The sequence below is a fragment of the Sphaerodactylus townsendi genome, linkage group LG03 (genome assembly GCF_021028975.2).
Source record: "Sphaerodactylus townsendi isolate TG3544 linkage group LG03, MPM_Stown_v2.3, whole genome shotgun sequence".
NCBI lineage: Eukaryota > Metazoa > Chordata > Lepidosauria > Squamata > Sphaerodactylidae > Sphaerodactylus > Sphaerodactylus townsendi.
Window position 1 is genome coordinate 58,828,485 of NC_059427.1, and position 288,358 is coordinate 59,116,842.

At 46.8% G+C, this 288,358-nt stretch overlaps 1 protein-coding gene across 1 annotated transcript; it reads right to left on the reverse strand.

Moving 5' to 3' along the window:
- Window positions 1–67,230: 67,230 nt before the first annotated feature.
- On the reverse strand, window positions 67,231–241,812 carry FBLN2 (fibulin 2). Its single transcript, XM_048487336.1, has 17 exons — window positions 241,611–241,812; window positions 191,494–192,950; window positions 143,834–143,945; window positions 138,769–138,898; window positions 125,140–125,326; window positions 116,757–116,975; window positions 106,599–106,718; window positions 106,038–106,139; window positions 95,103–95,237; window positions 93,143–93,280; window positions 92,729–92,872; window positions 89,789–89,917; window positions 88,451–88,576; window positions 86,344–86,460; window positions 86,119–86,247; window positions 78,429–78,531; window positions 67,231–69,928 (listed from the first exon to the last, which is right to left on the reverse strand). Exons 2-17 carry the CDS (start codon window positions 192,857–192,859, stop codon window positions 69,571–69,573), a joined length of 3,615 nt encoding a protein of 1,204 aa, XP_048343293.1. The 5' UTR covers window positions 192,860–192,950; window positions 241,611–241,812; the 3' UTR covers window positions 67,231–69,570.
- Window positions 241,813–288,358: the final 46,546 nt, after the last annotated feature.

The window sequence follows — 288,358 nt, forward strand, 5'->3', positions numbered from 1 at the left end:
TAAAGTATGTCAGCTTTTACATGCTGTAAAACAAATCCCTGATTAAAGTGGTAAATGAAGTTTCAAATGTACGTGTGGTGATTTGCTGTCACTCTCTCCAGTGCTCTTCTGCTCATTCCAGGCATGTTCTTCTCCTGTCCACGACTCAAAATTGAACATTGTTAAGTGGATCTCAGGAGCAGTTGTTAACTTAGCAGCACTCAACTGTGTTCTGTTCTCCTGGATAAAGTTTTAAGTTATGCCACATCCTATTGGGTTATTTCAGCTCCAGGAGATTAGGAACAATTTAGGTGCAGCTGCCACTGCCAGCTTGCAGTTTCGGTTTGAATCATGGGGAGGATGACCCTGGAAGACTGCAGCCAATAGGAACCAAAGTGGCTTATATCATGCTCCCTCCTCCATTTTATCTTCACAATAGCCCTGCAATGGGTATTGCAGATTAGGCTGAGAATGACTGGCCCCAGGCCACCCAGTGAACTTCCATAGCACAAGTGTGGGGGGAGGGGGGAACAAAATGGGGGGAGGGGGAACAAAATGGGGGGAAGGGAGAGAAAGTGGGATAAAGAGAAAAGGCAGGGAAGGGAGAAAACAAGGGAGGAAACAGAATGGGAGGGAAAGAGAGACAAAGAGGGATAGAGGGAAGGGTGGCAGAACAAGAGGAAAGGAGAGAATAAGGAGTGAAACAGTCTGCGTGGAAGGGAGATTAAGTGGAATAGAGAGAAAAGGGGAAAGGGAGAGAATGAGGAGGGAAACCGAATGGGGAAAGAGAGAGAGAGAGGGATAGACAGAAGCCAGCAGAATGAGGGGAAGGGATGGCTTTAACATTAGACTTACTTTTGGGATTGGTGCTGCAGTTGCACGGAGCCTGGGTATGGGAACAGGCCAGGAAGACCCTCTTTTTTGGCCTTGTGCCCACCCTTAGGTTTCCTCTGGTTGCTGCCACTTCTCTCCTAAAAGTAAAACTTAATTTAAAAGGCACCAGAGGCTTTGGTTGTGGTGGTGGCAGGAGAAGGAAGGGGAGGGGTGGGTGGTATATGTGCCCCATATGTGACCCAGGCAAATAGTACCTTGGATGCAAGAGCCCTCCTGTCCCCCAAGATATACCCCTGACTTTGCCCACCATTAGGCCCTCCCACTCCCTTGCACTCCCATGCACACCGGTCCTCTTTCACCTTTTCAGATTTGCCATTACTTCAATTTTTGTTATTTATTATATTGATTTATTGATATAAACATAGAATCATTGCAAAATCACTGTCCTTTATTGCCATTGAAAACCTCCAAAAGGCAGATCAGCAATTTCCCTCGCACTCTCACTTCCAGAACCATTGCAGTTAACAACAGGCTGGGGCAGCAGGGATGTCTGTAGAATGAAATGTGAATGGTGGACCAACCATTTAATAACAAGTATTTCTCTTCTCCTGTGGCAGCAGCAGCAGAAAGTATGTGTGTGATCTTGCAACTACCAGGAGTGATGATATTTGTGCCTTTAAGAGGGAGTTGATGGGCAGAGTTAAAAGAACCAGGAAAAGCAGAGGCCCATTAAGACGTCAGCAAACAAGCTGTGTAGTAGGTAGTGAATGCTTCCTCCTGTGTAAATAGAGAAACACAAGGAGACCACACTACAGTCCCACTGTGCAGTTAAGAACTCCAAGTTAAGTGTTCCATGCATAATGGGCCTTTTTCCTCCTTTTGTCTTGGTATGCCTCCCTTCTTTTCTTCAGTTGCAGCAAATGGGCAAAAGGATGAAAGTTGATCTTCTGTTGCTCCTCCCTGCTTCAGATACACCATTTTTTTTGGTGCTAAGGAGGAATCAAATGATTTTCTTGTACATTTCTCACATATAAGTCTGCATTATTTTCCAATCCAAGAAGGATCTCTCAGATGTGCTCCCCAAGCCTGTATCTCACAAATTCAAAATGTCAGCTTAATTTCCTTCCTCATACCAGCCAGAGACAGAATATATGGGATTCTGAATAGGCTGTACTGGTTTGCGCTGCTGATCGGAAGAAAACCAAAGATGTTTAATGTTCAGAAGCAGATGCATTTCCCAAAGGAGAAATGATCCACCGTAGTTAAAAGGAATACGGGAGGGGGGAGTCTTCCCTTCTAAGAGAGAAGGGTTTCAAGTTTGAAATCTGAAGATTTCAGCAAAATTGAAAGCAACTGAAGCAAACTCAGCATGTTTTGTTTTTTCAGTCTCTACTTCAATAAAGAAGTAAATTGCTGGAGGGCGGGGGGGGGGGATATCTTGGTTCTGTATGCCCAAGTAAGCCTAACTCCTCCCTCCCTTGACTTCTGTGTGTTTTCTCTGAAATATTTTTTAATTCAATTGGATTTTTTTTACGAAGCAATCCTACATCCACATTCCTGGGAACAAGTCTTGTGACACTTACTTCTGTGTAGACATGCAATGGTTTGTGCATTCTGATAGAGGTGTGGGAGAGATAAATTCATTCTTGGTGCTATTTTTTTTAAAAAAATCAAATTTTAAATAGCCAAAGAATAAATAGATCTAGTAGCCTCCAAGGTTCACCAAGATCCATTTGCTATACCTGGAATTTTTATAGCTCATAAAACTATAACCTGCAATCAGATGGCTGTGTTCTTACATTCACATTAAAAACTGTGAACAACTTTTGTACGTTCAATAAATATTTCAAAATATTAATAGGTACAATAAATAAATTTAAATAATATTTATAACACAGGCAAATCTGCAGTTAAAATACAAGAAAACAAAAACCTATGATCCAAAATTAATGTGACAATAAATCGATAAGTTACCATACTAAGTAAATTTAAACTTGTGGGTCACCATACCAATATGATTGCAAACCAATGTTCTAAGATACCCATGCCACATAGGGCTTTAAAAGTCAATACCAGCAACGTGAATTGGACCTAGAAGTAAATTGGGAGCCAGTGTAGGTGGACTGGAGGAATGAGGTCCCTACGACCACTCAGAATTCTGGCCACAGCACCCTGCACCAATTGTCACTTCTGGATACTCTTCAAGAGCTATCCCATGTAAAGCATATTGTAGGAGTTCAATCTTACTACAGGGGCTCCATCATTTTTTCTAAGGAAAGGCCACCACCAACACCTGCTTTTCCAGGTTTAGCTGTACCCCTAAGTCATAGTTTTGACCTTTAGAGAGAATGTACCTCCAACCATAAGAAAAAGTTCTTCAGTACCCAGATCTGTTCTTCTACTCACCAATAGCACCTCTGTTTTGTCAAGATTAGCTTGCCAGCCTTCATGAGACCTCAAACTATCTACAGGCATTTGTTCATAGTTTCCATAGCCCCCCCCCCCCCCCCAGATCTGAGGCAGAGCAGAATATCATCCACACATTGATGACAATTCAGCCCAAATCTCCATATGGCATCTCCCTGAGATTTCATGTAGATGGTAAAAAGCACAGGGGATAAGATGGAGCCTTGCAGGACTGTGTAGGCTAGAGAACAAGGAGTCAAGCAACAATTCCTCAGCATCACTCTGACAAACCTACATTCCAGGTAGGACTAAAATTACTACAGGATAGTGCATCTCAGTCCCATGAACCAGAATGATACCACAAGCGATGGTATCAAAAGCCACAGAGAGGTCCAAGAGATCCAGTAAGTTAACATTCTTCTGGTTTAGGTCATCCACTGGGTTAACAAAGGCTGTTTCAGTCCTATATCCTGAAATCAATCTGGGAAGGGCAATCTGCTTCATCCAGAAATCCCTGGAATTGTCCAGTTAATAGATGATATAACCTTGCATAGTTTATTGGCAGATGCATAACACAAGTCAGTAGTTTAGCAGCGTTGTGGAAATAGATGTAAGCAATCTTGTGCTTTGGAACCCAATAACATAAATTCAGCAATATGACTGAATCTCATACACACACATCTTTTCGTCCCACCCAGAGATAGCTGATGGAGAAACTGGCAATTATGTTTACACTTCCAGTGTGGGTGTGAAAGCGATGAATCCTGATTGGCTCATTTTTCTTTGCTGAAAGGCAGAAATCTACTAAAAATGTAAATTTCCTCTTGCTGACAGCTGGGAAACCAAAATCAATTGCAACAGCTTGCTGAGTAATGAAATTAGTAGAGGGCTCACAAATGACAAATGTAACCTCAGAATGAACAGAAGACCAGCAGTATTGTTTCCACTTAACCGCTTTTGCTAGCTTTCCTTGGTAAACATATACCGGAGATCTCTTCAGAACAGCAACATTCAATATGCTTTCTTTTTCTTTCTTTGTAAAAACAGTTATTACTAGCAGCCATTGGAAGTGCTAGAAAGGCAGCATAATGTACTAGCAATGCTGGCAATCTGGTATGGATTACTGAGTATTGGACTGACACCCCCCTCCCCCAGAAAAGGCTTAACATCTATCAGTTAACCAGCTTTACTCCCAGTGCACAGCATTTCCATTTTGTCTGGATTATTTTCAATATAATCAGCCTCAGATATATCCTCAGATTTAGCATTTCCATCAACTCCCTGGGATTGGATAGGGGAAAAAAGCATTGTGTGTCAGTCACATACTGATATCAGTTTGCCTCAAAGCTCCAAATTATCTTCCCAACAACCATACAATGGGTTGTGGTGGGTTTTTCGGGCTGTGTGGTTGTGGTCTGGTGGATCTTGTTCCTAACATTTTGCCTGCATCTGTTGCTGCCATCTTCAGAGGTGTATCACAGAGAGAAGTCTGTTACACACTGTGTCCAGAGAGAAGGAAATGTTTGGGGTATATATTGTCCATGTCCCAGGGTGGGGAACCAATCAGTAAGTGTTTGGGTAGAAATTGTTATGCAAAGATGTGGTTGATAGTATTGAATTGCGATACAATACTGCTTATCAGTCCAGGGAGTGATTTGGAAAGGTCTACATGGGGACCACAAAACGCAGCATTCAGACTCGTATTAAGGAGCACAAAAGACACTATCAGCTTGACCATCCTGAATAATCTGCAGTTGCAGAACATGTCTTAAACAAAACTGGACATAACATTTTATTTGAAAACACTGAAATTCTGGACAATTCAGAAGGTTACTTTTTCAGACTGCACAGGTAGGCCATTGAAATTCACAAACACCAAGACAACTGCTACTAGTGTTTTAATGTTTAATTTATTGTTTTAATTGAAACTATTTGCTGTATTTAAATGTTGATTGTTTTGTAAACTGCCCTGAGCCCTTTTGGGGTAGGGCGGTCTATTAAATTTAATAAATAACTACTACTACTACTACTACTACTACTACTACTTCAACAGGAAAGAAGAGACTCTGAGAATTAACAAAGCTTGGCTACCAGTACTTAAAAACACCAAAAGCAAACCCCAAGGGCATGCTAAGTTCATGAACAATGGACTCCACCCCAAAACAGGATTTGCATTCACCAATACTGCTGCTGCTGCAGGGCATGAAAAGGTGAATCACTCCCTGGACCGTGATACACCTCTGAAGATGCCAGCCACAGATGCAGGCGAAATGTTAGGAACAAGATCCATCAGACCACGGCCACACAGCCCAGAAAACTCACCACAAGAAGTTGAATCTGGCCGTGAAAGCTTTGACAACCACACAACTGTTATAGAGAACAAGATAGTGCCTTGTGGTATTGATTTATTCATTTATTTAAAACCTTTATTAGCTACCTTTCTCACTTGTAGAACTTAAAACAGCTTACAAAACAATAATTATTAAAAGCACATTACAAACAACATCAATAAAACAACATTTTAAAAAACACATCAAAGGCCACAATTGAGATTTACAATCTCCAATTAGAACTACTAATACATAAAAACTAAATCAATCAAATGCATTCTTAAATAAAACTGTCTTCAACTGCTTCCTGAAGATTGACATTCCTGAAGATTGACATTCCTGAAGATTGACAGGGCAGACACACCTCCCTGGAGCAATTATTCCATAATAGCGGGGCTACCACTGAAAAGGCCCTCTCTTATTTTATTTATTTATTTATTATTGGGTCTTGTATACTGCCCTACCCCCGAAGGGCTCTGGGCGGTGAACAACATAAACACATATATACAAAAACCCTTAAATACATTAAAACAATTTAAAAGCAGCGATCAGTAACAAACAATGTCTGCATTAACACTCATTAAAACCCTCCCAGAGGGGGGGAGAGCGGGTCTCATAAATGAGAAGAGACCCAAAGGTGAAGAAGAAAAGGAGGAGGGGCACCATCAACGACAGGACACTTCAAAAGCCCGGCGGAACAACTCCGTTTTACAGGCCCTGCGGAACTCACCAAGGTCTTGCAGGGCCCGGACAGCTGGAGGAAGAGTGTTCCACCAGGCAGGGGCCAGGGCTGTAAAGGCCCTGACCGATAATGAAACCAATCCCTTATCATTGAAAGGGCCAAGGGACCACTGGCAAATTAGCCTCTGCTGCTGAGAGCGCAGAAGACCTAGTAGGGACATATGGGGTATTGCGGTCCTGAAGATACGAGGGTCCCAGGCCACGTAAGGCCTTAAAGGTGAGCACCCAAACCTTGAAGATGATTCGGAACTCAACCGGGAGCCAATGCAGGCAGCGCAATACTGGTTGAATATGGTCACGGAAGGCGCCCCCCATGAGCACGCGAACTGCCGCATGTTGGACCAGTTGCAATTTCCGGATCAAACGCAAGGGTAGGCCCGCGTAGAGCGAGTTACAATAGTCCAGCCTGGAGGTGACCATTGCATGTATCACATGGCCAGGTCATAGCATTAGGGAGAGGAAGGGAGCCAACCGCCGGGCCTGACGAAGATGGAAAAACGCAGCCTGGGTTGTATGGGCCACCTGGGTCTCCATTGAAAGAGACGAATCCAGGTGGACCCCCAGGCTGCAAACGGAGGAGGTCTGCGCCAATGAGACCCCCTCCCACACCGGCGGCTGGAAATTCCCGACCCCACCCCCAGGGCCAAGCCAGAGGATCTCCGTCTTCGAAGGATTAAGTTTTAACTCTTGTCCACCAGACAAACTTCTTTTATTAGCAGGGACAGTCAGGAGGGCTTCTCTATGTTATAGTAATTCCTGGGCAGGAATGTATGGGAGAAGATGGCCCTTCAGTACCCAATGATGCCTAATAATTAAACAAAGCCAAGAGGAAAGACAACAACAACCCCACTCCCAGCAACACATTCTGGAATCTTCCTTTTAAGAATGCTCAAAGTCAATGCAACACAGCACCTGCCCTTCCCAGCCAGGAGTCTGGAAGGGATCTGTGGTTGATAGTATTAAAGACCACAGAGATGTCCAAGACCACCAGCAAGGACACATTTTTTCCTGTTAAGCGACCCGATTAACCTGCCTCTGTGGCTGGAATCTGTGAAAAAACAACTAAAAATTTAAAACGCATCTGAGAAATGTATCCTAGCCTGGTGACCCCTGTGAAACGGTCATTTGACCCCCCAAAGGGTCATGACCCTGTTACTGGCCTAACAGGGGTAAGGGTTTTATTGAAGGGAATCTCCACCAGCTGCTAAAAGTGTAACAGCACACATATAGTTTTAAAAGTAGCAAAGGGAAATGAACTCACATTGGCAGCAAGAGGGGCCAAGAGGAGATCTTTTAGACTGTATAATACGGGGAAGGAATTCTGGCAATGAATATTCCACAGAGTAATGCAAGAGTCCAAATTGAGTTTAAACGTTTTATATAAATTTGGTTCAGAGATGCATACACACAGTAAGACATAAGGGCACATATATTCAAGTTTCCTAGGATATAAGCAGGTTTGAAAGATAGATTGGATGATAGAGAAGGGAATGGGGGTTGTTGTGGAGTAATACGTTACCTAACGATTCTTAGAAGAGTAGGAGTAGAAGGCAGGGATTCCATGCCAGCACAGAAACCCAATGAAGGATGAATTCATGTCTCAACACCAACAAGAACATGTGGCAATGAGCAAACTGTTGCAGGTGAACTAAACTTTTATAAGGTGGGTCAGAGCCTTGGTGGGAAAAGGAACCAATGCACTAAGTTTAACATCTGTGCTGGTTTGGGGGGTGCTGAGGTAATTAGTTAGCTCATCTACTGCTAAACCCGGGACAATGGGGCCAAGAATTGCTTTGTTAAGCTAAACGAGGAAGCGCTTTGAAGGGTTTCCATACAGATTAACTATTGAGAGTCACTACTTTAGGATATTCAGGTGAGCAAGAGACATTGGAATCAGGATAAGGTAGAGTAGTTTTCATAACAAAGGGAAAGGAAATGCAAAGGAACAACTATTTGTTGCTAACCTGGGTTCCCAGAAGAGATAGAGGAAATGACCGGTATCTGATAGCAAGTTGGAACTTTCCATATTCTTTGGTAAACTAACAGTATCTTTGCAGGGTGAGGTAATCAAGCTCATGCCTAGGCAAAATGGAGACCTCTAGGTTATGCAGGAGTAACTCATCCTCTTGATTAGATTTTGTAAAGCAGACCTGTGACCTTTGGACATGCTGCTACCTGCATAGAGAAGTGTATGACAACTGGCTTCTGCCAATATGATTTTTGAAGCAGAAATATATATAAATAATATTCTGGGGGTCCTTTGGGTCATTACAACCCCCAGGTTGAGAACCACTGGTTTAGGTTAATGCTATGAACAGATGGCATCGTATTGCACTTCACATGAGAATCTTCAAGAGGAATTTTCTATTTCGCAAATATATTTTTCTTGTCTGCAGCAGGACTACCTTGGAAAATGTAGTTGTTAGTTTGAATTTCAAAGGGTTCCAGCTGCATAGTCATTCATCCCACATTATCAGGACTCTGATGCATCTTTTGCTTGAAAGAGACTTGATATGAAAGGGCTAAAATATCAGAAGACAAATTACTTTGTGCAAAAAAGGCCGAAGTACCACAAGAATACAAATTATTTTCTACAAAAAGTGAGAGTGAAAGAGAGAGAAATACCATGATAATTTGGCTAATACAGAAGTCATCCATTATAGAAGGTCCTCTTCATGTATGCCCCATCCCAATTAGAACAGTACATGCTTTGATGTATGTAACAATGTATGTAGTTAATCATGTTAGCAGAACTTGAATGCAAAATCAGCATAAGCACAGTGGCTTTGGGAATGCCTACTATATCATTATTTGGAAGTGACAAATCCTTAATATTCTGAATTATTTTAAAAAAAATTAGCAGCAAAAGTTCCAGACAGATGCACAGGTAAAATGAAAAATCTAAAATCAAAATTTATACCATTTATTTATTTAGAACAAAGACAAAAAATAGTGTGCGGACTTTCAAATTTTCCAGAACTCTTCATCAGGTTGTTGAAAACCCAAAAAAAATTGGTGGTTGGGAAAAAAAACAAGTAAGATGTTTCAGGTCATGATCTTGAGGCTTTTTGTTTGCTCCTGAAAAATTAGGGTGGAATTGGTACCACATACTCTGGGCCTTCTAGAAAGAAGCTGATTACAATGAATGCCTCTACTCAGTGGCATATGGGGGTCATATGGTGACCAGAGGCAAAAACCCCTCTGGGCGCCCCCCAGCATGGAGCCCCACTTACTCGTGAGCAAGAGCCGGGGCAAGCCCCTCTTCCCCGCCCAGCAGTCAGGGTGCGAGAGAAACTCATACTGTGGTTGGTGGGCTGAGAAGAGGGGCTGGAGCCCAACTCACGAGTAACTTACTTTAAAAGTGCTTACTCACTTTTTAAAGCGCTTACTCACAAGTAAGAGCTGGGACCAGCCCCTCTTCCCAGTCCAGCTCCCAGCTCAGCAGCTATGGCGCAACTTTCTGCAGTGCCCTGGCTGTTGGGCCGGGAAGAGGAGCGGTGGCCAGTTGTTAATAAAATGTCTTTAACACCACATGGAACACACAATGGTAGTCCCTGTATTTACAATAACAAAGATTAATCTTATTCAAAGAATCAATGGAAGGCTAACTGGGTAACCTGTCTATTTAGCATAGTAATTTCCTAGTCATCTTCCTGCAGTTGAAAATTTATGAGACAATGAAGCACATCATTGGAAATGTAGAGAATATCCTTGAAACAAGCAGCATTTTTTTCCTCCTGGATCCCCTACTCATCACAAAAAGTCAGTCATGAGCATCTCTGTAAGCCTTGTGAGCTGCCAAGCAACCAGAAGAGGCTGAAGCACTTTCCCCTCCCTGCATCTATTACAACAAGAAGGCCCATTTTAAGTTCACTTTATGATAATGCACGGCAAAATGAAATCATTATATGGCTGGTACTGTATACTTTTTTAAAGGAAGCAGCCATATGAAGAATGTAAATGTTTTGGTTTGAATCAAGTGAAAACAGTTTCATTCAGATGGCAGTCCTAAGCAGAGCTGCTAAGAGTCCTACATAGCTCTGTTCAATGGTAGTTACTACCAGGAAAGTGTTCCTAGGATTGCACTGTTGATTAATTTTTGACTTTCCAATGTGCAGATGACTTATTTCAAAAACGTGTTTCTGTTCTATTTGAAGATTAAAGAACATCTAGTTGTTGCTTGTTATGATAGCAGTAATACTGGCTGAATTGTGAGCATTAAGGTAGGCTTTGCAGTAGAGGTGAATACAATTACCGGTAAGGATTGCTTGCAGAGAGATAATCATTCCTGAATAGTAACCACATTGCAGAAAAACTAACAGGGTTTTGCGAGACACCTTACAGACAAAAGTTTATACTGGGATAGAACATAGCTAGTTTTTAAGCACCAAAAGACCCCCACTTATTCTTGCAGGAAGAAGATCAGAATCTTCCAGTCTCACTTCATGATCCTCCCCACCAGCAGCTTATTGAAGCCAATTAAGCTCTAAGGGAAGCAAGTATTAAAAACTATGAATTGAGAAGCTAGCATCTTCTGCAATACATAATTTTGCATTATGTAGCCATCATTATTTTCTATATTTAATTCGCAAACTCATTTCAGTGTTAGGAAATCACTATCCATAGTGCCAGAGGTGGAACCAAGAATCAGCATTTTCATTATGAATTCCTGATTCAGGAGGCTTTCTTGTATACACTTTTTTTCCGAACAAAATGAAAACCATGCTGCTAGGATCTTGACATCTGGCGGCAAGCCCAGATGCACTTTAAAAATATTTAAAAACAAAAATCCATTTAGCGCTCCTTAAATTATAAGAATGTGCAAACACAGAGGTTCACAAACAAAAAAGGAAAACTTTAGAGGCACTTACAATGTGTACTGGGATTTTTAAGTATTTATTTTTAAAATAATGGCCTCATAAGCAGTCAATGCTATGCACAGTATGTCATTAATCCTTCAATGCGCAGATTCATCCCATCATTCCAACAGTGCCAATCTAAGTTCAGCATTCACAGTACTGACTTACTTTTTTGGAAACATTCTGTTTGAGAATAAAATGGCACAATTGGCCAAGATTTCCAAGGGGTTTCCTCTCCATAAGAAAGAATTAACAATTGCTTTTATTATGGTTCCCAAAAAAGGATACTCTGAAAAGACCAGCTTGCACAGGCAAAAATCAACAGAGATGTTGAGGAAAGCTGAAGGTTTGTGAGCTTCCAGCCAGCATCCAGCAGTCCCTTCTGCCCTCCCCTCTGGGGAGGACAGAAGCAACTGGAAGGCTCTGTCCTGAGGCCTTTGCTTTTATAAGCTCAGGGGCATGGCCCCACTCCCAAGCTTATAAAAGCAAAGGCCCCAGCACGGACTCTTCCAGTTGGAAGGGCCCAGCACGGACTCTTCCACGGACTCTTCTGTCCTCCCCAGAGAGGAGGGTAGAAGGGACTTCTAGCAGCTGGGAAGGGGTGGGGCTCGGGGTGTGTGTGGCTCAAGGTAGGTACTGCCCCCAGTATAGCAGGGGGCACCCGAAGAACAGATGTCTCCTGGCACCATTTTCCCCCGGTACGCCTCTGGTATGCTGATATTCCAGGTTCATTCCCCAGAATCTCAAGTAGCAGGTACTGAGAACACTTTGTTTCTCCTGCCCAAATCTCACCCTTTTGTTTCTGCTGCTCATTATTTATTACAACATGTAGCCCTTACAACTGTATATATGTATTGTCGAAGGCTTTCACGGCCGGAATCACTTGGGTGCTGTGTGGTTTCCGGGCTGCATGGTCGTGTTCTAGCAGCATTCTCTCCTGACTTTTTGCCTGCATCTGTGGCTGGCATCTTCAGAGGATCTGATGTTGGGAAAGCAAGTGGAGTGTATATACCTGTTGGAGTGTCCAGAGTAGGTGAAGAAACATTGTCTGTGAGTAACATTCATGAGTAACAACTTCATTGTTACTCATACTTCTATTCAGATGCCCTCAACTATTGACCTGGTTGCCTTCTTTGTTACTCACAGACAATGTTTCTTCACCCACCCTGGACACTCCAACAGGTAGCCCCAAGGGTGTTGCAGCAAGGCGGCACAGAAGACTCAGGAAGACTTTCCTTTCCATGCCAGGGTTTCCACAATATTGCTGCCAAGGCCTGATCCTGGGACTCCCAGGCTTCATCTCCCCAGCCCGCTTGCTGAAAGCAAGAGCTGACTGTATTTCTGCCTACAAAGCAGGGGGGGGGAGGGCAGTTGCGGCCTGAGGTAATGGCACTTCGGCAGGGGGAGTTCAGCAGGGGACAGAGTAGGAAGTTCAGCCAGGGACTGGGCACAGGGAGCAGACGGGGCAGGAGAAGGGGGGGGAATCCCTAATGGTGCCTGGGTCAAATGACCCCACTGTAACCCATGGCATAGATATATCACCGCAGTTTGCACTTTTCTATTTGCCTGCTGCTTCCCATACAAGCAAATCTATCTCAAGGTCCTCCTGTTGCTGCCTGTCTGCACAGATGCCTTATCCTCCTTATGATAATGCCCTTTCTATATCAATCTGCCCTTTCCTTGTGCTTCTGTCCTTCAAACTAAGTGGCTGCAATGCTGTCTTTGTTACTGTTTGGAAACTTGCTATCAGTTCTTCTACAGACTTTAAAGGGGTGCTTTTCATTACCTTAGAAGGGGGAGGTATTATTCTCTCTGTCTGAAATTTGGCAATATGAGTGCCTTTGGGAATACTACGCCAATACCCCCCTTCTATTGAAACCAATGGGGAAAATAATGAAATAGAATTAACAAAAGAAACAATTAAATAATTATTATTATTATTATTATTATTATTATTATTATTATTATTATTATTATTATTATTATTATTTCAATTTAGTATACTGCCCCATCCCCGGAGGGCTCTGAGCGGTGTACAACATAATCGGCATAAAACATAAATAATAAGAGGAGCGTGTAGGTAACAGCAAATAAATAATACCTAACATTAAGAACTCAGCCCCATAAACTCTAAAATATTAATTTAAAACAGTGATTGCTACACTAAATTGGCATCCCGCAAAAGCTTTACTTAAAATCCTCCTACCTGGAAGAGGGGGGCACGGTGGGTCCCAAAGATGTGAAGGGACCCTCAAATAGGAGATCAGAGAGGGCACAATTCAGTGACTGGTCTCACCAAAGGCACGGTGGAACAACTCAGTCTTACAGGCCCTGTGGAAATCACCAAGGTCTTGCAGGGCCCGGACAGCTGGAGGAAGAGTGTTCCACCAGGCTGGGGCCAGAGCCATATATGATACAACTCAATAATAAAAAGTCCATTTTGGAATCAATAACAAATGCCACCTGAAATGTTTCACCTGTTTTCAAAGATGGAAACTTCACAACTAGAATAGGGCAGCCCAATTCAGATGGAAACACTGCCCTCTGATACTGCAGACTAGGTCCATGGAAAGTGTGGTGTAAGCCTCTTTTGGCTATGGAGAGATTAGGTCGGCAGGGAGGGGATTTCAAATTTCCCACCTTTTTGCACCACCCTAAGTCCCTTTGGAAGCACCACAGCATTGCCATCACTGCACTGTCTCTGGCTGCTGCAGCTCTCCCCTATCTGGATTGCACTGTTAGATGTTTATATAGAAAAACTAGCAGGGTACCCGCGCTTTGCTACGGGGAGTGGGAAAAGCAGAATGCAGAAATGCAAATACTCCACCTGTAAGAAATGCAAAGAACTCCACCCGTAAGACGGTTGTGGCCAGTAATATCTTGGAGCGTCCTATTTAGGGCCTCGAAACCTCATGCGTGAGCCATGGTGCAGTCATGGTGCTGGGGTCCCGCCATGAGGCTTCCTATCCTGTGATCACAGCATCTGTATGAAGTTGTTGATTCACCCTGTAGTGGGTGCAGCAGAAGGAACGGGTTGCTATGTGTTGAGGAGCGTGGTGTTGGATAGTAGGGCACCCGTGGTTCCGTACGTGTTGGTGAGCACTGCGTCTCTGTAAACTTCGGGGTGACAGTCAGCATACTTCTGTACAGGGTGGTTGTGAACTGAGGGGTGACATGCAGAATATTTCCTCACAGCCTACCTGTGGAGTGACGGGGTGGGTTTTGCTTATGTTGCAGCAGCTTCCTGGCGCTGTCTGTGTGTAATGCAATGGGTAAGTTGCTGTGTGTATGTAAGGCATGTTCTCCCTTTAGCAGTTTCAGCAGAAGGAACAGGTTCCTGTGTGCTGAGGAGCACAGTGTTAGACAGGGCCCCTGTGATTCGCAGCGTGTTGGTGATCACAGTGTCTGTATAAATTTGTTGAGTCACCCTGTAGTGGTTGCAGAAGAAGGAACAGGTTGCTGTGCGTGGAGGAGCGTCGTGTTGGATAGCAGGGCACCTGTGAAGTTATTGCAGCTATGCATGTTGAAATTGAAGCCGGTGTCTATATGAATGTCAGGGTGACAGGAAGCATACTTCTTTGCAGTGTGTTTGTGAACTGAGGGGTGACATGCAGCATGTTTCCTCACAGCATTCCTGTGGTGTGGCGGGGTGGGTTTTGCATGATTTGCAGCAGCTTTCTGGCACTGTCTGTGTGTAATGCAATCTGTAAGTTGCTGTGTGTATGTAAGGCATCGCACCAGTGGATCAAGCGTGCCTGTTGTTTGATGGGCAGTACCATGCTCAGGTTGTCGATTTGGATAGTGGAGTTAGAGCAGCAACAGGGCCGTCACTGAAAAGTCCTGTGACATGAAGCTGTATATGTAAACACAGAATACCAATCACTGTTAGAGTGAGTGACTCATCAAAGGAACTGGGAAGCTGTTCCATTAGTGGGTATTCTCAGTGGGTTGTTCCATTCTCTTACCAGGGAGGCAGGAGGGAGAACCCTGTAAGGGACCCCTTCCTCCAGGAAATAATTCTGATTACCCCAGGACAGCTCTTTATAGGCTTTCTTTGCAGTTGTCCGTTGGATCCTCAGCATCCACTGGATGCTGCAAATCTAAAGCATTTATAGTTTTTGTAATTAGTAGAGATAAATCCTCCCCTTTAAAAAATCTGGGAGTCTGTTCTATGTCCTCTGTGAGTGGATCGTCTGTATCTGAAAATTGAGTTTCGTCCTGTAAGCATTCACCCTCACTTAGATCCTCTATACCCAAGGGACTGTGTTGAGAAAAGCTAAATGGTCCAAGATCTAATGGAACAGGTCCCTCTGCTGGCTGTTGTGGCCATTGTCTGGTATTCTGGAAAGGCTGAAGTGCTCAACTGTCACCCACGGAATTTCCGGGCAGATGGGCAGAGATGAATAGGAAAAACAGAAAATAGCTAATAACTCAAGTTGACTTCAATATTTTTGGAAATCCTTTCTTATTGAGTGCCTCGGGCACATGAGGAGCCGGTGTGCCAAATTTCAAGTGCGTAGGTTTGGCGGTTTCTGAGTTCCGTTGGCGAGTGAGTCAGTGAGTGGGTTTCGCTTTTAGATAGATAGATAGATAGATAGATAGATAGATAGATAGATAGATAGATAGATAGATAGATAGATAGATAGATAGATAGATAGATAGATAGATAGATAGATAGATAGATAGATAGATAGATAGATAGATAGATAGATCGATAGATCGATCTGATGGTGCAGGTATGGGATGGAAATCTATAATTGGGTCTTGAGGTCTTTAATTTTATTTATGTTCAGTCTCACAGGGGCCCAATGGAGGTCAAAGTTTGAAAGTGAACCTAATCAATTTTCCACCTGGTATTTATAACAGATCGAAGAGGGACAGGTAGAGGAACTACATAAAATTTAGCATCCCTGTCACTCAGTAAGTTCCATTGGCAATATCCCCACTGCCGATTAATCCCAGGATACTCACCCACAATATCCAGGTTTCACAAAAAACTCCTCACAGCTGAACTGCCAAACACAGATTCATCGCAGTTCTGGTGCTCCCCCCCTTATCCCATGTTTTTTCTGAACCTGCATGAATGTGAACCTTTAAAAAACATGTCTCCAATCCAGATTGGTGGAGAGGTTTGGGGGTCTAATGTGGTCTAATTTCCCACGGTAGAGTGTGACACAAATGCCTTCCAGCCAATTTCAGTGCGGTGGGTTGTGCGTGATGTGCGTGCAGCCTTTCTTTTGTTTTGCTTAACTTTTCCTGTTTCGCTCAGCTGAGGCTATTGTTGAAACGTGTGCATGAGGGAGTGAGAACTGCTCTAACATGGGCACAAGAGAACGGGAGTCAGTCAAATGTGGGCATAAGGGGTTAATTAGAAAAAAGCTGTATACTGCACACACACATTTATGTGCTCATGTTACCACAGCACAACATCCAATCAGGATAGACCCTCCAAGCCGATTGCGTGTAATTGGGTATCGTCACATTCTTTGAAACCGAGATAGGCATAGATGCCTTCACTAGAAACAGGTGCTGCAATGGGGAGGTTGACACCTCAATGAAAAGGTGCAGTTTATTTTAAAACCTGGTTGTATCTGTATTTGATTTTCAGTAAGGGTTCGGGCAATGTGAATGGAGATCTGAATCTGGGTCTCCACAGTGACCCAACTGATACTACTAATACGACAATGGATTTGAACCCACAACATATTGATTCCAGTTTGAAATAGATCCCATCAAGGGAAGCCAGTATGTAAATAGGATAAGAAAATGAATGAAAACCAGTTTAGTGCAGTGCTTAAAACATCAAACTAGAACTTGGGAAATTCCCACTGTACCATGGAAGATTTCTGGATTATCTTGGGCTAATCATACATTCTTACCATAGCCTACTGCGCAAGGGTTTTGTGAGGAGAAAATAGAGGAGAAAATGTAAGCTACGTTGTGGAGAAAGGCGGGATGTAAGTGAAGTTAGTAAACCTATTGTATGTGTATTTTATTTCATTTGATATTTTAATTTAATTTTGTATTAGTTTTTAAAATCTTATTTAGTTCATTCATAAGCTACTTTCCATTTTTATAAAAATAGTTATTCCATTACTGCTTCTGACATTATTACATTAGGTACCTAAGAATGATCATGAGGCAGAGCACATGGTTTTCATGCAGTAAATTCTAGGTCCAATTGCTGGCATTTCCACTGAAAGAATATCAGGGACATGTGGAGAAATATCTATTTCTGCTTGAATCCTTGAACTGTTGCTCACTAGTAGAGTGTCAGAATACAAAAGCATTTTCCTCCCTTTCTCCTCCTCCCAGTCTCTGCAAGGCATCACACTGTGTGTATGTGTGTGGGGGTAGGGCTGGGGGTGGGTGATTTATTTTTTCCCCTACACAGACCTTTCACTATCCACAGGGCACCATTTAGATGCTGTGCTTGTCCTGTGGCTCTCCAGCATTTGAAGATTACTGTATGTGGCTCAGGTAGTCAGAAAGCTTGGTCATCCCTGCAGTACTGTATATTGAGAAGAAATACTTCCAGCCCCTTTATCGTACTATGCTTTTGTATTATATTGGAAATGTGGTAAATAGAATATAGCATGTTGCTTGAAAAAATCCCATCACATTTTTTTTTCTAATAGGCTCCGGCCATTGCAGTCCTTATGCTTTGATTATGAGCACAAAGCTCGCACAGCTGCATAAATTGTTCTGATGATGAAAAGAGGGAGGGAGAACCATTTACCCTGCCTTGGACTCCTTGGAGGAAAGGTGAGAGAAAATGGATAAATAGTAGCAATTCTCTGTCCCCGCTGTCAACATTCATAATCTCATCATCCACTTTGCCAAGACTATTCAGCAATGTCACCACATGAGGGCAGCCATATATCAGACTAAAAGGAGAGTTGGATACAGAAATACATAATTTCCTTGATGCTCAATGGGAACTACTAAGAGACAAAGTGAGCAATCCTAAGCAGGTCTATTCAGAAGTCAGTCCCATTTTATTCAGAGATGCTTACTCCCAGGAAATTGTTTTTAGGATTGCAGTCAGAGGTAGAAAAGAAAGATAACCACCATAGACTCAAATGCCTAGTGTGTGTTGCAACTGTGTTGGGTATAAAAGGTGGATTTAAAAAGCTGGTGTTCAGAGAGTCAAGATCACTCAAATGACACCTTAGACATTTGGCCAAGCTAGGATTGAAAACACATCTATTATTGGTTTAGGCGTTGCCAAAGAGTGGAAAACATCAACATGATTGAGGTTTGGACAATGTTTGGAACATTTAAAGAGTCTGGATGATGTTACTATTGCAAATAAGCTTGCAATTTTTTTAAAAAAAATATTCAGTGTACATCTTGCTTCAATTTCACCCTACTGAGAATGATTTTTTCTTTATTTTTTTTAAAATCAGTTGATTACATCCCAAAAGTATGATGAAGCCCTAATTAACAGTCACAACCCTTCCCCCCTCTCTCCGCAGCTTTGTAAACTAATCTTATTGTTATACTCAATGGATAAGGGCATTTGATCTATGACAGACCATTTTGTGGACAGGTGTTAAATTAAAAGTATTTTGGAACATGGAAAACTAATTAATTTCGTTGCAGGGAAAATGCCTCCAGGAAAATGCTGTAGATACTTATGGGATCAAGAATTTTGGATCTGAAAGCCCATGACATTTCAAAAGATGCTTTTTGAAGGGAAAAAATGGAGAAAGCACAGTACCAAGGCTGCTATATGAATAGTCCAAGAACCATGCAAGCCATCCATCCAAAAGTGCAAATGAATGTAACCTGGTCTCCCAGACTATGGAATTTGAATAAGTCATGCATCAAATTAAAAAAAAAATGCCTTCTGCGGTAACATACATTTTCGCTGTTCCTTCATCAGTGCAAGTTATGAATGAATGAATGAATGAATTTTATTATTGCGCTCAAAGACCAGTCCTTAAAAGTTTCTACATTATTCGTCCATAAAATACCGATATACAGATCTGATGTACCTTCTGCTGTTAAACAAGTACATACAATAAAATATACAGTTACATAAAAATAACCTCCAGATTCAGTTCCTGTGCAAGTTATGCAGTTCTTGCATCTTACTTCAGAGTTCTATCAATGGGTTGAATTTATTTGCACTTTAGGATGGATGACTTACATGGTTGCCAACAGCCCAGGAGAACATAAGAACAAGCCAGCTGGATCAGACCAAAGTCCATCTAGTCCAGCTCTCTGCTACTCGCAGTGGCCCACCAGGTGCCTTTGGGAGCTCACATGTAGGATGTGAACGCAATGGCCTTCTGCGGCTGTTGCTCCCGATCACCTGGTCTGTTAAGGCATTTGCAATCTCAGATCAAAGAGGATCAAGATTGGTAGCCATAAATCGACTTCTCCTCCATAAATCTGTCCAAGCCCCTTTTAAAGCTATCCAGGTTAGTGGCCATCACCACCTCCTGTGGCAGCATATTCCAAACACCAATCACACGTTGCGTGAAGAAGTGTTTCCTTTTATTAGTCCTAATTCTTCCCCCCAGCATTTTCAATGAATGCCCCCTGGTTCTAGTATTGTGAGAAAGAGAGACAAATTTCTCTCTGTCAACATTTTCTACCCCATGCATAATTTTGTAGACTTCAATCATATCCCCCCTCAGCCGCCTCCTCTCCAAACTAAAAAAAGAGGTCCCAAGCGGCTGCAAGCCTCTCCTCATAGGGAAGAGGTGCTCCAGTCCCTCAATAATCATCCTTTGTTGCCCTTCTCTGCACTTTCTATCTCCTCAATATCCTTTTTTGAGATCACGGTGACCAGAACTGGACACAGTACTCCAAGTGCTTGATCGCACCACTGCTTTCCCCCCCCCACCCCCCCCCCCCCCCCCCCCCCCCCCCCCCCCCCCCCCCCCCCCCTCCCCCCCCCCCCCCCACCCCCCCCCCCCCCACCACACCCTCCCTACCCCCCACCCCACACCCACCCCCACCCCCCCCCCCCCCCCCCCCCCCCCCCCCACCCCCCCCCCCCCCCCCCCCCCCCCCCCCCCCCCCCCCCCCCCCCCCACCCCCCCCCCCCCCCACCCCCCCCCCCCCCCACCCCCCCCCCCCCCCACCCCCCCCCCCCCCCACCCCCCCCCCCCCCCACCCCCCCCCCCCCCCACCCCCCCCCCCCCCCACCCCCCCCCCCCCCCACCCCCCCCCCCCCCCACCCCCCCCCCCCCCCACCCCCCCCCCCCCCCACCCCCCCCCCCCCCCACCCCCCCCCCCCCCCACCCCCCCCCCCCCCCACCCCCCCCCCCCCCCACCCCCCCCCCCCCCCACCCCCCCCCCCCCCCACCCCCCCCCCCCCCCACCCCCCCCCCCCCCCACCCCCCCCCCCCCCCACCCCCCCCCCCCCCCACCCCCCCCCCCCCCCACCCCCCCCCCCCCCCACCCCCCCCCCCCCCCACCCCCCCCCCCCCCCACCCCCCCCCCCCCCCACCCCCCCCCCCCCCCACCCCCCCCCCCCCCCACCCCCCCCCCCCCCCACCCCCCCCCCCCCCCACCCCCCCCCCCCCCCACCCCCCCCCCCCCCCACCCCCCCCCCCCCCCACCCCCCCCCCCCCCCACCCCCCCCCCCCCCCACCCCCCCCCCCCCCCACCCCCCCCCCCCCCCACCCCCCCCCCCCCCCACCCCCCCCCCCCCCCACCCCCCCCCCCCCCCACCCCCCCCCCCCCCCACCCCCCCCCCCCCCCACCCCCCCCCCCCCCCACCCCCCCCCCCCCCCACCCCCCCCCCCCCCCACCCCCCCCCCCCCCCACCCCCCCCCCCCCCCACCCCCCCCCCCCCCCACCCCCCCCCCCCCCCACCCCCCCCCCCCCCCACCCCCCCCCCCCCCCACCCCCCCCCCCCCCCACCCCCCCCCCCCCCCACCCCCCCCCCCCCCCACCCCCCCCCCCCCCCACCCCCCCCCCCCCCCACCCCCCCCCCCCCCCACCCCCCCCCCCCCCCACCCCCCCCCCCCCCCACCCCCCCCCCCCCCCACCCCCCCCCCCCCCCACCCCCCCCCCCCCCCACCCCCCCCCCCCCCCACCCCCCCCCCCCCCCACCCCCCCCCCCCCCCACCCCCCCCCCCCCCCACCCCCCCCCCCCCCCACCCCCCCCCCCCCCCACCCCCCCCCCCCCCCACCCCCCCCCCCCCCCACCCCCCCCCCCCCCCACCCCCCCCCCCCCCCACCCCCCCCCCCCCCCACCCCCCCCCCCCCCCACCCCCCCCCCCCCCCACCCCCCCCCCCCCCCACCCCCCCCCCCCCCCACCCCCCCCCCCCCCCACCCCCCCCCCCCCCCACCCCCCCCCCCCCCCACCCCCCCCCCCCCCCACCCCCCCCCCCCCCCACCCCCCCCCCCCCCCACCCCCCCCCCCCCCCACCCCCCCCCCCCCCCACCCCCCCCCCCCCCCACCCCCCCCCCCCCCCACCCCCCCCCCCCCCCACCCCCCCCCCCCCCCACCCCCCCCCCCCCCCACCCCCCCCCCCCCCCACCCCCCCCCCCCCCCACCCCCCCCCCCCCCCACCCCCCCCCCCCCCCACCCCCCCCCCCCCCCACCCCCCCCCCCCCCCACCCCCCCCCCCCCCCACCCCCCCCCCCCCCCACCCCCCCCCCCCCCCACCCCCCCCCCCCCCCACCCCCCCCCCCCCCCACCCCCCCCCCCCCCCACCCCCCCCCCCCCCCACCCCCCCCCCCCCCCACCCCCCCCCCCCCCCACCCCCCCCCCCCCCCACCCCCCCCCCCCCCCACCCCCCCCCCCCCCCACCCCCCCCCCCCCCCACCCCCCCCCCCCCCCACCCCCCCCCCCCCCCACCCCCCCCCCCCCCCACCCCCCCCCCCCCCCACCCCCCCCCCCCCCCACCCCCCCCCCCCCCCACCCCCCCCCCCCCCCACCCCCCCCCCCCCCCACCCCCCCCCCCCCCCACCCCCCCCCCCCCCCACCCCCCCCCCCCCCCACCCCCCCCCCCCCCCACCCCCCCCCCCCCCCACCCCCCCCCCCCCCCACCCCCCCCCCCCCCCACCCCCCCCCCCCCCCACCCCCCCCCCCCCCCACCCCCCCCCCCCCCCACCCCCCCCCCCCCCCACCCCCCCCCCCCCCCACCCCCCCCCCCCCCCACCCCCCCCCCCCCCCACCCCCCCCCCCCCCCACCCCCCCCCCCCCCCACCCCCCCCCCCCCCCACCCCCCCCCCCCCCCACCCCCCCCCCCCCCCACCCCCCCCCCCCCCCACCCCCCCCCCCCCCCACCCCCCCCCCCCCCCACCCCCCCCCCCCCCCACCCCCCCCCCCCCCCACCCCCCCCCCCCCCCACCCCCCCCCCCCCCCACCCCCCCCCCCCCCCACCCCCCCCCCCCCCCACCCCCCCCCCCCCCCACCCCCCCCCCCCCCCACCCCCCCCCCCCCCCACCCCCCCCCCCCCCCACCCCCCCCCCCCCCCACCCCCCCCCCCCCCCACCCCCCCCCCCCCCCACCCCCCCCCCCCCCCACCCCCCCCCCCCCCCACCCCCCCCCCCCCCCACCCCCCCCCCCCCCCACCCCCCCCCCCCCCCACCCCCCCCCCCCCCCACCCCCCCCCCCCCCCACCCCCCCCCCCCCCCACCCCCCCCCCCCCCCACCCCCCCCCCCCCCCACCCCCCCCCCCCCCCACCCCCCCCCCCCCCCACCCCCCCCCCCCCCCACCCCCCCCCCCCCCCACCCCCCCCCCCCCCCACCCCCCCCCCCCCCCACCCCCCCCCCCCCCCACCCCCCCCCCCCCCCACCCCCCCCCCCCCCCACCCCCCCCCCCCCCCACCCCCCCCCCCCCCCACCCCCCCCCCCCCCCACCCCCCCCCCCCCCCACCCCCCCCCCCCCCCACCCCCCCCCCCCCCCACCCCCCCCCCCCCCCACCCCCCCCCCCCCCCACCCCCCCCCCCCCCCACCCCCCCCCCCCCCCACCCCCCCCCCCCCCCACCCCCCCCCCCCCCCACCCCCCCCCCCCCCCACCCCCCCCCCCCCCCACCCCCCCCCCCCCCCACCCCCCCCCCCCCCCACCCCCCCCCCCCCCCACCCCCCCCCCCCCCCACCCCCCCCCCCCCCCACCCCCCCCCCCCCCCACCCCCCCCCCCCCCCACCCCCCCCCCCCCCCACCCCCCCCCCCCCCCACCCCCCCCCCCCCCCACCCCCCCCCCCCCCCACCCCCCCCCCCCCCCACCCCCCCCCCCCCCCACCCCCCCCCCCCCCCACCCCCCCCCCCCCCCACCCCCCCCCCCCCCCACCCCCCCCCCCCCCCACCCCCCCCCCCCCCCACCCCCCCCCCCCCCCACCCCCCCCCCCCCCCACCCCCCCCCCCCCCCACCCCCCCCCCCCCCCACCCCCCCCCCCCCCCACCCCCCCCCCCCCCCACCCCCCCCCCCCCCCACCCCCCCCCCCCCCCACCCCCCCCCCCCCCCACCCCCCCCCCCCCCCACCCCCCCCCCCCCCCACCCCCCCCCCCCCCCACCCCCCCCCCCCCCCACCCCCCCCCCCCCCCACCCCCCCCCCCCCCCACCCCCCCCCCCCCCCACCCCCCCCCCCCCCCACCCCCCCCCCCCCCCACCCCCCCCCCCCCCCACCCCCCCCCCCCCCCACCCCCCCCCCCCCCCACCCCCCCCCCCCCCCACCCCCCCCCCCCCCCACCCCCCCCCCCCCCCACCCCCCCCCCCCCCCACCCCCCCCCCCCCCCACCCCCCCCCCCCCCCACCCCCCCCCCCCCCCACCCCCCCCCCCCCCCACCCCCCCCCCCCCCCACCCCCCCCCCCCCCCACCCCCCCCCCCCCCCACCCCCCCCCCCCCCCACCCCCCCCCCCCCCCACCCCCCCCCCCCCCCACCCCCCCCCCCCCCCACCCCCCCCCCCCCCCACCCCCCCCCCCCCCCACCCCCCCCCCCCCCCACCCCCCCCCCCCCCCACCCCCCCCCCCCCCCACCCCCCCCCCCCCCCACCCCCCCCCCCCCCCACCCCCCCCCCCCCCCACCCCCCCCCCCCCCCACCCCCCCCCCCCCCCACCCCCCCCCCCCCCCACCCCCCCCCCCCCCCACCCCCCCCCCCCCCCACCCCCCCCCCCCCCCACCCCCCCCCCCCCCCACCCCCCCCCCCCCCCACCCCCCCCCCCCCCCACCCCCCCCCCCCCCCACCCCCCCCCCCCCCCACCCCCCCCCCCCCCCACCCCCCCCCCCCCCCACCCCCCCCCCCCCCCACCCCCCCCCCCCCCCACCCCCCCCCCCCCCCACCCCCCCCCCCCCCCACCCCCCCCCCCCCCCACCCCCCCCCCCCCCCACCCCCCCCCCCCCCCACCCCCCCCCCCCCCCACCCCCCCCCCCCCCCACCCCCCCCCCCCCCCACCCCCCCCCCCCCCCACCCCCCCCCCCCCCCACCCCCCCCCCCCCCCACCCCCCCCCCCCCCCACCCCCCCCCCCCCCCACCCCCCCCCCCCCCCACCCCCCCCCCCCCCCACCCCCCCCCCCCCCCACCCCCCCCCCCCCCCACCCCCCCCCCCCCCCACCCCCCCCCCCCCCCACCCCCCCCCCCCCCCACCCCCCCCCCCCCCCACCCCCCCCCCCCCCCACCCCCCCCCCCCCCCACCCCCCCCCCCCCCCACCCCCCCCCCCCCCCACCCCCCCCCCCCCCCACCCCCCCCCCCCCCCACCCCCCCCCCCCCCCACCCCCCCCCCCCCCCACCCCCCCCCCCCCCCACCCCCCCCCCCCCCCACCCCCCCCCCCCCCCACCCCCCCCCCCCCCCACCCCCCCCCCCCCCCACCCCCCCCCCCCCCCACCCCCCCCCCCCCCCACCCCCCCCCCCCCCCACCCCCCCCCCCCCCCACCCCCCCCCCCCCCCACCCCCCCCCCCCCCCACCCCCCCCCCCCCCCACCCCCCCCCCCCCCCACCCCCCCCCCCCCCCACCCCCCCCCCCCCCCACCCCCCCCCCCCCCCACCCCCCCCCCCCCCCACCCCCCCCCCCCCCCACCCCCCCCCCCCCCCACCCCCCCCCCCCCCCACCCCCCCCCCCCCCCACCCCCCCCCCCCCCCACCCCCCCCCCCCCCCACCCCCCCCCCCCCCCACCCCCCCCCCCCCCCACCCCCCCCCCCCCCCACCCCCCCCCCCCCCCACCCCCCCCCCCCCCCACCCCCCCCCCCCCCCACCCCCCCCCCCCCCCACCCCCCCCCCCCCCCACCCCCCCCCCCCCCCACCCCCCCCCCCCCCCACCCCCCCCCCCCCCCACCCCCCCCCCCCCCCACCCCCCCCCCCCCCCACCCCCCCCCCCCCCCACCCCCCCCCCCCCCCACCCCCCCCCCCCCCCACCCCCCCCCCCCCCCACCCCCCCCCCCCCCCACCCCCCCCCCCCCCCACCCCCCCCCCCCCCCACCCCCCCCCCCCCCCACCCCCCCCCCCCCCCACCCCCCCCCCCCCCCACCCCCCCCCCCCCCCACCCCCCCCCCCCCCCACCCCCCCCCCCCCCCACCCCCCCCCCCCCCCACCCCCCCCCCCCCCCACCCCCCCCCCCCCCCACCCCCCCCCCCCCCCACCCCCCCCCCCCCCCACCCCCCCCCCCCCCCACCCCCCCCCCCCCCCACCCCCCCCCCCCCCCACCCCCCCCCCCCCCCACCCCCCCCCCCCCCCACCCCCCCCCCCCCCCACCCCCCCCCCCCCCCACCCCCCCCCCCCCCCACCCCCCCCCCCCCCCACCCCCCCCCCCCCCCACCCCCCCCCCCCCCCACCCCCCCCCCCCCCCACCCCCCCCCCCCCCCACCCCCCCCCCCCCCCACCCCCCCCCCCCCCCACCCCCCCCCCCCCCCACCCCCCCCCCCCCCCACCCCCCCCCCCCCCCACCCCCCCCCCCCCCCACCCCCCCCCCCCCCCACCCCCCCCCCCCCCCACCCCCCCCCCCCCCCACCCCCCCCCCCCCCCACCCCCCCCCCCCCCCACCCCCCCCCCCCCCCACCCCCCCCCCCCCCCACCCCCCCCCCCCCCCACCCCCCCCCCCCCCCACCCCCCCCCCCCCCCACCCCCCCCCCCCCCCACCCCCCCCCCCCCCCACCCCCCCCCCCCCCCACCCCCCCCCCCCCCCACCCCCCCCCCCCCCCACCCCCCCCCCCCCCCACCCCCCCCCCCCCCCACCCCCCCCCCCCCCCACCCCCCCCCCCCCCCACCCCCCCCCCCCCCCACCCCCCCCCCCCCCCACCCCCCCCCCCCCCCACCCCCCCCCCCCCCCACCCCCCCCCCCCCCCACCCCCCCCCCCCCCCACCCCCCCCCCCCCCCACCCCCCCCCCCCCCCACCCCCCCCCCCCCCCACCCCCCCCCCCCCCCACCCCCCCCCCCCCCCACCCCCCCCCCCCCCCACCCCCCCCCCCCCCCACCCCCCCCCCCCCCCACCCCCCCCCCCCCCCACCCCCCCCCCCCCCCACCCCCCCCCCCCCCCACCCCCCCCCCCCCCCACCCCCCCCCCCCCCCACCCCCCCCCCCCCCCACCCCCCCCCCCCCCCACCCCCCCCCCCCCCCACCCCCCCCCCCCCCCACCCCCCCCCCCCCCCACCCCCCCCCCCCCCCACCCCCCCCCCCCCCCACCCCCCCCCCCCCCCACCCCCCCCCCCCCCCACCCCCCCCCCCCCCCACCCCCCCCCCCCCCCACCCCCCCCCCCCCCCACCCCCCCCCCCCCCCACCCCCCCCCCCCCCCACCCCCCCCCCCCCCCACCCCCCCCCCCCCCCACCCCCCCCCCCCCCCACCCCCCCCCCCCCCCACCCCCCCCCCCCCCCACCCCCCCCCCCCCCCACCCCCCCCCCCCCCCACCCCCCCCCCCCCCCACCCCCCCCCCCCCCCACCCCCCCCCCCCCCCACCCCCCCCCCCCCCCACCCCCCCCCCCCCCCACCCCCCCCCCCCCCCACCCCCCCCCCCCCCCACCCCCCCCCCCCCCCACCCCCCCCCCCCCCCACCCCCCCCCCCCCCCACCCCCCCCCCCCCCCACCCCCCCCCCCCCCCACCCCCCCCCCCCCCCACCCCCCCCCCCCCCCACCCCCCCCCCCCCCCACCCCCCCCCCCCCCCACCCCCCCCCCCCCCCACCCCCCCCCCCCCCCACCCCCCCCCCCCCCCACCCCCCCCCCCCCCCACCCCCCCCCCCCCCCACCCCCCCCCCCCCCCACCCCCCCCCCCCCCCACCCCCCCCCCCCCCCACCCCCCCCCCCCCCCACCCCCCCCCCCCCCCACCCCCCCCCCCCCCCACCCCCCCCCCCCCCCACCCCCCCCCCCCCCCACCCCCCCCCCCCCCCACCCCCCCCCCCCCCCACCCCCCCCCCCCCCCACCCCCCCCCCCCCCCACCCCCCCCCCCCCCCACCCCCCCCCCCCCCCACCCCCCCCCCCCCCCACCCCCCCCCCCCCCCACCCCCCCCCCCCCCCACCCCCCCCCCCCCCCACCCCCCCCCCCCCCCACCCCCCCCCCCCCCCACCCCCCCCCCCCCCCACCCCCCCCCCCCCCCACCCCCCCCCCCCCCCACCCCCCCCCCCCCCCACCCCCCCCCCCCCCCACCCCCCCCCCCCCCCACCCCCCCCCCCCCCCACCCCCCCCCCCCCCCACCCCCCCCCCCCCCCACCCCCCCCCCCCCCCACCCCCCCCCCCCCCCACCCCCCCCCCCCCCCACCCCCCCCCCCCCCCACCCCCCCCCCCCCCCACCCCCCCCCCCCCCCACCCCCCCCCCCCCCCACCCCCCCCCCCCCCCACCCCCCCCCCCCCCCACCCCCCCCCCCCCCCACCCCCCCCCCCCCCCACCCCCCCCCCCCCCCACCCCCCCCCCCCCCCACCCCCCCCCCCCCCCACCCCCCCCCCCCCCCACCCCCCCCCCCCCCCACCCCCCCCCCCCCCCACCCCCCCCCCCCCCCACCCCCCCCCCCCCCCACCCCCCCCCCCCCCCACCCCCCCCCCCCCCCACCCCCCCCCCCCCCCACCCCCCCCCCCCCCCACCCCCCCCCCCCCCCACCCCCCCCCCCCCCCACCCCCCCCCCCCCCCACCCCCCCCCCCCCCCACCCCCCCCCCCCCCCACCCCCCCCCCCCCCCACCCCCCCCCCCCCCCACCCCCCCCCCCCCCCACCCCCCCCCCCCCCCACCCCCCCCCCCCCCCACCCCCCCCCCCCCCCACCCCCCCCCCCCCCCACCCCCCCCCCCCCCCACCCCCCCCCCCCCCCACCCCCCCCCCCCCCCACCCCCCCCCCCCCCCACCCCCCCCCCCCCCCACCCCCCCCCCCCCCCACCCCCCCCCCCCCCCACCCCCCCCCCCCCCCACCCCCCCCCCCCCCCACCCCCCCCCCCCCCCACCCCCCCCCCCCCCCACCCCCCCCCCCCCCCACCCCCCCCCCCCCCCACCCCCCCCCCCCCCCACCCCCCCCCCCCCCCACCCCCCCCCCCCCCCACCCCCCCCCCCCCCCACCCCCCCCCCCCCCCACCCCCCCCCCCCCCCACCCCCCCCCCCCCCCACCCCCCCCCCCCCCCACCCCCCCCCCCCCCCACCCCCCCCCCCCCCCACCCCCCCCCCCCCCCACCCCCCCCCCCCCCCACCCCCCCCCCCCCCCACCCCCCCCCCCCCCCACCCCCCCCCCCCCCCACCCCCCCCCCCCCCCACCCCCCCCCCCCCCCACCCCCCCCCCCCCCCACCCCCCCCCCCCCCCACCCCCCCCCCCCCCCACCCCCCCCCCCCCCCACCCCCCCCCCCCCCCACCCCCCCCCCCCCCCACCCCCCCCCCCCCCCACCCCCCCCCCCCCCCACCCCCCCCCCCCCCCACCCCCCCCCCCCCCCACCCCCCCCCCCCCCCACCCCCCCCCCCCCCCACCCCCCCCCCCCCCCACCCCCCCCCCCCCCCACCCCCCCCCCCCCCCACCCCCCCCCCCCCCCACCCCCCCCCCCCCCCACCCCCCCCCCCCCCCACCCCCCCCCCCCCCCACCCCCCCCCCCCCCCACCCCCCCCCCCCCCCACCCCCCCCCCCCCCCACCCCCCCCCCCCCCCACCCCCCCCCCCCCCCACCCCCCCCCCCCCCCACCCCCCCCCCCCCCCACCCCCCCCCCCCCCCACCCCCCCCCCCCCCCACCCCCCCCCCCCCCCACCCCCCCCCCCCCCCACCCCCCCCCCCCCCCACCCCCCCCCCCCCCCACCCCCCCCCCCCCCCACCCCCCCCCCCCCCCACCCCCCCCCCCCCCCACCCCCCCCCCCCCCCACCCCCCCCCCCCCCCACCCCCCCCCCCCCCCACCCCCCCCCCCCCCCACCCCCCCCCCCCCCCACCCCCCCCCCCCCCCACCCCCCCCCCCCCCCACCCCCCCCCCCCCCCACCCCCCCCCCCCCCCACCCCCCCCCCCCCCCACCCCCCCCCCCCCCCACCCCCCCCCCCCCCCACCCCCCCCCCCCCCCACCCCCCCCCCCCCCCACCCCCCCCCCCCCCCACCCCCCCCCCCCCCCACCCCCCCCCCCCCCCACCCCCCCCCCCCCCCACCCCCCCCCCCCCCCACCCCCCCCCCCCCCCACCCCCCCCCCCCCCCACCCCCCCCCCCCCCCACCCCCCCCCCCCCCCACCCCCCCCCCCCCCCACCCCCCCCCCCCCCCACCCCCCCCCCCCCCCACCCCCCCCCCCCCCCACCCCCCCCCCCCCCCACCCCCCCCCCCCCCCACCCCCCCCCCCCCCCACCCCCCCCCCCCCCCACCCCCCCCCCCCCCCACCCCCCCCCCCCCCCACCCCCCCCCCCCCCCACCCCCCCCCCCCCCCACCCCCCCCCCCCCCCACCCCCCCCCCCCCCCACCCCCCCCCCCCCCCACCCCCCCCCCCCCCCACCCCCCCCCCCCCCCACCCCCCCCCCCCCCCACCCCCCCCCCCCCCCACCCCCCCCCCCCCCCACCCCCCCCCCCCCCCACCCCCCCCCCCCCCCACCCCCCCCCCCCCCCACCCCCCCCCCCCCCCACCCCCCCCCCCCCCCACCCCCCCCCCCCCCCACCCCCCCCCCCCCCCACCCCCCCCCCCCCCCACCCCCCCCCCCCCCCACCCCCCCCCCCCCCCACCCCCCCCCCCCCCCACCCCCCCCCCCCCCCACCCCCCCCCCCCCCCACCCCCCCCCCCCCCCACCCCCCCCCCCCCCCACCCCCCCCCCCCCCCACCCCCCCCCCCCCCCACCCCCCCCCCCCCCCACCCCCCCCCCCCCCCACCCCCCCCCCCCCCCACCCCCCCCCCCCCCCACCCCCCCCCCCCCCCACCCCCCCCCCCCCCCACCCCCCCCCCCCCCCACCCCCCCCCCCCCCCACCCCCCCCCCCCCCCACCCCCCCCCCCCCCCACCCCCCCCCCCCCCCACCCCCCCCCCCCCCCACCCCCCCCCCCCCCCACCCCCCCCCCCCCCCACCCCCCCCCCCCCCCACCCCCCCCCCCCCCCACCCCCCCCCCCCCCCACCCCCCCCCCCCCCCACCCCCCCCCCCCCCCACCCCCCCCCCCCCCCACCCCCCCCCCCCCCCACCCCCCCCCCCCCCCACCCCCCCCCCCCCCCACCCCCCCCCCCCCCCACCCCCCCCCCCCCCCACCCCCCCCCCCCCCCACCCCCCCCCCCCCCCACCCCCCCCCCCCCCCACCCCCCCCCCCCCCCACCCCCCCCCCCCCCCACCCCCCCCCCCCCCCACCCCCCCCCCCCCCCACCCCCCCCCCCCCCCACCCCCCCCCCCCCCCACCCCCCCCCCCCCCCACCCCCCCCCCCCCCCACCCCCCCCCCCCCCCACCCCCCCCCCCCCCCACCCCCCCCCCCCCCCACCCCCCCCCCCCCCCACCCCCCCCCCCCCCCACCCCCCCCCCCCCCCACCCCCCCCCCCCCCCACCCCCCCCCCCCCCCACCCCCCCCCCCCCCCACCCCCCCCCCCCCCCACCCCCCCCCCCCCCCACCCCCCCCCCCCCCCACCCCCCCCCCCCCCCACCCCCCCCCCCCCCCACCCCCCCCCCCCCCCACCCCCCCCCCCCCCCACCCCCCCCCCCCCCCACCCCCCCCCCCCCCCACCCCCCCCCCCCCCCACCCCCCCCCCCCCCCACCCCCCCCCCCCCCCACCCCCCCCCCCCCCCACCCCCCCCCCCCCCCACCCCCCCCCCCCCCCACCCCCCCCCCCCCCCACCCCCCCCCCCCCCCACCCCCCCCCCCCCCCACCCCCCCCCCCCCCCACCCCCCCCCCCCCCCACCCCCCCCCCCCCCCACCCCCCCCCCCCCCCACCCCCCCCCCCCCCCACCCCCCCCCCCCCCCACCCCCCCCCCCCCCCACCCCCCCCCCCCCCCACCCCCCCCCCCCCCCACCCCCCCCCCCCCCCACCCCCCCCCCCCCCCACCCCCCCCCCCCCCCACCCCCCCCCCCCCCCACCCCCCCCCCCCCCCACCCCCCCCCCCCCCCACCCCCCCCCCCCCCCACCCCCCCCCCCCCCCACCCCCCCCCCCCCCCACCCCCCCCCCCCCCCACCCCCCCCCCCCCCCACCCCCCCCCCCCCCCACCCCCCCCCCCCCCCACCCCCCCCCCCCCCCACCCCCCCCCCCCCCCACCCCCCCCCCCCCCCACCCCCCCCCCCCCCCACCCCCCCCCCCCCCCACCCCCCCCCCCCCCCACCCCCCCCCCCCCCCACCCCCCCCCCCCCCCACCCCCCCCCCCCCCCACCCCCCCCCCCCCCCACCCCCCCCCCCCCCCACCCCCCCCCCCCCCCACCCCCCCCCCCCCCCACCCCCCCCCCCCCCCACCCCCCCCCCCCCCCACCCCCCCCCCCCCCCACCCCCCCCCCCCCCCACCCCCCCCCCCCCCCACCCCCCCCCCCCCCCACCCCCCCCCCCCCCCACCCCCCCCCCCCCCCACCCCCCCCCCCCCCCACCCCCCCCCCCCCCCACCCCCCCCCCCCCCCACCCCCCCCCCCCCCCACCCCCCCCCCCCCCCACCCCCCCCCCCCCCCACCCCCCCCCCCCCCCACCCCCCCCCCCCCCCACCCCCCCCCCCCCCCACCCCCCCCCCCCCCCACCCCCCCCCCCCCCCACCCCCCCCCCCCCCCACCCCCCCCCCCCCCCACCCCCCCCCCCCCCCACCCCCCCCCCCCCCCACCCCCCCCCCCCCCCACCCCCCCCCCCCCCCACCCCCCCCCCCCCCCACCCCCCCCCCCCCCCACCCCCCCCCCCCCCCACCCCCCCCCCCCCCCACCCCCCCCCCCCCCCACCCCCCCCCCCCCCCACCCCCCCCCCCCCCCACCCCCCCCCCCCCCCACCCCCCCCCCCCCCCACCCCCCCCCCCCCCCACCCCCCCCCCCCCCCACCCCCCCCCCCCCCCACCCCCCCCCCCCCCCACCCCCCCCCCCCCCCACCCCCCCCCCCCCCCACCCCCCCCCCCCCCCACCCCCCCCCCCCCCCACCCCCCCCCCCCCCCACCCCCCCCCCCCCCCACCCCCCCCCCCCCCCACCCCCCCCCCCCCCCACCCCCCCCCCCCCCCACCCCCCCCCCCCCCCACCCCCCCCCCCCCCCACCCCCCCCCCCCCCCACCCCCCCCCCCCCCCACCCCCCCCCCCCCCCACCCCCCCCCCCCCCCACCCCCCCCCCCCCCCACCCCCCCCCCCCCCCACCCCCCCCCCCCCCCACCCCCCCCCCCCCCCACCCCCCCCCCCCCCCACCCCCCCCCCCCCCCACCCCCCCCCCCCCCCACCCCCCCCCCCCCCCACCCCCCCCCCCCCCCACCCCCCCCCCCCCCCACCCCCCCCCCCCCCCACCCCCCCCCCCCCCCACCCCCCCCCCCCCCCACCCCCCCCCCCCCCCACCCCCCCCCCCCCCCACCCCCCCCCCCCCCCACCCCCCCCCCCCCCCACCCCCCCCCCCCCCCACCCCCCCCCCCCCCCACCCCCCCCCCCCCCCACCCCCCCCCCCCCCCACCCCCCCCCCCCCCCACCCCCCCCCCCCCCCACCCCCCCCCCCCCCCACCCCCCCCCCCCCCCACCCCCCCCCCCCCCCACCCCCCCCCCCCCCCACCCCCCCCCCCCCCCACCCCCCCCCCCCCCCACCCCCCCCCCCCCCCACCCCCCCCCCCCCCCACCCCCCCCCCCCCCCACCCCCCCCCCCCCCCACCCCCCCCCCCCCCCACCCCCCCCCCCCCCCACCCCCCCCCCCCCCCACCCCCCCCCCCCCCCACCCCCCCCCCCCCCCACCCCCCCCCCCCCCCACCCCCCCCCCCCCCCACCCCCCCCCCCCCCCACCCCCCCCCCCCCCCACCCCCCCCCCCCCCCACCCCCCCCCCCCCCCACCCCCCCCCCCCCCCACCCCCCCCCCCCCCCACCCCCCCCCCCCCCCACCCCCCCCCCCCCCCACCCCCCCCCCCCCCCACCCCCCCCCCCCCCCACCCCCCCCCCCCCCCACCCCCCCCCCCCCCCACCCCCCCCCCCCCCCACCCCCCCCCCCCCCCACCCCCCCCCCCCCCCACCCCCCCCCCCCCCCACCCCCCCCCCCCCCCACCCCCCCCCCCCCCCACCCCCCCCCCCCCCCACCCCCCCCCCCCCCCACCCCCCCCCCCCCCCACCCCCCCCCCCCCCCACCCCCCCCCCCCCCCACCCCCCCCCCCCCCCACCCCCCCCCCCCCCCACCCCCCCCCCCCCCCACCCCCCCCCCCCCCCACCCCCCCCCCCCCCCACCCCCCCCCCCCCCCACCCCCCCCCCCCCCCACCCCCCCCCCCCCCCACCCCCCCCCCCCCCCACCCCCCCCCCCCCCCACCCCCCCCCCCCCCCACCCCCCCCCCCCCCCACCCCCCCCCCCCCCCACCCCCCCCCCCCCCCACCCCCCCCCCCCCCCACCCCCCCCCCCCCCCACCCCCCCCCCCCCCCACCCCCCCCCCCCCCCACCCCCCCCCCCCCCCACCCCCCCCCCCCCCCACCCCCCCCCCCCCCCACCCCCCCCCCCCCCCACCCCCCCCCCCCCCCACCCCCCCCCCCCCCCACCCCCCCCCCCCCCCACCCCCCCCCCCCCCCACCCCCCCCCCCCCCCACCCCCCCCCCCCCCCACCCCCCCCCCCCCCCACCCCCCCCCCCCCCCACCCCCCCCCCCCCCCACCCCCCCCCCCCCCCACCCCCCCCCCCCCCCACCCCCCCCCCCCCCCACCCCCCCCCCCCCCCACCCCCCCCCCCCCCCACCCCCCCCCCCCCCCACCCCCCCCCCCCCCCACCCCCCCCCCCCCCCACCCCCCCCCCCCCCCACCCCCCCCCCCCCCCACCCCCCCCCCCCCCCACCCCCCCCCCCCCCCACCCCCCCCCCCCCCCACCCCCCCCCCCCCCCACCCCCCCCCCCCCCCACCCCCCCCCCCCCCCACCCCCCCCCCCCCCCACCCCCCCCCCCCCCCACCCCCCCCCCCCCCCACCCCCCCCCCCCCCCACCCCCCCCCCCCCCCACCCCCCCCCCCCCCCACCCCCCCCCCCCCCCACCCCCCCCCCCCCCCACCCCCCCCCCCCCCCACCCCCCCCCCCCCCCACCCCCCCCCCCCCCCACCCCCCCCCCCCCCCACCCCCCCCCCCCCCCACCCCCCCCCCCCCCCACCCCCCCCCCCCCCCACCCCCCCCCCCCCCCACCCCCCCCCCCCCCCACCCCCCCCCCCCCCCACCCCCCCCCCCCCCCACCCCCCCCCCCCCCCACCCCCCCCCCCCCCCACCCCCCCCCCCCCCCACCCCCCCCCCCCCCCACCCCCCCCCCCCCCCACCCCCCCCCCCCCCCACCCCCCCCCCCCCCCACCCCCCCCCCCCCCCACCCCCCCCCCCCCCCACCCCCCCCCCCCCCCACCCCCCCCCCCCCCCACCCCCCCCCCCCCCCACCCCCCCCCCCCCCCACCCCCCCCCCCCCCCACCCCCCCCCCCCCCCACCCCCCCCCCCCCCCACCCCCCCCCCCCCCCACCCCCCCCCCCCCCCACCCCCCCCCCCCCCCACCCCCCCCCCCCCCCACCCCCCCCCCCCCCCACCCCCCCCCCCCCCCACCCCCCCCCCCCCCCACCCCCCCCCCCCCCCACCCCCCCCCCCCCCCACCCCCCCCCCCCCCCACCCCCCCCCCCCCCCACCCCCCCCCCCCCCCACCCCCCCCCCCCCCCACCCCCCCCCCCCCCCACCCCCCCCCCCCCCCACCCCCCCCCCCCCCCACCCCCCCCCCCCCCCACCCCCCCCCCCCCCCACCCCCCCCCCCCCCCACCCCCCCCCCCCCCCACCCCCCCCCCCCCCCACCCCCCCCCCCCCCCACCCCCCCCCCCCCCCACCCCCCCCCCCCCCCACCCCCCCCCCCCCCCACCCCCCCCCCCCCCCACCCCCCCCCCCCCCCACCCCCCCCCCCCCCCACCCCCCCCCCCCCCCACCCCCCCCCCCCCCCACCCCCCCCCCCCCCCACCCCCCCCCCCCCCCACCCCCCCCCCCCCCCACCCCCCCCCCCCCCCACCCCCCCCCCCCCCCACCCCCCCCCCCCCCCACCCCCCCCCCCCCCCACCCCCCCCCCCCCCCACCCCCCCCCCCCCCCACCCCCCCCCCCCCCCACCCCCCCCCCCCCCCACCCCCCCCCCCCCCCACCCCCCCCCCCCCCCACCCCCCCCCCCCCCCACCCCCCCCCCCCCCCACCCCCCCCCCCCCCCACCCCCCCCCCCCCCCACCCCCCCCCCCCCCCACCCCCCCCCCCCCCCACCCCCCCCCCCCCCCACCCCCCCCCCCCCCCACCCCCCCCCCCCCCCACCCCCCCCCCCCCCCACCCCCCCCCCCCCCCACCCCCCCCCCCCCCCACCCCCCCCCCCCCCCACCCCCCCCCCCCCCCACCCCCCCCCCCCCCCACCCCCCCCCCCCCCCACCCCCCCCCCCCCCCACCCCCCCCCCCCCCCACCCCCCCCCCCCCCCACCCCCCCCCCCCCCCACCCCCCCCCCCCCCCACCCCCCCCCCCCCCCACCCCCCCCCCCCCCCACCCCCCCCCCCCCCCACCCCCCCCCCCCCCCACCCCCCCCCCCCCCCACCCCCCCCCCCCCCCACCCCCCCCCCCCCCCACCCCCCCCCCCCCCCACCCCCCCCCCCCCCCACCCCCCCCCCCCCCCACCCCCCCCCCCCCCCACCCCCCCCCCCCCCCACCCCCCCCCCCCCCCACCCCCCCCCCCCCCCACCCCCCCCCCCCCCCACCCCCCCCCCCCCCCACCCCCCCCCCCCCCCACCCCCCCCCCCCCCCACCCCCCCCCCCCCCCACCCCCCCCCCCCCCCACCCCCCCCCCCCCCCACCCCCCCCCCCCCCCACCCCCCCCCCCCCCCACCCCCCCCCCCCCCCACCCCCCCCCCCCCCCACCCCCCCCCCCCCCCACCCCCCCCCCCCCCCACCCCCCCCCCCCCCCACCCCCCCCCCCCCCCACCCCCCCCCCCCCCCACCCCCCCCCCCCCCCACCCCCCCCCCCCCCCACCCCCCCCCCCCCCCACCCCCCCCCCCCCCCACCCCCCCCCCCCCCCACCCCCCCCCCCCCCCACCCCCCCCCCCCCCCACCCCCCCCCCCCCCCACCCCCCCCCCCCCCCACCCCCCCCCCCCCCCACCCCCCCCCCCCCCCACCCCCCCCCCCCCCCACCCCCCCCCCCCCCCACCCCCCCCCCCCCCCACCCCCCCCCCCCCCCACCCCCCCCCCCCCCCACCCCCCCCCCCCCCCACCCCCCCCCCCCCCCACCCCCCCCCCCCCCCACCCCCCCCCCCCCCCACCCCCCCCCCCCCCCACCCCCCCCCCCCCCCACCCCCCCCCCCCCCCACCCCCCCCCCCCCCCACCCCCCCCCCCCCCCACCCCCCCCCCCCCCCACCCCCCCCCCCCCCCACCCCCCCCCCCCCCCACCCCCCCCCCCCCCCACCCCCCCCCCCCCCCACCCCCCCCCCCCCCCACCCCCCCCCCCCCCCACCCCCCCCCCCCCCCACCCCCCCCCCCCCCCACCCCCCCCCCCCCCCACCCCCCCCCCCCCCCACCCCCCCCCCCCCCCACCCCCCCCCCCCCCCACCCCCCCCCCCCCCCACCCCCCCCCCCCCCCACCCCCCCCCCCCCCCACCCCCCCCCCCCCCCACCCCCCCCCCCCCCCACCCCCCCCCCCCCCCACCCCCCCCCCCCCCCACCCCCCCCCCCCCCCACCCCCCCCCCCCCCCACCCCCCCCCCCCCCCACCCCCCCCCCCCCCCACCCCCCCCCCCCCCCACCCCCCCCCCCCCCCACCCCCCCCCCCCCCCACCCCCCCCCCCCCCCACCCCCCCCCCCCCCCACCCCCCCCCCCCCCCACCCCCCCCCCCCCCCACCCCCCCCCCCCCCCACCCCCCCCCCCCCCCACCCCCCCCCCCCCCCACCCCCCCCCCCCCCCACCCCCCCCCCCCCCCACCCCCCCCCCCCCCCACCCCCCCCCCCCCCCACCCCCCCCCCCCCCCACCCCCCCCCCCCCCCACCCCCCCCCCCCCCCACCCCCCCCCCCCCCCACCCCCCCCCCCCCCCACCCCCCCCCCCCCCCACCCCCCCCCCCCCCCACCCCCCCCCCCCCCCACCCCCCCCCCCCCCCACCCCCCCCCCCCCCCACCCCCCCCCCCCCCCACCCCCCCCCCCCCCCACCCCCCCCCCCCCCCACCCCCCCCCCCCCCCACCCCCCCCCCCCCCCACCCCCCCCCCCCCCCACCCCCCCCCCCCCCCACCCCCCCCCCCCCCCACCCCCCCCCCCCCCCACCCCCCCCCCCCCCCACCCCCCCCCCCCCCCACCCCCCCCCCCCCCCACCCCCCCCCCCCCCCACCCCCCCCCCCCCCCACCCCCCCCCCCCCCCACCCCCCCCCCCCCCCACCCCCCCCCCCCCCCACCCCCCCCCCCCCCCACCCCCCCCCCCCCCCACCCCCCCCCCCCCCCACCCCCCCCCCCCCCCACCCCCCCCCCCCCCCACCCCCCCCCCCCCCCACCCCCCCCCCCCCCCACCCCCCCCCCCCCCCACCCCCCCCCCCCCCCACCCCCCCCCCCCCCCACCCCCCCCCCCCCCCACCCCCCCCCCCCCCCACCCCCCCCCCCCCCCACCCCCCCCCCCCCCCACCCCCCCCCCCCCCCACCCCCCCCCCCCCCCACCCCCCCCCCCCCCCACCCCCCCCCCCCCCCACCCCCCCCCCCCCCCACCCCCCCCCCCCCCCACCCCCCCCCCCCCCCACCCCCCCCCCCCCCCACCCCCCCCCCCCCCCACCCCCCCCCCCCCCCACCCCCCCCCCCCCCCACCCCCCCCCCCCCCCACCCCCCCCCCCCCCCACCCCCCCCCCCCCCCACCCCCCCCCCCCCCCACCCCCCCCCCCCCCCACCCCCCCCCCCCCCCACCCCCCCCCCCCCCCACCCCCCCCCCCCCCCACCCCCCCCCCCCCCCACCCCCCCCCCCCCCCACCCCCCCCCCCCCCCACCCCCCCCCCCCCCCACCCCCCCCCCCCCCCACCCCCCCCCCCCCCCACCCCCCCCCCCCCCCACCCCCCCCCCCCCCCACCCCCCCCCCCCCCCACCCCCCCCCCCCCCCACCCCCCCCCCCCCCCACCCCCCCCCCCCCCCACCCCCCCCCCCCCCCACCCCCCCCCCCCCCCACCCCCCCCCCCCCCCACCCCCCCCCCCCCCCACCCCCCCCCCCCCCCACCCCCCCCCCCCCCCACCCCCCCCCCCCCCCACCCCCCCCCCCCCCCACCCCCCCCCCCCCCCACCCCCCCCCCCCCCCACCCCCCCCCCCCCCCACCCCCCCCCCCCCCCACCCCCCCCCCCCCCCACCCCCCCCCCCCCCCACCCCCCCCCCCCCCCACCCCCCCCCCCCCCCACCCCCCCCCCCCCCCACCCCCCCCCCCCCCCACCCCCCCCCCCCCCCACCCCCCCCCCCCCCCACCCCCCCCCCCCCCCACCCCCCCCCCCCCCCACCCCCCCCCCCCCCCACCCCCCCCCCCCCCCACCCCCCCCCCCCCCCACCCCCCCCCCCCCCCACCCCCCCCCCCCCCCACCCCCCCCCCCCCCCACCCCCCCCCCCCCCCACCCCCCCCCCCCCCCACCCCCCCCCCCCCCCACCCCCCCCCCCCCCCACCCCCCCCCCCCCCCACCCCCCCCCCCCCCCACCCCCCCCCCCCCCCACCCCCCCCCCCCCCCACCCCCCCCCCCCCCCACCCCCCCCCCCCCCCACCCCCCCCCCCCCCCACCCCCCCCCCCCCCCACCCCCCCCCCCCCCCACCCCCCCCCCCCCCCACCCCCCCCCCCCCCCACCCCCCCCCCCCCCCACCCCCCCCCCCCCCCACCCCCCCCCCCCCCCACCCCCCCCCCCCCCCACCCCCCCCCCCCCCCACCCCCCCCCCCCCCCACCCCCCCCCCCCCCCACCCCCCCCCCCCCCCACCCCCCCCCCCCCCCACCCCCCCCCCCCCCCACCCCCCCCCCCCCCCACCCCCCCCCCCCCCCACCCCCCCCCCCCCCCACCCCCCCCCCCCCCCACCCCCCCCCCCCCCCACCCCCCCCCCCCCCCACCCCCCCCCCCCCCCACCCCCCCCCCCCCCCACCCCCCCCCCCCCCCACCCCCCCCCCCCCCCACCCCCCCCCCCCCCCACCCCCCCCCCCCCCCACCCCCCCCCCCCCCCACCCCCCCCCCCCCCCACCCCCCCCCCCCCCCACCCCCCCCCCCCCCCACCCCCCCCCCCCCCCACCCCCCCCCCCCCCCACCCCCCCCCCCCCCCACCCCCCCCCCCCCCCACCCCCCCCCCCCCCCACCCCCCCCCCCCCCCACCCCCCCCCCCCCCCACCCCCCCCCCCCCCCACCCCCCCCCCCCCCCACCCCCCCCCCCCCCCACCCCCCCCCCCCCCCACCCCCCCCCCCCCCCACCCCCCCCCCCCCCCACCCCCCCCCCCCCCCACCCCCCCCCCCCCCCACCCCCCCCCCCCCCCACCCCCCCCCCCCCCCACCCCCCCCCCCCCCCACCCCCCCCCCCCCCCACCCCCCCCCCCCCCCACCCCCCCCCCCCCCCACCCCCCCCCCCCCCCACCCCCCCCCCCCCCCACCCCCCCCCCCCCCCACCCCCCCCCCCCCCCACCCCCCCCCCCCCCCACCCCCCCCCCCCCCCACCCCCCCCCCCCCCCACCCCCCCCCCCCCCCACCCCCCCCCCCCCCCACCCCCCCCCCCCCCCACCCCCCCCCCCCCCCACCCCCCCCCCCCCCCACCCCCCCCCCCCCCCACCCCCCCCCCCCCCCACCCCCCCCCCCCCCCACCCCCCCCCCCCCCCACCCCCCCCCCCCCCCACCCCCCCCCCCCCCCACCCCCCCCCCCCCCCACCCCCCCCCCCCCCCACCCCCCCCCCCCCCCACCCCCCCCCCCCCCCACCCCCCCCCCCCCCCACCCCCCCCCCCCCCCACCCCCCCCCCCCCCCACCCCCCCCCCCCCCCACCCCCCCCCCCCCCCACCCCCCCCCCCCCCCACCCCCCCCCCCCCCCACCCCCCCCCCCCCCCACCCCCCCCCCCCCCCACCCCCCCCCCCCCCCACCCCCCCCCCCCCCCACCCCCCCCCCCCCCCACCCCCCCCCCCCCCCACCCCCCCCCCCCCCCACCCCCCCCCCCCCCCACCCCCCCCCCCCCCCACCCCCCCCCCCCCCCACCCCCCCCCCCCCCCACCCCCCCCCCCCCCCACCCCCCCCCCCCCCCACCCCCCCCCCCCCCCACCCCCCCCCCCCCCCACCCCCCCCCCCCCCCACCCCCCCCCCCCCCCACCCCCCCCCCCCCCCACCCCCCCCCCCCCCCACCCCCCCCCCCCCCCACCCCCCCCCCCCCCCACCCCCCCCCCCCCCCACCCCCCCCCCCCCCCACCCCCCCCCCCCCCCACCCCCCCCCCCCCCCACCCCCCCCCCCCCCCACCCCCCCCCCCCCCCACCCCCCCCCCCCCCCACCCCCCCCCCCCCCCACCCCCCCCCCCCCCCACCCCCCCCCCCCCCCACCCCCCCCCCCCCCCACCCCCCCCCCCCCCCACCCCCCCCCCCCCCCACCCCCCCCCCCCCCCACCCCCCCCCCCCCCCACCCCCCCCCCCCCCCACCCCCCCCCCCCCCCACCCCCCCCCCCCCCCACCCCCCCCCCCCCCCACCCCCCCCCCCCCCCACCCCCCCCCCCCCCCACCCCCCCCCCCCCCCACCCCCCCCCCCCCCCACCCCCCCCCCCCCCCACCCCCCCCCCCCCCCACCCCCCCCCCCCCCCACCCCCCCCCCCCCCCACCCCCCCCCCCCCCCACCCCCCCCCCCCCCCACCCCCCCCCCCCCCCACCCCCCCCCCCCCCCACCCCCCCCCCCCCCCACCCCCCCCCCCCCCCACCCCCCCCCCCCCCCACCCCCCCCCCCCCCCACCCCCCCCCCCCCCCACCCCCCCCCCCCCCCACCCCCCCCCCCCCCCACCCCCCCCCCCCCCCACCCCCCCCCCCCCCCACCCCCCCCCCCCCCCACCCCCCCCCCCCCCCACCCCCCCCCCCCCCCACCCCCCCCCCCCCCCACCCCCCCCCCCCCCCACCCCCCCCCCCCCCCACCCCCCCCCCCCCCCACCCCCCCCCCCCCCCACCCCCCCCCCCCCCCACCCCCCCCCCCCCCCACCCCCCCCCCCCCCCACCCCCCCCCCCCCCCACCCCCCCCCCCCCCCACCCCCCCCCCCCCCCACCCCCCCCCCCCCCCACCCCCCCCCCCCCCCACCCCCCCCCCCCCCCACCCCCCCCCCCCCCCACCCCCCCCCCCCCCCACCCCCCCCCCCCCCCACCCCCCCCCCCCCCCACCCCCCCCCCCCCCCACCCCCCCCCCCCCCCACCCCCCCCCCCCCCCACCCCCCCCCCCCCCCACCCCCCCCCCCCCCCACCCCCCCCCCCCCCCACCCCCCCCCCCCCCCACCCCCCCCCCCCCCCACCCCCCCCCCCCCCCACCCCCCCCCCCCCCCACCCCCCCCCCCCCCCACCCCCCCCCCCCCCCACCCCCCCCCCCCCCCACCCCCCCCCCCCCCCACCCCCCCCCCCCCCCACCCCCCCCCCCCCCCACCCCCCCCCCCCCCCACCCCCCCCCCCCCCCACCCCCCCCCCCCCCCACCCCCCCCCCCCCCCACCCCCCCCCCCCCCCACCCCCCCCCCCCCCCACCCCCCCCCCCCCCCACCCCCCCCCCCCCCCACCCCCCCCCCCCCCCACCCCCCCCCCCCCCCACCCCCCCCCCCCCCCACCCCCCCCCCCCCCCACCCCCCCCCCCCCCCACCCCCCCCCCCCCCCACCCCCCCCCCCCCCCACCCCCCCCCCCCCCCACCCCCCCCCCCCCCCACCCCCCCCCCCCCCCACCCCCCCCCCCCCCCACCCCCCCCCCCCCCCACCCCCCCCCCCCCCCACCCCCCCCCCCCCCCACCCCCCCCCCCCCCCACCCCCCCCCCCCCCCACCCCCCCCCCCCCCCACCCCCCCCCCCCCCCACCCCCCCCCCCCCCCACCCCCCCCCCCCCCCACCCCCCCCCCCCCCCACCCCCCCCCCCCCCCACCCCCCCCCCCCCCCACCCCCCCCCCCCCCCACCCCCCCCCCCCCCCACCCCCCCCCCCCCCCACCCCCCCCCCCCCCCACCCCCCCCCCCCCCCACCCCCCCCCCCCCCCACCCCCCCCCCCCCCCACCCCCCCCCCCCCCCACCCCCCCCCCCCCCCACCCCCCCCCCCCCCCACCCCCCCCCCCCCCCACCCCCCCCCCCCCCCACCCCCCCCCCCCCCCACCCCCCCCCCCCCCCACCCCCCCCCCCCCCCACCCCCCCCCCCCCCCACCCCCCCCCCCCCCCACCCCCCCCCCCCCCCACCCCCCCCCCCCCCCACCCCCCCCCCCCCCCACCCCCCCCCCCCCCCACCCCCCCCCCCCCCCACCCCCCCCCCCCCCCACCCCCCCCCCCCCCCACCCCCCCCCCCCCCCACCCCCCCCCCCCCCCACCCCCCCCCCCCCCCACCCCCCCCCCCCCCCACCCCCCCCCCCCCCCACCCCCCCCCCCCCCCACCCCCCCCCCCCCCCACCCCCCCCCCCCCCCACCCCCCCCCCCCCCCACCCCCCCCCCCCCCCACCCCCCCCCCCCCCCACCCCCCCCCCCCCCCACCCCCCCCCCCCCCCACCCCCCCCCCCCCCCACCCCCCCCCCCCCCCACCCCCCCCCCCCCCCACCCCCCCCCCCCCCCACCCCCCCCCCCCCCCACCCCCCCCCCCCCCCACCCCCCCCCCCCCCCACCCCCCCCCCCCCCCACCCCCCCCCCCCCCCACCCCCCCCCCCCCCCACCCCCCCCCCCCCCCACCCCCCCCCCCCCCCACCCCCCCCCCCCCCCACCCCCCCCCCCCCCCACCCCCCCCCCCCCCCACCCCCCCCCCCCCCCACCCCCCCCCCCCCCCACCCCCCCCCCCCCCCACCCCCCCCCCCCCCCACCCCCCCCCCCCCCCACCCCCCCCCCCCCCCACCCCCCCCCCCCCCCACCCCCCCCCCCCCCCACCCCCCCCCCCCCCCACCCCCCCCCCCCCCCACCCCCCCCCCCCCCCACCCCCCCCCCCCCCCACCCCCCCCCCCCCCCACCCCCCCCCCCCCCCACCCCCCCCCCCCCCCACCCCCCCCCCCCCCCACCCCCCCCCCCCCCCACCCCCCCCCCCCCCCACCCCCCCCCCCCCCCACCCCCCCCCCCCCCCACCCCCCCCCCCCCCCACCCCCCCCCCCCCCCACCCCCCCCCCCCCCCACCCCCCCCCCCCCCCACCCCCCCCCCCCCCCACCCCCCCCCCCCCCCACCCCCCCCCCCCCCCACCCCCCCCCCCCCCCACCCCCCCCCCCCCCCACCCCCCCCCCCCCCCACCCCCCCCCCCCCCCACCCCCCCCCCCCCCCACCCCCCCCCCCCCCCACCCCCCCCCCCCCCCACCCCCCCCCCCCCCCACCCCCCCCCCCCCCCACCCCCCCCCCCCCCCACCCCCCCCCCCCCCCACCCCCCCCCCCCCCCACCCCCCCCCCCCCCCACCCCCCCCCCCCCCCACCCCCCCCCCCCCCCACCCCCCCCCCCCCCCACCCCCCCCCCCCCCCACCCCCCCCCCCCCCCACCCCCCCCCCCCCCCACCCCCCCCCCCCCCCACCCCCCCCCCCCCCCACCCCCCCCCCCCCCCACCCCCCCCCCCCCCCACCCCCCCCCCCCCCCACCCCCCCCCCCCCCCACCCCCCCCCCCCCCCACCCCCCCCCCCCCCCACCCCCCCCCCCCCCCACCCCCCCCCCCCCCCACCCCCCCCCCCCCCCACCCCCCCCCCCCCCCACCCCCCCCCCCCCCCACCCCCCCCCCCCCCCACCCCCCCCCCCCCCCACCCCCCCCCCCCCCCACCCCCCCCCCCCCCCACCCCCCCCCCCCCCCACCCCCCCCCCCCCCCACCCCCCCCCCCCCCCACCCCCCCCCCCCCCCACCCCCCCCCCCCCCCACCCCCCCCCCCCCCCACCCCCCCCCCCCCCCACCCCCCCCCCCCCCCACCCCCCCCCCCCCCCACCCCCCCCCCCCCCCACCCCCCCCCCCCCCCACCCCCCCCCCCCCCCACCCCCCCCCCCCCCCACCCCCCCCCCCCCCCACCCCCCCCCCCCCCCACCCCCCCCCCCCCCCACCCCCCCCCCCCCCCACCCCCCCCCCCCCCCACCCCCCCCCCCCCCCACCCCCCCCCCCCCCCACCCCCCCCCCCCCCCACCCCCCCCCCCCCCCACCCCCCCCCCCCCCCAACCCCCCCCCCCCCCACCCCCCCCCTCCCCCACCCCCCCCCCACCCTACCCCCCCCCCCCCCTACCCCCCCCCCCCCCCACCCCCCCCCCCCCAGCCCCGCAGGCGACGAGGAAGACACAGTAAGTGGGGCGGGGGAGGGAGAAAGCGACTTCCCGGCGGCGCGGTTCGCACCGCGCCGCAGGGAAGACGATCCCTCCCCAACAACAACCCTTTAAAGGGTTGTTGTTTAGGGCGGCTTGACGCCGCCCTGGGGGGAGGGAAGAGGCGTCAGGTCGCCGCTGCTGCGTTGCAGCAGCGGTGCCTGTGCGAACGGCGGCCTGAGGGCGCCTTTTTTGGCTCCCCCAGGCCGTCGTAAACGGGCCGTGCAGATACGGCCTTAGTCAAACACAGAAAAGCATCATGGTCAACACCATTTATTTCTGTTTGCAGTTTAGACCTGGCCTGGGCTTAATCGTCCCTGTGGCATGATCCTATCAACTTCACGCATGTTCCAATCCCATTAATTTTCACATGAGATATGAAATCTCATGCTTCACTTCTTTGCCTTGCTTAGCATTGCTGGAATAATTTTTTTAACCATATCATTAGATAGTGTATCAATTATTATTTATTATAATTCTTTATTTGTGCAGCTACGAGAAAACCTTGGTTCCATTTTGTTGGAGTAAGAGCAATTCAGCATGCCTGGACTTGCTATATCTCTCTGAGGGGAAGGGGTGCCATGTCTCCCCAAGTATATAAGCGTTATTTCTTAGTGGGATGTTCCCCTTTGTTGGTAGCTGGAAGTGGCCCTCTGACCCCTCCTCCTTCTCTCTCAGTAGCCGGTTAGCTAATAGTGGAACTGAAATTGTAATGTATACATTCCATATTTAAAGACAAGTTTGTGAAGTGTGCCCGCACTTTCAGAAAAAGAATTTGCTATACATTTTGTGAATAACATATGCAATGTTTCGTTCCAAAGTGAGCTACACTCCACAGGTGCTTTCAGAAATGGAGACTTTGAGCTGGACTGCCAGGAACCAAAGGCCTGTACAGCCAAGACAAATTCTGATAAGAAGTCTATGGAGCTTTAGCAGAGGTTTGCTCATCACAATGCAGAAACCATCTTGAAACTACAAACAAAGGACTTAATATCAAAGACTGTTCCAATAATAATCAGCGGTGTGAAAGCTGTAGAAGGAAAGGCAACTCGGCCTTCAGTTCCCAAGCAAAGACAGAGATGCTCTAAGCAACCCCTTGAATTTATTCACACTGTCTTATGTGGACCTATCAAACCTGCATCAACTGGTACTAATACTTATCTGTTTTCTTCTATTGATGACTTTTCAAAATATACAGTGTGTTATTTGCTGAAAGAAAAATCACAAAATGAGCAGAAGCTGAGAGACTACATTGCCATGGTTTCTAACAAGTTCAGCAGAAACCCTCAGTTTATCCAGTCTGACCGTGGTGGTAAGCACACGCCTGAATCAGTGCAGGCATTCTTAAGGGAACTCCTTATGACTTGTGGCAAAACAGAAAACCAAGCATAGAACACACCAGGGTATTTGAATCCAAGACCCATGCCTATATACCAAAAGAAAAGAGATCTAAACTATGAACTCTCAGTGAAGAAGGCATGTTTGTGGACTATCCTCCAGAGAGTAAGGAATACAGAATTCTAAAGCAAAGTACTAACCAAATTACTACAAGCAGAGTGCCCAAACATTTTATGTACTTGCATGTCACAGGCTGCATAAGAGCACTGGGAAATGCCCTGCCAGACCAGCTAAAACTAGCTTCCAATTTCTGCAGTAGGAATCCCAATACTTCCAGAGGGCCTTCAAGCAGGGCTTGGTGGCAACGATCCTTCTTCTGATTCCACCAAGACTATCGTAGGCCGTTTCCGCACGAATGCGGAAGCAACCGGGTTGGCGTACTCGACGCTGACCCGACGACGCTAGGACCGTCCGCACGGACGGTCCTAGAAAGAGCCGGGCAGCTGGCGCCACGGAGCGCCGGCGCCCAGCCGACCTGGCGTGTCCCCGAGGCCTGGGGACACGCCCAGCACCTAATAAGCCTGCTCCAGTGGGGCAGGGCAGACGGAAGCGTGTCCTGAGGCCAACTGGCTGTCACGTGCCGAAGGCCCAGGTTCACGGTAAAGTTACAGGGAGCGAGGGGGGGAAGCGCCGGGAAGCCACTGCCGTTTGCACGGCAGCGGCTTCCAGCTGGCGTTTCCTCAACAAGTGTGCTTCCGAGCGCACTGGGGAAGCGTCGGCGTGGGGACGGGTGGCCAGCGTGAGGGCAGTGCGGCTGCGACGCAGCTGCGCCCTTTGTGCGAACGGCGGCCTGGGGACGGCGTTTTTGCCGTCCCCAAGCCGCCGTTTATGGCCCGTGTGGAAAGGGCCTAAATGTTATACACTAGAATACTTACTTATAAATATCACAATACTATGCATGTTTGCTTTTATGTAAGTTAAAGATTACCACATGCCTGCTTCCAGGTAAATGGGTATAGGATTGCAACTGAAGATCTTTGACTCAGGCACGGGAAAGGGAGGAAGATTTCCATCTAGGCTTGTCTGCATCTCCTTATAGAAATGCAAAGGTTAGTAGCAGTCAGATGACCCTTTTCACACATGCAGAATAATGCACTTTCAATCCACTTTCACAATTGTTTGCAAGTGGGTTTTGCTATTTCAGCACAGTAAAATCCAGCTGAAAAGTGCATTGAAAGTGGATTGAAAGTGCATTATTCTGCATGTGCAGAAAGGTGTCAACTGAAGAACTTGGGATTTATGTGGTAGCTTCCCTGACTGGGATGTATATGTCATATTTTGGTATTTGTATCCATGTGCATGTTTGTTGGGGTGAAAAGCAGCACATAAATGAAACCAAATCACGCTGGATTCAAAGAACTCTATTCTCCAGTATGTATAGGGCTGTTGCCTTAGTTTGTCAGCACTGGTTCATTTACTTGGTTGGGGTAAAGGTGGAAGAACTCCTCTGTGCCACATTTAAGAAAACTTTCCTCATCTATAAATATACAGTTGCCAACTGGCCAGGAGAAAAAGGTCCTGTTTTAGGGTTGCCAAATCTGATTAGAGAAATTTGTGGAGATTTACAGCTGGAGCCTGGGGAGGGTGGGATTTGAATCAGGGACTGACCACAACAAGCTATAATGCCATAAAGTCTATCCTGCAAAGATTAGACCAGCAAGGGAACTAATGTTCTTATGTTCTTAATGTGTTCTATCTGGAGATCAGTTAATTCTGGGAGATCTTCAGGCCATTTCTGGAGACTGGTAACCTTGTTCTGTCCCATTAATAGATGTTTAAATATTTGGAAATGGGCAGCTGAAGTTTTTTTATCACATGGAAGTAAATAGCATCACTTAGTATGCTGCAGCTGCAGGCCATAATGTTATCAGCGAAACTGCAAGATGAGACCAGTTTAATATCTGACTACCACACTTCCCTATGAACAGAGAATTCACATGATATTCCCTTTTTAATTATATGAATGGGCCTCTCTCTGCACAAATTGACAGAAACAAAGAGTGTGGCGTTTCCCCTAGTTGCCCCGGCCCCGCAAGTGGCTGTACCGACCCACCTTCCCTGACCTGGGGGTTGGACTCCCCAGACGATGTTATCTTAGCCTGGCCCTGAGGGCCAAGGAACAGTCTTGCCCACAGGGCGCCTTGCATTAGGCCACTCCTTGTACCCTCCTCCCATACCCTGGCCTGGGGTCCCGGCGCTGTTTGCCAGAGCCACCGGCTTGCCTGACCCATCTCCCTCTCGGTCTCTCTGTTGCCTCATAGAAGAGAGCCCTCTGATTGCTTCTCCCCTTCCCCGGCTTCCTTGCCCCACCCTGTTATACTTCACAGGGGTGGGGTGGATGAGTAGCCGGGGTGAAGCCCGGGGCTCACCAGCCTGTTTCCCCACAGTGCTGGGCAGCCACCCCTTCTAAGCTCCTTGTCTCTCTACCACTCCCTTCCCCTGCCAATGCCCTCCCCAGTCCCTGCTGCAGCGGCAGCTCCAGAGGCCCATTTCCCTTCTCCTTTTATCTACTCCTCCTCTTGGCCCAGCTGCAGCTCATCACTCTCTCTCACAGCCGGTTCAGTTGTGAGAGGCCCCTCCCTGCCAACACTCACTCTGCTGGCTTTTACTCTGTCTGCTGTTATCCTGCTGTCTCTCCCTTTGCCAGCCCTTGCCCTGCCTGCTGTGCTGAGTCCGGGCGCTGGGGACAGGGCCGTGCCCGGACAAAGAGCATTGTTTTGACTTCCTTAGGACAATGTTGTCTTGTTAAAAATGGTGCCACTCTAGAAGAACAACAACCAGCTAGCCAGGAAAAAAGTGTAGCAGGAGGGTGTCTGTGCTGTTTTACCACCCCCCTGCCTCTGTCCCTCATTTTTATCACATTCTAGGAAAATGCTGGAAGTGGATAAGTGGCTTAATGCGAACAGTTCATCTTTGTGATTAAGATTCAGATATTCTGCAAGATGTTAAATTAATGATGGTTCTGCAAGTATAGAAGTATTTGCAAAATTATGTTTTTTTCAGGCCTAGGGTCTATTTTTTACAGTGATGGTGGTTTAAACTATTGACATTTTATGGAATATGATTCCATGAAAGTATTCATATTCATTCAAGCTTGGAACTCAAACTTTGTGGTCAATACACTATAAAACTGTGATTTATTAAGTGAAAAACACAGTCACTTGGATGAACTCTGAGAATGGACAGGAATGCTGACTCCCCCTTTTCTGTTGCCCTGCAGCTTGCTTACTACAGGCAACAGAGAATGGAGGAGGCCTTTATTCTGTCTGGTACTGCTCTTCGTGTGAACTCCCAGACCCTTGACGTAGTTAGTAGCAGGTTCTTGTGCTGGGGACAAGCATAAAATGTACACCAGCAGTACCTGTAGTTCTCCCACTCTTAAGTTTCCTAAAGTCTGTTGTTACTCTTCTGGAACCAAAGAGAAAGCTATAGATACAATTTGCATGATGAATCGGGTTGGCAACCTCCAAATGGTGACTGAAGACTTCCTGATCTCCAGGTGACAGAGTCAGTTCACTTGGAGAAAATGACCGTGTTGGAAGGTGGAGTCTATGGCATTGTACCCATTCCTTCCCCAAACCCTGCCTTTTCTGGCTTTGCCCCCCAAATTTCCAGATCTTTCCCAACCTGGAGCTGACAACACTAGGCTTAACTAAATATTTGCCAGGCCCCTTCTCCACAAACAACAACAACAATTTTGAACTCTGATTACCCCACTGCAAACCTCCTGAAATATAGGTTTTACACTGGTAGTACTACCTCACAGCTTGAAAAATAAAGACCAATGATTGTGGGAGAAAAGAGTACTCATTATACATCACAGAGCATACTTATTATACTTCACAGAGAAAATCTCTAGAATTACAGGATATGCAAAATGTTTATTTATAGCTGGAAAATAATGTACGTCAAAATACAACTACTGGAGTAAAAACTTGCCACATTGACTTTTGTTTACGTGTGAATGTGTGGGTGTATAATTTATTGTCTAGTGGGTGACCTTTGTTGTAAGCACATAAAGCTTACAATAGTTGCTCAATATGTATCACTTTTTTGGTTATGATCATATCTACGTTTTATGAGGGCTTCTTTTGCCACAATACCTACTATTTCTGACTATAAATGTATACATTTCATTTGCACATCCTGAGGTATATTACACCTCCTTGGGTGCTTTCTATCTTTAGCATGCATAGTAAATGGCACTAAAAAGTAAATAGATGAAACCTGCCAAAAAGACAGATCATCATATGTAAAGAAATCTTTCAAGGAACCCATGTGGGACTTCAGCAATTTGTGATGGAGCTTTGCTGAATGTCTGAAATGTGCAAGTGGCAGAACAGTGCCAATAAACACAGCTTGCATGTTCTGGATCCTTTTGCTTGAGAGGAATTAGAGTGAAACTGAAAAGGAAAATGACATGTTTCTAAGTCCAGAACTATTGTTCAGATTATTCAAGGAAATGAAAGCACTTGAGTTGGCAAGTGAGCCCAAGAGCCAGAGCTTACTTCAGTCTGAAAATAATCCTTTGTCTTGGAGTCAAAATGAAAAGTGAGCACTCTGACAGATGCCAGGATTTCACTGAAAGGAGTGTTTGTGGAATGTTGTGAAATGGCAGGGGAAACATTCTGGCAGCCTGTGGACAGGCACTTGGGCTAGTAGCGCTGGGAGATTCTGTCCTTTTGAACTAGTTGTATCAGGCATAACTTTCCCTGGGAACTGCAATCCTTCATGTGATTATGGCGAAGTCCTGGGCCTTTGCCACTCAGTGCAGGTTATTCTTGGCAGAGGCAATAAAAGCACTTGAAAAAGAGAAAGACGGAATCCAACAATTGGTTCTCCTCTCCTTTGCTGGAGCCCCAAAAACATGCCAAATCCCATGTTGGCAAAAAATGGTCTGGTGGAACAGGAAACTTAAAATGATCTGATTGAATGTAAGCTTGTTTCTCTCTGTGATTAAAGGCAATGATAAAATTGCATTGGCAGAAACAGATGTGCAGCCCAGCCATACTAAGTTTAAACTCTGAATATGATCTTCTACGTAGTAATTTAAGCCCACTTAGCAAGTAATACTCAGGTAAGAATTTTTAGGATCACCATCTTAAATGTGTGTATTTCGTTATAAAATTGGTGGAGATGTGCAATTAGAAATGTACCTATTAAGATCTGCCCTGAGCCATCCGCATTCATGATTATCATGTGTGTGCCACATCCAAACAGAATTATTTCTGTCTAATATTATTTTTCCAAGTATTAGGAAGTAGTAGGCAGAAAAGAGTAATCGAGCAGACATGCACCTCATGTTCTCCAACCAAAACAGTTTGCTCATTTCTCGACAGTGTTATCACAAAGGTTTTCCTCTGCATAGGTTATCCAGCGTCTTCGAATCACTGTGCAATCTCAATAATTATAGAAAACCACACAGCACCCAAGTGATTCCGGCCGTGAAAGCCTTCGACAATACATTCGACAATAAATTATAGGACGGCTTTTTGATTCTGTATCTTTTATCTGAATGAGCTTTTCCTCCTTCTCTGAGGTTTCGCACACAAATTCCCCAGTAGGAATAAGGGCATTGTATACACATCATAAACCAGAATCAGCATGGGGGCAGGGATAAAGGTTCATCTTCAGGCTGTATGTGCTCCCAACTTATGATAGGAAGCCTGCATGCAGCAGGATAGAGGGAAGGCCAGAGATCTGTTACTACATGCTATAAGAGATTAGAGAGGACCGCTGCAGGGGTTTGCCTTTGTCAGAATCAACCTACAGAGGGATAGAAGCAGAGGCACAATGTTTCACCCCATGGTAGTTGGAAAGAACAGAGATGCATGCATACATGCAGGGGCGTGGCTAGGGAAATTGGAGCCCGGTGCAACATTTGAGTTTTGCGGGGGGGTGGGCATGTTTGTGTTTTTTGTATTTTCAATGTTTTTCAGTTTTTGGCCTGCAGGGAGCGCAGTTTTTAGGCTAGCAGCACCAAAAATTCAGTGTATCTTTAGGAGACTCTCCTGATGATACCACCCAGGTTTGGTAAACTTTGGTTCAGGGAGTCCAAAGTTATGGACCCTCAAAGGTGTAGCCCCATCTTTTATTAGCTCCCATCAGAAATAATTTGGGATGGGGACACCCCCTTATGAGAGTCCAGCAGCAGACCCATGGGCTCAAGGATTTACCAAACCTAGTGAGCTATCATCCAGGAGAAGTCTCCTAAAGCCACTGAAGTCCCAGTGCTACTAACTAAAAACTGAACCCATTGCAGGCCAAAACTGAAAAAACACTAAAAAATACAAAAAACACAAACCTGAATTTTTGTGCGCCCCCCGGCCCATGCCCAGTACAACGTGCACCCCCTGGTCCCCTTGTAGCTTTGCCTCTGCATACATGTGTTTGGTTGAGAGGAGTGGAGTGATAATGATGAATCTTCTCCATGCAAGAATTAGCCATTGATTCAGATATGGAGATCTCTATCCCATCTGTATTGTATTTAAATGCACAGCAGCCCAGTTGTTTGTGTGCAGCACCCCAAAAATACAAAGTTGGAGGGGGGAGGGCTCTTTTAAAATAAAAGTAGAACATGCACACTGTGGGCACTAAGCCTTCCCCCCCAACACACCTCATCTTGCTTAGCTCTGCTGATTGAAGCTTATTTTAGGATAAGCAATGATACAGAAAGTCAGGTGGGCTGAGAGAAGAATGCTAAAGGAATATGCTGAAAGCAATGCTGCAATTAAATCAGACCCACAAAACATGCAGGCTGCCACTACCTGTACATTCTATTTTTGAAAAAAAAATGTATTAAAGGATGCTTCTTTGAAGATCTCGAAAAGGAAGAGAAAATAATACATCTTCTCATGCCAGGCTTTGATTCCTAAACAGACCAGCTTTGATCGAGATATTAAAAAACCACACTCAAGGTTTTAAAATGATAAAAGAATTAAATCTGACACTTATTTTTGGAACCCATTAAATCTAAGGATGAATCTTTTTATGATGGTTTAAAGTGTGATTGTTAATTTAGGGGACTTAATAGCAAAAGAGAAGATGTGGAATGGTGTAGTATAGCCTGATCTCATCAGACCTCAGAAGCTAAGCTGGGTTGGTACTTGGAAGGGAGAAGAAGAAGAAGAGTTTGGATTTATATCCCCCTTTCTCTCCTGCAGGAGACTCAAAGGGGCTTACAAGCTCCTTGCCTTTCCCCCCTCACAACAAACACCCTGTGAGGTAGGTGGGGCTGAGAGAGCTCCGAGAAGCTGTGACTAGCCCAAGGTCACCCACCTGGCATGTGTGGGAGTGTACAGGCTAATCTGAATTCCCCAGATAAGCCTCCACAGCTCAGGTGGCAGGGTTAGGGTTAGATACACGAGCTCTTCGCCTCCTACGCCACTGATGCTCCAAGGAAGATACTCAGAAGAAGGCACTGGCAAATCACCTTTGCTTAACTACTTGCCTTGAAAACTCTACCAGGGGTTTATATAAGTTGTCTGCAACTTGACACCTGGGTCTTGTCTACAGAAAATGGCACCCAGGGCAAGCAGCAAAATTGTCCCCCGTCCAACACCAATCTTTTAGAGGTATAGGCCTAGATTGCATGGGAAGGTGGCTCAAAAAGTTCAGCAGGAAGGAATGAAACCTGGCAGTTCTTTCAGCTGTCAATCTGATAGACTGAGAAGTAGGGCACAGGGACATATCTTCAGAAAACAGTGCCTAGCAGTGCCAAGCACTGACATTGTGTCCCTGTCCACCCATCTTACATCCAAAACCACGGAAAAACGAATCTGTCACATGCTGAGAGATGCAAAGGCATAGCTACAGAGGCAAGCTGAAATATTGGCAGCGCTAGACTTTGGACTGCTTTTGAACTATATAGCTTATCATGACAACCAGAGGGGATTTGATTTAAATCACGATTTAAATCACTTATGAATAAGATTAGATTTAAGTCATGATTTGCTCCCTCCTCACACTTAGTTCCTTGTGAAGATGTATCCCATTCCAAACAATTTTCTATTAATTGAACCCCATGAAGCTTTGTACTTAAGAGGTAAGAGGTTGATTCTGTGTACATAGATTTGCAAAGGTACAATGGAATTAAGGTCTTTTCTTCAACTCTGTATGCTTATTTTATAACATTTTTGCTATGAAGAAGTGGCATGCTGGCTCTGCAGACACACATTCAGTTTTGAGAACTGCAAAACCAAGTGTCTGTGATAATATCTCATAGATGGAAAAATTGCCAAAATAATTTTACAGAAACCTCTGAAAGAGTATGACATTGTGAATGGATTAACAGAATTCATTTACTACAAAATGTAAACACTGCATGAATACACAGCCTCATGCTACATAATCAAAAGTAATGGAAAACAATCTGTAAAGTGCTGGAATTGTTTTAGAGACATGGGAGCCCAGTTTTCCCTTTGTCCTTTCTGTGCTGCCTGCACTTACCTGACTCCTCATGTGTAAACCTTTGCTTCCAATGCAAACAGTGGAGAAGTGATGTCAGGATATTCTGATTCCCTTTATTTTAGCACTACAACTGACAATCATCCAGCAGTGGCCTATTTTGAGACTCTTGGCTTTATTTTTAGATTACTTGTGCCTGTCAAAAACACCATACCTGAGCTTCCATTGGAAATATCAAGAGGGGTGGTCAGTTGTCACATACTCTGGCCAACCATGTTGTGTCTCCCTTCATCATTCTGAACTTGGTGGCCAGTTTTCAAATGCCTATCCATATTGCATGATGAGTTAAGCCTGCCCAAACCAACCATAGCTTTCGAAGCAAAGTACAGGGCCTGAGGTGTTGATGGGGGATGGGGAAGAGTCTTGGAGAGAACTTGGGTCAGCATGTTGCCATTCACTTTGCTTTAACCCCTGCCGTTCCCACCATCATTATATAAAGCCAGTCACTAATTTTGAGATGGCATGCTGTATTTGCTGAGGAGTCATGTCTGCCTGATATTGTCATATTAGACATTTCTAATAGTATGCACCTCCAAATAAGTTCTGAACTCCCACAAATCATACAGACTCTGCCTTGCAAGGTGACATATACGAATCCAAAGCATGGTTTTAGTACAAAATTGTCCAAAACAAACAAACAAAAATTAAGTGCACCACCAAAATGTAGCTCCAGCTTTGATTTTAAAAAACTTGAGACACATTGCTCTTTGGTCTCAACATCTTGCCCCCACCCAAAACAAATCCATGAATTAACAGCTGCACATTTAAGTAAAAAGAAAATGTTTGGGGCTTCAATACTTCCTAGAAAACTTATATTTTACCCAGAAGCCTTTCCTGCATCGTCTGAGGTCTATCCACATAGCCAAATGTGATTATATCTGCTACTCTGCCCTCCATTTCCCTCATCTGGGGCAGGGGCAAGATAAATTAGATCCAAACTGGACCCCAAAGCAGACTATTCTCTGATATGTAACTTTGTGTGGGTTTTACATACTGTCAACTCATCCCACAGAGAAGCAAATGTGTTCAAGGAAGAAGGAGATTGCACCAAGTGATTAACTCTAATGTGTGTGTGAGAGAGGGGGGGGACAGCAGTGCAACCACTTCCAACTAATGTGGGCGCTAAAATGCTGCCAGGTATAAAACAGGCTGAAAAGGCTGTTTTTCAGTCCCTACCTATGTTCTTCCCCGCTTGCTAATAGAATTCTGATGAAAACAAGGCTGTCTCAGAATGCCAGGCTGCAAGCTCAACAGAGGCATGGAAGGTAGGGGTGAGAGGAGGCTCCATTTTGTGACTCCCTGAGGCAGCCCATCTCATGCAGCTTCAGGCAGGGTGAGCCAGATACTTGCTCCCTACTCTGACCCAACAGGGTTTGGGTTGGAGGTATGCATTTTTGTAGGTCAAATCTCAGTTTGTCAGCCAGGAGTTTCAATGGCACTCAATTTGCAGCTGGGGTGAGAGTGCACTCCACTGTCCCACCTCTTCAAGCAATGTTGCTGCCCTCTCCCTCTCGACAGCCTATGTTACACCTTGGGGCCCTCTTAGCAGATGCCCAACCCTGCCTATTCTCACATGTGCTGTTTCAAATTTTGAAGTGCACCAACCATCCAATGACAACACTTTGGGTGGGACTCCTGATGGCTTCTTGCTGCCCACAAAGCTCCTCAGGAGTCTGAGGATTTCCATGATGTGACTGGAAAAGTAGGCGGGTAGGGGAGAAGAAATTAAAAGGAGCCCTTTCCCAAGAGGGCTGTCCTGCTTTGGGGCTTCAGCTGCTGGAATGTCACAGAATGACACAGAAGCCCCCAGGGCCACCAGGTGGAGGGCTTTGTCCACGCCAACTGTCTGGTACAGTCTTAACTTCTGTTTCCCTGCCCACCTGGCAATCAGTCCAGCACTATGCTTCCCTACCTGGAGCCAACCACCCATCCCCTGCCCCGGATGAAGGGCAGATGGCAAGTGGGCCACCCTGGAGGAACTTGGAAAGAGTGTGAGGAATGGCAGGGGGAAAAGGGCACCCCCCTCTCAACACACTGCTCCTCTGGCACCCAAGTCCAAGGATGCTAAAGGAGCCTTGCCTGGCTGCCAGAGGCATGCCCTCTTTATATGGGATGTAGGTAGGTTGGTGGGTGGGTGGTTTCTCTCCTTTACCTTCTCTCTGTTGCAGCCTAACTGTCTTGCACCCAGTTGGGCACAGCGAGCCGAGGCAGCCAGGCAGGCAGGGAGACTGGGGAGGGTTATGAGGTGGGGCTCAGAACTGTCTTGCGGCATCTGGGGTATCAGCCCCCTCTGCCCCGCCATAAATACACATCTGCTTGATGATACTTTACACACACAATAAATAACTTTTTTCTTTGTGCACAAGGGCTAAACCCCCATTCTTCATTTGTTCATGCTTTCTTCTTCTGTCTGTACCTTGGAAATCAGACATTCTTATGCATCAAAACGAAAACATTGGAGATGCCATTATGTTAACACTGTTTCATGAACCTCTAGGTTATTTTTTGTTTCTAGAGAATTGCTTGACTGATCTCTCTTCATTTGCCTAACTTGATTTTCTGGCAGATTAGGATGTGACATCAGATGCTGATCAAAACAAAACTCTACATTTGCATTTCCAAATGTCAACTTCTATTTTATTCTGTTTAGACAAATGTGAATTTGGAGTGTGAGAGCAGAAAGAACTTGGCCTCTGGACTGACCCTACTGAAATCATCTTTATGATTTCATTGTAATACAATTAAACCTTTGCTGTAATCACAATTTTATTGAAGAACAGACATTTCTTCAATTGAGAAGTTGAGAAAGTTGAGAAAAATCATATAATAATAGAAACACAAAGTTGGATGTTACCATTTCTTCAATTGAGAAGTTGAGAAAGTTGAGAAAAATCATATAATAATAGAAACACAAAGTTGGACTCACTCCCCTTCCCTGGACCCCTGATCTCATCTCTTGTCCAAATCTTTGCAGAATACAGGAAATTCACAACTACTTCCCCCACACACCCTTTAGTGACCCTTGGTCCATGGCAAATATATATATACATGCATGTGTGTGTGTGTATCATGTTGATACATATTTGCAACTATGTTATATACATATTTTTACAGACACCATTTTTTTGTATTTGCTTGAATGAGCTATTCCAGCTTAATATTTTATCACAGAAAATATAGATATCACTTGGGTCATGCCAGTTCTGTAAATTACCCTGCGATTCGGAAAGTTGCTCCAAAGGAAATTACTATGGAAATTACCAAAAGACTACATTTTTATTGCATGTGATATCATTCATTTAATATATCTCATTCTAGTTACTAGTTCAACAATTAAGCCAAACAGTATATGTGAACACATGCATTTGCATGTGATTTTTCATGGAGGTTTTTTTGCATGAGTCAGCTTCCAACACACACACTTTGGCAATGACCACTGAAAACCAATCAAATGGGATGAAAGTACTTGCCAGCTTAACAAAGATTGCTTCACCCTGCCTTTCTGACTAGGATCCCCCAAATCTAGAAAACATTTGCCCTTACTTTAAAGTTCCTTCATTTGCGGTTAATGATGACAGCCCTTAGACAAAGTTAGTGCCATGATGACATGTGATCATGATTGTCTAGAATCCATGCTCCTATGTCCATACCCGCAAGGACTGTGACAAAAAATTAACAATCAATAAGGAATTCAACTAGCCCCGCTTAAAATGGGGGAAGGGAGGGTGGGTCTGCTCACTCTACAGCCTCGGAAGAGGCCAGAACCTGCCGCACGCTGCTTTTTTAGGTGTGCCTATTCCCCTAGTCATGTGACTGGGCCCCATAACGTGACCCAGGCCTGGGCACACCCATGCACTGGACTTGGCCTTGCTTCACCCTATCCCCAGTCACAATGGCAGTCCCGGGTAAGTCCAGGGCTGCATCTTATCAGTTTTCAAATGAATGCACATCCCTAAAAGGTTTATCTCTCTAGTATTCCACAAAGATACAATAAAAATACCCTGATATGTAAGTGAAAATCTGTCACAGATAGGTAATATTGAATGCTCTTTTTTATAAAAAGAACTGACCACGATACACAATTAGCAAATAAACATTCATAACAGCAATAAGAACTGTTATACTAAAAAAATAATGGCATGCTTACTATCTAAGAAAATTAGTCTATGGCTGAACTGTTTAATGTAAACTAAAGGAGTATCACAGTTTGAACAGTTTGAGGCACAGATGTCAGAAAAAATGGTATTGCTAAAAGAAGCCATTTGCTGAAGCTCATGTCACGTTTACAGAGAATTTACTGCACTACACTGAGAGCTCTGTTGTTATAGTAATGGACTATATCCTTGCAACTTCATGCATCAAAGTATGAAGTTTTCTTGTAGCCTATGAAGCTTTTTCCTGCTTAACTGGCTAGCCTTTCAGTGAAAGAGCTATTTAACCTGGAGGAATATTCCTTAGGCTGGAGAAAGGCTTCAGACTTCACTGAGCAGAGTGCAGGATATAGGTCCATCTCTACTCCAAGGCAAAGAGGTACTCTGGGCTTTTCTTCACATCACTGCAGTAGAGATGCAAAGCTCGGAAAAATTAGAAAGAAAACCAAACACTTTCCCTCCCCTATTTTTTTCCCCTGAGGCCTTTCCCCTCAGTTTTTCTGATGGAAAAAAAATGGAAACATTGAGTACTAAAAAAACAACAACCTCCTATGAAATCTTTTCTCTTTTAGAATAAGTGAAATGCTTTTAAAGGCAAGCTGGACATGATGTAGACATGCACAACTCTTAAATCCAAGATGCATTTCTGCCAGTATAATCCAGATAGGGTGGGGGAGCTGTTTTGTGGCCAAAGACAGAGCATCTGCAAAGGGGTTCTGGGAGGCGCACGCAAAAGGGAAATTCAAAATCCCTCCTGCCACCTAAAGAACCCATCTAAGAAGCAGACTTACACCATGGTTTACAAGGTGTAAGTCTGATGGCCACACCATGAAAGCCTAGTGGCAGCTGACTACAGTCAGCTTTACCCTGAGGATCACCCTGAAACACCCCCAGCCATGCCACCATTCAAGACACATATCCGGGGGCTGGTTTTCTTCCCGGTTCAGCCTCACAATTCTCTGCAGTGCTCACCTGACTCTTAGTTTGTCCTCCCCTCCAGAGTAAGTGCCACTTATGCTAGCAGGGTTAGCAGATGCGCCAGTACAACCCCATGCTGCCTCCTAAAGCCACTTGCCCCGCCCACATCAGAATTGGGTTGCCTATCTACAAGAATACCTAATGTTAATGAAGGGAACATGCAGAGCTTTCATTGCTTTCAGCTGCTGTATACCTTCTCTTGTCCTTTTGACCTGGCCTGTAGTTATGGTTGTGCTGTTCACCTCTTCCTTAAAACAATGTGACATGCATACCCATGAATTGGGTAAGAAGTAGCTTATTACCTTAACTTGATGAAGGGAAGATGATTAGATGAAGGGAAGATGATTAGAAGGAAGTGGGGCAGAAAAAAGCATCGAAGGGAAACTCTAAGGCTGTTTCTGCACGGGCGGAATATGGCGGCCTGGGGACCTCACCTGCCCGCCACCGAGCCGGTGTTTTCAGAGTGCGCTGGGAAGCGCACTTTTCTGAAAACGTCAGCTGGAAGCCGCTGCCATGCGAACGGCAGCGGCTTCCCGGCGCTTCCCCCCCCCCCACACTCCCTGCCTTCACTCACCTGCTCTCCGGCCCTCCAGAGTGTCGCCGGGGCCTGGGGACATGCCCCCCTGCTCTGCGACACGGAAGCAGGCGCGCAGGGCAGGGGAGGCGTGTCCCCAGGCCCCGGTGACGCACCGAAGGGCCGGAGAGCAGGTAAGTCGACTGGGCGACAGCACCCAGCGGCGCCGTCTTCCCAGTTCTTTCTGGGACCATCTATGAGGACGGTCCCAGTGTCGTCAGGTCAGCGTCAGAAATGCCGACCCAAGCCCTTCCGCCTCCGTGCGGAAAGGGCCTAAGCATTTCATTGAAGAACTGCGCTCCCTAACCAGTTAACAAAAAAATAACCTACATGTGTTAAGATAGCGTAGGGTGCATCAGCTTTCAGTTTCCTCTCAAGTACTAGATATATTTGGAATTTTGCTTGTATAAAGCTAAAACATTTATAATATTTGCATTCCATAAATATGTCAACTATTGTAATTTTATATGCTACATAATATATAATGGTGCATTTTATGTTGTTTTTATGTGTGTGTTAGGTGCTGTTCAACTTCCAATTTAAGGCAACCGTATAAATTAATGACCTCCAAAATGTCCTATCATTAGCAGCCTTGCTCAGGTCTTGCAAAGTAAGGGCCATGGTTTCTTTAGCTAAGTTATTCCATCACATGTTGGGTCTCGTTGCTTTTAACTCTTCCTAGCATTATTGTATTTTACAGTGACTCTTGTCTTCTCATGAAGGAACCAAAAAATTTATATCCCGCCTTTCTCTCCTATAGGAGACTCAAAGGGGCTTACAATCTCCTTGCCCTTCCCCCCTCACAACAAACACCCTGTGAGGTAGGTGGGGCTGAGAGAGCTCAGAAGAACTGTGACTAGCTCAAGGTCACCCAGCTGGTGTGTGTGGGAGTGTTCAGGCTAATCTGAATTCCCCAGATTAACCACTACGCCACTGCTGCTCCTGTGACAGTATGTGCCTAAGCATTTTGCATTAGATTTATTTATTTTATTTATATCATGCTTTTGTACTTTTTTTAAAAAAAGTGTTCAGTAGAGATTGCAGGAGAAACATATATTTAAAAACGGAAGCTATAAAAATAAAATAACAAAACAATGGTTTTGATCTTTTGGAGTTTAGCCTCAGGCTCTTCTATGTCTTCGCCATGCACCACTTGAATCTTACCTTTTTACCCTACCCCCCCCCCACCCCATTGAGAGTGCAATCAGGTCAGTTCTTAGGCAGCAGTGAGAAAAGTTGCTGAAATTATCACATGTGAACAATTGCTAAGAAGTAACGTGATGGTGGCTGATCTTCCATTACACCCACTCACTTCTTTCATTTCATTTGTCCTGGAGCAGTAAACATTTCTTGTTTTGTTTGTTACCCATGTCTTCCCTTAAATGATACAGAAATATATTTGGATAAAACACGCTTAACTTTTCCAGGGATGCTTGCATATGTTGCTGGTTTAGTGCTGCAGAAAGTACATGAAACACTGCCTCAAGGATAAAACAGTAATAAGCCTAGTGGGTAATCCTGTTGTTTGTGGGTAATCAAGTTAATTTTGATATTCTGATCTACTCATTTTTGAGACTATATTGTGTGGTACAACTATTCATGCACCCATTTAAGATAGAGAAAATCATTCCTGATAGGTTAGTTATGCCTACACTTATTCTTGTTTGTTTTCCTCAAATAACACAAAAATGTACACTTGACATTTCCAGAAAAGCTGAAATGTTGCTTTCTAGGATGGGAAAAGAAGAGTGAATATACTTGCCTAGAGGATGCAGATCCTACCACAGGAAGAATTTTAAAATCACTGTTAAAATCTGTCTGGACTTTTTTGATTAATTACCTCCCCTAGAAAATGAAAGTTGTCATTGGAAACTGTCACTGACTTAACATAATGATTGACTATGGTTTCTTTTTGTTAGAGAGGTCTCTCAGTTACAAATTGTGTGTTCATTATTTCCCTGACAGGACAGATTGCAGGAGCTTGAATAGCGTTTTCAGTCAATCAAATGCTTATGTTGATTGAAAATGTTGGGCTTCAGGGATTCTTGATATGCCCTACTAAGGCATATAGAGTTTTCAATCTCATGACTGCATGGCCTTCCTCAGGCTGCTGATAGTTTCATTAGTGCCTAAGAGTAGAATGGGGAAATGACAATCCAGACCCCTTGAATAGCTTGTTTCTGACTCATTTGCTCTTAATTTCACCCTACTGGAAACTGGAACCACAGCAAATTCTGAAATATACTTGGTATTTTCCAGTGTGACTTTTCCGCAGTTGGAACTGCAGACCTGCCACCTGTGACAGACTCTGATAAACTATCAAACATATATTTTTCATCTATCCCATTACTGCTCATGCTTAAGGATATGAGCTCTGAGGAGTATCCAGCTATTTGCTCAGTCTGTATCCATTTACATGGATTAGAAATGCAGAAATACAATGCTAAATAGGATCTCAGGGGTCACCTTGTTCAACCCCTATGCACAGCATAGGAAATTTATAACTACTCCCCCCTATACTCCCCCAATGACCCCTGCTCTGTACCCAGAGGACAGCAAAAAAAAAAAAACCTCCACAATCTTTGGGCAGTCTCCTGGAGGAAAATTGCTTCCTGATTTCAAAGTGGCAATTGACATTATCTTGACATGGAAGAAAGGACCATGAGAGTTGATCACTGACACAATCCATTCTGCCCTCCTTTCACAATCTCCCTAAGTTCACAGAATCAAACTTGCTGTTAGATGGTCATTTAGCCTTTGCTTAAAAACCTCCAAAGATGAAGAGCCCACCACTGACCAAGGAATCCTCTTTCACTAAGGAAACACTCTCACTCAGAAAGTTCCTTCTACCATTTAGGTGAAAACTCTTTTGATATAATTTTAATTCACTGGTTCTCATCTAGCCTTCTGGGGCAACAGAAAACAACTCCATTCCATTGTCCACATGATAGCCCTTCAGACACTTCAGTAATCTCCTCTCCGGGCTACACAGCTTCCTCAACCAGGGACGTAGGTACAGATTTTTTATGGGGGAGTTCGGGGGCGGGGTCACGCCTCCCAAGCCCTGCCCCCAGCCTCAGTGCTTATAAAAGCAGCTCTCTGATGCCAGGGGCAGCAAACATCCCTCCCCCGCCCCTCCACCGGCTGGGCTCCCAGCCAGCAGTCCCTTCTGCCCTCCCCTCCGGGCAGAGGCGTAGCTAGGGAAAATGGAGCCTGGTGCAAAATCTGAGTTTTGTGCCCCATCCAATGGGCAGCCGCTGTGATGCTGAAATCCACCCCCAAACAGCATCACTTTCAATGGTGCTTAAACTAGGGAGCCCAGATTCTCCTTTTAAATCCACCTTAAAGGGAGAATTTGGGGTGCCCAGTTAAAACAACATTGAAAGTGATGCTGTTTTGGGGTGGATTCTCCCCCACCCTTAAACAGCATCACTTTCAAAGTTTAAACTGGGGACCTCACATTCTCCCTTTAAATCCATACCAAGAGGGGTGGATTTAAATGGAGAATCTGGGGAAATTTGGGGGGTGCCTGCTGTCAGGGGTGCAATTGTTAAGCTAGCAGCACCAAAATTTCAGGGTATCTTTAGGAGGGCCTCCTGATGATACCACCCAGGTTTGGTGAAGTTTGGTTCATGGGGGCCAAAGTTATGGACCCTCAAATGTGTAGCCCCATCTCCTATTAGCTCCCATTGGAAACATTGGGGGATGGCGCCCCTTTTGAGAATCCATAGCTTTAAACCCCCTTGACCAAACTTTACAAAACCTGGGTGGTATCAGCAGGAGACACTCCTGATGATGACACCCAGGTTTGGAGAATTTTGGTTCATGGGAGACAAAGTTATGGACCCTCAAATGTGTAGCCCCAATCTCCTATTAGCTCATAACTTTGGATCCCCTGAACCAAACCTCACCAATCCTGGGTGGTATCATCAGGGCAGTCTCCTAAAGATACCCTGAAATTTTGGTGCTGCTAGTCTACCAAATGCACCCCCTGCAGGCCAACAAAACACTAAAAACTTTCAAAAAACCCACAAACGGGGGTGGAGCTTCAGACATGTAATGGGGAGGTTTGAACCTAAGAAACCTCCCCCCCTTACCTATGTCCCTGTCCTCAACCTTTCCTCATAGGATTTGTCCACCAGGCCCTTCAGTATCTTCATTGCCCCCTCTGGAGCCATTCCAGCTAGTCAACATGCTTCTTTTGGGTAATTAATCTGCTTTGACCTTGAGCAATACCAGCTTTTATATCTATTTTGTGTGTGTGTATGCATGCCTTGACTTTGGAGTAAAAAAATAAACTAAATGTCTCATGAATTTTACTAAAGTTGCAGGGCACTAACCTGGAAAGTGTTTCCCATTTCATTCACCATTCTTATCTACCACAAGGAGAATCCAGCAGATAATAGGAAAGGGGGAAGAAGGAAAATAGGAGGGAAGATATTTTGTTTATGGTTGTGCATTTGGATACAGCTGTTTAGATTTAGGCCTTTTCTGCACAAGTCACCTAGAATGTTTCCAAAATGTTTTTGATCTTCCCCTTTACCACAATGTTTGTCCACACTCACCTCCTATAAACATTTCATGGCTGCCATGAGGGATTGTTTTTACTTATTCATTGAAAGAATGTTTCATTGATTAGTTGCTTTGCTGCTTTGTAGCTCTGCTTAATTGATGTTTTGTTGATTCAACCAAACAACAACAAACCACACATGAAATGACAAAAAAAAAGAGGCAAGGGGAAAGGAATGAGGTCAGGGACACAAAAAATAGTGCCAAGAAGGAAACTGGTTTCAGTACAGAGGTGTGGAAAATGACAACAAGAAAGCTAAAGATTGAGCAGTTTCTGCAGGGCCTGTAAGACAGAGCTATTCCACCATGCTTTCTCTGTGGGGCAGTCAAAAACGGAAAAAAAAAACTTGTGTGGAACTCCTTAAAGGAGATGTTTTATAACTGTTGTCAAAATGATGTATCTTGTGAGGAAAAGACCTTGTGAGGAAAAGACTGAAAATAGAAACCACTGGAATAGCTGAAAAAAATCAGAAGTGTTTTGGCTTTTTGGTATGAAGCTTTTTGGGCAATCCCTGCACCCAGCTTTCCCTTACCACTTGGAAACTCAAGCAGGTTCCAAGGCAGTGAGGAGACAGCAGAGCTGAGGCCGGCTCAGCCAATTACTGCACCCAGCTCTCCCTCTTTGCCTCAGAAATTCAAATAGAGCTTCCAAGTAGGCTTGGTCAGCACACTATAAATTTGGTAAAATTCAGATTCAGATTTATTTGGCCATGAAATTATCTATATGCTCGAATAAGACAAATTACATATTTGGATATATACCCAAAAAATTCGGGTCCGTCTGATTTTTGGGGTATTTTTTGGTGTTTTTTCTGTTTGTGCCTGCAGGGGGCACATTTTAAAGTTAATGGCACCAAAATTTCAGTGTATCATCCAGAGACTGTCCTGATGATGTCACCCATGTTAGTGAAGTTTGGCTCAAATGGGTAGCTTCATCTCCTGTTAGTGCCCTTTGAAAACAATGGGGGCACCCATGTTGGGGGTATCTAACTTTGGACCCCCTGGACCAAACTTCACCAAACTTGGGTGTCATCATCAGAACAGTCTCTGGATGATACCTTAAAATTGTGGTGCTGTTAGCTTTAAAAATGCGCCCCATGCAGGCCAAAATGCAAAAGCCACCAAAAATACCCCCCCCCCCAAAAGCCCAAATGCCTTGCATTCGGATTCGTTCATATTCAGACAGGACATATTCAGGCTGATTTTTACCCGAATATGCCCAAATTCAGCCCAAATCCAGGGCTCATTCCGCACATGCAGAATAATGCACTTTCAAACTGCTTCCAGTGCTCTTTGAAGCTGTGCGGAATAGCAAAATCCACTTGCAAACAGTTGTGAAAGTGGTTTGAAAATGCTTTATTTTGCGTGTGTGGAAGGGGCCCAGGATTTGGTGCATCTGAATCTCCAAACCTATTTCCAAGGCTGCAGGCCAGCCAAGAGAGTTGTGTGCAGGGGTAGGGTGACCTAATCCCGGCACACAGTTCTCCACTCTGACCGAGCAGGCTTTTGTGGCAGTTGACCAGACAGCAGAGTGGAATGTAGGGATCGAGGCCCCCTAATCCCTGCATTCAGTTATGTGGCTGGGAATTTTTCAGAGTTAGTTTTAACAGCCCCCCTCCCCCCCCGCAAGTTTGAAAAAGATGAAAAACCTAAAATGTGGAAGAGGGTTCACTTTTTCAAAAAATTCCAGGTCTTTTAAAGTTAAACCCCCAAAATACTGAAAAAATGGTGCATACCTCTAATTATGGCTGCATACTCACTTGCTACTTTTGAAGTGACTAAGTAAAATCACACCCTTTTAACACCACCTTCAATGGATGTAGAATGGTATAGCTGTTTAAAGTTGCACCACTGATCCCTTAAAGTAACTTACAAAACCTCTAGAAAAGTATTCTTGTTGTGTCCCAGCAATTCAAGGAGATCTCTACTGATGAGCCTATTTCCAAATCTAGAATTATATCTATGCATTAAAATGCATCTTTGTAGAAGGTGGGATAACAAGATTATGGGAAAACAATGACGATCTATAGAGATATGAATAATACATTAGATAAACATAAACAATACTGATATTTTACTGTGCACTGATATCTGAACAAAAATTACAGTATTGAAATTGGGTGAGATCAGTACAGGTGTTTCTAATTTCCACCTCCCCCCGAACAAAACAAGAATTTACATTAGTATTTTACATTGCATAATATTGATCACCATATAAAAAGGATTCAATACATGGCTTCTTTTTTGTTTTATGTACAAAATAAGATCACTGGAGAACAAGGAAAGGATTAAACCACTACAGTAGAAAAAAAATCAGTCCTATATATTGTACTTATGTTTCTCATCAAAATTTTTGTAAAGTTAAAATACCCATGTTAACAGATATTCAGTAAAATAATACAACTGGAGCATTTTATCTAAAACAACAAACATTTGTTTTGAAATTCTGCCGTTCACGTGTAAATTTCAACAAATCTTTTGATTAAGCTACCCGCTGGCACATGTGGCTCATAGGTCTGGATCCCATTCAGTTTTCTATAAAATATGAGGAAAAATAACCATTATATGTTGCTATTAGTACAGCACATGATTTCTACATGCTCCCAAATTACTCAGCTTGCCACACTTCCACCATGTAATTCAGGCTGGAATAACAGAAAAATAAATTTCATCTGTTTTCTTCAAGTTCTATCTTAACATTCTAATTGGGCATGCATGCAACTCAATGAGGTGTGAAAAGGATTTGGCATTTTTCATCTTTGGTTTGGAATTCTTAATCTTTGGTATTTCCTTGAAAGAGTATAATACACCTTGTCTGCACCTCGTGTTCTTCGAAAATGAGGTGTTGCTTTAGGATTAAGTTTAAATATAACCAGGCAAGTACCCCAAACTGCAAATGTCAGCAAAAAAGCACAGAAATTCTGTCTGTTCCCTAACCTAACCTTGCAAATGCTTTAGCAAATATTAACTTTAAGTGCTGGATGTGATCCCACCCAGATTAGGCACATTACAGATGTGTTTGTAGTTGAGCAAAAGGCTACACAAATTAGGATGGAGAAAAAGATCTTAACGCTAAGTAACTAGATTTTTATTTGGTACCACAAACATAAATATTGGCCCACAGATTGAAGGGCAACTCTGTATTTTGTACAGAAAACACATGAGTGTATGCCAATTTTAAGACTGTTTGCATGTGGTCAGCAAGTTGCTGATGAAAAACTCAGGTATGCACAGCAACTGACCCATCACATGTGGATCTGTGCTGAATTGGCAGGGCGGATGTTTTTCCAACATCAGCCACTGTGTTTTCATAGATTAAAATGCCCTATCCAGATCACTTGGGATCTGACTGGTGATGCTTGACAGATTTTAAACCGTGGCATTACAGCATGACACTATAAGATCTGTGGAAAAGTTACACTATGACAAAATAGTCCAAGGTGTTTTTTTCCTAGAAACCAATAATACCAAAGATCAGCTTTCTTTCTTTCTTTCACAGTTAAGATTGCCAGTTTCTGACTCAAACGCTGATGATGAACAGGACACCCAATGGGCTGGAAAAATACTCAAGTGCACATGGTTGTATTGTGGTATCATGAGATGTCAGCATAACTGTGGGGTTTGTTTTATTGCATTACCTGCGCATGGCCCCTACGCATCAGTGAGGAGGTAAATTGAAATGATAGCAGCACCTCCATTGTAGAGGTGTGGCATGTCCACTTTATTGTTTCCGCGCGCTCCAATCGCTGCCTTCATGGATGCATGTGAACTTGAAAACAAGAAAGCAGGTTACTTTATCCCGACTGCAACCTGCTATACATTTGCTGTGCAGAAAGGGTCACACTGAAGCACTTTTAAACGCCTAACTGATTTCAATGTCCACAAGTTTATTTTCTTAATTGAAATAAGTTGAATGGATAAGTGTTTAAATCTAAGGACCCTTCCACACATGCAGAATAATGCACTTTCAAACCACTTCCACAATTGTTTGCAAGTGGATTTTGCTATTCCACACAGTAAAATCCTGCTGCAAAGTGCACTGAAAATGGATTGAAAGTGCATTATTCTGCGTGTGCAGAAGGGGCCTAAGAGAAACAATTCTGAATTCCCTGCAACACCCCGAGAACATACTAAGAGAACACATTGTAACTACTGTATATATACTGCTTTAAACTCAAAGTCTTTTTTTTTGCTCAGTTAAAAATACAAAGTTTAAGCAAAACAGGGTGATACTTCAAGTTAATTTTACAAAAAGAAATATTTTATGCACCAAAAAAAACCAGTCTAAAAGGCTAGATACAGCGTTTCTAAATAATAATAATAATAGAATGATCTGGAAGAAAATTGAAAGGCCACCGCACCAATAAACTTCCATGTCAAGATGTGTTGCCTCAGTAGACATGAGATGTGATGAAGATATAAATTTTGGCCAGAAAAGTTGTGTATGTTCCTTGACGCCAAAGCTTCATTTCAACATCTAACGAAAAGTCTTTGGGTTCCTTTACTTGCCGTTGAAGGTAGACAACGCCTGTGTAGGAATTAAGCTTTCTAGTGCTGAAGTAGTTCTCTTCATTTCCTTTGTTGATAGTAAGGATTATGTTATCTCCAGCATAAGCTGGAGAGGGACCAATTCGGAAAATATGAGCTGGGACTACAGTGTTGGTTTGGAAGTTAAGCTGATAGTAAGTGATTCTCAAGGGAGTGTTTTGGCAGTCCAGAAAGTTGAAGCAGTTGATACGTTCACATCTCCTGAGAAAAAAGGAAAAAGAAATATTTAGCACTGCAGTGACTGTGAGTAAGAAGATCTAGCATCTGGTTGATTTGCAAGATCCCTGAGAACTTATCATGTATTAGATAGATACACAGAACAGCTGCAAACTTTTAACCATGTAATTAACAGCTGCTTGTTCTTCTTTTTACAACACCCTTCACACTGATGCAATTGTCAGCATAACATCCAAGTATCAAACAATCATGCACCCTCAAAATTCCATCTGGAAGCTCCATAATGAGTACATAGAGGACTACAGACAAAATCACAAAATCACACTGCAGAGGTTTGTCAAGAAAAGGAATCTGTGATTCATCACAGTGCAGAACTTTGACTAAGCTGCAAAAAAGCTAGAGAAAAGGCAAAGCAATGGTTTGTTTTCTGTGTTCATTTAGCAGTCTCAGACTAAGTCACACTAATTTTCCACTATCTACATTTCTGAGAAGAAATTTCTGACTATAAAGAGTCTGCAGTGTCTCAGGCAGAGCCCCAGGGGCAGACCCTTAGGGGCTGATGGGAATTGTAGTCCATGAACATCTGGAGCACCACAGGTTGGACACCCTTACTTTAGAGCAGTGATGGCGAACCTTTGGAACTCCAGATGTTATGGACTACAATTCCCATCAGCCCCTGCCAGCATGGCCAATTGCCCCCCCCCCCCCCCGCTTGCTCCCCCCCCCCCCCCCCCACCCCCCCCCCCCCCCCCCCCCCCCCCCACCCCCCCCCCCCCCCCCCCCCCCCCCCCCAGCCCCCCCCCCCCCCACCGCCCCCCCCCCCCCCCCCCGCCCCCCCGCACCCCCCCCCCCCACCACCCCCCCCCCCCCCCACCCGCCCCCCCCCCCACCCCCCCCCCCCCCCAAACCCCCCCCCCCCCCAACCCCCCCCCCCCCCCACCCCCCCCCCCCCCCACCCCCCCCCCCCCCCACCCCCCCCCCCCCCCACCCCCCCCCCCCCCCACCCCCCCCCCCCCCCACCCCCCCCCCCCCCCACCCCCCCCCCCCCCCACCCCCCCCCCCCCCCACCCCCCCCCCCCCCCACCCCCCCCCCCCCCCACCCCCCCCCCCCCCCACCCCCCCCCCCCCCCACCCCCCCCCCCCCCCACCCCCCCCCCCCCCCACCCCCCCCCCCCCCCACCCCCCCCCCCCCCCACCCCCCCCCCCCCCCACCCCCCCCCCCCCCCACCCCCCCCCCCCCCCACCCCCCCCCCCCCCCACCCCCCCCCCCCCCCACCCCCCCCCCCCCCCACCCCCCCCCCCCCCCACCCCCCCCCCCCCCCACCCCCCCCCCCCCCCACCCCCCCCCCCCCCCACCCCCCCCCCCCCCCACCCCCCCCCCCCCCCACCCCCCCCCCCCCCCACCCCCCCCCCCCCCCACCCCCCCCCCCCCCCACCCCCCCCCCCCCCCACCCCCCCCCCCCCCCACCCCCCCCCCCCCCCACCCCCCCCCCCCCCCACCCCCCCCCCCCCCCACCCCCCCCCCCCCCCACCCCCCCCCCCCCCCACCCCCCCCCCCCCCCACCCCCCCCCCCCCCCACCCCCCCCCCCCCCCACCCCCCCCCCCCCCCACCCCCCCCCCCCCCCACCCCCCCCCCCCCCCACCCCCCCCCCCCCCCACCCCCCCCCCCCCCCACCCCCCCCCCCCCCCACCCCCCCCCCCCCCCACCCCCCCCCCCCCCCACCCCCCCCCCCCCCCACCCCCCCCCCCCCCCACCCCCCCCCCCCCCCACCCCCCCCCCCCCCCACCCCCCCCCCCCCCCACCCCCCCCCCCCCCCACCCCCCCCCCCCCCCACCCCCCCCCCCCCCCACCCCCCCCCCCCCCCACCCCCCCCCCCCCCCACCCCCCCCCCCCCCCACCCCCCCCCCCCCCCACCCCCCCCCCCCCCCACCCCCCCCCCCCCCCACCCCCCCCCCCCCCCACCCCCCCCCCCCCCCACCCCCCCCCCCCCCCACCCCCCCCCCCCCCCACCCCCCCCCCCCCCCACCCCCCCCCCCCCCCACCCCCCCCCCCCCCCACCCCCCCCCCCCCCCACCCCCCCCCCCCCCCACCCCCCCCCCCCCCCACCCCCCCCCCCCCCCACCCCCCCCCCCCCCCACCCCCCCCCCCCCCCACCCCCCCCCCCCCCCACCCCCCCCCCCCCCCACCCCCCCCCCCCCCCACCCCCCCCCCCCCCCACCCCCCCCCCCCCCCACCCCCCCCCCCCCCCACCCCCCCCCCCCCCCACCCCCCCCCCCCCCCACCCCCCCCCCCCCCCACCCCCCCCCCCCCCCACCCCCCCCCCCCCCCACCCCCCCCCCCCCCCACCCCCCCCCCCCCCCACCCCCCCCCCCCCCCACCCCCCCCCCCCCCCACCCCCCCCCCCCCCCACCCCCCCCCCCCCCCACCCCCCCCCCCCCCCACCCCCCCCCCCCCCCACCCCCCCCCCCCCCCACCCCCCCCCCCCCCCACCCCCCCCCCCCCCCACCCCCCCCCCCCCCCACCCCCCCCCCCCCCCACCCCCCCCCCCCCCCACCCCCCCCCCCCCCCACCCCCCCCCCCCCCCACCCCCCCCCCCCCCCACCCCCCCCCCCCCCCACCCCCCCCCCCCCCCACCCCCCCCCCCCCCCACCCCCCCCCCCCCCCACCCCCCCCCCCCCCCACCCCCCCCCCCCCCCACCCCCCCCCCCCCCCACCCCCCCCCCCCCCCACCCCCCCCCCCCCCCACCCCCCCCCCCCCCCACCCCCCCCCCCCCCCACCCCCCCCCCCCCCCACCCCCCCCCCCCCCCACCCCCCCCCCCCCCCACCCCCCCCCCCCCCCACCCCCCCCCCCCCCCACCCCCCCCCCCCCCCACCCCCCCCCCCCCCCACCCCCCCCCCCCCCCACCCCCCCCCCCCCCCACCCCCCCCCCCCCCCACCCCCCCCCCCCCCCACCCCCCCCCCCCCCCACCCCCCCCCCCCCCCACCCCCCCCCCCCCCCACCCCCCCCCCCCCCCACCCCCCCCCCCCCCCACCCCCCCCCCCCCCCACCCCCCCCCCCCCCCACCCCCCCCCCCCCCCACCCCCCCCCCCCCCCACCCCCCCCCCCCCCCACCCCCCCCCCCCCCCACCCCCCCCCCCCCCCACCCCCCCCCCCCCCCACCCCCCCCCCCCCCCACCCCCCCCCCCCCCCACCCCCCCCCCCCCCCACCCCCCCCCCCCCCCACCCCCCCCCCCCCCCACCCCCCCCCCCCCCCACCCCCCCCCCCCCCCACCCCCCCCCCCCCCCACCCCCCCCCCCCCCCACCCCCCCCCCCCCCCACCCCCCCCCCCCCCCACCCCCCCCCCCCCCCACCCCCCCCCCCCCCCACCCCCCCCCCCCCCCACCCCCCCCCCCCCCCACCCCCCCCCCCCCCCACCCCCCCCCCCCCCCACCCCCCCCCCCCCCCACCCCCCCCCCCCCCCACCCCCCCCCCCCCCCACCCCCCCCCCCCCCCACCCCCCCCCCCCCCCACCCCCCCCCCCCCCCACCCCCCCCCCCCCCCACCCCCCCCCCCCCCCACCCCCCCCCCCCCCCACCCCCCCCCCCCCCCACCCCCCCCCCCCCCCACCCCCCCCCCCCCCCACCCCCCCCCCCCCCCACCCCCCCCCCCCCCCACCCCCCCCCCCCCCCACCCCCCCCCCCCCCCACCCCCCCCCCCCCCCACCCCCCCCCCCCCCCACCCCCCCCCCCCCCCACCCCCCCCCCCCCCCACCCCCCCCCCCCCCCACCCCCCCCCCCCCCCACCCCCCCCCCCCCCCACCCCCCCCCCCCCCCACCCCCCCCCCCCCCCACCCCCCCCCCCCCCCACCCCCCCCCCCCCCCACCCCCCCCCCCCCCCACCCCCCCCCCCCCCCACCCCCCCCCCCCCCCACCCCCCCCCCCCCCCACCCCCCCCCCCCCCCACCCCCCCCCCCCCCCACCCCCCCCCCCCCCCACCCCCCCCCCCCCCCACCCCCCCCCCCCCCCACCCCCCCCCCCCCCCACCCCCCCCCCCCCCCACCCCCCCCCCCCCCCACCCCCCCCCCCCCCCACCCCCCCCCCCCCCCACCCCCCCCCCCCCCCACCCCCCCCCCCCCCCACCCCCCCCCCCCCCCACCCCCCCCCCCCCCCACCCCCCCCCCCCCCCACCCCCCCCCCCCCCCACCCCCCCCCCCCCCCACCCCCCCCCCCCCCCACCCCCCCCCCCCCCCACCCCCCCCCCCCCCCACCCCCCCCCCCCCCCACCCCCCCCCCCCCCCACCCCCCCCCCCCCCCACCCCCCCCCCCCCCCACCCCCCCCCCCCCCCACCCCCCCCCCCCCCCACCCCCCCCCCCCCCCACCCCCCCCCCCCCCCACCCCCCCCCCCCCCCACCCCCCCCCCCCCCCACCCCCCCCCCCCCCCACCCCCCCCCCCCCCCACCCCCCCCCCCCCCCACCCCCCCCCCCCCCCACCCCCCCCCCCCCCCACCCCCCCCCCCCCCCACCCCCCCCCCCCCCCACCCCCCCCCCCCCCCACCCCCCCCCCCCCCCACCCCCCCCCCCCCCCACCCCCCCCCCCCCCCACCCCCCCCCCCCCCCACCCCCCCCCCCCCCCACCCCCCCCCCCCCCCACCCCCCCCCCCCCCCACCCCCCCCCCCCCCCACCCCCCCCCCCCCCCACCCCCCCCCCCCCCCACCCCCCCCCCCCCCCACCCCCCCCCCCCCCCACCCCCCCCCCCCCCCACCCCCCCCCCCCCCCACCCCCCCCCCCCCCCACCCCCCCCCCCCCCCACCCCCCCCCCCCCCCACCCCCCCCCCCCCCCACCCCCCCCCCCCCCCACCCCCCCCCCCCCCCACCCCCCCCCCCCCCCACCCCCCCCCCCCCCCACCCCCCCCCCCCCCCACCCCCCCCCCCCCCCACCCCCCCCCCCCCCCACCCCCCCCCCCCCCCACCCCCCCCCCCCCCCACCCCCCCCCCCCCCCACCCCCCCCCCCCCCCACCCCCCCCCCCCCCCACCCCCCCCCCCCCCCACCCCCCCCCCCCCCCACCCCCCCCCCCCCCCACCCCCCCCCCCCCCCACCCCCCCCCCCCCCCACCCCCCCCCCCCCCCACCCCCCCCCCCCCCCACCCCCCCCCCCCCCCACCCCCCCCCCCCCCCACCCCCCCCCCCCCCCACCCCCCCCCCCCCCCACCCCCCCCCCCCCCCACCCCCCCCCCCCCCCACCCCCCCCCCCCCCCACCCCCCCCCCCCCCCACCCCCCCCCCCCCCCACCCCCCCCCCCCCCCACCCCCCCCCCCCCCCACCCCCCCCCCCCCCCACCCCCCCCCCCCCCCACCCCCCCCCCCCCCCACCCCCCCCCCCCCCCACCCCCCCCCCCCCCCACCCCCCCCCCCCCCCACCCCCCCCCCCCCCCACCCCCCCCCCCCCCCACCCCCCCCCCCCCCCACCCCCCCCCCCCCCCACCCCCCCCCCCCCCCACCCCCCCCCCCCCCCACCCCCCCCCCCCCCCACCCCCCCCCCCCCCCACCCCCCCCCCCCCCCACCCCCCCCCCCCCCCACCCCCCCCCCCCCCCACCCCCCCCCCCCCCCACCCCCCCCCCCCCCCACCCCCCCCCCCCCCCACCCCCCCCCCCCCCCACCCCCCCCCCCCCCCACCCCCCCCCCCCCCCACCCCCCCCCCCCCCCACCCACCCTAGCGAAGGGAGAGGGAAGGGAAGGACGGGTGGCATGCAAGGGAAGAGAAGTGAGGGAGGGGAGAGAGGGAGGGGTGGCATGCAAGGGAGGGCAGGGAGGGGCCAGCCAGCCTAGATTCCCTGAATACTGAGGTTACAGTTTAGAAAACCAGGTTGCCTCCGAGGCACGCGTTACTCAGGAGTAAGCTTGGTAAAGCAACCATGACATATTTTGAATGGCTGAGTCGCGCGACACTCAGAAGCGACACCCATTGCCACCAACCAAACTTACTCCCAGGTAAAGGATCGTGACCAGCCAGCCTAGATGTGTGGGAGGGGCTGGGGCTTCCGGTTGGGGATGGCGTCCGTCGAACGTCTCTAAGACGAGCTCTGGAGAACTAACTCTCTAAACTTAACACTCCCACAAAGGGAGGGGAAGAAAACTCCTCTTAGAAGAGAGGTGTGATTCCACAAAGGACGAGGGTAAGCACCAATTAACAAATTGGTGCCCCGCAGCCCAAACAACAAAAAGAGAGCTGGCCGTAAAGGAACAAGACGGCGCCACACCGACTACCATTACCAACAGCGAAGATAAACGGATCCTGGTACTAAAGTGAACCAACTAACACATAAGGGAAAAACAATTCTAAATTGACTCTAACCGGAGAGAATTAGAAGGCGTGGCTGGTCTAGGAAGACGACGAAGGAGAGCTGCGCAGGATCGCTTCATGGTTTTTGCTTTCGCCGGAGCAAGGTACAACCGAAACTGGGTGCCAGTGCTACAGCCAGTAAGCGGAGAAACGACGGGTTATTCACGAAGGTGGGAAGTGCAGTGGAAGGGGAGAGGGAGAGAAAGAGAGAGGAGACCCACGGAGCAAACAAGCCGGGGCCCCTTTAAACGAAACAAACTCTTTTCAGTGTTATGATCCTCCCACACACAAAAGCCTGATCCGGAAAAGAAACGCAAAAAGAAGGTGCGGATTGGAGGCTCCTGAACCTTTAGAGGAACAGGAGGTGCTTAAATGAGAAAGTAAACAAAGCATAACAGAGAATCAACTAGCTAACTGGGAGACAGAGCAAACAAACAGATAACAAAGGCGAACATAAACATGCAGATGGCCAGCTTTTGACTAAACGGCTCCAGGGTGAGTTAAAATGCTGGCAGGGGAACTGATAAAATTATGAATTCAGAGAGGCGCTGCTTTATCTGGAGCCATTTATAAAGGGATTTTCCCTACCCAACTTTGATGAAAGCAGATCTTAAATGGTTCTCTAAGAACCTTGCAAGCATGTGATTTATTTGGCAAAGACTTTTCGTGACTATACGTCACAGCTGATGGCAACCAGAGCTAAAGGACAAAAAGTAATGGCAAATCCAGGAGGAATAACTCCAGAAAAGCCTGTAGAAAATGAGACCAAACTGGAACAACTTATAGGGGTTGTTATCAGCTCCCAAAATGAACTGAAAAATCAAGTAGGAAGGTTGGAACAAGAAATTCTAGCAATGAAAAAGGAGATGCACCAATTTAAGAAAATTGATGAAACTTTGAAGGAAATAAAAAAAGAACTTAAGGAAAATACTACTAAAATCAAAGATGTTGATGATAAATACGATACCTTAAGGGAACAAATGGAAAGACAGACGGACTATATGGCAATACTTGAACTTAAACAAAAGGAGACTTTCCTAAGGATTCGTGGACTCCCTGAAATGAGAAACGAGAACTTACCCGATAGAATTCTGCCATTATTAAGTAAAATATGGGAAATGCAAGAAGAGGAAGCGGCAAGAGAGATAGACAGGATGTATCGGGCTAATTCTAAATTTGCACGAGATAATAGTCTCCCCAGCCACTCAGGGATCATTTTGATTACACTGTAATACTACAAGAAGAATGGACCACAATGTTACATTGCTGGTTGGTCAATCTGATCCTACTGAAGGAAATCCCTGCAACTATAAGAAGAAAAAGAAAAGACTACACCCCCCTGGTGAACGCTCTTAGACGAAACAATATTGGCTTCCGATGGCTGATTCCGGAGGGCCTCTCTTTTGAGTTTAACAGCAAAAGATACAACATCAACAACGTTTCCAAATCGCAGGATTTTATTGCAAAAAACAAAAATCATCTGAGTTTGTCAGAAGGCTAGGTGGTAAGAAAGTATAATAATATAAAATGCTTGGTAAATTAAAGTCTTGGAATGTCAATGGCTTAAACCACCCGCTAAAAAGAAAGAATGTCCTTCACCAACTAGGTAAAGAAGATTTAGATGTTATAGGGCTTTATGAGACCCACATTTTAGAGAAAGATGAGAAGCTCTTAGAAAATTGTAGATTGGGAAAACTTCCATGTCGGCCTCAAAAAAAAAGAAAAAAGAGGGGTTGCCCTATACATTAGGGATAACCTCAATCCCAAACTTTTACATAAAGATAAAGAGGCAAGATATGTAATGGTGGAAATTCAAATGAATAACGAACCCATAACAATAATAGGGGTTTATGCTCCAAATGAAAAAAGAGCTGTTTTCTATCAAGACCTACACAAAAAATAATTGATTTACAACCCACAAAATGGATCTTGATGGGAGACTTAAATGGGGTGGTTGACCCAATAAGAGATAAAAAAACACACACAAAAGGAAATAATAAAAAAAGGAAATTACAGAAAAAGTTGGTGAAAGAGAAGACACTTGGATTACCCTCAAACGAAAACATTTTGAGTTTAACACACAACATTTTGTCATGCCTAGCAGGAACAGTTGCTAAGGAACATTGTAAATATCTCCCTCCCACTATGATATGGGCATTTTACACAGGGGTTTTTTAACCATATGTTTTGGACTTACGTATCAGACACTTTTCTATAGTTGTCTGGGCACTCAAACAAAAGACATCGGAAACTGCCATGAATATTGTAGCACGATTGTGATGATGAACACTGATTGTATTAAAGAACTAAAGGAGGAAATGAGACAATTCTGGACAACAAACAATAACTCCATTGGAAACAAAGGTGTCATCTGGGACTCACATAAGGCCACAATGCGAGGGTACATCACGAGTATTGCAATTAAGAAAAACAGACAGAAAAGAGAAAAAAGGGGATTAATTGAAAAAGAATTAGCTGAACTAGAAAAACAGTTAGTTAAGAAAGGAAGTAAGAAAAGAGCTATTCAGAATAAAATACAAAACTATAAAGACCAACTAACCTTAATGATAACAGACGAAGTAACAAAGAACGCTATTAACTTTAATAGCAAGTGTCAGTTCTATGGAAATAAACCAGGAAAATGGCTATCTAAGAAAATTTTAAAAAGGACAGAAAATAGACTGATAACTCAGATTTCAAAGAACGCTAAAATTATAACAGATACCAATCAAATAAGAAAGATAATGAGAGAATACTATGAATCACTCTATAAGGAAGAGAAAGTTGAAAGGGAAGATATTATAGAATACTTCAATAAAAATTCCTTATTCAAGATTAATCCAGAAGATCTTGATGTTCTAAACAAGAAAATTATGAAAGATGAAGTTTAAAAAACTGTCTTGAAACTTAAAAATAAATCTCCAGGGCTGGATGGCATTACGGCACTATATTACAAATCCTTCATAGATGAACTGTTAGATTCTCTTACTATCATTATAAATGAAGTATTTGAAGAAATTTCAATACCTCCATCCTGGCAACAGGCCAACATTTCCTCGATACCCAAAGTAAAAGAGAACACCCCAGAAGCAAAAGATTTTAGGCCAATTTCTTTGCTTAATATCAATTATAAAATCTGCACAACAATATTGAGTGAAAGACTAAAAAACATACTAAACAAATATATTAATACAGACCAATCAGGTTTCCTCCCTGGAAGGATAATGAGTAAGAACGTAAGAACAATGACAAATGTGATAGAAATGGGCAATCAAAAAACACAATCACCAGTAGCCATTATTTGTTTTGATGCGGAGAAGGCCTTTGATCGTGTTAACTGGAACTTTTTGCTAAACACATTAAAGCAAATCGGGATTACAGGAACTTTTTTTGAGGGGATAAAAACTATATATGCCAAACAAGAAGCCAGAATTAAGATAAATAACAAATTAACAGAACATTTTCAAATATGTAGAGGAACAAGGCAAGGATGTCCCTTGTCCCCACTATTATTTATCCTGACTTTAGAACCCCTCATAAGAAGAATAAATACAGACCAGGAAATAAGAGGATTAAGTTACAAGGGGTCTAACTATAAAATACAGGCTTATGCAGATGATGCAGCCTCATCCCCATTTCCATACCCTTTAGAAAGTATAGAACACCTGATGGAATTAATTAAACAATACGGAGAAGTTTCTGGATTTAAACTAAATAATGAGAAAACTAAAATGCTTGCCCAAAATATGGATAATGAGGAGATTAAAAAATTGGAACAGAAAACACAATTTAAGACAGAAAAAAAATCAAGTACTTAGGAATAGTAATAGAAAATAATAATAATAAGCTGATCAGTAATAATTATAACCCGGCCTGGACAGCCATTAAACAAAAACTTAAAAAATGGACCCATCTCAACCTCTCCCTTTCCGGCAAAATTGCACTGGTAAAGATGGTAGTACTGCCAAAAATGATATTTCTATTCCAAAATTTACCACTAATTTCATCAAAAAATTCTTTCAAAATCTGGGAAACAGATATAGGAAGATTTCTATGGGGAGGCAGGAAACCTAGGATAAAGTATAAAACATTAATAGAAGAACAAGAAAGGGGTGGTTACACATTGCGTGATTTACGTCTCTATCATGACGCGGCAGCCCTTTCATGGGTAAAAACTTGGGTTAATCTAAAAGATTACGACATATTGAAGATTGAGGGCTATAAGATTTATAACGGTTGGCATAATTATCTTTGGCCTCTACAAACAAACAAGAAGTTAGGAGATAAACCCTTCAACCAGCATGTGATACGAAATGCATTATTGAAAACCTGGAACAAATACAAAACAATATTTTACATAAAGATTCCCAATTGGATCTCCAGGATGGAATCACTACAAATCCAAGACAGAAATAATAGAAAGTCTTGGCCTGGGATACCCTCTTATTTTCCTCCACAGCTACTGCAATAATGCTCTAGGTGTTCTGTTCCAGCGGGCATAACGCTGAAACTAATTAGTAAACTTTGCTACGTCTCTTACTTTTGGAGGCAGGGATGTTTATATTTTATGATTTAGCACTTCAGCAAAACCTCTACGTACTTCTATATTCCTCATGGGGATGTCTTATTTTGAGATGGGGTATATTTACAAGTTTCCTTCAACACAGATATTAGAAAACACATGCTTAAAATGTTTTACAGGAACTATCTCACACCTCTTACATTATCCAAAATGAGTAAGAACTCATCACCGATATGCGGGAAATGCCAAAGAGAGATAGGTACATTCATCCACGTGTGGTGGACCTGTCCCAAAATAAAACACTTTTGGTCAATAATACACCTGCAAATATAAAAAATATTGGGGAAGAAATTTTAAAAAAATAAATTAACTTACCTGCTGGGTCCAGAATTCTCTCGTGATCAAACTTTGAGGGAAAATAAATACTTAACAACACATTTATTTGTAGCAGCCCGATTGACACTGGCGAAACTATGGAAGACAGACCAAATCCCAACGTTAGACGACTGGAAAACAAAAGTGAATTATTATTATATAACGGACAAGAGCCTCCACCAAATGAAATTACTCAAAGCTGAAGCTTTTAACGACAACTGGCAAAAATGGACTAAATATATCAGTTAGAACTGAAGGTTATTATATACCCGGTGGACTTTTAATTTTATTTGTAAGCTGCTAGCGCAAGGTATTGGATAGATTTTTGTTGTTACCATGTAATTAGTTGGAACTTATAATTATGAGTAAGTTTATGCGCTAGTATAGGATAGAACTAGTTGGTATATGTTTTGTTTTAATTTATCATAAAATCTTGTTATAAAGGACCAGACTGCAAAAGCAGTCTGGGGTGCCAGGAGGAAGCTCACACAACTAGACAGGATTTAATACTATAGATGGTACTCAGACAAGGAGCACCAAAATCTCTTTTAACAACCTTTTACTTCTTATCTAGTAGCTTCACCTGACTCTATTTTTAGTCCCTTTTTCTCCCTTCTTTCCTCCTGACCGGATTGTTTGATGCAAGGAATTTTGATGTTTAGAATTAATAATGAAATTTCCTCCATTGAAGAAACCTAATTAGATTCTGACAGTTAGCAGAACCTTTTTTGAAAATTATGTGACTAAGCTACGAAAGATAGTAATAAGGTGGATAATATTGTAATTCTTTTTTTCCTCTTCTTTCTTTTTCTTTCCTTGTTTATTATGGAAGACTAAAACCGGTCAGGTGTATTACTTTCTATGTTACTCTTGTATTATATGAAAATAAACTTTATTTAAAAAAACAAAACAAAAACAAAATAAAGAAAAAATGAAATCCAGTTTTCCCCTCTTGAGGATTATTTACCCATTTTACACATTGCTGGACAGTAAAAAAAAATTAACTTGATATGCATCCCATCTGATCCTAAATGTTTAATTTTTAGTATCAACAAAACTGTATACTGAAGAGTTAGGTGCCACATGCATTCATTGTCAGTAGCTTTAAGTAAGGAAACAATAAGAGGGATTCCATCCAATGAGTTCTCTGTACTGGACCTACTTTTCATTGGAATGTTAATGTAGCTGAAAAGAGCAATGGTTCTTTAAATATATACTTTTATTTATGGATCTATACCACAAAAGTATATAGATATGATACTACCCATAATTCAAATAAGTTTATTTTCACATAAAAAAATACTTCAGTTGCTGGGCACAGAAACAGTTCTTCAACAATATAATAATAAAGTATTAAGGTTGTGATTCCGAAAATACAGAAATACCAGATGTGATGGATCCAGTTCAAGCAGAATTTTTTAAAAAACTGTCAAAGCTTTTGTAGCCATACAGAGAATTTACACATGTCTAAGCAGCATTCAGGTGTTTGCAAAAGAAAAAAAATTAATGTTAACAGGCAAACCATGTGGCAAAGTACTGTGGTAAAATCTGCCAGTTGTCATACAGGAGACATAATCCTAAAAAAACCCATAGCTTTTCCTGAGGGAGAAGAACTGCTCTTGCATGCAGTGTGGCTTGGTTTAAAAGTCAATGGAGAAAAATGTTCAAGAGGAAGTCAAAGAGAATTAAATTAAACTCCTCCTTGCTGATTCCTAAAACAAGGTGAAAGGATAAATTGTTTCCATATGATATTTAATGTCACAAAGAGATTTACATCTCCACCTTGGCTCCTAAACTTTACCACATGGTATTGAAAAGAATGATCCATAATATGAAATTCCTGCATGCCAGTTCAAATGTATCAGCATGATTGCTGAACTATTTAAAAAAGCCATGAATGAAATATAAAGGGAAAAACCAGTGCATCTCAGAATAAAATGGAGCAGCAGTGGCGTAGGAGGTTAAGAGCTCGTGTATCTAATCTGGAGGAACCGGGTTTGATTCCCAGCTCTGCCGCCTGAGCTGTGGAGGCTTATCTGGGGAATTCAGATTAGCCTGTGCACTTCCCCACATGCCAGCTGGGTGACCTTGGGCTAGTCACAGCTTCTTGGAGCTCTATCAGCCCCACCTACCTCACAGGGTGTTTGTTGTGAGGGGGGAAGGGCAAGGAGATTGTAAACCCCTTTGAGTCTCCTGCAGGAGAGAAAGGGGGGATATAAATCCAAACTACTACTACTACTACTACTACTACTACTACTACTACTACTACTACTACTACTTCTTCTTCTTCTTCTTCTTCTTCTTCTTCTTCTTCTTCTTCTTCTAAATTAGACAATATATTTTCGTACATTGGTCTCAATTCAGAAGTGAGATTATGCTTTCTACTGGATAATCTACTGGATAAATCAGTTCTAACTATGAGACCCACCCAGCATCTATGCATGGGTTTGAATTGAGTGGAATGGGAAAGTGCTATCAAGTTACAACCAACTTACAGAGACCCTGTAGGGGCTTCAGGAGCCATTCAGATGTGGTTTGTCATGGTCTGACTCAGCATACAACCCTGGAGTTCCTTGGTGATCTCCCATCCAAATACTGACCAGGCCCAACCCTGCTTACCTTCTGAGATTTTGCAATATCAGGTTAGCCTGGATAAATGTGCCTATACGAACAAACAAAAAATAGCTTGACTGATACCCTTCATTTAAAATATGTGAACTAATCCCATGGTTTTGGTTTACACTCACTGGATTTTGGGCAAAAACTGTTAAAAATAGCAGATCCTGAAAAGCAGATCCTGAAAAATCCTAAATGTTTCCAGAATTTTAGGGTCACTTTGGCCCTGCCACCTTTTTTAAAAATGGAGGGGACCCCTCGCCCCCTTCTGTTTCTCCCTCACTTGCCTGCTGAAGACTGCCCTGAAAGTGCACACAGGCTTAAAAAGGACAGGTGGCAGGGAGCGAAACATTGGGTTTGGCCCCGCTGGGCCCAGCATTCAGCTCTCCCCCTGCCAGTTCTGAAGCTCCAAAGGAGTCGGCTGCTTCCAGGCCTGCCTCCACTATGCTGCTGGTGGTGGCAGGGGCACTGGGAAGAGGGGCGCTGCGTTCAGCACATTGTCCCAGAAGTGTGGTGTGGGGAGAGGTGACAGCCACATGCTAGCGGGATCACCTATCTGTGGGGATAAGTGCCCTGGGTAGGGCAAGTCTGCTGGAGCACAAGATGGGGCTCTTTGTCTTCTAAACTTCTATGTTGGTTTATTGGACCCCTTTGTAAACCTGCTAATTGTTCCCTCTGTCAACGTCCAAGGTCATTGTACAGAGGCAGGCAGTGGCAAACCCTTCTGTTCATCTCTTTTTTTGAAAACCCCAAGAGGGCCTTGCCATAAATTGGCTGCCAGTTGGTGGCAGCATTTTACCCACACAATTATGATGCTATCAGAGTTATAAACTTCTACTCTCTAGGCTTAATACTTGAAGATCTCTGTATGCTGTCATCCAGAGAGATTCTGCAAACCTTAAAAAGCAGACTTCTAGAACAGGAATACCATATCTTGTTGGGCCAAGCAAATAAATCATGCTCACCCCTTTCTGTTGGAATAGTACCAGAACAGGGGCACATAGCCAAATATCTTGAACTATTAACTGAACCCCAACAGAGATGGATTATTACAAGGGCCAGATGCAATGCTTTTCCATCGGCCATTACAAAGGGTCGCTACCTATCTATCCCTCTCCAGGATCGGGATTGTCCACATTGTAAAAACCAAGTGGAGACTCTTGCTCACATTATACTTGAGATATGTGGGTATTAGGAATTTCTCTCCTGGGTGGGTCTTAGACAAATCTGAAAGAGACTCTGACAATTCTGTTGTGGAGCTTTTGTTAAATAATACAGAGGCCATGTTCTTGGGAAAAGTAGCAAAATTTCTTTTACAAGTGACAGAATTTTCTAAGTAACATCCAATGCTAGATACAGTTTATCTGTCTGTGTTTTGAATGTACTTTTGATTTGTACTTCAGAAATGTCTGTAATGCTCTGGAGCCTATTTTAATATGCCTAATAAAGGTTGTTGTATTGTTGAACTTCTGCTAAAAGAGTCATGCAAAAATACAGTTATTTCATTTCAGAGACAACAGACTTTTGCACATGGTAGTATTTGCACTGGCTAAGATGACAATGGGAGAGGAGATTTTTTTGTATTGAGACAGTTCATTCCAAGCTCACCTTCTCTTCCTTTGTAGGCCATTTCTAAAATTTCACTATTGCTGGTTTAATCACTTCATGCCTTTCAACCACATGTCAGAACAGTCTCCATTATAAAGCAAGATATGTAGCAATAGATGACATTAAGGTTCTGTTTATGATGACTTATCTCTGATTGCTGATGCATATATACAAATTACCAAACCATTCAGTGAATGATTAAAATGCATTGGTAAACTGGCCCTGATTTAAATCAATGATTTGGTCTTTAAGAAAGCCTGTGGCTGCTATGCAGAGGAAGGTAATGGTAAAATCACCTCTGCTCATCACCTGCCTTGAAAACCCTATGAGATGGTTGCCATGAATCGGTTGCAGCTGGACAGCACACTTTTATAACATCAGATGGAAGATGGGATGTCTTCAAATTATTTCCTTGCCCCAAGACAGTAATGCATTACATCTCAGTAGGATTGGAGGGCACACCTTAGCTTGCCCTCAACAGATCACACATGAAATCCTAGAAACACTGTCCTGCGTTTAAGCCCCTTTAAATAAAATGAGGCTTACTTCTGAGTGGACCTGCTCATGATTGCTCACCGTGTCCCTCTTATCCTGCAAATTTTATTTTTCCTATCTCTCCCTCTGGAAATTATTCACCAACTGTTGCTACCATGTTAATTGCATCAACAGATTTGTATTAAAAGGAATGATACTGAGCAATGCATGAATAGTACATAATGCGATAGAAGAATTCTAAGGAATTGAAGCACTTCAATACAATTCTTACCACGACAAGTCCTTCCATTTGCTGACATTGTATAACCTTCATCAGGACAAACACACTGATAACTTCCAGGTACATTAACGCACCGAAAAGTGCACAGAATACCTGCACTTTGTGCACATTCATCTATATCTGGAATGAAAATCAATTATAAACACATCAGAACCATTAAAAACATTACTATGCCATTGTAAAATTCAGAACATAGTTAAGAAGTTGATGCATTACCTTTGCAAGAATGACCATCTTCTGCTAACTGATAGCCTTGCCTGCAATAACACTGGTAGGAACCATAAATATTTGCACATTCTTGACTGCATGGATTGTTGTCACATTCATTGACATCTGTGTAAAAAGTGAGAACAGACATTACATTTCATCTGGCTAACCCACGGCCATGTTTCTGGCAATGACCCAAAGCTCAATTATTGAAAGGAAGGTGAAAGCGGGCAACTGCTAAACACATTGATGATTGAAAAAAGGTCTGCGCCTGGAAAGATGAAGATAAATGTTCAGCTAGTACATATTGGCATACAGAGGAAATAATAGTTTTTTTGTAGTAGTACAGGTGAATGCAAGTGACCACCAGTCAGTCCAAAGTCTACCCTGGGCATATGTATCACACATTTATAATGCGAGAAACAGAAAAGGAAAGAATTACTGCAACTATTACAGCTTTCTGAAAATTATGCATTCTGAAATTCTAAATAAATGGACCTATATGGCCAATTCATGTCAATGAGACTTATGGCTAACAGGGCACCAGGCTGCAGGCAAAATTACATGAAGCTACTTAAGAAGATGAATAAGTAAAAGAAAAAAAGTGGTCCGCATTTGATGATTATCCCCACTTGACATTATTCTGAAATTTATTTTAAAGGGGTTAAGGAGCTGTAGACCATAACCCATCCCAATTAAGGAGCTTTTCTTTCTTTCTTTTTCATGTAGTTGAAATATGACCATGTGATAATCCCAGATCAAGAAAACTTAGCTATGTTTGAAGGAGATGGGAAATTATGACAGACTGTCCAAATGGATGCTTGTCATGCAAAAGGTCTCAGATTCAATTTCTGGTGTGGCAGATCAATGTGTACCACTCCGTTCAGCCCTCTGAGACATCTGGGCATCAGCAGTCACCCCAACTCCCTACCTGGAAACCTGCCAGTTTCCCACCTCACCTGACCCTTTGAGGGTTTACTCTTCTTCTTCTCCTTCAGTATGCTGCCACCAACCAGACATTTTAGGAGTTACCTGACAAGAGGGTCAATATTCCCAAGTTCTACTGCTGTGCTGATCTAGATTCTACCTAGCACTCTCATCTCCCTTGTGAAGAAGTGCTCTCATTACAGTATCAGGCAGATTCACACGAACCTGACAAGGAGCTTTGATCTATGGATATAGCAGACCTAGCTGCATTCAGTGTTATAAAAACCTGAGTAAATTTCCACAGAGGAAGCAACTTGCCAAACAGTTGTAGATCAGCAGAGATTGATCTACAGGGGGGCAAGGAAGAAAGCCAAATGGACAGAAGCAGAGTTTAGCTTAGAGCAAGGGGTTGAGGAAAAAAAAGGAGATTCTGATCCAGGCTGGGTAGGAAAAAGCAGCTCCTGGTCCCAAGTTGCCAAAAGACATGTTTAGAACTGTGCTGTAGCTGAGAGAAATCTATGTGTTAAGACCTTTTCTTATTTTCTTTCTTTCAATAAAATCTTTGAAAGACTCAGCGGTTTTTGAGTATCTGGAAAAAAGAACCCAGGATTCCTAAGACAGGTGGGCACCCCTCACCCCCTGGTCTTTTGACATCCCCCTATTGGTTACCAGCTTGCCATACTTGCATACTGCCAGGGAAATCGTACTTTTGCAATTGACTACCTTCCTTCCCTTCATGCCTATTTTAAATAGTATGTTTGAATGGTAGAGGTCTATGTGGTATGGTGAACAACTATCATCCTCCCTAAAAAAAATTCCCCCATAGGCAATAATGGAACACAAATAATTTTGGAATCCAAGAAAAGCCAGAACCTCAATCCCCAAAAAAGCACTGGGGTGGGTGATACCACTGACTACCAGTATTTATACATTTCTAGAAATTCCAAAAGATACTGAATTTTTTTCAGGTGCACATCGCTAGTCTATTTTGTTTAGTTGTCTTTTGACTGGTAGTGGCTCTCCTGTTGCACAAATGGATCTTTAGAGTCTCAGACAGAAAAAGGCCTTTTCCAGCTACTTAAAATCCGACAACAGGTGAAGTCTTCTGAATATAAAATATGTCTCTACAGTCCACACATTTTTCTTTAATAGTTCAGTAGTCAAAGGACATTATAACACTTCCAATTACCTTCACAGTGCTTTCCATCATAAGCTAAACGAAAGCCAGATGAACAGGAACAATGATAGGACCCGGGAGTATTTTCACATGAGTGTTGACACAGTCGACCGGGATAATTCCAGCATTCATTTAGATCTGCCATAAAGAGAATATATGAGAAAAACTTCAGGGTGGGATGATGGTTAACATGTATAATAGTGATAGCTTCAGATTTCATATTTCCTTGCTTTATTTTTCTAATACAAGCAAATGATGAAATATAGGAAGAGCAATTATTTATTTCTCTCATAGAAATGTGTGAAACCAGCCCACTTATTTCTACAGAGTTTTCCATTCTATATTTCCAAGTATCCTCTTTTACATGGGTACATGCATATGAAATAGCACTGTTTGTTCATGACATAATTTGCATTTTCAGCATTCATTATGCATTCATCTAGTCAAGTAGTATTCACTCCACGGCTTTCAGACAGCCACAGGTGCAATTATCATCTATCAAAATAGCTTACACGTTTCTGCTGTGGTGGCCATTTCAAGATGGACTTATCTGCCAACCTTCCTGAAACATACGGCAGCTGCCACATTTGTGAATGGTAATCAGAAGAGCCACGGGTGATTCCTGAGACACTGTGTAAGTATCAATGATCTAGTTTCTTTGAAAGGCTACAAAGAGCAACAGTGAATAAGATGCACTTCCAAGGTCATCACCTTTTAAGAGAGTCCACAGAAGAGCTTCCACAAATTCACTGTGTATGTGAAACTGATATAACTTCATCAATTCAACCTATGCAGAGGCCACATTTGTTAGTTTTATTGCTGTTTTTTTTGCAAACTTTGCACTCACAGTCCTCAATTACCTGAGACACTGATTACCAAACCACATTAGGTTTTTCACTAACACCTATGTGAAATGGTTGCAGCATTCAGATATTGCAGAAGTCCAATAGGATAGAATCAAGTAATAGTGAAGCGACAATACATGCTGGAAACTGGCAGATTATATCTCTATCTCCCATAGCCTGTTTTCTTGGAGGCTGTAGAGACATTCAGTAAGCCCTTTTTAAAGGAGGAAAGTTTTAACCTAAGGGGAAAGCACTGAAGTTGAATGACCCAATCAATAACTTTCAATTGAAATAAATTAGGTACATATTCTCAATAATGTTGCTGATGAATAGATGAGCTGCAGGTAACTGGACACTGAGGGCAAGTTATTTCAGAAGCAATTCTATTATCTTGTTTGAGATACAGTGCTACAGGATTAGTAATTGCACCCTAAACAACAGCACTAAATATTGGTTTGTGGTCCATGCCTCATCTTTCAGTAATACTCTCTTCTGCCATACATACCAATGCAGGTTCTGCTGAATGCATCATACTGATATCCCATCTTGCATTCACAGCGGTAAGTTCCAGGCAGATTATGACAAATCTGACCCTCTCCACAGCGGTGTACACCAGTCTGGCATTCATCAACATCTACAGAAGCGAAAGGTAGCAATTACTCAAAGCCTGATGAGTCAAGCTGCTGGTCATTTTCTGTGCAGTGTCTCTGCGCTGGCTTTTTTGGGCTTTTGCACTATAGGAAGAAGCTTGCATTACAAGAGGGGGAAATGGAAAAGAAGCACTGACACTGCTGGAAAAGTGATTAGCTTCACTAATCCCTTTCCCAAAGAAAAATTACTAATGCAGTTCTTCATTTCACGGCATTGGGGCAGGTTATCTGAAGGACCACCTACTCCCATATAATCCTGCCCATTTAGAAAGGTCATCTGCAGAGGATTATTTATTCATCCCACCTGTATGTTTATTAAGGACTTGAGAGAGCACCTTTTTGATGTCTGTGTTGCAGCTCTGGAATGCATTCCCAAGAGAAACTTGATTCGCTTCCTCCCTGGTCGCTTTTTGTCATATAAGTTCTTCCACTGCTCACATTTTTACTGCAGTGCCTACCAAGCCTTTATTTCCAGGAGCAGCTAAGTCATTTCTTATTACTAACAGTGCTATTGTTCTCTTAGCCATTATTGCCACCTCTCAGGAAATGTCCACCTGCCACATCAATGCCATCCTGAACACTGATCTCTCATATAAATTGACCCCCAAGACACACTCCATCTTTCCTTTTTTGGACTGGGTTGTTCAAAACCTATTTTCTGACAGGGTGTTTTCTGTGCTTGGTCCTATGCTATACATATAATATTTATATTTAATGATATTTAAAAATCTCCTGCATTAAATAAATAGATGCACAGACTTTGTATCAGTCTAGATTTTCCTGTTTTGGTCTTTCCAAGCATTTGTGCTATGATGGATAAAATGTGGTAGAATGGCAGCAGCAACACTAGTTTTGATTTCAAATAAAAATCATACAGTTATTTTATAGGTTGTAAGGAATTCGGAAGGCAAGACTTGTAGTAAGGTGTGTTGGCGCAACCAGCTTTTTCCCTAGAACCAAGACAGAGGGAATGGATGAATGAAATGGACAGATAGAATGGATGAATTCCCACTCTGCTTTTGCAACTGCTGAGTGACCTTGGGCCAGTCATATATTCTGAGCCTAATCTTCTTCACAGGTAAGAGTAAAACAGGGGAAGGAACAATGCAAACTGTTTTGGGTCCCCACTGAGGAAAAATAAAGTAAATAGATAAATAAACAATGCTTTTCCAAGTGAACACTCTGATCTAGTTCTTGGATTTGGACTCTTCTGCATACCTGTCGAATTGTACCAGTCACATAGAGAAACATGGGTCAGTATTTGTAAACACACTTAATATAATTTTACCACAGAAAAATTACTGGAAAATTCTCAAAATAAGTGGCAGAAATCTGTAGTGTAGAAATGCCTAGGACAATTTATGTTTGCTTAGCAATATTTCTTGAGCTACCTATTTTAGTATCAACCTTTTAATAAACATGACAATGCATGAATTCAGATCTCAATCCATATCTCAAAGGAGGAGGGTTTTTATATTATGCCTCTTCACCTCCCTCCCTATTGGGAGGCATACAAGGTTAATTTTGATACTGATTTAAATCTGCAAATGAGCAACTTTGGTTGCCATTAATTCACTTGTTCAGCCCCTTGATTAGTTTCTGTGAAATTGTGTGTTCCAGTGCATTCAGCCTATAATTAGGTCCAGAAAATTATTCAGTCAAAAGGCACTATGTCTTGTGTGAGTTGCAGTATTTTTTTTAATTAAACATAGATGGAAGAAGCTGCTAACCAACCTACTGAATTAATGAGAATGGACATTACTGGAAAGATGAAGTCTCTAAACATAGGAAAGAGACCACCCATCCTAGGTTCTGCAGCCAAGGCTTTTCCCAACAATATATTTCTATTACCATGGATTAATCTACTATGAAACCACTCATCTATATGCCTTTTACGGGAAGAGGGGAGGGGGAATAAGTAACCTTAATCTGCTGTTTTTCTTTTTCATATTCTTACCATGATTTATATATTTATAAATTACTTCATTTATACCCTCCTTCCCAAGGAGGAGCCAAAGTCTATTCCCTTGTTCTCTCTTCTATTTTATCCTCACAACAACAGTGAGACAGGTTAAGCTAAGAGTGTGTGACTGGCCCAAGGTCACGCAGTGAGTCTTCATGGCAAAATGAGGATTCAAACCTGGGACTCCCAGTTTCTGATCTCACATTCCAACCTCTACACTATGCTGGTTCTCTATTACTTACTGACTCTTTGCCACCAATCAGCATTCACTGCTTGGACTATTCAGACTATATAATTTATATCTTAAATCTTGAATTATGGACTGTTGTTGAATTGTGAACACAATTATTCTCTCCCAGAGAACTTTATGTGAGAATTGCGCAGTATATTTGAATGTTTATAGTGTACCTTTGGAGATTCATGAGTCTGATGTTCATAACCATTTTGCAGTTTCTATGGTTCAGCAGATACAGATGCACAGAAGTAGTAAAAACACATCACACTTTTGCATTTTATATATTTGTGAACATTATTGTGATTATTTTGTTGTAATTTTGGTGTAGTTTTCTTTTTGTTAGGTTTGGAACTTTCAGTATACACTATACCTTTGTTTTGTGAGTTATGTTTAACGAAGATATTCCATCACAAGCCAGAACAGAATGTAGACGCTATCAATATTTAAAAGAATGTTTTCAGTATATCTTTCCATGTATCTATAAAAGTTTTGAATATAGAATAGAAGAATTAAAAAAACTTTTGGACTTAATGATTAGATTGCAATGTTTTTGAAAATCGTGCCAAATATTCAAGTGAGTCCTTATCTGAGCCTTACCAACACATTTGGTTCCATCTTCACTTGAATGATATCCTCTGCTGCAAATTAACAGATTTCTCTGACATGTATACGACCCCACAGTATTGATGCAGTTGAATCCAGGCTTACATGGCTCAGACAGTGATGTACATTCATTAATGTCTGTAGAAGAGAATGTATATTAATGTATCATATCAGCTATTAAATTAATCAGCTATTGAATTAATCTCCCAGCTGTCACTCCTTTCCTCTCCATTTGGTTTTGATTTATTATGCAATAAATTCTAGGCTGATGAGAATCTATTATGCCAACATTTAGAAATTTAACATTATGTAAATCTAATCTGAAAAGGGGGGTTGTGAATTTTATGAGATAAAATATCGAACTTTTAAGAACATTAATTAAGAATATATTGCTCAAGTTACGCTTACCCACACAATTTCCCTGTGGATCCTGTAAAAATCCATCCATGCATCGTTGCTTGGATTCACAATAGAATGATCCTTTTGTATTTTGACATACGAAGTTTATCTTGCAGCTATGAGTTCCTCTCTCACATTCATCAATGTCTTTAAAAGAAAAAGAAAAGACATTCTTAATGAATATACCCATAGATTTCCTAATGTTATTAATATCGAAACTTAAAGTGATATTTTAATAGCAGATATCTAACAATGCATGTGTAGCTTCTTAGAGCACTTCGTGTTCATGATGTCTCCCCTGACAGGTAAGTATGCCTCTTCTTAGAGCACTTTGATTTCTTCATATATATAGGATGGTTTGAAGCATTTGGGTGGAAGCTGGCTTTACAAAAAGGTGTAAGGGTCTTACAATAATATTTCAAGGAACCAGACAATAGTTATCCTAACTAAGGTATCCTCTGTAAAAAGAAAAGAAAAGAAAGAAAAGCAAAGAAACAGCAAAGTGAACTGAGGTAATTTTAAGTAATATCTTCCTAAAATAAAAAAAAAACATTATGGTGGCAACTTAAAGATTCACAGGGCAATCCCGACGGTCACTGCAGCAATGGCAGACAGCTACCACTACAAAAGCAATGCAGCTGGTCTGTTCACTATAGATATTCCACAGGGGGAATAACAACATATGCCCATACACAAGGCATGGTGGCATACAGTCAGCATGCCAGAATCCACAGCAACCCCACTACTCAGACAAAAACAGCCAATGATGCTCCTGTAAGAGGCACAGAGAGGCACAGGCAATCACTGCTCATGGTCCAGCCCCTGCCCCTCAACAGTACCCCTCCCATGGAAAGCCAGAAACAGCACAACCCCAATGGAGGTCACAAGCAGCCATCCATAACATAAGGGAAGGCAGTCATGCAATGAACAGGACAGCCACCTTATTTTCAGAATGGGCCAGCTGGCAGCAAAGCTGCTGCCCACATGCAACTGTCCACGCTCTGCCCTGAAACAGGGAAAAAAAGATAGAGGTCAGCTTTGAACACATCCTCTACATCTTCCAACACCAACAACCTAGCCACTTGGTCAAGAGGATGGTTCAAAACTGGCATACCATCAGGCATGATCCCTGGCATCGCCAACACCTATACAGGGCAAGGCAGAGACCATTACAAAGGCATGGATCAGCGGAAAGGCACTAGGTTATCATGGTCAGAGCTCCTGGTTTGGTTACCAGATGAAGAGCAGTGAAAGGCAGGCAAAAACCTCAAAGCTGACTTTTTGCCCTAAGCAAACCACCACAAATGGGGAACAGCCCAGCTCAGCCAATGGGCTACTCTGATGACCTGTCATTCTACAACCCCTCTATGCTGTACTCATGGCAGCAGGTCTATTACATCCAAATTATTGTGCCATAAACATTCTCATTCTATCATACGTTTTGATGAAGGCAATGTATTCTGGTCACAAATGCTCATGCTACAATCAGTGACTTAAAAGTAGGCCACAAAGATCTAGTTGGTTTTGTTAATAGACTATCAGTAAACTCTGTGCAGTTAGACTGAAATCACTTTGCATAACTTTCATATGATGGTCTCTTTTTTAAAGGAAGGCTGCAAACCCAAAAGTACTCATAACTAGGAATGCTAAAACATATTTAAATTAGCATACTATAAATTTGAATTTTCAAAATTATTTTCCCCCAGATTTCTCATCATGACTGAACCATAAACTGAACCATACATCAAGAATAATAAATGCATGTTTTGTAATTACTATTCTTTGTTTTAAAAGGCTGTTAAATTTAATTGTGCTGTTTATGGAAGAAAAAAATCTATCTTGGGTCAACACTCTGATACTTCACACACACAGGAATAGCCATAAAGTGTCATATGAATTGAGGCTATGATGCTGGCCATTAAAAAGTAATTCTTCAATTATGCTAAGATATGCAAAGTCTTGGCCTCACCAACACATTCACCATCTTTAAGTTCATAGCCTGAGTGGCAGCTGAGTTGCTGGAGGCATGTAAATGACCCAACTGTGTTAAAGCAGCGTTCCCCTCTGTTACAGGTATGAGCATCTGTTACACATTCATTAATATCTGCAAAAGAAAATAAATGTCAGCATATTGTGCTCAAATTCTTCTTCTTGTTACTTTACATGAAAAAATGCAATCTAACAATTCCATCCAAAAAGAAAGATTTACATAGCACTTTTTCCAGAGTTTCCTGCCACTGTAGAGTAGCTTAAGACACTTTTGTTTCATAGGTAGACAGATTGTAGATATATCTTTTTTACACTGAATGGTTGAACGATCAAGGTCAAAAGATGGAAAGAATTAATTCGACACAGGAGTGTCGAATTAATAGCAAGCTTTGCTTATCATGCACAAAATGACCTCTGCTAAGAGAGCATACATAATTCTAATTTCATGTCCATTTAAACATTTTGGAGCAATTTAATTCCTGGGCTATACCACAACACAACACAAAAGCCTCTGTCTTGGGAGTAAGAATCATACAAGGAAGAAGAAACACACTGTGTCACATCTTGAATAGGAATTCTACTTAATATTAGTTTGGACAAAAAAGACCCCGATTCAGATTTGAGTCTTGGAGACTTTGGAATTTCATATGCAAGATTCATTTTAACCATTGTCTTTTTCATCTGCTGCTGCTAGCCGCCTTCATGCTGTATTTAAATGCTGCACATCTGAATGTAATGATGTCAGAGACACTAATAATGCAGTAGATGGGGACAGAAGGCCAGAAAACATCAAACATAATGGCAGAATGGAATCCTTGCAAATGCTTTCCAGTCAGCATCAGGATTTTGCATCAGATCTATGTCTTAAATGATTTTCATCTGAACTGATTTGGACCTTACACAAAGCTATAGTCAGAAATGGGGAGAGGGAGGGGAGAGAGAGAGAAAAAAGAGAGAGGATGCTTCTATGAAAAAAGCACTGTAACAGACCATTCAGAAAATGTTGTGGTATATATCCTCAACATACACTCCCAAACATAATAGACATGGTTGCAGCCAAACCATGGGATTTTAGTCAAAAAGGTCTTTCTACTCACAGCAAGAGAAGGAACAGAGATACAATTGCATTAAGTTCAAAGGAATAAACACGGAAGCTAGGCATCATAGTACACAAAGATGTCATGACCCCTCGAGGAGGGGGAAATTTAATTAGTCTATGGAAGGGCAAGCAAATAGGGAAAAAAGGAATGAAATAATTTTTTAAAGGAGCATTAATTTTGTTTTATGTAAAGCATTTATTAGCTGCCTTTCTATTTTACAGGAACTCAAGTAATAAACAATAACAAAACACAATAAAATACATAAAAACCAGTAGCTTAAAATCAATAATTTAACGGCCTGCCTACGGCCTGTAGGCAGAAAAACTAAAACTAATCAAATGTTTAAAAAATTCCAGCTAGCGTCTAATCTTCCATTCTTGGACATAGTACTTAAGTGGGTGATTGCTTCTCAGTTTCAGGGGCTCTTGGAAAACACTTTTTCTGGACCCATTTCAGTGTGGCTTCTGGCTGGGGTTAGGTCAAGGATGAGGTGGTAAGCTAGATAGAAATACTGCAGGCTATACAGGAATTAATTACAGAACAATGTATCCAGAGTACTGGATCTGTACACTTCACAGAAAGGGCCTTTCCAATTTCTACCTCCTGCTAAAACCCAGTGAAAGGCCTATTTTGTTACTGGCTCCTCCTGAACACCTCCTCCTGAGATTGCAAATGCCTTAACAGACCAGGTGATCGGGAGCAACAGCCGCAGAAGGCCATTGCTTTCACATCCTACATGTGAGCTCCCAAAGGCACCTGGTGGGCCACTGCGAGTAGCAGAGAGCTGGACTAGATGGACTTTGGTCTGATCCAGCTGGCTTGTTCTTATGTTCTTATGTTCACCATGGGTATAAAATGGGGATCTGAAATATGTGTGGGGGGAGGAACTAATTAGCAGAAATTACAATCACCCCAAATAGTGCTTCATTATAGGAACTGTGGGGCTGACTTCATTATACCTGAACAAAAAAATCTAAATACCCCAAACCAGAAGCCAAAAATCACACATGTATCCACTCATCTTCCAAAGTATATAAATAGCTTCCTCCTGGTGAAATATAGAAATCAGGGCAATTTCACAAGCTGTACTTGCACACTGATATTGATTGAATATGGAGATTTGCGAGAAGAAAATTCATTATATCTTATGCAGAAAATGCGGAGGTGTAAAAACAAGCAGAACCCCACAATGAAACAACTATTTTCAATGTCTTCATGCTTGTGATGTGAAAATTTGGAATCTGATGAATGCCAACAAATAGTAAATAAAAAAATGTGCGACAGTACCAAAAATAGATCCGAAAGGTTCCCTGTACTGAATTTACTTGTTGTGCTACAACATGAAACAGCATTAAATGAGCCCACAATCAGTTTTAAGAACCAGGTTGCCAGATACATAAGTCTCTTTAAACCTGAACATAAATTTGAAGTGAACCTTATAAGGTTTTAAAGGAGATAATTTGCTTTTCTCTCTGTGTGTATTAAATGCCATCAAGTTACTTCAACTCATGGTGACCCTATGAATCAATGTCTTCCAAAATATCCTATCGTGAACAGCTTTGTTTGGTTTTGTAAACCGAAGGTCATGGCTTCCTTTATAAAGTCCATCCATCTCATGCAGGGTCTTCCTCTTTTCCTGATGCCTTCAATCTTTCATAGAATTATTGTCTTTTCTGGTAACTCTTGCCTTCTCATGATGTGACCACATTACAGTAATCTCAGTTTAGATGTTTTAGCTTCTAGGGACAGTTCAGGTTTGATTTGACATAGAACCCACTTATTTGCTTTTTGGCAGTCCATGATACCCCAAACACTCTCTTTCAACACCACATTTCTACAGAATCTACTTTCTTCCTGTCAGCTTTCTTCATTGTCCAGCTTTCACACCTGCTACAACCTTTGATGTCTCCTTTTTTTGAGAGTCGGAATATAAATTGACCGTTTCCTGCTTGTTGGCCATTGTTTTGTTTTCCATATTTGTTGGCACATTCTAGTCAAAATAGCTTTTCTACTACCCACTAAACCTTAGGCTTGTATCCTGTACACATCTGGATATCTTTAGACACAGGAATTTCAATTATATCACTCAAGCAGTTTCTGTGCACAGGCAATGAAGAGTATACATCCCCAAATTCTCCAACTGAAAAAAAATACACAAAAGTTACTGTTTGGGGTTGGTTACCATGATTTCCAGACCAGTAAACACACTGAGGATTTTTAGATATTGAGAAAAAAAACCTACCTCTGAGAAAAAATGTTCTTTTAAATATTTGTGTTCATATCACTGTAAAGCAGCAGAAACAACTACAGCTCAGAGGTGTATTTGCCTAGGGACATGGGGTTCCCATTTTGCCACATGGGGGGCGCAAAAATTTCAGGTTCATTTATTTATTTATTTATTAAATTTGTAGGCCGCCTCATCCTTGAAGGGCTCGAGGCGGCTCCCAACATGGCTGTTCCGAACAGCAAATAATACAACATAAAATTAAGCCATTAAAACTCAGCAGCAATTAATAAATAAATTAAAACAACCAGATTATGTAAACACATAAATTTATGGGTTTTTTTATTTTTAGTGTTTTTTCAGTTTGTGGCCTGCAGGGGGCGTAGTTTTTAGCTTAGCAGCACCAACATTTCAGGGATTTCTCGGGAGACTATCCTGATGACACTACCCAGATTTGGTGAGGTTTGGTTCAGGGGGTCCAAAGTTATGGACTCCCAAAGGGGCTGTCCCATCCCCCATTGTTTCCAATAGGAGCTAATAGGAGATGGGGGCTATAACTTTGAGGGTCCATAACTTTGGACCCTCTGAACCAAATTTCACCAAACCTGGGTGGTATCATCAGGAGAGTCTCCTAAAGATACCCTGAAATTTTGGTGCTGCTAGCTTAACAATTGCATCCATGACAGCAGGCACACCCCAAATTTCCTCAGATTCTCCTTTTAAATTCACCCCCTTCAGCATGGACTTAAAGGGAGAATCTGAGGTCCCCAGTTTAAACATTGAAAGTGATGCTGTTTCAGGGTGGGGGAGAATCCACCCCAAAACAGCATCACTTTTAATGTTATTTTAACTGGGAACCCCAGATTCTCCCTTTAAGGTGGATTTAAAAGAAGAATCTGGGCTCTCAAGTTTAAACACCATTGAAAGTGATGCTGTTTGGGGATGGATTCCACTGGAGGTATTTTGTGAGAGATGATGCTGACATTTGTTTGGTAAATGTTTTGCAGGAGGTGATTTGTGAGAGATTTACATGCTTAATACTCACTTGCACTGACTTGGAACTGTTTCTCAGGCTAACAAACTACCTCATAGGGTTGGTGTGAGGACAAAATTAGGAAAGAGAGTTGGTGGGGAGAGAGCCATGTATGTTTTGCTGGGGGTGGGAGGTGTTTTGTGAGCTGGTGCAAAAAATCATTGTTTGATTGTGGTGGGAGAGGGTGGCCGCCCATACCGGGGGGGGGGGGCACCAAACTCAGGTTTTGTCATCAGGCTCCAGTTTGCCTAGATACGCCTCTGCTGCAGCTCCTCTGCTGCTGACACTTCTGTTAAGGCCTGCAGCTGCTACTCAGAGCAGAATGACATTTTCAAAGGAATAAGATCCCTCACCCACACAAACCCCTTAATTAGTAGTAGTAATTCAGGTACCCGTTCAATCGACCCACAGAATGAAATTGTGTGTCCATAGCAAATGGATGATTGGTTTGTCGCATTGAATCACACATGTGCTATTTTTTTTTAAAAAAATTCAAACTGTTTTCAATTATGACTACCTGTCATGGCCGCTCCTGCTGCAGCAGACAGCTCATCTGAGAAAGAGTTAATACAGCCTGGCAGAGAGACACCAGCTGAATCAATAGACCCTGAACCAGAACAGATTTCAGGACTAAGGAAGATGCCAGTAGCTCTAGGTCTCCAGATGTAAGCTTGTGTTGCAGACAAAGGTTGAGACAGGCCTTAAAGGAGAGGTACTGCTCACACTGGCGTAGCGCCAACAGGGCAAGGGGGTGCAATGACCTGGGCACACGCCAGTGCAGGGACATGGCTGGGGTGTGGTGGGGCATTTGGGGTGTGTTCTGGGGGCAGGCGGCATTGCGGCAGGGGCACAGGGCACACACATGCCCCGGGTACAGTTCCCCGTTGCTCCGCTCCTTGCCGCTCAGCAAGGTTACAGGCTAGGCATTACCTGGGCATAACTCTTATACAAAACAGAATCCAGTCTTTGCAGGAGTAGTCCCAGACAAGTAGCTTTGAAGAATAAAAGGCCTTTGGCAGAAAAAGCAGTTGTGTTCTTCCTGGCTTGTGTCTGCATGCAGTTCCAGAGCCTGACTGACTATGGACGAGCCTCTTGACCTTGATTCTTGGCTTTTCTTGTTGTTGTGTACCTTCCTGGTTTCTGACTCCTGGCTTGGTGGATATTGCTCTAGACTCTCCCATTGACCAAATTATTCCCTGCTAACTATTGTCAGCACAGACTCAGCTCTAAGCCTCCTCCGTGCTGTGTGTTGCTGCAGAACCATACCAGCCCTGCCCAGCCAGCACACTATTTCTCTTGCGATACCCCATAAAGAGCACTGTGCTCAGTTGGTAACAACTTACTAGCAATCCCTGGCCTAAGAAATGTCTGGCTGTCCTCAAACAGAGCCAGAGCCTTTCAGCTCTGTCTCCAGCTTGGTGGAACTCCCTATCAAATTAGATCTGGACCCTACAGCTTATACCCGATATTTTGTGAAAAAGCACAGACCACAACAAGGAAGGATGGCAAATGCAGAATTTTCAGTAGAAAGGTAAACAAAAGTTGTCAGACTGGAGACAGTCAAGAATTTTTTAAAAACCCTTCTGGACCATTGGAACATTTCTCTCATTGGAAAACATGGAAAGAAATGAACCTATTTTGGCCATCTGCATGGGCCAAAAACAGCAGTGTGAAAATGGTGTAAAATGGTTTAAAACAGTGTAAAAGGGTTTACACTGTTTTCACACCATTTTCACACTGCTGTTTTTGGCCCATGCGGAATCTGCCTAAGCCACCTGCAAGATGTCACCTGCCTGGGTGTGCAGAATGTAGAGCTCAGGAGGCAGTTTATTCTTCCTATCCAACCATTTTGCTTCTGATCAGTTTCACTCTCAGCTTACACCCGATATTTTGTGTGCAGATGAAGGGATTCTCCCTGCCACCATTTGCTAAAGGTTGCCCCAGAACATTTGCAGGCTCAGTTCCTGGGCACCTTTTCAGCCTAAATAGTACTTAATTGTACTCAGCTCATCCTGCTGATTCTGGAAATAAATAGTTTCCTATTTTTAAAAAATTTCGATGAGCTATCTCCATAGCTACACAGACACGTATAACAGAATCTTAGCAATGTATTGTCGAAGGCTTTCAAAAGAATCTTAGCAACCAAAAGAATCTTAGCAACTCGGAAGACAGGTCTTCCACCCATTAAAAAGCATTGGGTAGACCTGCCCTACATGGATCAACTCAAGTTTTTTCTTACTGCACAGAAAAACTAAGTTGGTCCATAGAGGGCAGGCAGGAATGTCACCCTCTTCAAGATGTCACTCTACCTTAGATAAAGTTCTAGCTCAAGGGCGGATTCTGCATGGGCCAAAAACAGCAGTGTGAAAAAGGTTTTAAACCATTTTAAACCGTTTTCACACCACTGTTTTTGACCCATGCGGAATCCGCAATAGACTTAAAATGATCAAAAGTTACATTACATACAGCAAGAATTGCTAATGGAATTGCACAAACAATGGCAATTATCATTAAAAGAAGTTGTTCTCCCCTCACCCCCACTCCAATTGAAATAAAATACCAACAGGGTTCTCCTCTTATTCAAGAGACATTCACTTTTCTGAAGCTTAGCTGAGTTCAAAGGAATCACTATAAGATGCAATAAGTTTTAGAAGAATAGCTGTGTTAATTTATTGTAGGAAAATGTTATTTACATAATTTTTGTGGTACCTTGCTTAATTTTTTTGGTACCTTCAAAACTTATATACTGTAGCATAATCTTCCTTAGCCAAAGTCTATTTTATCAGAAGTATGATGGTTACATAAATTATAGGGTATGTACAAAAGAGGGTGTATAGGCACTCTGGGTAGAGAAATTACAAAACTGCTTTAAAAAAACACATTATAGCAGTGGTTGGAGTGCCTATAGCTAGCACTCAGCGAGCTATTTTTAGCCCTGCCTCCCACCTGAATCAAAGGCAATCCCACACTCTGCAGAATAATTTGGCATGCTAAAACAAGGCTACAGTTGATGACAGTAACTTTTGGGGATCTATTGCACTAACCCATGCTGTAACACTAGTATGACATCTGGGGACAATGCAGAACACCAGATCAACATTGCAAATTGTGCTGACACAGTCATTCAGCCTCAGCTAGAGAAAAACATGGCTTATCTGGCAGCTCATAACATTCAAAATTCAACATGTATTACGAATATCAAAAAGAAGATATGAATAACACAATCATTTCCTTTGTCTTTGAGGCATTTCTTTTAAACTGGAAATATCCACAGGGGCATCAGAATTCATGTTTTGTGTTTCCATGCCTACTTTAATGCAGAAAAGTTCATGGCAGTTTCCATACAAAACATTTTTCTTTTCCTTTTTAAAAAACTAAACTCTGCACTAAACATTCTTATGCATTCCAAAAGAGAGTCAGAACAGGCTTCTTTAAAATAACTACACGTGCAGTTACTCAAGGATTCCTTTCTAGATTTAAATTATTTCAGTATAATTTTCATTGACTACATCTGTTTCTCTTGAAACTATTTGTTGAGATTCTTTTTTGGCATTCCTTTCTCAATCACCGATTACAAAGCTCATGTCATTTTGAAAAAAATCAACTTGACTTTAAAAGAAAAAAAAGTGTATGTTAGACTGCAAGGCATGAGCTTGGAGCAGGACACATGACTTCCTAGGTGATCTCCTATCCAGGCATCTCTTCACTTTCAAATATGGAAGTAGCTTAGATGCCTTCACTTTATTTTCTAAGTCATTTGGTAGTATTTTTTTAAAAAAAATTGTTTTCAGAGGAAGAGCATATGGCAGTTGCAATCTGAGTGAACACGACAGACATGAGCCAATGGGCTGGTTTCTTTTATTGGTATGACAGGTGAGTTGTGACAGACAAACACAAGTGGGTTCTTATCTTTGGCAAATATAAAGCTTTCATGAGTAAAAATAGTGTCTGTGTGCTGTGCTATAAACAGACTGACTTTTTTTGGCATGCCTGACTGTGAGGAATTCTGTAAGAATGGTTGCAAAAACACCTGGAATTTAAATGTTTTATGATTTAACTCAAGGATTTTCAAGTTATTCTTAACTTATCCATGGTGCAAGCAGATTACTACATCTGCATGTATTGATGTCGTTAAACTTTAAACAACTGAAATATAATTTGCAGGCAAGGAGAACATTGCATTTCCCCCAAGTACTTCAAGATGGAGCATGAAGCAGTTTAGTTGGTCACAGATTCATTTATGGCTAGATCAAGGGAGTGACATAGCAGCTTAATAAATTAGAATCTGTAATATATTTGTGGTTTTTTTCTTGCAATTAAAACATCAAGAAAATGTTAACAATGGCAAATGCACTCTATGTACCACAAGCACAACAGAAGACAAGAGACACATGCAAGATGTGTCAGGGTTCATTATGGCAATGCATCTCTGCTTGTACTTTAGAAGATACCACTCCAAAATGATCTAGAAAGTAAAGATGGATTTTGCCACAATCCGTGCTTTGCAAATGCACATTTTAAAAATCCAGAGATTATGCTGCATATTAATAATAAAACTTTGGATCAGCGGCAGCGATGATTAAATAGTGGTCTTGGACCTACTGGTGTATCACAGAAGAATTCATTCGCTAACAAACTGGTACAAGGACCATAAATATGATACAGGTTTCCCTTTCTTCAGTACCACAACAGTGTCGCTGGATGCTACCATAGGCCATATAGTTCTATGTGTAAAATGAATCTTGGTGAGGTTGAAAGACAATTACCAAGCACCTCCTTTTTCCCCTTGGCCAAGATAAACCTGGTTCTTACTGCACTGCAGTAGTATAGTGAAATCATAGAAAGTAAGCAAGCATTTATACATTTTAGCAGTAACATGATTGACATTTATAAATAGTTCTATTTCTAATGAAGTCTTAACTGTTACCCTTAGAATGTTCGTGCTGCTTAGAATGTTCACTCAGATGGCCAGATATGAGCAGTGAAAACAGTACATAGGCAGTAACTTGAGTGGAAGTGAAACACATGCACACACATACACACAAGGGAGAGGGAAGGGAGGGAGGTAGAGGGGTGGCATGCAAGGGAAGAGAGGGAGGGAGAGGAAAGGGACGGAGGGGGAGGCATGCAAGAAAAGAGAAGTGAGAGAGGGGAGACAGTGAGGGGTGGCATGCAAGGGAGGGGAGGCAGGGGGCCCACCATCTTGATATGACCCACCCACCCTAGCAGAGGGAAAGGGAAGGAGGGGGAGGGATGGCATGCAAGGGAAGAGAAGTGAGGGAGGGAAGAGAGTGAGGGGCGCCATGCAAGGGATGGGAGGGAAGGACCAGGCACCCTAGTTTCCCTGAATACTGTGGTTACAGTTAAGAAAACCAGGCACGCATTACTCAGGAGTAAGCTCAGTACAGCAACCGTGGCATACTTTGAATGGCTGCATCATGCCCCTCAGAGGGTTTCCTCAGAAGCGACACCCATTGCCACCAACCAAACTTACTCCCAGGTAAAGGATCATGACCAGCCAGCCTAGATGTGTGGGAGGGGTGCCTTTCCATTCCCCTCCCCCAAGGAATGTGGGCACACACATCACTGACATTGCACAGTATCAGGCTGTATGTTTGCATGAGCACGTACTGCTGGCCTCTGCAATTGATTTGCTGCTACTGTTCCTTTACCATTTCACCACAATAAGCCACAGCAACGCGTGGCCGGACCATGCTAGTCTGATCATAAAACCTTTGTAACATTTCAGGCATAGATTTTTTCAGTTGGTTTGTCTAAAGATTTTTTTCATCACAGTTATCTTAGGCCTTTCCGCACGAGAGGAATAGAGCGCCCCGGGAAGGGCAAAAACGCCATCCCTGGGGAAGCGTTCGCACAGAGTGGCGTGAAGCCGCCACTTTACACCTCACAAAACTAGCAAGGTTTTTGCAAAGCAGCGGCTTCCCACCGGGACACCACCGCTTTTCCTGTTGCCTCCACTGACCTGCCTGTCTAGCGTTGCTCTGGAGGGCTGCAGAGATCCGTCCACGCTGCCCTCCGACCCCTGGAGTTTGGAGGGCAGTGTGGGCGGTTCCCTGCAGCTCTCCAGAGCAACGCTGAAAGATGAGGTCAGTGGAGGGGACTGGAGGAGAGGCGGCTCTGTGCGGAGCCACCTCTCTGGCGGGGGGGGGGGAAGTCAGGGACTCAAGGTAGACATTTTGGAACCAGGTAAAATGTAATTTTGTATGGGTTTGGTGGTCATTGTTAAATTATGTTTAATCTTATCTTAATTGGATTGTCAATATGTTGCTTTAAAATGAATTCATCCTTACTGGTAGTCATTTCATTGGGCTAGATATTTAAATATCTAAAGACCAATGCTAAAGCAAAATATACTATTTGCAAATGGTGAAAAACAGAAAACTAGCAAGTCGTATCTTTTGCTGCTGCAATCTGTGTATCCTGTTACTATCACCACTTTCTCATAGAGGGAATTCTCTTCTTCTGTTTTTATAAAGACAGATAATAATAGACACTGCCAACATTTCAGTGTATTAAACTAAGTGGAAATGCACTTACCTTCACAAGAAACTCCATCCAACATGAGGGCAAACCCAGGTAAGCAAGAGCATATAATTTTCTCTTCCGTAACATGACATACGTGTTTACATGGTCCATTATCTGGCAAACATAATGTTTCAAGATGCATGAATGATTTAAATGAAAGCAAAAGTTCTTTAAATATCTAAGGCTTTCTTCTCCCTATTATAACCCATGCCTTTGCACCAGAATGTAAAATGTGAAGACATACAATCTATTCTCATAACCTTAATCACTATGTACTACCCTCCTTTTACAGGCAAATACACCTGAGTCATTCATTCCCATCTGTTTGTTTGCAATTACCACACACAGCTGTGTTGCCTGAACAACTCTAAACAACTAGTGAAATAACCTTGAATTCAGAAGCTTGTTTCAAATTAGCTCAGAACATTACCCTCTGAGATTCCCTCGATCTCTTTCTTCAGACTAGTACTGTAGGGAAGTAGTGTGTGGATGTGAACTGAAATAAAAGGAGCTTTGGAATTTATCTCAGACTTGTAAACAAACTCATGTCTCTAGTTTGCCTATAAAGCATACCTTTACACTTATCTTGCTCTACCAGTAAAGAGTTGACAGTCACAGGTTGGATGTTCAAGGCTTCTGAAGCAACAGTGACTGTGTCTGCTAAGGCAGCATTTTGTTCATCTTTTTCAAAATCTACACAAAATACAGAAAGGAAAAGTATCACCATTAGTTAATTCCTATTTCTGAATTATACTCAACTACTCCCATAAGAACAATCCCTAAGGATCTGGGACATTGGGTAAAAGGATCTCTGCCATACGGGCTCCTGGATTCAGTATAGAGCAATTAATTACTTTTCTTACAATACAATTCAAAAATATGTCCTTGAGATTAGTCTTTAAACCTAAGGTTCTTGAATAGGTTTAGGCTTGAATTGGGAATAAGAGGACTCCAATCCCATTCCATTATTGATAGGCATGTTGCAAACATACCATGCATAAAGGTATAAAGGTATCAATCAAATCTAAGCCAATCACCCAGCTTGTTTAGTTTGACATTGGGTTTTTGCAAAACTGAGAACACTGATTCAAGCCAGCCAGAGACCATTAGCATCCCTTAGGGTTACTTAGCTGAATACCAGTTTTATGACTGGTTTCTATGATTTGTGATTAAAGTAATTGTTCACTTAAACAGTAGTCTTCCAAGTACAGCACTTACACATCAAGAATGGGAGGAGGGTAGAAATCAATTGAGCTGTATGAAAAATGTGCATGAGCAAAAATCCAGTTATGTTGTATTGCATAGTTAGAAAGGAACACAGTGAAGAAACCTGCTGTACAGCCATAAAAGGGCCAAAAAATAGTCAGTTCCACTCCTTTGCAATTCTGGAATTAAGCTAACAAATTCTTCTTGTTTAGCCACAATTGGAATATTTTGTCACAGTTTCCAGTTCCTTGGATCTCCCTTCCCAATATTACCAATGTGCACAAGTGTATTAATAAAGCCTTTCCCCCTCAAAACCCCCCTATCTTGATGTGATTACATATATGATTGCATGTAGATTCTCTGATGTAGTGATTTCCTAACTCTGCCAAGCATAGGTAAAAGACTGCACAAAAAGATTTTCACAGGTGTATAAAAGTGCACCTGTAAAGCTGTAAAATGCTGCATACATAATGAACTTGATGGAATCATGCCAAAGATTGTTTTTAATGTCTTGATCAATGCAGTATACATGCAATAGTCATGTAATGTGAAGGCAAACTCAAAAGTGAGATGAAGGAACTAAAAGTTGTAGAAACACCATAGATGCATAGAGTTTTATACACAATTCAGATAAAAAATAACAATGGAAAATTCCTAATGCATTAATTGCATTGCAAACAAGATCAAGTGACTACAAAATAAGGATAGTAATGTAAATGTAGAAATTATCATAAGCATTCATAGTTTCACAGTGCAAAGGTGATAGTTCTCTCAGACAAATCAGAAGGGTTCAGTGCCTATGTTGCCTTAGCTTTTCCCTGAAGAAGAGAACAAGTCTGCCTGGAGATGAGAGTGGGTAAGGCATTACATTTGGGGTGCTAGCTGACATGAACAGAGAAGTTCTTGTGAGGCATATGGCTGCTTTTTCCTGTGAAGTCACAGATGATTTATGGTGACCTCATAGGGTTTTAATGCAAGAGATGTTCAGAAATGGTTTGCCATTGCCTGCCTCTGTGTCTTGACCATGGTGATCCTAAAAAGTCTCCCATCCAAGTACTAGCCAGGGTGAGGGCTGAGAGGATGTGACTGACCCAAGGTCACCCAGAAAGCTTCCATGGCACAAGTGGGGATTGAAACTTGGGTTTCCTAGACCCTAGTCCAACACCTTATGCTGGCTCTCCCTGGCTGCACAAGATTAGTACAAATTGCCCAGGCCAGATGGTGTACACCCAAGATTGCTAAAAAAAACCTTTCTATAGAACTTGAAGAGGCTTTGGCCATCATCTTCAGAACCTCTTGGAGGACAGGAGATGTCCAACAAGACTGGATGAGGATAAACATTATTCCAGGCTTCAAAAATGGGAGGAAGGATGATCTGGGAAACTTCAGGCCAAGGAAGATATTGAAGCAGATTTAAAGGGGCTATGAGCATCTGAAGATTGTAAACTTGGTGATCCAGGCAAGTCAGCATGGAAAAAAGTCCTGCAAGCCCAACCGTATTTTGTTTTTTGATTAAGTGACAGACTTACACTCCAATTCAAAGGGGTGTGTGTGAATCCACCACCAGTGTCCTTGTGCCCCCACCACCAGCATAGCAAGGGCTGCCTGGGGGTAGGGCCAGGGAAGGGGTCAACACTAGTCATCTTCCCCCGGCTGTTGCCCCCGTTACATTGGCAGCCGGGGCTTTGAACTTACACCAGCTTTCTGGCAGCGGGAAGGCTTTTTTGTGTTCTTTGCCTCCACACAACACCCAGAAAGCCCCCTTGGGAATGGTGGGGTGCTGCTGCTGCGGTGCCATGACAGGGCACCCAGCCCTTTGGATGGAGCTGCTACTGGATTGTAGGAATGCCATTAACATTGTATACCTAGATTTCAGTAAAGCTTTTGATAGGGTAAATTTTCCTGCAGACTGGACTGTTGGATGGTTAGGTGGATAGAGTACAGGTTGGAGGACTGCAGCCAGAGAGTAGTTGTCAATGGCATTTCATGTAATTGGAAGGAAGTATCCAGAGGGATGCCAGTTCTGTGCCTAGTCCTTTTCAATGGAGCAAGCACAGAAGAGAGTGATAAGGATGATAAGGGCCTGGAAACCAAGCCCTACGAGGAAAGGCTAATACACTTGGGAATGTTCAGTCCACAAAAGGTTGAGGGCTTTCTTTAAGTATTTGAAAGTCTGTCACTTAGAGTAAGGCAGGAAGCTATTCCTGTTGGCAGCAGAGGAACAGAAGCCAAGGGAACCCAGTAATGGGTTAAAATTATGTGTGGAAAGATTACAAAAAATATTACAGTCAGAGTAGTTCAATGTGGAATTGTCTGCCTAGGGAGGTGGTGAGATCCCTTTCCTTGGTAATCTTCAAGCAACAGGTGGAAAAACACTTGTCAGGGATGTTTTAGGCTGGTTTTGCTTTGAGAATGGGGTGGATTAGATAGCCTATATGGCCACTTCCAACTCTATAATTGTATAATATACATATTCTGCCTAACTCTCAATGATAACTGGACTGTGGAACTATGCACCAATTTGAGGTAGTTTCAAGGAGAGAGCTATGTACAGTACAATACAGCAGTCTGTCATTCCAACACAGAGTCCCATCTTGTAGGCTAGACTGAGCTTGAAGAAAGTGATTGTTTGTTTGTTTGCAACTGCATTACCTTGCTTCTCTAGCAACAGTGCTGAATCCAGTACAAGTCCTAGGTTCTCAACTGAGTCTGCAGAGGTCAGCTAAACTCCACTGAAAGTGGGAAGCACAAAGTCCTTCAAGATCTTTATCTTCTCAACCAGTTTCATTTCCATCTCATCTGTTTCAATTTGTTTACTTTCAGCCATTTGAAAACATCAGTTAGCCAGTGGCACAAGACCTCTACCACATCACCAGGGGATTTGGAGACAGAGATACAGAGCTGGGTATCACTTGCATATTGATAACATCCCATTCCAGAGCTATGAATGATTCCTTTAAAAGAATTTACACAGAGGTTGAATGACATGGGAAATAAGATGGCATCCTGTGGAACCCCACAAGACAACTTCCATACAGAAGACTAGGCTGATCAATATTTTTCAGTAATTTGGAGGCTTGACTTTAAAAGACCTGAATTTTTGGCTGTACTGGCTTTTTTGGTTTTCTCGTTTTTTTTAATTTTAAGGTCCCAAAAAATACACATTTGAATACACGGATTGGCCAAGTTAACCCCTATGTGCCTCCCTCCCTGCTTGCAAAGTTGGTTCCTAATCTTTGTAGGCAGCCCTACTGGCCCCATCCCCACTTGCAAAGCTGAAACCAGCTTTGTAAGTGAGGAAGGGGACTGCTTGTGGGATTACGAATCTCTCAATCCCTCAGGCAGCCAAGGAAAACTGAAAAATCTGAAATTTATTTGTCTTTTTGGGAGCTAGGATGTTTGCCAGATAGATGGGGGGGGGGTTGGCACCCCACCCCAAAAAGTTGAAATTGCTTTTGTTGTTGTTGTTTTGTCATTTGAATTTACCAAATGATCTGCTGTACTGAAGACATCTGGTCTCCAACTTCTGCTCTTTGAGTCTGATCCATGAGCAATAATTTAAATAAGTACAAGATACATTGTCTGATACTTACTTCTGCCTCCAAAAACCTGAACAGTGTTGCATGATCTATTGTATCAAAGGTTGCAAATAGATAGTGTAGAAGCAACTGCTTTAAGATGTAAACAATCCACTAAAGCCAGCAATGTAATCTGCATCCCATAGTCTAGCCTGAAGACAGACAGAAGAGTTCAGAGCACATCATTATCCAAGAAGACCTGGAGATTGCCTGCTACTGCTCCCTCAATCGCCTTGCATAGAAAGGGCAGATTAGAGACAGGGAAATAACTGGCTATATCATTTTTGTGTAGGGATGATTTTCAAATACTTTGGCCCTTTCCGCACATGTGGGGAAACGAACCTCCACCAGCATGAATTGTGCCGGTGGAGGCTTGGAAGCCGTGCAGTCGGCCCTGATTCCCTCCCCCCCAGCCAGAGAGGCGGCTCCACACAGAGCCGCCTCTCGATTGGTCTCCTCCACTGACCTCTTCATCCAGCGTCACTCTGGAGGGCTGCAGGGACCTGCCAGCCTCCAGGGGTTGAAGGGCTGCGTGGGCGGGTCCCTGCAGCCCTCCAGAGCGACGCTGCATGAAGAGGTCAGTGGAGGCGATGGGAAAAGTGGCATCTTCCTAGTGCTGCAGTTCACACTCCGCCGATGGGAAGACGTCACTTTGCAAAAACCTCGCTCAACGAGTTTACAGCGGCTGCTTCACACTGCTCCTGTGTGAACAGCAGTCCAGGGACGGCATTTTTGCTGTCCCTGGGTCATTGTATTTTGCCTGTGTGGAAAGGGTCTTTGAGAAATAACTACCTTTATGAGTGGCTGAGGGGAGGTGCCCTGACAGAGAGCTCCATCTAGAGGTGGTGGGCTGTGGTGCCCTACCCCTCTGCTTCCAAAGAGGCTTCCTGGTTGCATGGGGAGGCTTGAAAAATTGCAAAGTCTTCTCCGCCTCTGAGAATCCTCTATGGGCCGCAGTGGACTTATGCCAGTCAAAAGGCTGGCTTAAGTTCAAACTGTGGCCTGCCAGCATAATGCTGGAAAACCAGGAGGGAGCCAACTGATATCAGTTCCTCCCCTGGCTACGCCCCTGGCCTGCCTCCACTATGCTAGCAGCAGCAGAAGAGGCCCTGGGATGCTGGTGCAGCATTCAGTGTGATGTTCCAGTGCTTGGGGGAGAACAATGGGATTGCCCCACCACTGGGGTATTTTTTGGGATTGAGTTTAATAGACCCAGAAATTTTACAACCCCCCCCCCCTAAAAAAAGTTTCAGGTGTCCAAAAATTTCCAGGTAATTAAACCCAAACCCCTCCAAAGTATGCCCACACTCCATGTGGGTTTCGGAGGCAGACAAAGTTTATTACTGGGACAGTCCAGGCAAAGCACAGTGTTCAACTACAGGCTCAGCCTGACTGGGTCCAGTTTTATACTGCTAGTCTGCTCCCAAACTCTACCTGACTGGAAATGGAGCTTTGGGAGCAGGTGTACAGTTAAAGGCTGGACCCAGCCAGGCTGAGCCCTGGCTAGTTTCATCATGCAACTGATGGTGCCATGGATGGAGGAGGGGAAGCAGAGGATTTTTTAAAGGCATTTTGGAGGATCTGCTTATTCAGCTCCCTTTTGTTGATGTCTTTTTGTGGGGAGGGAGAAAATCCCTCAAAAATACTGACAAGATATATTTCAAGTTTTTTCTTATTATCTGAATGTCCACCCCTACCTACTACCTCAGGTGAAGACCTACTTCCTAACTGGAGATGACAAGGAATTGAATCTGGGACTCTCTGTATGTGAGACAGTTGCTTCACCACTGAGCCATGGTGCCTCCCCGATTTGAATTTACTAAAATAGTAAGGGGGAAGAAGAAGAAGAAGAAGAAGAAGAAGAAGAAGAAGAAGAAGAAGAAGAAGAAGAAGAAGAAGAAGAAGAAGAAGAAGAAGAAGAAGAAGAAGAAGAAGAAGAAGAGGAGGAGGAGGAGGAGGAGGAGGAGGAGGAGGAGGAGGAGGAGGAGTTTGGATTTATATCCCCCCTTTCTCTCCTGCAGGAGACTCAAAGGGGTTTACAATCTCCTTGCCCTTCCCCCCTCACAACAAACACCCTGTGAGGTAGGTGGGGCTGAGATAACTCCTAGAAGCTGTGACTAGCCCAAGGTCACCCAGCTGGTGTGTGTGGGAGTCTACAGGCTAATCTGAATTCCCCAGATAAGCCTCCACAGCTCAGGTGGCAGACCGGAGAATCAAACCCGGTTCCTCCAGAGCTCTCACCTCCTATGCCACTGCTGCTCCTTAGGTTAAATGTTAATACAGGTGATGAAGACAGAATTTATTTTACAATGATTTCAATACCTCAATAAATGGAGAGAATAATGACAGTCAATTCATACTGAAGGTCTGTATAGGGATACATCATATATTTCAGATATGGATTTTAAACTCCCATATATTTCCATGCATATTGTCTGGTGTGTATGATGATGAAAATAAATAGCTTCCATTACTGCATGAGAATTTTCAATGAAGTATTTAATAAGCCCCAAAGCTGTATAGAGGAAGAAGCATCAGGAAAAACCAAAATAGTTTTGTTTGGTTGTCCCTAAGGTTTTTCCAAGTTCCACAGTGAGGTAGACAGATTAATGACTGATCCAGCTACATTTCCTAATAAAGGCTGCCAGCACAAGAAAGATAAGTGATAAATTAATGTTATTTTCCACACGTCTTTTTTACATTGCAGTAGGTGAAGTAATTATATGCTGCAAACGCTTGGAACAAAATCACTCCCTTACTGAGAATAGCACAAACAGCAGACTGCTGAACCAACAACACATGTGTTTTATTAATGCTAAACACAATGCAGTATCACTGCAAGTGTGATGGATCATGATCCTATTGATTATCCTCCTGAAAACCTAATGGATTATGAAAATCATGACCTTTTGCAGAGATCTTGGCAGAATTGCCTCCTGGGAAAAGAGGGGAGAGGAAAAATATGTTTGGGGAATGTTTATTGATTTTGGCAGAAAAGAAACAAATGGCTGAAATAACTTCTAACAAAAGAAAACACCTCAGAATGAGAGAAGTACATGAGAACAAACACACTGTTGTATTATCCTTAGGCATAATCAAAGAGAGACGTGAACAAAAATTCTTCTGAACAATTTTTTTTTGTAAACTTTCACCATTCCTGGGAGGTCACTATTCAAATCAGGGACCTCTATGGTGACGCATTGGCAAAGAGGGCCACCTGTCTACATTGTGGTATCACTTTCAAGGGCAGCAGAAATATTTGCTGTGAGCAGCTGACTAGGGTGTCGTGACTCTTCAACAGCCTCATAATTCTACTTGGACAGGAATTTCACTGGGTAATGGCCTCAAATCTGTCTTTTCATTCCAGTTTCCTCCATAAACAAGCTTTCATCCTTTCTATTGCATAGTCAGAAACAAATTTCAGGAGAAAGCAATCATGTAATGGATTATGTGAGCAGCAGTGGGTTTCCACAAGGATGGTTCCCTAGCACTTGCTAAACATTATTTTTAACTATCCCTAAGGACTCAGGTGGTTTGTTAGGGCACTGATAAATGCTTCATCAGGAGGAAAACAGCATGGTATCACCTGATCTCATCAGATCTTGGAAACAAAGCAGGACCAATACTGGAAAGGGAGACCTCCAAGAAAGACTTTATAGAGGAAGGCAATGCCAAACCACCTATGCCTTGAAAGCTTCTTGCTGGGGATGCCATAAGCCAGCTGCAACTTGACAGCACTTTACACACACATACAAGTGCGTCATTCCATGTTCTCCCCTCACTTCTTCTGAACGAGAGGTCTAAGGATGTGGGGTGATTGAGTGTCCTAGAGATTAGTAAAAAGTTTCAGGGAAATGCATGTTCTCTCTTCAGATTCATTCACTCATGCAATTCAGTTCACACACACACACACACACACACACACACACACACACACACACACACACAGAGAGAGAGAGAGAGAGAGAGAGAGAGAGAGAGAGAGAGAGAGAGAGAGAGATTGTGACCTAGCAATTTTCCTGTGGGCATTTGAACCTGGATCTCCTAGACTTTGAATAAACATCTAAACACTACAATATGCTGTTCTATATGCCTCCCTCATTACCATAGTTTCAAATACTTTAAGAGAAAATGAGCTCATCTGGATCATGATGCATTTAGAGCTTATCCAGATGTTGTAAGACCACAAAGCTGCTGTCTCTAATTTATTTTCCCCCTCTTCCTCATAAATTTGATGTGGACACAATACATGAGGCACTATTATTATGCATGCATTGTTCTCAGCTAGCAACCGATATTGTAAGATGGAGCAGTACAGTGAAGTCACGTTGGCAATTTGTTCACCAAGATATGGAAGATATTGAAAGGCAATTGAAGCAAAAAGACACAAAATAGCAACAGGTCTTTTGAGTAATATCTAGTCAAGGTTTTACCAACAGAACCTTGTTTGCTGAGCTGAGAATTCATGGTTTTCAAAGCCACTAAAAATGGATATTATTGCTATTATTTCAATGTTTTAAATCTTGCATATTTTTACTGCTAATTTAAAATTACTGCCTTGCTATACAACTTTACTATATAACTTTTCTTTCTTTCTTTCTTTCTTTCTTTCTTTCTTTCTTTCTTTCTTTCTTTCTTTCTTTCTTTCTTTCTTTCTTTCTTTCTTTCTTTCTTTCTTTCTTTCTTTCTTTCTTTCTTTCTTTCTTTCTTTCTTTCTTTCTTTCTTTCTTTCTTAGATTTGTATTCACCTTTCCCGATTGGGATCAAGGTGACAAACATCAATATTTTAATTGAAGGCTTACGCACAGGCCACTAGGAATTTATATGGTTGTGAATTAAAACTCAGTGCAATAGCTAGTATCCCCACTGAAAAACAGCTAACCTGAGAGAGGAACTTTGGCTTAATGGATCACTGTGATGTGAAAGGTTCATTGAAATGCAAGTGAATTCCTATTCATTTCAATGGGATTTATTGAAATAGTTCTTAATATTTAGGATGAATTCAAGATCTGGGATACTGGAATTAGTATATTGATATCTATTGATTTCTTTAACTACCAGTATCAAGCAAAAAGATACCTGACATATCAGATTGAGATTTTTCAGCTAACATTATAGAAGATAGCTCATTGGAGATGTTTGGGAATGCAACCAATCTGGATGCTGCAAGTAGCTTTAAAATAACATCGTTTTCCTAGATGAAGCAAAATCACTAACAGTACAATGCAGAGCCCTCAGTGGCAGGATGCGGTGCCACTTTGGCATCGCCCCACTGCCTCCAAGAGACCTTCTTGGTGGCGTGGGAAGACAAAAACATAAAAAGTCATTGGGCTCTATGGGCCTATGCCACCCAAAAAGGTAGCACAAGTCCAAATCCCCAGTGCTGGTGTTCCAGCAGGCAAAGGTGGGGTAAAAGCCAACTAATGTAAATTCAATCCCTGACCACAGCTCTGAAACACCCCTACTATGCCAGTGGAGGCAGCAGGGGTGCAGAAGCACTGATGTGGTACTTTCTGTTGCATCTAGCTGCCATGGAGGGCTGCGGCGACCACTCACCAATGGATCTGCCCCTCTGCTGGGGTAAGTGCCCCAGAGAGGGCAAATCTTCCGATGTAGCCCCATGCTGCTTCCATTGTGGATTCGGCTTCCCCTTCTGGATTACAGCATAAGGTACCTATTTGTACAACTATGTTCATCATGCCATGATTGCAACATCAAGTAATGTCTTATGCATGTGGAAGATAGCATCAATTTTGGGAAATATTTCATGTCAACTCATTCACAAGATTTGGTAGCAGAACTGCATCATACATCTGGCTGAGAATGTATAGTCATGAAATCATGCCATTGTGAAATATCCCTTAGTAAATTAGTGGAAACTAGTTATGAGATAAATTGTTTCATAGGTACACGTTTCCTCAGTTTACCTCCTTGCTCATTTTCCCACCTGGACTGCAGCCCCGTCCATCGTCCTGCAGAGTGAATCTTGGGAAGCATGAACACTTGTAGGATCCTACTGTGTTGATGCACAGGTGCTGGCAGAGCTCTCCAGGATAGACAAGGCACTCATCCAGGTCATCTCCAGGTAAGCTGTTTGACAATTCGGCTTCATTACTGATCGACAAGGCTTCATTGTGATCCTCAAGCTCTGAAACTGTCAACATGCCTATGCCATTAATCAAGATAAGAACCAAAAAAATTGCATGCTCTGTATATGTAAATTACATAACTTTGACTATTATTAGATACAAGAAAAGTGCTTGCCAAAACTTAAAATCATGCCTTACGTGTAGTCCCATTATGATTTTTCTAGACATAAATTATCATTCTCTGTCTATTTAGTGACCAATGCAAACTAGCAAATAAATACAATTAAACAACAACCATTTTCCCAATAGTTTTATGGATTACAGTTACAGCAAGAGGAAAAGATAAGTGCAGGGGGTAGGAGATATTTAACTCCCTCTCCCTGGGAAACCCCTACTCTAAAGCTGTTTTTACTACTGTCCTCATCCTCAAGATCAGACAAAATCTTAACATTACACAGGTAATCCATTTTAAAAAATCTCCAAACCTAATCACATTGTTGATTGTAATGTGAAAAACCCTTGAAAATTAACCATGGAACTACATGAACCATGTTGCAATACACCATCTGACAGGTTCTTTCTCAGAGAAAAGAAGGCACATTTTGTTCAGGGCTTTTCCTACCAGTAATGACATAGGTAGCACTCATATGTCTGACAGGAAGTCTTACTTTAGAAAGGGAGACCTCCAGACCGGTCCCTCTAGCTTCCCCATTAATATCAGTTTGATCTACAATTAATAACCAGATGATGCTATTTAAACCCCTGTCACAAAAAGCTTTAGCTGACTAATCCCAGTCATGAAACCTCTGTTCCTGTCCAGTTGATAACCTTACTTTCCGAGTCCCTGTCAGTCCTTGCTTTCCCTTGCTCAGGAGCCATGAGGGCAGAACTAAGTGCCAGCAGTTCCATGCATATTACCTTCACTGATAAATTTTAACAGAATGTTAGTCACCACTGTGACTAAAGGGAGAGACTGGTATAGGAGAAACTAAGGCTACTTGGATTTTTTATTAGAATGGGTAAAAGCAGAATTGGGTGCTTTTCAGGGAGAACTCAGAAGAGAAAAAAACAGATTTTAGCCTGTCCCCCCACCCCCCTCACACACACACACACACACACACACACACACACACACACACACACACACACACACACTGGGACTGCCTCTTTAAACCAGGAAACGGTACTTGTTTTTAATGGGGATTTTTGTGTGTGTTTTACTTCTAACTTGGTCCTTGTCTCTGGGCAAGCTTGGAGCATACTTAGAAAATCAGGCATTTAGCAAGTTTTAGCCTTCCTTCTTTGGGTAAGAAAAAAAAAGCCTAGAGGTCAAATGCTAACTGGCAGGAGGGAAAGCTCAGGGACAAGGAGAACTGAACTTTAAAATGGCCATTGATTAAGATAATTGCTTTAGTTCTTAGTGCATAGTTCATTTGACAGCAAAACAAATGCATGAGAACCAATTTGCCTGAAATAATTCCAGAGGCAATGATTTTATATAAAAAACCTCAGTGTTTTTTCAGCCCTGGTATTTTTTTGTGGGGCAATGCCATTTCTCAGTTGGTCTTACAATGTCTGTCTATTTACATAAGAGCCAAATTACCTTATGTTTATTGTAGTACTAATTGGGGGGGGGGGGGAGAGACAGCATGGTATGGTGGCTAAAGCTTCAGACTAGGATCTGGGAAACCCAGGTTCAAATATCCACTCTGCTGTGGAAACTTACTGAGTGATCTTGGGCCATTCACACACTCTTAGGCCATTCCTGCACTAGCCAAAAACAGCACCCTAGGGACAGTAAAAACACCATCCCTGGGGCGCTGTTTGCACAGCTCAATGAGTGAGTTATTTGGAAAGCAGCATCTTCCCACCAGCACTGTGCGAAGGGCACCGGCGTGAGGGTGCCGCTTTTGGTGCTACCTGTTTGTGTTGTTTGCTTACCTTTTCTTCCCTCAAGGTTTCAGAGGGAGAAGGGACATGCCCACGGTGCCCTCTGACCCCCAGGGATCAGAGGTGCAGAATGGCATGCCCTCCCTCCCTCCAGAGCCTTGGAGGGAAGAAAAGGTAAGCAAACAACACAGACCGGAGGCAGCTCCTCTGCGGCCCGCAGCAGCTTCAGGGCTGCTTCTGCTGCCAGTGCAGAAATGGCCTTAGCCACAACCCTTGCTAGTATTTATATGGGAGATCTCCATAGAATACTGGGGTTGTGATCTGGAGGCAGGCAATGGCAAACCACCTCTGAACATCTCTGGTCTTGAAAACCATAAAGGGTTGCCAAAAGTCAGCTGTGACTTCATGGTGAAAAGGGGGGAAGTGATGTTTTTCTTATAAATTTGGTGTCTCCTTGATAACAAAGATGAGAGGTCAATAGTGGATGATGATGAAAACAGCAAAATCAAGATTCTCTGGATAAATCATAGGCATAAAAAGCCTACCTGAGTCTGACTGTATGTCCAACATTGTCCGCATGGCAATTTTAAAAGCCAGTGTGACACTGACAATATAATAGTCCAAATATGTGCACATTTAACTAACACAGCTTCAAGCCAGGTGTCTGCTTCTGTTGAACTCCATGTGGCAACTGCTGCTGTCTAATCAGCATTCAGTTGCTTTGTATTTATTATCCCCCCCCCCCCCGCCGCCATCCTTTATTTCTAAGCCTGACCATCAGTATTGGCTAAGCAGAGAATCAGCGACAAGAAAGATGCAGATATCAATCTATATTTTATCCCAGAGAAATAAAAATGTATGAGTTATACATTAAGATCCTTTTTAATTCTATGAATTCTTTCTGAGCAAATGATTCCAGTACACCAAAACTGTATCTATTAAATAGTTTAGTGAGCATCAGCAATCAAAACTCAGTTGACAACTCATAAGCTACAATTGCAAATTCCAAGTTAGAAAATTCCTGAAGATTTGGGGGATGGATCCTGGGAAGAAGGAGGCTTGGAAACAAAAGGTGCCTCAGTAGGTATAATGCCAGGGAGTTCATGCTCCAAAGTAGCCATCTTCCTCAGGAGAACTGATCTCTATAACCTAGAAATTGGTAGTAATTCCAGGAATTTTCAAAGCCTCACATGGAGGCTAGCACCTGTAAGGAAATGTTTTCTGTCCTCTTTCCCTTATGTAGTCAAACAAAAAGATTTAAAGGAAATAAAATGAATTCAAGTTTCATTGATAGCAGTGTGTGCAGGAGTATGATATTGGACTAGGGGGTATGATCATGTCTTGATAATTTCAGCTCCACTCTAGCATGAACAATTCAGATTTCACAAACCATGTGTTGGAAACTCCTCCAAGTACCAAAACAAACAAAAAACAATATTCTGAGGCCTCATGGTACCCCCAGAAAACAAATTATCTACTCATGGAGGATTCTGTATGGAGTGGCTGGTGGGCCACAACTGTCTTCTTGTTCTGCTTTTACAGAGATAGCATTCCCAGTCTCCAAACATAAAGCCTCAAGTATAGAGGCCTTGCTTAAATTTTGACATTTTTTTGAAAACCCTTCCTTCCATGACAAAGACTAACAGCCCAAACCGGGGGGGGGGGCGGGTAGAGTGGAAGTCAAGGCCAGTGATGTGACACTGCCTCCAAATGGGGAATGAGTGGCATGGGTGCAAGAGGAGAGGGAAAAAACATTCACCTCTCCTCAGGTAGCCCATTCTCTCAAAAGACTTAGGTGGAATAAATCTGCGCTGCTGGGAGGTGGTATTCCCGGGGTGAAAGTGCACTGGGAGCCACCTAAAGTTGGTTCCATCTCCAGTTATGCCCCCTGAATACCCACTCCACTCTAGCATGGGAATTTGCAGTAGCAGCCATCCACTGCAGAGCCAGCTTCCTGGTTTGGAAGCTCCAGTGGCTGGCCACTGGGGTAAATCCCTCAGAACTGTTGTCCGTGCCAATTGGCACAATGGTGGCAGCATGGATGCTAACACAATCCTTCCTCCACTTCTAATGGGCTTCAACAAACTCCCTTTGGATTGCAAAGTAATAGTCCACCTCTGAATTTATGAGACCAGCTCTTTGGGCAACTAACTTTTAACAAATAAAATGCCCAATGCCAAGGTAAATATTTTCATCTGGCACCCAGAATTTACCAAATAAATTTTAGGCAGAGAGCAGCAGGAGAAAAGTGCGGTGCTTGAGGTGGGTTTTACATGAATCTCCATCTTTTTTGTCCATCATCTCAGCATTAGGAAAGCTCTAGCTCAGTGGTTCTCAACCTGGGGGTCGGGATCCCTTTGGGGGTCGAACGACCCTTTCACAGGGGTCGCTTAAGACTCTCTGCATCAGTGTTCTCCATCTGTAAAATGGATAAATGTTAGAGTTGGGGGCAGTGGTGGGATCCAAAAATTTTAGTAACAGGTTCCCATGGTGGTGGGATTCAAACAATTGGCGCCATAGTGCCAATGAAATGCGGGGCTGAGCGAGGAGCGCGGACGGGGGGCATAATGGCTGGGCATTCGAGGGGGCAGGGCATGTAATGTTTCTCTGTTACTGTAAAAAACTCTTACTGTTAAAAAAAGTTCCTAATTTCCAGCTGGTATCTTTCTGTCCATAATTTAAACTCATTATAGCAAGTCCTATCGCCTACTGCCAACAGAAACAGCTACTTCTCCTCTAATTGACTGCCTGTCAAATACTTAATACTTTCAAATACTTAATTTTGTTTCTAGAAATCAAAAGAAGGATACTTTCCTTAAACAAGGAACTTTACCATATTTCTAAAACATGTTTTTAAAACAGCCCAACAGGGAGAATTATCCCGTTTTCTACCTTCGCTAACCAGCCACATAGGAAACAACAGGACTTTATGATTTTTGGACCTAATGGAATTTCTAACGGAAAAGCAGACCCAATTAGTAACCCCCTCTCAGCACACACAAATAATTAGTAACCCACTCTCAGGAACTGGTGAGAACCTGCTGGATTCTACCTCTGGTTGGGGGTCATCACAACATGAAGAACTGTATTAAAGGGTTGCAGCATTTGGAAGGTTGAGAATCACTGTTCTAGCCAAATGCTACCATATTTGTGTCAATATTCATGTCTGTTCAAAGTTCAATGTCTTACTACAAGGTCACTGATATTAGATGTCCTGTCCTGTCATACTTTTTATGTGAGAGAATTTCTCCCCCATCCCCCGCCTTGAAAACTCCAGCCACATTAGTTTTATTTCTTTTCAGAACTGCATGTGTATATGTCTGCTAACAACTAAACCTTGTGAACAGGCATCATATTGGATTTGTTTTCCAAGATTATATAGAAAAATGTTAAATTTTGAATTATTTTGCTTTATGGTGGTGCCAAAGGCATAACTGGTACTCATGTAAGACTCAAGCAAAGAAACAGACAAAAAGATATCCTTTTGAATATAAATACTGTATGTTGATTTTCAGAATGTAAACCTGAGGAACAACACGTTCCCATGCCCTATGCCAATAGCACAGATCCTAAAGATAAATTGTTTAAAATTAGCTATTTAACATGGGAACATTTTATTCTACCCACATTCCCTCTGACCTAACCTGACAATGTCTATTTAAACAGAGAAATTTCAAAGACAATCAGAGTTGGAATTCATTAATGTAATTATGCTTCTCTCAGAGAGTTTAAAGAATCACAATTGTTTCTTTTATTAGAATATGTCTCCAATTTAACTACATATTGTAGTGATGATATGTTTATGATACTAGTAAACAAGCTTTGTTCAGTTATTTCCTTTGCTATTTTGGTTTTCAATCCACATGAAAAAAAATTCAAAAAAAATTCAATGAAATAGGCTGTAGCCATAAAAGAACATTTCTCAACATGCCAGAAAGTCTTTAGAGTTTTAATTTAAAGCTCAAGCTTTTTGTTGCAGATTTTACAACCCAGCATAGTTTCTGTTCTTGCTGTACTACCAAGGAATTTCTAGTCATTAATTCAAGGTTTGTCTCCCCTCCCAAAAAATGGGTGAATGTTTAATAAAACAGCACAACACACTCTGATGGGCTTCATTAGGACTCTATAAGAAACTCAATTTGCCTCCTTAAAGAGAAAGATTTTCATTAAACATATGTCTCCCATTTACTACATTATTTCCTGCCATGGATTTTGTGATAATATATTGCTGTGCTGTTTTATGTAAAAACTAATTAGACATGAAAAATAATAGCATGCTGCATTAATTACTTTATGATGTCTAAAAGCACCATTTATGGAACAATAAAATAAAGATAAGTAATTGTGAAATTTCAAAACAAAAGTACCCCGAAGACAGGAGAACTGCAAAAGGAGAATGTTCAGAATCCACACCTTGATAGTTGGAAATATTTCATTTGCAATCTACTGATGCAGAGATAATATTATCTGAAGTGATATCCCTTTTCAGCCTCTCCACTACATGTTTTAACCTGGGTTGACTCACTTGTAAGGCAAAAGTATACCTGCCCAAGGCACTGGCTATTTAGAGGGCAGCATGTAGCCAAGTACTGATGCTTTAATCTCCCACTAGCTGTGTTGTTAATTCCAGTGGAGAATAAAATTGCTCACAATTGCTAGAAATTACAGGGATAGCTAACAACAGAATGAGACAGAGGAAGGAGGGAATACACAGTATGACAGCACTGGCTGGAAAAAGGTATATCAATGAAATGGTTTCTTTAATAGCAGCTTTTATGTTTTAAATGGTCAGCCAATGTTACTGTACTAGGTATATGCCTATCATTTAGACAGGGGTGAAATGAAGGAAAATAAAGAGCAGAGATTGCAGAATTCCCAAGGGAGGGAATTAATTGTGGTGTTCTTAAGTATAACACTTGCTTGTCTGACAGGACAAAAAACCTGAAATAGAAGGGAGAAGATTTTGGCCATGGCTTCATGATGCAGTAGTGCCTGTTTAAGTGATAAAATAAAACTCATTTGCAAGATAAATGCTGACTCAGTTGACATTTGACTCTCATCCTGCTGCACAGCCACTATTAGTAGAGGTAGGAATATCTCAAGGAAGCATTCTATTTTCATATTTATCTACATCAAGGAGACAGAGAGTTGAATCCTGACTAAATTGGCAATTTCCTATTCTCATTGCAGACCTCTGTCATCTTAGTCCTCAGGATTCCCTGTCTCTCAGGGACAGAAGGCTGCTATTTCAAGATGGTGGTGGTCAGGAATGTTCCATTCTGCCACTGGAAAATCTAGTCTGAATCCAACCCGTGAGATAGAAACAACTCTTATATGCTTTTACATTCTAATAGGAGCTGAGTTAATTCCTAAGATTTTTCTAGTTCATTTGGTTTTGTTGGTCCACTCACTGTGGGCAAGACTTTTTAGATGTGAATTACATTTTTGTTTGAAGTTTCAATAAGCTATTGTAGGAAATCAAATAACAACTGTGCAGGGCTCCAATTCAAACTGAGGAAAATTGGGGAAGGGACTTAACTTTTTCACATCCACCCAGTTTCACAAATCTAAACTAGCTAAATTTAGTATGCTTTTCTTAGTCTTGAACAGGTAAGAGGACAGGTGAAGAGATGTTTGCAATCTTCCTCCCCTCCTCCCGTTACCAGTGCTAATGAAGGCATTGTAAATGTTAGTACTTTAAATTTGGGAAACTGTGTAAGGTCAGAGTCTCAGACTGCTGAGCAGAGACAGAAAGAGAGAGAAAATAAAATGTAGTTAATGTTTGCAGGAGATTTTTTTTTGCCAATCATTGTAAAGAAAAATCAGAAAATACAAAGCATAGCTTCATTACAGTCGCAGTTCCCAATCACAATGCCTTTCTATTTGATGCACCATTTAACTCTCATGGTGCCTATAGATGCAGAAACTTTACTATCTCTTGGATTTCAAAGGCATTCTATCACTGCCACATTTCACATTCCCAAACATATGCGGGATATAATTTTACTTTATGCTGCTGAATTCATCTATGTATTTCAAATAAATCGATATATATCTGTTGTCTATACTTAATACTTCCTTCTAAAATCAGCTTGGGCTCAGGAGAAAATGTGGCACTTTTCACAAATGCTTAAACAAGTAGTGAGCAGAAGACACAAAAGGAGAATCAAATGTGAAAATTAAAGTAATTGCTATAGCAGTTGTGAGGCTTTTACATTTCCTGGCAACCTACTTGAGAATGCGACCAGTTCACTTAGTCTGGCTCTTAAGTACATCCCGAATCATGCATTTATGGAGTGAGAAGATGACTCTCATTACTGTGTTTCCTGTAGCTAACAATGCAGCACTTACGTTTCTCCGGTGTTGCTGTTGGCAGTGGTTCAGGGTGCCTTTTCAGCTCTGGAAGGATAAGATGGTCTTCTCCTTCACAGCAGGAAAGCATCACAAGGCTGCAGTGGTAGCCAAGATTTGGGTTGGATTCACACCTTTGACCCTCACTTTTTACACGCAGGCCCAATGAGCAGCAATCACAACATTGCTGTAAGGGAAAGAGGCTGTTATCAATGAAATAATGGTAATGTCATTTATTGGATTCTAGAAAGAAACCTGTCAAGTGTGGAGGCTTTGTAATAAGATCCTGTAAACAGCAGACATGTATATCTATGTACAGATGTGTACATCAGTGTCAGAGGCAACATTTTATGACAGAAAGTGAAAGGTTGTACCCATTGTGATGGAAGCTAGTTGACAGCTGATGGAAGTTGCTGACATTTTTTTCCCAAAACTGTTACAGTACAGTAGAATGTCTATCATCTTGTCTGTCATATATTACCTTACTGTGAGATAGGTGGATAATAGAACATCTGAAAAAATGGAGCAATATCTTGCAACACGGTGATTGGATGGACTTAAGTCAACATTATATATTTTTCTGTGTGTATTTGTTCACCTGAGTAAAACCTTCACTCTTTCAATAGTCAGACAGGTCCTAAGAAAGCAGTACAACAAGGAACAGTTTTTTTTTTAGATTAAGCATAAAGTAGGTTTCAACCTACCTCTAGGAGCTGGTGGAAGGACCCACACACAAAACTGTGTACATCTATGTTTTGGACAATTTACTAGCAACTAATTATATTAGGTATTTTTTCTTACAGTAAATTTTCTTTTATCCTCTTATACCTGTCTTTTCCATTCCTTGCAGGCATGACCAATGGGCCTGAAAGCAGTGACATTTTGTATTGCTAATGAGTTATTGCCACTAGGTATTTAACCTGCTGCTGCCCCAGTGACCCCAACCATTGAGAATCAGCCCTGCTGTTTTCTGCTTCTTTCTGTTTCTCAGCCAGACCAAAGTTTTATGGAATGCTGAGAATTGGCTTTAATTCTCCCCTAAAGAGACGGGATTAATGCCAGAATTAGAAAACAGCAGCCCTCTGTGCCCCTTTTTATATCTTTCCCTGTAAAATTGATATCATGCACTGGATTTCCCTACAAGCTGCAGGCAATGAAGTAGAAAAGGGACAGAGAAATGCAAAGCCTTATGATGTCACTCGTACTGCTAGCTAGACAGTATTAGGGAGATAGAAGGAACATACACAAGGGTGCTGCTTTCAACACCCTGCATGCCCTCGAACAGCTGCATACCCTCTAAAACATCCGGCATTCTCTAGACATTCCACAAAACAAATTTGTGTAGGGCTAAGAGTATCTAGCATATTAGAAGTATCAGAGCTAAACTTTTATTCAGCATTTTTTTAGTGTGGATGTGGGTTTTTTTCCCCAAGAAATCTGTGTCACAGCAGGGACTACAAAATCACAGTGGCATTAAATAGCTGAGAAGAGCACCCTTACCCCATGACTGCACAAAGAGATTATATACCTCTAAAAAGACACTGTAGTCCCCTTCGAAGAAAAGTATGTAGGAGACATAAAATACAGTAATGATCTACTTCTACAAAATGGCTTTATCTTTAGCCATCTGTCAAATGGTAAATGACAACACACAAGGAGAGAGATAATGCACATACATTATAGCAACTAAAAAAATGAAAGCTTCATGTTTTGTTTTACTTTGTTGGGTTAGGAAGCAGACACAATAAAAGTTGGGATGTGACAGGTAGCCCAGACTTGCATATCCTTTTCTACTATAAAACCTTGTGAGTGTGCTGAATACTTAGCTTGCACAACTCATTTCCCTATCAAGTTGCAATTGATTTATAGCAGCCCCATAGGGTTTTCAAGACAAAAGATGAATAGAGGTGGTTTGTCATAGTCTGCCTCTGCATCGCAATTCTGGACTTCCTTGGAAGTCTCCCATCCCAGTACTAACCATTGCCAATCCAGCTTAGCATCTGAGATCTGACAAGATCAGGCTTGTTTAGGCTATCCTAGTTTGGGGCACAATCTTTCTACCATTTCTTTCTACCAATAAAAATACCCTTTTTAATATGTTTATAGTTTATTTTCAAGATACCCTGCTGAGACTTCTTGCACTAGTGCATAGCAAAGCAGCTATGTGACAAGGCCATGGTGGAAACCAACGAGCTATACTTTACTTCTGCTCCAACAGACAAAACTGCACAATGCAATGGGACTCCAGGGAGAAAAATCACTCCAGTTTGCAAGGGAAGACTAATGCAATAGCTGTCATAAATTTATTCCCTGTTTATTAGTGACAAATTTCACCTTAATGAATACAACAGTTGACCTGTTTCTAGTAAATATTATGATCACCTCTGGCTATTTTGCAAGATGTTTTAGAAGCTGACAATTGCAAATATAATAGACCTGTCCTCTCTTACTGAGAAAGTTAATTTACCTCAGCAGGTAATTACAGATACCCTAAGGCATCCAGTTTATAATTCCATTAACAAATGTTAAACCTGACCACTAACTACAAAACTGCACATACTTTTCCAACAAACAGAAAGATCTAATGGACTTAGATTTTTTTTTCATAGTGTCTACTTGAATGCACAGCACACAAGAGGCAATGGAAGAAGCCTTACAGTGAGTTATTCTCAAGGTTCTCATTTTATTTCCTAAACAAACTATAAAGAAGCAAGCACTGCAGGGGCTTATAAACTGTGCTAGCTCTGCCCGCTCGCCCCCCATCTGAATTCTTTAGTGAAACTTGGCTGTCAGTTAAGCTTCAAACAGTACCAAGTGTACCGAGTTCTTATCATTAAATTAATAGATTCATAGAAGAGTGCAATTCCATTTAGGATTGCATTGCAAACAGGAAATCAACCTGGTTTGGTAAAGGTTATCTCCCCTTTCTTCCAGAGTTTGGAGCTAGTGCAGTGGATATAATCACACTAAGAAGTTGACTGTCTTGTTTCTGTAAATTGACCAATGTGATGCTTTGAGTAATAAAAAGACTGCTTCAACCTAGTCCATGTCTTTTTGAGTAACTGATAATTTTGCAAAATTCTTTCAAGATAAAACGACTTGTATCTGTTCCAGCTTGGATTGCCAGAATTAATATTAAGAGTTTAATCCAAAGCATCCAGAGCCATCTTTTAATTTCTTGCATTGGATGAGTTTCAATTATTGACAACCAAGGATGTTGATAAAGGGTTTGGGGCTCTTTACCATAAAATAAATCCATCCAGACCCTAGCAATCCCTCAGGGCTAGTGAAGTTATGCTGAGAATGTTGTTATAATTACATCAATGAGGGAAGAAGGGTTGCCAACCACTTTCAAAGAAACAACAGTAATTCTGAAAAAAAACTACCAATGGTCTCCATGTACTGGGAAACCTGTAGACTAATTTCCAACTTTCTCTTCTAGCCAAAGGGAAAATGGGCAATGGTATGTCAGCTCCAGATGCTTTGGGATGAAAGTACCTGGACCTAGATTTGCCAACTCAGAAATACTTGGAGCTTCAAGGATAGAGCCCAGGAGAGTAGAACTTTGGGAGACAATGGACCTTGGTAAAATATGATACTATGCAGTCTACATTGTAAAGCCACCATTTTCTGTATCTAGGTAGCCCAGGCTAGATTGACCTCATCATATATCAGAAGCAAAGCTGGACTGACCCTTGTAAGTATGTGACTGGCAGACCTCCAAGGAATACCACGGTTGTGACATACAGGCAATGACAAACCACCTCTGAACCTCTCATGCCTTGAAAACCCTACGGGATCATATAAATCAAATGTGATGATGGCAAGTGGAATAAATGTTTTAAATAAATAAATAAATAATTTATGTAGTTGGGAGATCACATTCTGGGAGATCTCCAGCCCCTGCCTGGATATTTGCAGCCCTACCCAGACCAGATATATGGTATGTCTTCTGAGATTAGGAAATTAGTTTGCTTTAAATTAATGGTAGCCCTTACATTTGCATTCTTTTCACTGACTCTTTTTCATTGACTCTTTTTATGATATTCTACAATAATGGTATTTTTATTCAGTTTTACTGTAAGTTCCTTTGTAATCAAAAAGCAGAATATACATCAAATTAAATACATGCTTATATTCCTTGTAAGGGATCTCAAATATTACTGGTGACAGTTTTCAGTTAAATTCCCCATGAACCCCACCCTATTCCCTACCAGTTGCCAGGGCATACATGGCAACACTACCTTGATTGCACAGGCCACTTGCCAGCCTGTCACCCATGCTTCCCTATTCCACAATTTGTGTATGTTCATGATTTTGATTGTGCCAGGATTTCAGCTGTAAATGTCTTGGGGTAACCATTTTACTTCTAAAGCCTTCTAAGCGTTCTCCCCTATATTCACAGGCAAACTAAAAGTGCAGTCTAGCAAAACAAAGTAATATGAGGCTGTTTCTTCATCAGTTATTTGCCCCAACTTCAATGCTGTTGGGAAGTGAGAGTTGTCCTATTTTTCCACAGAATCGAAGGCCTTTTCCGTACGGGCGAAATGCAGCAACCCATGGACAGCAAAAATGCCGTCCCTGGGCTGCTGTTCGCACAGGAGGCACTGCTGCATCGCAGCAGCGCCATCCTGGCTGCCTAGGAGCGGCGTGAAGGCGCTGCTTTTAACCTCGCTCAACGAGCGAGGTTTTTGCAAAGTGCTGTCTTCCAGTCGGCATGGTGCGAACAGCACCAGTGGGAAGACACCACTTTCCCCCTCCACTCCACTCACTGTCCTGTCCAGTGTCGCTCTGGAGGGTTGCAGAGACATGCCCACGCTGCCGTCCGACCCCTGGAGGTTGGAGGGCAGCGTGGTCGGGTCCCTGCAACCCTCCAGAGCAACTCTGGATGGGACAGTGAGTGGAGGGGGGCGAACGGAGGGGCTCTTTGGCTGAGGGGAAAGTCGACGCCGCTCGCACACTAGTGTGTGAACGGTTCCCGAGCCTCCACCGGCATAATTCATGCCGGTGGAGGTGCGTTTCCATGCATGTGTGGAAAGAGCCATAGTGTAATTAAGTACCACTCATGGTTTTCTCAGGTTTTCTCCAATCATTCTCAAACTTGCCTTGTTCAGAAGTTTTGGAAAAGGTCACTGCAAAGCTTTGGTGGTTTCTATGTGGGTAGGGTTGCCATTCTCCAGGTGATAGCTGGAGATCTTCCAAAACTAGAAAAGATCTCCAGACTACATATACCATTTATTTATTCATTTAAAACATTTGTTCCACTACTCCTGGATCAATTTATCAGCATTATATCAGTGTACCATTATCCCAAAATATGCATCAGGTTCTCTAAATTTTTCTCTCTTTCTGACAATACTAGAACCAGGCGGAATACATTGAAAATGCTGGGGGGAAGAATTAGGACTAATAAAAGGAAACATTTCTTCACGCAACACGTGATTGGTGTGGAATATGCTGCCACAGGAGATGGTGTTAGCCACTAACCTGGATAGCTTTAAGAGGGGCTTGGACAGATTTATGGAGGAGCAGTCGATCTATTGCTACCAATTTTGATCCTCCTTGATCTCAGATTGCAAATGCCTTATCAGACCAGGTGCTCGAGAACAGAAGCAGAAGGCCATTGCTTTCACATCCTGCATGTGAGCTCCCAAAGGCACCTGGTGGGCCACTGCGAGTAGCAGAGTGCTGGACAAGATGGATTCTGGCCTGATCCAGCAGGCTTGTTCTTTTTTAAAAAATAAATGTTTATTAGGTTACAGCATTACAAGAAAAAAACATGTACTATGTATCGGTTAAATTTTTTTTACACAAAATCAACAAAAGGAGAAAGTATGCATGTTATAAACCCCTATTTGGGGATTGTCATATTTATAGTTTACAACTTGTTTAACTAAGCTTGGGTTTGACTTCACCAATCATTATGGTGTTAATTTATTGAAAAATCAGTTAACTGTTACTAGCCTTCTGTATTATACAACAAACATTGTCGTTCCTCTGATAAAAGAAGTGATAGCAAATATACATTCGTATACATTTTAGTTTCAAATAAAATTGAATCTGTTTGCAAAAAATTCTTTCAACAAAGACCAGCCATCTTCCTTGTTTCTTTGTATATCCTTATTTTGTAAGGAAAGAGTCAATAAATCAAGGTCCATGTAGATCCACATTTTGACATACCAGTCGTTTAAGGAGGGGAGTTGAGATGACTTCCAGTACTTCGCTAGTTCGATACGGACCGCTGATGATATATAAGTCAATTATTTGGAATAACAGGTAAGCTTTTTATCTTTATATAATCCCAATAAATATGCTTCTGGTAACATCACGAAATTGATTTTACAAACTATTTGATTGAATGTGTTCTTCCAAATTTGTTCCCAGTCATCTAGGGCTAGATTCTTTTTTAAATTCTTACTCCACTCTATCATGCTGTCTTTTATTAATTCCTCTTCTGTATCTAACGTTGAGTAGCTTATATATTTTGCTTATCAATTTATTGTTTGTCTTTATTATTTCGTCAAAATTGGATAGTTTCATGGTGAAACCCATATTTCTTTGTCTTTTAAAAAATATTGGTATAGTTGAGTATAGGTATACCAATGGCATATTCTCCCCTCTATTATAATCTGTTTTCTATCCTTCAGAGTAACTTGATTGTTGTGTTGAGTTAGTAACATCTTGTATGTTGGCCAATTCTTTCCTTTATTTATATCTCTTATCTGTAGTGATTCCATTCAGGATACCCATAAGGGAACTCTCCTATATAGTAAATCTTTGTACTTGACCCAAATCTTTATAAAATGTCGTCTCACGTAGAGGTTATAAAACAATTTGTATTTTTTTTATTTGGGCCAGGCCATAATCTATCATGCCATCCCATTTGCATGTCAAATCCTTCAAGCTGTAATAGTTCTGTGTCCTGTAATGTAATCCACTCTTTTATCCAGACACAGGCACTTGAGACTAAATACAAATATAGGTTGGGCAGCGACCATCCTCCTCTTTCTTTGCTCATAGTCATAATTTTATATCTGACCCTTGGTTTTTTCCCCTCCCATATGAATTTGGAAATGGTTGAGTTCCATTTTTGGAAAGGTTTTATTGAATGTACAAAAGGAATATTTTGAAAAAAAATATAAATTTGGGTAAGACAGCCATCTTGATTAAAGCAATTCTGCCCATTAAGGTGTATTTTGTAACTCTATCTGAATTTTTTTCCATAAGGGGATATAATTTTTTTTCAAAAATGTTTTGATTGTTGTTTCCTAGTTTTACTCCTAAATATCTAATTTTTTCTATTTTGAACCCAGATCTTTCAAGTAATTTTTTCTTTTTATTCGTCATAGTAAAGGTAAGTAATTTTGTTTTTTTTTCTCTATTTATTGTTAATCCTGCGAAATTACCAAATTCTGTGATTTTGTCTAATAGGTAATTAATTTTTTTATGTGGTTCTCCTAAAAATATTACAATATTGTCTGCAAATGCTCTTAACTTATAACAATATTTGCCTATTTTCAGCCCTTCAATTTTTGGGTCTTTTCTGATACTATTCAACAAAATTTCTAGGGCTATAATAAATAGTTGGGGGGAAAGAGGACACTTTTGTCTAGTTCCTCTAGATATTTTGATTTTATTAGATAAGGAGCCATTGATTTTTATAGAAGCTATTTGAGTTTTATAAATTGCACTAATGGCAGTCATATATGGTCCCTTTAAGCCTAAGTAGTCGAGTGTCGTTAGGATAAATTCCCAGTTTATCTTATCGAAAGCCTTCTCGGTATCAATAAATATTAGGGCATATTTTCATTGGGTTTGTAATTCAGAGCTTCAATTATATCAATAACCATATGTATATTGTTTTTTATTTGTCGCCCCGGTAGAAAGCCAGCTTGGTCTGTGTGTATTCATTGTACAGATAATTGTTTCAATCGTTCTGTGAGTATTGATGCCATGATTTTGTAGTCTATATTAAGCAATGCAGTGGGTCTATATTGGCTCACTTCTAGAGTTTCATCTTCCGTTTTTGGTATTAGGGAAATATGGTTCTCAGTCCAGGACTCTGGTATTGTGTTACCTTGCATTATCTTATTTAACAATTCTGTCAATGGCTTGATAATTTCTTTTTCAAATTTTTTATAGTATAATGTTGAGAAGCCATAAGGCCCTGGAGCTTTGTTTGTTTTAAGTCTTTTAATAGCTGCACTTATTTCCTCTGAAGAAATAACAGCATCTAGCCTTTTTTCCCCTTCATCTGAGATTCTAACAAGATTTTGTTTTTCTAAATAGCTTTTTATATCTGCAAGAGAGGTCTCTTTTTTGAGTATAACTCAGTATAATATTTATTGAATATACTTCTAATCTTATCTGGTTTGGTTAAGATTTTGTTATCGTTCTTAAGCTCATTTATAAATTGAGAGCTATATGTCTGATGTATTTTCGCTGAAAGCCACTTACCAGGTTTGTTTGCATTAATGTAATTATTTTGTCTAATATACCTTAGTTTTAAAGCCAAGTCTCTTCTATTAGTTTCTTCAAGTTTTTCTTTTATCAATCTAATTTTGGTCCAAATTTTTTAATTTGAGAGAGATTTAGCTAACTTATTCTCTAATGTTTTTAACTCGAGAGTCAAACATTTTTCCTCCTCTTTTTTTTGTTTTCATAGCTTTATTCCCTGGCTGATGAAAAACCCACACATAACTGCCTTATTGACATCCCATGTAATTGCTAAATCCTGTGCTGGTGACTTATTAATTTCCCAGAATTCCATTAAGGACTTTGAGCATAGTTTTGCTGTGTCCTTTTTTCCCCAATAGCCAATCCTTAAGTTTCCACATATATGGTTTTCGAGCTAACAGCAAAATTAATTTCAAAGAGCTGTGATCAGAATGTACTCTTGGAAGAATATACATATCATTCAGGTATTGACAAATCGAACTCGAAGTCATATCTATCCTAGTTCGTAGCTTGTTACGATGGGAGAAAAAGGTAAAGTCCTGTGCTTTACTGTAACTCTTCAAGAGTCTCTCAATTTTAAGGTGTTTACCAAATCAAAAAAACTTTTTGGGAACTTATTAAAAATTTTCTTATGTTTTTTATTATTCCCATTACTTTCTTTCCTATCTATGTCTGTTGCTACTAAAACATTAAAGTCTGCCAATAGAATTAAGTCCTAAGCTGCTAGTCTTAACATTTTTTATTTTTGCTTTAATTCCATTATAGCCATTTGATTGCTTAAATTATCTATTTGTCTTTGAGCTAGTTCGTATTTTTCCTCCATTTCCTCTAAATGTTCTGAATTCTTTTTAACTGTTTTTTTTATTTGTTTAATGGATTGTTCCATTTTGTTATTTGTGTTATCTCTTTCTTCATTTCAGTTAGTTCTGTCTCCATTTTGGAAAGACCCGACCCCATTTTGGCCAGTTTTTCTTTTGTTTCTGTTTGGAATGTTTTTGTGTCTGATTGGAAAGCTGTAAGTATTTCAATCATTTGGTCAAATTTCTGGTTCACGTCTGGTTCTGGTGCCATCTTATCTGGTGTTTTGGTTTCTATCACTGTGTTGATTCTATTTTTCCTGTTCGCCATTCACAACAGTTTGATTATATAGTTGAATAACCTCTTATCAGTTTTCTTTTTCTCTCTAAGGGAAGAGCAGCTTCCTGTATCTTACACCTTTGGTTAATATATTTCTCTCTTGCTTTCTCCCACTCTCTATATTGGTCTCACCGCTCTATAGTCTTCTGCTTTGGAACCCCCCGCCCCTTTCTCCTCACTCCTTTCACTTCCGGGTTAGCTCTCTTAAAGTGGAAGAGTTAAAAGTCCAAAATAAAAGTTTTCCTTTTGGTACTAGGTTCTTGCCACTCGGTTCAAGCATCTATAAATCTCCCCATGCGATCGTTCCAAACAGTCTAGACGCTAGGCAATGAACTCAGGTGCTGCAACTCCCAAATGATGTACATGAGCAAACCTCCGCTCTGCTCTGCTCCACTCAACCACAACGCCCATCATTCTCTATCCGAGCCAGTGGCAGCCGCCCCGCCCCCTGGAAAGTGGGGCTGCCAAGTAGTTGTTATGCTTGGATTTTGGTGCTTGTTGCTAGCACAAATTATTTCTGGCTGCTAGTATTGAGAACAATTGGTAGTTTCCTGTTCGAGCTCGTAAAGTTATTTTTTAAGCAGAAAACAGCAGTGGTGGAACGGAGAATATGGCTTTTCCAAGGGATCACTGGACGGCCATTCCTTTGGTCTTCCCCCATCCCGTTCCACGGCTTGTTTTGCAATGAAAGGTGGTCAGATTAGGTCTGCGACCCTTGGGGCCACCTCAACTCCTCCTCAGCCGTTTGTTGAGTTATGTTGGGGTTTGCTGGGGCCAAACTCCCTTGGAGGGCTTGCTGCGCTACCGCGATAGCTTACCTCTCTCTTGTGCACCCACCAGAAGTCCCAGATCAGCCAGCAGGCTTGTTCTTATGTTCTTAAATTCCCAACTTTCATTAAAAAATGTTTAGGCCTTTTCTTTGCAGAGACTGTCTATGGACAGTGTTCTGCCCACCCCCTGCCAACTTCTTCTTTTTTTTTAAATGAAAACTGGGAACTCAGAGAATCTGATGCATATTTTTTGTACATTGGTATATTGATGTAATACTATTAAATTGCCAAGTAACAAGGGGAAAAAACCCTAATGGGGAACGATGCCGTGTGGAAGCCAACTCAGTAATTTGCTGTATTAGCAGCCTCAGCAACAATAGGAAAATTTCACAAACCTGTCCCATTGTGGAAAACGTTGCCCATACAGAGCTCATAGAAGGCAATGAGAAAGAACCTGCTAATGTGGAGTATGTCCTGTTGTCTGGCTGAAACACTTTCACTGTTTCTCAGAGTCACAATAGGAAGGATTACATATCAGCTTAGGATACTTCCCAGAAAATATGATGAGGTGTCTGCTTGGTAACTGTGTTGATCTATTGTATAATGGATTCCAGATTTTGCCAAAAAGGGAAGCATTGAAGAAAAGACCACAGCAGTTTGTAGTAAACAAAAACAAAGTAACAAAGCATCAAACTATGAGATCAAAGCATCAACATCTGGAGTAAGACAACCAATTCATCTAAAAACCAATTAAAGGCTTTACAGCCAAAGGAATCTGCAACAATTGAGTATGCCATGGAGAAAGCCCTCACACCTATTTGTGACCTTTTCGTTTTTCCCAGCAACAGATACATCTTATGCATCAATTAGACAAGAAAGCCAGCTACCAGGCTGAGGGGAAAATAGCAGGCACCAAAAAATGAAGATGGCTGGCAGCATTGGCTTTTAGAAGCCCAGAAATGGTCAGAGGCATCAAGGTGCCACCTAGAAAGGCAGGAAGTTGCAAGGATATGGTGGCTGAAAGGGAGGAGTTTGTGTTCTGGTTAATGTCAATTAACTGCACATTCTGGGTAATCAAGTAACTGATAAACTTTTAGTGCAATTATTTTCATGAGTGGGAAATATACACAGGATGCTCATAGCATGTTCAGCACAGCATGCATGGCAAATGAAATGCTCAATCGATCTCAGTATAGCATTTTTTCTTCTTTTAGAAATAAGGATCAGAACATTAAATGATTAATTATTCAATTTAAATGCTCTGTGGAAACAAGTCTCTGAAACTGATTTAAGCCTTATGTGGCAGCAAGAATGACATTTCAACTTTTATTTCTGATGAAGTAAAATTTTGCAAAACTTTTTGACATGACAATACCAGGCAGGATTAACACATTTCCCACCAAGACAATGGAACATTTATACTGTGGAGTATCAACAATCTCTGGAAATTGTGATCAATCTTCAATGAATCCTGAAATCTTCACTTTGGGTATAATGTGGAAGAAAGAGTATAACAAATAAGGAGTCAGACTTTGAGCTTGCTGGACTTTGCTAGCGTTCACTGTACAGATTAAATCAGGGGGCTGAATAAAATGATGTAGGTTTTTGCCTGGCAAAGTTCCATTCCTCTGTTTAGCATCTACACAATATTTATTTATGAGATAAAGTTTTGATAGTCACATAAACATTTTTTTGCCCTAAGGAAACTTTTTAACTGCTTTCAGTTCCCATGTAATGAGATATGCTGCTAGTTAAAAACAAAACAAAACTGTGCTATGCAGTAATAGGGTCTCCTGATTATCTATAATATGATTACCTTTTTTCTCTTTTTATTAAAAAAATGTATTTTTGTTATTGATTTGAAGAAAACCCCAGTTTGGCAGACCCATGTCAGCAAGGGCTTTTGAGTAATCTTCCATAGGCCTCGTACTGACAGGGAAGGTATTTCCATCACACTGGTTCTTCACCACTCTAGGGATCCTACTTCCCTTTAACTCGGGAAAATAGATCGACAGAGAAATATTACAGATCTTAATAGATAAGTTGGAGATGAAACCGGAAATGTGTCAGTTGGAATTTTCGATGCAAAAAATGATAGACAAGATGGTATTCTGTTCAGATATTTATCTACAGCATCAAGAATTATCTAGGCAAGAAATTGGAAGTCTTCAAAAATACCATCAGTAAAAGAATGGCAAGTGAAAGTCATGGGATTTGTTAGACTGGCTAAACTGATGGGTTATGTTTTATGTAAATCTAATAAGGAATTTAAATTGGAATGGAAAGAATGGCTAGATTACATAGGACAACATTATAAGAATGATATTATTGTTGTTGGATGTGAAATATTATGGTTAGATTGTAGAAAATTGTAGATACTAGGTGAAGGTAACTGGAAGTAGAAAATTCTGGACTTTTGTTCTTTACGGATTATGTTCCTTTTCTTTTTTTCATGGTAATGTTAATCAATATTATTGTACCGCACTCCCACTGAGCCTTTGGGGGAGGGCGGTATATAAATATGATAAATAAATAAATAAATAGAATTAATAGAATTAATATTGTTATATAGCTATACAGTAATAAACATAATGGTTGACTAATTGTATGTAGTATTTATTAAGCCAATAAAAGTATGGAAACATTCTTTTAAAAGGGAAGCAGATTCAGTGTGTCCTCTCTAACTTATTTCCATATGAAGGACCTGGCTCATCCTGGGACTAGCCCCTTTGGGGCTCCACCCCACCGGAACTCCCATGGAGTCTAAACAGGTTCTGTGGGAAGCTGTTACTGCCCCACATGAAACTGCAACACATCTCCTTGTTTCCCCATCCCTGGCCCAAGACTGTACCCAAGCAGCTCATTAAGCAGTGGGCTGTTAAAAGGCCAGTCCCTGTCAAGCAGTGGAGCAGCAGGCTTTGCCTTCTAGGTGCCATAAACACTGCTGCTTTGGCTCATGGACATTGAAGATGGGCCTTTGGCTACCCTCACAGTCAGGGAGCCTGAAGATTTCTCAAGTCCCAGACAATGTAGTGCTGGAGATAGACTGAAGAGGTGTTGATGAAATTCTTATCAAGAAGATAAAAAACAATTACACCTTTAGCTCAATGGAAAAATTAAATGCTTAGCTAAGTAAAATGTTAATTCTATACCTGCAATGTTTTGCAGTGAAATATAGACTGCAGTCAATCATTTAAAAATGTGGAGACTTAAAGCACACTGTTTTAAGCAATCCTCTCACAAAAGTTTCAGCAGAGTATCTTGCCTTGTAAAATGATCCTCCACAGGTATCGCTTTCATCCAGTCCACACAAATCACCTTCTCTGGCAGCAATCATGCCAGCAATGCAGCTGTTTTCTTTTAAATATGATAGACAACACTGCTTCTGAGCAATTCTACAACAAATAAAACACACATTGCTTTCAAAAGGAAGGCCACTGCTTACAAACACGCTAAAAACTGGTACCACCATATTGAATGTACTTTGATGTGTTTTCTGTACCTATGGATTATATGGGTACTTTATTAACTCAAAAGTACTAAATCAAGCAATTATTTGTCTTTGTGATCTATTTTATATTAATTTTCTTTCTTTCAAAAAATCCTATGCTGTTTTTCCACACCCTGTTAGAATCCACAAGGCAGCAAACATCAAAAAATTTCACCATTAAAGTAGCACTTAGAATACAGCATATATACAACAAACAATTTGATAAAAACTGGTAAACACAGAAACACATAACACAACCAGAGATAAAGGCCAATAACAGTTAAAGGGGGAATGCCAAACAGAACATAAAATTCTTCATCCCGTCAGAAGGCAATGGTTGAGGGAGACAGACAAATTTCCACAGGTAGGCAGCTCCAAAGTTCTTGCACCAAAACTAAGAAGAATCTTTCTCAAGTTGCTGTCTAGCCTCAGATTATAGAGACACCCAAAGCAGAACCTCTGAAGATGACTGGAAAGGATGGGTAGATTCTTATGTGAGATGGCAGTCAGGTAGGCTGGCCCCAAGCCATAAAGGGCACTAAAGGTCAATACCAGTACCTTGAATTGGGTCCAAAACAAATTTGGACCCAGTGTAGATGAAACAAGACTGAAGTTGTATGGTCCTTACAACCCACTCCAGTCAGCATTCTGGCCACAGCATTCTGTACCAACTGTAGCTTCTGGACAGTTTTCTGGGGCAGCCCCATAAAGAAACATTCTATGTTACTAGGGCAAGCACCACAGTAATATCATTTTTAATTCTGATCAAGTGCAACTTCTTAAATGCTTGGTTAGTCATCCTGCATTTTTTCATTTCATCATTTGTGTTTGAAGGGCTATGGTAGAGACATAAATCATAGCTTATTAGAGTCCAGTAAGAGGTTCTGAAAATCTGACCAGGATGCTCATCCCATCCATAAAACAGTACTATGAATGTTTAAGTACAGTTTCTTTCCCTTTTATACCTTGCCATATTTTACAATGTCACATCTATGGCTACAGAAGTAGCCATGTTTTTAATTGCTAATTAAAGTGCATTCAAAAGTGTCATGGTGTTGGAAATATTAGTATATCTAATAGTCAATATAGTGGGGGGCGAGAATTCTATCTAGCCCAGCTCAGTTACGGTTTAAAAGATGGTTGAAGAAAAGAATACCCAAGACTCAGGTTTTAAGAGAAAGAAATTATTTTTACTGTGTAGATCCAATATCTAACACAGGGTGAGCCCTCCCCTCTCTCTCTGAGAGTCACACCCAACCAGACAAAAGACCTCTCTTCTTATATCTTCAAAAATGCACACGTCATGATTTCCTTACATACATACCCTTCACCTTAAAATCAAATTTGCTAGTTTGACACAAAACTGGAATTTTATTCTGCTCTTTGGCTTGTTTATCCTTTCCATAAATAAGGCAATAAAACTAATTCCAGCCTTCCTGGTTTCAATCCAGATAACCAGTTTCCAACATTCCTGAAGGAGAAACTTCTTCAGGGTGACATGATTTCACATACATCTTATTTACTAAAAAGGTGAAAATGATTGTAACAATGTGGTTTCACTAGAATACATCCTATGCATACCTTTCATATTCACTATCATTTCAGAGTTCATTAAAATACAAAAAACATTTTAATTATCTCATCAGATTTATCTCTAACCTTTGTCATCTTCATTTCTGTGTTTATTAACTTAGTCCCTCTTATCTAGCTGAGGATGCCTTTAGGTCTATAAGATATGCTCTATCTCACGCCTTTTTAGTCCTATACCGGGATGTTATAAATTCCTTACTGATATGATAAGAATTTCCCTGCTTTGTAACTTTGCTGACCAGTTATTTTTGCTCCTTGATTTTCAGTTTATATAGATCCCTCATTCTTTGATATCAAATATAATATTCAAGACTATTTTCCTGTTCCCATAATAGTGCCATCTGCAGACTTTAAGGCTGTTTCCCCACGCTGGCGGAAATGCAGCTCCACCGGCATGAATTGTGCTGGTGGAGGCTCGGAGGCCATTCGCACAGTAGTGTACACACAGTCCCGAAGATGAAATGAACCGGAGAGGCGGCTCCATATGGAGCCGCCCCTGGTTCATCCAGCTCACTCACCTCTCTGTCCAGCACAGCTCTGCAGGGCTAGAGGGACACGCCCATGGTACCCTCCAACCTCCAGGGGTCAGAGGGCAGCATAGGTGTAGGCATGTCCCTTCAGCCCTGCAGAGCTGTGCTGGACAGAGAGGTGAGTGGGGGGGGGGGAGCCAAAAGCGGTGCCCTCACACTGGTGCGGTTTGCACCGCGCCAGCGGGAAGACACCGCTTTTCAAAAACCTCGCTCCTGTGCGAACAGCACCCTAGGAATGGTGTTTTTTCCGTCCCTAGGGCGTTGTTATTTGGCCATGCAGAAACGGCCTAAATCTGTAGATTAGGACTGAGACAACTGATTCTTCAACTTGGGAAAACCCCAGTCATGTAGAAATTTTGGAAAGTAACAAACAGGTGTGTGGGGTGTTAATTCCCCTGAAAAGACAGGACTGCTTATCCTGCATTTGCAGACAACCTAGACCAGGGGTCTGCAATCTGTGGCTCCAGAGCCTCATGTGGCTCTTTCATCCTTGTACTGCGGCTCCAAATGGCTTGGGTCCTCTCAGCCTCCTTCGGAGAGTTGCTCTAAGGGTTAATGGGAAAGAGTCCCCATTCCTAGAGAGACACAGCCCGAGACAGTTATCCCCAGCCACTTCCAGCTTCCCTGACTCAGCTGCCTGGTTGGCTGATGCCAGTGATGACGGCGCAGGGTGGGGGCAGAGCACTGCTGGTGGATCCTCTTGAACAGGTGAGCAGCAAAGGGCAAGAAATGGGAGGGAGTTGCAGGAGCGCAGATTTTCAGCACAATCCTAACCTCAGTCCACCCGCCTTGAATGGCGGGTCAGGAGTTGACCCTGTTTTGGATGGCCTCATTTCCCCTTCCCCTGAGTCCTTCTTGGGGGGTGGGACCACATGGGGGACCCCAGCAGTGCCACCCTAGGTTGCAGCCCCCCAGCAGCCCCACTGAACTCCAGGGGCTTTCCTGGCTGATGGCAGCCTGCCTGAGTCCAGGTGAGAAAGACAATGCCAGGTTTTTAAGGAGTTATTACCTGCAGCCCTATAAGGTTGCACTCGTCAGGGCGGTTTGATGGGGAGGCGGGGGTGGGTGGCAATTGTTTGCTTCTGCATTGCCAAGGAGGGCAGGAGTGCATGGGGAAAGCCTTGCACGTGGATCTTGGAAGGGTGGAGGGTAAGCTTGTAGATCGTGGAAGGGAGGAAGGCCGAGATCATCCTCAGCCATGGTTGTCGTGGGTTGCCAACTCCTGGCGGGCAAATCCCACGACATTTGGGGGTACATTCTCAGAAGCTGTGGCTATTGGAACCAGGGCAGAGGCCAAGCTCAGTGAGGAATATGGCTGTTGAGTCCACCCTCCATGGCAGACATTTGCTCAGGAGAAGTACAGCCCCCCCTGGAAGTTGGCAACCCCATTAAAGGAACCAATTTTGATCCACCATCCAAGTGGAATTTGAGGGGGTTCTTTTTGGGGGGCATAATCAGTGTCTTTCAACATGTGTGAAATGTGTGAAATGGGGGTTCTATTGCTGGTCATTTGAATCATGTACAAACAACAGGCTTCCCCCCCCTTTTGCTTTGATGGGTAAAAATGGGCCCCAAAGGGAACTTCTCCCTGCATGAGAATAAAGACAGTGTTATCTTCATTTTAAATGTCAAAAAGTATTTGCGGCTCCAAGTGTTTTCTTTTCTGTGGAAAAAGGGTCCAAATGGCTTTTTGGGTGTTAAAGGTTGCCAACCCCTGACCTAGACTCACCATGAGCAAGAAGGGGAGGAGGAGCCTAAATTACCCCCTTCTAAACCAACTGTCTTGAATGGACACAGAAGAATATCCCTGTGATTAGTATAGCACTGTTAATGACTAAAATGATATGTTTTCGTAAGTGTATACATTTTAGTATAAGCTCAGATTATTACATGTGTTTTGTTACAAAACAGTACTAACACTGGCAAGTTATTTTGGAGATGTCTAGAAATCTGTTATGTCCTTCCATATTTTCAAGAGTGACTCTCATTCAACGCTCTTTCAGGCATATATGTTACAGAAAGTAGAGAGTACAAGAAGAAAGTAGAAAATTAAGAAATTTATTATTTTTTCATCTTTGTAATTGACAATGAGATATATGATTTCTGCATTTATTATTAACATAATGGTACATGTGCATTTTTCTCCTTTCACCTATGGAACAAAAATATACTTATGCATAAGCATTTTAGGTCTTGTTCAGTTTAAATATACAGGATGCATTACACATTATTCCTACTCACAGAAGAAATTGATCCAGTAATTCTCATATACCACTCTGACTAGCATACTTTTTTATTGGACCAGGAGTTTGTCATCTGTGAGAACAAAATACTGCTACTGCAGTTTCATGCAAAGAAATATGCTGATGTTATTTATACCCAGTTGATGAGGAACAGGTCTCTGCATGTAGCAGATATTCTCTGAATAAAACTGGATTGTTCTCAAGCCAAAATGAAAGCACTATACTTCTTTCCTATTCAAGTTATGATCTGCAGAAATACTATTCTGTTGTAGTTGGAAGAAAGCCCCCTCAAAAGTTTCAGCCATTAATTGTAATACAGAGAACAGCAACCTACTGTACATACAAGTGAAGCCGTAGTATAATCCAGAATATGCAGATTTCAGATTATGATGTGTTTGTATATTGTGGAACATACATCACATTATACCATATAAATTGCTTATGATTTTCTACTTCTTAAAATTTTTGTGTACCTACCTGCAGATATCCCCATCTGTTCCACTTACAGGGGTTTCCATGCATTCACTGTTGTCAATAGCCCACTGTTGTCCAGCGGCACAGCAAGTTTCAATTAAATCTTTTGTTGAACCTGAAAAACAGCAGACATAAATAGCTGAAGAATATTTTATATGAAGTGCATTTGATATAAGTTAGGTTTTTTGTCCTATGAGCTCCGTGCCACACTTCAGCGGGAATTTCTCAAAATGTAGTTAGTAACTCAGTTTAATTTGTAACTTAATTCTATACATATTTATTTATCATTATGGGGACACAGGGAAAATGGGAAAGCACATGAGAACAACCTTGCTAAAGCTAAGCAGATCTTCGTCTGGTCAGGCCTCAGTGGGTGACCTCCTACTTGTCACCCTGAGCTCCATAATGGAAAAAAAGATGGGATACAAATGAAATAAACACACTTAAGACTGCAGCCTTACTTTTTGCTATTGGTGTTGTAAATTTTATTGCTAATATTCATGCAATATATTTTCAACAACCTTTCATATCTTGTTTTGAATGACTCAGTTCTGCTTGTCAATGCAGATGTGACATTTCAGGGCTCGTAATGTACCTAAAATTGGAAGAAGCTGAACTTTGTCTCAACATCAATAACACTCAGATTCAATGCACAAGGTCAATTGGATGACACCAGAATAAGTAGATGTTGTGTCATAGCCTTAAGCATGCCAAATTATCATCCAACTAATGACAGTGACACAGGGGAAACCAAACAGGTATAAAACCAAAAATATGATACCTAAGTTGATTTTCTTTCACTGTGTTTTCATTGTTAATTTTATTTAATATCTCATAGGTAATGGCATATTTTGCAAGTTAGCGATAATTAGCAGTAGCTGACGCTGATAAAAGCCAACCAGTATTCTCTTTTGCCCAAAAGCGCATATGAAACTGAGATAACTGAGAAACACATAAAACAAATTCATGTTCCTTACAAAATTGAGGATAAATCTCAAATCATATTAATTTTGCTGCCAGGGCCAATTAATCATCTAAGATTTCTATTAATCATTGGCTCAAGTGACCCAGTTTGGATTTTTACACATTCTGAGAATACTTCCATGAAACTATTTTGGTCCTTCCATTTGGAAATGTTCAGAATCACTCACATTTCACAAGGTTTCCTAAACTATTAGATTAAATGAGAGCCTTTTTAACCCACAGATTTCCATCTGCTTCCTAGCTTCCAAAGGCTGAAGCAGGTGATGGCAAGGCTGATAATGAAACCATCACTGGATCCACATAATACTAACAACTAGAGTTGGTGATCCAGATGAAACAAATCACCTATTCGGAAAGAATCACAGACTATTCGGGCCTATTCGGGTCATATTTGGCCTGAATACATTATGCCCGAATACAAGCCAATCCAAATAGAAAATATTCAGATCGGCTTGTATGTATTCGACAACATTTGGGGATCATTTAAACGATCTTTGAATGCTACCATTCAAGCCAGGGAAGGGGGGGAAGAGTTCATACACCCCTTTTCCCGGCAAGCGCCTGTATGCCATGGATCTTTAAAGTTCTTTAAAGATCCTCAGCTTGCAGCCACTTGCTGGGGAAGGTGGGTAGAGTCCACACATCCCTTTTCTCAACAAGTGCCTGTAAGCTGGGGATCTGTGAAGATCTTTAAAGATCCACAGTTTGAAGGCACTTGCCGGGGAAGGGGGGGTGGACTCTCTGTCAAACTGAAGAGAGTCCACCACCCCCCTTACCCCTCCAACAAGGGAGGCTTGGGGATGGGATTTCTCTCTCTTTCCAATCTTTCTCTCTCTTTCTCCCAAGGGCTTCTCTTGCTTCAACATGGCATGGAAGCAAGAGAAGTGTTTGGGAGAAGGAGAGAGGAAGATGCAAAATTGAGAGAACGGGTGTTTGTGTGGATTCTTTAGGGTTTTTTCTTTCTTTAAACATTTTTAAAGGGAGTACAGGCAGCTTGAACTACCTTTAAACAATGTTTAAAGAAAGGAAAAAAACCTAAAGAATCCACCCGCCCAGAAAATCCCCCCAATACTTACCTTGGAGTGCCTGTCAAGGGCACATTTTTAAGACGGCAGCACCAAAATTGAAGGGTATCTTCAGGAGACTCTCCTAATGATACCACGCAAGTTTGGTGAAGTTTGGTTCAAGGGAGCAATTTTATGGACCCTCAAAGGTAGCCCACATCTCCTGTTAGCTCCCATTGGAAATAATGGGGAATGGGGCACCCCTTTCAGGGGCCCATAACTTTGGACCCCCTGAACCAAATGCAGAAGGTATAGTCAGGAGAGCCTCTGGAGGATACCCTGAAATTGTGGTGCTACTAGCTTTAAAAATGCTTCCCCTGCAGGCCAAAATAAAAAACCACAAAAAAATTAAAAAATCAGATGGACCCAAATATATTTGGATATCCGAATATATTCGGGCAAACCAAATATGATATTTATGTTATTCAGGCAGACAGATAATTTTCTGCCTGAATAAGCCTGAATCCAAATTTTACCAAATATTTTTGGTATTGCTCAACCCTACTAACAACTACCCAAATGGAAAAAAAATGGATGCCCATAGAATTGGGCCGCCAACCCAAATTTCACCAAACGTGGGGATTCTTCTGAGGAGAGTCACCAGCAGCTGTGTGGCAAATTTGGTGTCTCTAACTTAAAAACAATCCCTCCAGAGGCCATCAAAGATCTTACATTGAATGCAATTGGAACAAAACAATTACACATCTTCCCATTGAAGTCATTGTGGAATGTTTACCCACTGACCCAAATGTCACCACACTTGGTGGTTCTTCTAAGGAGACTCACCTGAGCTATACTGCACATTTGATCCCACAACCTTAAAAACTGGCTCTCCACCCCCAGTGCCTCAAAAAAAATCCCCATAGACTTTAATGAAACTGAAATGTTTTGAATATCTAGGGTAGAAAAGCTAGAAAAACAACATTTACCATTATGGGCATTAAGATTTTTTTCAGCTTTTCTCAAAAATTTCAGTTCCAATGAATCTGAATCCAAAAAATATTCCCCCATCCCAAATAGTGTCCACCACTAGAAGCACCTTTCCTGGATCTACTACCTAGTCAAACAGGGAATTGATGTAGTGGTGGAATAAGGATATTTTTTCACATTTGTTGTAAGAAAAAGGGGGAAATATTTTAACCCTATTGTTATCACAGGGACCTAATTTTGATTTGAAATGTTTGAAGAACTAAGACCTCCTCTCCTCTTTCACCAGTGGCCACCATGCACTAGGCAGCCCTTTACAAAGTACAGGTCACTGAAACCCTGTGATGACATCCATCCTTTTGTGTGCTCAAAATAATACTGTGAGACACTTTAAAAGCAAGTTTGATAAAAATGATGCTCTTGTTTGTACAGGTCTGGACTAAGGGCTAACTGATTTTTATAGGGCTGCATATCAAAAGACCACTCAAAGTATCTTGATTCATTCTTACCACTCCTTTAAAAGAGTCTCTGTATCACAAGCAGTAACAAACTTCCTAAATATTTAATATCTTCTAAATAAAGGAAAGCTGAATACGGAAGGGAAGGGAGGGAAGGGAAGGGAAGGACAGAACAGGACAGGATAGAACAAGACAGGAACCTAAAAAACCTTTCAGTGGTACTCAGTGGACCACAATTTGAGAAACACTGCTACAGAACCAGCTCAGTACCAGAATACTTTGGGAAAGGGTGTGATGGAGATGCTGTAAATCTAGAATTTGCTCAAAATGGGATAGTGGCCTAGCATAATTTTGTACAACTTTACAACTCCATGGTTTCATTTTGCAAGGATGACATTTCAAGTGCCATCTTAGAATAACTAAAGGACACCTTGACTATTGTTCTTTCAAATAATGCTTAAGATGTGATTCTCATTGTCTGAGGGTTTTAGCCATGTTCCTTTGTATACTAACATTGTGGAGGAACTGCGATCTGGGTTACCAGGATATGATAAGAAGAAACTCCACCACTGATGACCCAGTTTTCAACATCACAATAACATTTTGGACATAATTGTCCAAAAAACCAGTGGTTTCAATTCTTGCACTGTAAGTTTAATCTGTGGTGTTTCCTCAGCCTCAGTATCTATGAAAGTAAGCTTGTAAGCATGAAGGCAGCTGAAGTACATTTTTTGCAGGTTGTCTTTGAATTTTTTTCAATGGAAGGAACCACATGAGAGTTACAGATCAGCTATCAGAAAGAAAACAAAGAGACAGCAAAAATACATGTTGATGTGGGAACAAAGAATCCCAAATGTCATGCCCTTTCTACCGAAGAGTCAGGGTTTGCTTCACAAGCTTCACAACGGCATCTTATTAACAGACAGGAGTTTGATTTGGCTGCACAGTGTTTTCAAATAGAGCTGCTAGATAAATTGTGATTTCACATTAATAAAATAGAAACAGATAATTTGGGGTACGATAAACTGTTGAAATAAGGTTTGAATTTCAAGATGAATTTTTATTTGAAATTGCTATACCCTGCATCAACAGCAGAATCTAAGTTAGTGGTAACTTCTTATTCTCAAGCATAGTCAATAAAAGGATAATTTAGCCTTTCTACCATCACAGCTTATAAGTGGAATACCAGTTATAGATAAAAGGAAAATGTTGATAACTTGGCATTCTAAAACATGTTCTATTCCAGATTCCTGATTTATTGGACAGTGATTCTGAAGTGGAGGAACTTTTACAGTGTGGGTCATAGGACTCTGCCCTAGGAATTCAGTAGATGTCAAGGTGGTCTGAAGTCCAGTCAGAAGGAAGGACACCCAGAATCCTGCTTTCACATCCTGCATGCGAGCTCCCAAAGGCATCTGGTGGGCCACTGCGAGAAACAGAGTGCTGGACTAGATGGACTCTGGTCTGATCCAGCAGGCTCTTTCTTATGTTCTGATATTCTTAAGGGTTTCAATATCTGATTGAACACAGTGCTTCATAGAAACTGAACCCACAGCTTATTCCATACTATCACTCTACCATGATGCAGTTGGAGGCCACTCAGAAACTCAGGCATGAAAGTTCTAAGCAAGGGCATTGAACATAAGAGCCCTGATGGATCATGCCAGCAGTTCAAATACTTCAGTGTTCTGTCTCACACAGTGGCCACCCAGTTATCCTGGAGAACCAACAGAGGACCAACAGAGGAAGCCTTCCCATCTGAATGAGGAGGTTCTGTTTAGTTTCCAGGGCTAGCATCCACTGAGTGACCTATTCTCATGAGTCTGTTTAATCCTTTTAACAAAAATGTTAAAAAATTAACACCTTTACTGTGTTTAAATCTGCCCCCAAACAAAGCATTGTTTGCATAAACAGAAAGCACACTTATCTTCTCTGTCAGCAGCCTCCCAGTGATCATGGAGGGGAGAGGGCTGGGACTTGCTGGTGGCAACAGTGGGAGGACTGGGAGTTGCAGCAGGCCCAGCAACAGAGGCTGGGCATTCTGCAGGTCTCATAGAAGGCAGTAACAGGGCAACCGGAACCATTGCAAACCTGGTGGTGATGACGGAAGGCAGGGAGCTATGGAGGGCCCAACAGCAGTAATAGTGGGTGTGGAGGAATAAATCTAAGAGGGGAAAGGGACAACCCACACGTATATCAGGTCCCCATGTGTAATTGTATAAACATGCACCATATCCCCCTTTACCTGTCTCTACTCTAAACCAATGTCCCAGATTCATCAGCCATTCTAATAGGAAATGTGCTCCAGACCCTTAACTACCTCAGTTGCCCTCCAGTTCTCCAATGCCCCTTTTGAGATACGGTCACCAGAACCATACACAATACTCCCAAAGAAGAAACACTGTAGATCTAATACAGGGACATTGTAGAATTGCCTGTTTTGTTTCCAATCCCTTTCCCCAGCATAGAACTTTCTCTTTCACCTCTGTGGCACACTGGGGTCGAATCCCCACTTGAAATTTGCATGCAGATCCAAACCTGTTCATTGTGAAACCATGTCCTCTTCATCAGAGTTTCTCCCTCCCCAGACACACCTCCCCAGAGCACACAGCAGACACACCTGGTTACAGAACTCTTAGCAATCCCCACTACCAGGAGAGCTCCCTTCACCGCTCTCCCCTGATTGGCCGGTGTGCCTTGATGGAGCGGGACCTTTTCCCACTGTAGAAGTGTACATTGTAGGGGTGCGATCAAAAAACCAGCATGTAAAAGTTTAATGTTTAACTGAGCAAACAGTTAATCGTTACCTGTGTAAACCATTAACGGTTTAAGGTTACACATTTGACTGTTTAATGTTTACGTCCCCTTCTGCTGGCCCATCGCAAAAGCGGAAACAAAACCAAGGAAAGGCTGTGTGCACTTCGCAGCGCTGATTGGTTGCCCAAATTCCATGCCACACTCCAGGGCGGGAAACGAGTCAGGGTTTCAACCCTCATCCCTCCCCTCGGATCAGCCCTGAACCGTGTTAATTGGGTCCCACTTGCAACCAGGTCCTGCAGGAACGCAGATTAATGGGGAGAACGAGTGCCAGAAATGGAATCTGCCACGCAAGCCATGGGGAGGTCGTCCCTCAAATCTGGTTAGTTTGTGTTCTGAAACCTGGCTAAGATGGTAGTGGGGATTCAACCTGGGTTAGCTTTTTTATTGGGTTCCTATGACCCCAAGGCCCCTCTCATTCTCAGCAGATCCCTATTATGTTCCAGAGCACTTTGCAGGCTAATCTGCTCAGCAGGTACTGAGTTGATTTCACACCGCTGTAGAATCAATTTTTAGCTTTCTTGGGAGTTATCACAAAAGAACTACCCATAAATCCTTGGCATGGTGTGAGATCATGTCTCTTCCCCATGAAAAACTGAGACTTAATCTTCCACTCCTCTATCCCATCACAACACTTACTCCTGGGAACTAAAGATGAAATATACAATGGTTGCCTGACTCCTTCTGAGTCTATCTAGATCAACCACAAGAAGCTTATCTTGAAATATTGCACTACTCAAATAGAACTGTTTTTCTTTCTAGACAAATTACTCTAGCCTCCTCTCTTTTGGAAAATACAGGAAAAGGTTGGGATTGGTTCTGTGAAGGAGCTGCTCTTTCTGCCACCTCATTGCCAATAATATACTCCATACCCTTTCACCATTTAGAATCAAGAATGGGCAGTCCAATCTGGAAACTGCTGGAGCAGTTTTTGGAGCTGATGTGGGGCTGCTCCTCGGTGCCTGACCTGAAAGAGTCTGCACCCACACTGCATGGCCTAAGGTTGGACACAAGCACAGCTCGAGGCAAGCTAGGGGCATTCCCAGAGGCAGCTTTTACTGGGTTTTTAACCTGGGATTGCCCCAGGCACAGGAGTCAGACTTACGCCACACTGTGAAGGGCTTTTAGGTGGCCAAGGGTTTCTCAGTTTTTGCTGCCTCTCCATGCCACCTGGAAGCAATTTGGAGGTAGTGTTGCAGTAAAACCATTCATGGCTGCTGAGGTTTCTGGATTGGGCTGTAAGATTGACAAGTTCTGCATACTTATTTGGTGGTAATCATGTTTTGGCTCTCCAACAAATGAAGATGCTGGGAGATTTCTGGAACCAGTGGTGTATTAGCAACTAAATATTTTGTTTATTTAACTCACTAAAGATATGAAATATTGTCAAGTTGCAGACAATGGCTGACTGAAATGTAAGTGAAACTGTATCAGAAAGATGCAAGAACACTGCCTTAAAACTTTAGGAATATAAGGAAATTATTTCATGATTTGCTTCGAAATACTTGATGTTGTGAAATGTGTTTCATTTTGCTCAGTGATATAGCTTGTATTATAACAGGCAAATGACTTCCATGCTTGGGGTCTATCTCAGTTTATATATACATTAAAAAGTTTATAAGCAGAGGCTTGTTTCTGTTTTTTCCTTATTCTTTCTTGACACATCTCCTTACATGTTTATACATGCGGACATGACTACTTCTTGCAACACTGATTTTTATTCTTTGCTTCTAATAATGTTCTTTTTGTGCACAGACATTAGTTTATAAATTCTTTTGACTGATTTCTTAGGTTTAAATTTAAAAGCTAGCCTGACAAAAAAACCAAGTGTAAAAACTGGAAAAACATATGTGAATCAGAGAAATAACCATTAGCCTGAATTGTTTGGCTGACTTCATGCCTAATGTGAATGAACAGGCAAACAAATATTCCCTCTGGCTAGAATGCTGAATAATCCTTCTCCTTTGAACTGTTCGGGCCAGAGGTCAACTAATTTAGCATGCTCAGTCCGTTAAATGTCTAAGAAAGCATCATATATTAGCTCCAGGTTTAAATGCAAAAAAGATAACAAAACAAAGCTGTACCAATCCTCAAAGGTCCTTTACCCTTAAAAGCCTCAATGAGAAATTGCAAGATGTCTTGCAAAGCAGTGTCTCAGTTAATAAATGGTCTAATGTTGAGCCTCAGATATCTGAGTAATGTTATTCGGCTTGTGTTTATGTAAATACATGAATGCACAGCAGTGAAACAGGGGGTTTCTAGTTGCAAATTTGCTTGTGTAATTCATTAATGGTTTCTACCCCCCAGACAAGGCATGGGGATCTCTCAGACTTACAACAGATTTTCATACAGAGGTCAGTTCACTAGGGAAAAAATGGCTGCTTTGGAGGGTGGACTGGACGGCATCATAACCTGCTGAGTTCCGTCACTGCCCCATACCCTGTGTTCCCCCAAATCTCCAGGAATTTCCCTGCCTGGAGTTGGCATCCGTAAATTCACATCCGTTGATATATTTTGTGCAATGAACATATTATTCTTCCTGATCTGGATATCTCCGGCTATCTTGAACATGTTAGATTTTGGCTGCTAAGTATTTGCCCTGGCTAGTGTTTTGGATGGGAGACCTCCTCCAAAGAATGCTAAGGTCATGACGTGGAGGCAAGCAAGAGCAAACTCTGAATGTCTTTTGTTTAAAAAACCACCACTTTTGCACTTCTGTTCCATCATACATCTGTGACTGAAAAGGTTACAAAGCAGCGCAACAAGTACAACTTTTCCTGTCAGTGCAACTTGATGGAGGTAGAAGACAGAAAGAGCAGGTTGCAGGCAGAGGTGGTAGTGGGGGTGGAACACAGCGGTAAGGGAAGTCTAAGCAAAAGGTTCAGTATCAACCAACTGTCTTTGATTAATTGCCACTGGATGCAACTATTGCCAAACAGGTGCTCCCTACAGTTATACTGATGATTTTCCCTCAGATCTTCCAAAGTACCTCCTGTACTAAGGAGGAAAGCTGGGACTGGCTCTTTGATTTGGGGGAAGAGATTCTGTTTGGTTTCAGTTCCAAAGAAGGGTTTATTCCCTGTGCGGCCATGGGCACAAGTGTGTGTGTGTCCAGGCCAGCTAATCTTGTAATCAGTTGTTGTGATCATTCTCAAGTGTTTGTGTGCCTGGCAAGCACATTTGCCACAAAGTTACCAACATATGTTATGCTTATATATTCTTGAATCCATGCCATAATTGATTACAGAAACCTATCCTTTGTTGTGGCTGGGGAACAGAGAAGGTAAGATGATACAAGAAGGGTGAGAAATTTTCTGGGGTACTTTTTGGATTTTATTGAGAAGGTTTTAACTTGTGCCAGATCTTATACGGGAGTAATGTTATGACATTGTCAGAAGTGGGACTGAGCCACAGAGGACTTTGATTATCCTCCCCTCCTCTCCATCATACACCCGGCTTCTCCCTTTGTTCTTTCAAAGACTTGCTAATGTGAATGCTATACTGGCAGTGGTCTCCTGCAAACAGAATGGTATCATGCTAATGTGACTTTTTTCTCTTTTGTTCCGCTAACGCAAGAGGATGTATGCACAATTCTATCTTGCTTATTTGACATAATTTGGCTCAGCTCCATCTAAAGGAACATTTCTTTTTCTTTGGGGCAAAGAATATCACATTTCTGAGTTCTATTTAAGTAATAATTCACTGCAATTCTCAGTAGCCCTGGAGCTTAGCCTCATATGTTCTCAATGCCTAATACACTTCATTGCTTACAGATCTGTTCTGAAATTGATCCGGGTTATTTTGAATTTTTACCCTATCATGCCAATTTTATGCTTACTATAGTTTTGCTGAGCATATTTTTCACTGCATTTTGAGAAGTGCTGGATCCCAAACAGACCCTTATCGAAAATCATTTGTTGCCTCTTCATGGGTTTATGTTTAATTTTTGCTTTCAAGTATTTCTGGTTTCATAAAGAAATGTGCCAGAGACAGACATATTTTAATATCTGTTATATTACAATTAATTATCAGAATAAATAATAGGGCAGAGATGCAAGTGAGTTGTTTTGCATAACTTTACTAGATAACAAATGAATTCACACACTAAATGAATTCACACTAAATGGAACAGCAAACTTGATCTATGCAAGTGCTCAATCTGGGTGTCCATTCAGTCTATCTGTGCCTGTATGTTTGTCTCTCCACTTTCTCTAGAAAAAGGAAGGAGATTTTACAAGAAGATCATGTGATTCTAAGCACGTGACTTCAGCAGCTAACTCTTTCTTGACTGAATGAAGCAGGTATTTGTAAAATCCTAACAATATCTCAGTAGCAGAATTTAAAATTGATAGGGGTGGTAACTAAAACATGCATGTGAGCTTATATTTTTCTGGTTATGATATTGGTTCTGTGGCCCCAACCCAAAGAACTATCGTATGCTTACTTCATTCATTGGCTCATTGAACTGCTTATAACCATTCTCACTTGCTGTCAGTGGTGAAGCTACCAGGGGACAGGGGGTGCGCCACGCACCGGGCGCACGGATTTGGGTCATGTTGGGGTGCAAAATTTGCCCTGGCCCCTCCCGCTTCCCCCAGCACGCCCCATGGCGCCCCCCACACTAACTTTAGGAAACCAAGCAGGCTGGAGAACAGGCCTGCCTGTGTGGGAACGACATTTCCCAGGAGACCATGGGAAATGTAGTTCCCACCAGAACGGGAAGGCCTGTTCTCCAGCCTGCTCGATTTCCTAAAGTAAGTGTGGGAGTGCCGTGGGGGACATGATTTTCCCCCTTATGGCGCCCCCCTGCGGCGCCCCCCACACACTTACTTTAGGGCCATTGGCTGGTCAGGAATGCCTCTCTCCAATCTTCCACAAAGACTCATTCCTCCAGCAGGAAGGTTGGAGGAATCGTTTTCTCTGGGATACAGCACTCGGGCTGCCCAGAGTCTGGATCACCTCCCAGTGCTGCACCATTTTTGCATTCCTGTGCTTTCTGTCAGCTGTGGCCAATTTCTTATCCACACAATAATGCTATCTGGTGTCTTAATGAAGGGTTGGGAATTACGTTACCTGAGTGAAAAGGGCCACACCTCTATCTGCAATGATGTCACTAAATTGCAGATGGTAGAGGCATCAAGCTACATTTATTACTCATAAGATCCCCTTCACTCTCCATCCCCTACTCGCCAGTTGGTAGGAGATACCTGGCAACCCTAATGGAAGGAGATGTGCTATCCATCTTTGCACTGGATTTCACTGTGCACATCCAATCCAGCATACTTCAACTTCATAATTATAACTGATTTTTTTGCTTTTTTTCCCAATGGACCCCTATGTTCTGAGGCAAATAAGCTTTGCAACAAATACATGTGAGAACAGGCATTGTTGTTTCCGTTAGCTCTTTTCTTTGTCATTTTATTAACTTCTGTAATTAGTGTTAGTACAAGAATGTCAGCAATTATTTCCTGCGGCCAAGGTATTTCCTGGATTAATAAAAAAGTTGATAGCCCAAGGCTCTGCTGCAATCCATTAAACTCAGGCAGCTCTTCAGTCCTCAGGAAATGCCTGGGGCTCAAGCTGTAATTGCTGTTAAACTTCATTGGGGAAGTTAGTCAACAGCTCCCCCCCTCCCCAATTAAATATTCTCATTTGTGCCTTCAGGCACGGTGGGAAGCACCAATTGGAATGAATGTCTGCTTAGATTCTAAGCAAGTCAAGGAAATTACCAGGAGCACAGTCGTAAATGCCAATTTTATAGTCAGGCTACCACCAGTCATATAACTTACAGTGCTTTAACAAGTAATTTTTTCTGTGGAATACATTCTAAGCAATGCACATTCAAAAATGATAGCACTATTTTCACTGAGGTCAGAATACAATAAATTAATAAACTGTTGGTGTCTCTCAGTATGTAAGAAACTTGAAAGAGCAACCTTTGTGCTTTATTGAGTGTATGCAGTATGCTTAAATATTGTTGGCTCAAAAGAGGCCACACCCAGCATTTACATGTACTCTCCTTTCTTTCTACTTCTCTTCAATCTTTATATATGTTTAACTGCTTGATGTTGTTCCACTGAACTACATAACTGCAGCAGTGGCCTACATTTATTCAAGTCTCCTAACCTTTCTGCACAGGCCAAATACGGTGCCCTGGGGATGGCAAAAACGCCGTCCCCAGGGAGCCGTTCGCACAGGCAGCGCTGCTGAAACGCAGCAGCGCCGACCTGGCTCCCCTCCATCTCCCCCAGAGCAGCGCCAAGCCGCCTCCAAAAATCTGTTTTTGGAAAACAGCCTGGTTTTGGAAAACAGCGTGTTCCCGCTGGCGCGGTGTGAATGGCACCGCCGGGAACACGCTGTTTTCCCCCATCCCCCCCCACTCACCTCGTTGTCCTGCATCGCTCTACTAGACTACTGAGACCCTCCCACGCTGTCCTCCAACCCCTGGAGGTTGGAGGGCAGCGTGGGCGGGTCTTAGGAGTCCAGCAGAGCGACGCAGGATGACGATGTGAGTGGGGGGGACAGGGAAGAGGTGGCTCCGTGCGGAGCCATCTCTCCCGTGCCGGTCTCTGCGGGGGCCGCTCGCATGCTCCCGTGCGAACAGCCCCCACCCCTCCACCGGCAGAATTCCTGCTGGTGCAGGGGCGCCCTTTCCGTGGTGCGGAAAGGACCTTAGAGGCAGTCCCCTAAACTAAAACTTAACAAGAATGAGCCACCTAACAATCACATCAGCCAAGGGACCAGACCCTGCAATCAGATGTCAACTCTGTCTCAAATACACTCAAGCAATGCTGTTCTTACAGCCAGAAAGGTATAACATCAAAAAGACTGCTAGGGTCTTCTCCACCAGTTCTTCTACCAAGCTGACATTTGTATGACCTTTAAACAACACCAGTATTCAGAAGATATCTTTCCCATAGCATGGCACTCTGTTAGGCTCAAACTGCATCTTACTTTTCTTTCCCAATCAATTAAAAAAAAATTCTGAAAGGGAGGGGGGGAAAGGAATCCACAAATTTTCTCCATAGGGGAGTAAAAGTATCTCAGGAGTGTTCTCCTCCCTCCCCGGTGGGAGTTGCAGGGGAAATTTGGATAAAGCTAGCTTCCCAGCAAGGAAGAAATTAGATTCAAACTGATCCCCAAAGTTTGCTCCTCTACAACTGGAATCATTGGACAAACACTCGCCTCTTCACTTGAACCCTTCCCCTCACTACTTTGGCAACTACTTTCAGACTTGTGGACCACACAAGCTATGAAACTTCATGTTCTGCTACTCTAAGGCCGTTTCTGCACTGGCGGCAGAAGCGGCTGGCCACTGGCATAATTAATGCCAGTGGAACCATGGGATTGTTTGCATGTGACTGTGCAGGTGGTGCCGAAACCATTGCGGGCTGCAGAGGTCCAGTCTGTGCTGTTTGCTTACCTTTTCATCCCTCCAAGGCTCCAGAGGGAGAAAGGGACATACCTATGCTGCCCTCTGACCTCCGAGGGTTGGAGGGCAGCGTGGGCAAATCCTTTTTTCCTCTGGAGCCTTGGGGGGAAGAAAAGGTAAGCAAACAACACAAACAACACAAAAGCGGTGCCCTCACGCTGGTGCCCTTCGCATGGCACCGATGGGAAGACACCGCTTTCCAAATAATTCACTCACTGAGCAAGTTAGGAAAGGAGCATTTTCATGACATTTTGGGGGAGAGAGAATGGCACTACTGTGCTGCTGCAGCAGCAACATCTGTACAAACAGCGCCCCAGGGATGGTGTTTTTACTGTCCCTGGGGCGCTGTTTTTGGCTAGTGCAGAAATGGCCTAAGAGTGTGTGGTTGCTAGTTTCATATATGCCATACATAATGTGTATGCCATCTAGTTATTTGTATTTTACTAATTCCCCAAATTTAGTGTTTATGTTATTCTTTAAATCTATATGTATGTTCAGTAACACAAGCCACAAATAATCCAGTTACATTGAAAGTCCTGATCTTGAACAGTTTGAAAGACAAAGAAAGGATCTTCTTCAACTGTACCCTAAACAATGAAAACAATTCCCACCATGACCAGCAAAGAAAACTAGCTCTGTGATCTGTCTTTATGCTCCCTGAAATTTCATGGTACTAAATCAAGTGCCAACTGCATTCCTCACAGCATTTTCTCCTTGCAGTTCCCTCTCTTCATATGGTGCACTGGGGAAAGAAGTTTTGGAAACTGTCAGCAGTGGCACCTGCCCCCTCCCGACCTCAGGCGAAGAGGTGCCAGGAGGCACACCTGGGCTAGGGAGAATCAGTTCAGCTGGGGCAAGAGTGTGCATGCTGACTTTCTATGTACCCACACCTGTCATATGTTAATGGTATTTTGTTCTCTTTCAATGTGCTTAGTAATGTAGCTAACTAGGGCACCCCTGTTGTGGACCCCGAAGGGAAGAGGGAAGAATGGAGGCCATGGGAACAGGCCAACAGGAGACTATCGCTGTGGCCTTAGAATACTTGCTTTTGAAAACAAAGTCTTTCACACCTTGTTGTTCCCACATTCTGTGAGAAGGCGTGAGGGGGGAGTTCAGAGGAATCAGTAAGGGATAAATATTACTGTAAAAATCAGGATAACCAGAACTGACTTTCTGAAACTGAGTACCTGTTGCCAACCCAATAGAGACTTCTGATTCCAGATGTAGAGTCTGCTTATTGATCCTTGGTCCAGGACCTAACTGGAAACAACCCCAAAGGCATCATTTCTTGGGACTTTCTGTAAGTTCTGTAAGATCATGCCTTTTCAATAGGCCTTCTCTTGATGAACATGTGTCCTAATCCAGACGTGAACTTTTTTTTGCACAGGTGAGCAGCATGTTATTTTCTGCTCTATTTAGAGACATGTTTGTATTATGTTTTTAACCTGAGCTTCTTGGCCTTGGGATCATGTTAAAATTGGGTTGCCAGTGTCCTGGCAGAGAATGTGGGATGCCCTGAATGACATGCAAGCCTGTTGTATAGAGGGGACACCAACTGCAGAGAAATCATACCCACATATGGGAACGAGGCAATAAAATCCTCATGTTATTTCAGAGAAGAAAGCACTCCCATTTAATGTGGTCAGTGCACAGAAGAGAAGGGACCATTTGCCACACTGAGGAAGTGACAAGATAAATGAAAAAGCCAATTGTATACTTAACTCTCTCCCTTTCAAGTCAAAAACAATGATCTTATATTTGGCTAGACTGTGATCCTGCCTTGTAGAAATAAGGGCAGAAAAAAACAAATCAGATGGTCACCAAAAGAAATATGACTGAGAACTGCCCATTAAAGAATCTCCTGAATAAATAAAGCTTGTTTCTTTTTCTCTCTAAATCAAGTTGTGAGTTCAAAATTTCAAAATAAATCTTAATAGAATGTCAGATTCTTTCTCTCTTGATTGCAAGTATAATAAATACCAGACATTTCAAGTAATACAATAGCCAAACTGAGTGACTCAGTTTTTTGGCCACAGGCAGAGGGGAATATTTTAAATTTGTTATTCCCCAAAGAGACAGATAACTGAAGGTAACCAGGAATCCTAGCCACATTCTGCAATTGGTTCTGGCATGAATATATTTGCCAACACAATAATGGAGCAGCCAGCAGTGCAATCCCAAGAAGAGCTACTCCAATCTAAGCCCATTCATTTTAACAGGATTAGATTTGAGAAATTCCATAGGATTGCACTGTAAATAAACAAAGTCAAAAACCTTCAAGAGATTACCAGTGTATAACAATAATCATTAACAAAAGAGAATAGTTAACCATTTTATACATCTGACTGTCACCATCACATAACAGCACCGAAATGAGAGGAGCACTGATACTTTCTTGGCCATGACAGGAATAAGAAAGCACCATCTGGATCAATAAATGTTGCCATCTCACTAACTGAGAAGCACAACTGATGGTCAAGGTCTCCTTCAACCACTCCTTTTTGCCACATGAGAGCTTCTCTCTTATCACCACCCAGCATTCTATACACAGTCCGCTGGTGAGAGGATTGGTGTTGTTCATATGATTTAGAGTACAGGATGTACCTGCCTCCCAACATGTTCTACCATTGTTCTTGCTTTCAGTGAATGCACACATGACTACAAGACTTTCAAAGCATATGACTTTGCCCACAAACAATCTGGGGGCAGACTTATCACAATTGTAACATTTAGGAGCAAAAGTCAGCATGAATCTGAAGATATGCTACAGCAGTTTCTCAATGCTTATTTCACATACTTCTCCCCTTTTTTACAGTTTCATAGGAGTTAGAAAGCTCAAAACACCGTCTGGTCCAATCTCCCCTAGCCATGGGTCAGCCTACACACACCCAAAGCACAGCATCTCACAGGCAGAGCACAAGTGCATGGTAAAAAGGTCCTGTGGAGTCAATAGCTCTGGCTGAGTCAAGAAAGCATGAGGAAACAATGACAACCTTTTCCAAATGGGTCACAAGCAAACAGCCAGTGTAAACAAAAGGCATCAGAGATTACTTCAGAGAAGGAATGGTTTGATTAAACAAGCCATTTAAAATGCAGGTCAGATATTTCTTTATATTGTTGGGAAAAGGGATGGAGGAGAGAGATTAGTTACAGCAGATGGAGAAACATCTACAGTAGTTTTCTATATCTCCTGTTTCCCAAAAATCGATTGGCAATACATTCACTTTAGTTCATTTATTTCTGTTAGATTTCTAGCCTGCTCTAACCCAAAAGCTTTGGAATACTGCATTCAAAGTGTATTCAGTTCCTCTGAGTAAAACAGATCAAACACTGTAAGTGTTAATATAAAACTCCCTGAAAGGATCAAGTCCATAGCTTGGGAGTAAGATGGACCCAGTCCGCTTGTTAAATACAGCTTTGATTAGGGAACCAGCTGTGACCCTTCCTGGAATAAAAGTACTTGCTACTGTTGTGCATGTCCTGGTAACGTGTAGATTAGACTATTGCAATGTGCTCTGGGTGGGACTGTCCTTGAAGAGTGTCCAGAAGCTACCAGTTGGTACAGAATGTTGCAGCCAGAATGTTGACTGGAGGGATTCATAGGGATATTACTCTAGTCTTGTTCCATCTCAATTTGCTTTTGGGTTGAATACAATGTGCTGGTGTTAGGGCTGCTACCACTGGTTGGGAAACACCTGAAGATTTAGGGGATAGAACTTGGGGAGGGCAGGGTTTGGGTACAGGAGGGATGTCACCAACGTGTAATGTCATAGAGAACACCCTTCAAAGCAGTCATTTTCTCTAGAGAAACTGATCTTGGTCATCTGGAGGTCAACTGTAAAAGTGGGAGATCTCTGTAATGGCCAAACATGGAAGTTGCCCCGTGCCAAAACTCCACAGGAGCCTATGCTGGCACTGGGGAGGGGGCAATCCAGGGAGTTCCTGGGGTGTAGCTAACTTTAGTCAGCTTCCACAGGCTTCTGGTAGAGGAATGTTTCCTATACTGACCAGCAATGTACACCAAGTTTTAGTGTGGTCAATTACCCATTGAGCGGTAATAGGGGTCTTCAGGTAAGCCAGGGAGTTTTTTAGTTTTCTAAGCTCTCACACCACCTGAAACCCCTTAGGAGGTGATGCAGCTATGCTGTGGTGGCACCATTTCCGGCCACCACAGAACTGCCCTTCACTTGCAGATTGCATTGTTAGTTGAGTAAAAATGCAGCATTAAAAAAATGCAATATGCATTTACCAGACACCAAATGCTAATTCTAACAACAACAATATTGTTTTGAAATAAATGCCTCAGGGAAAAGGCACTTTTGGGTCCAACACAATTTTTGAGTTTACATGGTATGTTCTTGTCTATGTTTTCTGTCACGTACTCTTTTTTAAACATATTTTCTGTAATACAGAAAAAAATTATTCCAGCAACTGGATGATGTGATTTGAATTAGATTTTAGATTTTTGTATACTTTTGGCTTGTGTTTCATGACAGAAGCTAACATTGCAGCCTGCATAAGTACATAACAAAATGGTCTCACTGTCACTAAGGAATGATAAATTAAAGAACGGTTCATTAAGCACTGCCAGCTGTTACCAGCCAGGACTCAAGTCATCCATTTTCTTGCCTGAAGTATAGAAAGAACTGAACTAGTTTCTATGTTCCACATATCATTAACTGCACTTCAGCTGTTCTTTGCTCCAGGGACTGAAAACGACCAGGATGTAGCTTGCCTACCTTCTCCATTCCTGGCATCCAGAGCAAATGATTACAACATGACTGCATGAGCACTACCATGCTAAGGTACATTGCCAGGTTCTAAATGATGGCAGTGGAACTTATCTAGCTCAAAATGACCTGGAGCAACTATACACAACAAGCCTCAGAATTAAACTCAGGAAACTATATCATGTCAAAAAGATTCTTCTTACTATAAGCTTAGCAAAACATGCGTTCAAGAGCATTATTTGGAACTGCATTCCTTTTTTCTCAGTACAGTAGAAACAATTTCTATAAAGTCTCCCGTGCAGTCTGAAACATATTCAACCACACAGTACATTCCAGATGCTGTCTAGTTGAGAAATGTAAATAATGTGAGGGGTTTAGTTGTCATTTGCAGCCTGCAACTAATTAAATGCCTATTCTGTACCACCTACCAAGGGGAAAAACTGGAAAGGAAATAAAACACAAAAGGCAGACTATACAATTCAAGAGCCAGACTTTTGACTGATATAAATTGGCAAAACTACATGCACATCACAGCAGCAGAAATTCAAAGTTGCTGTTTTGAATTATGCCAGCTTAGAAATGGCCACAATCTTGTATGTGTGTGTACATGTGTCTATGACTGAAAATATTTACATCGCTCCTTTTCATGAAATATATCCACAGAATTAGTTACCAAACAGTACCAAGCTTGTTTTCCTTTTGCTATTTGAGAGAAGAGGTCACAGTGGAGAAAGGTGAAGGTTTTTTTAGTTTTTAGAGAGGTGAGGTTTTTTAGCTTTTAAATGATATGAGAGAGGTGGATTCCACACAGCAAATGTATAACAGGTTGCAATTGTTATAAAGAACCCATTTTCCTTTTTCCCATTCACATGCATGCCATGCAGGCAGAGTTTGGACCCCATAGAAACAATCCGGGTTGCTTTTGCATATTTGCATGGCGACACTTCTCATTAAAAAAAAAAAATCCTGCAACACATGCGTAGCTGTGCAGGCATACAGAAATTACATGCACAGCACAGCATGCCAATCGTCCTACAATATGACCAGCTGAACATGTGTAGCTGTGCATGTGCAACACGTGCAAAAAAATTTTTAAAAAAGAAAGAAAAAGCTACCTCCTCACAATGGCAAGGCTATAATGAATGAATAGCTGTGGCAGGCGGATTCTCCCACACTATGGACAATATGGTGAAAGGTAGGGAAATAAAGTGCCTCCTGCCTGGTCATTCACGCAGGAGTGGCCCCCGCCCTGGATTTTGTGAAAGAATCACTGGTTTAGCGATTTTCAAAAATCCCAGGTTGAGGGAAATAAAACGGGGCACCCTGATCCTTCAGTGAAATGCAACGTAGTCCAAAATATGTTGATTATAATATGTAGGGTCAATTAAAACACTGGACTGAGTTTTAGTTTGTAAGCCTTCAACCATTCCACTGTGTGTGTGGAATGCCATCAAGTTGCTTCTGACTTATAGCGACCCTAGGGATCAGTGACCTCCAAAACATCCTATCTTTAACAGCCTTGCTCAGGTCTTGCAAACTAGGAATTTCCAAACCCTGAGCTGGTAACCATTCAGCTCAGGGTTCAGAGCCAGGGTGCAAAATCAAGGATGCACTAACAGAGAAGGACTAGATAAAATGAGTGACTGAATTAAATTTCATCAACATAATTTTCATGGCATGGTTCACTCCCACACCCAGATATTCTCTTCCAGTGGTTTCATAGTGACATTAAACAATATGAGTAAGAAGATAGACATCTGTGGCAACCTACACAATAACTGCCATAAAATGGAGCAGAAAGGCAGAATGTCCTGGAAATTCCTTTGAAGTTCCCTCTCTGCCTTCATAAGTAATGTTATCACTATAACAGTGATGTGGGCAGTTTATGAAAATGACAAAAGCAGCAAAGCCAGACTAATTAGAACTTCCTCTATAATGCAAGTATACAGAAATTGGTGCTTCTGCAGCAATTCCTCCTGACCGGCTCCACTCTTATGTACAACCTGTTCTACAAATGGAGTAAGTACCAATATGTTTCCGGACCCAACTGAAGGTGCTGGTGCTTACCTGTTACATAACTATGATCATTTATCTGAGAGATCACTTCTTCGTACGTGAACCATGCCACTGTTTATGTTTATGTTATATAGTTCTCCCAATTCGGGTACCCATATCATGTCACAAGAAGATATCTGTAAGAGGGAGCAGGTCTTTACTACAATTCATCTGAAGTTGTGGAATAGCTTCCCAGAAGATGCTCAGAGCTATTCTGATCTTGTGGAACTTCCTCCAGACGTAGGCTACTATGTGGGCTCTGGGAGTCTGTGTCACTGCTGCTATTAAGTTTGTAATTATACATTATTCTTATAACTGTATATGTTGTTTTATATTTAGGAAGATGCCATTGCTTTAGAGAGGTGAGTTTTTTAGCTGTTAAATGAATGGGTATGAGATACAGAGTGTGTGTGTGTGTGTGTGTGTGTGTGTGTGTGTGTGTGTGTGTGTGTGTGTGTGAGAGAGAGAGAGAGAGAGAGAGAGAGAGAGAGAGAGAGAGAGAGATTTATATTCTCTTTGTGACAGATACATATAGGAAAAAATTATTTGATTTCTCAAAGCAAAACATCTCCAGAGTTTATTGAAAATGTCACCAGACCACAACACACACAAAACTCCAAATCACATGGTGCCAAATATTTCACAGCTCCACAAAGCAGATTTTTTTTGTAGAAACCAACCTTTTGGACAAAGTTCTGGCCCCAACACTGTCATGCTTTCTTTGTACATTCTCTCATGTTGGATTGAGATGAAGACAAAATTGGCATGTTTTTGAGCATAAGAGACATTGTGAAGGAAATTCATTATTTGAGAAGAATGTCTCCCTTTAGCATTAATAATCTTGAGCTCCTTGGCAGAGAAAACATTTCAAAATAAGAATCAGTCCTTTTTGGTACAGAAGAAGCAAACCACAGGCCTTTTGGAGTTGACAGGTCTCCTGGGGGTAAGAGGCAAGAAAGCTGTTGTACTGAGAAGATTTTTCCCATTTCTAGAGAAACAGCCAGTGGGAATTCTTTTGCAGTAGCAGCATCAGCAAGCTTTATCTGCTTTCTCCACAACACATCTGACTTTGATAAAATGAGCTTTGACATGACTTCAAAGCCACCAAGATTTCTGCATCTTGGCTGACAATATGTTCAAGAGTCCCATTCAGAATTTGCAGCATTTATGACTTTGTGTAACATTGTGTAAAAGCCTTAGGTGTCATCTCATACTTCTTCAGCTGTCTCATTCAGACCCAGAGCTTCCAGCCTTGGCATCTTCCTAATTATAAAACAACATATATAGTAGTAAGAGCCAGCATGGCGTAGTGGTTAAGAGCGGGTGGACTCTAATCTGGAGAATCGGGTTTGATTCCCCACTCTTACACATGAAGCTTGCTGGGTGACCTTGGGCTAGTCACAGTTCTTCAGAACTATCTCTGGACGTTTCCACACGGGCAGAATATGGCGGTCTGGGGATGGCAAAAACGCCGTCCCCAGGCTGCCATTCGCACAGGGGGTGTAGCTGCTGCGCAGCCGCGCCACCCTCGCACCTCCTGACCGGCGCGAAGCCGGCATTTCCCAACCTCGCTTGGGGAGCGAGGTTGTTGGGAAATGCCGGCTTGGAGCTGCTGCCGTGCGAACGGCAGCGGCTCCAAGGTGCCTTCCCCCCCACTCCCTCCCTTCACTTACCTGGTCTCCGGCCCTCCGGTGCGTCGCCAGGGCCTGGGGACACACACCCCTGCTCTGCGACGCTGAAGCAGGCGCGCAGGGGAGGCATGTCCCCAGGCCCCGGCGACGCGCCGGAGGGGCAGAGACCAGGTAAGTCCACCGGGCGACGGCGCCCAGCGGCGCCATCTTCCCGGTTCTTTCTGGGACCGTCCATGCGGACGGTCCCGGCGTCATTGGGTCAGCGTCGGTTACGCCGACCCAAGCCCTTCCGCCTCCGTGCGGAAGCGGCCTCAGTTTCACCTACCTCACAAGATGTCTGTTGTGAGAAGAGGAAGGGAAAATAGTCTGTAAGCTGCCTTGAGACTCCCTGAGAGAAACGTGGGGTATAAATCTAAACTCTTTTACTCCTCTTCCTCCTAATGGTGCGCACATGTTTAGAACCCTCTAGAAGTCTAGATAGCTGCATATGACTCCAGAAGAAGGGAGGAGGCTCTTATCTTCAGTGACCAAGCAAGGAACTATTACTCCAGAGTACTCCCAGGGATCATTTCCCTGTATGCTTCAAAGTCAAGGGGAATGTCCCACTATCCCTGCAACCCCAATGTCCAGGCTCCTAACATACCGTAAAGTCTAACATAACTTTCCAACTGGTTCTGGTGGGTTTTCCAGGCTGTGTGGCCGTGGTCTGGTAGATCTTGTTCCTAATGTTTCGCCTGCATCTGTGGCTGGCATCTTCAGAGGTGTATCACAGTGAAAATTCTGCATGTGAGCTCCCAAAGGCATCTGGTGGGGCATTTTGAGTAGCAGAGTGCTGGACTAGATGGACTCTGGTCTGATCCAGCAAGGCTCTTTCTTAGGTTCTTAAACAGAAGCATTAAACATTCAAACAAGAAATAGCTGCCAGTTACAGTAATGGAAAAAAGAAAGTGTTCAAGTGCCCAAGAATGTAGGAAAATCCTGAGGGATCCTGTGATAGGTCAGGTGGGGTTTCCAAATTGCCCCTCTGCACACATAGATCCTGTGATTCCTTGCAATAACCCACTTTATGCATACATACATAAAACCTTTATTAGGCATAATACCAATATAACAACCAGCATCATCCAGGCAAATGTTCCATACATAAAACCATCACAGGTATTATTCCAAAGTTCCTAAAAGGAACCTAGCTACAGAATTTAAAATCACAGAAGAAGAGTTGTTTAGTAGGAATGCAACCTTCCCAGCAACAGAGTATTCCTTAAACTTAGCAGTAAGAAGAGTCAAAAGCCTGGTCCTAGCTTCTTCGTATTTGGGGAACCCACTTTATGCATTCTAAAGGCCAAATTACTGGTTTTATTCTCCTCCTTTTTATCGTCCACCAAGCATACTAATTTCCTGAAGAAATCTCTATGCCTGACAGTGGCAGCCAATGATGTGAAATACAAGTGGGGAAAGAAATGCACAACATAATGACATTAAGACAGAGGTGAACAAATATGGAGCTGCCACTTTCAGCAGCAGCTGAAAAGTTCATTCAAAGCTTCAACTTAGTGTCTGACTGCAATGAAAAAGGTCAATCCAAGTTTCCTTGGATTCCTACTAAGTAAGAAGGGGTTTAATAATAAAACAAAATATTGTTTTCTAAATAAACTGTTTGCTCACATTTAGAAAACTGTGTACAGTTGGGTTGACTAATTATCCGAAAAGAGACCATAGTGCTGGAGAAGATACAGAAAGGAACACCTGAAATTCAGTTACTGACTGTTGTAACTGGGGGAGGTTGCTGAAGGGCCTGAAGTAGGTTGCAGTATTGTATACTGCATCTTGTACTCATACAGTATCTCATACAACACTGATATATCAATGAATGCAAAATTCCCCCATTCTACCCCCACCTACCGCCATGACTCTCAGATTCCCCACGGCAGCCAACATCATGCTTTTGAGACCAGTCAGAGTGGGAGAAAAGCAGAGACCTCACTCCCAAACTCCATCTTTGGAAAATGAACAAAAAGTGTATTGCATTTAGTGGGAATTCCAAGGTGGTTTCCAATTCTACATAGATTTCAACAAGTAAGTATTAAAGTGCATGAACATAGATGCACTCAAATATATTCAAAATGAAAATAAAGCTCTGTCACATGGTGGCATATGGCTGCTACAGTTTTGCCTCTCCGTAGGCAAATTCAGCTCATTAAATTCAGCTCATTTAATGCACTCTAAAGAAATACCATGGAATTAATTTCTTGTACACTTCGTTGCCACTGCTGTCTGCTTCTTTATGTAAATTATTTCTATCCACCAGACAGACATTTACCTTATAGAATTTACAAAGCTAAGATAAACAGCTATAATAACATTCAAGCATAATTATTATTCTTTTCTGTGATGTATGTTATAAATACATTAAACATAAAGGGTTGGAAGGTCTAATTTCACTACATGATTGTGTTCTGTTTCAGTTGATGGATAACTGAGATCTATGGGACAGTAAAGAGCATGGAATGATTGCTGAAGAGCAGCAGCCACAGCTGTTCAGGCTGGGTCTCAACCAGGCAAAAGGGAAAGACACAGATTAGGATCATCAGAAAACAGGGAAGACAAATGAGAAGTAAAGACGTTGCTCCCAAAATGGAGCTCCCAAGGGACTAGAGCATCCTGCCTACTGTGACAAGGTACAGAATCTGGGCATTTTTGTTTACAGCCGATTGGCTCAAATAAGTTGGTTAAAGTAATATTTTTCTGAAGAAGATGGATGATTGAAAACGCAAATACGCAATTGCATTCGAATTGGATTTATTAAACTCTCATTTATTCGAGACGCGCATTGCCGCAGTTGAGCAGCTTACTGACAGTGACACTTGAACTTTTCAACAATGGAGCAGCACTCGAACTTTTGGGCAAGACACAACAAGCACTGCATCTCGTTACATACTTTTGCAGTTTGTGCTGAGAGCATCCTACTAATTGTACTTCTTGGACATTATGAATTGAGATACACTAACAGCATATTGCTATGTGAAAATGTAAAATTGTATATATATATAGGTATATAGGTTTAGAACTTAGGTCAATAGATATATAAGATACATTATATAAGTCTTTGTTGAATCTTTATTACTACCAGCCAGCCAGTGTGCTACACGATTGCTTTGGTTTAAGTTTTTACGTCGTACACCTGTTCTTGATTCTACGTTGTGAAAAAATATGATCAGAACATGATAGAGGTTTGCAAAATTATGCACAGTGTAAAGAAAGCAGACAGACAGTTTTTCCCCTTTCTATACTATGAATGGAGTCAATCAGTAAAAAAAATACGATGGACGAAAATGATTTTTTTTTCAGTACAGCACATGCATTGCCGCAGGATGTTGTGGTGAATACAAGCTAATGCAACTTTATTAATAGAAGGTAGGATCAATGGCTATTGGGCACTGTCCTTGAAGGGCATAATAGAATATTCTTAATAGTAAGGTTTCCAGGCATATGACTGCCCACTGTGGAAAGCATGATGCTGAACTAGATGGACTACTTTTGATGTTCTTATAAGTCACCTTTTTTATGTTCTTATTCAAGTCTTGTACTTTCTGGCAAATAGTAAGTACACACCAAACACATCTAATGTCCAGATTTGTCAATTCTACAAATTAAGGGACAACATATTCTCCCACTCATCATTTTCCCAGAATTATAACTGATCTCTACATTACATAAATCACTTATTTATTTAAAATATTTGTCCTGGAGAAAATGGTTGTTTTGGAAGGTAAACTGCCTGGCATTATTGAGGTTCCTCCCCTTCCTAAATCCCAGGTTCCACCTTCAAATTTCCAGATATTTTTAAGCTAGAAATTGGCAATTTCACCAGTCATGTGTGTATCCAGAGTTACATGTGAAAATATTTGTATGAACTACTGGGCTACACATAGCCAAACTATTTGGCTGAAGTACAACCACAGGAGTGGGTTGTGTCCTTGTACCACCACTTCACTGAGCAAAGTTCATTTACTTAGTAATTAAAATATCTACACTCCACCTTCACTTTTAGCTCAAGGTTGAAGTATTCTACCAATCCAAGGAGACATCCTCCAATTTTTGTAGCTCTCTCATTGGAAGAAAAGCAACTTATGTTGGCAGGAAGCATTGGTAGACTGGAGAAAGGCTGCTGTCACTAAAATCATACCTGACCCCTGCCAATTCCCAATGTAATCAAGGTTCCACAGCCTCCTGTTTGTAAACTTGAATCTGATTGTATGAACTGCCATGCTGATTTATTAATTGTTTGTCTTTCAGAGACATTCGCCTCAGCAGCGCACAGGATAAAAAATTTCCCATTTTCTTTTTACTCTTGGGGGATTTATTTGGTTTGACATATATTAACAGCATGGCTCTAAGCATATCTTACAAAAAAGGTTCACTCAAACGATAGAATTATTAAACTGTCTACAGACAAATCTGTGCTAATGAAAAAAAGACCTTCTCTCCCCCATTTCTGATTACCTTCAATGACTAATGACTTTATTAAGTCTTGATAATGTTGTCTTTAAATAAAAAAAAATAGCACCTGCTATTATAGACCGAGTGGTGACCTGAGCTAATCGATGTGGATAACAGCACGTTCACTCATTTATATAACACATGGCTTTAAAAAACTTGGCAGTCTCCCATATTTCTCGTGTCTCTCTTTTGAATTAAACTGCCATAAATTACGTTAAGACACTGTTTGCGTGCTTTGATTCAGAACCAAGGAAAGCACAAATATTGTTATCAGTAGGATCAAGTGTTACCTAAAGTTCAAATGATGTAAATGTAAAACAGTTCCATGTATGATTCACAATCTCATCATTTTACTAAACTATCATGTGGTTTCTGATGCTTTGCATGGTGTAAGATATGGTCAGAAAAAAATTGGAAATGATTGCATTTGGAAATGCAGAGCACTAGGAAGAATTGTACCGATGATAAGAATCAGAGAGGCTCATTATGGGTAAATTCACAAGGTAAATTCACAGTTCTGTAGTATATGTGAACCCAGAGTGCAAAATGTAGCAATAAAGATCAGTTTCCAATTAGAGATTATTCCAAAACCCTTTAACTGAGTCCACATCCCACCTTATCTGTCATTCAGAAGCATGCTGGTAGAGACATCTTCATTCCCTTGCCAACCAGGTGGATAACCAGCATCTTGTGGTATATTTCTGTCTAAAGCTCTATGGAACAATTATTCAGTATTATAAGACACTTCCTTAGTATTATGCTTTGCCATAGACAGCATTTGCTCTTTGTTTTATATTGTGATTCCGGTGCCATACCACTTAAAGACTTTTTGTGCCTTATTAAGAAAGAATGTTTCTTATCCATGTTAGAAGTGTAACCACTTTCTGTAAAATTTCTGCCTGAAATCCCAAAAGGACATTTGCTCTCATTACTACCATTGCATAGCAAGCAATAATTTGTTCATTTTTATACAGTTGTACTTGATTTGTTATGAACTGGTCATAAGCACCAGTTCTGTCAAAGTCATGTTCCGTAACACTCCTTCCTTCACATGAAACATAACTGTTTGCTCAGTTCCACTTGTAATGATTTAAAATGGCTTGTGTATGTTTCTTTAAATTGAGAGATAAGTTGTTGAAGGAAGGGGCTGAAATGGGAATGACATAGTATAGTGATTGGTTGTCACTGAAGAGTAACTGTGCAGAACTGAGAGAGACAGAGAGGCTGTCTGTGCTAAACTTATAGTGAAAAGGGAGCTGAATGATGTTAACAGTCTAGTGTTATACAAAGTGTAAGACGGCCCAAAGAAATGGGTAGAAACATTGAGAGACAAATCCTAACAGGGTCTCTGAGAAATAAAAGAGGGAAAGAGGGGATTCATGTGAAGTGAAAGTCACCTCAGCAGAAGTTGTTGTCTCAGACTGTCCAATGTATTGTAAATTATTTCTGGAAAACTTTAAGCTAAAGGACATATACAGAAGATGTTCTTATGTTCTTAAGAAGAGTTTGAATTTATACCCCGCCTTGTAAGGTGTGTAAGGGGCTTAAGGTGACTGAAAGGGGCTTACAAACTCCTTCCCCTGTCTCTCCACACATAGAAACCTTGTGAGGTAGTTGGGGCTGAGAGAGACCCAAAGAACTGTGACTAACGCAAGGTCACCCAGCAGGAATGTAGGAGTGGGGAAACAAATCTGATAAGAGTCCACCACTCATTTGGAGGACTGGGGAATCAAACCCAGTCCTCCAGATTAGAGTCCACCTGCTCTGAACCACTACACCATGCTGGCTCCCATACATAAATAAAATTTATATATGTAATCTTTGTAATAAATGTAACCTAGACTCCCACACTAGTAATTTTCTTAAAACCACATAACTGGTCAAAACTGCTTTAAAGCTCAGGCACATTTCTTTAGGAGCAAATAAAAAGGGATTTGGAATTAAATTCCTGGTGCAGCAATATATAGATATGGAAAGAAAGGAATAAAACCAGAGGTGGGATGCAGCCTATTCGCACCTATTCAGTAGAACTGGTTACCAAAATTTTCTCAGTTCGGAGAACCGGTTATTAATGATTAACTCCACTAGGGACAAGGGGATAAACTCTGTCTATCCTAAGATTTTGCAACAAATCTCATCAAGTGGGGATGCAAAAGAATCACCCCCCAGGGGCCTACCTGAGGCCCCCCCTAACTTGCCCCCCCCCCATGGCACCCCCCAAGTGATAGTATAAAACTGTATGAAATAATACAATATATAGTAATTCTCATTTTTTTTTTTGTTCAATTTGGTATAAAGGTTTAGGGAAAGTATTTACTAGGTAAAAGATTTTTCATTTTCTTTTTTTTCCCTTGAAAATTTATATTGGAAAGAGAGGAAGGTTTAAACTACTCTTTTAGATTAAGGATTTTTAGAAGAGAACTCCTCTCCCTCTGTTTGTTTTCTTTCGAAATTGTAGGAATAAGATATAAGTAACGTTCTATAGGAATTTTGAGAAGGGAAGTAAGAAAGTAGGGAGGGGAGGAGAAATAATATGGGGAAGTAGGGAGGCAATATAGGATGTTTTAATTTGGGGGCTGTTGAGAGAGATAGACTATTAGATATTTTTGTAATATGTTAACAATTGTAAACAGTTTTTGGTTTCTCTCCTTACTTCTATGTTTATTATTTAAAAATCCAATTTGGAATATAATTATATAAAAAAGAAATAATACACTACCTTTCGGTATATTGCTTTTTTAATACTTTAAACAGTCATTATTTGAATCTAGAGGCGGGGCGAAGGGGAACTGTACCTGAGGCGTGCGCGCCCTGCATCCTTGCCACAGCCCTGCCCAGGAATGCCCCGTCCCCGGAATGCCTGGCCACACTCCCGCCGTGCCCCGCCCAGCCCCATTGGCGCTACGACACTGTTTGAATCCCACCACCATCGAAACCTGTTACTAAAATTTTTGACTCCCACCACTGAATAAAACATTATTTTGCACCCATCATATTTATTTATAAAGAAATAAGAGAGTGATCATCACATCACTCTGTTCTCCTTCTCTTTCACAATACGACAGAAAGGGGAATGAACATATGTCTTACAGAAGCAATAATATTTTCCTGCTTAAAACTGATTCTGGTGAAATCTGGATGGTGATAGGCTGTAGATGAAGTGGGGGAATAAAATATGTCCACATCAGGGTATTTCTTGACCAAGTCTGGTTGCATTTCCAAGGCTACTAAAGTACAGCTACTAAAACCACTTACATGTTTCAATGAGCCCTTCTTCATACATTTGTACATAAAGATGTTTCGGAACACATGTATGATGGAGTTTCCCCATGCATGGTATTGACTTTAGATCCCATCAGGCTCCCAATACACATGCCCAGCACAGCAGCCAGGTGCTGAATTGAAAACATGAGGAGAGTGGTCTGTTGCTATTCCAACAGAGAATCAGTGTGGTGTAGTGGTTAAGAGCAGATGGACTCAGTCTGGAGAACTGGGTTTGATGCTCACTCCTCCACGTGAGCTGTGGAATCTTATCTGGTGAACCAGATTTGTTTGTCCACTCCTCCACATGAAGCCAACTGTTTGACCTTAGACTAGTCACAGTTCTTTGGAACTCTCTCAGCCCCACATACATCACAAGATGTCTGTTGTGGGGAGAAGGGAAAGGAGTTTGTAAGGCCCTTTGAGTCACCTTACAGGAGAGAAAGGTGAGGTATAAATCCAAACTTCTTCTGGAAAATGAACCTGGAATGGACTGTTTTTACTGGCTGCGAAGTGTTGTCCATCGTACAGGATACCTCTCCATATACATACTTACTTGTGGCATGTTAAGTTTCAGATAAGAAACCAGACCCTGTTCAAGTCTGTACAATGTTGAGAATGGCAAAGTTGCTTTAATATAGGGCTGACATGAACTCCTAGCTATTGTTAATCCAAATAACAGCAGTAGTTTGAACGTTAAAACAACTCAGATCAGGACAAACCTCAGCATGTTTCTTGTTCCAGAATATATAGTGTTTGAGATCATAGAGAAAGAATTCAAATTATTGCTCTAACATTAGCTTATTGCACAAAGTAAAAACCTTTTATCAACTGAACAACAAATGTCAATAAGAATTATAATTAGAAGTAAAGATTTTTTCGGAGATAGCATTTAAAAATTGTGCTCAGGGGATTAAAGCTTCCCTACAACCAATTAATTTCTATTCTCTATTGAAAAAGCAGGGAAATTTTGAAGGGGGGAATTCTTTGTTATTCCTGTTTATAGTTTCTGCAATCACAATGCAAAATACTCTGCCAAGTTTGAGTTTTTGAGCTTTTGCCATTTCATATGTAATGTAATTCAATAACGATAGACTTGAAGTATGTAATTCACTAACAGGGATCAAAAATGCCCTTAAACAATGGCTCCCCAGTACTTGGAGACAAAAACAGGAAGGGGGCAATATGCTGTGGTGGTTTGCTGGTTTTAATGATAACATAATTACTTTTTATCCCTCTAAAGGGTATTGGCTAAGTGCCATGCATGACACGAAAGACTTTGGAACTGGAAGAAAAGTCTTTCTTGTCTCTGAAAAAGCTTCGCCAATAAAATATGAAAGTTCTCATACGACCTGAGAGCTCAGATACTCTGACTTGCCATTTAAGAATCCCTGAAGAGGTAACAGACAATGCTACCGGTATGTGTGAGCAGAGAGTATTTTCTTCTTGAATAAACATCAGTTTAAAAGACCCTGCACATATCTATATGCCCTCAGATCTTCTATATTCAATGGGACATTCTTAACTAGAGACGTGTGCTTTCAGCCATCAAAGGGACAGCTTTTCACAACATTTGAATTTCATAATATTTCTGACAACTTGTGAATCCACAAGAAGTTATAGGGAGAGGAAAAAACAAATGATACCAAAATCTACCCATATGTACATATATAAACAAATATCCACCTCCAGATTAATATAGACTACCAAGGAATAAACACACCAGTTGTCCCTTCTCATTCTGTTTTCCCACTTTAACTGACTTTAAACTGTTTCCATTTTTCTGTATCCCCTAGAACATGCAGTCTTTAGGCTTTTATTTAATTTTGGTTAATTGCCTGAAGAGTTTCTCAAGCATAGACAACTCCTAATGTATGTAGGTGACCTGCTTTTGTTGCTGTAATGTTTGACTATGTTGGGTAAAGTTGGGTCTCAGCATTCCTTGGAGCTGTTCTACCTGGCAGGCAGAGCCTGCAGTTGGTGGATCCACCAGCTAACATGATATCCAAGGGGAATTCTTTTTGGGAAGTCAGGTTGCTGATCAGACCCTCTTGGAAAGCAACAGGATTGTTACTGTTAGGAAATTCCCACTATCCCCTTTCATCCAGTGAATAACAAAGGTCATGATTAAGGACAGATTATTCAGAGACAGAAAGACAGAGTACTGTTTGTAAAACCTCTGCCACCACCTTTCAATACAATAGATCAACTCCTTCCCAAAGCCAAGTTCTTTTCTACTTTTTGAGGTAGGAGAACATCTACTATGGACTCCCATGCACACAGAAATAAGATATACCTATCCTATCAGCATGCTATGTTGCCCATGTTCTCATGGTAGGCTGGCAGCAACTCCTCTACCAAGATGTAGGCCAAACCCCTTCTGCTCTAAAGGACTCCCTTTTACAGCATGTTCAAACTAACATTACATCACTCTGAACATAAAAAGTATATGACTACATATTTTGCATACCCTGCATAAATACTTGTGTAGGATTGCTGCCATTGTCTAGATATCTACTTAACTGTTGGGTACTGATGGAAGGGATGAGTGTCTCTCTGGATAGCTCTCCCTCCTGATCAGCACCAAATAGCTAACGAAGAGGAGTGCCAGCCTCCAAGAGGTGACTGGAGAACTCTTACTATTGCAACTGCTCTCCATGTGACAGAGATCCATTCTCCTGGGGAAATGGTTGGATTCTATGGCATTACACCACACTGAAGTCCCTCTCCCCCCCCCCCCCCCGGCAACCCCCTGCCTCCTCAGGTTCCCACCCTCTCAAATCTCAGGTATTTCCCAGTCTGGAGCTGACAACCCTACTAATAAAGCTATGGCTTGCTTGGCTAACTATAGAGCTATTTGACAGGGAGTAACTTCAGATATTTTTCATGAATGAGAAGTCCCTTTCATTAAAAAGATTAGCAATTACAGAAAATATCGGCCTTCTGCTGAATCTCCTATAGCAACAAAGAAGGCCATTCTGACACCCCACTCCCAAGGAGGTATAGTGGAAATGGCAGAGTTTGCTGCATTAGGTCATGGGGAGACAGTCCAGCTTGATGCTCTCCACCTTCATGCAGCATCAAGGGGGTGGGGGAAAGAAAGGTCATAGAGAGACTGGCCCACTCCCATCTTTGGCCAGCAACTAGGGAAACAGAGGATGGCAAGAAGTATCAGAGAAAGGTATAACATGGAGAATCACACTAGGAGCGGGGAGGCTTCATAGGGAATCCAAAATTAGCTTCTCCAATGAACTCCAGCTTCATCACCTGCATCTGCATCTGCTAGCAGGTTCTAGCAAGTGGCAGCCATGCTGGCCTCCTGATGGCATGAGGGCAGTCATTGAGGACCACACATCAGATATGTCAGTCTCCCCTTGGGGGCCTGCAATGCTGGTGAATCTAGGGGCTTCCCACCTATTCAGGATGCACTCATTCTTTTGGATTTGGGTGTCTTAGTTGATAGTTCCATGGGAATGTCAACTCAGTGCACGGCAGCTGTGAAGAAGGCAAACTCTACGCTGGGGATAATTAAGAAAGGAACTGATAATAAAACTGCAAAGATTGTCATTCGAGGGATATAAAGCAGTGGTGCGACTGTACTTGGAGTACTGTGTTCAGTTCTGGTCACCACATCTCAAAAAGGATATCGAAGAGATAGAAAAAGTGCAGAGAATGGCAACAAGGATGATTGAGGGATTGAAGCACCTTCCTTATGAGCAGAGGCTGCAGCGTTTGGGACTGGAGAGGAGACATCTGAGGGGGGATATGATTGAAGTCTATAAAATTATGCATGAGGTAGAAAATGTTGACAGAGAGAAATTTTTCTCTCTTTCTCACAATACTAAAATCAGGGGGCATACATTGAAAATGCTGGGGGGGAGAATTAGGACTAATAAAAGGAAACATTTCTTCACGCAACACGTGATTGGTGTTTGGAATATGCTGCCACAGGAGGTGGTGATGGCCACTAACCTTTTATGTCTTTTAAGAATTTCCTTTCATTTTTAGGGATCAGTCAATGAATTTATGAATAATTGGTTGATTGCTTCATATTTCATAAATCTTGATTTGAAGCAATTCTTTGACAATGCAGTGAAATTCTCATATAAAAAAAGCCCAGAGAAAAATGTGCATGTAGGTAATGTGATGTGCACACAAACACAAACCACAGTCATGAAGAATAAGCAATGATCAAGTTCTTTTCATTTTTTTAAAAAAAGGACTTGTACAGAGGAAAGTATGGGAAACAGTAATAAAACCTGACAGCAATGTTTCTAAGATGTTTTATTCTTCCCAGCTTTGTTCATAGTTTTTGCAGCATGAAGAACAGGGCAAATGGCAGTAACTATTCTTTTTTGTTACCCTTGTGAGACTTATGGGACTGGAGCAATATTAAACTACTTTGTAGGAAACTGTATAAAGAGTTAGTCTGTCCTCCCTTCCCCTTTGGTTGTAAAAGTGCTTGAGTAATTAATTTATGTCTTCTGAGCCAAGTAGCTACTTGTGCTTCACACTCAGCATTCCCTACGAACTCTTACAGAATGTGCTAATTAGCATATTTCTCTGGGAACCGTAAAAGGACTAATGCATTGCTAAAAAGAGATGAGTCTTGAATACAGGAGGAAAAGAAACAGAAGAATTCAGAAGAATTTACGATGTCTCTGTGAATAACATACGAATGTTACAAGAATCTGAATAAAAAGAAAGATCAGTCTCTTTGAAGGCAGAGAAGTACTTTGTGATATCTAACAAAAACATTGCAATCCCTTGTCCAAAGGAGACTCTTCTGCAGATTAATCTATCTCACAAATGATAAATAAGCAAAACCATTTTAGTCCAGATTAAATAGAATGATAAAAAAGGTTAAAAATTTCCAGAAATTTTAAAGCTCGAGGAAAAACAAGTTTGCAAATACGAGTGCATGTGTGTTTCTGTTCGAAAGAACTGACATTTTGAGAACACTGAAATATATGCAATACTTTTATATGCAATGCTTAATTAAATTTTTACTTCACTGTTTTACTAACGTAAAATGCAGTGTTTATTACTGAGCATATAAAATTGTGCTGTTTGGCATGTAAGTTAGTTGTGTAAATGCTTTGTTTTCTATAAGCAACATGAGATACATCCAGCTGCCAACTCCAAGTTGGCAAATACCTGGAGATTTTGGAGTGGAGCCTAAGGAGAAGAAGAAGGGTTTATACCCCACTTTTCACAGTCATAAGAAGTCTCAAAGTGGCTTACAAACTCCTTCCCTTTCTCCCTCCACAACAGACACCTTGTCAGATAGTAAGGCTGACAGAGTTCTGAAGAATTGTGATTAGCCCAAGGTCACCCGGCAAGCTGCACGCGTAGAAGCAGGGAAACAAATCCAGTTCATCAGATAAGATTCCACTGCACATGTGGAGGAGTGGAGAATCAAAACCAGTTCTCGACATTAAAATCCACTACTCTTAACCGTTACACCATGCTGGAGGGTAAGGTATGGGCAATGGAGGTACATTAGTGTGATATAATGCCATACAGTTCACTTTCCAACCCAGCCATTTTCTCCAGGTGAACCTATCTCTGTTGCCTTAAAATCAGTTGTAATCCCAGGAGATCTCCAGCTACCAGCAGAAGAATGGCATCCCTAACACCCAGAACTAAAAAGAAGAGAGAGATCTGTTTAACTCTGTCGCCCTTTCCTGACTTAGGAAATGTGCCTACAGCCCCACCCAAAGGGGGAAGGTAAAAGGGATCCTGGAAAGGGGGCAAGCTCGTTCTGGTGCATTTGTCCTCTCCGGGACACTTACACTAGTGGAGGGAGAAGATGCGCCAACGGCCACATGTCCCACAGCCATACTGCTGCAAAACCCAGAAGTCCAGGCATTAAACTTTATAATATTGAATTGCTCAATAGTTCATTCTCACCATTATACTTCAAATCATGCAAGGTATGCAAAATTATTACACCAGAGATACGTGTTCTGAACGTTCAACATGTTGAATGGCAATTAGAATTGGAAACTCCAGGCAAGGCCTGGACATCTCCTAGAATTACCCTTCTGCAGACAATTCTTTCCCAAGGCTCCACCCCTAAATCTCAAGATTTTCCCAACCTGGACTTGGCAACCCTAATGCTATTGATCAATAGGAATGTATCAGCAGCTTTGTTCGAACAGGAACTCTTTTTGGTCTTCTATATGGTGACACCATAGATCCAGCTTGCCCACTATGTATATCAAGGCAACCACTTAATGAAGGTCTTCCAAGATTTTTCAGCCTGCGGTACATTTGGAATTCTGACATGACATGGAAGGCACAGCAACAAAATGGCTGCCACAGGAAGTGGAGCCAGCCACAAAATAATTTCAGTAATGCAGTGTAGATCCTTGTGCTGCGGTGGCAACATTTAAAAAAAAATCTGCACAAACAATTCAGTCTTCATTAACCAATCAGAAGCTTTGTTGGACAAAAGCCTTTGTTGGACAAATGTGCCCCCTCCCTTTTAAAAACACTTGGCAGGCTCCAGAAATGATGTTGATGGGCACCATGTCACCCATGGGCATGACATTTGGAACCTCTAGCCTAGTATGCCAGTCTGTCTCAGAGTTGGAAAGATACCAAGTCAGCCCTCTTGTGGCAGGTTTCACTGCACTGCACCGAGGTCCTAGGGAGTGAGCAGGACCTCCCACTGTGCCTAGATCAAGGATGAAATCAGGAGACATGGAGTTACTATCCTAAGGCACTGACATCAGGTGGGACCTCCCCCAGTCACTGCATCTGTGGCAGGATTGAGAGGCGTGGAGCTGTGGAGCTGCAGGCCTGAGACTGCCACACTACACCAATCCAGGATGGCACTATGGCAAGTTGCAGGCCTGGCCCCAGTGAGGGAGGCCTGAGAGCCCATAGCTTCCCATGGCATGAGGGTGGAGTCATTTGCCTAGGGTGCCCCAAACCCTTGTGCTGTCCCTGTGGCTCTAATGTGGTTGCTGGTCTTCAGAACAGTGACATGAATGTTCATTGTATGTATCCTAGAATGATATTTGCAACTAAAGTTCTTGCCATTACTGGCATCAGTGTACAATAAACAGTTGTGCATCTGGCCACTTCTTTTATCAGTGGACAGTTCAAAGACAATACTTATTTTAAAATCCCAAATCGATAGCTGTGTTAAGCAAAATATACTGAAGCCTTTTGGAGTCTTTAATAATAACAATGTTTATTCTAGAGTAAGCCCACTTTGTCAGATGCATGTTTTGGGTTCTCGCTAGGCAGACACAAAAGCATAAAACTAGCAAAATCATAGCATCAGCAATTACTGTTATTGTGAATGGTCTCTTTATTGTTTTTGATTGCACTATAAATTTATGTAATCATATGTCAGGTAAGACATGCCATAAATGGTTTTTTAACCCTGCTTTTGGCAACTGTTTTTTCTTTATAACCTTGAAGATATCTGTCCACCTACAGAAGACATTACCTATGACAGAATGGGCTGTAGCAAAAAAAAGTGTAAATCTTAAGGTGCCATAGGATGTTCATTTATATTTGAGGCTATTTTATACAACTTTTAAAAAGCCACACAGGTCTATTTTCAGGCAGTTAAACCATGGCATTGGCACAGGTTCCTGTGGTCTTGGTTCCTCCTCTTCCTCTATCTTGCAGTAAGAGGAAGTCATATTCAGTGTAGATTGGCATGGTGAGATTGTGTTTAAAGTGTGGGATTAGGATCTGGGTGACAAAGGCTCCAGTTCCCATTTTGTCACAGATGCTCCTGGATGACTTTGGGTCAGGCACATACTCTCAGCCTACCTTCAGTGTTTTCAGCTTCAACTAATGGTCTATGAACATGTACCAGAGATTCAAATGTATTTACTTCATTTAAAGTCCTTTTTCCATACTAATATTCAAGGCAATTAAGAAAACTGTTCATTTAGACAGCAAGGATCCACAATAGACAATACAGTTAGGTCTAAGACTAGCAAACAACAACGGGGACCATGAAAGGGGGGGAAACATTCAGGTAAGACATGCCATAATGTGGCAAGCGGACAGAATTCATGATGCAATAAAAAGAAGATGGCACCTATACAAACATAACCTAATAAAGCAATCTTATCAGCCCTTCCATCATACTACAGTTCTCATTCCTTTTCAAAAACATCCTTCTGAATATTTCTGTTTTGTACCTTCCATAATATGATGGTATGGTGATCTTCCTAATCTCCTCAAGGCAAGCCATTCTAAGAACATTCTCCAATGCTGTTTGTCATTTAGAGTTCATGTGCGGGAGGGGGAAAATGTGGCCTTCACAAGTCCTGCATCTTTGGTTATGGGTGAGTGTTGACACAAAACATAGAAGGGAGAAAGCTCACATCTTCCTTCATCCACTGAAAGTGTCCTGTTTTTACTATGGCATAGCAGAAAGCCAAGTCAATATTCTATCCCACCCAAAATGTAAGCATTTCTTGTAATTACATTAGGTGTAATCCATCTTCCTTAGCTTTAATGGCAGTTTTACCACTGCCTCACAAGGAACATAGATTGTACTCATTATCTTCAAAACCTCCCACTTTGATTTGTCCCTTTGTATCAGATTGGTCCACCTGAGCTAACAAAGGGTAATTTGCAGTCTTTGCTTCTAATGATTGGTTTCCTGAAGAGCTGTCATGCTTTACTGTTCACATTGCGCTTGCATTTTCAATTTTACTTCAGTAATTACCTTAACTTATTCCATGCCTATCAGTGATATTAATTTTAGATACAGTGCACTGTGCATTAAAATACCAAATTAAAGGAAACATGGAAAATTAAAGTAAGGCAAGAGCAGGCAACCAATTGTAGTGTTTTAAAACAAAATGTAGTGCCTTTTAATAGGATTAACAAAATGCAATGCCTTTTATTAGGACTAATATGATTGTATATGATTGTATGTTTCATGGATTAAAAGATTACATGATTTGTAAGATTAAAAAATGAACCCCAAATTGATGCTTTTTACTATATAGTAAAGCCATATATATGTAGCAAAGTCAGATGTTTAACCAAAGGCATGAGTGAACTAACCACATCTGAAATTGTTTGCCAGGAAACTGTTAACAGGAAGATGAGAAAGATCAGCATTGCTTCCCACTTGAGGAGAATTACAAGACCATGTGTAGGGACACTTCTGTGAAATGTGAACATCCTGATGCATGCAGATTAGTTAGGTGAGCATCCATGTGGCTCAGTTTACTCAGTAAAGTATCATGGATAAACATTTAAGAATTCTCTAAGTATATAATTAAGCATCCAGCCCATGAACTATGTCTTCACTATACATACACATAGTGAAGGGATTGTGTGTGTGTAGAGTATGTAGGAATGCCTAGGACCATGGTGGCGAACCTTTGGCACTCCAGATGTTATGGACTACAATTCCCATCAGCGTCAGATGTTATGGACTACAATTCCCATCCCAATTCCCAATTGGCCATGCTGGAAGGGGCTGATGGGAATTGTAGTCCATAACATCTGGAGTGCCAAAGGTTCGCCACCACTGGCCTAGGAGACTTTGAAGGGTGGGGGATGGGGAAAGGACATTATTAATATCACTTCTGGCTAAAAGTCACAAATGGATTCTTCTGATCTCTACAGTATAACTCTAGAGACTGGCAAAAATCTCGTGTGTCAGTGTTGTTGATGTGTCAGTTACCCCTTGTGCATTAATTTCTTCCAGCACTTTTTTGAGCGTCAGCTAGGGTTACCAGGTCCCCTTTGGCTACTGACAAGGGATAAAAGAAATAGGGTTGCTAGATCCAGATTGGGAAACTCCTGGAGATTGGAGCCTGGGGAGGGCAAAGACCTCAGTGGGATATGATAGCCTCCAAAGGATACATTTCCTCTGCAGAAAATGATTTTTGACTGGAGATGAGGTATAATTCTAGGGCAGGGGTAGGGAACCTGCGGCTCTCCAGATGTTCAGGAACTACAATTCCCATCAGCCGCTACCAGCATGGCCAATTGGCCATGCTGACAGAGGCTGATGGGAATTGTAGTTCCTGAACATCTGGAGAGCCGCAGGTTCCCTACCCCTGTTCTAGGGGATCCCCAGGTTCCATATGAAGGCTGGCATCCCTACTGCCAGAGAGGAACAGGACTTCGGTGGGGGTGGGGGTGGGGGTTCCAGCCTAAAGCAGACAACTTGCACTCCTGGTGTGTGTGGTTGTAAGTGTAGGTGTATCTAAACAGACTACTCAAATTTCACTTGAGGCACCTCCTGAAATGAGTTCTAGTCTAAGAAAGGTTAGGCTACAATAAATCTGCTACAATAAATCCTGCTTTTGCTGCAACAGTCCAACCAGGCTAACTCACTATAACTTCCAAACCCCACCACATGGAGCTTATTATGTTATGTTCAGTGACAATCTATGGGAGACTTCAAAGCTCTCCAGGAGTATGTTTATCCATTATATTGCCTCCTTTGGTGACTTGGGAGGCAGTTAATTTGGTAATGGCTAACCCATCCTACCTTATTTGAAACATTACAAAGCTGAACAAATGACCCTTTTGAAAGCTTATTTCTTTGCTTTTGTTGATTAAGATAATTACCATGGACTTTTGGAAGACAGGCAGGCACTACAAAGCACCTCTAGCATCTGCAGTAACTTATATTTTTGATGTGGCCTAGCAAACCTATTTTCCATGCCCACTGCAGGCACGGCTACAGTTAATTTTCTTCCAATTTCTGGCTGCAGTCATCACTCATAATATCTCAAGGAATTACCAACACACACACCCCCCCCCAACATGTGTGTTTAATCATGACACACATATGGATACACTCATATGAGTCACCCTCTACCCCTCAATTAAAACAACTACCATGTCCAGGCAGTAATCTGGTCCCACTCCCAGCAATGACAGAAGACATTCACCATTAGGAATTTTAAAAAATAATTTTCTTTGTAATCCTTTTACATACAAAGATCTGCTAATATCACCTATTTTCAAAGGAAAATGTAAAACAAACGTGTCTCTTCCTGTGAGTAGTGCAATCCACATCATATGTAAATCAGCCTTATACAGCTGGTGCATTCTCATTTTTCATGGTGTTTAACCCATTTATGTCATAACAAAGAGAGCAATGTGAAAAGTACATCTTTCTGATTTATACACTAATTTCAATATGATGGCTACTTCTGTCGTTTAATGTCAGCTTAGAACATCCAGTCATTAACTTAAGTGAAATTTATTTGGTGACCTTGGGGTTTGGGGTTCAAACTCCACCTCTGCCTACTATTCTATTTGTGGCCCTGATCATGCAGTTTGTTTCTACCTGTTCTAGCACTTTTGTTTTCAACAGTAGCCAGGCAAATGCTTCTGGAAAGCCTACAAGCATAACCTGTAGGAAGTCCTTCTTGTTTGTTCCCAAGGTGTGGTATTCAGGGCTATTACTGCCTCTGAACACAGAGGTCCATTTTGTTATTATGACTGAAGGAGATTCTCTGGGCAGAGCTGGAATGAAAGTCGAACAAACAAGAGAAGCTATGGGTAGTGCTGAAAGAAAATATGATGGCTGTTGCCTGACAGGGAAGCTTGGACTTACAGTACACCTCCTGCTTTGGAGAACCCAACCACCCCTGTCTGCTTCATCAAAGAAGGTATGGTTAGGGAAAAGAATTCACAGCTTGGGTTTGAAAATTTGCTGGTACTGCTATAAAACTTATCCAACCCATCTCAGCAAAAATAAGCTTCCCACAAAACACCACCAGGTTCAAATAACTGCCAGCTTTTATTTTTTGGAAATACTTTTAAAATCATGCCAGTGTTAGTCATAGTGGCTATCTTATAGAACTGTGACTACAATATAATGGGGGAAACAGGAGTTCAGTGGCTGACTGTTCATTCCTGTGCCTCAAAGTGTTCACAGGACTGCTAATGTGCTTCCAAACTAAAATAAAAACAGTTACTCTACTTCCATGTTTTGTTACAAGTCCATTTACACTCTTCCTGATTACCCTAAATACACTTTGGATTGCTAACATTTTACACCCTTCATTCATTATGTTATTGTCCTCCTCTCTTGAATTTAAGATATTTTTGCAAGCTTGGCTACAGTGGCTCAGTATATGCTACATGAAATAATGTGTTTTAATAATGTGGATGTCTTCCCAGTGGAGATGACTTTCCCAATTAACAAGGGGGGAAGAAGATGGGTAAAAATGAAGGGACACAAGAGAAAAAAAAGAAGCTGGCCGAACAGGATGCAGGGTCTCTCTTCTGTCTTTCTGTTTCTAGGGATCTGAACTAGGATAGTGAATCTGCTGACTTGTAAGAATGACTCTACCTGAGTTCTACCTTCATTGCTGTGCTCTTTCCTCCAAAGAAAACTAATGTGGGGGGAAAACATTGCCAAAGGATTTTTTGTATGGATTACTTATAGTTGTTTGGTTTACTTTTTTTAACTTACTTAGCAGGTGCAGAGGGGGGAAGGGTCAGACTGAGATCATAGCACATGAGGTTTTTTTAACCTTGGCTGCCATGCCAACCCCACCACCAATCAAAAAGTGTCCTGAGGGGATACTATTTGCTCTGCTGCTAAACTGCATGTGCGTCTGGTACCAGTACATGTAGAGTTTCACAACTTGGCAAACAGTTTCTCCCTAAGGGTGTTTTAAGATCATGAGAACAAGCATTAAAGAAGAAAGCTTGAAAATACCCTCCTTTCACATTGTGAACCCAATCCAAATTGAGACCATGCATACACCAACTAACCCATGACGTCTATATAAAGAATTCTTAGCATATTATGTGTAGTGATGTGAAGACAGCCTTGCCCAGGGGTAGGGAACCTGCGGCTCTCCAGATGTTCAGGAACTACAATTCCCATCAGCCTCTGTCAGCATGGCCAATTGGCCATGCTGGTAGAGGCTGATGGGAATTGTAGTTCCTGAACATCTGGAGAGCCGCAGGTTCCCTACCCCTGGCCTTGCCAGTTGTGAAGTAGACAAGTGAATATTGACTCTCTGTTTATATACATGTGTGGCTGAGCATGCATCTGAAAAAAAGTAAACATATATTAAGTGTATTTATTTCTTCTGAACAGGATGGGACAAATGTGACTTCTGCCTCCAACTCACCTTTTTTTTCATGCTAACATCTGAATGCCAAAGTCACACTCCTCTCCTGCCCTCTGCTCCATTTCATGCCATGCCTCTTACAAGGACAGGGAGTATGTTCAGAGCAGTGGTGTGAGGCCCTGTGATTTGTACTATTAGCAGGGAAAGAGGGTGAAAGGCGAGGTTACTGCCAATAGTAGCCAAGGGCCTCACATTACATCTAGCTCTAGGTTTGGAGTAGAATCCATGGACAGTCCTGCTAGGAGCATCCAAGAGTAGCACCTTAGGGTCACGGAAGATGCACTCAAAGGTCCAGTTTCTACAGTACAGCATGACTTGCTGAAAGCATCATGGTCCAGAACAAATCATGTTGGCCGTTATTTCCATTCTTTAGTGTTGGGTTCTAAATTTACTTGGATAGAGGTTGAAAAAGGCTTTTTAAGCATAATTTTTAAGCATAATTCTTTACCTTCCGTTGTCTGGGCATGAGCTTTCCAATAGGTCATGAGGTGGCAGCCACCCAAGTGTAACTTTCATCAGACAGGAATGTAGTCCATTTGTAGCTTTTATTTACTGTATCAATGAATGCATTTTATCTTTTAGTACAAGGAGATTTGGCATTGTTCAGGATATTATTTTTGCCATACTTGGAAAGCATAAGGTTCCTATCTGATTAGGACAGCAATCATTAATGATTTAAATGAGCACTGGTGAGAAAACAAATCAAATGAAAGGCAAGTGCAGAGGCTGCCAGGTTGGCAGGAAAGGGAACGTCAGACATCATCATTAGGTTGTGGGCAAAGTTTATATTGGACAACAACCATTGTGATCTGATCTAATTTCTCACCTTATCAGAGTGGGAACAGGACAGGATCAGTTTATAGTCTATTGTCAGAACAAATGAAACAAAAGTAAACCACTGATGTTTCTTTAATGTTGCACAGATATCATATGCGGACACAAAGAAACATAGCATATATATTTAAAAATTGTTAATTTTATAAAGATTTACATGTAATAGAAAAAGAACCATAGGTGTGCCACTTATTGGCTCGTACCTTTTGCATCCAGTTTTCTAACACAAATTGCACATTCTTCAGGTCAAACTAGAAATCTCATTTCTGAACTGACTCACTTTCCTGGAAGCCACATAGTAGCTGCAAGGAACTAACTAACTAACTAACTAACTAACTAACTAACTAACTAACTAACTAACTAACTAACTAACTAACTAACTAACTAACATTTGTTTGTTTGTTTGTTTGTTTGTTTGTTTGTTTGTTTGTTTGTTTGTTTAAAGTATCCCCTAGGGTCTGATTCAAATTGTGGCTGCAGCATTCAGGAAGGAAGGGTTTCAGTGCTTCCCGTACCATTTTCTTGAGCAAAAATTGTCCTGGGTGATATCATTTATCCCCTATTGGAAGCTGCAGTTAACACCTTCCTGCATGGAATTACAAAGGAGGAGATAAAACATTCAAAAATTTCACAGATTCCACAAATATGCAGGTTAAGCTCCAGAATGAGGTTTGTGATCATCTGATCCTCAACTTCAGCAGTGAATTAGCACAATCTAATTTATTTTAATTGAGGCTGCTAACAGAGATTCCATTTTTCAAAAGCACTCTTTAAAACCAGCGAAGCATTATACAAAACAACACTCCAAATATCAAAAATTCATCTAAAGATCATGCAAACTCCTTCCGGATTTAAAAAAAAAAGTCTATAGCCCTCTTAAAAACCATGAGCAAGAATACCTTACATATATCCAATGGAGTGCCTTCTTCAGCTGAAGAGCAGCAAGTGGAGGGGCAGGTCTCCTGTTTTAGCTCCCCATTTCCTGCTACAGCTTCACTGGCAGGCAGAGGAACACTTATTATTATTATTATTTATTTAATATAATATACCACCCTATCGCCGAGGGGCTCACTGAAAAAGACTTGACAGTGTTGTGCTGATGAATGATGTAACTTCCTGTGCAAAACCAGAAGTGATGTCTTTGTATCAGGCTGACTCTCTAGGATTCACCCAAAACTCTATGGTTTAGGTGAATCATTCAGCATTTCCCTGACACAATGACATTGTTTCTGGTTTTGCTCTGGATGTGAAGCTGCTCATCAGAGCATTGCCAGCAAATCTGTCCTCATCCCCAAACATCACCATAATGGCAACAGAAACTTCAGGGCTGAATTGTTGACAGCCATGTAATTCCAATAGAGGACACCTTCAATAAATATAAGTCTATAGTGCCCTATAGCACTGACTGAAGTTAATAATTTACCCTCATGCCTGAACATTACAGAGCATGAAGGAAACTATTGTTACCTTATTTCGTATGGAAGAGTTTAAGGATACCATAAGCTGTTTTGAAGCACAGCAGGAAAATTATCCTTCTCCAATTATTTCCCCTTTTAAAATTATCACCAAAGCTCAACTCCCCTCAATGATCAATGCCTCTTAAAATGCAGTGAACAAACTCATTACACCCCATCTGAGTACTTTTAAAAAATGTAACAACTAATGCCTTTTCTGCATACCCAGTGAGGCCTACAAGTATGCAAAACCTTTACTTTGTGGATATCCCCACTTTCTATCCTACTTGGAGGCAAAGGACCATTAAGTTACTATCAGAGGTAATGGTGCTCTTCAGCATATACCTGAACATTGGAAGCAACTGATATGTCAGTATACCCTGTGATTAACTGCTGGGGTATCCAGCAATTTTTTCCTCATTTACTGCACAGGTCTAATCACAAAACACTGTGACTGTTTCAATAAATAACAAGGCCAATAAGCCATATTATTAATCTCTGCATCTGTTTTCTCCAAACACAGAGCAATTCTCCTTTCAGTCCAAAAGTCAAGTATGCTGCATCTGTAGATGGTGTTCAAAAATTCATAGATTTACCATAGCTTACTCCTTCTCTGCACAAAAATGTTGATACATTGTCAGATCCCAGTTCTTCAACATCAATAGTTTATAAATAGACCAATGCCTGGGATTTATTCAACAAGGTGAGAACTGCTGCCTGCACAAGCTGTTTGAGATTTTACAAACTGTATCAAAAATATGCATCATAGTCTACAAGCTCTGTACAAAACTTAGAGAACAGTTCTGTGCCATATGGACGCACACAGGCATAATTTATGACATTGGAGGCTCAGGGACCGTTCACACGCTAGCGTGAAAGCGGCCCCCACTTCCCCCCCAGCCGAAGAGGTGGCTCTGCACGGAAATGTCTCTCAGTCAGCCCCCTCCGCTGACCTTCATGTTAGCTGCCGCTTGAGGGACTACATGCCGCTCCCTCCTCACCTCCAGGGTCGAGGGCGGGTCTCTGCAGCCCTCCAGAGCGATGCTGGATGTGAAGGTCAGTGGAGGCGATGGAGAGAGCAGCGTCTTCCAAGCAGTGCGGTTTGTTGAGCAAGGTTTAAAGCGGCGGCTTCACACTGCTCAGGGCTGGGCAGGACGGCACTGCTGCGAAGTAGCAGCACCTCCTGTGCAAACAGAACCCTAGGGATGGTGTTTTTTCCGTCCCTAAGGCGCTGTTATTTGGCCGTGTGGAAACGGCCACACAGTGTATATAGAAAATATAAAGCTGCTTTATTCTGAATCAGATCAGTGATTTGCCTAGTTTTGTCTACTCTGACTGGTGGCAGTTCTAAGTAAGTCTTTCCCAGGCCAACCCACTGAAATCATTAAGCCCGAGCCTCTCACCAAGGAAAGGATGTGCTTTACACACTGAGACAGGGTCCCTTCCTTTAAGAAGTTGAGGCACTTGGTGTTACTTATTGTTCCCTTTTTGTTTCCCTTATCATAGTTAATGGAGAAAAAGTACACTAAAAGTACAATCAGGGGAGGGGGGAGTGACAAAACTGCTGAGGTGATGTGGCATCAGCATAAAAGCCACTTATACTGGCATAAGGGACATTTACACTGATGCAGAGGCATTTGTACCATTGCTGAGGAGTAATGCAGCTGCACGATGCCCAGGCACCATCACAAATGCTGCTGCTCTGGCACAGGACCCCACACTGCCATGGAATAGGGTTTCCCGGGGCAGGGTTGGTTTTAATTGGCTTCCTGAACCTTTTCAGACTGTGAACACACACACCCCATACACACACACACATTTGCCAACACACACTTATGCCAGCAAAATCAGTGGTGCAGCCAATGGTGCTTCATAGGCCACTTGAACAGGGAAAGGAGCAGCACAGCAGCATAGTGAAGGTCAGCTGTTAAGGAAGCGATGATAATAAATCATATGCAGGACAGAGGTTTTCAAATGACTTATTGCTCTAATGGAAGGATAATTTTAACAATAAAGACACATTTACAAGAGAATAATAGTTTTAAATTCTCACAAATATTAGATAGCAAACTGAAGGCTGATTTATAGGGCACAGTGATATTAAATAACAAATGATCAAGACGCATTCTGGTAATGTTTAACTTCTTATTTATCCAGGAGCAAGAAACAGCTATTAGTTTTGTTGTTGTTATCAGTATCGGTAATTTTGAAACTATTTTATATAATGTTATAAAAACTAAGTAACAGAGAGAAGTAGTGATAAACTGCCAACTAGCAAAAGAGTAAATGCCCTTCATACGTATCAGATTGTGGGCACCAAGACTGTGAAGGCATAAATGTTAGAAGATAATGCCTTCATCTGTTGCAGTAAAAGTATGTAATAAATGCTTCAGTGAATATAAAATCTTACCTTCAGTTAATTTGGAAGAAGTATGAACTGAATTGGGATCTACATCTTCTTCAGGCTGGTAATGGTAAAGTGCCTGAGGCTGTTTGGGAGATATTTGATTATGCTCTTCTTTTAATGCAATAGGAGATGGTGGTGTTGGATTAAACTTGACCTTGGGAAAATGATCATCCTCCTGTTTTTCATGCAAAAAGTTTAGCCCTTGCGAGTGAGTCGTGTTGGATTCTTTAAAACGTGTTAATTTGTTTTCTTTCTGCTTATTGTCTTTTTTCATATTAAGTTTGATTTTAAATCGGGCATTTTCTTCTTGCTCATGTCTAGCTCGGTTCTTCCTCTCCATTTCTGCCATGTATTGGGAAATACCCGTTGTTGTCACAACAAGTTCTTTTTGAATGGTGTTTGCAGTGGTCATTTTATGACTTGTCTGTTGCTCTTTGGTTGTTGACATGGTGATTGTAGAAGTCCTTTCTTCATTGTTTTCACTGGCATGACTTGTTTGGGTGTTGTGTGTGGGAGCACTTGTGGGGGTCAATGACAGAGCTTCTTCAATGTGTGAAACTGAAGGCAGTAGTGAAGAGGGGGTAACTATGCTTGCAAGGTAATCATAGTCCTCACTTTGCTCCTGACCAACACTCTCTTGCTCTGTATGTGCTGAATAGCTGTAGTACTTTTTAGGTGGCTCCACCTGAGTAGTGTCTCCATCTGGTGCTTCCTGATCATAACTGTAGGGATCGTCATAATGCCTCTCCGGTTCTACTTCATCTCTTTCAGGTAGATTATGGGGATTTAATGTAGACTCATTACAATCTGGAAGCTCATAGCACATGAGGTCTCCTCCAGAATTGGGGCAATGGCAAACCTTGCATGGAGGTACATGGAATGTGTGTCCTGCTGCATACTTCTGGTCATCTTGGACACAACCTATTCTTCCACACTGAGGGCATCCATCTGATGGTAGCACAGCATCAATGCAGTTTGGAGGAAGGTCTGGACAAAGCATAAACTGGCAACTGATCTTACCTCCCCCTTTGGGACATGAACATTCTGTGCTTCCAAAGTCAACAAAATAGGACTGCCCTTCAGGGACTTTGCCATTTATAAACCCTACATTCACACAGTCATAATACTGATAACCTTCACAGGTGCAGCCATGTTGGAGACAAGCGGCACAGCATTCACCAGGTTCAAGCATTTCTTCAATGCAATTTTCCAGGTTCTTACATTCCACACCTGTGCAATCCGTCTGACCTTTTGAGATGCCAATCCAAATAAGCACCAAAAAGAGAATGTTCATAGGGCGTAAATGTGACACTTTGTGCCAGACCATAGTCTTCCTAAAGAAGTGATGCAAAAATCCAGACTTCCTCATCTTTTATGGGTTCTTTTTCCCCCCCTGGAGTTTCAGAAAACTCGGCTCCTGGTCAGAAATATTTCCCTGGATTCTCTTTTGCAACTAGAGCCTAGGTTTATGAAAGAGAACTTTGTTAGAGGTTACACTCAGCACATATTCTGTTAAACATTAGAGATACTTTAAAATTGGGATAAAATTCCAACATCTGGAAACCTATGTATAAAACTAATCATAATTTTGTCCAAGCACTGTAGGCACCAGACTTCAAGATGCATGTTTTTCATTTATCTCTGCCATTTTCTCCCCCTTCTATTGCTTTTTGAAAGAGAAACAAGAAAGTTGCCTTTGTATCTATTCATAAAATATACACATAGTAAAATAAAAGTAAGTACTTTGTGCTTCAGTATATCTTTTTTATGCATTCAGTGTAGTTTTTTTAGCATTTGATTTTTAAAAGGACAACTTTTGGCAGACAAGCCAATACATTGTATTTTCTTTCTTCAGATGTACGTTTTTAAGTATTTGATCACATTAATTATGACACTGAACTTTACATGGGAGATTCAAAATAATTTAAATAGTTTGGCTTTGGAGTCCACTTTGAGCAGTCCCAGATCCCTTGACTTGAAATCGGCTAATTTTCACATCTCCTGCCATGAGTGCTCTGGGCTGTTACCTTTTACTAACTCAAATGCATGTAGCAGCACCAAAAGATCGACCTCCATTACCTCATAAATGCCTACATGGAGCAAACTTTATAGTCACCAAGAACAACATCAAACATATGGTCACCAGGAACCATAGTATACTTTCCATTATTCCCGGTACCAGAGGCCTTGCTATGCATTTCTTACAGAGTCTAGTTTCTAAAGAAGGCCACACCATTGTTATTCCTAATCCTTACCACCACTGGCAGGTAAATTTGGAAAAGAGAAGGGATGGTGAGTCCAAGGGGGATTAAAAATGCAAAATTGATTTTCTACTGCTGAAAATATGTGTTTAATTAGAATGGTATAAAGGACAGGAAAAGGAAGGGTCTCATGAGAATAGTCCCGGTGTATGATCTTTCCAATTACATATTCCCCCAGCCAACCCTAGGAAAACAACTGGCAATTCATGGATTTGGAGTGAAATTCAAATATATTACCAAGTTAAGCACTAAGAGAAAAAAATGACTTATTTAAAAATCAGCTTTAAAGATAATTTTTCTAGTGGCAGAAAAATGCTATTCGTTTCACGTTTTTATTTTCCATCCTCTTCAGAAAGCCTCAGCACAAAGAATGCAGGCATACTATGAACTAGAAACATGAGGGATGAGAGCATACATTAATGTGAAATGAATGTGAAGTAGGATTGCTGATTCTTACAAGAGGAAATAATAAGGCTAATGCTTCAGTTAATATTCTGCGTGAAGGTCAAAATCGTCAGATGGATCATTTTTTCCCCTTCATTTTGGTTCTGCACACATGGCTGAAATGCTAGGAGATTTAAACATATGTTTATTCCAGTCACCCCAAGAATCACTCAGAGAAGGAAAAGATGACTGGGGGAGTGGTAAAATAGATAGCGTACCTGCATAACCACGTCATATCTTTCCTTGCAGTCATTTGCATGTCCATCAACATTCTCATCTTGTATATGCATTTCTAATGTTTCAGTTATAAAATTACCGGTAAGTTGGGCATATGTGTAAATCACACACCCATACTGCACCTACAGAAGAAATCACTTTTTAAAGTCAGTCCTTATTGTTGTTGTTTTTTTAAAAAAGCTATTGAAATACATTTCTCAGTCTTGTCTATAACAGCAAGTCTAAACTCCCACTCCTGTTGTCATTTTTCTGCTTTCTTTGCCTCTTCTTTTGTTGTTGCTCATCCTTTGTTATTTGGATTGTCAATGGCCAGGAGAAAAATGTGCCACCCTTTTAAAAGATGCTTAATGGGAGTGTTATTTACCAGGTGATATTATTGATATCCATGCCATAAGAAACTTCAGATTCCCACTTCCACGCATTAAATCTCCATTAAAGGGGCAAGGGCAGGATTCTTTTTCCAGGCCAGTTTACAATCCTATTTGCTACTTTACACATGTCTCAATTTTCAAAGTTATTTTTGTCTTTCCACTTTTCCATCTGTGTTGCATCATACCCTTCTTTCAAGGGGCTCATGACAGCGTCTACTGTCTCTTCCTCCTATCTCATAACAACCCTGGTTTGTCCTCACCTACCAGAACCATTTGAGGCAGGATTTGCTAAATGAAAGAGACTGCACAACACAAATTCTGCACAACACAAATGTCTTGAAGACATTTTCAAAAGAACCATTTTGGCTTTTTTGGGGGGGTCCTCATAGCACATACAAATAAAGTGTTGGCAGGGAAAGCAGCTCTTTTTCCCACCTGCCCCAGCCCACCTTTTATTTTCAGTTTCTGTGCAGCTCACACCCACCCTTTTCTGCGAGCTTCAGGAGCCTCCGTACTGCTTGCCATTTGCAGAATGTTCCCATGGAGTTCCCATACTTGCAGCTGTGCATCATTTCAGTGTATGAAGTTTATTAATGAAGTTAGTTTTTCCTGGGGATCCCATGCACGTTGTTTTTTCCCTTTTTTGTTTTCAATGAGATATATTCAAAGCTACAACAACATGATATCTCATATCATGTCATCATAGCTCTAAAGATATCTCACTGAAAAGAAAAAAGAAAAAATGACACGTAGCAGGGATCACCACAAATACTAACTTCATGAGCTTCATACATGGAAATGATGAATGGATGAGCTGCAGGGAGAGGAAACTTCATGGGAACATTCTGCAAATGGCATCTGGCACGGAGGCTCCTGAAGCTGACAAAAGATGGGGGCATGAGTTGCACAGAAACTTTAAGTCAGAACTGGGGGAAGGGAAGGCGAGAAAAAGAACTGCTTTCCCTGCTAACACTTTCTTTGTACGTACTATGTGGAGGCTCCTGAAGTGGGCAGAAAATGGCAGATGAGCACTGCTCAGAAACTGAAAGTAAGGGGGGGGGGCAGGAAAAATAAAATCAGTGGTGAATCCAATCTGATTCTTACACCTGTGTTTTGGAACCAGAGAAAGGATAAGAAAATTGCTAAACTGTGAAGTTTTTATTAACTGATATCACAACCTTGGAGTTAAATGAACTTTGTATCTCACTGATAGGAAGACTTGAAGAACTTGAAGAAGACTTGAAGAAGAACTGACAGCTTCTTGTAGCCTGCCCTGGAAAAGAAAGTGCTCCTCCAATGGGAAGCAGGGTTGGTATTCTGGCTGAAGCCATTCCAACATATATATATATATATATAAATATCTATATTTAGTGTAATTTTGGAAATTCCTAGGGTTGCCAACCTTCAGCTGATAAATGATCTCCTATGATGAAAACAGATTTCCAGGAAACAAATGGCTACTTTGAAAAGTAGACGCCATGGCATTATACCACTATGAAGTCCCTCCCTTGCCCAAACCTTATCTTCCTCAGGTACCACTCCCAAAACATTCAGGTATTTCCCAACTAGGAGCTGGCAACCCTAGAAACTGCTAGAGTAGAACAGTGTTTAATCCTCTTGAAGGAATGCTTTCAGCAGTTTCCTGGAGACAAAGGCCTCTTCCACACATGCAGAATAATAAACTTTCAATCCACTTTCACAGATGTTTGCAAGTGGATTTTGCTATTCCGCACAGCTTCAAAGTGCATTAAAAGTAGATTGAAAGTGAATTATTCTGCAGGTGCAGAAGTGGCCAAAGACTGATTCATAAAGATTCTAGAAGATTGACATCTCTACTGTTAAGGGTGGAGCAGGTTAAAAAAATAGAGATAGAGGAGAAGACCTGGACAGAGGAAAGACAAATGAAGAAGCTATAGCCAGGAAGGTTTCACTGGAATCCCAGAACTGAAGCAGGAAGAGAGCAGAAAGAAAATATGACACCTCTTTGTGGGTATTTTTCACAGACATTGCTGGAAAAGCCTAAGGGGCATTCTGGGCCCTGTTACACTGATAGGTTTTGCAATCTAGCACAAGCCACACAACTTGTCAATCAATACTACAGAAATGACCAGAATTGAAGTGGGGGCCATCACTGGCACGCTTCACCAGGGGCATTATTTCTCCTAAGGCTGACCCTAGCTCATTTCAATGCACACCAATAAGTGGAGTTAACAGAAAGATAAGACATCGTACTCTTTAGTTGTACGATAGTGCTGTAATCACTATACCAGTGGTGGGATCCAAAAATTTTAGTAACAGGTTCCCATGGTGGTGGGATTCAAACTGTGACGTAGTGCCAATGGGGCGGGGCGGGGCGGGGCATTCTGGGGATGGGGCATTCCTGGGCGGGGCTGTGGCAAGGACACAGCCGCTGCACCGGTCCTTGGGTGGGAAACGAATGCACACAGGCACAAGCTGCCACGCACGCCAGTGCACCTCCTGCTAGACTGCTTCAAGTTCTGCACGCTACTGCTGAGAGGAGGGGCAACTAAGGCAAAAATCATGTGGCAAAATCAATTAGTAACCCCCTCTCAGCACACACAAATAATTAGTAACCTACTCTGGGGAACCCGTGAGAACCTGCTGGATCCCACCTCTGCACTATACCATGCTAGCTTTTCTCAACACTGTCTACTTACAGTGTTCATCATTTTATAAAGCTTTGAAGAGCACAGAAATAGAGCTCCCTAAGTGACAGTTAGCACAGTCCAAACTCCTGCTTAGGTTGATGAGATAGTGAGTAGATTTTTCAGAATATTATTGGTATTGTGTGAGATATTGTGTGACATGATCTTTGTTCAGATGTATATTGCATTGAGTGTGCTAGGGTTTAATTAAGTTAAGTGAACATAAAACTGTAGTCTTAAATACAAACTGTACGGTAAGTATATTGTCATATTTTGCATTTTTACCAGCCCATAATTGCTAGCTTTTGCTAGCTTCAAACAAATGTGGTACAAATAGTAGCACTTGAGACTGCAAGTGGCAAATGAAAACGAGGGTCAACAAAATCAGGATGAAAGCAATATTTTTAAACAATAAGGAGATAGGAGAGAAAACTACTAAAAGTGTTTATTTTCTTTTCAAAAATATATATAAAACCTGTAATGTTGGGGAAGACTGTGCCAGCCAATGGATTAGTGCTTCCTTTCACACACTCACAATCTAGAAATACATGCTCTCAACAAAAGTTGTGAGAGAGAATTCTTGGCCATTTGGACAGAGGTAAGTGAAGTGCTTTTCAAACATGAAAACAAATGGCAACAGAAATGTCTGTGCAGTAATCATCCTATCAAATGTACTGCATCAACTGCTACCCTGAAGGTGAAACTTAAGATGCATCAAAATTATACCCCAGGAGCCAAAGATCAATTAAAGCTGTAGACAGTTCTAAGTAAAAAATTACACATATGGTTTTAGAAAAGCATGAAACATTAAGTGACATCCTTCAAGTCCTTCAGGCATTATTCAAATAGCCAGAACATTTCAACAACCAGGACAAAATAAAGATAAAACAGTCTAATGTTTAGGGATGGGAAATCCACCTATATTTGGACTCTGTAGGATAGTTCTTAGGATTGCCAACCTCTGCGTGATGGCTGAAAATCTCCCGCTATTTCAAATGGTCTCCAGGCAACAGAGATCAGTATACCTGAAAAAATGGAGAAGTGTGAGCCAAATAATCTAACAAAAAAACCAAAACACTCTCCAACTTGTTACCTAAGATCCAAAAGCTCCATGAATTGTGACACATTCACAAATTCTGTCCATTGGGCAGATAGTCATACAAGTAGCACTTCCTGCAAAACAATGGATAGCCCTCAATTCCCTGTTGGTTTACTACCTTCATAACTAGTTTGGTTGCTTAAGATGTTTACAGTTAAAATAAAGTACCTACCTGAATCTATGGCTGTTTCCGCACGAATGCAGAAGCAGCCGGGTGCAGAATTACGTTCCGACGCCTTGACCCGATGGCCGCTAAGGACCGTCCGCACGGGCCGGTCACACTAGAAAAACAGGGCAGCCCGGCGCGCGCTGGGCGCCGGCACCCAGCCGACCCAGCATGTCCCTGGGCCTCCGGGCGAGGCGCTGAGGCCCTGAGACCGCGCCCCCCTGGCCCTCTTGCGGCGCCTGCTCCAGCGGTGCAGGGCAGGCGTGTCCCCAGGCCTCGGCGGCGCTTTACCGAGGCCCGAGGATAAGGTAAGTGCTCTGGTGGGGAGGCATCTCGAAGCCGCTGCTGTTCGCTTGGCAGCGGCTTCGAGGTGGCGTTTCACCAACAAGAGCGCTTCCGAGCGCTCTGGGGAAACGCCGGCTTTGCGGCTACGGCGGCCAGCGAGGGTGAAGCGGCGGCTTTCGCGATGCGCAGCTAAAGCCCTGTCGTCGAATAAGCGGCCTGGAGATGGCGTTTTACCGTCTCCAGGCGGCCACGTTATCTTCCGATCTTGAGGAAACAGCCTATGTGGATTTCTGTAGCAGGAATAATGATGTGATACTTTTCCTTGTTTATCATGATGTCAACCTTATCTTCCTTTTTCAAGAAACTTTATCTGTAGTGACTTTCTCCTACGCCACCTCAAGCTCCCTTCCTGAACTCCTTAATTTAGCTTCCCAGTTAGAAATCCCTGTTTGAAATCATTGGTTGCAAGCACTGAATAGCCTACCTGTAGTATTGTTTTGATCATTTGATTTCCCCGGGTGCCATAGGCATGAGTGAATTTTCTGCAAACTTTATCAAGATATGCAGCAAATGTTGATGGGTATGACCAAAAACATTTGTAGCATTCTGCACTAAGTCTTTTGCAAATTGTGATGCAAATTGTAGCATCACATGCAGGAACAAATTAAGATACGTTCTGAAAAAATTACTTCCTTTTGGCTTTTAAATACATCATTCATCTTTACTACTAAAACATGAAACATTTAGTTCAGCAGATTTCTAGTACTCATATTTACATATAAATACAGCATATGTGATATTCAAAACCATGAAACAAAGAAAATTTCACAGCAAAGTATAAATACAGCCGACATAATGTACTCTATAGTCACAAATTGCAGTGCAACATAAATTTAAAACACCTAGCCGAAATCTCTGGAACATAAGTGTATACATTAAAAAAAAGCAAACCTAGTAAGGTAATGGGTAACCTAGTAAGGTTAACCTAGTAAGGTTAATGGGTATAGAAAGTGTAACCAGAGACCAGCCAACATAGAAGTAAAATAGATGACATTATCCCATAAAAAGAACAGATGTTCAGCCAATCAGAAAAAGAACAGATGCTGTTCTTAATCCACTTCAGAAAAAAAAGGTTCGATTTTACCAAATACAAGAGAATATGATTAGAAATACAGAAGAAAAAAAGGTGGGCTGCAGGGGGAACAAATTATGAATTTCATGAGGAGGAAGCATGGGAGATGGAATAGCTGGGTGTGATGTGGTTAGAGAATACTGAACTGGATGCAGTTAGAGAACACTGAGCAATGCAAATGGAAGACCACTTAGCCAACGGGGGCTTCCCCCACCCCATTCCTTCTGCAATGCTGCTTTCAAACTATACAGCCTGTTCAAAACTGGACCATACCACCACCTATTATTAGAGGTGTCTTATATTTGTGAAAGATGACCTTTGGATCCAAACTTTTATGTTTAGGAATTGAGGCTTCTAAAGTTCTCCTCATCCTCATCTGAATCTATCCAAATATTTTGGAATTCTGAATTACCCAGTTTTGTTTCTGAAACAGAACCAAAACATCAAAAAAATTCAATTGTTCTGAATTTTTATTTACAAATTTTGTACAAAAAACCATGTAAAAAATGAACACCATTGCTTTTTTCAAAATTATATTTCATGTGTATTATATTATAGCCTATACTGAAAAACAAAGAGTTTTAAGCCTTGGTCTGATTAGTAGATCACAGATATTATGATAGACCTTAGGACATAAAAGATTAGCAGATAGTTTATGTGTGCATGGGCTTATGTTAATTTGCATATTTAGCAAAGGCTCATGAGGTAAAACTTTGGAAAGGAGGACCATAACATTAAACAGTGGTCTAAAGCAGGACTAGGCTAGCTAAAAGAACAAGAGGGGATTGATTGAAGAGTACTGAAGGTAGTCTTCTCTGAAGACCAAAACTTACTTACTTACTTACTTATTGGATTTATATCCTGCCCAATCCTCAAAGGGCTTTGGGCAGGTTAGAACATTAAAATATGGCTTTACAAGCTTTGGATCTGGAAAGGACTGAACAGAAAGAACAAACTTGAAAGCTGTAGTACCTAGGTCCTAGGCAGAGCTGAGCAACCCTTCTTCAGAGCAGCAATAAATGGGAACAGAAAAGAGCAGCACTTGTCATAGCTGCATTCTTTAACAACTGCACTGAAGCACCCTAGGGTAAAAGGGGTGACAGGGTAAAAGGGGTGACAACCAAGCTTGAAAACTTATCTAGTGTCTTTCCAGGAAAAGTTTTTGCTGTGGCAAGAAGGATTTTTTTGGGACTGTGCTCCAGACTTGGTTCCAAGAATACCCAGTGCTGTTTGTACTGTGTGCAAAGGATTGTGAAGAGCACTTTGCTTTAAGACAATTGTTAGTAAACCAGTGTTAATCATTTTGGGAAAGTTTTTACAAATGCTTTCTGTTGTATTTTAATAAATTGGATTCATATATTGAATTTATTAGAATTACCCTAGACTTTTAACCTGGGCCTTGAGGACTCAAGGGATTACAGTATTAATATTCCAGTTAAGAGATATTTTCCAAAGATCAGGAATTCATGTGCACATCAATGAAATACTGTTCAAAAATACTCTTGATGCAGTACTCAAGATTACTTTTCATAGTATTTTATCATTGTGCAAAGAAATATCATTAAAACAAAGATAAGGGAAATACATGAGAAAAGCAGGAACAAACCAAAAGCTGGAGCAAACAAAAAAATTCAATTTCAAAGCAATTTTTTTTCAATTTTTCAATTAAACTGGAAATAAGAAAGAGTGGAATACAATTCGCAAAAATGTCTGGGAATGGGGAAATCCCTACCTTATGTGTTTGTGTGCATATACACATACATATTGCAAGAATGATTTACATCAACAGTAAAACTAGCAAAAGAAAATTAGACTGTGAATCTGGGGCCCTTTCCGCACGGGCCATAAACAGCGCCCTGGGGATGGCAAAAACGCCGTCCCCAGGGAGCTGTTCACACAGGGGGCACAGCTGCTGCACACCTGCGCTGCCCTCGTGCCTCCCAAGCGGCGTGAAGCCGCCGTTTTCCGACCTCGCTTCCCCAGCAAGGTTTACAGAAAACGGCAGCTTCGAGCCGCTGCCGTGCGAATGGCAGCGGCTCGAAGACGCCATCCCTCCCCCCTGTGTCTGGTCGACCTACCGTCTCTGCGGCCGCTCGGCGTGTCGCTGAGGCCTTGGAACACGCCCCCCTGCCCTGCGACGCTGGAGCGGTCGTGCAGGGAGCGAACGTGTCCCCAGGCCTCGGCGACACACCGGACGGCTGCAGAGACGGTAGGTCGACCGGGTGACGGCGCTCAGTGGCACCATCTTCCCGGTGGTTACTGGGACCGTTCGTGCGAACGGTCCCAGGGGGGTTGGGTCGGCGTCGTGTACGCCAACCCAACCCCCATTGGGACCATGCAGAAACGGCCTGGGATATTCTCTACTACAAATTTGGACTAACATGTTAAAATCTTCCACCTGTACGGACAGAGCCAGTTCACACAGTCACTATGCATGAGCAGTTCCAGCAGCCCTTGAAAAGAACCAGTCTGCAACCAATCTTCAGCCACACAATTCCTGTGATCATTGCGGCTATAAAAGGTATTACCAAAGTAACAGCTTATATCAATATATGCCTCAGTTAACGGGGACATTCATTTGTGAATTTCAAGATATGCCTCATCAAGGATGGGCCACATTTACTCACATGTAGAAGTGTGTATCCTCAGTGTGAATGAGGCAGAAGGAACATTCGAGTAATATATAGACAACTAGCGGGGCCTGGCCACGTGTTGCTGTGGCTTATTGTGGTGAAATGGGAAAGGAACAGTAGCAGCAAATCAATTGCAGAGGCCAGCAGTACGCGCTCATGCAAACACGCAGCCTGATACTGTGCGATGTCATTGATGTGTGTGCCCGCATTCCTTGGGGGGGGGGAATGGAAAGGCACCCCTCCCACACATCTAGGCTGGCTGGTCATGATCCTTTACCTGGGAGTAAGTTTGGTTGGTGGCAATGGGTGTCGCTTCTGAGGAAACCCTCTGAGGGGCATGATGCAGCCATTCAAAGTATGCCACGGTTGCTGTACCGAGCTTACTCCTGAGCAATGCGTGCCTGGTTTTCTTAACTGTAACTGCAGTATTCAGGGAAACTAGGGTGCCTGGTCCTTCCCTCCCATCCCTTGCATGTCGCCCCTCACTCTCTTCCCTCCCTCACTTCTCTTCCCTTTCCCTCCACTAGGGTGGGTCATATCAAGATGCTGGGCCCCCTGCTTCCCCTCCCTTGCATGCCACCCCTCACTCTCCCCTCTCTCACTTCTCTTCCCTTGCATGCCTCCCCCTCCGTCCCTTTCCTCTCCCTCCCTCTCTTCCCTTGCATGCCAACCCTCCCTCTCCCTCCCTTCCCTCTCCTTCGTGTGTATGTGTGTGTATGTGTTTCACTTCCACTCGAGTTATTGCCTATGTACTGTTTCCACTGCTCATATCTGGCCATCTGAGTGAACATTCTAAGCAGCACAAACATTCTAAGGGTGACAGTTACACACAGGCAGCTGCATGTCCTTCACCATGGAGTGCCAGGAAAAAGGCGTTTTACCTGGGCTAGGTGTGAAATTTCAGCTATATGAACTTCTAAAAACACTCTCACCTGGCTGACTATAGTGGCTGCGAATTTTCAGAGGAATTGGCCCAGCAGTTACTGAGGTATACTATCATCAACAAATACACTGTTAGCTTTTTATAGAGAGAGACTTGTATGTATATTGGATCCACTGTAGATTTTCCAGTTGTTTTAAGTAAACCAAACTGTATTCCTTCGTCTGATGAACTTAGAGAATTGCACTCAAGACTGATGATGAACTCAAAAAGAATTATTGGTCATTTTTTTTCACAGTAAATTTTACCATAAGAGACTATCTGGTATTAACTGTAGGAAATAAATTACTAGTCTAAGTAGTGGAAATTATTGAAATACACAGTAACATGTTAATTGTACCATATTTTGCTGGTTCCCCATGAATCTCCTGTGTGTTTAGCTGTGGCCGCTTCTATGATTTTCCACACTTCTGTCAGCAAGAGGCTGATTGCTGCAGATAAGGCCCTGAGTTCTGTTAATGTGTTTATGCTTTGATCTTCAAAACACTCTTTGACAGTCTAAGAACTTTAGTTCTCCTGAGAATAAGCAGCCAATCAAACCCTTTCTTCTAAACTGGTTGGTGGTCTTGTAATGTTGTCAAATACACATCAGACATTTTAAATTTAATCTCCCTTTTTGTGATTCAAAGAAGGAAACATGCTGCTCTTCAGATAATATTGTTAGTAATTGAAATGTATTAACAAACTGGTTTATTTTCTCTGCCATTCTTTTGCCATATGCTATTACTTTCTTTTAGATGCCACAAGGAGCTCAGTGACTAATTAAGAACATAAGAACATAAGAACTAGCCTGCTGGATCAGACCAGAGTCCATCTAGTCCAGCACTCTGCTACTCGCAGTGGCCCACCAGGTGCCTTTGGGAGCTCACATGCAGGATGTGAAAGCAATGGCCTTCTGCGGCTGCTGCTGCTCCCGAGCACCTGGTCTGCTAAGGCATTTGCAATCTGAGATCAAGGAGGATCAAGATTGGTAGCCATAGATTGACTTCTCCTCCATAAATCTGTCCAAGCCCTTTTTAAAGCTAACTGCTCTGCTTCTGTAATACCATATCTTGAAAAGATGAAATAAAAAAACTACCACAACTCCAACCTGATTTCTATTTAGAAAAAATATAAGTGTGCTTGGACGGTAGAATGGAAGGGCATTGAGATACACATGAACTTGGTTTATACCAAGCCAGACTATCAGTCAGTATTTTCTGGTCTGACAGGCAGTGGCTCTCATCACAGCCAAACTACATGATGTATGTGACAAGAACTGGGTCAAGGGTCCTCCAGCTCAATTTGTAGTCATCCATATAATTGGAGAACTCACCTTTCAATGCATTCCATTGCTCAACAGTTTCAAGAGGCTAGTTTGTAGTAGTGGAACAAAATGTGAGTCCAGTAGCACCCTAAAATTACACACACACCCCAAAAAATCCAGAGTATAACCTTTCATGAGTCAAAGCTCACTTCAACAGATACACATAGGAATGAGGATTCAACAGCCATTATATCTAGGTCAGGTGGTGGAAGGGGTGTTACCAAGAAAGTCAGTAGGAGACAGTAGTAGAGCAGTCCACATTATCCATAACATTATCTTTCATCGCCCCATTTCAAAGGAATCTACTTTCTTCCTGTGAGCTTTATTCATTGTCCAACTTTCACACCCATTCATAGTAATGGCGACTGCTATGGCATGAATTAACTTGATCTTGATTGCCAATGACACGTCCTTACATTTCAGATTTTTTTTAGTTCCTTCCGGCTGCCCTTCCTAGTTTCAATCCCCTTCTGATTTCTTGGCTGTATTCTACCTTTTGGTTGATGATGGAGCCAAAGAAGAGAAAACCTTCAACAATTTCAGTATCCTCATTGTCCACCCCAAAGAGAAATTATCTGGTAGTCATTACTTCTAAATTATTTTTGGTGTTCAGCTGTACTTCTGCTACCGTACTTTATCCTCTAACTTTCAGCAGTAATCATTTCAATCACTGGCAGTATTTTCTGCCAATAATGTAGTATAATTGGCATAATTCAAATTAATGTTCCTCTCTCCAATTTTCACTTCATCTTCATCTAAATCTAATCCAGCTTTCCTTATGATATGTTCTGCATCCAGTTTGAAGAAACAGTGAGATAAAATACACAGTTGTCTAATACCTTTGCCAATTGAACACTATTCTGTTTCTCCACATTATGTCCTAAGAGTAGCCTCTTGTCCAGAATACAGATTGTGCATCAAAACAATCAGATGATGTGGCACATCCATTTCCTTTAAAACCAGCCATAGCTTTTCATGATACTCAGCCATATGTTTTGCTGTCATCTGTGAAATACAAGCTGATTTTCTTCTGAAATTTAACCAATGTAAATTTGCGATATGTTCTCTAGTGCCTCTTCCTTTTCTGAATCCATCTTGAACATCAAGCATTTCTCATTTCATATATGGTAACAGTCCTTGTTGTAAGATTTTGACCATGGCTTTACTTGTTTGAGAAAATAATGCAAAGGTCCAATAGTTGCTGCAATCTTTGACATTTCCTTTTGGGGGAATTGGAATGTGAATTGACATTTCCAATATGTGGGTCATTACTTTGTTTTCCATATTTGTTGGCATATTTTTGTCCAGATTTTGATGGACCTCGCTGCTGTGGTTTGGAGTAGTTCTATAGATATCCTATGTAGTCCTGGTGATTTATTTCTCTCAATTGCTCTCAGTGCAATTTTCACTTCAGTTTATAAAACTGTAGGTTCATCGGCTTGGCCTCTGCAGGTCAGCCACAAAGCATTTTAGTTAGCTTTTAAAGAGCTTCTAGCTATTCGATGAGTGCTCTCTTCTCCCCAGCTCTTGCTTACACATGGCAGCATTCAGCCAAGCCACCCAGGCTGCCCAGTCCTCATGCACCTTGGACAAGAAGTGTGTGCACAGGAGATGATCACGTGGACCTCTCCTTGGCTCGGCAGACACTCAGAATGGTCATCAAAGGCCTGAAGCCAGTGCAAGGCTTTAGTCAGCATCATCTTGTTTCTGAGGTGGTATATCAGGAAAAAAATGCAAGCTAAACTATTGCCCAAAAATCAAATAAAAACAGAAACAACAGTACTAAATTAAACACTGAAGAATAAGTCAACTACATAACTACTGCACATGAAGTGACAAAAAAATGGCTGGGAAGCACTGAGAGGAAAGCTCAGCTAACCATGAAAAAGAAACACCTGTTTCATGTGGCAGAGATGTGGAGGGAGAATGTAGTCGTCTAAACTAGAGGTGACCATTGCGTGGATCACTGTGACAAGATCAGTCTGGGACAGATAGGGCGCCAATTGTCTTACTTGGTGAAGATAATAAAAAGCCAGATGGGCCACCTGTGCAACCTGTAACTCCATTGATAAGAAGGCACCAAGAAGCACACCAAGACTCTTGGCAGATGATGCAGGGATCAGTTGAATGCCACCTCAACCCAATCACAGCACCTTCACCATAGCTAGCTTTAGCTTCAATCGTCTCTCTTTTAACTGTTCCACCACAACCTCCAAGCAAGTAGCCAATACAGCTGGGGCAGCATCCGAATGCCCATCCAACAGATAGGGGTAAGTGGCATCAGCATATTGTTGGCAACCCAGCCCTAATCTCTGAACTAGCCCAGCATGAGGGTGGATATGAACAAAAATTGGGAGAGAACTGCCCCTTGCAGGACTCCACATGCATATGGATGTTGAACAAAACTGGGGAGAGAATGGCCCCTTGCGGGACTTTGCACACCAGTGAGAGAGAGGGGCTGTGGCACAGTAGTAGAGCATCTGTTTGTCATGCAGAAGGCCCCAGGTCCAATCCTCAATGTCTCCATTTAAACTGTCCATGCAGTAGATGATGTAAAAGACCTCTGACTGAAAAGCTAAAGAGCAGCTGCTAGACTGAGTAGGCAATACTGATTGTGATGGACAAGTGGCGTGATTCATTATATGGCAATTCCATATGTTCATATTTACTTTGGTCCTCTACTAGAGATCTTACTACCAATTTTTTTAAATCAACATGCTGGGGATTGAACCTGAGGCATGTTGCATGCAGAGAACACTGAGCCCCACTTACTCAAAGGGCTGTTGAACTGTTGTTCAACGAGAGACTCAGTAATGAATTCACTCTATTGCCAAAGACTCTTCAGAATGAGGCCTGATGTCACAACAGCAAAGGAGCAGCTAATTTATATCTAGACAGGGGCAAACCACCCAGGGGGATATATGGGGTCAAATGTCCCCAGGCTGTGGTCATTTAGTCACTTTGGGGGCAGAAAATCACCCGGATGCATACACTGAGTTCAAGACCAGGTGCAAAAAACCTTGTTTGGTTGTGGTGCGGGAGGGTGACTGCCCATATGGGGGGCAACGGGTGGAAAAGTCAGATTTTGCACTGGGCTACATTTTCCCTGGATACCCCTATGTATCTAGACTGTTCCCATTCAGACTGCAGGTAAATTCTCACATGACTGAAAGCTTCTTCAAATACCTGATTATTTCATTCTTTTTACCCAGGATTTGCATGAGGACCTGTACAGTGTGCATTTTTTCTTAATATTAATAAGAAGGGGGAGTGAATGTCATGGCAAGGCAGAAAGGACTGACAATGTGGGGCAAAGGTGAAGTGAAAGCTCTTTTCATCACTGTCCAAACGCCATTCCTTCAGCACTCATTCTCTGTTTCTTGAAGAGCAGTTCCATCTCAGCCTGCATAGCTGATCTTCTGTGCAGGCTTGCAGAAGGCCAAGTATTGTCCAACCTGGACTAGAGCTAGTGGCTGAGTGGTTGTCCACTCTGATGGACAACAGCAGTAGCAGAAAGAAGCTACAAGGCTGGCCAGAGGTTACTGTGACTTCTGGGAGCTGTGGGTATTGTTGGTGAGAAGGCAGCTGGCCAGCTGCTGAACCAGTACTATACAAGGATCAAAATTTTATAACCCACAGGAATCTTCAGTGGTTGCATAATATTCCATGCAGGGAAATGTCACATTATTTATTAATTATCATTACTATTGTTTATGTAACAGCATTGTTGTGCATAGCTTTTTTCTGAGTAATATAACGATCTGTTAAATCCCAATTGGGGCATCATATTGAAGATCTGGATATGGGAAACAAAAACAAATCCACAGCTGTTACAGTGTCTTGGAAGAACATTACAGGCTTATTATTATTCGCAGTGCAAATGTATTTTTTCCAGTTTGTTCATGAGATGCAGGAAGGTAATGAGCAGAGATAAGAATTTATCTAAACTGAATCTTGTAGATGAGTGCCTGCCACGGGCTAACCTGTAGTATTCGGATTGAAAATGGATTAGTCACATTAATCTTCAACATCATGAGACAAAGGTTGTCCTTTGCTTCAGACATAATATTGCAGCCAGAAACACCAATTCCTCAGGAGCAGAATACAAAGGTCTAAGAACTGGGAAGCCCCACTGTACCAGACCAGTGCTCCATCTGGTCCAACATTCTAGTCACACAGTAGCCAACCAGTTGCTCTGGAGCCCAACAAACAGATCCAAACACAGAGACCAAGACATTCCCTGATGTTGCCTCTTAGCTCGTATTGCAAGAAAAGGAGAAAAAAGGTTTCTCTGTTCATTTTATCCACCCACACATAACTTTATACATCTTTATCACGTCCCTTTTAATCATATTTTTTTCTAAATTGGAAAGACCTAGACATTTCAGACTCTCCTCATAGGAAATGTGCCTCGTCCCCTTAATCAACTTAATTGCCCTCATCTGCATTTTTGGTAACTCTGCAATATCTTTTTTTTTTTTTACTTATTCTTTTGATTTGTATCCCTAGCTTCATCATAGTGAGGTTGAACAAGAGAATTACAATGTTACAAGTTTGATTTTCAATTCCTTTCCCAATAATCCTCTTCATAGAGTTGGGGTTTTTTTCACAACTGCCACAAACAGAGCCAACATTTTCTAGTTCAGATCCCACCAGCATATATTTACAGCTAGGATTGTTGACCAACTGAATATTTTCCTACACTTATCTACACTGAACCAGTGGTATTCCTGTCTAACCATTGCCAGCTTAGAGTATATGAACAAGTGCCTCAAAATACGTTACATAGACCCAAGTATCCTGATAGCCACAATGGCAGTGTCTACTTTTCTTCAGATACATCAGCCCCCAGGTATGTTGGGATGCATGCACAATGCCCACACCAGGTACTGTTTCATACAAATGCAGTGAACCATGTGTTCCCAAGACATTCAGAGCCTTGGCAATATCCTGGCTTAAAGTAATTTCTTCTAATTCATTATATAATTCGGCTGTTTAAGAATAAAATTAACTTATTTTTATTTCCTGCTTCCCAGCTATCTTAATGTATTTCCTACCATGTTTTCTATCATGATTGAGCAGAGAATTGGCAAATGCAGTTCAATGTAGCAAAATGTAAAGTGATACACATAGGGGCAAAAAATCCAAACTTCACGTACATGCTACAGGGGTCAGTGCTATCAGTCACAGACCAGGAAAGGGATGTGGGCGTCTGTTGATAGTTCCATGGGAATGTGCATGGCATGGCAGCTGTGAAAAAGGCAAACTCTATGCTGGGGATAATTAGGAAAGGAATTGATAATAAAATTGCAAAGATTGTCATGCCCTTATATAAAGCAGTGGTGCGACCGCACTTGGAGTACTGTGTTCAGTTCTGGTCGCCACATCTCAAAAAGGATATTGAAGAGATAGAAAAAGTGCAGAGAAGGGCAAAGAGGATGATTGAAGGATTGGAGCACCTTCCTTATGAGGAGAGGCTGCAGCATTTGGGACTCTTTAGTTTGGAGAGGAGACGTCTGAGGGGGAATATGATTGAAGTCTATAAAATTATGCATGGGGTAGAAAATGTTGACAGAGACATTTTTCTCTCTTTCTCACAATACTAGAACCAGGGAGCATACATTGATAATGCTGGGGGGAAGAATTAAGACTAATAAAAAGAAACATTTTTTCACGCAACATGTAATTGGTGTTTGGAATATGCTGCCACAGGAGGTGGTGAGGGCCACTAACCTGGATAGTTTTAAAAAGGGCTTGGACAGATTTATGGAGGAGAAGTCAATCTATGGCTACCAATCTTGAACCTCCTTGATCTGAGATTGCAAATGCCTTAGCAGAGCAGGTGCTCGGGAGCAGCAGCAGCAGCAGACAGCCACTGCTTTCACATCCTGCATGTGAGCTCCCAAAGGCACCTGGTGGGCCACTGCGAGTAGCAGAGTGCTGGACTAGATGGACTCTGGTCTGATCCAGCAGGCTCTTTCTTATGTTCTTAGAATTAGATTGATATTCCTCTGATTACGCCCTTTGTTTAAGTTGTCGAGATTTCAACCCAGAGGCTCTTGTAGCTTGATATGGGCACTTTATTCTCTGTGCCTCTGTAGTAGTTTGCCAGAAAATGAAGCTGCTGTTCTGCTGACTCTGCCACAGTGGGTGACCAGATGCATGGGCCACTTCCACAGGAAAAACCCTTTTTCAGAAGAATTTGCATGTCTAGCCACTGAATTATCTAATGAGCTCTGCAAAGCTGCCCATATGTTAAGTTTCCTTCTTGGGTGTCACAGTTGGCTAGTCTTTTGCAGCCAACTTTCTGTATTGTCTCCACCCTCATCAAGATCTCAAGGAAACAAATGCCAATTTCAGCTCCTTTACTCTCCATGGCTTTTGCTCCTCCTTCCTGACTCCACCCACAAATCCACCCTTCTGTTCCTCCTTTTTTTCTGGCTCTGCCCTGCTGTTCTCTTTGCCTCTCCTATATCCCAGTGCAGAAGATACTGTTCTGTGCATTCTTAAACATTCTCCCAACAGCCATGGCTGATCTTCTTGGCCACTGCCATGGAGGCTGAAGGCACCAGCCACCAAAGGTTACAGGGCTACCTTCTCTGCAGGTATCAAGCAATAGAAGGGGCTCTCAGGGTTCTACCTTAACCTATAGAGTTTCTGGTCTAGCCTAGTTCCACAGTTTGAATTTTGTGACCTGTAGGCACAGATTGACTCCATTTCATCTTGACTTCCCCATGTACCTGCTTCCTTCCACCTGCAGGACTGACACTTTATGCAATTGTAAACATGAGTCTTCAATTTGGCACTCAGAATTAAGTTAACTGAAAATTAAGATGTGGGAGTATTGTGTCTGTTTCTCTCACCCACAACAGCAACTCTTTTAGTTTATTTTGAGGCTTTGTTGATTCAACAGACTTTGCTAATAAGAATGTACAACTACCAATTAGAGTCTTTTAGCTGAAGGCAAAAATTATTGTTTTACTAGTAAACAAATGGGAACACTTGCTTGAAATACTTTTGCTAAAGTATTAATCACCACCATAGATTTCAAACAAACTGAAATTACTTTATTTGGTTATGTATTGTAACCTTTTAAACATTTTTTTAAATAAACCCTTTTTAAAATTAAAAAAAAGATTTCAAACAAACTGAATTCAAACAAACATTTTCAGGAAAAGTTTTTAGAATGGCCCAAAAATATGCTGAGAGAGAAAATCTACGATTTCTCTTTCTCCAGCAATGAAAGCAAAATCCATGAAACAGAAGTTCACATCTATCATTCTGTTAATGAGTCTGCAACTGCAGATGTAACCCATCAATCAAAGCAGCTCACACATAATCTTGCCATAAAAGATAATGGAATTAATTTGATTCCTTAGATACAAAGATGCACGTTTTTCTGTTTCATGTAATCATGCAAAATACTGCCACTGAGAAATAATATCACCAGCTGCAGCTAATAGAGGTTTCTACAGCAAATGATGAAACTGTCAGGCTCCAACTCACAAGGTACAGAGCTTAGGGCTGCTTTCATCCCCCAGCATATGAAGTTATTGGGAAAGCAAGAGGGTCTGGTCTTGTCCCTCTCTGACTGCAATGAGAGGTCTGTTCTATCCTTCTTGAAGCCCCTGCTTCCTGCCTTTTAAAGGATTTCCTGGGGTTTATCTAAAGCCCCATGAAAGGAGGTGTGGTCCTGCTGGGTTTGGACAACTGAGGTGACTGGATTCTTAGTCCTGGCCTTCTTTTGTGTGTGTGTGTGCTCCACCCCCCCCTACTACTTTTGAGGATCTCTTCTTTCACCTAAGGCAGCCTCAGAGGAGTAGAAATTCTGCTGTAATGTAGCAGTTGACCCATGGACTTTAATCTGAAGAACCAGGCTTGATTCCCCGATCCTCCATGTGAGTAGCAGACTCTTACTTGGTGAATTAGATTTGTTTCCCCACTCTTCCCTATGAATCATACCGAATGACTTTTGGCTAGTCTTGAGAGAACTCTCTCACCTCCATCTACTTCCCAAGGGAAGAGGAAAGAAAGGAGTTTGTAAACCACTTTGAGATTCCTTGTAGGTGACAAAGACGAAGCACCTGGTCCTCCTCCTCTTTCCTTACCTCAGCTGTGAGATTGCCTGCTGGGTAGAAGGTGCTGCTGACATGGGGAGTGTTCCAGCCAAGCCTCCTTTTGCTGTGGCTTACCTGGCTCTTCCTCACCTGCTATTGGAAGAGGGTTTCTATCAGGGGCTCACCATAGCTTCTCCAGCCATCAGCAGGATCTGTGGCACCTGCCCAGAAGCCTCCACAGGCGCAGGTAAGTTTGGGGGTGAGGACCCTCACACATCTGTATAACTTGTGGGGTTTTTCCCCATAGACTAAACTTTGAATAACAATATGATGATATCTCTTACTTCTTAACCAAGTTTTATTGACAGTTTAGGTTATTTTTATTGTATTTATAGTCTTATTGTATTATGTAATCTACCTTGAGCCTCTGAGAGAAATGCAGAGTATAAATTAAGTCTACAAATAAATATTCTTGAAAGGAATGACCAAAAGATTTTGCCCATATTTACTTAGAAAATATGTAGGCTTGAATTCAGCTTTTGTAGATACCACATGATAGGACCCAGGTAGAGCAAAACTACCTAAAAGAATCAAATGTATAATGAGCCTCATACTCACTATGTGTCACACTCATGGTGGGTCAGGCAAGATGACTTTGGAGCCAAAGTCAAGCCAAGGATTAAGTAACAAAGGGTAGGAGATAGACAGTGAGCCCATAGGCCATCCTCTCCCTCCGCTAGGGTAGGTGGGCCATGTCCAGATGTCTGGCCCTTTACCTCCCCTCCCTTGCATGCTACTCCTCACCCCCTCCCCTCCCTCACTCTCCTTCCCTTGCATGCCACCCCTCCCCCTGACACAGGGCTGCTTTTGAAAAAAATAGCAGGAGATTTGGGGGGTGAAGTCTGAAGAGGGCATGGATATGGTCAATCCAGGACAGGAATCCACAAGGATCCAGAGAGTTACTCAAAGTGTTTAGAAGGTTTTTGTTTTGTTTTTACTTTTCCACATGACAAATAATAAACTATTCATGGAAGTTACATCAGTTTTCATTGCGGGTTATTACGTGGCATGGGATGCTATTATTGTAGAGTCACAAGCTTCAAAGTGGAGGGGTTCCAAAGTAATAAAGTGCACATTTAAGAAAATCTGAATGCTTGAAGCCAAATTTACTGAGTTTTGGATAACAACCAAAATGTCTAATTTATATTGTTAATTGAATTCAATTTACAAAAATCCTTGTGGTTTGGTTTTTTAAAAAACTACATTATGGAATCTAACACATTTGTATACACTTTACAGATTGGCAAATGCCAGCCATTCCAGTATGCTTAGAAAAAAATATATACAATTAAATTATGTCTTTAATGCATGTGTGTGGTTCTTTAGTTCCTAATGATCTTGGAGCTTGGTACCAGATTTCTCCTACAAGCCAGAATCATATTAAAACATCTATTTTGGTTTCTTTTCTAAATTATATGTTTACAGTCCTTTATTGCCACAGGAGGTTACTGTGGTCTTTTCCATAAGTAATATGTGGCTTACAATGATCTATGCTAGACTATGCTTTATCAGCCAATGGGTTAAATTAAGGTCATGTTTCTGAGAATGTTTTATTACTAGAGATGGGGATATTCCACACAGTTCATTTGAAAAGTTTTGAGGCAGGAAATAAAATGTTTCCTCCTTGGAGTTCTACATTGTTTTCACCCCCAAGTGTTTTATTTCCAGTCTCAAAACATTTTAAATCCCCTTTTAAGCAATTCTGTGGCTAAAACATTTTTAAAACGTCTTCAGTTCTATATGATCTATTGACTATGTTTCCCATGCTTCTCTGCTTCCCTGAACCTTTCCTGAGTGCCATCTTCTAAAGTCACTTAGTCCCCCCTCACCTGTTTATTTGCAGCATCTTTCTGTTTGTTCTTTTATTGGGGGGGGGGATCTTCGAAGAATTGAGTATACAAAGAGTAGAGAATGTCGCAAGAGGCTGTCAAACTTTGAAGCATCAATTCCACACAGAACTAAGAAAAAAGTGGGGGGGGGGGTCACAAAATGGCAACCAGGTATTGTTTCAAGGGGGGTGAATGCGAACAAAGGGGATTACAAACATTTACAAATGCTTTAGGAGATTTGTTTGGAAAGGCCCGTGGTTTCCCATTGACTGAAACAGGATTACTGGTTTGCTGAAAACACAACAGCAAGATGAGATATACTGAAGGCAAGAGATCAGCATTTGAATATGGGTCCAAATGTTCTATGCAGTAGTTGTCTTTAGAATCTAATTACAGTGGTGGCATCAAGGATTTTACTATGTCATAATTAAAAGTAACACTTCAGCATACCCTGAAATTCTCCTTTGCTGCTTGCACTGGACTCTATCATCTAGTAGCATCTTGGATGCTTAAATGCCCAGGGAAGATCCTCTAGGATGGAGCAGGGCCTTCTTCCTCAGGCCTATGTGCAATTTATCTCAGTGGATACAGGGTGAATATGACCTAAAACTAATCAAACTCTGCCAACACACTCAGAGAAAAGATTATAAAGGTGTGCCAAATCCACTCTTGGAAAAAGATGTCTTGGATCTTTGGTAGACTGCCACCACCTAGAGGCATTAACCCTTTTTTAATGGTGATGATAGACTACTCCAGGCTAGTCTTGGATATCTGCTGCTGGAATACTTACCGGTATGTGTGTTATGTCAGAGAAAGTATCTTTCTTCCCTTCTCTTATTCCTGATAGGGCAAATTAAACAGTATGCTCAACTGGGAAGTTAACACAGGAAGTCTGTCAGAATTAAAGAGTGAATTTTACAAGACTGATTCTATACACACACAGAGACAAGCAATTGAAAGAAAACCACAAAGAATTTAGAAAAAAGAATAAAAATGAAGTTTCTGGTTAAAGCAAAATTTACACAGTTTTGTGGTAGTCCCACTTGTCCTGCAAAAGCAGGCTGAATTCCCTACCACTCCCAGTGATTGAAAGCTTCACAGCTCATAATTGGTGGTTAAATTGCAAAAGACCTTCTTTGTGCTAGTCCATCTCTCAGAGGTTCCAGGGAAAAGATATCTAGCCAGCCGGAAAGTGGGGACTTGTTTCCTCAGAATAAAATGTGTTTTACTCCGGTGGCGTATGCACAGGTCAAAAACAGCACCCCTGGAACAGTAAAACCACTGTTCCAGGAGCGCTGTTCACACGGCTGCCGCCTCTACAATGAAGCAGTGTCATGCTTTCTCTCCCCCCCCCCACACACACACCAGGGTGGAAATGGTGTTTGTCTACCTCACTCAATGATTGAGGATTTTGGAAAACAGCGTTTCCCTGCTGGCGCCGTGGGAATGGCACTGGGTTGGAGGCACCAACGGCACCTCCATCTTCCCCCACACTTACTTTCTCTCCCTGCAGAGCTCCGCAGAGAGAGAAGGTAAGTGTGGGGAAAGAAAATGGAGGCAAGGCACCCCCGTGGGCTGCAACTGCTCTGGGGCCTCTCATACCTCAGTGTGTGAATGGCCCCGGGGCTCCACCGGCATTATATATCCCAGTGGGACACTGCTGTAGGGGCCCATACGGAATCCGCCTCCCAGAAGTTTTTTGTTTGCTCAAGTAAGAGCAGGGTGCTGGGGTATTTGGTGGACAGGTTGCCCCAGAGGCACATGATAGGAGGAAACATTCAATTATCCTCTCCTAGGGTTATACTTTATTGGCTTGTGGGACAGCCAGCTAGATATCAAGTCCAGCATATACAGATGATTTTGTCAGCTAAGATGCTCATACAAAATTAGCCTGACAACAAAATGTATGTTCATTCATCACTGGAACTTATCTGTCTACATATCCCATTTTTATCCGACCTCTTTCCAAGGAGTTCAAGATAGCATACATAGTCCCCCCTCCCCCAGCCTGCCTTCCATTTTAACCTCACGAAAGCCCTGAAATATTGGTTAGGCTGAGAGAGAGCAATTGGCCTGAAGTCATCCTTTGAGCTTCATGGCTTGGTAGAAATTTGGAGTTGGTTCTCCTAATTTTCTAGCTGTCTACCTTGAGTCAAAACAAGAAAGGTGGACTGTAAATTATTAAACAAGTAAATATACCATACTGGTTCCCTGAGTGGTTCCGAGGTTCACACTTTTTTCAGTTTTAATATGGAAACCACTAGAGCAAGGTCTTCTGCAGGTGCCAATCTGCAAATGGGCAAACCCAACAGCTAACTATATATATAAGCCTTCTCTGTTGTGTTCCCAGTCTTAGGGAATGGAGGTCTGCCTGTGGAGGTCTGTAAGGCTTCTCCTCTCATGGCTTTCTGCAAACTATGTAAAACTTAATTTTCAAGAGGGCTTTTTCTGTGCAGCCAATAGACACTAAATGATTTTTTTTAAAAAACAGGTCCTATGGTCTATATTACCATATATAGCTGATTGAAACTAGGATCCTAGTATAGAATTCTGCATCATTTCATGGATCTATAGGCAAATTGTAAAGTGGCTGAAACAGAGTCAACTAAATTAAATCCAGAAAAAGCAGGAGTTTCGGCGGCTGGATCAGGAAGACTTAGGAATGGGATGCCAGCTGCCAGCTCCAGATAGTGTGCAATTAACCATCAGGAGATTGTGTGTGATGCTGGATGCCTCCCTTTTCATGTAGGAACAGATCACAAATCTAGCCAAATAGACATTTTTTCCATTTTCACCAGGTTAGGCAACTGTCACTGTACCTGTTTTGCACAGTGATCCATGAAACAGCCACCTTCAGACTACACTATTGTAACTCAATGTACACAGGGCTACCCTTGAGTCTGCTAAGGAAACTTCAACAGAGCCAGAATGTAGCTGAACTGATCCTTATGGCGATACCATGGAGAATACATATCAAACTGGTTTCTGTCAGCTATGCTGGCTCCAGGTACAGTACCAGATCAGAGCTCTTGGGTGAAGGCCTGTCCTCCTGTGAGAGCCAGGAAGCTATGGGTGGTCAGCATTAGGCTAGTCTTTAAAATTTAGGAAGAGGCAATGAGGACAGGCTAGTCTGGGCAGTGAAGGAGCCAAATGGAAAAATGAGGAGGAGAGGGTGAAATCTCCAGGTAGTGGCTGGAGATCAGCCACTGTTACAACTCTGAAGGCAACAGTAATTGGTTCACCTGGAGAAAATGGCTACTTTAGCCACTATAGCTTCCTCTTGAACATTAGCTACTTTCATTCACTTCCCAGTAATGGAAAATTATGAACACAAAAGGAATTAAGCAAGGGAATATCATTCATTACTACAAGGGAGAATGAATATGAGTTAATGCACAAGCCATCCATATTCATTGCCCATATTCTATTGGCAACAGATCACAAAGAAAGAGTCAAACATAATGCAAGAGAACCAAAAATTTCAGAAAAAAACTGATATGCAAAAGAGAGGTTTTAGTCTAATAAGGAGGTACCATAAGGTATCTATAAAAATAAACCAGAGTACATACAGCTACAACTCATCTTCCCCAGAGTCTGCCAGATCAGATCACTGCATTTGAATTACATTATGTCTGTCTATTGCATCCTTGTCTTGCATTTTGTCTAACTTCTGATCACTGGGGAGTAAGGGAACTCTGCTTCTATAGAGGTACTGTGTAATTTAAGGAAGGGTTTCCAGAATGGCATCTTACTTAGCTTTCTCAAGTGAAAAAAATCATTTTTGCTAAACAGAACAAAAGATAAGCTGTTTGCCTAGAAATTGATGCGAGTACCCTATGGCAAGAGAAATTCTGGCCTGGTTTAGGTGTTTATCATGCAATGTGGTTTCTGCCAGTCTTGAACAGGGAACAATATGTGTGTCTATTTGCCTGGAAAGTCACCTTTGTGAACCAGTATAGTTCAAGCAGTCTTAATCTAATGGCAAGGAGGGGAGGGGAAGGGGTGCTGTCTGCGCTAGTATGATTTATATCAGTTAACCCAGATGGAGAAGCCAGTCAGCACTCTGTCTGATTGTTGTGAACTGTGAAAGATGTACAGCCCTTATTTCTGAAATCACCTGCAACCGTTCTTCAAATTGCTGCAAACAGGCAAAAGGAAGTGGTTTCCACATCAGAACTGAAAGAATAATGAGGCAAAGGAAACATCAGAAGGGAGATTTTCAAGAGGCTTTCTTGTTTGTGTGACTCCTTTCTTTTTCACTTGAACAACAGAGGTGCCCTGCTTGAAAACTTTAAATCTGTTTGGCCACTGTTAGAATTATAAAAGGCCTAGCCTAAGCAGTTCTAATCAGAATTCTACTCAGGTCTATTCAATGAGGTATATTCCCAAGGAAGTATTTCACAATGGCACTGTAAATGGACTTCTGGTCCAATCCAGCTGTGATCTGCTTCTATTATATGTTTACATCATTAGAACTGTGTTAGTCAAGAATGGCTCAGCAAGTGTAAAGGGGACATCTTTTGGATGGAGCATTTACTTTTAGGTGTTAATTTTCTGAAGCAGTGCAAGCTGTCCTCCAGAATTAGCATTCCTTTTCACAGTTACTTCTACTTTCCAACTGTCCATCATTTAGACGTACATAATATATCCCAGCTGGGTAAAGGGCAAGATCTATAACTATAAAAATCTGTGAAATCATGGCCAATGTTTGACTTTCATTCCAAAGCATCATGGAAACCATGCTTTTGGAGAAATCAGAAGTCAATTTTTTAAAATTAGTTTTGTTTACACCAGTCTTATTCTTCCTTTCAGATGGATATGATCTATGAAAGGCTCAGAACATTTTCTCCCACAGCAAAACTTGTTTAAACTACCATCTGTTCCTTCTAGAAGGGCACAATAAGACCAGAAACTATTTTACCACTTCATAAATTAAAAACAGAGTTTGGATAGCTTATTGTAAATATAGAGTACAGGGACTTGGATGGCAGGACTTTTGTGAAGACATGCTTGATACTTCAGTATTAAAGTGGACCATTTGTCTGGATTAAAAACTCAATACCTTCTTGAAGATGCAAGAGATAATGGCACTTTAAATGATTTCTAGCATATTTTTCTATGGATTTCAGTGCTGCCAGTTCTGCAGCGAATACTGCTTCAAATTCTCAGTCTGCTATATTTCAAAAGTATCAGTGCAGACTGAGTAGTGTCAAGCAGGACAGGGAAGAGTATAAATACAATACAATACAATAAATAAAATAAAGAAGCCACAATATTTGGCTCAACATTAGAGATTTCAGTCTTTACCACTGGGCCACATGACCTTCTCTTCCAATTTTTCACTTCTTGTTGACTTTCCTCTTCCCATTTTTAAGCTACTCACTCTTCCAGCCATCATCTTCAAGCCCTTCCCCACTACTCTTGACAATCTGACCTTCTGAGCTCACTGCCTCTATTCCCTCTTTCCACCAAAGCACAGCACTTTTGCCCACTCACATGAGAACAGCTCAGATGGCAGCAGCTTTACCACAAAAAATTGTATTGTGTTAAATATAGATGGTTCCTTTGGATGATTCTGATGAACCCATTACATTACATATAGAAAAATCAAGTACATGGGCCAAAATGTATCTTAACCCTTTTCCTCCACCAGTGACATGTGCACATGCATGCGCACACACAAATGCAATAAAATCTACTTTGCTTGACATTCATTGATAAGTAGTATTGTAATTGTGAACATTCCAGGATTAGATAAAGTATAAAAGCAAAAAAAGGGGGCGGCTTTTATTTTGATATTTTGAACGCTTGAAAAGTTCAAGATTAACCAACAACAGAGCAACTTAAATTATTCTTCTAAAATATCTTTTTCTTGGCTTTTCCACACATAAGAATATAGCAGCACTACTGGAACTAAAATATCAGATGAGGAAAGAACTCATTCATCAAAAAGTTTTTAGAGCACTTCTGCCTAAAAGTAAAAGAGAGGCTGGAAATCCATTCACTGCTATGGTCTTCTGGGGCCAAAGAATCATCAGAGAAAACATGCAATAGATGAGTGAGTTGCATTCCATCACATGCCACAGTGAAAATGTAATTCTTATTAGCAGAAGACTGGTGCCTGAAGCAAGTCTTGTCTCACTGAACTAAAAAAAAAGCAGCTAAGAAAACAGGTCCATCAATGACTGAAAAAATCCTAGCTCATTGCTTAAAAGCATAGGCAATTTTGGATACTTAGAACAAAGTTTGAATTAATTTTAAAATTGGGTATTCTAGTATCTGAACATACCACTGTGTGCTTACTGCACATTCTTTTGTAGCTTATAAGGTTCCCTAAGAGTATACTCCACAAAAAAGGAAATTATGCCAAGAAATTACTACTCCCAAGCCTTTTCCCATCACATACAACAATAGAACATGAGAAAATGAAAACAAAATTACAAAGTTCTAAAGCAGTGGACATTGTCTAAATTATTCCTGATATTTTGCAACACATCTATTATAGGGGTTTAATCCTGTACGGGCTCATATGGGTTGCATTCAGCTTGTCACACTGAATCATGGTTCTTTCTTGATTTCTGTTAACCAAAACAAACTTAACTTTCTGTGCACACCCAATAAAAATGTTTTTCAATTTACAATCCAAAGGCCAGAAGCCGCATCTAAAGTAATTGCTTTTTTACCCAAAGCTCACTTGCTAAGAAAGACTACAAACCAAGTTACATACTGGTATAACAGTTCAGATACAGTCCTTCAGCCTGCAGAAAGGTATATTAGTAGTGGGGAAGGGCTTGAAGATGATGGCTGGAAGAGTGAGTAGCTTTTGTCCTCCTCAGTCTAGCTATAATTCTTATACTGAATAGCTAAAAGACTGCTCAGTAAATCCTTTCACTGCTACAGAATGCTTTCAAACATTATCAGGCCGGAAATATTTAGCTTTATTGTTTAAGCATTAAAAAGCAAATCTTGAGAACAAAGTGAATATAAAGACATAGGACAGCATAGCAAGATCTAATCTTTACAAAGCACAACATGTAACAAAATGGAAGCTAAACTCAGTGGTGGGATTCAAATAATTTAACAACTGATTGTTTACAAGCACTTCATTTTAACAACCGGTTCTGCCAAAGTGATGCGAACCTGCTGAATCCCACCACTGGCTAAACCCAAAAAAAGAATGCATACAAACAATAAAAAACCCACCAGGATATGTAGTCAACTATTACAGCTAACATGTAGATTACAGACCTGTGAATGTAGTTCTATTTCTTTATAACCTTTTGTCTCCATTCATATTACTGGTGCTCTGTTTCCAAATGCTGCTTGCAACTCACAAGTTTCTTTTTCTGATCTGGTCCAAAGGAGCTGCCCAGATTTTGTGGTGTAATCTGAGCAGGGGAGTACCATGTGCCCATGATACGGTTAATTCACTTTTTACCACTTTTTACAGCACAGAAATGAAAAGACTGTTTTCTATCCAGCAGATATATTTCTTTAAAAATGGCAGCACATTTATATGAGGCAATTTTGGTTTCCATTATGCATTGAAAGACATTAACTGCCTTGAAATGTTATCCCTTGAACATTCAGCCTGGCCCTAATCCTGCATGCCTGCAGGTACAAATCTTTAGCTAACTTTTCTTAAGATTCTAGAAAAAGGCTCAAGATCAACTTTGCCAATATTCTTTTTAAAAGTATATTTTATAGGAGCACTTGCTTGCCATTTTCTCCTTTTTGAAGAACAGACTACTATTATAATTGCTAGTTTCTACTACTTTTGACACATTATAAATTGCAGGTGGATTTTGTTCATCCATTTATCATCTGAAATTGTATAAATCGCACAATTGTACACAGCCATTAATTTTACAAACAAAATCTGAATTCCCTGCCAAAACCCATTTTCTGCATCAGTCAGTTTGTGCACATAAGAAGTGAAGTAGTTAAAATTTAAATTCAAATCAGAATTTGAAACAGAACTTCAGTTTCTTTGCAAGTTACCTAAGAGATTGCACTTAATTGGTTGCTTAAACTCAGCTCCAGCTAGGATAAACACAAACTCTGGTAGACCTCAGTTACAAGAGATTGCCTCACCCTCAGCTTCTTTGGAACCAACAATTGCCCTCAGCTTGGGCTCCTGCACCTCCTTCCACACAGGTGAACACAGGGAGGAAGATTCTTGCTGACTTTCCTTCCCCCCCCCTCAATTGTGGGCCACCCTGCCTGTCTGCTCACTGTTTCCCCAATCCACCCCCTCCCTGCTGATATGCTAATTCCCTTCCCTCATGCTCTTCCTGCTCTGCACACCCACCTGTCTTTCGCCCATCAAGTCCCCTTCCTGCTGTGCATTCTCTCTTCTCTCCACTGCCACTGCTCGCCTGCCTGGCTGCTCACCCCTTTCTCCTTCACTCCTCCACCTCTCTAATTCCAATATCACTAGGTTGGTGCCTCCTTCCTTCCTCTGCACATACACAGATAGCATTTCTGGGGGTGGTATTTTGGGGGGAGGTTAAAGGCCTTCCTCCATTTGTATCTTGTATGATTTTCCTGCAACCTTGGGGATTTCCCCCATTTGAAGAAATATGTTTTCTGTGAATATGGCCCCAAGCTGCAAATGGGGGGGGGGCAGCAAAATGGTGTCTGAGACAGGCCTGCACTGGCACATTTGTCCAACCGCCAGCATAAGGGGTAGAGATAGCAAAGACACTGGTGTGTGGGTGCCACACAGCTCTATAGCAACCAAACCCAGAAGAGCCCACTGCCAAGAAGCTACATTACAGTCGGAGTTCATGCTGGCTCAGCAGGGAATGGGCTGCGGGCATTCCTGGGGTGGGGCTAATTTTTGGTAGTTTCTACCAGGCTTCCAGTCTGCAGCAGTAGACTTGTGTCACCAAAAAGTGTAGCGTAAGCCTATGGGGCTATTTGAGTGGCAGGAGGCTTTTTCAATTTTCCTTTCTGCTCTGCTGGGAGCCCCATTAGAGGCAACATGACACCCCCTTCACTACAACCTCCCTGATGCCATGGAGTTCCCCCACACTTGGGCTGTTAACCATCTGCAGATGGGGATGTTTTGACTATTTGGTATATTGATGGTGTCATTAAAATATTCATAACTATTATATGTAAAATATTCATAACTATTATATGTGTCTTTTCCTTTTTTATATCATGGATCTTAAAGAGTGACAAAAGCCCAATCTGCATGGGCTGAAAACATTGGGGCAGGCCTGGTAAAAACACCAGTTGAGGGGAGAGCTTCACATGGCTGCTGCCTCTGAAATGAGGCAGCACCATGCTTCCCCCCCCCCCCAATTAGTGGGGAAACAGTGTTTTTGAAACTCACTAAATGAGTGAGTTTTTCCAAAAACACCATTTTGCACCCAGTGCGGAGCAAACGGCACCGGATGTAAAGCACTGCTTTTAGGAGCGTCCTTTTCATTTTAAATTTACCTTCTCTTCCCTGCACAGCTCTACAGGGACAAGGTGACATGCCTCCTGCTCTCCGAACCCCGAGGCATGGCCTTGGCCAAGGGGGCGTGCCCCTCATCCTTGTGGAGCTTTGCAGGGAAGAGAAGGTAAGTTTAAAACAAAAAAAAACAACAACATCGTATCTCTGGGGCCGCCTGCACTGAAGTGTGTGAACGGCCCCAGGGCTCCCGGTATCATGTATACCAGTGTGCAGCCGCTTCACTGGCTCATGTGGAAAGGGCCTTACTTAGCAATATTCCTAGACTAAGCAGAGAAAGAAGAGCTGAATAGTGACATACCGTGTTTCTCCGAAAAGAAGACAGTGTCTTATATTAATTTTTGCTCCCAAAGATGTGCTATGTCTTATTTTCAGAGGATGTCTTATTTTTCCGCTCCACAGCTGCATGCTCTGGTGTTCTGTTCGACGGGCATGCTTCCAAACAAAAACTTTGCTACTTCTTACTTTCAGGGGATGTTTTCTAGTTAACACTTCAGCAAAACCTCTACTACGTCTTATTCTCAGGGGATGTCTTATTTTCGGAGAAGATGTTTATGCATCCTTGGTCCCCTGTAATGTCCTGGCAAAGTGCATGTGCACCTGTGAGTATAAATATAGGAAGAAAAGAAAAAGGAGGCTATATTGCACCCTATAGGAATGCTTCTGTGTACAGGTCCTGCAATGAGGAAGGGCTAGAAATAAAGAATGAGATGAATGAGATGTGGGCTTTGGAGGTGGCAGCACAGAGCTGAATGCTGGGCCTGATCAGGCTGAGTCCAGCTCTCTGCTGCCTCCGAGCCTGAGTGGATTGCAAGAACGGCCCGCAAGTAAATGAGGGAGAGGAGTTCCTTTCATTTTTTATAACCCATTTTGAATGAAATCATTTTGGATGGTAATTACACATTTTTAATAAATATGTAAATTTTAATGAAAATGATGTATAATAAATGCCATTTTCTATAAACAGCATGTAGATGATTTTGTGTGTGTGTTTGCCAATAAGCACAAGGTGGATGAATTGTCAAATGGCTTACTAGACTACATCCAACCATTAAATTCACTGCTACATGTAGAAGAAGAAGAGTTTGGATTTATATCCCCCCTTTCTCTCCTGCAGGAGACTCAAAGGGGCTGACAATCTCCTTGCCCTTCCCCCCTCACAACAAACACCCTGTGAGGTAGGTGGGGCTGAGGGCTCCGAGAAACTGTGACTAGCCCAAGGTCACCCAGCTGGCGTGCGTGGGAGTATACAGGCTAATCTGAATTCCCCAGATAAGCCTCCACAGCTCAGGCGGCAGAGCTGGGAATCAAACCCGGTTCCTCCAGATTAGATACATGAGCTCTTAACCTCCTACGCCACTGCTGCCCATGTAGCTCCACCAAGGTACCATTTTTAGACACCATGGCATGAGAGCCTTGTACGGGCAATAAGTACTTTATTCCCATAACTCATCTTACAAGATTCCTTGCCATGAGGAGTTCAATGTCACTTCCATACATGGGTACTTCCCTTGCTCTCTTCTTCAGAGACCTTCCAGCTCCTGTGCATCATGGCATAAGGCCAATCATTATAATTGGATCCACACCTGGGAATAGGCCCAATCCCTCCCTGGTCCTCCCCAGCTGAGCAGTGCCTTGGCCACCCAGCACTGAAGCCACAGCCAACTATCTTTGCCCTCCATTCTGGATACCAGGACATATCTGGCCCACTCTTTTTATCTCCACAACCCAGGCTTGCCCAATCCCCACTTCTGCAGAACTCTATTTGGTGTGTTGCATTTCCAGTTAGCACATCGTTGACTATTTGAAAAGTTTCCACTGGTTAATCAGGGGAAAAAGAATCTCACAGAAGTTTCTCAACATCTTTTGAAGAGTCCCCCACTGACTCTTGACAAAATCCCTTCTCTTCTGTGGTGCTTTGAGTTGCTATAATTTGGTAAGACTTAGTTCATGTTATGAAGCTGTAGTTTCACTGCTCTAGGGGGGCTTTTTGCTACATGCCCAATGAGGGACAAACTGGGTGAAATGGAACCTGGTGATGCTTTCATTGCCTTGCCAGACGTACTTAAGAGAGGAAGAAAGAGAGAGAAATCTGAGAGGGAAAGCTCCATGACAAATAGCAGAAAGACAAGATTAAAGAGAACCAACAGCAAGAAATCTCAGAGGAAGAAGAGCTGGACATAAAACTGGAGCACGCAGGAAACATAAACCCTTTGGTTACAATTAACTTGGATTAATCCTTGAATACAAGCAGTTTTTCTTTAACAAACTGAAGAGCTAGGCTTATTCCCCAACCGTCTCACATTGTTCCATCTGCTGCATGCGTTTTTCACATATTCTGCAATAGCATCGGAGCCTCTGACTTAAAAGCAATGAAGGTGACTGTGGCCTTTTGTGGATGTACTGCTTACCATGTGGTTGAGAGGCAGCCAATTCACAATCTTTGCTTCACAGTATGGTTTTGTTTTATGCACCATTCTTTCCCCCCAACATTTTGTTTTCATATACTGCAGGAGTCTTATTTTGCATACCTGGAAAAAGCTGACTTTTGCTTGCCAGGGTGCAGGGGTATCCCGTTATGTGGTGAAAGGGGGTGTTCAGTGCAATGATTGGAAATTTGACTCTTCATAGCTTGGTGTAGGTGCATGCACACCTGAGTTCCCCATTCATTGCCTTCTAGCCTCCATTTTTTTGTGTTTACCTTCCCCTGAAAAGTCCTGATCTGCCAATTTTGCCCACCTTCTTTGTCGACATGTGTTCTTGTGAGTGTCCTAGAAAAACTTGTCCATTTTAGGCCCCCAGTAATCCTGTGATCATTTCTCACTTTTAACAAGAGAGTTTCTACAAGGCAAATTTTTCAAATGTGCCTACAGAAGATATTTAACTGCCAAAGCAAATATAGTTGCAAGGTGAACTTTCTGTAACTTCTCAGTCCTAGGTGAACTGCTTCATTATTGTTCCAGCTTTCACAAGAAAATTAGCAGCTTTAATGGAAATAGGCATTTTAACGTTAGGCAAGAAGAAAAAAAACAAAGAATGTTCTTTGTTTTAAAGGGGAAATGGTAAAGAATAGAAAAACATACAAAATGTTCAAACTAAACCTTTTAAAATTTGATTTTCCATCTTTGCTGCCAGCAGTGAGAACTGTCTTCCAAGTCTAATATAATATTCAATAACAAGAAAAATGCAAGCTATACTGATTCTGGTTGCTCCTTCATTTTAAAGCACACCAGTGAATGATACAGCATTTGCCTAATTGATAACATGTACATTAAATTAATTTTAGTAAGGAATGAATATTTTTGCAATGAAAGATGCTTGAGAACATTGTATGTTCAAGAATGTGAACTTTGAAAACTTGCTACAAAATGTTACAGTTTACTCCATCAGAACCTCTGTATTTTATTAATTGGTTCCAAACTTTCTGTAATAGATTAATCCAGAAAGCCTTTACACAAATGGAAGTCCCAACATATTCAAGGATTTCTTTCCATTCCTCTACCTACAAAGGTCTATTCCACTTACTTCCGAATACAAAATCAATGGACCCACTTATGTAAAGAGATACTGTCACAAAGCTGCCCCCAACTAGTATATGGGGATGCAGAAGAATTTAATGTGTGCATTAGACCTACATCTATTTTTAAATAATCTACACCCTGTCTCAGATAAAGATATTAGTACAGTAACTTGATGTGCAGTAACTTAGAAATTTGTATGCTTCTGCATTACAATATAGTCCTTAACAAATATGAGAATTATCGGTGGGGTGCTGTGTGGTTTCCGGGCTGTATGGCTGTGTTCTAGCAGCATTCTCTCCTGACATTTTACCTGTATCTGTGGCTGGCATCTTCAGAGGATCTGATAGATGCCAGCCACAGATCTAGATGATCATTTTATCAGGGAGAGGGAATGCTGCTAGAATTTATCGCTTACTGTCAGGCTACACAGCTCTAGCCTGTGTCGATTCCGGCCGTGAAAGCCTTTGACAATACATGAGAATTATCATTCATTTTTATTTGCCACCCTTGTCAAAACCATTGTTTTGTGGATTATTGAACATGGTACTTTGATACAAGAGCATTTATAATTAATTGAACGACTGTCATTAAACTTTCAAACAGATTAATGGAGGGAGAGGGGCTAGGTAGGCACCAGGATCCAGTCAGAGCATTCTACAACAAAGAAGGCCCAGCATGTTGAGTTCTGTGGCAAAAGAACATACCATCAACTAACATATTTTTATGAATCAGAGTATTAGTAAAATTGACAGTTTGATCCTTATGTGGTTGAAACTATGATTTGTACTGTTAGCCCTTAAAAGTACAGAGATATTATGTCTGCCTTCCTTGATAATCAATTGAGGGTATGGAGCATGGTATGCTGAGAAGGGGAGATTCTAAAATGATTTGCATAGATGGACCTAGCAAAAAATACTTTTGAGACTAGACACGAATACACTGCTATCTTGCAATAACACCTTTGCACGTGGGATAGCTGATAAATTGATCAGAAGCAGCAGCAAGCCGGCTCTGTATTATGTTTTGTTGTTTTTATACGAAACCAAAGACATATAAAATAAAGAACACATAAAGAACATTAAGAAAGAATGACATTTTGGTATCAAATAAAGTCTCTTCCACATGCAAAAACAAATCCCTATAGATTTCAGAGGAAGTTACACAACTTAGTTGGAATGACATATTACATCTAGGAGAAAGGGAAGTAAACCTTATACCTAAAATCCTAAATATACTAAAGTTCAGCCATTTGAAAAGCTTCTGAAAATAGACAATATTCTTAAAGTATTCCAGTACTAAATCTTTCAAAAACAAATCTAAAAGAACTGCTGTCATGTTTAATCAGTTAACTATACACTTTTTTTAAAAAAATTATTTTCTGCCATGTATTAAAAACACATTTCTTTAAAAATGGTAACAACACAGTAGATGTTCCATATTTATCATGCACCTCTCATTCCCATATTAAATTACCTCAGGATTATAATGGGCAGGAATAATTTAGAATCATAGAGTTGGAAGGGGCCATGCAGGCTATCTGGTCCAACTCCCTGCTCAATGCAGGAGCATCCCTGGCAAGTGTTTGTCCAGCAGCTGCTTGAAGACTGCCAGTGACGGGGAGGTCATCCCCTCCCTTTACAGCAAATTCCACTGCTAAACTACTCTCATTGTAAAAATAAAATCCTACAGTGTTCCCTGTAAGCTGCGCATGTGTGCAGTTTCACGGCCACCATATTGGTGCTGTGCAGATAAGAGAATGCCCAGCAGAGGGAGCTCTCCCAAGTGGCTCAGTTCTGTGCAGCATTTTTGGACTGCCACACACCACACAGAAACGCTTACAGAGACCACTGCCTTCCTCTAAGTGATAACCTTTCAAATGCTTAATGGGAGAAATAATGTCCCTCCTAACCTTCTCTCTTCCAGATTAAACATTCCCAAGTCTTTCAGCCTTTTCCTGTAGGTCTCCAGGTCTATGAACATCCATATTGCTTTCCTCTGCACCCATTCCATTCTGTCCACATCCTTTTAGGAGTGAGGTCTCCAGAAGTTCACATAATACTTCATGTGCAACAAGACCAATGTGGTATACAGGAGGACTATAACATCTTGTGATTTGAATGTTATGCCTCTGTTGATACACTCCCAAAGTGCATTCACAGAGTATTACCCTCCATCCAGTATGCTGTTTCTAATTTTTGTTATCCAGATTTGGAACTCTGCACTTGCCCTTATTGAACTGCATCTTGTTCACTTTTCCAGTTCTACTTTTAGCTTCTGGGGTGTTTGCTACTCCTCCCAATTTGGTGCCATCAGCAAATTTAATTAGTAGTCTCTTCACCCCCTTATCCAGATCCTTAACAAAAATGTTGAAAAGCACCAGGTCCAGAACTGAATCCTGTGGGACCAATTAGACACATTCCTCTAATCAGATAAAATCCTGTTGAGACCTACTTTTTGGGTGCAGCTGTCTAACCAGTTTCCTATCCACCCAACTAATCAGAATCTACTCTGCAGTGCTCCCCCTTTCCTATCAGAACATAATTTTTTACAGAAATCAAGGTAAACAACATTGATGGCATTTACTAACAGCCTTACAAACACAACCAGATATTTGAAGTGGGTTCATAGGCATGGGCAAGGCATGGTTCCAAAGTCTTTTTTCTGGATTTTCCTGCAGTTTTAACTATACATTAGTGCATCCATCATGCTCACCACCCTGAGCTTTTGCCAAAAGGATGGGATATAAATGTGAAGAGTGAATGAATAAACTATTCAGTTTGCACATATACATTTAATTTTTTTTCTGCTGTAATTAAAGATTAGGGTTGCCAGTTCCAGGTTGGAAGAATTTGTAAGAATTAACAATATAGTAGAGGAAACATTTTTGAACAGTTAGGGGAAATGCTACATAAACACTATGCTAAAATAGTTAAAGTGCATGTGTGAATTGAGCCCTAATGAAAGTTTAAATAGAGCTTCAAAAGAAATTGGACAGATATGTATTGCCTCCCTGTGGGCTTAATAATCTTTCCACATTTATGATCATTTTGAGCAACAAGGGACCAGATAATTAAATGGCCTTTGCACATTCAAGGTTAATCACCCAGAGAGTTGCCTGAGGCCTCAAAGAGTGCCAGATAGCTCAAAAGTGACCGTACTTCATCTTGTGCAATTCTGCAGTGTTGTGCTTTGTCATCATTCTTTAAGGTACCTTTCCAATAAGAGATGATTCTCTTCTCAGCAAAAAGATTCTCTCTCTCTCTCTCTCTCTCCCCCCCCCCCCTCTGTATGCTTACCATGACTACTACTGGTAATTGGTTGGTTGAATGGTTGACCTCTAGAGTTCATCCAGTATCAAATGAACACTTGGCAAGAGACAAGGTTTTCTAACTGAATGTCTTACTGTATCTTTGCACACTGCTTTGTGACTCTTCCTTGGCTCATCAATCAATCACAAAGATATAACTGACCAACCAAGCTGACATTTCAGTGCATGTCTCTATATGACCAGCACATCTTTCATTGCCCTCATTCATTTATAAACTAAATGTTGGAGTCAAATCAAATTCTTTTAATGAATCAAAACAATTATTTCTGATAGGAAGAGAATTTTTGGTCACATTTTATCATGAACAGCATGGAATTGGAACTGTTTACTTTTTTTCTCCCAGTGCATTTGAGCTCAGTCCAAGAACAGAGTTCATTAGCAAGTCGGTCAAAAAAGAAATGTTCAAGCCCTCTGAAACAGAAAATGATCACAAATAGGAACAGCCTCATCTTAGAGAACATGCAAAGTATGTAACACAGGGAGCCAAAAGATAAATGCAGTTAAACAGACCTGACTCCCACCACATTCTGTACATGAATAAGTCAAGAAAAGGCCGATCAACCATTTCATATTTGGCTGTTTAAAAATGAAGTTTCTCATGGATACTGATCAAATGAATTCATTTACTGGCCAACAATCTCATGGAAAAGAGAAATATACTTGCTATATGATGCAGCCAAATACCTCCCATTGAGAAGCAGGAAAGATTCTCACTTAAGGCACATCAGAAGAGACATGCCATGGAAGAGCATACTTTGGAATCATACAACATCAGAATGTGTGTGTGTGTGGTGTAACCCTGCCCTGTATACTCTGCCTTATAAAATATTGGATTTCATATTTTTTCTCATACTGTGTGGTACAGAATGCCAGTTTCCATGTTTGTATGGGTGGATAGCAGAGTGTCCAAGCCTAAGGCAAAACAATCTGTGTGCAAATCTATGAGTTACTCCAGGCAATACTATCTGGACATCTCATAACCAGGACATGCATCTTTGATTATCTCACCCTGCCAGAGTACTCCGTTAGCATAATGGAGTCTGTAGAACTCCTGAGCAGCACACCCCGCTAAGCTGTTTTTGGAAAGCTCCTGATACTGTGCCTTTGAGAAAACATTTCTCAAACAATTACTGTCTCCCTGCATTTCCTCCACCTCTCAGATACGATCTCCCTAACAACAAGATCCTTTCCTAAATCACTCAAGCCTCAGCTAAATTTGAATACTTAAAGCAGAGACTTTAGTAAGTACCTCTGCATAAACCATTCATGGTATCACTGATATAATCTAGGACAGTGGTGGCGAACCTTTGGCACTCCAGATGTTATGGACTACAATTCCCATCAGCCCCTTCCAGCATGGCCAATTGGGGCTGATGGGAATTGCAGTCCATAACATCTGGAGTGCCAAAGGTTTGCCACCACGGATCTAGGACCAATTGGCCCCATTGTCCCAGGAAATAGAACAATAGATAGAGCTGCTAAGGTAAAGCTCAGCCCCTGCAACTGGCTCCAGCATAGAGGCAAGAAATGAAACCCCTACAATGCAAAGAGGTGGCTTTTCCCGTAGCCAGGTGATCCCACCCTATAAAAGTCTTGCTCACCTTAAGCTCATTTGCTCATTTCTAACCTGAATCTCCTTGCTTTGTCAGAGTTGGTGGTGAGGACCTACGATATATGGAGTCCTTCAACCGGCAGGTCCCTATGCTGGCATAGAAATCCTTGCCTTCTTCTGGAACTTCTCTGCAGATATTTGGTAACGTATAAGTCCCCTGCTTCCCCAAATCCTATTCTATCATCCACCTATCTTTTCCTCCCTATCTATATACTTAGGAACTGTGTGTATGTGCCTTAACGTCTTGCTGTGTGATTGTTTGCAACCAAAACTTCTTTTGTGAATTCTCTGCAGATACGTTTCAAGCCGTTTCTGGTATACATAGTCTAAAAAGATCCCCTCCCAGCCTGCCTCTCACATTGCTAAGCCGATTAATTCCCCATTGCTCTATAAACATAAGTTTGTACACTGTTAAACTGGGTAACAGTGGGGTGTGTGTGTGTGTGTGTGTGTCGTGTCCAAAGTGCTATCAAGTTGTCGCTGACTTATAGCAGTTTTGTAGGTTTTTCAGGGGAAGAGATGAATAGAGGTGGTCTGTAATTGCCTTCCTCTGCATAACAATCCTGGTATTCTTTGATGATCTCCCACCGAAAAACTAACCAAGGCTAGTCCTGCTTAGCTTCTGAGATTTGACAAGATAAGACTAATCTGGGCCATCCAGGTCAAGGCATCAGAGTTTCATCCACAATTTAAAAAACATAACTTAAAACAGTGGTTCCTAACCTTTTTTACTTACAGACAGCTTGGCAACACCTTTCCCCACAATTGTGCTCTCATATTAGCAAACACATTACTTTTTTTGCATACCCCCAAATCCTCTGGTACATATCCCTGAGAGTATGCATACTCCAGGTTGGGAACCACAGCCTTAGAGCCATGCAAAAAGTCCAATGCACACAGCTGGGCACCTATTTTTTTTTCTTCCTCCATTTTTTGTCAAGAAAAAGCCACTTCAGTATTATTACCTTGGTGATATGGAGACTTCAGCATCCCCATAATGCATATGGTACTCACTACTGAACTCTTTGAATCATGACCTTTGTTATGAAAATGAAGATTAAAATACTGGAAAAACATCAAGGGGACAACAAGTCAGCACAGCTCGTTGTGATTTAAGATCCAGCTGTTTTTAAGAACTTTCGATCCAGTTTTGAAAGCAATATACCTTTCCTTTGTGTTCCCATTTAGTTTATTAAACTCAATCTCCCCTCTGCATCTCTTTTGTACATACTTTGTTTGTTTGTAGCACTAAAATGTACTATAACACAGAATGTCTCATTTGTTGTTTTTTTCATGTAAATTATTTCAAGAAGATGCCAGGATAATAGGTGTTGTTTTTCTGAGAAGCCTTGGAACCAAACATTCCTCTTTTTATGAAGAAAAGTGAATTAGAAGTTGTTGGCACAAACACTTAGATGGTCTCACCAGATGTAAGGAAAAAATCTTTCAATGAGAGGAGGCCTAAGATATACTTGCAGTCCATGATAACTTGGCTGATCCAAAAGACAAAGGACCCACGCATGGTAGATTTCCATTCTTTTTATTAGAGTTGGTTAAGAAAATTAAAGACCCCCATAGGGAACTCTCAAGAACCAGCCATTTCCAGCTTCACTGTTCCAGACCAGCCCAATTAACGGTTGTGGGAAAACATTAATTCCTAAGCAAAATCTTAACTCAAGAGGCATATTTCCCAGATCTAAACTTGAGTAAAAGATATGGTGCAGAATCAATTGGATCTACATTTTTGTGTTTGATTAATTTTTGGCTCCTGGCTTAATGCCTCTTTTAAATTATGCTTGCTCCATAGATGGCCATGAATGATCAGCTTTTAATATTCTTGTACAACTAAATATTAATGATTCATTAAAAGGACAATAGACAAGAATCACATAAACTCTTGGGACAAGATTCAGAAAGAGATCAAATGGCCTCAAAAGCAAAATCTTTCAGTCAGTGTTACAGACTGCTACATCTCTTAAGACAGCTAAATCCTGAAAAAGTGAGGGGAATACATGAAAAGGACTCTGACATCATGTCACATATATTAGCATGGGTTATAACACTGAAACTTATCCCATTTATTTAAAATATTCCTAAACTGCCAGGCTCACAGTGGCTTACATATCAAAACTTACCACAATCCATCCAGATGAAAACAAGAAAGAACTCATCCCTGAGAACCAGGCAATTCACTAGACCACCCTGGACAACAACTTTTAAATATGGTCAAAGATGTGTTCAGTATGTTCCCTGCATTGCTATGCATTCAAAATCTTCCTCACTTAGGCCCCTTCAGCACATGCAGGATAATGCACTTTCAATCCACTTTCACAATTATTCACAAGTGGATTTTGCTATTTCACACAGTAAAATCCAGCTGCAAAGTGAATTGAAAAGTGCCTTATTCTGCAAGTGTGGAAGGGGCCTTACTCTGTCTAACAAACTATTCCAGCCTCTTTTCTGGCACAGGCTATATACTGGAAGTTTCAAATAGAATGATGAGCATCCTGAGGTATCTTAGAATGGGTAGATGTATCCATGGCAGTCACTTGGGGAATACGAAATCTAGGCGGCTAGGGAAGGAATTCCCTTGGTAATTGGCATCCCTGTTTGAACCTTTATACTGACCAGTATGGGTAGATAGTGAGTATGGTCAACAACTCTTAGCAGATTTCTGAGAGGCAAGTAAAAGCAGTTCTGCCAAGTGGACACTGCAGTAGGATTGTACAAATGTTGCAACCCCACCAAGAAACACTTTAAGAAACCTGCACTAAAGGGTTGAAAGAGTTTAACAGTTACACAGTTCCGCTATGAATTAATCAACCCTCATTTAAACCATTTGATGAATACTGCATCTTTATTTTAGGATGTGGGGGCACCATAAAAGGACCAAGCCCAGGATCTTTTTTTCAACTTATAGAAATAGAAGAGGCAGGAATGGATGCATGGCTGCAAAGGCAGATGAAAATCTGCTTATGTTTCGGAAAAAAACCCCAGCTCACATCCTGACCCCATTTGTTCTCCTTACAAAGGTATGCATGATCCTTTCTGCAGCTGTCTCTCACCACAGGATCACTGTGCTGGAATGCTCTGTGGATTGTTGGAAAAGTTTGAGTACTTTATAAGTAGTGGTAAGCATACTAAGGGCATATTACCCAACAGTTACCTCTTGCTGCCCTGAAGACAAACCGTAACACAATCAAAGATTTGGACACATACATGACCTAGCTGTAGTCCCCTAATTGCATAAAAGGGGTTGCAATCAATTTAGTTTGCTATGACTGATACAAAATCAGTGAAAACTTAAGAATCATGTTCCCCAGCATTGTTATCATCCTCGTGACACAAAACTACCCTTCCTTTCTTTTACAGGGAACTGTCCAGCAAAGCAAAACCAAACAGCGCAGACACTTCAGTGGGGACACAAAATATAATTTATTTTAAAGGATGGCCCTTATTGGGACACCCCCATGACTCAGGACTACAGTGAACACTGAGGTAGAATGTCTCTAAATAAACAAATCCACTTCTGCTTGCAAGAAGGGACAGAAATGATTAGCAGCTTAGCAACACAAAATTTTATTTTCATACAGGAAACGTGATAATAGGAAGAAAAGTTCTACACTTTTAGAGAACAAATCCTAAACAAGTGTATTGAGAATTCCCATTTTAGCCAGTGGAACTTACTTTCAGGAAAGAATGGCAGCCTCATTTTCATGACAGCTAGTTTTCTATGCAGAAGGATTTTGTTTTTGTAGGGGAGTAAGCATTCAATCATCTATTACTCCCCATACCCATTCTGAAGATAAATAGCCAAGTTGTTAGCTGAAACCTTAACTGGAGGAACAATTAACATAAGATGAACACACACGGGAAGCTGCTCTATACTGTCAGCACTTGAATAGGAGACCACCAAGGAATAAAGGGTTGCTATATAAATGAAGGCAATAGCAACCTACCTCAATATCAAGAGCTTTTAAAATCCTATGGGTTCAGTATAAGTCAGCAAAAAAACAAACCACCTACTTTAAATGGAAGTGCTGGAGGTGGAACCTGGAACATTCCACATGCAAAGCACTTTGTCACTGAGCCACAACCCCTGCATGTACAGTGGCAAGAAACAGAAGGCTTTAGTGACATTCTGAAAAGGAAATGTGATTGGTCCCGAGAAGAAGGCCAGTGGTATCAAAGCTAAAGGGTTAAAGATGAAAAGGGCTTGTTGCAGTTGGCTCTGACTGGGTCCATGTGTTTCCTCTGCTCTCAGAAACAGCCATGGAAAAGAATTCCAATTAGAGGAATACTTTTGTGACAGTGAGGGAGAGATAAGAGCAAGGGTGGAAGATTATCAGAGTGAGAAAGAATAGGCCTTCTTTTTGAGGGCCTACTCTTCTATAATAGTAATACTTAGCATTTGTATAGCACTTTCAAAGGTTCAAAGCACTTCGGTTACATTATCTCCTTTGTTATCTTTTTCATCAACCCTACAATACAGGTCACTTTTGTTATCTCCATTATGCAGATCAGGGCTGGACAGAAAACAAGCAGCTTGCAGACCACCTAGTGAGATTATAACAGAGTCAAGATCCAAAGCCCGGTGCAGTTGGCTGGTTTCTCTCATTTTCCTCAAAATCCCCTAACTATCTTGACATTTTCTTCACCACTAGATCAGTATGTTTTTCAAAAGAAACAGCAGCAACACAGTTGCCACTGAGACATTCCAACTGCTACTTACCTATTGCCTCACCTCACTCCCTATCCCATCTTTTTCATCTGTCATCTTCTTGCAAGTGAATCTACTTCCACCTCTTCAGTTTCTGATGCCCCTGACGGTCATCTCCCTTCGGCTCATTCCACACATGCAGAATGATGCACTTTCAAACTGCTTTCAGTGCTCTTTGAAGCTGTGCGGAATGGCAAAATCCACTTGCAAACAGTTGTGAAAGTGGTTTGAAAACGCATTATTTTGCGTGTGCGGAAGGGGCCTTCTCTCTAGTCTGTGGAACCTATTTCTTCTAAACAGCCTTCCTGGAAAAAATGAATTCTTCCTTCTTCTATGGTAGAGTATCTTGCTTTGCATTCAGGGGGCTCCAAGTTCAAGCCCTGACATTTTTAGCCTTAAAATAACCGGCTGCTGTCCAGGGGAATGGGTAAATGGGTAATACTGAGTTTGATGAATCAGAAGCATAACCTTTGTAATGGTTTTATCTGTTCAGTGTTTCTCTGCTAAAGACATGCCTCTTGCCCAGATCTTCTGTCCAATCTGTCACCTGTGGTGATGGCAGTCCCATTATTTACAATTGGCACTGAGCACTACAATTGGCATTGAGCGCTTTATTCTTTTTTTAAACAGTCATAAAAATCAAAATCTTGCAGCAATGAAAGCTTCGTTCTTCCACATATATACACAATGGGATTTAAACAAATTTGCACCTTTGTTTATTTTGCAAACTGTACTTAGAACCAGCAAGATGGGTAGGCAGGCTGAGAACTTCTCCATGGATATCCTTCCCAGGTGAACCTACCCTGTTCAAAATTCAATGACTAGACGTAGGTTGGGCACCTGATCAGATAGCCTCAATATTCCCTTGACTTGTGCTTGCATAAATCATCTCATGATCAGGTCTTCAAACTGACTCTGAAGCACATTGTAATTCCTCCCCTCTTTGCATTTACACAAGTTGGACACATCCTTTAAGAACCTAACATCAGCTAAATTACCTTGCCTGCTTTTTCCACCTGTGCTTTCAGAGGCATCTATTTGGGAAGAGACTAGAGCACAGGAACTGATCACATTTTGAGCTGGGTGCATGAACAGACATCATCCAGCAAAGAATTTCCATAGGTTCAAAGGCTTTTGCCTGTGCAGTGTGACTTCTTGGTTCCTCCCTCCCAAAGCAGCTCAAAATACCCACAGAAATCCTGATCTTGACAGTGGTCAAAGTTCTTGTTTCCCACAGAAATGCTGTGCTGGATCTGACCCAAAAAAGCACATAAAAATACTACATGGTAAATCTTAACTTGACAAGTACAAATGGACCTCCCCCCTTCATTTTCACCATGTGCTCTGTTAATAATCTGAGGTGGGAACAATGTTAAACAGGTGGCTGGGGGGGGGGTGTAATCAGGCCAGAAAACAGTCATAATCATGCAAATGAACTATTGTAAATTTAATTGGTTATATTTGAGCAGCTTGTTGAACCATTAGGTCACCCATCTACCACCTATGTATGTATGATGTGTGATATTATCTTCATTTGGTAATATGATATCAATCAAAACTAACCAAAGGGTAAAACTTATCCCAAGGATAGTTTGACCATCTGTAGCAGCTCAGATTCCTCTTTTGATCAGTCCAGTGCATTTCACACCAATGGCTTGCCATACATATTACAAAACATGAACATGAGAGTTTATGTAGTGGTTAGAGTGTTGGACTAAGACGAAGACAGAACAAAATATATTGCAATAAGTCCTCTGGAATTTTACCTCCACAAATACATAGTTGAGCGGCCTACAGTGTTTGGGACTAACATCCAGCAAGCAAAGTGATTGGCATTGTTTGAAACCAGATTGAGATGAAAGCAGAAGCATAGCAAGGGGGAAAGCGCCTGGTGCACTGGTGTGTCCTCTGCCCCCGTCCCGCCCTGGAACGTCCCCGTCCCACCCTATCCTTGCCATGCCCCAGAAACACACTCACTACGCCCCTGGAATGCCCTCGCCACACCCCCACAGGGGCACGCCTGGTGCATCGCACCCCCCCTCCCTTGGAGCTACGCCTCTGGGTGAAAGAGATTGTGGGAGAGAATACTGACCAGAAATGAGGCTCTGAGATGATTTATTTTAAACAGTTTAAACCATGGGGTGCATTTGGACTTGATTGCCTGTCCACACTTAGGCTGTTTCTGCACAGCTGAAAAACAGTGCCCTAGGGATGGTAAAAACACTGTCCCTGGGGTGCTGTTCACACAGTTCACACGCTTGCCCCCCAAACAGCGCAAAAACGACATTTTTGAACTTACTCCCTGGGTGAATTTTTTCAAAGGTGGCATTTTTGCGCCAGCATGGTGTGGAGCACACAGGCGTAAGGGCACCACTTTTGGCCCCTCTGGTTTCCTGTTCACCTACCTCTGCTTCCTGTGCAGCTCTGGATGGCTGGAGGGACACACCCATGCTGCTCTCCGATCCACAGAGGGTGGAGGCAGCGTGGTCATGTCCCTCCAGCCGTCCAGAGCTGCACAGGTAGGAGAGGTAGGTGAACAGGACAACCTGTGGGCAGCTCCATGCCTCGGCGCTGCCCACACAAGACTGTGCAAATGGTCTCTTGCATCCACAGGCATTAATTATGCCAATGGAGAGCTGTTTCCTGCCGCTGGGCAGAAATGGCCCTAAGTACCCAATCACAAATGTTGGTAGCTGTCATGGGGACACTGGAGGAGGGGGGAGTCATCAGATACAAAGTAGTAATACATGATGTTATTACAACAAGCTAAATGGGCATAAATTACACAATAAACTTTCCCCAACTGTTCAATTATAGAGTTTATTTATCTATTTTAATTACATTCCACATTGTTTAAACAGGAGCCTCAAGGCCAGTGACATAGGGGTGAGAGTGTCAGACTAGGATCTCTGAGATTCAGGTTCAAAAAATCCACACTGTGACTGGAAGTATGTTTGGCGACGTTGCTCAGTCACAAATACTGCCAGCCTAGTGTACCACACAGGATTGTGGTGAGGATAAAATGGAGAAGAGAACAATGTAAATTGCTTTATATTTCCGTTAGGGAGAAAGGAGGGGAATAAATGAAATAAATAATTATGGCAACTTTCCTCTTTCTTTGCTATCCCCATGATGTCCATATAAAACATTATAACCTGGAAAGAACCTTAAAGAAAAAACAGTCCTCTTGCTCTACAGAGTTTTCCACAGTTCTGCAGTATCACATGATTTACAAACATACATACATCTTCATTCAAGGAATTGTTTTCAGGAAAACAACTGTTTAGAAACATTATTAAACTATTGTTTCCTTCTCTGCCTTTTTGTTCATACATTTTTTAGCAAACATAATGTGAATTCTTATGAGAAGCCTGAATCTGTCCTTCTTGGATCCTGTAATTTTGTATATGGTTGGCAGATGTAAAATGTGCTACTACAAATCCCATCACTTGTATTACTTTAACTCTACTAAACGCTTTGAGGCTCAGATCCTTAACTTCTGTAGTTTGCAGCCACACTGTCCTGGCTCCTCTCTAAAAGGTCAGCAAAAGGAAACAGCATTTCTCCCCAGCCAATGACCACTGGCGGTTTTTATCTCTCCCTTGATTCCATTCATTTCATCCAATGGAGAAAAATCAAGAAATCAGGATCCCTACAGAGGAAAACCAACAGGTACAAACTAAGGCACCTGCAATGCCCCTGAACAATGCCTTGGAGGTGTGAAAATGTGGTTAAAGCTGCTTAAAAAGGGGAGGGAGGAGAACGGGGAACACTATGACGAGTTGGAGCCACTCTCACCTTGGGGTCTGGCACTGATCTTTATTCTGATGCCTGTTATGAGCAATTCGGATGTATGGCGAAGATTCCGCCTCCCAATTCCCTCAGCACCCCACACCACGCGTGCTTTCCCAGACAGGCAGCGCGTCAGTCAGTCCTCCCCTCCCCTCCCGTTTGATCGCTCGAGCTCCTTTTTGCAAAAAGACTTACCCCATGTACACAACCAGCGTGTGCTGCTGTGGTGGCGCCTGCCGCTGTTATAGCTGCTGTCTTGTAAAAAGGGGCTTTTGGAAACCAGGAGGAGGAGGAGGAAGAGGAGGAGGGACTTTAAAAAAAAAAAGTTACAGTGAAACTGACCAACTGCATGAATTGTTTATCTAACCTGAAACCCGGAGGCAGTGGCCCATCAATCACGGTTAATTACACCCTGATGCCAAGCCTTCGGAGACCCCTTGATCTCCCCTCCCCTCCCTCCACCTCGTCCTGAAATAGCAGGGCTGCCGGGCTTGTGGAATTGCCTCACTTTTGTTCAGCCTCATAACTTTGGACGACAGGGTGGTATGCACGCCGAAAAGGTGCGAGCCCTCCGCTCCCATATAGCAAGCTTGTTGCTTGTTGCAATAGCAAAGGGGTTTCCCCAGGGGGATTTGGGCGGGGCTAGAAAGGGAACGGACAGAAGGGGGGGTGGGGGTGGGGAGAGAGCCTGGAAATATTTCACTCTGGAATGAGATGGAAAGAGGTGGGACTCTGCCACGGCATGCATCATCTCCCCATAGCCTACAGCATCCTCCTGCAGCGAGCAGACCGCAAGTGCTGAACCCCCGAAGGGAGAACTGGACATACTGAAACAATGAGACAGTGTGTGCTTTACAACGTTAATGTGGAAAAAGGAGGCAAAGAACTGGATCCAGTTTCCTGATTTGAAAAAGAAGGAACCGTCTGAGTTATGCACACCATGCCACTCAAAACTGCACAGTAATTTCCTTGGGTTTTTAACCGAATAAAAGTTTCCTAAGATGCATTAAGCTTTCCTTGGGGAGGGTCTTTTTTTCTTTTTTCTATACAGCTACAGGCAATGAAGAATGGCTTTAACACACTGCTGATTTTTTTATCATAATGATTTCTGATCGCGTGTATATTTATAAGGCTGTTTATAGAAGGCTCTGTTTCAAGACATTCCATTCTGCCATAAATTCAAAGCGAAGTTTTAGGCAGAGAGAGAGAGAGAGAAAGAGAACGAGAGGAAAAAGTTGAGACCCATCAATAAAACACATTTGATGGCCTTTGAAGATGAATTACTCAAACTCTCTCCTTTCTTTCAGTAAAACAGACATTCCAAACTTAACCTCAGTTTTTTTTTTCGTTTAGGTGAAAGCAGGCTATAACTTCTCCTCTGGAAATAGATTAGTTGATAATAGATCAATAGGTAGCCATATTAGTATGTCACAGGCAAAATCAAGTAGAAGTCCAATACACCTTAAGAAGTTTTTTTTAATTCCATCAATGAGCTTTAATGAGTCAGTGCTTACTTCATCAAATGCATGGCAAACTATACTGAATAAGCCATTAATTTGAAACAGTCCTGGCATGTACTGAAGAAGACTCCAAGAGAAATGGAACCCTGGTATGAAAGTAAAAGACAGAAGGAAGGGGCCATGGCTCAGTGGCATAGATTATCTGCTTGATCTACGGAAGGGCCCGTGTTCAATCCCCAGCATCTCCAGACACTTGAGACCTCCAGCAGAGTGACATGTCATTTTCCCCCTCTAGGATATTATGTTCATGGACATCTGCTTGCAAGTTCAAGAGGCTCAGAATGGTCAGGAGAACATGCAAAAGCTGCAGACCTCAGCCTCTGGTCCAAGATGGCAGAGCAGTTGCTCTGAAAGGTGCTGATGAGGCTCCCTTCCCTGTGGCCTCAGGCAGAGGCAAAAGGCCCCTAATGGAGTTGTCAGGGATATTCCAAAATTAGGACTTTTGGTAAGGAGAAAGCTTGGATGCGTTTTGAATGGCAAGGAGGGCCAAATAGCACTTTGACCTCAGCTGTCATGTTAGGCTGCACCAGAACTAATTCCTTCTCTGCAGGGAGATGGGCACAGGCGCTGTGAAAAATTTCCTTAGGAAATTGGAAAATTCACTTCTGGCACCTGGCCTGTGAAAGGTGAACAGGATTTTTTAAAAGTTCCACCCCATATTTTCTCAGAGACTCAAGGCAGCTCACAAACTAATATGCCTACAAGTAAACCAATTAAAAACAGGGAAAGGAATAAAACATAGACTTTCATAGACATATGAAAGTTTCCTTTAAATTTTGGATTCGGTTATGTTTCCTTAACAACCCTAACAGTCTCATTTATTGCACCCTCCACGAACTTCAATCTTCTACCTGGTGGGCTCATATCAAATCAAAGATTTCCTCCCTGGGTCTTTCTTGGGACCAGCTCCTTATGCTTTCTCCTAGCGAGATACAACATTGTATCAAGGTACGGCTATTCGACCAGGAACACAAATATCTAGTTAGTAAAGCAAGGAGCTTGTTCTCTCCCCTCCCATTTTTAACATCATGCCGGAAATGCAGAGACAGCTGCATATTTAAACATCTTGTCTGACCCTAAGCCGCGGTGGCTATCGAACAGTGCCACAACCAACAACTTTCCACTAACCTTTTCCCCAGATAGATTCACGTTACCTGCACAGCTTGAAAAGCATACCTGTGAATACTGTCAAACCCTCTGAGGAGAAGTCATTAGAGACACATTTTATTAGTTTGTCCAAAATTTAGCGATTTTTTAGACTGCAAACCTGTTTTTAGGGGATCCCTTACTGGTCCATCCAAGCCTTTTTAATCTCAAATTGAACTATCTTCTGAATACAGAGAATCCCAAGCAATTGGACATAGTGGCCAAATTCTTGCTCACTATTTCGAAATAATTTCCTGGTCTCCTCTTTCGCTCTGATGTATGCATTTTTGAAACAGGAGTACCTGATTTATCTTGTAAAACTGTATTTGGATTACTTAGCTCTGCTATGTTTTAATGCCTAATAAAGGTCTTTGAACTTGAACATATGAAAGTTTATGTTTCAAATGTCTATGAAAGTCTCCTGTCCTAAATTAGGGTGAGTGACCTTTCAAAGATGAATCTGATAATAGACCCCCCACTCGCACCCCCCCCCAGAAGCCCATTCACAAATCAGAATGCATACCCACCGATTTCAGACCTCTAATACCACTGTAAAAATCCTGCAAAATGAACATTAAGAAGTGGCTGCTTTGCTGTGTTCTCCTTGGTCCTTTCGCTGTATTATGATAGCCAATGTGGGAGGGGGGCTGAGATTCAGAGATCTCTGGGTTCTGCTGACCTTGGATGGGTCACAGCCATTCACCCTAACTTAGGACATTGGGTTGCTGTGAGGACAGAATACAATCCTGCCCACCTGGCTATTCTGGGATCCTTGGAACTAAATTAATTACTGTTTTAAAAACATTTTTGTTAGCAAAGAAATTCTAAGGCCCCAGAAATGAATTATTTGTGTGACATATGCACCAATGATTAGGAATGTTTGTCAGGTAAACAGAAATGATGCCCTTTAGCTTGAAATGCTAAATGTTGGGAAAGGCACATATTGGAATCACTGCAGGGAACAGATTATAGAACACCTACTCATATATGTCCAGTCATTCTTCAGTCAAGCAGAATATTCTAGTTAGGAGATTTTTCTTGTTTATTTTTACCCTGCCTTTCCATCTGTGCAGGTACAAGGTGGCTTACAATAAATTGAAAACCAGGGTCATCTAGTCCAACCCCCTGCTAACACAGGAAATACAATTATAATATTCCCAGCCAGTAGGAGTCCAGACAATACTTAAAAACTGTCAGAGGGATGTTATTTATGTGATTCAGATGCATTCGCAGTTCCATGTAACTGCTTAAGATAACAAAACAATGCTGCTACAAAGATATATGTAACCAGCCTGCTCTATGTAACCACTGCCATCTGTGCATTCCTTCCTTGATCTCTACTTTATGGCTTCACACACTTTGAAGACAACTAGGCTTCCCCTGCACTTCTGTCCCATGAGAAAAAAAATTGTATCCGTTATCTCGTGGGCAGGTAGCCAGGTGGCTGTTTGATATCTGCTGCAGAACTTGGGAAACCTCAGCTCCAAAGATTGTTTTCACAACCTCTCAGGAAAATGGGAGGGGGCTTCCAGCAGGGGCTAAAGTGGACTATGAATGTCAGCTTCATCAGAACTGGTTTTGCCAAGTATGGTGCTTCGATACCTCTTCAATAAACACTACTGATCCATACCGTCCATTTATTGGCTTAAGGTTCCAAGACCTAACAAAAACCTCCAGTGGCAAAGAATCCATCAAATCACAAGGATGAGTGTTCCAGTGTCAAACATACCTCTCTGCATAGAAGTTCTTCCTCAATTTTAGACAAAACTTCTTTTGTGTCATTTATATCCATTAGTAGAAGCTTAGTCAAGGATATGACCACATTGCCATTTGAAGGAAAAAAATTTTGCTGACAATTCTGAATTTCCAAAAAGGAAGTTTAATCAGTGAACAGCTACTGTGATATTGAGGAAACAAAGACACAAAATAGAAATATTGAGTGAATATTGAATGAACAAAGGTAAGTTATAAATATTTTGCTAGTTTTGTTTGTTTTTAATTCAATGGATTAATTAAATATTGCAAAGGCTAAGACCACTCAGTGAAGTCCAATGAATATTTTAACCCAAATTTCTCCAGACCATTCACACACTCTAGCTACTAAACTATGCTGGCTAGTCCCTAGAACTCTGTTGCTGATCTAAGACATACTGGTCTCAACCAAGAGAACTTCCAAGGAAGAATCTTAATGCATAATTGGCTAAGGGTTTGAATGTCTGAGGATGAACCCTTAGCTAATTGCTGTGCAAGACTCATAGGGACCAAAGCCCTGTATGTCCTGCACACCCACTGGCCATTGCCAGGCTGCGGAGCAGCTGCTCCATGGCCTGGCAAAGCTGTTAAAACTCCCACCCACCCCCTTCCCCAAGCTTGCAAGTCTGGGGAAGGAAGATGGGGTGGGCTGCCCTGCCTTCTGCCCCCCTCCCTTCCCCAGCCTTGCAAGCTTGAGTGCACTGATTCCAGCACACAGGATTGGGGCTCCCATTCCCACCCCACCCCAACCATCCCCATTCCACCTTGCCCCACCCAAGCCACATCTTCTGACCCTTTCCCACCCCAACCTTTTCCATTCAACTCTCCCCACCCCAAGCATAGCCTTGCCATTCCACCCCCCTAAGGCTCACTTTCCCCCCTCCAAGCCACACCTCCTAACCCTTCTCCACCCTAACCCACACCTCCCAAGCCTCCCCACTTCCCCACTCTCCAGCTGCCCTGCTGATCCTGCCATCAACCTTCCCATTCCTCTGCCCAGTTACAGCCCCACTAAAGCCCATTGCAGGGGGAGATGTTTCCTCTTCAACTTTTGCTAGGGCCCATTGCATCTCCCCCGCGATGGGCTTTGCTGCTAGCTCAATATAAATGTTCTGAATTAGAATTTTTACCAAGACCATTCACCCTTCCCCCATCTAAATAGGAACCTGGGATTCTTTCCCCAATGAAAATGTTAATATCTTGCATATCTTTCTGTAACTTCCAACGGTATCTGCTTAAGTTTCATTCAGTTTTGTTTTAATCCTGCTTTGTTTATCTAACAACTGTTGAGGTTGGCCCTCATCCACTCTAAGTGAGTAGGTTATTCTTTTTATTAGCTCTTGTTTTGAACCAGCACAGACTGAATTCCAGTGCATTTGATGATGTGAACTTAATCTCTAACTCATGAATCTTTTGCTGGAATAAATGTTCTTTTTCTTTAAGGTGCCATTTTAAAGACTACTGTTCTATTTTGAAAAATGCCCAGTAGCTCTCATTATTGATAGCCTTTCTAATGACCTCATTTGGTAAATCTGGCCCAAGTTACCTCTGAGCTCATAGGCAAAATGTGCATACAATTATGAAAGAGCAGAGATGTAAGAGTTTCCATATTTCAGTAATATTATAGCCTTTTCCTCATGCTGTCAAAGCTAATTTTTAAAGTATTATACTGTAAAGTGTTACATTTCACATCAATTTCTTTCTGATCCTGCACAACATTGTATTTTAAGGCCATTATGGCTTTTGTAATTGAACGAAAGGACAATGTAGCTATAATCAAAAAGAATCAATGACTGTTGATGCTTCGGTCATCAAGGCTCACAATCTCCTCAAACAATGCAAAATCAAACTATTCAAGAGGGCTTTTCTGTGCTGTTAATAAAGACCTTCAGCCAATCACACACTCTCAGCCCTGTCCTTGGCGAGTATTTGAATGGGACACCTCCAATAAATGCCAGGGCCGTGATGCAGAGACAGCCAGTGGAAACCATCTCCAAACATCTCTTGCCTTGAAAATCTTACAAGGTCGTCATGAGAGACCTATGATTTGACTGCAATAAATAAATAAACAAACCACTAAATAGTTTCACTGCATTGAATGCTTTTACAGACTTGCTTGGATAAATGATTACGTCTATAGTCTGTAAATGATTAAGTCTATAGTGCTGTGTTGAACTGATTATAAGTAGATCCTATTTATGTAATTGGATCCTATTTATGTAATTTTTGTACTGCTTAATGTGTCACGCGAATACTTATGCTATGCCTAAGGTGAAAATGACTACAAGTGTGGGGAAGTCATTAAGATGACTCCAAGCTCAGGGGCTTCAGCTTGTTTTCTGTTTGAAAAGATCAAATGACAATTACCTTGGACTTATCAGTAATTTATGGAGTATCACTGGTTGGTAAGTGCTGACAGCCAATTACAGCAGGAACTGTTAAGACATAAGACAGAGAAGAAACAGTCCAGTCATGGAAAAAATCAGTTGAAAACCTTTCCTGGCCAATGTAGGTAGCAGTTGAACGGGAAACAATTTGGCATTATTCTAACATGTTACTAATAGACTGCAAACAACAACTTTTAGCATTTCTAAAACAAAACCTGATCAGTTTTTTCTGTTTTCTGCAGGATGAGAAGCTCTATCCTGAAATTATTTGCATCTTCACTACAGGAGCAGCAGAGATGGCATCAGATGTTTTCACAGCTTGAGGGCACTAGAACACTAATGCAACACAGTCCAGCTTATCTCATTCCCTGCTACGACTGCCAGATGTTCTTTCTGTTCCTGCTACCTGTTCTCTGACATTCCCATTCTGCTGCAGCCAAAGCGTCTACCTCCACTGAATGGCAAGCAGGACAGTCAGGCGGGCAAAACTGCTGTTATTATAGCACACAAGTCAGTATCATGAGTCTGCATGAAATCCCATTACTGCATTGCTTCTTCAAAACAGGTATAGTCTGTGGGTCAGGAGCTGAGACACACCTCAGAACTGAAATTTAGGTGTTTCCCTAATGCTGAATATCTAGATAGTTGCCATAAGTATCTGATTTACACAAAGTAGTTTTGAAATCACATGGAATGACAAGGTTCCCCATCTAACGTTCCCCATAAAAATGACAAGGTTCCTCATCTAACGGCACTTCCTCAGTTTCACCTGCATGCATCTTTTTATGATTTACAGTGTAGTTCTAACCAGAATTATACTATGCTCACCCTTCTAAAATGTTAATGGATTTAAAAGGGTGTAGCTCAGCTTAGAACTGAACTATAAGTGCTGTCTCAAATATTATCTTTTAAACTGTACATTAATTTAAAAAAAGAATATAGCTAAAATGTACCATATGAATGAGACAAGGTATTACTTGAAAACATCTGTATCATACAGATACATACACCAGAGAAATGTGGTTGGCTGAAATTCTGTACTCAGCTAGAGGGGAGACAGTGGAAGATTTATAACAGGATCTTTCCAGCATTTTAAAAATTCGTATTTTAGTTGCATGCGGCCCAATTTCAGATCTGGGCCACATGGAGAGCATGCTTAATCCTTCCACTCCTCAGTGGCTTCCTCTGGACAAATTATTCCCTCCTTTGCACTCCTAACAGTCTTGAAAGATCAGAGATGACTATCTGCCCCCCCCTTTTTTTCAAAGGTTAAGAGGACTTTACAGTGTGTGAGAGTATGCCTGCATGTGTATGTATGCACAGATGTGTAGAATATGTAAGAATAGGTGGAATAGATCCTCTTCCCTCCATTAGAGATCTGTGATGTGTGTCATTGAGTTTGACCTTCAGTGACAAATTTATATTTGTTGTTGATTAATATGTGAAATGAGCCAAAGTCATCTTGCTCCAGAATGTAAAGTTGGTATCAGATGAAGTGAGCTTTGATTGCAAAAGCTTATACTTTTGGGGAAAATTGTTGGGCTTTCAGGTGCTACTAGACTCAAAGTTTTGTTCTTCTAGTACAAACATTACTACTATAAGTTTATCACAGTAATGGAATCTGATTTGATTGGTTTTCACTATACAACTTTTTTCTTTAAAAATTATTTTATAAATATTACATAATTTTAAAACTTCATGTTACAGATTTTAAGATCTATGGAGAAAATATTATCATAAATGTCAATTAAATCATCTGTCACTTTTCTTCTGTCAGAGATTGCAATTAAACATATTCCAATCACAATAAGGTGAAAAGTTGACAAGACATGTAAAATAAGGTTTCTGTTTTCTTCTCTCAAAGGCACTATGTCACTCAGTTTCAGTGATTTGGCAATCTGCCAGACCTTATTAATCCAAGCCTTTACATTCAAATTTCTAGCAGTTTGCTTTTTTTGCAAATATTATAATGTTTTGATTTTTACACAACAGACACTAGCCTAGAAGAATAATATTTTGATTTCCCCCTCCCTCCAACCCCTGTATAGCAAATTATGGCTTGAATATTCTGGTAAGGTTTATTGCACCATTGCTTCATGTGCATAATTCCCCAAGGACAGTTACTTGCTTAGGAATGGGCAGAATCAAGACAGGCTGGAATGAAGCAGATCTGACCCTCTCCCTCTTTGGCTTAGTCGAGAATGTTGTTTGTTCAGTAAGCACCATCCTTAACAGGGTAAATGTCTAAGCAATTATTTCATTGAAACTTAAGTATGGAATGCCACTGGTCATATTACTTGTTTGATGTCAGGAAAAGGGTTTATTGTGAAGTTTAAAAGCACTGATCCTGCTGAGGTAATGGTTCTTATAAGGTCAGAATTTCCCATTCACTTCCTTAATAGCATCTGCTGATGGTTCATGATCCATCTGCAGGTAGCTAGCCTAATAGCATCTGTGAACTAGCTTTCAAGGAAAGGGTTTGTGTGGGTGAGGTACACATGTCAGATGCCAGTTGAGAGGAGGCAGCTCATTAGGGGGCCAGCAGCTTAAAGCTGACACTGATACAAATGGTCAGATGTTAGTTACAGTTTGATTTCTCCAGCAATCCTGTCTTGGAATTTCTGCTCCCTTCTTTGCAACCAAATTCCTCCTCACAGGGGAAAAAGCATCTGTAAATTAGGTCAGTAAAGTGAAGTCAGGAATGATGGCTGAAGAATCTTTCTTGTTATGTTCTAGTAATGACCTTCACAGCTTGTAGGAAGATTGATTTCTTTATTTGTCAATGCAAAGCAAAAACCAAACAGAAGAAAGATCCAACAACATTGGCTGCATACCTTTGGTACAAAAAAGCAATTTTTTAAAAAAAATCACAAATGACCTGCTTCAGTGTACTTAGATTTGAGGAAAGAATAGTCCCATGAAGGTTCAAAAATGAAATTTTCATTGACATTATATAGAAGTGTTTTATGGAATAGGAATCGTATTGTCATAGTTTGAGGAGATCCTCCAGTCCTATTGAATTCAGTGAAGGGTAGAATCATTGCCTTTGGGGTACCTGTATGGGCTTTAATTTGTAGCTATACATAAAACTGTCAAGATACTTCTGTCACAAGTCTAGGAGTAGCAGTGGATACAAATTTTTCTTTCTATAAGCAGAAGGTTCTGTTGAATTGCCTGTTCCCTTGTCTACTGCAGATGTTCACTTTGTTACCCAAACGAGATACATATGTATGTACCTTGTCAATAGGAGTGCCTCCATTTTGTGTGTGAAGAGTATATCCTATACTGGGTGATAGGGGCAGTAATCTGATGGGAAAGCTGTTGGTGAGTCATATGATGGGCAAAAGCCACAAGTAGGAACCCAAACCTGAATTCCATGTTAAAATGAACTTTGGGGGTCCCTGAGGCTATCTTTAGACCCAAAGGAATAGACAGAGGGAGAAATAAGATAATCCTTCTAACAGGATTGGACCGGAGTTGAAAGATTTAAACCTTATTGATTTCTCATGTGGAAAACAGCTAGGTAGGAAAGATTTGTCTCGGAGAGGGAGGCATTAGGGCCAATGTCTCATTGATAGAATCTATAATTCTACAATATTAATAAACTAAGTTACATAGTATCCATTTGGTGAGATGGGATTTTTGAGGAAAAACAAATTATAAAAATACCAGCCTGGAAGATGGACTTTCAAGCATGGATTTTCAAGCATGAAATTGCTGATCTTCTCACTTTAATATGCAACTTATCCCTGAAATCAGGCTCCATCCCTGAAGACTGGAAGATGGCCAATGTCACACCAATCTTTAAGAAAGGATCTAGGGGGGACCCGGGAAATTACAGGCCAGTCAGTTTGACATCTGTTCCTGGTAAATTAGTAGAATCTATCATTAAAGATAAAATTATTAAACATGTAGAAAAGCATGACCTGCTGAGAAAGAGTCAGCATGGCTTTTGCAGAGGCAAATCCTGTCTTACAAACTTACTAGAGTTCTTTGAGGGTGTAAACAGGCATGTGGACAGGGGTGAACCGGTGGACATTGTCTACTTGGATTTCCAAAAGGCTTTTGACAAAGTTCCTCACCAGAGACTGTTGAGAAAACTCAGCAATGAAGGAATAAGAGGGGAAATCCTGCTATGGATTAAAAACTGGTTGAGAAACAGGAAACAAAGAGTGGATGTAAATGGGAAGTTCTCACAATGGAGAGATGTCGGGAGTGGTGTCCCCCAAGGATTCGTTTTGGGACCAGTGCTCTTTAACCTATTCATAAATGACCTGGAAGTAGGGGTGGGTAGCGTGGTGGCCAAGTTTGCAGATGATACCAAATTATGTAGGGTGGTGAGAACCACAAAGGATTGCGAAGAGCTCCAAGTGGACCTTGATAAATTAGGTGAGTGGGCTAAGAAATGGCAAATGCAGTTCAATGTAGCAAAATGTAAAGTGATGCACATAGGGGCAAAACATCCAAACTTCACATACACGCTACAGGGGTCAGTGCTATCAGTCACAGACCAGGAAAGGGCATCTTAGTTGATAGTTCCATGGGAATGTCAACTCAATGCATGGCAGCTGTGAAAAAGGCAAACTCTATGCTGGGGATAATTAGGAAAGGAGATGATAATGAAATTGCAAAGATTGTCATGCCCTTATATAAAGCAGTGGATGCGACCACACTTGGAGTACTGTGTCCAGTTCGGTCACGCATCTCAAAAGGATATTGTGGAGATAGAAAGAAGTGCAGAGAAGGGCGACAAGGATGATTGAGGGACTGGAGCACCTTCCTTATGTGGAGAGGCTGCAGCGTTTGGGACTCTTTAGTTTGGAGAGGAGGCGGCTGAGGGGGGATATGATTGAAGTCTACAGAATTATGCATGGGGTAGAAAATGTTGACAGAGAGAAATTTTTCTCTCTTTCTCACAATACTAGAACCAGGGGGCATTCATTGAAAATGCTGGCGGGAAGAATTAGGACTAATAAAAGGAAACACTTCTTCACGCAACGTGTGATTGGTGTTTGGAATATGCTGCCACAGGAGGTGGTGATGGCCACTAACCTGGATAGCTTTAAAAGGGGCTTGGACAGATTTATGGAGGAGAAGTCGATTTATGGCTACCAATCTTGATCCTCCTTGATCTGAGATTGCAAATGCCTTAACAGACCAGGTGATCGGGAGCAACAGCCGCAGAAGGCCATTGCGTTCACATCCTACATGTGAGCTCCCAAAGGCACCTGGTGGGCCACTGCGAGTAGCAGAGAGCTGGACTAGATGGACTTTGGTCTGATCCAGCTGGCTTGTTCTTATGTTCTTATGGACAGATTTACATTATTATTATGGCAGATTTCACAGCTGCCAGATCTTTAGCTGGTTGTTGGCCTTCATTACAATTCGAGCCTCACCTAGAAGCCTAGGAAGTTGCAATGTATCGGTGTAGTATTCATGCGCATCCCAGCAGGACTGCCTTCTGAACTTGACGGATGTTAATTTTGTCAATTCGAACATGTTTCAAGTGCTGCCCTAGTGTTTTCAGAATGATGACGGGTATGGCCCAGGTGTTGATGGCCTTGATGGTATTCCCGCCGTTTAATGTAGATTTCAAAATTTTCCTGACCCTCTGGGTGTACTCTCTGCTGGGCCATCTTAGCAGCTGTCTACAATTTTACTTTTTGTAACTTGACTGACTATTCCAGCATAGGTCCAAAACATAAATGTAAGCAGTTTGTGAGAGAGACATTGTGGGAAGAAGGAGGGGAATATTCCATTTTCTGCGTAAAGGTACTTAAGAGAGAGAAATCTGTCTTTATTGGAAAACCTCTTTTCTAAGGTACAGATTTCTGTATGCAGCACTCAGAAGCATGGATGTAGGTAAGATGGGGTTCTCGGGTTTGGACCCCCCCCCCCATTCATGTCCGAAGCTTCGCCCACCCGCTTGTGGGTTTTTTAAACATTTTAGTGCTTTTTCGGTTTTTGGCCTTCAGGGGGTGCATTATTTGGGCTAGCAGCACCAAACTTTCAGGGATTGTTTGGGGGACTCTCCTGATGATGCTACCTGGGTTTGGTGAGGTTTGGTTCAGGGGGTCCAAAGTTATGGACTCCCAAAAGGGGTGCCCCATCCTCCATTGTTTCCAATGGGAGCTAATAGAAGATGGGGGCTACACCTTTGAGGGTCCATAACTTTGGAGCCCCTGAACCAAACTTCACCAAACCTGGGATGTACTATCAGGAGTGTCTTTTATTGATACCACCCAGGTTTTGTGAAGTTTGGTCCAGGGAGTCCAAAGCTATGGACTCCCAAAAGCGGTGCCCCATCCCCCATTGTTTTCAATGGGAGCTAATAGAAGATGAAGGCTACATCTTTGAGGGTCCATAACTTTGGGCATCCTGAACCAAACTTCACCAAACCTGGGATGTACTATCAGGAGAGTCTCTTATTGATACCACCCAGGTTTTGTGAAGTTTGGTCTAGGGAGTCCAAAGCTATGGACTCCCAAAGGGGGTGCCCCCATTGTTTCCAATGGGAGCTAATAGGAGATGGGGCTACACCTTTGAGAGTCCATAACTTTGGACCTCCTGAACCAAACTTCACCAAACCTGGGTGGTATCATTAGGAGAGACTCCTAAAGATACCCTGAAAGTTTGGTGCTTCTAGCTTAACCATTGCACCCCTGACAGCAGGCACCCCCCAAATTTCCTCAGATTCTCCTTTTAAATCCACCCCCTTCAGCATGGATTTAAAGGGAGAATCTGAGGTCCTCAGTTTAGAAGAAGAAGAGTTTGGATTTATATCCCCCTTTCTCTCCTGTAGGAGACTCAAAGGGGCTTACAATCTCCTTGCCCTTGCTCCCTCACAACAAACACCCTGTGAGGTGGGTGGGGCTGAGAGAGCTCCGAAAAGCTGTGACTAGCCCAAGGTCACCCAGCTGGCGTGTGTGGGAGTGCACAGGCTAATCTGAATTCCCCAGACAAGCCTCCACAGCTCAAGTGACAGAGCAGGGAATCAAACCAGGTTCTTCCAGATTAGAATGCACCTGCTCTTAACCACTACGCCACATTGAAAGTGATGCTGTTTCAGGGTGGGGGATAATCCACCCCAAAACAGCATCACTTTCAATATTGTTTAACTAGGGACCCCAGATTCTCCCTTTAACGTGGATTTAAAAGAAGAATTTGGGCTCTCTAGTTTAAATACCATTGAAAGTGATGCTGTTTGGGGGTGGATTCCAGCATCACAGCGGCTGCCTGGGGAGGGGTGGGGCGCAAAACTCAGATTTTGCACCAGGCTCCATTTTCCCTCTATGCAGGGCAGGGCCGGGGAGTCTGCCATCCCTGACCTCGGAGAGCTGCTTTTATAAGCACTAGGCCAGGGGGGGGGCTTGGGGAGGCATGGCCATGCCCTAGGCGTGGATGGGGGTGTGCCCCCCCGAACCCCCCCCCATAAAAAATCTATACCTACGTCCCTGCTCAGAAGAAACCACAGAAACCATACTGGACATTACATTGGCATCCTACCAGAAGCAGTAAAACACAGTTAGTTAGTTAGTTAGTTAGTTAGTTAGTTAGTTAGTTAGTTAGTTAGTTAGTTAGTTAGTTAGTTAGTTAGTTAGTTAGTTAGTTAGTTAGTTAGTTAGTTAGTTAGTTAGTTAGTTAGTGTAGGTTTTATTGTTAAGGAGAATGGAGAGGAAGGAAAGGAGAAAGGCACACACACAAACGGTAAATCTTATGCTGTACTCTAAGTTAAAAGTTAACATTGGACCTGAAATGGTTGAAGGTTATTGGTCCAACATGTATTTTGAAGAAGGAATGGGAATATACTTACAGAAGATTTTCACTCAACGGCCTCCAAAAATTATAAACTGAAGACCATGCCAGCTTTATTAACATGCCGTATAAAGATATATCCTACAGAGAATAGGAATAATACAAAGAATGCTGCCCTCTGTTTACCTTTTTCTGGATCTTGCAGTCAAACTCCTGTTGAATTCCTGGATTTGGGAAAAGGGGGAGGAAGGACAGAGCACAGTACAAGAAATGTTTTCAGAATGCAAGTAAAAGAGCGGAATTAATTGTGAAACAAAGCACATTGCATGCTGGCCTTTAACGTGACCTTTACCAGACAGCTGAGCATGAAAAGGCTACAAGAATTTTAAAAGTTTAGCAAACATGTTGTCCATTATTAACGCATTTTAGTAGACTGACAACATTTTAAACTTGATGACAAGTAGGTTGCATTTTTAAAAAATGTATTAGAAACAGAGGCTTTCAATTAAATTTATGCATAAATAAGATCTGCATTTAGGATACTTACAGTGCAGTAGAATTCTCAAAGAAAGGTACTTCTTTCCAGAGGCCTTTCTGAGTGACAGGAATTGGACAAGTCCAATCTATATGAAGACTAGGCTGGTTCTTGTGATACAGTACAGCAATTGCAGGACAAAACAGCAATGGTAGATAGTTCCTCCTTGTGACAGTGCCACTGGGCCAGTAACTGATGAAAAGCACATTAAAGAAGCAATTTGAGGCCGGTCTATTGGGAAGCAAGTCCCAAGTTATCCAGTGGGACTTACTCTCAGGACTTAAAGCTGTCGAAAACACAACACATAAAATGTTTTGAGGTTGCAAAATAAGACGTCTCCCTCAGGAATTCCGCACAGATTTTCGATCAAAATGTTTGGGATATGTTTTCTTTTTTTCTCAAAATGTTTTATTTTGAAAATGCTAAACTAGTGTCTTTTTTCCACTGACATTTTGCAGTTTTCCTGCCCACCATGTGGAGAGCAGTAAACATTTTAATTGTCCTGCCTGACTTCAAAACTGTACTTTAGTTCTGCTGCACCCACCATTGTGGGCTGCTTGTGACTCTACAGAGACTCAAAATGAGCCCATACATACCTAGTCTTATATCAAGTTTTCTTAGGTTCAAAGATGTCTCCCTGAAAATAAAAAAGGGAAAGCAATACGTTACCCAAGTTGGCAGGCAAACCTTCGTTGATTCATGTACTTATATCAGTGAAATGTCACCTAGCAGTGATGCCAACAGAGGAAACGTCCCTGGGAAAAATTCTGCAAATGGTGGACGGCACAGAAAATCACAAACAGTTTATGTTCTGTTTATGTTCATCTTGTACACCACCCTGAGCCCTTCGGGGGAGGGCAGTATGTAAATCCAATAATAAATAAATAAAAATAAAGTACAAAATAGCAGGTGCAACAAAATTAAAGTTCAGCTTTAAAGTCGGGGAACAGGTGAGGGGAAAAAGAACCATTTTCGCCTGAAACTATCTTCCATGCTATATGGACATGGACAAAAGAATCAAAAATGGTTCTTTTTAACATGTTTCCAAAATGTTTTAAGTGGTTTGTGCAGAAATGACCAGTGACTTTTTCTGAGAGTATTCCTAGAGTTTTATGGAAGGAAAAACCAAAACAGTTAAACCAGTTAAAATATCTTCTAGAAATTCAGCTGAAATGCCAGAGCTTTGGGTTAATTTTAGTGGAGCAATATGTAAATATCTAGTATATCCAATTCTATATGTTACAAAAGTTCAACTTGCGGGTTTATGTAGATTTCATAATGGAGCTATTCAGGCCCATTTCCTTTTCAGCACTCTATTCTCATCGCGACAAGCAGCCTTCCTCCAATTTGAAGTGATTCTGGCAGCCTGTAGGTATTTTACTGAAATCAAGTCTGTCTCATTACTTTAACAGTGAGCTCAAAGGCAGTAAGATGTTCTCTCCCACCAGCTGCCTTACTTAGAGGTGATTTACATGAGGAAAAATGCAACAAATAATTAGCACTTGCATTTTCAACATTATTTCAAGATGTCTGCAATGGTTTATTAATTTTTTTCCCTTTGGTTTTTAGTATGTTTAGATGGCTCACTTTGAATTTTTTTCTGTATGAGCACATGAGTCTCATTAGCTTAATGATGTGCTTAGTTATTCTTCAAAATGCTGCCAAAGGGTTTTTTTTAAAAAAAATTGTAGCAATGGGCTAGATGAATGCTATTTTTAAGAATACCAAACTGAGGTTGTAATTAATTTAAGAAAGGGTTTGAATATTAAATACCAATAGCTTGATCTATTTGTTTTGTACTTTATGGGAAGCTATAATTTTGGATTTTTAAAAGTAAACCATTAAACTTTTAGAACAAAGTTTAGTTACAATGTTTAGCTAGCTCCACCAGCTGCATTGGTTCCAGGTGGAGTACTGAATCAGATTCAAAGTTCTGATGCTCACCTTTAGGCCCTTAACAGTCTGGGCCTTTGTACCTGCAGGACTGCCTCACCAGATACACTTCCCATGCTCAGTAATTAACAACCTACTGGTGATCCCAGGTACAAAAACAGTCTGGCTGTCCTCGACCAGGGCTTTCTCATGGTTGTATTATCCATAAGGCTGACTAGGCTGAAGTCTAGGGCCTCCACAGGGACTAGGGGGCCATCTTTTTTTTTCTGGGACACTGTTACCAGCTCTCTAGCCTCCAATGGTTAAAGGCAGTTTGCACTCTGTGCTGTAGCAAAACGTGCATACATCTATTTACCATATATATGTTCTCATACACACTCTACTTTAATGCCACATTGCTTACCAGTTCCTTTTGGGGGGGGTCAATATCTCTATTCCAGCATTCAGGTAAGAGTAATAAAAGACGGGAGATGCTTCATTTCAGTTGGTATCTACTCTTCTATATATTGTTGTTCATTTCTATGAAATGTTTATCATTGTAAATTTCTCCATTTACCTGTGGAATGTTTTAGAATCCCTATGATCCCATATGCTGTACAAGCAGTCATTATGTAAAAAAAACTGAAGAGTTGCAAAGCTCACTCATAGTTCGCTGAGTCAAGGGGGGTGCAGACAATGGACCAACAGCACACTAGCATCAGGGTTGTGATGTCATGTATCTCCTCCCTTATTATACTTTTATGAGCAATATAGTCTAGTCGTGAACTTGATCGCGTATGCTCGAATGTTCCCATAAGCCTTTTGGACCACCTGTAGTGGGGTGAAAGATTAAAGTGCTGGAGGAGCCTGAAGTACCTGAAAAACTAGCATCCCAGCCATGATTTAATATGGCCCTAGTCTTTCTTGGCCCTGGCTACAGCTTGGTGGAATGCTCTGTCATATGAGACCAGAGCCTTATGGGACCTGTCCGCAGGGCCTGTAAGACATAACTATTCCACCAGGCTTATAATTGAAGACAGCAACAGAATTACATCTGTTTGGCCTCTCCTTTACCTTCCCTTTCCCCTCCCTTTCCCCATTTTTATTTCCTTCTCTTTCCCTCCTTTTTTCCCTAAGCTAGTAGATGGTGTATGATTTTAATGTATTAGGTGTTTATGTTATACAAGGTCCAATTAATAACAAAAGCAGCAGCAGCAGCTAAAGATCTGGCAGCTGTGAAATCTACAACAACAACAACAACAACAACAATAATAATAATAATCATCATCAATGGAGTTTGGCCTGGAAAAGTGTGCTACTGTGGCAATAAAGAGGGGCAAAATCACAGTGAGTGATGGGATTGAAATGCCTGATGGCCAGCTCATCAAGTGCAACCAGGAGGCAGCTTATAAATACCTGGGCATTTTGCAGCTGGATAACATCAAGCACGGGCAAGTGAAGACTGTTGTCAGCAGAGAATACACCCAGAGGGTCAGGAAAATTTTGAAATAAATTAAACGGCAGGAATACCATCAAGGCCATCAACACCTGGGCCATACCCGTCATCAGGTACACTGCGGGAATCATCAACTGGACACAGGCTGAGTTGGAAGCATTGGATAGAAAAACTCGGAAGCTTATGACAATGCACCATCCCTTACACCTATGCAGTGATACTGATAGATTATACCTTCCCTGGAGATCTGGAGGCAGGGGCTTACTTCAAGTACAGCAAACAGTGGAAGAGGAGAAGCATGCACTGGCCGATTATGTAAAGGAGAGTCAAGAACAGGCATTGATTGAAGTGAAGAACAGACATTTGCTGCAAACCCAAAAAACCAAACAAGAATACAGAAAAAAATGTGATTAAAATGAGGACTGAAAGCTGGCACAACAAAGCACTGCACGGCTAATTTCTGGAGAAAATCAAAGACAAGGTGGATAACAAAAAGACCTGGCTGTGGTTAACAACTGGAACTCTGGAAAAGGAAACTGAATCCCTGATTTTAGCCGCCCAAGAGCAAGCCATTAGAACAAATTCGATCAAGGCCAAAATTGAAAAATCCTCAGATGATGCAAAATGCAGATTGTGCACAGAAGCTGATGAAACTGTAGATCATGTCCTCAGCTGCTGCAAAAAGATTACCCAGACTGAGTACAAACAGAGACACAACTCAGTGGCCAAGATGATCCACTGGAATTTATGCAAGAATTACAACATAAAATCAGCTAAGAACTGGTGGGAACATTGTCCAGAGAAAGTAATGGAAAATGAGAAGGTCAAGATCCTGTGGGACTTTCCAATCCAAATGGACAAAGTGTTGAAACACAATACACCAGACATCACCGTGATCAAGAACAAGAAAGTGACCATCATCGACATAGCAGTCCCCGGTGACAGCAGGGTCATTGAAAAAGAACACGAGAAGGTCACTAGATACTGAGATTTGAGAATTGAGCTTCAGCGTCTATGGCACAAACCAGCTGAGGTCGTCCCAGTGGTAATCGGCGTGCTGGGCGCCATCCCAAAAACACTAGGGCAGCACTTGAAACATCTTCAAATTGACAAAATTAACATCTGTCAAATTCAGAAGGCAGCCCTGCTGGGATCCGCACGAATACTATGCCGATACATTACAATTTCCTAGGCTTCTGGGTGAGGCTCGAATTGTAATGAAGGCCAACAACCAGCTAAAGATCTGGCAGCTGTGAAATCTACAATAATAGTCATTATCATCATCATTGAAAAAGAACATGAGAAGGTCACTAAATACCATGATTTGAAAATCGAGCTTCAGTGTCTATGGCACAAACCAGCTGAGGTAGTCCTAGTGGTAGTCGGCACCCTAGGTGCAATTCCAAAAACACTAGGGCAACACCTGAAACATCTTCAAATCGACAAAATAACATCTGTCAGATTCAGAAGGGTGGGATTTGCACGAATACTATGCTGATACATTACAACTTCCTAGGCCTGTGGTGGCGAACCTTTGGCACTCCAGATGTTATGGACTACAATTCCCATCAGCCCAATTGGCCATGCTAGTAGGGGCTGATGGGAATTGTAGTCCATAACATCTGGAGTGCCAAAGGTTCACCACCACTGTCCTAGGCCTCTGGGTGAGACTCGAATTGTAATGAAAGGCCAACAACCAGGTAAAGAACTGGTAGCTGTGAAATCAACAATAATAATAAATTAATAATAATATTTCTTGCAGAAATTATCTGATATTTCTACAATAATTTCCATTGTCTCAGAATCAGGTATAAGGCACACTCATTCATGTATGGTTGTGTTATATGCTTAGTAGATTAAATGGTTTTCATAATAATAATAATTCCCTCATCGACACCCCCTTGTTGTGGGGAAGGGACTTCTGTGCTTCAATTATGTTGAAAGCTGGAGATATATTACCAGAAGGGTCTCCCAAGCCAAATAGGTCTCAACCAAGAAACCAGAGTAAGAATGTCCACCAACCCATGCAATATAGTGAAACAAATAAAAAAAATAATTCCATACTGCATCAGTTGTCATGCAAATTAACAAGGGCTGCATCACATGCTTAGGTCCCTGGGCATGAGTTGATAAATGGGCTACAAAAAGGAAGAAGCATAGTGCACAAGAAAATGGTGAAATCATGGTCTGTTACTACAACTCAGAGCAAGAGAAAAGGAGATACTTGAAGCAAATGTACAAATTGTGGAAACAATATCTGGATTCAAATATCACTGAGCAAAGATTGGTAGATCAAAGATTATTCATCATACGGAATACAGTGTTTACAGAGATAGAATTGGAAGAAATCGAGAAAAATTGTGAAAAGAAATCAACTGTAACACCAGAAGAAAGAACAGTACATGCTCCAAAAACATCAGGGGACATAATAGTAGAACTGCCAGATGAAAATGCCAGCACAGGAGAGGGAATAATAATGCAACCACCAGAGAAAGTCCCCATGGAAACAACTGATGGACTGACTGAAGGAAAAAAAAGAACTAAGGGAAAAGATCATTAAGTATGTTCAATCAAATGAGGAAAGACAATGGCTGCCAGCACTGAAAACAGTGCCCCAAAAAGATCTGACACCCATAATGAGGGATGTGAACAAGGCACTAATGACAATTGAAATATGTTCCATCAAACAAGCTAATCAGCTCATATACAGTACGGCTGTAATGGTCACCCGAGAACTGGGCATTGAAACCCTCAAACCCAAGATAAATCAAACATCAAAACAAAAGTGGAAAATTTGACTGGAACAGAAGATTAAAAAACAAAGATCAGATTATAGTAACCTGAAAAATATGGAGGAACAAAGATTAAAGAATGGCAAGATTATGAAAGAATTAATTAGAAGGTTCTGGCTAGACACAAGAAGAATTGAAGAAGCACTGGAGATCACCAAACAACAAATAACAGCCACAACAAGAAAAATTGAAAGATAATAAAATAACAAACATTAATAATATTTACAGAATTAAATTAAACCAAAATGAAAAATGTTTACATCCCCATACATGTCCTTAATTTGACTTAACAATAAGCTGTTCTCATTAAACTGATTGAGCATTTTAAAGAATTCAATATAGTCACTATAAAGGCTCAAGCTGACAGCAGCTCTTGGAACTGGCAACTAGAAGTCCCTTTGTTAGGATTTTACAAGTGCCTGCTTCATTAAGGCGGATTTTGCATGGGCCAAAAACAGCACCCCAGGGAGGGTAAAAATGCTGTCCTGGGGCACTGTTTGCATGGCTGCCACCTCCACAATGAGGCAGTTCCGTGCTCCACCCCACCCCTACCAGGGCAGAAATGCTGTTTTTCTGAGGAACATTTCCCTGCCAGTGCTGTGCAAACGGCACCAGGTTGGTGGTACCACTTTTTCATGCTTCCATTTTCCCCCACACTTACCTTCTCTCCCTGCAGAGCTCCATAGCGATGGGGAGGCAAGCCCATGCTGCCCTTCAGCCTCCAGGGCCCACACTGCCCTTCAACTCCACCAGCAGGCTGCAGCTGCTCTGGGGCAACTCGCACCTCGGTATATGAATGGCCCAGGGGCTCCACTGGCATCATATATGCCGGTGGGGAGTCACTGTAGTGGCCCGTGCGGAAGCTGCCTTTGTCAAGCAAGAGATAACTGTTGAAATCACATGACTCGAATCACATGAGCTTCTGGAAAGATCTCCATGCTTGTTCCAGCAAAAGAGGAGAGGCAGACATACAGATGCTCAGACTGAGCATTTCCAAGGATAGAGTTTGCTGTTCCTACATTTAGTTTAAATTCATTTATTATCTAGTAAAGTTCTACAAAACAACTCACATCTCTGTTCTATTATTTGCTCTGCTAATTCATTGCAATATAACACCCATTCTTCTTTTTCCGAGCACCTGAATTAAAATTGTCTTTTCTGCTACTGCCACTTTTTTTGCTACTGTTGTTTGTGCTGGAGGGTTTTATTGTTAGTAAGAAGGAATAACAAGGGTGAGACTGCATGATGGAGTCAGAGAAGGTTCAATAGGCAGAGTGACAGAGATAATTTTAAGTCTGAAATATTGTAAGGCACAAGACATCAGAAAGAAGTGTGCTCAGGAATGCAGCTTAACATTCATTACCATGATTCCCTAAGCAGCATATAGTTTGGTTCAAAAATCAAGGGCTCTATCAAGAGGCTCAAAGTTTCAATATGCTTGTTGTTACCATACCACCTTGGCATAGTTGGGGGGGGGGGGAGTGCTTATTCACAGGTATCCCTGCTTGCATGCCAGCCTAAAGGGCTGGTGTTGCAGAGATGGGGAGCCCATTCCCTGGCAATAGCTAGGTCTACCTACAAGGAACTTCCAAGAATTTTTTTCTGTTCTCATGCTCTCAGCTTGCTTGCCATAGCAGCATATTTTCAGCTCCACAGACAAAGAAGAATGATACAGTAGCCCTGCTGAATGGATACTCATTTCCAGCCATAAGAAGACACTGCCTCCCCTGAATATCTTAACCAAGATACTCTCTTCTGTAACGAACTTCTCCTGACCACCTTACAATGCACTCTATTGTTTCTCAAAAACCCATACCCCTTTCCATTCCAACCTATTTTCCAACCTATTTATATCTTAGGAACTCTGTGTGTGTGGGTTTATTGCATTGAATCAAGTGCTTGTGAACTTCTTATCCCTACAATAAAGACTTTCAAATTTGCATTATATATCTCTCTGTGGACTTTCTTCCAAGAGCTGATTTTTTTATACATTGGTATTAAAGATTGCCTACCCAGCCTCTTGCAATAGTAATAAGCAGTCTGCTCTGAACTAATTTTCCCTACATTATTGAGAGACTGTGTCTCCATCCTGGGTAACACTGTCCTTAAAATAAACACTGGAGATCAACAAATTAAAACATCTTTACTTACTTCACCTTCTGTCATATTAAAGCTGAATATATGTTTCTTTGTTCTTGTTTGATTTCATTTAATATTAGATTGTCCAGTCAATGAAGCTGTGTTATCTTTTTAGTTGCTAAGACATTTAATGACATGGCTTTGAGTACAAAGTTGGAAAGGATGGGTATGTTCTTTAAATATGCTGTGCCCTTCTCTCCATCATCGATCATCCTTGAGTATCCTGTTGCTTCTGCAGCACATGAAAGTCAATATTCTTGTTTACTTTTAATCTGAGAAATTCCTCTGGTCAGAAACATGCATTAAGCATCTTAAGCTTGGATGTTACTTGAAACAAGGTTGAACATTTAACAAAAGGCAGTCAAACCTATGTGAAATCTCTCACCCTGCAAATAGAAGTCTGCCATTCTTGGGGAGGTGTGGCTATATCCCAGGGGTGGGTGGTGGTGTGGCCCTGCCCCTGACCCCCCCATAAAAAATCTATATCTACGTCCCTGGTCTTAAGTATTGTGAATGAAAAAAGTCTCTTATGGCCCAACCCAGAGCCCACAGTGGGTCTCTAGAGGGCTTCCAGATAATACGGGAAGGCAATAGAAAGAACATCCGCAGCCACCTGAAAAGCCCCCATTGCTTCAAATGGATTTATGCTACCTTTTTGGGTGGCATAAGGCCAACTTCTGTGCCAAGATTGATACCAGGCCAAAAGCTCAGTAGAAGCGAAGATCTACTCCGCCTCCAGGAACACTCCTAGAGTGGCCCCAGGAACACTCCTAGCATGGCCCCAGCTGTGCTGGTGATCAGGTTTAGGCCAGCACAGCTCTGAGACAGGAACCTGCTTCCAGATCAGGTGCCATGGAGCTCTGTGGTATCACCCTGTCTCCCCGTTTGCCCTCCCCATTGAAGTACCACTTATAGTGGTGGGGTGGGCAAAAGCATCAGTTAGCAAGTCGCCAGCTTCAAGAACCAATTTTTCCCCTCTGGATTGGGCTGTCTCTCCCCTCTCCAGTATGTTTTCCAACACATCTATGATTTTAAGACTATGAAATTCTGCTACCCAAAACATTTCTTGATATTGTACCATAGTTTTGATTTTCTTTACATTTTCCCTGTTTACTTTCTAACAATACATTTTGCTAAGCAGTGGTTACAAAACTATACTATTTCTTTGCAATAGCAATAGTTACTTTCAAGCCTGACCCTCTGCAGAGAGAACAGTCACTCTTTGTAAAGCGCTAGCATCTGAGTTTCATAAAGAAGCAGGAAAGTTGGAGGAAATGGAAGCACACTCTCATCCTGGAGCAGAAGGAAAACAAAATTAAGAAGAGCTTAAATGAGAATTTACTTGTAGAACTGACTGTTGAATAATATTAACCCTCCTGGAATCACCTAATAAGATATTTCCTCTCTAGTATTAATCGGCAGATAAGGATCACCTGGTGTTGAGTAGTTACATGGCCTTTCCACTTCATTTACTGACACTAGATAACCCCAAGTGGAGTGGTCAATGATAAGAAGCCATTGGGCCTGCTACCCCTTACGTAGCTGCCATTTGATATTCCTGGGATACATTGGTAGGCTCAAAATAGCTTTCTTTTTCCTTACAATCCCATTGAGCAAAAGCTTCCACATAAAGATTAGATTAATTTTTTATCTCTAATGAAATATTAGAAAGAGCAAAACAAATTACCAGTCTAACCTATTAAGGCGATAACAAATAGAATCTCATTACTATGTTCAAATGGTGATTTAAAAGTCCAAAATGGATTAAATGACATTTAAGAATTAGATAACAATTAGGTTCAATATCTTCCAAGTCTATATTATCACGTGGGCAGTGACACAGTGCAATGAGATCCTCATTTAAGCCTCAGTACTGCTATATATAGAGAACAGTAGCTATCAACAGTCCAAGATAAACTGCTTCATTTGGGACATGCATTTGTAAATTATTTTTTCCACTATATGAAATGAGATGGTACAAAAAATTGCTGTGGAGGGAAAACTGTTGTCAGACAGAACATTAATGATCTTTCCTCTTGCGTTCAGTGAAAATGAAATTTATTTCAGGTGAGTGGCCATATAAAATGTTTTGGAAGGTTCAGCACTGTCACACATCTGCTGACAGGAATGAGGAAGCAGTTTTATATTCAACCAAATCGTAATAGCTATACTTGGTTTGAGTCAGTGTGAGGGAAGGGTGAGGCTCAAGACTCTGATTCTATTATCTAACGTCCTTGCATTCTGGGATTAGCATATATCAGAGTATAGCTGTCTTTATATGTGCTGAGCCCCCTCCTCCATACCTGTTAAGAACAATAGGCTGAACACAGTTCATTAAGGGATAATAGATCAGAAGCTGGAGAAAATGGTGTTGTTGATAGAATGTTGACATTGTCATGTCAATGTCTGAAATAACAGCCTTTTTAGTAACAACAACAAGCCTTTATTGGCATACAAAACAGGACAAAATTTCAAAGAAAAACAAGATAAAAAAACACAGTTAAAATTACTAATTTTCAGTATAAAATTTGCAACAGTCTCGCAAAAGAGCACATCAGAGCTGTTCAGGAGGTTGGGTATCTTGTAACACTCTTGCCACTGAGAACATTGCAAGAAAATAGAATTCATATATTTCATGCGTATCTTATCATATTTAGGGCATACAAATAGAGAATGGTCAAGTGTTTCAACTGTAACCAGATCACAAGAACAAACCCTTTTAGAACGTATTATTAAATCTTCCCTCCAGAAGAGCTAATGGCAGCACATTACATCTTGCAGTAGCCAAAGCTCTCCTCTGGGTGGGATTAATCACCAGTCGAAGATATGTTGCCAAAATTCCACGCTCACATGGGATTAATAATGTAGTCGGGGAGCAGGTTGTCTTGGCTGCAAGAGTCAAATAATGAAAATAAAGATCCAAGAGCCTATTCTTAACTAGTCTGAAGGCTTCCACCTTTGTGAGCATAAGGAGTGATTCCAAAGGGAAACCAATAGCTTCAACCTTTCTAAAGATCAAAGTATACCATTCTGAAATAAAGTGATCTGATAACAAAGAGGGACAGCCTTTTTAGTATTAAATTCAAACACAAGAAAATGGTGACTTAAGTCTGAACAGCCCCATAGAGGCTGTTCAGTGGCAGGCAGGCCTTTGCAGTTTTGTAGCCTCCACATGTTGCTGGGCTCCTTTGGGAGAAGCAGAGCGGCTGTAGTGCATGCCTGGGCACCCAGCTTGTGGATGGGGTTTCTGGTTTCTTAGCTTATATGATCTTAGAATTCAATGCAATGTTTAATTGGCAATTAAAAAGTAAAAGGTGTCCAAGAGCAGGATGGATAAGATTGGAAGGAGATTGGGGAAAGACAGAGAAACGAAGGAGGGGAAGGAGGAGGAGGTTGGGGGGAAAGGGGGGAGAAAGAAAACGGCAGTACAGAGACTGACTGTAAAGTCTCTGTAGCACTTCTCCCAGGGTTTTTGCAGTCTCTAGGGAGACTTTGGGCACTGTAGGCAAGCTGTGGCTGCAGCAGCTGTCCCAACTAGTCCATTCCCCGGAGAATGGGAGTGAGGCCGGGGTTTCCAGCACCAGGAAGGGAAAAGAGGGTGGCCAACTAGGGCGGGACAAAAAGGCAACTTATTATGGCATCATAAAATTTGCCTTTTATCCCAATTTCCTGAATGTTTTAGAGCATGAATTCCCAACTGACCTGATCAAATGCATTTTCTGCATCCAGAGAGATCAGTGCCATAGGGATATTTTTATTTTCCTTCAAGATTTCTAATGTATTGATCACTGTTCTGATGTTTTGGCGAACCTGGCTATTTGGTACAAACCCTGCTTGGTCCTCATCGTTATAGTTGGATAAGATTTTCTTTAGTCTGTTGTTAAGAATAGTAGTAAAAATTTTATAGTCTGTATTAAAAGGGAAATGGGTTGAAAGTCTCCTATTTTGGGGGAGACTTTTTTGTTTTTGGAGTTAGTGAGATTTTTGCTTGTTTCCATGTTTCAGAGACATCTTTGCCTTCCATTACATGGTTGAAAATATCTTGCAGATGAGGGCCTACTATTTGTTGAAACATCTTATAGAAGGTGGCATTGAAGCCACAATCTGATTTGCAACACTTAGATGTACTGTTTGAAATTTTTGCCAAATATCTTGACAAAGAGACATATGGGTAAAATTACTAAAATAAATTTTTTGAAGAGTTTAGATTATCATGTAAGGTCTGCATATTCTAAAAACGAAAAGCAGGTCTACAACTGAGTAACTAATTGATTAATTATAAGAAAATAGATACTGATATAATACTCTTTGATTAAACTTTGATACCACTAGATCTGTTTGAGCTACTTCTCAATCATAGTTTTAGGAGAATGTCCAGTTACGACCAACAAGTATGACATTGCAATACAGTGATTATCTTCTTTCACTTCCAGCAAGGAAGAATATTGCCACTGCTACCCACTTGTGTGTAAAAGAAACTGAATTTAAAATTCAATACCCTGAGGGAAAAGGCTTAGAAGTTAAATCCAGACAAAATATGTGTCATAATGTGTTCATATTGATTAATGCATCATAAGAATTATTGTAGGAGGTTGACAAAAAAAGTAATAATGATCATTCTAATGTTCATCTTTCTTTACAAAAGTGCTTGCAGGCTAATTCCATTTATTAAAAATGACTAAGTAGCTTTAATGCGTTAATTATATTCATGTCAAAGCAACCCATTTCAAAAACTAGCTTTCTTTCAGCTCCATATGGACTGATGGCATATTGATGGCAATTATTAAAATCCATGTTTTTAAAAGGGACATTTGAAAGTTCATAAAACATGCAGAGTTATAGTATTGCAAGTAGTTATACCTTTACTGTGTGGTCCTCTCTTCCCTCTTTCCCCCCAAAAGAGGCATAACAGGCACCATCACTCCAAGTCTTCTGAGGCAATCTGAAAATATATTTCTTTTGGCAGGCACATGAGGAAATGTCATTGCTATGCTTTGGGCTGAAAATTATTATTATTTTCTATTTTGTGAGCCTTCTCAGGCATTTGTCAATCACAAAGATAGCATAGAAATATGTTAAATAAATAATACAAAGAAGCACTGAGAAAACTAAAGTCACCAGGACAGAAATACTGTGGCTTTTTAGGCAATAAATATCTTTGCTGGGATCCATTTCTTACTGCAAAGCATTGTGCAGAGGCTCTAGGCTTTTTCCGGGAGAACTTCTGACTGCAATGAGTGCCTGCATTTCCAAAAAAAATTGATTATTCACTCTCGCTTTTCACTATTTGCAAAACAGCCAAAGAAGGCAGAGTGTTCTGAATTAAACTTGTTCTCTTTTTACATTTTTATTCAAGCTTTAACAGGCTTTAAGGCTTATTAAAATAATAACATTGATACCCCGATCCTGTGCTTTTTAAATGAAAGTAAGTCTCAGGGGAATTTGCTCCCAGGAAAAAGCATATAGAATTGCACCCTATTAATAATTGGTTTTGTACTTTTGGACCTAATGTTTTGTACTTTTAAAAAGAAAACCAGTAACTTTGTTTCCCTCATTGTTATAAAGCTTGAGCATTCTTCCTAGTATTACAGTCAGATAGTCCAGGATTCCAAGCTTTGAAAATATTTTTGACTAAGAAATTCTATTTCTGTATGTACTATAAATAAATATTATAAATGAATTTGAGCAAATTATATAGATCCCAGCAATGTGCAATACTTTTAAAGCAAAGTATGTAGAGCTTTGGAGCTGACTGATATTTTGACAGGGAAAGAGGTGATGAAAGGGAAAGGTAAACACTGTCAATAATGAGTAAATGATAGATATGTGGGAATGGGACCAAGGAAAATCTGTGTGAGGAACATCAAAGAGCATGGGATTCAGGGTTTTTAACTTTGCTATCAGAGGGAAATTCCTTTTCTTTTCATAGGCACCACATTTTTTCACACACATTTTTCACAGGTATTGCATTTTATGAGAGGAATACATTATTTATTTCCCCTTCCTACAACAATTCAAAAGAGATTAGATCTTTCCTACATGTGGCCAGTTCACTGTTGCTACCTTATATATTCTTGCATGGACCTGGGTAGTACAAGGTAGGTCTACCAATGAAATCCAGAATGTTATTCATTAAAAAAATTATACACTGATAATATTGTTATATCCTGGATGATTGGTTACTAATTCTGTTTTCAAGCCATACGCTTCATGGCATCTTTTCAGCTGTTCTGTAGATCATGATTCAGCAAAAGACTCACTGCTGAGTCATGATAATTCCAGAGCAGTAGCCATCTTAGTCTGCTACAGCAAAAAATAATCAGCAGTTCTGTGCCATCCTAATGACTAACAAAATTTTACGTCAGCATCTCATCATAGAATAGGGGATATTGCTGGGGTTTGCAGTGGGAGGAGAAATAAGAAAAAAACACCTTAAAGTCCATCTACTGCAAGCGGAAATGCTATTCTGTCAAAAGAACTGCATGGTTGGATACATGCCATAGTTTCCCCACTTGTTTTATTCTGACTTACTTGTGATATGCCATTTTCAGTGCAGAGATGACAAAGGACATGTGATTCTATGATTCTCATCTATTTAGCGAGATTGCCAGTGTGGTATAGTGTTTAGAGTGCTGGACTGGAATGGGAGTTCTAGGTCTAACTTGCACTCTGTCATGAAGCTTGAATCAGGTTCTGGATGATCAGTGTGGATGGAACAATACTGTTGAACAATCTATATGTATCATACACACACACACACAATATATATATATAGGGTAACTGTGTGATTGTGAGTGAGATTTTGTTTTATTCCATTTGTTATTTTCCCAACAAAATCATTGAAAAGGACATTTATTTTTCTCTGCTTATTTTTCTTTCTTATAAAGAGCTGAAACCCGCTAATGATATCTGCTTTATATCTAGTACAGGCTGCAAGATTCCCCACTTTACCAGCTTTGAGTTCAACCTAGGTTGGCAGAAAAAACTGTACCTCCCTGGTGGGGTCAGAAATTTAACGGTAAGAAGGGGCAGAGCTGGAACAGACCCCATTTGAACTCATCAGATGTGGGAGTTCCTAGGTCGAACCTAGGTTGATCCTAGGACACTTTCGCAAGTGGGGAATCGACCTAAGAGTAAGGCTGCTAGGCAGGGGCGTAACGAGGCAGCCCTGGGCAAACTGTAGCCCTGGGCAAAACCTGAGTTGGATGCCCCCCACCCCCCATGGGCGGCCACTCCACCACGACCAAATTTTTTTTGCACCAGGACATTGGTGCCTGCAGGGGGTGCATTTTTAGACATATCAGCACCATAATTTCAGCATATCGTCAGGAGACTGTCCTTATGCTACTCCCCAAGTTTGGTGAGGTTTGGTTCAAGGAGTCCAAAGTTATGGACTCCCAAAGGGGGTGCCCCTATCCCCCATTGTTTCCAATGGGAGCTAATAGGAGATGGGTGCTACACTTTTGAGGGTCCATAACTTTGGCCCCCCTGAACCAAACTGCACCAAACCTGGGGGGGTATCATCAGGGCAGTCTCCTGATGAGACCCTGAAAGTTTTGAGACTGTGCCTTTGGAAATGTCCCCCCCCCCAGCCTGCAACCCACATGGACAGCAATACAGAAAACTCAATGCAGAACAAAGATTCTTGGGCAAATTTCTGGGATGTTCCTGCAGGGGGCGCATTTTTGGATGTATTGGCACCAAAATTTCAGCGTATCATCTGGAAACTGTCCTTATGGTACCCCCAAGGTTTGGTGCCGTTTGGTTTAGGTGGTCCAAAGTTGTGGACCCTCAAAGGGGGTGCTCCATCCCCCATTCTTTGCTAAGAACCAAACTGCTAAGAACCTGAACCAAACTGCACCAAACCTTGGGGGGGTGCCATCATCTCCAGATGATACCCTGAAATTTTGGTGCCGATATATCCAAAAATGCACCCCCTACAGGAACATCCTAGAAATTTGCCCAAGAATCTTTGTTCTGCATTGAATTTTCTGCATTGCTGTCAATGGGGGTTTCAGGCTGTGGGGGGCACATTTCTGAAGGCACACTCTCAAAACTTTCAGGGTCTCATCAGGATACTGCCCTGATGATACCCTCCAGGTTTGGTGCAGTTTGGTTCAGGGGGGCCAAAGTTATGGACCCTCAAAAGTGTAGCCCCCATCTCCTATTAGCTCCCATTAGAAACAATGGGGGATAGGGGCACCCCTTTGGGAGTCCATAACTTTGGACTCCCTGAACCAAACCTCACCAAACTTAGGGGGTAGCATAAGGACAGTCTCCTGGTGATATGCTGAAATGTTGGTGCCGCTAGCCTAAATTCTCCGCCCCCTGCAGGCCAAAAATGGAAAACCACTAAAATACCCAAAAACGAACCCAGCATTTTGATGCCCCCCACAAGGTGATGCCCTGGGCAGCTGCCCACCTTGCCCAATGGGCATTATGCCAGTGCTGCTAGGAACACCTGAGGAACCTTAGGTGTGTGCCCACTTGATCTGTGCTAGCCACCACTACAGACAGTGAACTTGTTGTGAGCGCCCCCCCCCCCCGAGTCCAGACTCAGCTGGTTTAGGATGGGATAATAGCCCAGAATAAAGTAAAAGTAAAAAATAATTACTTCAGGTGACTTAATTATTAGGAAAATGGAGTGGAATGCTTATATATGCATTAAGGCTGCAAACTGTAATACATGTGATCAGTAGGTCAATCATCTGAAGCTTTAACTACAGATTAAATTTTTCCCCGATTAGAGTCAAGACTGAAAAGCACAATACCTTCCAGGCTGTGGACATGCACCAGCTCTTTCTTCTTTGATGAAACAGAAAGATGAGATTGGTTTTTCTTCCAGAGCTGATAGATACCAAAATATTACAGTTTTTCTTCTAACCACATAGGCAAGGCTACCGAAGATGACTTTGCTGAGATAAAATCAGTGTCGATATATCTATTAAATCCTTAGTTTCCACAATGCTAATGATATTTGAAGCAGTTAACATTTTGATGGGTAGAATGCGTTCATCTAATTATTCTGTTTTCCAGCTGAAAATTTACACCCGGCCTTAATTTCTAACAATGTAAAGTAAATGTTGGTTGCAAAACTGTAAGTTCTCACAGTCAAGAGAAGTGATGTCCTTAGATCTTGAAGGTAGCATGCCTAATGCTCACACACAGTTTCTAGTCCAATTCAGCAAGGTTCATGTTGCATTCAGATTTTCCCCTGAAACAATTCATTTATTCATTAAATAAAATCATGGCTTTGACCCAAGATAATTGAGGTGTGTCCAGTTATGTGTATCCAGTTCTAATATTTCCGTTTTAATGATGGCAGTGGTGGTTCTTGGAGTTGTACCATTGAATACAACACTGTAAAGATTTCTGTTCACAGACTATAATCACACTGTATAGAACTTGACTGTGTTTCACTAATGGACTGTATCAATTTTAATGCTCCCTTTTGCCTTAAATAGCACCCTCTCCCAAATGTGGATCATGGCAATAATAAAAACAATAAGACACCTTAAAACTAGCAGAGGATCCTCCCAAATGTGGATCATGGCAATAATAAAAAAAAAGATGTTTTATTGTTTTTATTATTACCATGAGCAATTTGGGGAGGGGATGTTTGTAAACAAAGAGAGCACAACAATGGGCACCAAGCAAGATTGTGGCAGTTTAAAAAGGGTCAAAAAGAGCTGCTGGTGGGAGGGGACACAGGTAACATGCTTTTTTCTACAAAATACTGGTCACATTAAAATTCTGGTCTCACCTTTGCTTCAGCTCTGAGCAAAGCCTCATTCATCTAGCCCAGGGGTAGGGAACCTGCGGCTCTCCAGATGTTCAGGAACTACAATTCCCATCAGCCCCTACCAGCATGGCCAATTGGCCATGCTGGTAGGGGCTGATGGGAATTGTAGTTCCTAAACATCTGGAGAGCCGCAGGTTCCCTACCCCTGATCTAGCCTTTTTTGAACTGCAATCTTCAGATTGGTGGAAAACTATAGAGGCCAAAATATCTTCTTTAGGTCTCTCCTTAGAATCCTTCTGTATGCACTTTGCAAATGAAATATGGCAATCCCTGAAAAGCAGAATTAGACCAGAAATACCAGCAGCTGCTGCTGAGTGCAGCTAGGACATCTTGTTCCCCTTTGCACTTTGGAATTCATCCTGAAATTAGCTCGACAGTCAAATATTTATCCCAACTACCTGAGTCCAGGCAGAGATAGGCCATTATTCTAGCTAGATACAATGTATTCCCCTCTGCCATTCTCAAGGGTCGACAGTTGAACATACTGCTCCAAGATAAAACCTGTGCATATGTCAAGATAGGGTTGAGATCCTTGAGCACATCATATATTCTTGTCCAAGGTATACATTACCTAGATTTTCATTACTTGCCCCAGCAGCAGGGAATAAATAGGTTGTTCTGAACATATAAAGACTATACACCTTCTAAATAACAATGACAGTGGGATAACTGGAAAAACAGCAGAATTTTTGTTAGAGGTGATCAAGATAAGATCATAAGGGAAGCCTGTTCACCTCTTCATTGCTGGCCTGATGTGATTTGTCCTGGTTTCAAGTTTTGCTTTAAGAATGGTGTAGATTTTTTTCTTGCTCTGTTTTGTTCTCTGTTTTGTACTTTGTTTTATTTCTTGCAGATATGACTAATAAAGGTCAGTTGAAATTGAATGCTGGATCCAATCTGTGTAATGTATACTGAATTATGGAGAAAGTTATAGGTTCCTATTTCTTTTCTATGTTCTTGACACCAAAACATCCCCAAATCCCCAGGTTAGAGGCCAAGAAAACTGTGCAAGCTACCTAGATAGAAAACTCACCTAGGGCGATTCCGCACTCACCAACTCAACCTAAGTTCGACCCATTGGGCTGAAAGTGCCAACCTAGGTCGATTCCTCCATTCCTCCCCACAGCAGCCGAAGTCGTCCTGCCAGAGCCGAGCTCAGAGAGCAGGATCACCTCAGCACGTCATTCGCTCCTCATTCCTGATAGGCTGCTGCGTTTCGGGGGGAATTTTTCCATTTTGTTGCTATGAGCGTGTAATCTGCCCTTTGTTAATGCGCATGGCCAACACTTCTATACAGAAGCGGGGGGGAGGCGCGCTTTTCGCAGGCGCGAGTCTCCCGTTCTGTGCATGCCCAAGACATTAGTCTGTGATTGGCTGAACGGGTGAATTGTGGTGACGGAGTTTCCCCACTTTACCAGCTTCAAACTGGGTTCGCCAAAAAAACTGTACCTTCCTGGTAGAGTTGGAAATTTAATGGCAGGACGGAGCACAGCAGGAATGGACCCGCTTGGAACTCGCCAGATGTGGGGAGTACCTAGGTCGAACCAAGGTCAAGTTAGTGAGTGTGAAATTGACCCTAGAAGCCATGTATGATCCACAATAAACTGTTCAGAGGAAAAGCAGGGGAAACAGGAATTGAATGAATAATTATTCAGAGATGTATTTGAATGTTAAAATGCTTCATGTTCCTCATTATAACACTGTTTAGAGATCTCTGCTACCACCACCATTCCTGGTTTCACAGGGTCCATCTGGGCTATCAACAGATTTCAGAACTGACAAGAATGTAAACACAGGTGGTTCCTTGGGGCTTCACTGTTGAACACAAATGCTTCATTTAAAAAGTAAAAAAAACTCAGATTCTAAAAGAACTCTTCTTTTTTGGTATAATGTTTATTTTATGTTAGCACATTGTTTTGTTAAACATTTTTCTGTCTCCTGGGCTAGTTGCTGCATAAAATATTATTAAGCAAAACAGACCATGTTATGGAACACAGGAGAATTTATTTAGAACAGCTAAAATTACACTGCAATTGTTTGCATAACTGCATCATTAAATGAGCTACTGAGAAAAGCAAGATCTCTGATCCATATAAAATTAGTATAAAATATAATATATTTAATATGGAAACTATTCCCAATTTATCATTTTTAGGGTGAAAATTCACATATTTAATCTGAATCCTATAAAGTATGAGTACTTCTATGCATGGAGTGATTTCCTTGGCACTCTTTGCTCCACAGTGGGATCATAGTGAGCTCTCCCCACATTTCTTTGTTTACACATGAGATGGTGCCACATTGCCAACTGTGTGGCTTGCCTGCCCCCATGTCCTGTTTCCCCTCTGCCCGCAGTCCCTTGTGACTTCCCAAAGAGGACTAAAGGAACATTGTGTAGAAAATGCTCTGGCAGTTGTGTGGTGTTCTTATTATATACATTACAATGCAACAGTCTGTTCCAGGGTTCCCAGGCTCCAAGTAGGGCTGAATATCTCCTGGAATTACAGCTGATCTCCAGATGACAGAGATTTGTTCCCCTGGAGATAATGACTGCTTTGGAGGGTGGAGTCTATGGCATTATACCCCACTGAACTTCTTCCCATCCCCAAACTTCACTCTCCCCACCCACGAATATCCACCCCCCCCCCCCAATCTGGAACCTCTGTTTCTTAGTTCTGTTTGTTAGCTGGAATTGTAGACTTCATGGGTTCCCTTCTCCTTGAAGCAGTTGCTCCCATCCCTGGTCCAAGATTGCAACTTTGCAACAAAAGATTGCAACAAACTAATCTCTGACAAAACATATTTCTAATACCCTCTCTGTACTTCCCATTTTCTGTTAAACAAACATATGTTCACAGTAGCTAACATATATTTGACAGTGATGTAGGTATAGATTTTTTAGAGGATGGGTTCGGGAGTGGGGCCATGCCCCCACCCAACCCTATGGGCATGGCCACACCTCCCCAAGCCCTGCCCCCGGCCTCAGTGCTTATAAAAGCAGCTCTCTGAGTCGAGGGATGGCAGACTCCCCTGCCCTGCCTGCCCCCCCCCCACTGGCTGGACTCCCAGCCGGCAGCCGACAGTTCCTTCTGCCCTCCCCTCTGGGCAGAGGTGTAGCTAGGGCAAATGTAGCCCGGTGCAAAATCTGAGTTTTTGCACCGGGGGCGGCCACTGTGATGCTGGGGCGGCCACTGTGACGCCCCCGGGGGCGGCTACTGTGACGCCCCATGGGCGGCCACTGTGATGCTGGAATCCACCCCCAAACAGCATCACTTTCAATTGTGTTTAAACTAGGGAGCCCAGATTCTCCTTTTATATCCACCTTAAAGGGAGAATCTGGGGTCCGCAGTTAAATCAAAATTTAAAGTGATGCTGTTTTGGGGTGGATTATCCTCCACCCTGAAACAGCATCACTTTCAATGTTTAAACTGGAAACCTCAGATTCTCCCTTTCAATCCATGCCTAAGGGGGTGGATTTAAAAGGAGAATCTGGGGAAATTGGGGGGGGGTGCCTGCAGTCAGGGGTGCAATTGTTAAGCTAGCAGCACTAAAATTTCAGGGTATCTTTAGGAGACTTTCCTGATGATACCATTCAGGTTTGGTGAAGTTTGGTTCTGGGGGTCCAAATTTATGGACCCCCAAATGTGTAGCCCCCTTCTTCTATTTGCTCCCATTGGAAACAATGGGGGACGGGGGCACCCCCTTTGGGAGTCCATAACTTTGGACTCCCTGAACCAAACCTCAGTAAACCTGGGTGGTTTTATCAGGAGAGTCTCCCAACAAATCCCTCAAGTGTTGATGTTGCTAGCCTAATAACTGCAGCCCCTGCAGGCCAAAACCTGAAAAAAACACTAAAAAATGCAAACATGTAATGGCAGGGGTTGAACCCAGGAAAAAAACACCTTACCTACATCCTTGATATTTGAGTTAACATACTGATTGTCAAGGTCAACAACTGTGGTGGCTCTTTGCCTAACTGAAATTTTCTCATAACTCACTCAACTGTCTCCTTCATAGCAGCATGTAGATAATAGTCCCCCTTTGGCCTTCTCTTGTTTCCTTTTCCTGAACAAAGGCACACACGCCCATTCACTGCACAATAAAGTGATTTGTGGCTGTCTTATGTGTCCATTCCTTATAGGAACATGGAGAAACCCCACCCCAAAGAGCAGCAATAAAGTATCAAAGTTGATAGAAAAACTGAAACTGCCCAGTTTTTTTAGCAGAGAAAATGCAGCAGTGTTATATAAAAAGGAGTTATCCTTTAACAAAGTTTTAAATATAAAAAGTCAGACTACAAAAATATATTTACAAAAAGAGGAAGACAAAATAGTCATGTGCTAAAAAGCACTGGCAAGCAAACAAGCTTACACAAATAGGTAAACAAGGAAAAAATATAGCAGCACAGCATACAACAATGTGGTGTAAGACAGCAAAAAAGGTAAAGAGAGCAGCAAGGAAGAGAGCAAAAAAGGTAAAGAGGAAGGAGTATGGAGCATGGAAAGTTACACCCAGAGGTGGGATCCAACCAGTTCTCACCACTTCTCTAGAAGTGGTTATTAATTTTTTCTGAGTGCCAAGAATGGGTTACTAAAGCAACCACCCTGCCCAATAGGGACTGGAGGTGCGTGTGTACGGCGGCACCACTGTTTGAATCCCACCATCATTGGAACCCGTTATTAAAATTTTGGGATCCCACCACTGGTTACACTATAATATGTAGCATTGAAGGTCACCCTCAGTCAACCAAATAACTGCCAAGCTGCCCTGTATTAACATACAGCAACCAAATGGTGCGACTATCTTGTTCCTGCAATTGCTTATGCAAGGAATGCCAAATATTCTAACAAAAGTAAGATTTTAAAAGGCTGTCCTGGGCACATTGGTGACTTGAGTCTGTAAGTAAAGGGAGGCACCCAAAACAAAGAAGGATGGAACCCATTGTATTCTGTCAAGAGTTGGGCATTGGTTTGCCTGATCTGTCTTGTTCTGACCCAGCCACAGGATCTCCACCTTATAGATGGATTTAGTTTCAGTAGCCTCTGCTTTAACCATCTCACCACAGGCTCTAGGCCCTCAGGGTATCTAAAAATCTACCTGGATGGTCCTTGATCAACAGGAAAAGCTAATGGCAATCCAACCCAAAACTCTTGACTAGCTAGTTAGGGGGACAATTTGACAAGTGTTGGGGAGAGGATTGCCCCTGTAGCATTCCACAAGGTAGCTGGTACCTGGTTGAGAGTCACTCCCCTAGCAATACCCTCTGTCCCTGGCTTTGTAAAAAAGAGATCAGCCATTGAATCATAGAAACATAGAGTTGGAATGGATCTCCAGAGTCATCTTGTCCAACCTCATGCACAGTGCAGGAAATTCACAACTGCTCCTCCCCTCCCAAATTCCAGCAACTCCTGCTCCATGCCCAGAAGATGGCAAAAAACCTCCAGGATCTCTGGACCATCTGGTCTGGAGGAAAATTACATCCTGACCCCAAACTGGCAATCAGCATTACCTTGGGCATGTAAGAGTGGACAGTTCTTCATTGCAGGGTAGTCCCTTAAATTCTAAAGCTGGCAAAACTGGGGCCCAGCAAGTAATGACTGACTGTGTCGTACATTGCTATAAGACTGAGTATCTGTAGCAGGCTGACCTTTGATAAAAGGAAATTATGTAAAATAGCCTTATTGTATGTTTAAAATTAATTCCTGTTTTTGTTCCCAGCCCTAGCATTGGTGGTTACTGTAAGCTTCATGTTGTAAACAAGTTTGCCAGCTCCATCCACTTTTCTGGAAATAAGTCCCACTGAAGAGGATTCTAAGAAGAGCTGCTTAGACTTGCTCTGTGCACTGTGTTCTCTGGTTCTTCATATAACTTTAATCTTTTGCTCTCCAATAAAGTCCACTGAGGCCTTAAGTGTGTCCATGTTGCCAAACAATTTTAAATTTGTTCTTTTGCTGGCTTTTAAGCAAAAGAATAATGATGCTGCTAAACCTTTTGAGGGATCTAGCAAATGTAAGAGTATAGGATAACTGGGGACATGTATATATACATTTTCTGGTTTTGTCTCCTTATGGAACAAAGAAATAAAGTAAGTGTAGGGGTAAATCATACTGGTTCTATTCTCTTGCTACCAATCAATTCCTAAAGAAGTATCCCATCTCATGCTCGTTTACTAGTGTCTTAGGTATCCTCAGCTTATCCTCAGTCACAGTTGATCAGATTGCTTTCATTGAAGAATCCACTCCAGATATTTTTCCATTATTACACAACCAAGGATGGTCTCGGTAGAAACCTACCACTGATTGACTTCAGGCTCAGCTGGATGTTATATATACATTCACCTCATAAAAGCACTATAAAGCCATTATATTAAAGTGGTGCATTTACTTTGCCATAAAGCTATGTCACTGCTTTCCTAGTGAAAAGCCTGCCTCAGCAGGTTATAACTCAGGTTTAAAAATTCTCTTTGAGCAACTTACATAACATAAGTTCAAGAAGAAAACTGGGGGGAAATGTTCAAATCTAGTGCTGGGGTTTGGGTTCTATTCTCCCTTCCCCCCAACACACACACACACACACACACACACACACACACACACACACACACACACACACAGCTATTAAAGTAGATCCAACCTAGCAAAGTTTTAGGGCAAGACTTTCTGTACAACAAAGTGCAAGTTTTTACTCTAGTCCCGGAGCCCTTTCTATATTCATGCAGGGTTGCCAACCGGTCAGGAAAAAAATATGTTGGCCCCTTAAATAGATGTTTAATGCATGGAAGCTGTTGCTTTTCTTGGTGTGGATATAAATTATATCGTCAGACATTTACTGTAGATCAAACTGGTATTTAAGGGACATCTAGGGCTATCACTCATGGCAAGGTTCCCATGACTTCAAAGAGAATTGGCTGGGGAGTCTGTTTCAGGGCATGTTCAGAATTATTACCCACCACCCTGTTTGCAGCAGGGCAAGCATTACCCATCAAATTGCTTTTTGCTTGCATCCGGGGAGAAAAAGCGATGTTTCAGGGGTTCTCTATTGCGCATGCATGCTTTAATGTTTAACATATAATCTTTAATTTTTATCTTTAATCTTATCAATACATCAATATAGCAATCTATCAATTTATCAATAGATCGATATATCGACATAAAAAAGTGAACTATTAAAGAAAAGTTTTGAATGTGGCATCTGTACACTTTGCCTGAACACTGATTGTCTTTTATAGCAGGAAGTGAGGGGGGAGTAATGGTGGTGTGCAAACTGCAAAACCACAAAAGGACAACATGAACTGCTGTTTGCTAAAGCTTCCCAGATTCATGATCATCTGTCTCTCAATGTGCTATAAACCCAAATGTCAAGATGGATGGGCTTTTCCCAGTGTAATCTGGAATCACTGATTGCTTGTGTGTAAAACTACAAGACTAGAGATGTCCCAGTTTGTTGATCAAATGCAGGGGCAAATCAGGTATTTGGACTGGCAGAGAAGCAAAATTAAAATTGCTATAAATGGATTTGCTTGCCGTGGAGAGAGTGGAAAGTGAAAGCAGGGCCAAAGGAACTACATCCATACAAGCAATCTTTCTGCAGCAGATATTCGCCGCTACCCTGCAGTGAACACCTTGTGCGTATGCAGCAAACACCTTATGTAGCAAACAGCTTGTGCGCAATTGGCCCTGGAGCAACCAGTTGAAAAGCTGGCAACTGTACCCTCATCTTCTTTTCTGTTCTGAGGAAAAGAATAAAGTTATGGCTCAAACTTGTGATAAGCATTCCACCAAATTTAAAACGAAATGGGAAAATGTGTAGACACTCTAATGTAAAATATAATACAGAGTTAAAGTAAGACTCAATTTATCAAAATAAATTGGAAGATATCTTGGTACATACAAGCATGCAAACCTACTTTACCCCAAATCAGAACATTGATTTATCTAACTCTGTACTGTAGCCAGGATGACAGCACTCCTCCTGTTATCTGAGGTTTTCTTTGTAATCTTTGATGCCATGGATAGGGACTTTCCACATGTTTAAAGCCAAACATATTTCATCACTTAATAAATTGTTTCTCCCATATAATATATCTCTGTAGCGATATCCTTTATGCAGGATGTTCCAGAATGGTAGAGGGCAACATTCCTCCTCTTGTTGGGCAGATTTACTTTCTCTGAGATTATGACTGCCAGCTTAGTATTTAGCACATTAACTTCATCTGCTCCCCCTGGTGCTGCAGTAGGTAACCATTATTTTTTTTCTTTCCCCTATCACTGTTTTTTCAATGACTGAGGAGTAGAATGTCCTCTATCCGAAGGCTGCTTTGACCTGCACCATCAGATTGGCTGTGCAGTTGCTACTACAACAGCTTGACAGAAACTGGATTTTAAATTTGTTTTTATTATTAATCTATATTCCATTATTATGTATTGTTTTTATTTTGTATGTACTACATATAGTTTAGCTTGTTGGAAACTGCTCTGAGAACAGCTTAGATGGGGGAAAGCGCACGATATAAAACAAATAAATAAATAAATAAACCTCAGGAAAACCTTCAGAAAGTTCCAGAATATTTGAAAACTACAGATTGTTTTTAATTCCCTTCCAGAAACAAGTCTAGTAAAAATAACTACTAAAACAGTCTATATGTGGCCTAGAATGGTGACTATGCCCCACTGTCTTTTTAATCTGGAGACTCATCATGTACCACAGAGATAAGTTACAGTAACTTCCTTTATGGTGGCATAGTATCCCACCAATGCCATACAGTGGTAAATTCAGAGTTGGTGAGGTTGCATCTGTGCTGGACCAGAAATAGGTGAGGCTGGGATGTGCTCAGGGAGGAGCTGCGATTAAACAGCATTTTATACTTCTTTAGTCCACATCCAGTACAAGTGTACATATGGAGGTACAGTGACCAGGGATGAGCACCAGTATCCGTATGCATTGGAAAGCTACTTCCTTAAATGACTGGCATGGAGATTTGTGGGCATGATTTGTTGGTATGAGTAGTTAGGATGTAAAGTTAGGATCAGTCATTTGACTCATATTCAGATCCTCTACAGACTCATGAAGCTAGCTAATCTTGAATCAGGTACTCTCTCTTAGCCTCATCTGTACCACAGGGCCATTGTGAGGATAAAATGGAAGAAAGGGAAACCATGTATGCTGACCTGAAGTCCTGGGAGGAAAAGTAGAATACAAATGAGACAAACAGGAGGTGAGTGGTGTTGCTATGGTCAAATTATGGTTGTTGTTCTCTCAGTTACTTGAGTGGGATCCTTTTCAGAGTTCATTTCAAAGCATAGGATACTGATTAGCTACACCACTGGTGATTCCAACACCTAGAGCTTAAAAGTGTACTACCCATCACTGTATTTCTCAGATTTCAACACCTAACTATTTGAGCAACAAGAGCAAATCCTTGGTTGGTTTCGTTCCACACATGATGTTATTGTAACAAGTCTCACAATTCAGCCAGCATCTGGGAGTGTCTAGGAGTGGAAATTGTGACTGTTGGTCTTGCCCAGCTTTTCTTTTCGTTTCCTTATTGGAATGCAGAATATATTTTAAATTTAACGGCAATAGATCTTGATCATATAATACTTAAGGGGCTAACTGGGTATGCATACTTGACCTTTTAGAATATCATGACAATGTCTCCTTATGAACTGTGCCTGCAGAATAATTAACAAATATTCCTAAACCTGCAGCAGTAATACTATATGGCATGGGCTTGCTAAATGCTGCTCCTCCCACAAATCTCACATTGGTGTAACTCTAGTCTTCCTGCAGGTTGAAAATCCAAATCTAGCCCATGGGAGGTGAGTCATTTCCCCATATGCTTCCATTCTGCTGCAGCTGCAGCCTTCTCAACCTTCAGTTGTACTTAGCAGGAGACAGCTATTCATATAAACAACTTTAATCACACACACTCTGGTAACTGAAGCATGCTGTGGAGTGGAGGCTAAATATTCTCATAATAGCTAAAGAATGATATTAGTAGTTTACATGTTAATAGCTGGGAGGGGCTTGAGTGATTTCTCTACTGCATCTGGGTATCAAAACTGATCACTGTTGCATATGTTAATATTACAGCAAGCATTAGGGCCACACAGAATCCCACAAAACAAAACTACAAACATCTACAACCTGGATCTGTTTTAAATTCAGTTCGAATTTCAACTAAAATGTTGAGGAAATATTTCATAAATGGGAGCGTAAGTATGACGCAAGAATATCAGTCTTCCATCTGCTGCCTTTTTTACAAGGAAGGAGCTCTGGTAATACAATTTACTAAAAAGAACATTCCTGTGCACTTCTACCACTGATAGAAAGGGTAGTTGTGAAGCTTGTTTCTGCATTAGAAGAAAAGGAGTCAGTAACTCTGAAATGTCATTACTTAATTCTTATAAAAGGTCAACATTTTCTTAGCATTCAAAAGCCAATTACAATTATGGCTAGCCATAATGCAATGTAATCTAATATGAACTACAGTCACATAAAGAGGGAGAATTCACAGCTCTATTAATTGGCAGCTTCAAATCTATAAATTAAGTACCCAATCCTTGCGAATTTCACTAACCCTTGCCTTGAATAGCTTGTTCTGATATTTGGTACAGAACAGATAGTGTTTTATATGACAGAGCAGGTAAATCATCCATTCAGTTATGCATTCGATGATTCTACATGGCAGTATGTGGATATGCTGTCCTGAACCCATATTGCTTCTTTGCCCAGCTAAAATAACACAGAGACCAATGTTAACTGAATGTTCACAGAGGAATATTTAACCATTATACCATACTGGTTCCCAATTGTGTCTAACTACAGGAAGTGGAAACAGGATGAGATGTGAATAGCTCAGTTGGGTGCTAGAATTGTATGCCACATAGAGAAACATATTGTCACTCAGCACCCTGCCCCTCCCCACCAAATATATGTGTGGACCTGCACAAAGATGTATACAATCATTCCAGGTTTGAGAGCTGAAGTAGAAAAACTTGACAAGCTTCTTATCTCTTTTGGAATCCAGCAAGTGGAAAGGATGACGCAGCTGTACATTCCATGTTTCTGGTAGTGTTCCATTAGGAAAGGGTAGGCAAATAAACTGAGGCATAATACAGAGGAGCACCTCTTCGTATGTCTTATGTAACAAAGTCATCCTGAGTGTCTGTCCTCAACATATCAACTTTAATAATAAAATTATATCCATCTTCACAGCATGCACACCAAAGTGTACATTCTTGTAAGTTCAAGTGTTTTATACTTCAGGGCACAATAGCTTTATCACAACCTTCCCCCAATGACCTTGGACAAAGCTTTGCTAGTGTTTTTACACTGTCCTTCATCAATAGAGATAGAATCATGTCTCATTATTTGTATTTGATTCTTGTTTGCAAGCAGAAGAAAGGATCTGAGCACCATGCCCCCCGACCACTGTCAGTTTTCCACTGCCAGGGGGTGGGGGCAGCTTGGGCGGGGGGGAGTAGGGGACTGGGTAGGGGAAGAGAGAGGAAGGGAGCAGGCTGTGCAAGGCAATGAGGCAGTGGGCTGGCTGAGCCAGGGCTGGGGGGTGAGGCAGTGATCCAGGGTTGTGTGAGGGCAATTGGAGGAAAGGGGGAAGTGGCCCCAGCAAGGTGGGTCGCCAGGTGAGGCAGTGGGGGAGGTGAACTGGCACCAAGTGAGTTTGGCTGGGGGTAGGGGGTAGAGGTGGAGTTCAACTGGGGGCTAGGCATGAGGGGGAGAGAAAGGGGTGGGCCATATGAGCTTGGATCTTGTGAGCCAGATGAGTGTAGGCTGGTGGGTGGGGGCTTGGAGGAAAGGGGCAGCCAAATGTGCCCTCCATGTGACTGAGGATGGGGATGCCTGGTTCACGACACTTCTCTTCCCCCAAGATATGCCACTGAGCTAGATTGATCTGTAAGGTTAGAGACCTTTCCATCCTTTTGGGTCATTTCTTGTCTGTTCTTTGACTGATAATCTCAGGTCTAATTTCCTCTTGCTTCTCAAGAGATGTGTTCCTATTTCCTTCCCTAACTAGCAAGGCAGCAGCAGGCTAACCCTGCCTGCCAACTTTCCTATCTAAAATGTAATTCCCTAATAAACATTTGCCTTTAACTTTTAATCACTGTGGCTGCCGCATCTCTGCTTACCTTGCACCCTGCCAACAAAATCTGGGTCTCTTCCTCAATTTGATCTGATTTATTTACTTATGCCATTTATACCTCACCTTCCTCTCCAATTGGGGTCCCTTATTCTTCAGCATCTGGAGAAGCTCTCTGCACAATCAGGCTATCCCAGGTGGATTAATTCCCTTCATAAAAGGGGTCCCTTTTCTGTGCAAGAAACCTCCTGGTTTTCTCCTGGTTTCCATCATTATTTTGTTCTTTGGTGAGCACGACAGTAGTAATAGTATTAGTGTCATATACTTTGGACTTCTATGGAAATGGTTTACTGCAACTTGAAATAGTAGTAAATATTACATTGAACAGCATAATATATTGATTATGCCCATGCCATTCTCAGGAATCCAAAAGGTGTAATTCAGTGACCATTTGCATTGGTGAATTTCTATGGGACTTGGCTTTTTTTTTCACCTGCATATGATATTACTGAGTTACTATACTAAGAGAATATGCTCCTCCTGTGGATGGAAATTTAAGACATTTTATTCATATTCATGAGTTCACTGTAGAGAATCTAGGAAACTTGGCCACTAGCATGCAAATGAGCTTGTAATACATAAACTTCTTGGCTGTGAGTATCGTTTCTCAGGACATGATGTCAATCAATGCCTCCAATGCTACAGTCTAAGATTTATGTTTTTCTCTCAGTTCTGTTATAAACCTCTTAACCCATGACATGCAAGTAGCCTTGACATTTTCCAAAATGTTCAGTTCCCATCTCATGAGAGAGATCTATAAGAGAATGAAAAATTGCTTTCCCAGCATCCTTACCAGAGAGGAAAGAAACAAAACCACAAAGCAGATAGAGCAACAGGAATGATGTATAGTATATCTTCGCTCCCTCAACAAAATGGAGAAAATTCCTGTTAGGCAACACATGGGGGTATGCAGAGGAAAGGAGTAAAGTTTGTAGCATGAAGCCCAAAGTAACAATTTGCTAGTAGGATGGGAGGAAAGGCTTAAGTTCTCATATTCTTCGGCTGCCAAAAGCCATTAAAAGAAAGTAAATTGTATTAAAGCATTTTCTGTCCATTAAAAAGACATCAGAGTTACAATCTGCTGCTTGCACATAAAGATGTCAGTGCAGAGGAGGCAGAATAAAATCATGGTGACATCTATTCTCTAAATCAGTGTATGAAATAGCCTTGGAATATACAGGAAGCAGCAATTAGGCATCGGCAAGAGAGAGCAATGCAGTCAGCATTTAGGCTTGTATAAACAATGACACATTATGGATTTATATGAAAGATTTTAGGCCAGGCATCACAACAGAGATAAGTGGAGCAGCTGCTCAGGCCTGACGGTTGCCCATGGGCCTATTTCTTCACCCAAAGGACCCAAGACTCTTCCTAGTCAAACATCGCCTTCCAACAGCTCTTGGGGCTTCAAACCTGCTGGAAAAATGAAGGCAAGAAGCTGGGCTGGAGTCTCTTGGATGTTTTGCTTTCTCTTCATTACACATCTATGGAAAGCAGATTGAGAGTGATCTTTTTACAGGACAACTCAGAGATAAGTCCTGTAAATCAGTGGATATAATTTTGAAGCAATAATTCTACCCCAAAAGCACAGAACTGTAAGAGTAATTGTTTTATTTTACGTTATAAC

What these genes read in the sequence shown, in the direction of transcription:
- FBLN2 (XM_048487336.1), bottom strand. Translation starts at nt 192,859, where the DNA reads ATGAGGAAGTCTGGATTTTTGCATCACTTCTTTAGGAAGACTATGGTC. An exon ending in AAATGGAAGGACTTGTCGTG is followed by an intron (nt 78,532 to 86,118) that starts GTAAGAATTGTA and finishes CTTTAGTTCTTT; the next exon opens with AATACAATCAGTGTTCATCA. An exon ending in TATAGAAAAGTGTCTGATAC is followed by an intron (nt 69,929 to 78,428) that starts GTAAGTCCAAAA and finishes CTTTTTTCTCAG; the next exon opens with GAGATGTGAACGTATCAACT.